This window comes from Dermacentor silvarum, chromosome 7, assembly GCF_013339745.2.
Source record: "Dermacentor silvarum isolate Dsil-2018 chromosome 7, BIME_Dsil_1.4, whole genome shotgun sequence".
Classification (NCBI taxonomy): domain Eukaryota; kingdom Metazoa; phylum Arthropoda; class Arachnida; order Ixodida; family Ixodidae; genus Dermacentor; species Dermacentor silvarum.
Window position 1 is genome coordinate 30,878,197 of NC_051160.1, and position 203,904 is coordinate 31,082,100.

Genomic DNA, 203,904 nt, shown 5'->3' on the forward strand with positions numbered 1-203,904 from the left:
GATGGATAATCGGTTGAGCATTAGAGTTACAGAATGGATACCAAGAGAAGGGAAGCACATTCGAGGACGCAGAAAACTAGGTGGGGTGATAAAGTTTGCAGGTGCAAGTCGGAATCAGCTAGCGCAAGACAGGGATAACTGGATATCGCAGGGAGAGGCCTTCGTCTTGCAGTGGACTTAACTACAATCTCATGATTATGATGTGTGTGTGTGTGTGTGTGTGTGTGTGTGTGTGTGTGTGTGTGTGTGTGTGTGTGTGTGTGTGTGTGTGTGTGTGTGTGTGTGTGTGTGTGTGTGTGTGTGTGTGTGTGTGTGTGTGTGTGTGTATTCTTTCGTGATAATGCACAAAGATAGTGATAACTATAGGTGTGGTCAGCGTAAACGACATTCCCTTTCTGTCTCAGTTCGTTCCTTATCTCTATCTCTTCAATGTGATTTCTGCACTTGCCTGTGCCGCGGTTGATCAAACCACCATCATGTAATATAAAAAAAGGTGTGAGGGGAGCACGTTAAACATAGATATCCCGAATGTGCGATGGAAACATCCTGTCTCGTTAATGTATACAAGTCGATCTGTTTATTACGAAACAGGTGGGACCAGACAGTTTTATCTCATAACCGAAACGTCTGTCTAATGTAACCCAATCCTCCGTTTATTGTAAACTTACGTGTTTATTACGAAGCAGACGCCAGTGCACGTACGCTTAATGTTTAAAATAGTCTTCTGTTTCTCACAGTAATACAGGACGCTCTACAAATAGCGGTCCGCAAGCCTAACGTTGATTCGTCTGTTTATTAGAAACCAGACGGCAAAGCGGAACTTCTTCGCACATAGTGTTTTACCTTCATTCCCGCTTATAACGAACAAATATAGACACTAGAAAAGGACAAACGCAGAGCACCCAGGAAGATGAGCTTACGAGTTTGCTTTCCTTTTTTTCTCTTCTGCTCCGGTTTCGCCCAACGAGAAAGCAAAGAGGGAAATTGAAAGAGCGAAACTAGATCGTCTGCTACTTTTGGCTTTTACTTCCGCTTCATCCCATGCAGGCATTTGCTTTCTTTCCCTCTAGCCTTCTCCATAGCTCCACCGTCTCGATCACCTTCTTTCCCTCTTTCTTTTCTCTCGCCTCAGTAACGCGTTCTGCTTGCTGGCATGTCTTGACTGCGCTTGTTTGTGATTTAGTCGTACGGAGCTCTCGGCTGTTGCTGCTGTGAACCATCGTTGCAGCAGACGACAAAGAAAAAAAAAGTAACATGCGGCAGAATGCAGGCGGTGTATATACGAAACTTTCGTCAGACGGAAGAAACGAGTGTAAGAAAAATATAAAAAAATTGAATCCCTATACGTGGAATGACAAGGGGAGAATCGGGAGATGAAAGTTTATTATATTCCTTGTTGCCTGTCTTCCCTTTCTTTCCGCTTCTGTATAAAATCATATAAAAAAGGGGGCAAGCAGAATCCAAGACTGTGTCTTAGACGCTTAAGCACTCTTTATTTTTTGTTTCTACCTCAACTTGGTGAGCAGGGGAGAGGCGATCGAGGTACTTGGCAGTGAAAGCAACGCCTTGCGCAATAAATATGCGCAGTGCTTTATTCTCGTCTCCTCGACGCCAGCGCCCCGTGCGCGTAGCGGTTGATCTCGAAAGTTTCCAATATGACGTCAGTCTACTTACCGACAAAAGAAAGAAAAATGCTTCGAAGTTGTAAATGGCCGATCACGCTTTCATAAGAAACTATGACTTGCGATATAGAGCTGCGCATAACCAATAATTATACGAAATGGAGTTACCCGACGCTAACACAATCAGAGCGTCCAGTCATTGCATAAATTCAAATGCAAACCCTTCTGAAACTACTTCAATGCACTTTACCATTTGCCATTTCACCTGCTTTTACAACAGTGGCCTGATTCAGACTCCGGTACGTTCACCTTGGGCTACTCCATGCATAGAAACCGGCTACACAGAGATTACACGTCGCAAATACATGTAATTCCGCGTAACAAGCGCTCTGAACAGTTATTTCTTACTTAGTGTTTCAACTTATACTGGAAGGTAATATTGTAGACATCAGAAGTGCAATGAAGGTAGGGTTAACCTTAACCAGAACGCGTTCTTTTGTTTCTGCTTTCGCCAGTACGTAATATCAGCACATGATATTATTTTGTGCGCTCTGTGGCTATATTTGGCGACCGAATAAGCAAATGGTGCAAGATCGTGTTCTCACGGTTTCTTTTTGGCAAAAGATGTTAGAATCAGGATGTCGAATCGCACGGGAACCCGAAACGACATCCGTACCCGAACCCGAACCGATATTTTTGGACGCGAACCGAACCTGAACAAAAAATAACAATAATATAATGGTTACCGGTTCTGCATGAAATGGTTAAGGCATATAAGGCGACGACGGGTGCTCAATAGTTAGAACGATTGTTCGATTAACGATACTTTTTCAACTGGCGCACCCTACTAGCAGATTGTTACCACTGACAAGTTGCGTTTTGTGCGAGTACGGGGACCCGATGGGTAAGTGCTGGTAAACTATGACCACCTCGGCAGAGGCGCTTGCACTCCTGAAGTTGGCCATGCCAGTTGTGCTCCGAGGCCGAAAAGTTGTTTGAGGGGCTCCGCGGAAGCAACATTCATGTACCTTTATTAGTTTTCCTAATAATGCGACCGAAATTAAGCAATATTTAGAATTCTAGTCCTGCTTTTTTTGCACATTTTTGCGGGAAGGTACTAAAGCTACGAAGCTGCGGTTTAAAACTAATAAAGGTACATGAATGAAATTTTGCGTCCTAAATGGAAATTCATTGAACTCTAATTTATCCAAAATTTAGCTTCCTTGCAGCGTGTAGTTTCCGGGCTGTTTACAACAGAAGTTTGTGATATTTGGCAATATTCAAAAGCAAATTATCCAAAAAGTGAAGGCTCAACATCATTTTGCTGCGTCTAGGAAATAGATAAATATGTCCTAAAGCTACAGAGCAAGCCGCAATGCAGTAAATGCGGTAGTTTCTTCTAAATATGTTCACAACTCAGACACAGTTCGCAAAAACCATGTATCCCATGCTTGTTCTAGAACATTTATTTCTAAGTCACAATAATCAATTTCTTTATATTATTTATAGTTGGAATGTAAAAGAATTAAGCTTTTTTATGGTATATACAACTTTATATCCTAAGTAGAAGAGCCGCCATGCATGGTTGCTCCAAAAGTACTGAAAACGGAGGGCGCGTGCCGCCGGTGTGGGACCGCCACCTTAAGCTCCAGCGCTATGGTTAGAAGTCTAGGTAACTTCTGATTGCAGAACTACTAACTAGGTTCGATAAGTATAGATTGAAGACTAGGTGCCTAATGCTACATTACTAGACTCCAAGACTATGGTTTCGACAGTGCCTTTTGACTGCTGAACTAGACTCTATAAGTATGGTTGCCTGATAGCTGCAGACTAGTCTAGGTGCCTAACTGCAGACTAGGTACCGAATAGCTGCAGAACTAGGCTTAAGGACTGTGGTTTCAAGGCTAGGTAACCACCGGCTACAGAACCATGTTCCATAGCTATTGATTGAAGGCTATGTTAGTAATGGCTGCAAAAATACCCTCCAGGACTATGGTTCAAAGATTAGGTGCGCAATGGACGCAAGAGTAGGCGCCATAAGTATGACATTCAAGATTAGCTGCGTAATGGGTGTAGAATTATAGAATCCAAGGCTACGCGGCACCGACTAGTTCCTAATGGCTGCAGAAGTTAGCTCCAAGACCAAGTCTCGAAGACTAGGTATGGCTGTAAGGTAGGCTTCAGAGCTTTGGCGCCAAGACTTGTTTCCGTATGGGCACAGAACTAGGCTCTAATAAATTGGTTCCAAACATGATGCCTTATGGTGCACATGAAGATGTTAATTTTCTGCAACGTCTCTCTCAGTTGGAAGAGTTGGTTACTGGCGTTGTCATGTTAGACGAGACACAAATCACGAATTGCACAGGAAGGCGTCACCTGGTTTTTCTACAGAAAGAATATTGCAAGCAGTTTTTTTTAACGCATTTGATCACTTGATTAAGAGAATGAATGGCGCGCGCACGTGATAGGAGATCGTGAGTGTGCATAAAGCTGACAACTCTGCCCTGTAGTCACTCACAGAGTTAAAATAACTAGCTCCAGATATACTAATTTTATGCAGTCAGACGACGCTGGTCCTCCCCCATCATTTTGGGGAGCTAGACACGGGCATGTTCTAGTAATCCGTCGCCTGCCACACCATGTGCTGTTTAGGGCTATTAATTTCTCTAGCGTTCGTGCCGTGAGATTCGACATGCCAATATACTGCAGTGTGTTCCTATTCAAGTAGTGTGTCTACGTTGACCGTTCAGGCCGTTAGACAGACACGATATGTGCGCATGCTATATTCATTACGGCAATCAATGCAACCCCTTCACCCAGGAACACGGCGGATGCGTTGTCTTGGCCACCATCCGCCCGTATTTCACACTTAACTGTGATAGTTAAGTGCAGCGCCTTTGATTCAGGCGGCACTCAGTATATTCAAAACGAACGTGTATACAGATCACACGTGTCTAGGATAGGATAGGAATAAACTTTATTTGTCCAACGGTTATGGCTGTTAGTGCCCGGGACTAGGCTGCCAGGGGTCCATCGCCGGAGAAAATTTTTCCGAGATCCTCGGCAATGGCCCTGGCCCTGGCCCGTTGGACGTGTCTAGTTATAAATATACCGAATACCAGAATAATGAATAGTCAGTCTTACCGTGAGCGCTGTCTTGGTGAGACACGAAAAGACGCAAAAGCGAAAAACTGGCGTAAACTTTTCAAACTGCTATAGTATATCTACATGAACTTCTGCACACATCTATGAATACCCATGAGTAAATGTATACGGACGACAGGTTAGCCGAAAGAAAGACGGAATTTATTCGTAATTCAGATGCAGAAACTGAAATTGACGAGTGCTCTGAAAAGACCCCAATGCCACGTTTCGACTGTAGTTCTCAATTTCAAGCTGCATTCATAGGCGAAGAAGTCCGTATATTTTGCTAAGGGCAGTGCATTCTCGAAGTGCTTATTTTGTATACCTTGCTTGTAATGTCCATGTAAACTTTCAGCTTGTCTGTAAACGCGTCACCGTTTACGGAATACCGGGTTACCGCAGTCGTGGACGGCAGCAGCAACACTGGCACCCCCATCATGTGACGCTTTGGCCAACCACAACGAGTCGGAAACGTTTTTGTCACATAGGTGTTCCGGTCGAAAGAATAATGAAGATGCAAGGCTGCACGCTAGTTATTACATCGTTGCCAAAACAGTAAGACCAGCAGCTAATTAGGATATAGTTTGTTACTGCAGTAATAACACTGCGTCCTCGTTGGTTAAACTTTGCGCCACCAGGTGGCGCCACCAACCCGGCCGCTCCCGTTTACGTCTTCGCGGTAAAAACCCCGGTATTCAGCAAAGTGCAACTCGTTTACGGAGAAGCTGAAACTCTTTAAAGCTTTCGATTGATGACCCTCCAAAGCATACTGCCGACTTGCGAACTTTAAGATTCGTAAAAATTCCGCGGACACACCTTTGTATTCTTGTGGGATGCATACGAACTTTATTAACGATATTTTGCCTTTAGACTGACAAAGCATCCATAGTTTTTAGGTCACACGGACTTTTTCAGTGACATAACTGTAGCCGATTTCAGCTGCTTCAGGAATTTCTCTGAATAAACTTGATCGAAGCAAGTAGTAGAGTCGACTAGCGCTTCCACAAAGGTGTGACGCAGATACCATCGCAATTCCCTTTTCGTATGATTTATTATTATTATTATTATTATTATTTATTATTATTATTATTATTTATTATTATTTTGTCATCTGGCTCCGCCACATCCTCCGGCATCTTTAAAACTTTTTTCGCGAACTGAACCTATTTTTCGTAAAACTTCTCGCCACGTTCGTAAGATCGTAAAGCGCGTTCTCAAATACGTAAACTTCGCAATAAATTCGGGAGAGTGGGCTACAGTTTGCTTTGTTTTTCCGACGGTCCGCGCCGAACTCCTGACAATGAGCGGTCGGGCCAACAACAGGCAGCGACAGGCGCGCCCTCCAGCGGAGCCACGATGAGAAACGGCGTGCCCGTCGGCGAAACGGCTTCTTCGGACGAGGAAAAATACCGCCCGTCCGAGATCGCGGTTGGAAGCGGAGAGGAGGAGGAGGCGAAGCAGGAAGCGAAGGTAGCGCCTCAGCTGGAGCGACCGTGTGCCTCTTCTCGAATCCCCGGCATTGTGCGCACGAGGAAGTAGAAGAAGATTCCACGATCAGCATCGAACTGATGTTCGTCTTTAGGAGTAGTGCGAACATTCGAAAATTTCGAGTAAGGAATTCCAATCCTGTCCTTATGAATTCTATTCGGTCTCGCATCGAATAGTCATACTGCAAGTGCCTCAAGCGAAACAGAAGCACCGCTACGACCTCCCGTGTTGTCCGATTTTCGCCCGGCACCCCTCGTGTTGCCTTGGTCACCATCTCGTAATTGAATGAATGAAAAACTTTATTCAGCGAGCTTTTTTCAGCGCATGCGCCGGATGGAAGTGCTCCCTATTTCACAAGAATCCATATGCTGCTCTCGTCGCCTGGCTCCTGGTTACCAGCCGAAGCTGGTCTTCCATGGTGGGGCTGGACAGCAAGATCTTTCATCGCTCTCTAAGGTGTTGAATGGGAAGGGGAGGGGGGATAATGTTGAGGTTAGGGTAGATGATGAGTGGTGGGTGTTGTTGGCTGAACCTGCATTCTCATATCATGTGTTGGAGTGTTCCTGGCTCCTGACACACGGGCCACTACGGCCCGTATACTGGCTCGGGTACATGCGGTTTAGTATTCGGGGCTGGCGGCACGACTCTGTCTGGATCTGCTGTCTGCTGCTTCCCTCGTTAACTTGGGGTGCGGCTCGGGGAAGCTGTGGTAAAGTTGGCCTTTGTGGAAAAACTACTCTCCTGTTACACAGGCCCATATAGCGTGCTCCGCTAAGTGACCGATGCCACCTATGAAATGATTCTAGCCACGCCCACTACGTCCTCCACTGTGACAACCAGTGACGTTGTCCACGTCGCGATGCTCAAGCCCTACTACGCGTTTCCACGCACCTTAGATATTTTATAGCACCGGGACAGTTGCTTTTGCCGGAGTGGTTGTAGTATCCCGGTACCATCGACAGATGCTGAAGAGACGAGTCTCCACAAGAACGACGATGAAGTGCCTGGGCTCTTGGCGCGAGCGAGTGTCTATCTTGCGGTCTGGCTGCGGTGTAAAAACTCTGTAAATAGTCTCATTTGTCTGTGTCTTTCCACACGGAACAATACGAATGCAATTTTTCTAATAGTTTTCGGATATTTCAATGCCTCAAACCGTGCGCAATTAAGCATAAAATTGTAACAAAAGTACGATAAATTTCATCCCATAGTAATGACGTAAAACACGAAAATTTACGTAGAGGAGCACGCTATATACCTCGGTCAGGGAGCCGGACTTCACAGGTTATATGGCGATCATTCGCACTCACCGAAGGATCCTATTTATGCGACAAACTGCATGCTTACTTGTTCCTAATGCTCCGTTTGCGTTTTAAGTGCGCCAGTACGGGAGGTAGACCTACAGCACTTGCTATGGACATGCTCTGGTCTGCGATGAACTCGTCGACGTCATCATGAGCCGTGTTGGTCTCCACCCTAATCGGCCACCAGATTTACACAAGTGGATCTTTGGCCCTCATCATCGCTCCTTGTTTAACTTTATGCAAGAGACAAATCTTCACAGTCATGTGTCTTCCGTCCTTTTATTCGCGTGGTTCAACTTGATGATGACGATGGTGATGCTTCAATAGCGAGAAACACTTAGCTCTTCTCCCTTTATACACTTCTGCAAATATGCCTAGAGTCCTCATTTAAATATATTATTATCTCTCTCTCTCCCCACCAACTTGCCCAAACAGAAGTGCTTACACACTGAGGTTATGGTTACGATACGTTGTTCCTTTGCGGAGAGTAGTCTCTTAAATTTTTGTATGTTGTGCCGTCTTGACCTTCTGCAATTTTACATGTAAAACAAAGAACTATTACTTTCACTTCAAGCACCACCAACTTAAACAGACATTTTGGGTAACAGCGCAAACAGACGACCACAAGAAGGGACACACGTACGCACAGACGCTGTGTGTACGTGTCTGTGTGCCTGTGTGTACGTGTCTCCCTTCTTGTGGTCGTCTGTTTGCGCTGTTACCCAAAGTTTCAAGATGTACCAACTCGCCCAAAAAGAAGTATTGATAAACAGACACTAAGTGACAAAATAATTCGATACATTACGCTATATGGTACCATACAGAAAACACTCTTGCAGCGAGATGAGGCATGCCAGGTCAGGAAAAACGCAAAATAATATACGGAAAGACGGGTTCCACAGCAGCTCGCACCAGATCCCGTACCAGCTCGTCATGTAGTCGTGGATATTGACCGCGCCTGCTCAAGCCTAGTTAGTCTTTCATCGGTAAAGATGGACTAAGATGGACCGCATTGTATTCTATGGTGCCACATGGATTGAACTTAGCACGTTTCGAAAACTTGTACAACGCCACAGCAGCCAAAATAAGAAAAAAAAAAAAGGAAATACTTCGAAATCCGTTACGTCCCAGTTACGTACTGTCATTGGGTTATGGTGAGAAATGGAAAAAAAAAAGAAAATGGTTGAACATTATTTTTCATTTCGCTTATTAGTAAAGACTTCATAACGCGATATTAACGAAAATAGAGCTATGAAAGAATGCTTTATTGGTCTAAAGTGATTCAGCGTTTCTGTGTAATGTCCCTTTGAAGTTTGAATTTTATTTGTCCTGCCTGCTTACAGGAACGGGAGCAGAGGCTAAAGGCTACATAGCCTGTCAAAAGGACTCTGCTCCTATTACAGTTCTGCACGCAGGCCGATGCACATTGCACAATATTGCACTTCCAAACATTTCGAGAAAATGTTATCTTTCACAGCATAGAAAAAGAGCGTAAAAAACAAAAAAAAAGATCGAAAACTGTGGCACAAGTCATGGTACAGTGTTAACATTTATACAACTAAGGTAACGCATAAGGATTCATGAGGTGGAAAAAAATTGTATCACACAATGCAAAATGGCAAAGTATGACAAACAAAAACATCTTGTTATTTAAGTAAACTCAATATCATAACGTGTCAGGATGTACTTGACCATGGATCTCGAATGTATATGATCAGAATCTTACCTTACGCTTCGTCTGTACTAAAAATACCCAGAATCCCCATAACCATAATCTCATACCCGCATTGGATATGCGGGTATGAGCGAGGGACAAGAAATAAAGTCAGAAGGAAGGAAAGAAAGGACGGAAAGAAAGAAAGAGCAGGTGCGGGGAAAGCTGCGCCGGCGCCGCGGATCACGTGACGCGCGCGACCAATCATGGTCGTTTGGTGTGTCGCGGGGAGGGAAAGGGAAGAATATTGTGTTGGGCGCGCGCTACGCGGGGCTTCCCTCGTCTCAGATCAGTTTCGGCGTCGGGATGAGAAGGCCGCGCGTGGTGCGTTCCGCTGGGGAGCAGGCTGCGTTTGAGCAACGGCGCCGCGAACTCCCTCGGGAAAGGGCTCGTTGTCGACGTGCCGATTCTAGCATGGGGGCTTCCGAAGACCAGGCGAAACCCCGAGTTGCCGGAGCGCGATGTTGAGGCCAAACGTCAGCGAAGAGTCGCCTACCCTGAGTTTAGGGCAGACGAAGCGGAAAGCGTGCGACAGCGTCGTCTTGCCGCAAGTTTCGCTTACCACCATTTCCTCGACAGGGGATGGGCTCTGAACTTTTTTTTATCTTTTATTGCGATAGCAATTATATGGACACTTCAACCGGATTTCTGCCGTCGGCGTCGCCTTCGCCGTCGTCGTCGTCGCCGTGAGGTTCCAAGGGCGATAAAATCGTCGCCGCGCGCCGTATGCACGAGTGAAAGCGCGCGGGGGACGCGCGCTATCACGGAGAGCGAACGCGCGGAGGAAAGCAAACGCGACCTTCGTCGCGCGAAAGGCCGTGGGGGTATGGGAGGGAGGGAGGCGGGGCGACGCTGTGCTGCGGCACCAAGTGCTTATCTTGCAACCTGTCGCATGGGGAACTGGCCACTCAATCTCCCACGTGAAAGCAAGAAAGCGGGAAGGCAGCCCGGGAGGGAGGGGGGGGGCAGCTTCTACTCCGCCAACAACTGCGTTTGTACTTTGCCCGGCTGTGGCGGTCACCCGCACCGTCTCTTAAAAGCGATCTCCACACGGCTCTGACCTTTGCATGCGCTGTGCATTCGCCGCTCAGTTTCCGTTGAAGCGATAGACCGCATGAACCTTCGCTCGCTGCGGCGGCTGCGCTGGCTGCCAGCGTTTTGACAGTCGTCTGCGGTCATTGAGTGTGATCTATGCATGTTTGCTTGTGCGCGCTGACACCACGCTTGTTAATTCAGTTAATAAGCGAATGTGTCCAAGTTTATGCAGCCGATAAAACTACTATCCCTACTCCGAATAGCTCTCTACTAATTTGCTATCGCAATTGATGATTCGCCTTTCGGGAGAAACTGCGGCAATTTTTTTATTTGGGACCCCCCCCCCCCCATGTGTTCATATGGCATTATTTGACATGTGGCTTACGTATATTTTTCGATAGGGTCGCCCTAAACGGCTTACTTAGCTACTTCAAATGTCGGATATACGAGTAGCACTTCCACAATGTAGAAGGAAAAGGACGCACACATAGCGCTTAAGTGTGCTACACCAATGGACACAAGTTTGCACCTTATGGGGGCTTCATTAGATGTATGTCAACATAAGTCAAAATTAATCCGCGGCTTACCCACAACGTCATGTGCGTATGTCTGTTCCGTTGGGGCGTTAAAAAGACTGACAACCGATATTTATGGACCCAGTTTTTTATGGCGCAACGAAAAGCTCACCCTCGGTAGTGTTTACACCCGTGCCGCGGTTACTTCCAAAAGTCCGTGGATATTTTGTAAGCAGAATGATAGAGATGCCGATAGCCCGCCTGGCAAATTGTGAAAGCTGCCCATCGTCCTGCTTTCACTGGAGGAAGTGCAACTGTGGTTAACCACCTATATTGTCACCTTTCCAGCCACTTTTAAAGGTAAATAGACTGGTACAATAAGTTTGCGTTGCTGTACAGACCTTTCTTACAGCTGCACCGCGTTTTTTTTTTCTCCAAGTACATGGCTGACTGGCCCCCGTCGTCGTTATTCAGTCGATAGACGAGCCAAGCCAAGTTATCGAAAACGAAGTCGAAGGTAGCGCCACTTTTCTACTCGCTACAAACGAAGGCTTACCTGCGCATTGTAAGCTATAAAAAACTTAGAATAGAAAGAATGTTACTGCATTTCAATATTAATAAAAAGACCAGGAACAGCATACACTGGTAGAAGTTCACGTTGTAGACCTCTTAAATAGGTTCGTGTTTTGACCTCATGGGGCGCCAAAGGTCATTTTTCATGTGCATGAAAAAAAATTTTCATGTTTTTTCATGTGCATGGTCCTGTGCATGAGATCAGAGGTTCGAGCAAGGTTGGAAGTTAAGCAGCGAGGGGTAGGTAGACTTGCTCTGGGAGCACACGGAAATACACCAAATCAGGGGGTACAGGGTGACATGGGATGGACGTCATTTGAGGGCAGGGAAGCCAGCAGCAAAATAGAATTTGAGGAGCGATTGAGAGAAATGGCAGAAAAGCGGTGGGCAAGAAGAGTTTTCAGTTATTTGTACATGAGGAATGTTGACACAAAATGGAGGAAGCTGACCAGAAAATTGTCGATCAAATATGTGGACTGCAGGAGCGGTGCAAACCAGGAAACAGCGGTTAAGAAAAAGGCTAAAGAAACAGAGAGGGGTACTTTGGAAAACAGCGATGCAGACGAAATCAGCACTGGGAACATACAGAACTTTAAAGCAAGAAATTGCGAAAGAAAATATCTATGATAATTCTAGGGGAAGCTCTTTGTTGTTTGAAGCCAGGACGGGAGTATTGCGGACTAAGACGTACCGAGTCAAGTACCAAGGTATGACACATTGTGCGGTGCGTGTGGAGAAGAAGAGGAAACGGCTAAACACCTCATACTTTTCTGTAAAGGGCTTAACCATACAGTGCAAAGCAACGGGGCTGATTTTTTCAAAGCATTGGGTTTTAGGGACAGTGAAGGCAAAATAGACATTAAGCAGGTAGAAATAACCAAACGGAGGTTATCTGATTGGTGGCTAAAATCAAGGCAAGGGTGAAATTTCACCCATCACAAAGTACAAAATATGTTAATAGTCATGGCTAGGTGGCGTATGCCACCGCCAGATTTAAAGGGTTCAGCCTCATCCATCCATCCATGCCTTTTAGTGAAGAATTAAAAATATAAATCCCCGTTTAATGAGAAAAACAGGGCCCCTTCTTGTCAATACGATAGACGATCTTTCCATCCGCATGGTTATCTCAATTCATGTTCTGAGTGGTTGTCTGTCCCTTTAAACCTCACACCAATTAGTCAACGGCTCCATTGGCATATGCACTATTATGTACGCTGACCTAACAACGAATTTTCGTCGACTCGCTCACTACAGGAATCTTTCCCCTTTTGGCGCGCACACATTTATGTACTGAAGACTTTTCATGTCATTACACTTTATCCTCATGGCTTTACAGCGTTAGAGACATCTCTATGTGATAGAAAACAGATACAGGAATATAGCTACCAATAAGTGGAAATTAATTGTAATTATTTTACCCTTGGCGCTTTACAGCACCACAGCAATACACAATTAAAATGCATCTGCGTAAACGTATTGCACTTTACGAAATACCCAAACACCGCTGACGTGGACGGCAGCAGTAGCGCTGATAGTGGCACCTGGTGGCAGTTTGTTCAACCGCGAAGTGTCATGCGCATTTTTGTTTCATGCTGTTCGCGTCGAAAAAAAAAAAAGTCACAATGCATTCATAATTAGAGAGCTGCCCATACACGTACTACCCTTCACAGAATAGCGGGTTGCCGCAGACGTGGGGGGCAGTGATAACGACATCTTGTGGAGCTTTGCCTAACTACAAAGCGTCAGAAACACTTTTCCGTTACACGAGTGCTCTGATCGAAGGGAAATTTCTAGAAAGGTGAATTTACATGTTCACTATTACGTCCCTACCATCGCTTTACATACGAAGCAAAATAGAATCCTGTTGGTTTTACTCTGCACCACAAGATGGCGCCACCAACCCGGTTGCTCACGTTTACGTCTCCGGCAATCTGGGAAGGGCATTATAGGCGTATCAGAGCCAGCTAAAACTATATTGCGTTGCGGCCAATATAGCTTTTTTTGCCAGCAGCTAAGTATAGCACATAGCCCGTCATTGCGATGATGGTTTCGTGCGCTCTGGTTGAAGTCGGCGTCACCAGGTGACGCCGCCAGAGCTGCTACGTTAGTTCAAAACGAAAACGTTTTACGATAATACAAAGGACAGTATCACTACTATTCGAAGCCAGATAAGAATGCCTAAGGAAAAAAATGCTACCGAAAATTTGCCGATGACTACAATACTTGCGTAGCGTGCAGATATTGTGCGCTAATCAGAGAGCATATCTGTTAACGTATCGCAGTATTCATACAGATAGAAAGATGAACTCAGTTAACGGGTGTGGTGGAGAGGTCGATCTGAGTGATGTGACTCTAACCTGCTACTCCACGCTGGGGAAAGGGTTTGGGGGAACGAGAGAGATAGGGTAGGAATATTAAGGTGGTATGGCAAAGGTGGTGATGACATCCAGAGATCATTCAGGACGTAGTAACCCTACCGACGGCAATAGAATTAAAGCTTATATAATCTATGATTGAGAATTGTAAAAGGCGACTCGAGTATTTGGGGCACAAATATAGGGAGCATAAAGAATAGACTTTAATTCAGACAATAACTTCCAACCATGATCAATGATTTGCTAACACGAATCATGGGTCATATTGGCCCATAATCGGCGCAGAAGGAAGGTAATGTGACGAGGTTTGCAGCATCTGGCACTGTCTCATGGCATATTCACCATAAGATGTTCATAATATTCATCCATCCATCCTATAAGGTCCGCGTCTGCAGTATTCCGTAAAGGGTAAGTGTTCCGTAATGCATAAGAGAGAGATCTAGCTTGTCCGCGAACTTCTTACCGTTTACGGATTACCGGGTTACTAGAGCCCTGCCCTTGAAATTTTTGTGTATCGCGTGAGTATTCTCGTCGAAGGAAAGTCATAAAGGGACTGCTCGCTAACGATCATGTCGCTACCAATGGTTTACACCAGCAGTTAAGTAGAATATGGCAAGTCACTGCAATATTAACTATGTTTGGGTGATCTCATGGTGAAACTGTGCGTCACAAGATGCCGCTATCGACTTTGTGGCCGCCGCTCACTTCTCCGGTAGCCCGGTATTCGGTGTCCGGTATTCCGGTATGCGCAATGGCGTTTGCGGATTACCGTGGTTCCCGAAGCAGTAAACGTGAGCGCTCGGGTATGTGGCGCCACCTGGCGGCGCATAGCTCAACCAGACAAACACAGAGCTTTATTGCAGTAACCAAGTGTATTGTACTTCGCTGCCGGCGTGAATTTCCGGCAGTTGCCATTTTAAATGTTCACGTTGAACACGTTGCCATGTTAAGTGTTCGTTTTTCGACACGAACACTCGTGGAACACGAAAATGTGTATCAGGCATGTGGTGAGAAGAAGCGCCACAAGATGTTGCTTGTGTTTGCCCTTATTTCGCTAACCCTTCGCTTTGTTTTCTTTCCGCACATCAGTGCTTCGCGCTGCAAAAATAACTCCATGAAATTACATAGACCAACTGGCCCACATCGCTATTCTTATCCACAGATGTCGCTACCAGCATCCGGAAACACGGTATTGCGCAAACGCCATTGCGCAAACGCTATTGCGCATACCGGGCTACCGGACATGGTAAAACTCTCTATAATCTCTAATGACAGTTTTTTTTTTTTTTTTTTGTTAACGAACTTGTAACAGTTGCAAGAATATTAGCGCCCACGCATTTATCGCTGGGTTTAGACTATCGAAAGAGTGTCTTACAGAGAAACTAGTCTATGCAGCGCAGGAAACTGGAGCAGCGTCCTTATATTAGCGGCGCGCGTCTCTTCCGCGCCGTCCGTCACGGAACCGCGCGTCCTCGGCCTCGGCTTCACGGCGATCGGAGGCAGCCCGCCAAGCGGCCAAGTGTGCCGGGGCCGGCCCGGCCCGAGACCAGTTCCCTTTTTCTTTTCTTTTTTTCTTCTTTTTTTTTTTCGAAGTCCGCAGCCGCTACCCGCTTTCCGCCACCAGCAGGAGAAGGAGAACGAGGGTACAGAGCGGTTAGGAGAGAGAAGGAAAAGGACAAAAACACGGTACCATGACACTACGCCGCGTATGGAGCGGCAGTCGTTGCTTCGGGAACGGTTCGTCGGAACGCATTTAAATGGGCCGTGTGACATGATGGTTCAGCTATTATCCTCCGTTTATCGTTGTAACTGACAGCGGAGGGGCCAAGGAGGCTGCGGAAAGGGGCCTGGAGCATTGGTGGCGCGAGCAAATGGTCGAACTCAAACAGAAGATGGACAGTTCGACTCAGCTTTCTGGAGATGTTTAGTTTACTCTTTCGTGTGTGTGTGTGTGTGTGTGTGTGTGTGTGTGTGTGTGTGTGTGTGTGTGTGTGTGTGTGTGTGTGTGTGTGTGTGTGTGTGTGTGTGTGTGTGTGTGTGTGTGTGTGTGTGTGTGTGTGTGGTGTGTGTGTGTGTGTGTGTGTGGTGTGTGTGTGTGCGTGCGGTCGCGCGCGCGCGCGTCTAGTTCTTTTTGCTACGCATAATTTTTCGATCGGATTCAGCAAACTGATCATGCGATGCAAAGGGCTTGGACAGCATCATCATCATCATCATCATCAGTATGATTATATGCACACAAGAAAACTGTGCTATCGGCTCACATTTTCACCCGGAATTGCCGTTTGAAATCGCTGCCTCTAAGCCCCTCCCACCGAATGCGAGCGCCATTTTGGCATGGCTTGTGTGACGTCGATACGTTCCGGGCTGCAGCGCTGTGTCGTCTGCTCCGAAACATTCCGAAACCACGTGAGCGCCGTGCGGAAAGAGCGCATGCCCACCGTTGTGCGGGTGCGTCCCTGGCTGACCACCGAGACGCTCATGCGAAAGCGAAGCTACACGTATGTCGCGCACATTGACTATACTAACCCGTCTGTGTTGCCAGATCGTTGTAGAGTTCAACTGCGATAGAAATACAAATAATTTTTTTTTTCTACCGGACCGAATGCGTTCAAATTTTGGCCAGCTTGCTGTGGGACGCGCATGGTTTAAAATGCAACTCAGTATTTCAAGTTCGAAAATTTGGCGTGGTGGCCCCTTAGAGGAATACTAAAGAGAAAAGCTAAATCGTTTTAGACTAGTAATGCATTCTTTCAAAATTCGAGTTTCCTTATGATGGCGGTAAGAGGTCGACTATTACAAGACAGAGCCCCCCGTTCTGTATCCGCCAATGCTTCACGGGTGCCTTTTTTTTTTCGCCGGCTGCAACTGCACAACTGTGCATAACAAACTATAGTGTCTATTTTCTCGATCACTGACGCCCAGATTAGGCTAAACCACTTTTGTACAGTTCCCCCCGCACCGGACTTCGTATTTAAGATAAACATCTTACGTAGTCGTTTCCTCAGCAAATGTTGAAATGGGCTGAAGGCAGCGTGCAATATAATTAGGGTCCTTCATTTTTGGGTAAAAAAAAAAAAAAACGATTGGCTGATTTTCCACCCGGAACAAAATTTATGAAAATAGGGTTATAAACCCAATTTCTCTCCGAAGTTTGCCCTTCCTTTAATAATAATAATAATAATAATAATAATAATAATAATAATAATAATAATAATAATAATAATAATAATAATAATAATAATAATAATAATAATAATAAATGCGGGTGTTACAAAACTAATGGACGCTGCCCACCTCTCGTGGTTAGGGGGTTAAAGATGTATATTCCCAACATTATTAGCATTATACCAGCCGCGGTGGCTCAGCCAGCTAAGGCGTTGCGCTGCTTGAGCACGAGGTCGCGGGATCGAATGCCGGCCGCGGCGGCCGCATTTCGGTGGAGGCGAAATGCAAAAAGCGCCCGTGTGCTTGCGTTGTAGTGCACGTTAAAGAACCCCAGGTGGTCAAAATTAATCCGGAGCCCTCCACTACGGCGTGCCTCATAATCAGAACTGGTTTTGGCACGTAAAACCCCAGAAATAAGATTATTAGTGTTATAATGTATAAATAAGGCATATACCTCGTTCTCGCCTAACACTCAGGCAATAACCGGAACGTTAAAAAATGTAACATATTCAGCGCCTACCGACGTTGAATGAAAAAGCTTGCTGCTTTTTTTTTTCAATATCAGCGTTTAGTTCAATATATATGACAAGGGCAATATATATGACAATATATATATGACAATATATTGCACTGCCCTTTCCGCGCGTCACATCCCCCTGTACACTGTAAAATAATTTACTCCCTTAAGAATAAGTGTGAAAATCTGTCAACAACTCACACTCTTACACCCCCAAAAGGGTATGAGTTATAACGTATATAAAACTCACACCCTTACACACCAAAAGGGTGTGGTTATAATGTGTCTATGACTCACACTATTACGCCCCTTTAGGGTGTGAGTTGTAGACACATTTACGCCATTATTCACTCATAAGGGTGTAAATTACTTTACGCCGCAAATGATGGCAATGCACTACTAGGAACCGAAATATAACGCAGAGGTGACGTTGCTCTGCATTGCGGACGGTAGCTGTGACATTAAGAATATGTTTACCCAACAGCATTTCGTTAAAAGAAGGGTAATTCCATTAATTTTGTTGCTAGAGCGTATATTGGGAACCAGTAAAACAGGATGACAGGCAAGGACGAAAAAGCAGACAGATCTTGGATGGACACAGAAATGTTTCCAATGCATATGATACTATATGTCAACAGCGGCTTGCAAAGATATAAGGAAAAGCTCACACCTCCCTGCGAAGCATACCCGTGTGTACTACTTTGTTGTACTTTTCTTTTTTCGTTGTTAAAAAAGTGCAGATAATAAAGTGAAGGGATCGCCAAACCCGCATCTTTTTTTTTTTTTTTTTTGGTAGTGTGGTTTCTCTTAAATGTAGTAATAATGCTTGAAATTGAGATATTGTTGAGATGAGTTCTTCACATGATCTGCGAGCAGCTCTATTTACCGTTGCACGTTCCTGTGAGCAATTTCGCTCGTTTAGGTAGAACTTTTCTGTCCAAAAGGAGAGCTTTGATTGTGTGAATCGTTTGTAAATGTTACTAGACAACCCCGAACATTGATTGGACTGTCAGACAAAGAAAGGCGCGCGATTTCCCCCGATTTCTCTACCAGAAAACAGGAACCCCGATTTCAGCCCGGGTTTCCTTCTTTAAAATGACGACTGAAATTTTACCCCCCGAATATCAAAAAATGTAAAACCCGCAAACGAAGGACCCTAAACATAATGTACTCACGAGGTTAACACTGTAATGCTGAAAGACAGTTACACATGAAGTAAAATTAGAACAACTTGTTCACCTTTATTTCAAGCCACAGAAAGTACACCTGTACAAAAAACAACGAAATTGTATTTAAGTTAAAACTCCAATTTGTGCAGTAATTATTCAGTAATTCGTTTTCTTAACTATCCACAAATTAGGGAAAACTCGCTCCAGCGCGTATCAAAAACGCGGCTATAGGATCGATATGCGTCAAGGTTCTCGCGTGCTTAAATCATAATTTTGTGTATGAAGCTCAGCATAGTATATACGAAAGGTTGGGCATTACTGTGGTATAAAATTTACAAGCAGGGATAAGGTGATTCAGAAAGGCTGTCCTAGGTTTCGATAGGTTTACCTGTCTTCGACAGGTCCATCTATCGAAACGTATAGCCAGTCTTTCGGAGCATATTAAAGGACGAAGACAGGTCCACCTATCGAAACGTAGGCCACCATTTCGAGGCACCTTAAATGAAGAAGACAGGTCCACCATCGAAGCGTATAGCCAGCCTTTCGAGGCATCTTAAAGTACGAAGACAGGTCCACCTATAGAAACGTAGGCCACCATTTCGAGGCACCTTAAATGAAGAAGACAGGTCCACCATCGAAACGTATAGCCAGCCTTTCGAGGCATCTTAAAGGACGAAGACAGGTCCACCTATCGAAACGTAGGCCACCATTTCGAGGCACCTTAAGTGAAGAAGACAGGTCCACCATCGAAGAGTATAGCCAGCCTTTCGAGGTACCTTAAAGGACGAAGACAGGTGCACCTATCGAAACGTAGGCCAGCCTTTCTGATACACCTTATCCCTCCTGCTTGTAACTTTTATACCACAGTGTTCTACTACATCTGTCAGCCCCCTTCTTGATGTTTGGCATTACAGGCAGACGAAGAAGCAACCGCGCTTCCTAGGAAAAAAAAAATGCTTGCCGACAAAGTTGAACTTCCTCATAATTCCCCGCCGTTTAGTTTACCGCCTTCGTGCGCAAACGAACACAGACAGTCTGCGGCATAAAGCACGTACACGCTCGGACTTTCATTTGCCGTTTCTTAAAGGTTGAGAAACCAGACAGTGGGCGTTACAACACTTTGGCCCCGAGGCCGCCGTATGCCATAAAACGTGTGGAAGTGCGTGACGCTGCATGTGACGCCTTGAATGATTGTGCGCGGGAAAGTACGGCGCGCTTTTTGGTGTCCCGGCAGGAACGACTTCTCGGGAGCGTCCTTGGTGAACGCGTCTCGTGGTTGTTTACTTCTTCTAACTGGCCACGTTATATTGTTAACTGGTAGGAAGTAGAAGTAGACGACTCAGCCACAAACATTCTATCTACGCGGGAGCCACAAAAAGAAGAGAGATACTTCTATTCGTGGCTACTCTGCATGCTCTGGCGTAGTATTGTAGTACGCAAAAGTACGTGCAATCCAGCGAAGGAGGCTTTGCGGTGCTTAAATGTACGTTAAAGAGAAACATTAACGTTTAGGTCGCTGGAGCATTCTTTCAAAGTTGTATTTCGTTCATTTGACAGAAAATTTTTCATTGATATGTAGTGGAGAAACAACTTAACACCAGTGTCCATCTATTTTTCGAATTTCGCATCGAAACGCCAGCATCCGCACGTCAGTGTTACGTCAAAGGTTTCGAAGCTTTTTTTTTTTTTTTTTCTTATTTCGATCGGCCAAACTTGTCAAAGCTAACTTGCTAGAATCATAGCCTCTGAGATGCCTTGTTTGAACTCGGATCTCGAAACTCGGACAATGGTTGAACTCGGGCCGGTCTCGGAGGCCAGCGTTTGAAATATAGAGTGGTGTCGCCACACGTCTTTAGTGCCTCTTTCCTGGCCTACAGAGCCTCCTATCAAGGCAAGTGGGAACCTTTCTTTTTTTTTTTTTTTTTTTGTGCGGTGGGTACTCAAGTCAAACCCTAACGTTTTCACATTTTCTGGATAACGAATATGTTTAGACGGGCGGAGATGATTCGTCCTTGAAACTGACGCACTTAGTATTCCAGCGTTTTAGCACTGCATAGATAGTGGAAGCAAACAGGGCAAAAACGGCACAAAGCAAGAAGACAAAATACAGCGCGCTGCTTACTACCACTGATTGAAAGGTGGCCTGTAAACCTTAGAAGGGAAAGAGACGAAAAAAAAAAAAAAAAAAACACCTCCCAAGCACTCTGTACAGATGGTTAACCAGCGAAGCTTAAACGTGCGGCCCCGGTGTTTAGCAGTGGGTTAATCCCGACGCTGTATTGAAGGGTTTCTCAATTATTGGTTACATGTTTCGGTTTCTAGTTAGGGAGCCTACATGCAAGCGCTGTTTTCCGCTTTCGGCGAGAGTTTCTCGAGCGGCACTTCGGCTTCGGCTGCGACGAAACGTCCACGTTGAAATCGCGAAGTGGAACGTAAGCGCCAATGGCGGGCGGATGCTGCTAGCCACGACGCCGAGCTAACTCGAGATATCGAACGCATGCGCCAACGGCGATCCGAGGAGCCGGCGTTGCGGGCACAGCTGATACGACGAAGAGAACGACGTCACTAACGGCGCTGCCAATGGCGCGCGCACTTGGGTGCGACGTAGAGAACGACGTAACTGACGGCGCAGCCAATGGAGACGTTTATCGAAACATGGGACGAAGGGTTTTTCGTTTCGCCTAGCCATAGCCGCTATTCTGGACATTCCGCCATTTTCTTCGAAGCGTGACGTACGCGCGACGCTTACAAAATGGCGCCGATAACCCCGATTTGCTTTCGTAACTTGACGCAAATTTGATGTTTCGCCTAAGAAACTGTAATGTAGTCATTGAACATAGCGTGGTTGATAAAGCAAAACAGTTTTCCTCCCCAATAAAAATAAAGCAGCTAGCTCAAAGCGTACGATTATTCCATCAAAATCCTTTTTCGCTTCCGTCGTCTGCATGCGCGCAGGCTGTCGTCTGCTTCATTAGCTAGGATGCGTGTCCTCAGGAAACGGAATGAGTCATCGTATATTGGCGCCCACGCGCTTGCTTTCTACCTTGAGACAGCATACGCGACCTGTCAGTGATGATCAGCGCACGCACTAGGCCGCGTTATCTCTATCTCGTGATCCGCAAGTGACTCAGCCCGACTTGTCTGGCTGAGAAGCGGCCGCATATCCTCGATAGCGTTGCGCGTGCCACAGGTATCCGCTTGAGCGACGCAAACGCCGGCACTGCCATCTCTTGTACACTTCGCTGCTTACTCGCACCGCGAGAGGAAACTTCAAGGCGCCGTCTTGCGTACATTTCTTTTTGTAAATTAAAAAGTCACCGTTGTCATAGCCTTTGATGACGCGAAAAGTCATTAACATTGATTACAATACAAACGCAATAGTGAAAAGTGCGAAATGTCGCAGAAAATTTGCTAGTTTCAACCAATATTATTTCAAATAAACGTGTTTTTAATAAAAATGATGGTGCAAAACACAAATGCCAACACCACCGGAGAGCGATGCAAATGCTATGAACACGCGTTGTGAACAAAAGATTTTTATGGTCCGAAATAACAGGGAAAATGCGGCGATACGCATGCCTCTCCACTGCCATTGCATATGGCCGCTCATTACCATAATTCGCGCGGCTCGTCGCACCACAAATTATGGCGGAAAATCTCTGCAATGGCGGCCCAGCGCAACGTCACGCAACGTCAAATTGATGTTTACGAAACGGCCCTTCCTGTGACGCTCCTCACGGGATATTCCTTCAGCCAATGAACAAGCTGACATGCCGGCTATCTTGGAACGCCACCACATATTCGCGAAATTGCAGATGCATTGCACGAGCTTCTGCACGCTACCGTCCACTTTCTTTTTAAAGCGCTAAAGTCGCAATATAGGTGCCAAGGACCACAAAAAAGTATTAGTCGATAAACTTTGCAGCTCACGTCACGTTTCGTCATTCTGACGAAAACGCAAAATTGCATTTTGCAAAGCTTCCGTTTCCCGGCACAAATTTCAAAACACGTGACCTCTGGACAGCCAATGAGACAGCCAAGATGGCGGATAATGGCGGCCGTGCAGCCGCCATGCGTGTCCAGAATAGAGCCCCATATACAGCTTTCGGTGTAAAAGAAACAGAAAGATAGCAGTGAAAGGTCGAAGCACAGCGCCTGCCTTAATCGCAAAGATAGTCGATTTCTCTATCGCAGTGCGCTGTCTTATATCTTCTTGTTTTGTCCCGTTTTTAGCGCCGTTTGCTTCAAAAACATTTACCAGCTAGCTCACCTAGTCGTGTTATTGCAGTGCATAGATTCCAGCAGCATTTCCCCTCTGCGTCACAACCATCAACGGACATGTACAGCCTGTTTGACCTCATCGCCACTGCTGAAGCGTTGGCCTCCCAGGAATATTTTCAGTAGTCCAAACAAATTACAGTCACTTGGAGGGAGGTCGGAACTGCATGGTACATGCTGCAGTACTTGCCAACCGGGCTCCCTCAAAGTTCACATTGTGTCGTGCGCTGTGTGATGACACGCATCGTCCTGACTGAAGAGAACTTTATTTACTGAAAGGCAGAGAGGTCGGAGGTTGAAGAGAATGCCCGTGGTAATCACGCCAGGTCGTTTCCTGCTAAGTGAACTGTGTACACACGTTGGAAAACCTGACAGCCGTACTCACTCTCGGTGGGCTCTTCACTCGGGAGGTAATCAACGTAAATGACGCCGAATTCTTCTGTAATCTGACAAAAAAATCCTCGCCGTGAGTTTTGACTGCTGACCAGCCGCCTCGTGCTGCATCGTCTTCTGTTTGCACCACTCAAACCATTTGCACCGCTCAAATATTGTGCTGCGGCTTAACGTCTCATCGTCGTGCTGACCTTGAAGTCTAGCGTGATTTTGAGCCGGATTTAGACCTTCGTTGTTAGAAACTTCTTCACAATGGTGTTGTTTCATAACATGCGTTCACAGGCTCCTCCGCCATCTTGGTTAATACGTTACTTCTGGTACGAAGGCTAGTGGAATGCTGGGCAGGCCGCTTACTAACAGAAATTTCGGGGGAAGAGGAGGGGGTGGAGGGTCACGTGCCCGGTGTGCCCCCCCCCCCCCCCTGACTACTCCACTGTGAGTGTATTTGTGTGTGGGTGAGTTCAAGAGTATGCGAATGGTTCGCTTTCCGAACCGTTACAATATCGCCGCCTCTGGTTCATAGAAACAAATATCCTAGTAAATTATACTTAAAGGGCGCTCTGATCTACACCAATTTCTGTTCTGTTGTTTAGAGCGCTTGGTACACGTTCATTTAACTCGAGAAAAAATGAAGACATAGGTCGAAAATGTCATGTCAGCACAACTTTAATTTAGACCTCACTTCAGTTTGACCTCCGAGAAGCAAGCGAGCAAAGAATGATGCCCTATCGCACATGCGGATGCAACTCGAGGCTCCGCGGGTTGCTACGCGTCGCGATAGCGCACCCATGGCCCTTTTACGCAACCGGCGCTGCCGAGATCGCCTCGCTCTCTTCTCTATCGTCCTGGCTCGGCTACGACGGCAGCCGAGCCAAGCCGGTCGATACGGCAAGTTAGATGGCTACGGAGCGGACGGCAGAGGAGGGAGGGAGTATCGTGGAGGGGGAGCTTCGATTAACGGGGCCTCCCCTCCCGGCTTCCAGATCGATGTTCGCGTTGTACTTTTTCCACGCGCTCGAAGGCAACGCGGTGAAGGGAGACGCGCGTACAGATTGTGGTATTTTTTTCCATTGATTTCAGGCCACTCACTGGAGCACTTGAAGCAAGAGGGAAACCGCTGACATCGAGTGGCAATGAGGCAGCATACTCTCATGCAGGGAGGTCGCACTCTTTGCAGAGTCGTGCTAAGCACACCACTAACGATGCGTCAAACACAATAGTCAATTTCATCATTCGGTGCTCGAACTTTAACATGTGCGCCTAACCTGCAGTGTGACTCTTTAGTGGTGCGTCGAGAGCCCTTCAGAGTACTGGTATGGCATATATTCGACTTGTAACTTGCTTACGTTAGACGAAGGCTCGAAGCCTCTCTAAACCATAGCAAATATTGTTGCCAAGCATCAGATCGGCCCTTAAAAAATTATAACGCTTGTTTCTACGAACTAGTTTCAGTTTCGGCTCCCGTGAGGCGGATATGCGTCATGACGTCGTGATCAAGAGGGTTGGGTTGCTATTCTAGACATTCTCGAATTCGCCATCTTGTAAGCACTGATTGGCCCAGAGGACTGCTACGGCCTCTCTGGTTGGCTCAAATTGCCGCCATTACAAATTCGTCTTCGCCATAGCCAGGAAAGGCGGGTGGCGACGTTGCCTTGGATTTCTGCCGCCAGCTCTTCGAGACCTCACGTAAGGAGTTTGCTCAGGCCAAGTTGATATTTTAACGGTAAAAAATGGACTACATTGTAATTTTTAAAAAAAGGTCTGAAGCTGAACCCTTGCCAAGTGGCTTTCAAAATATTTTGCTGATCAGCGACAATCTAGACACGAAATGAATGCTTTGAAATCCGTGACGTCGCAGTGACGTACCGGCGCTGGGATTTAAGCGCGAAAATCAAGAAATCCGACTTTAGGGAGTTAAAAAAAAAAAAAAAAACCGTACCCAAGAGCGTCTTTGTGTACCGAAGGCCCCAAGCACTGCTTGCATTGTCTTGAATGCATTCTTGCGTACTTTGGGTGCGCAAAACTCCCTCTTGGCCTTCGTTTTCTCTTCCAATAATCAACCTATTACCGCGAAATTAACGGAAATATAGTTTTGAGGTTTTACCTCATACAACTTAGTATTTCTCTTTAGTGTCCCTTTCAGGGTGATAGGAAACAGAAAAATAATGTTGTAAACGTTTTGCATCGTCTAGGAAACCGAATCATATGCAACACATTTCCTGGACGCTCATTTGGTTTTACATCATAGTGCAAGCGAGTTTAGCGCCACCGTCTCTACAGTATAACAACGAAAAATGCACCATTTATTCTTTCAAGCGCCGGAGATCCGCATACATGCAACTATGCCTCACTACGTGTTGTGACGTATGCTCGGACGATAACTTTCGGGGATATAATTTTAAGTGCACGCCGATTGGCAGGTTGAGCAAAACCGCTCGAATCATCAATTGCGCTCTGTGCTACGTCACGAGAAAGTGATATAGCATCGCCGAGTGTGATCGTCAGAGAACGTACTACCCCAGGATCGACAGCGCGTGCGAAGGAGCGAACCTGCATTTTGCAACACCGCAATTATAATGTTTGGATAACACGAAGTCCAAAAAAGTTCGGGCAAGTCATGTGACAAATTTTTAGATAGACCTGAGTGAGTGATTTATTCTGCTGACATTCGAAATATTGGCCACTGTTGTGTTGCCGGCTTCTTCGCAAATAATAGATTGTCTAATGAGCAAAGGATGATAATATGAGGTGCTAAAAAAAAAAGAACAAACGAACGGTCCGACCATGATGCACATTTCGTAAACATTATTAAACACTAGTATATAGAAAACAGCGCACTAATCAATATATAACCCTCCCAGATAATTACAAACTGTTAATACATAGATACAATGTCACTTCCACTAAATAAAGTTATGAAAGCTTTGAGAGCTGTGCGATGTGAAGATGCGTTATTCCATGGCCCAAGCAACTTTTCTATGCTGAAAAGACGATTATTAAGGGTCATCAACGTCGTCCTTGTTCAACAATCCCAAAAGGCACTCGAGCATTGCAATGACGTATTTTGATCCAAACTTCTAGCCCTGTCAACGAATTGTCCGTGTCACGCCGGAGCAGAATTTTCGGAAGTAGCCCACGAGGAAAGCAGATGCGCGGCAGTGGCTAATACAGCAAGAGGGCGCTTATCGTGCGTTCTGTCTTTAACGCTTATCGGATGTCATATATCCATTAAAACTTACTCTTTGGCGTACTAGGAAAGAAAAGAGAAGGCTACAATATAGTCCCTTCTAGTAATAGGTCAATGCGCCCGAGCGGCTCGCCGTCCCGGAAAGAACCACAACATCCCGCCCTTTCACTCATTCCACTTTCTCCCGACAGGCGGCGCCACCATCCCAATCGTCTCCCGAGGCGCGCTTTTCCATCGCCGAATACGTACACCACGGCAAGTATTCTAGGCACTGTAACGATGGCGTTTTTACATTCGCTCTCCGAAAATATGGCAAGTAACATAACATTTGCGCTGTTAAGCAAATAACTCGTAAAACGCGACGTGCGGGCCAAATACGGGCGGGTAGCATGCCTCCGCATAAGATGCCCTTCCGGACAAACCTTTGCACATGGAGGACGCCCTACCCTTGTGAAATCGTACGAGCTTTTTCCTTTGCCATAGCCCTCGTAGCGCGTTTTCTCGCCTTCATGGAGGAGTCTAGTCTCGAGCAGATGGGCGCGTCATGCATGACATGAACGGGATGCTCGGACGTGGAAACTAGCAGTCGTGGAATTAGTACAAAGATCACACGCCTAAAGCGCGCTCCCCTTAAAGTTTTGTTACGTGTTACGTCTGCTTTTGCTTCGCGGCCATAGAGCTGTTCAAGCCACGGTAACCGGCAAGCCGAGAAATATTAAGGGAGTTCCATCAACGTGGCGGCGCACGCTCAGAGGTAGGCAATGTCGAACCAGCCGTTATCAAGGGAATGCACGCGCGCGGATAAGGTCATGGCGTTCGAGCGCTCTAAGCAAGCGTGTCCAACGAGTGTACAATGCAAGCAGCCGTTAGCTCAATAATATTTTTAGTGATCACATACGCAGGATGTTGTCACATACCATCTCACAATTTTGCATCCATTCATCTTCAAGTCGAAAAACTACCAACAACGCTAGCCTGCATGCAACTTGGCCGTTCATCCAGCACACACACAGACCGAAGATGCAGCTGGTCTGTAAGAAATGCACAGACGGCTTCAAATAAATTTTGATAGCCATGGTACTCCAAACCTGCAGTGGGATCCCAAGCGCTTTTTGAATGCCATCACCGTCGGAACAATTCTACTGCCTTTCTCGGGAATCCAACGAATGAACCCGTGTCCAGCAGTAACATAATGCAGCACGTGGCAAAGCATAACAGATCCTCGGCTTTCCTTTTGAAAGAGTAAAAAAACTATCAAAAGATCCCCAATTTTTAAAAGTTAAAGAAGGAAAGGCAGAGAGGTCGGCCTGAGCTAGTGTGCTATAGCCTGCTACTCTGCACAGGAAGAGGAGATGGGGAAGACGGGATGAATCATCGATGATGCGGACAGATTCAAAAGATGGTGGGCGCACTATCTTGCAAGCACTGCTAATGGCACAGGCCGACTTTGGCGTTATCGGAATGTTCCAGAACATCCCTAAATTAAGATTTTTGTGTGTCCCATATGGAGCGATCAACCATTGACAGAAGGGAAGGCCCTTAAAGACGTGCTGGACATTGATATGCATCAAAAGACATGCATGCGATATCATCAGATGCGCAAAAAGAAAGAATGTAGCACAAATGTGAAACCAACTTCCACACATTTTAATCTCAAGTGCCTCCTCTCCCAGCAGCTGCCGTTTCTTTTGCTGAAACGGGGAAGAGCCATTCCACTTGCTGCCGGTGCGGTGGTAGCAGATCTTGGGACTAGCTTCTTTTAGGTACCTAGTTTTTAGTTTGTTCCACAACTAAATTCACACAAATAAATTAGAACCTTTCTCCTATACGGCTTGCCAATTGCCGCATCGTTCCATAGACCTTCGATGGTGGTTTGCCTGTGGGGAAAAAAAAAGCGGAACATGTTAATTTCATCAGCTAGACCATTTGACAAATTTCATTTTTCGTACAGTTGACTATAGTAGAAAGGTACCCAGAAATACTTGTACATTTATATGCACAGAAAAAATTCACTAATACCATTCATTTGGAGGCATATCCATGCAACCATTATTTGTTAGATGACGAGCTCGGCTTAAGTCGAGCCTCCGGACCTCTTTAAATAAAGTTTTCACACACACACATGAGCTCAAAAACGCTAGTGTTAAATTTGGAACCTTGCACCAAATATTGTGCCCAATCTTATCTCTCCCCTTACATTATGTTTAATGTGGCACTGTACTTCAGATGTGGTATATGTAAATGCTGGACCGCAGTCAGCAAGCCAAAGTTCCAATCACACATCGCACCGATTAGCGACAGCGCAAAGTGTGTTTATGTAATTTGTTGTTACAATGCTACATCGGCACAGCAAGCCACCAAGAGCCATCAATTACACTTGCATGTCTATTGCAGAGACGTGATTGTGCATTCTTTAACCAATATCAGTTTTCATGCTTGTAATGAATAATGGATATCATGAAGGTATTTTTGTGTCGGATGCTGCTTTATTATGACGAGGTATGACTATTAAAAATGCTATAGGACATACACGTTGAAGACATGCAATTCTGTGCTAATCCTCACGAACTTCTTATAAAATCAGCAAATATTTTCACTTACCAAGGACTAAATTGCAGATAGCAGTCCGCGCCGCCCTGATGTTCTGGTAAGAGCCAAGGATGTGTATTTTGCTGCATGAAATGAGCAACTACATGAGGCAACATGCTGACATGCAGGGAGCATAGCAGAGCTTTAATGCACGCATAAATGGGGACACAAAGTTTTGATGAAACATGACATTAAACGACAATTCACCTATTACACTTGAACCACATTACAAAGAAACAGGATATAACGAAATAACTAAGTAAACGCAATTCCCTCCCTTTGAAATCCCCATAGAGGCCTATGTATGTTAAAGCTTCTTTTACCAAAGTAAGACTGTTCTGACAATGGATACAACGAACTAGATTAACCTTAGAAACCGAAAATATCAACCATTGCGCACTAAGCGTCTAGCTTTCCGCCGAGTTCAGCACTCCAGTGTCGAATACGCAGTCGAGCAACACTGGTCTTTCTCACCGCTGCGCACGAGCAGCACTCCTCTCTTATCGTACTTCTCCCTTACTGCAGTGCATAGCTGAAAAAGCAAGGCGCGCAGGTGCGCCCTCTGAGATAGCTGTGCCGCGCTGCATATCGGTGATGACACTTGCACGCGGTGTGCTAAATACCACTGCCTCCACTTCTCTCTTTCACTTCGGTGCACTGCGTCACGCTGGCTGGCGCAGCTAGACGTGACGTGACGACCTCCGAGGTTGTGTCAGTGCGATCTCGAAGGCCACAAGCCGGCCAAGGCAAGCTGGCGCACTCACACGACGGGGCCACGGGACAACGAAAGAGCCACGAATCGGGTAGTTTTGCTTTTATGGGCCGAACGTGCCTGTGTATATGGTCAACAGTGCTTTTGGCTCTGTGCCAAGCTCTGTCCGCCATATACTTCAACGGGTTTACAAAATCTCACTAAAGTGAAGCTATCTCCGAAAGTCATTGAGGTCACCCAACAATACTGCCTCAGCTGCATTGTCAGCGCACAGTGTTGTGTGCCACGTGCTGCTTGATCACGACAGGATTCGTTCGCATCGCAGCATAATAGCTGTTCCCTTCGATCACGTCACTGTTTCACTGGTTTCAAGACCATACGAGCGAGCCAAGTGGAAAGTAGAAGCGAAAGACCATCACATTAGAACTGAGAGAGGCTATCGTAAAGGCTGTCACGTCAGGCGCTAAAAAGCCGCATGTAGCACACGCCGGATAGCTTTTTTCTGTTGTTTTATTAAAATTTCATTGCATACACGGCTGCATAGCAGTTGAGCGGGCTGCGGAGCGATAGTATATTTTGCATGTTTTAAAGTTCCAATGTACTACTTCATGTGTTTCCAGGATAAGAAAATTCAAATATTGTGCATAAGGTGAGCACATACTAAAGACAAACATGCATAGTCCTTGAACATAATCAGCGTCACCATCAGCCTATATTTATGTCCACTGCAGTACGAAGGCTTCTCTCTGCGATGTCCAATTACCCCTGCCTTGCGCTAGCTGATTCCAACTTGCGCCTGCAAATTTCTTAACTTCATCACCCCACCTAGCTTTCTATGCATCCATCCTACACATTACATGGCCTGACCAGCTCCATTTTTTCCTCTTAAATGTCAACTAGAATATCATGATCGTGATTATCATGAACATAATATCAGCTTATTAATCAGTGCTTGTATAATAACTAGGTGTTTCTTCAAGTTTTATCCACACTGCACAGGTTCAAACAGTAAGGGCATTGTTTGTAGAACACTATGCAATGGCTTCCCCACAATGCATGGATGCTTTGGAACCAGATGACTGCTTTTGTCAACTAGAAGTACGAGAGGTACATAGGAAGTGAACATAGAAGCGTTCCTGCAAGAGCATTGCAGGGGCCTTTGAAGCTTTCATTCTTGTGTTTACCGCCGCGCTTCACACCACAATGGCCGCGTGCTTTCATAATTGCGTAATCGCCATCCATTATCGCGTTCATAGCGGCCGTGGTTGCGGCAAACAGTAGTTTCGTTTTGACTCGGCGCACGCAGCGGCCGCGTGCTTAAAAAACTGCATAGTCGCCATCTATGATTGCGTAGATAGTGATCGTGGTTTTGCCCGCAGTTGTGGCAGTGAACGGCACTTTTGTTTTGACTTGGTGCAAAGGTGTCAAGGTTGAAGAGCACTGGCTACATCGTGATGGACGGACAATCTGTTGGTGAACAGCTCACTGGTGAAAAAATAATCGGGATGGGCGTGTGGTAGTGCATGTGGTAGTGTGGTGTCGCCAACGAAGGCGTGTGCATAAGTCGCGCTGTGAAGGAAGTCATGAGACCACGATCGCAGCTGCGATCAAGGCATGAGATGACGAGAATTGAAGATTCTACACTGCTCTTGTGCAAAATAGCAACAGAATTTGCTCATTCATTCACTTAATAACAGCGTGCTGACGTAGTAAGCATTTGCTTATGGTTTTCTGGATACCCTCGATAATTCGACATTCATTAATTCGGACATTTCTTTCGGTTCCGTGAAATCCGAATTAACGAGGTTTTACTGTAGCAACAAGTCTAATGGGACTGATTTAAGAGCCAACAATCGGAAGGTAGTTGGAAACTGGACATCTTCTGGCCTCCATGAAAAGAAAGAACAATGACCAAATGCTTTTCAACAAATGTAACTAGGAAAACATAAAACAGATGCCAGCTGTTATTGCCTGTTGTACAATATCTAATGGACATTCTTTTGAGGTTGTCCCAAGCGTGGAAAAAAATGTTTGGCCGATAGTGATTAACATCCTAAAGCAACACATAGGCTATGCAGGACGGTGCAGTAGAGGGTTGCACATTAATATTGACCACCTGGAGATTTTTAACCTTTTATCACAAACTTTTTTCACTTGAAGGAAAACATTTCGAGTTGCTGTTAGAAACACTTCTATGCTTTAGGACATCCAAAATTAGTGTTATATCGTTTACCATCCGCGAGTGAAATGCGGGCTTCAAGAAAAACTGAAAATGTCTAGCAAAAAAAGAATGCCTTTAGTATTCAAATGTTCGCAAACTGTACAATCTCGCTCGGCAGGTGAACCATTTTACACCTTATCGCAGCCTGTAGAAGCGTATTCCAGAGATAATGACTTCTATTTGTGCGCTTGAATGAATGTATTCACATGAGTTTCCCGGAGCGTTCACCACCGTTGAAATCCCCATGTGCAGAGCAATGTTTTTCTGGGTCAAAACACGGCAACACATCAACATACTTTTGCTGGTTAAGTATACCAAGCACCAAAATCTGGATTTTCTTTCGCATAAGTGTCCCGTTGGAAGATTTAGCAGCTCAGATTCAATATGTCATAAAATCATCACACCAGGCTAAAAGAGGTTAAGGTTACATCCAGTGGTTGGTGCACGGGAGTTGCTACATTCTGCCTCCATCAGAATGCGGACCCCACAGCCGGGAATTGAACCCGGACCTATTGCTCAGCAACAGAACACTGAAGCCACTGAACAGCTGCAGCGGTTGGGGAAAATGCTAGCTTGCAGAAGCATGTTCGTCACGCACACGTAGTGCACTGTGGGAAAGTATGCCAAACGAGGCTAACCTGTCGGCGAGGACGATACGGGTCTTGGTGACATTCTCAATGGTGAACTTGGTCCGGCCACCCTTTCCTGCCAGTCGCCCGATGCACCTGGCTAAGTGGTCCCCCTTGAGAGGTTTCACTGCAAAGCACAAAAATAGGAATAAAAACACGGTTGCTTGTTAACCATCCACTAACACAAAGTTCATCAATGCAGAAAAAAGCAAGTGTTCTGCAAACAAAGCGCAAGTCATCTGGTGACAGCCGGAACCTGCTCAAAGTTTTTTTCTTAACACCAAGCTAGTATTAACACAAGTTCCCTATTGTCACTGAACGCAGAGGCAACAAAAAGCGCTCATGGCCAACTCGCAAAGACCAATACCGTGTTGCATGCCTTTCTAAGCTTAATGGGCAGTGAAAAAAAAAAAAAAATAAGAGAGAGAAAGGCGCTTTGGACTCGGTGCCCTGGACACTTGCACCCATCAAATGCGATCAGGCCCTTGAGGAAAATGCTAGGGTACGAAACATCCTTTGGCTCAACTTGCACACCGACAAGGCATGCCATTGCATGAACCCAACAATGACCAGCTTAATGCCATGCTGCAGTAACTGCAATGACATCAAAGCCCCTTTGTCAACATCACACTTCGTGCCATCGTCTGTATTACGACTAGGCAAGTGTGAAACACTCCCGCGGCACCGACCATTGCGAAATTTCTAGTGTACTGAAGGACGAAACTGAGCAAAAGCATGTAAATGAATTTTCTGTGCTACTGGCATTATAAATCAATCATGAAAATACCTGAATAACAGTACACTGAAACTACATTGACTCTAGGGAGTGAACTGTTTCATTCCTTGCAAATAAAAAACAATTTTATTTCCAGGATTAGTTATCATGTGGCACTTGGGTCAAGGCTTTATGCAAATCCCACAACCATTTAAGCTATTCGCTCCGGCTTTTGCTTCGCACAAGCCCAGTTATAAGCATGCCGTATTTACCCGACTCTAATGCAGCCCCAAATCTAATGCACACCCAATTTTTGCGAGCTTTTAAGCAAGAAAATAAACGTGCACCTGAGAGTAACCTGCCGCCGATTTGTAAAAGAAGAATATAGGAAGCTCCCCACGTTCGCGATCAGAAGTAACGAGACGTGCATAATTTACTTTCACAGAGGGGGAACTTTTTATCTTATCAATGAGCTCGCAAAATGAAAGCGGCATGCCGTCATCACCTTTGCACTCCATTGTCCACAGATACCAAGCACACAGGGGCGATATTGTCAAGCGATCACATTTAGAGATAGTACTACCATCACTTTCGCGAGACTCCGCATTGGACTTGTCTAAGAATGAGTCCAACAGCGCTCCTAGCAGTGTGCGCAGATAGCGAGCTCATGCTGACACACCCGGTGCTGAGTCGCGCAAAATCTCATGAAAGTGATAGTATCTCCGAAAGTTCTTGGCTGAAAATAACGCTCAGGATCTTAGCTGAGCACAAAATGAACCGACAGCAACTGGCACAAAATCGTGCTCTGTCGCCAGCTGTTGCCTATGCCAGTAACCCAGTTTTGATTTCGTATCCGATTCTAATGCGCAGGCAATTTAATTTACACACCCATTCTCTCAGAAAGGTGCGTGTTAGATTCAGGTAAATACGGTACGTTTGTTATACAATGATATCGACGAGAAACATTTTAGATTTACCTCGTTATATCGAGGTTCAACTGTACAATATGAACGAACTAGCCCAGCAAGCAGTAACCCTGAGTTGGGTTAATCCAATTGATGATGAACTCTTCTATAACACTGAAAGACTGCTACCTGTGAACGCACACTACAACAGTGACGTTTTAAAAGGTCTCGAAACGGTTCGGACAAATTTTGTAGACGCGTAGGGTACGGCTACAGTAAAACATTCGCGCCACAATTTAAGTGAGGCCTCTAATGTTAAGAGGTCTACGGACGATTACAAGTTACCCTCCTCTCTAGCCCTGCTTTTTCTCCTCAACTCGTTTGCCGAGTGATTGGGGCTAAGCTCCGCCTTCACTGGCACCGTGTCCTGATGCGACGTTGTGTCGCCTACTTCAGGTTGTCTTGGAGCCAGCTCGTGAAGCCTCTCCAACCTCTCCACTAGCCACCTGGCCGTCGATCCCCAGCGAGAGCTATCCAAGCAGCGTGCGTTGTGAGCATTCGGTCGCAGCACAGAGCATGTTCTCTATTGCGGTAACCACAGGCAAGCTGGGTATTTTGATGGATGGGCAAAGGCCTAAACTAAAGCACTTCCATACTACTACCACTGCGATGAAAGAGCTTTAGCATAGATGTACATGAGTGGCCCGATCACCCAAGCCACCTGGTAGCACTGAGCTTAACCAGCCAAACACAGAGCTAATATAACACGCTCAAGATTACGCTCCTGCCGAAAATTTACACCAGCAGCAAAGTAGAATGCACTTGGTTACTGCTATATTAGCTGTGTGTTTGGTATAGCTTTGTGCCACCAGGCGTCTGCACCGTGCACGCCATTCACGTTTCAGCCTCCACTCAGCCCGTAAAATGCCCAGTCCACTTGTGCTTGCATTTACCCGGATACCGGATACGCTAAACTCTTATTGTGGTAGTAATCCTTCGGCGTGAAGTGACGGCCACAAACGCGTAGATGCTGGTGCTGATCGGATACAGACAGCCCGATGCGCGGCAACCACTCCGTTCGCATATTGCCTTGCAGAGGGACACCGTGTCGCGGCTTGACATGCCGCCGATCGCTAGATTTGCAGCCCACAACCTAAATAGGGCGATCCATGGTGCTCGCAAAAATAAAGCTCGAGATCAACCCTGACCACGCAGTTCGCATCAACATAGAGAACATTGTAATGCAAGCAGACGACACTTGCCGGAAGTGCTTGAGTGTAGTGATAAATTGTCCTTACACATTCTCTTCCTGTTCCTTTTTTTTATAGGAAACAAATTAACCAACATTCCAACTATTACAAACAGCATTTGTTCACCATAAATTATCAATGACGTGCCCTGAGCTGCCGATCGCATAGCTCTCCCTACCGACGTCATATGGCCACCACGCATCACTTGGTGTGCAGCGGCTGAAAACTCACGAGAGCGGCGTGCTGCAATTGGTAGTGACGTATATTTTTAGAACCTTATAATAAATTACACTGCTCTACCTGTAGCGCTTACTATGCGTCAATTAACGATCAGAGACTTACCCTAACGACTCAGTAACTTTGTACGAAATCGTCAAAATTGTTTCAGGGTCCCTTTAAGACTAGACTCTAATTCCGAGAAAAACGCAAGCATGCAAAATAGACTCACCATCTTGGATGTCAAAAGACTCGAGAAAGAGCTCATCCAGGCGAACCAGAGCCAGGGCATCCTGCCAGGGAGAGCGAAACCAGAAATAGCGCTGTGAGTTGGGTCGTCAAGCGTACGCAAGAAAAGGATCAATGAATGCACATGTAAAAAAAAAAAAAAAAAGAAAGGCACACGAAAAAAGAAACTGTGGGGCACACAACTCGTCTTTTAGCTTTCTACATCAATTCCTGCTGCCCACTGAGGAAATTTCCATCTTCCGTGTGACCGGGTTAAGAGGCAACTTTAGATCAGAGCTCAATTGGTATGTAAAAAAAAAAAAAAAATTAGGCACGTGGTTTACAAATTTGTAACGTTGCACCAAAAACAGATATCACAGTTCTGTAAACTGCTTCGGTTAGAACACCTAAAGGCGGACAAATCTGGTAAAAGCTTACAGCTTGTGTGGCATAGTAAAACCAAGTTTTCTTGCAAAAAAAAAAAAAAAAAAGCCCTACTCGCAAATTAGTGGTACATATTTCAGAGTGGCGTACAATACATCAATATTGCCCTCTTTAGATAATAAGTGCAGTTTACAAAACTGTGATATTGTTATTTATTAGGGAGTTACAGAGCTAACAACTTGGTACTTCCTTTTTTTTTTCAATTTTACAACTTTTACAAGTTTTTGTTAAGAAAAATTCATGGCCTAATGAAAGAATCTTCCTGCAGTCACTACATTTTTAACTTTCTTTTAAACAAAACAAACTTCAAATTCATTTCAGTGAATGACAAGCAAAATGACTTGTTCATTCCCATGTATTTAAACTGAGGCTTCCGAGGTGAAGCTTCCTTTTAGGAGACCTGGCAGCACTACGATATCAAGAACCAGTTCACCCCATTTGTCTATCATGAAGCAACATAGGAGAGTGGCATAACACGTGTGGCCAACGTGACGTGCTCCGGTTTGTGCATAAGAACTTCTGGTCTGTCAATGGCTGCGTCTCAAGCCGGATCCACAAGCGGGGGGCAAAGCCCAGACCGCTCCGCAGGCCAAACACTCCTGCGATCACGTTACGCAGGTGCCACCGGACAAGATTCCATTCACACAGCTGGAGCACAGAATCCACATGCTTACTCTCATGGAGGAAGGAAAAAACTGAGGAGAGGCCCTACACCCTCCACGCGCTAGGTGAAAAGTGTGCAGGAACTCGAGTATTTTTTCGCTGTAGCGACCATGTTCTTGGGTCACAATGGCAGCTTTATTATGGTTGTGTGCGCTCACACGTGTTGCTTCGTAGGTTTCGTACCGTGGCAGAGGGGGCGTGTCTGCAGGATTGCGTTAGTCTGCCTGTTTTGTTCGGCTGTGTTATATAGACTGTGCTCTCCCAGCTGTTGTTGGGGCCAGGTGGGACTGGGAGTCAAGTCGAAAGCATGAAACGAGTGTGCATGCTATGCCGCACACCACGTGCCAGGCCACGAACGAAGGACAAGCTGGGAATATATTTCCCGTCTTCGGTGGATTCATGCTAACGTGTCATCACAGACTGAAACCACTGTGCTTCAGAATATGTACGATAAACTCCTTGCACGTTAGTGACAGCTGTGCAGAGTTCCTGCTTTTGACAGCGGACAATGCATTTGTGGCAAGTAAAACAGCCATATGGAGGATGGGAAAGAAGCGGCTGCTGTGAGTAACAAAGGGACGAACCCCCCTTACTGCAGTGATCATCTGTGTGCTCGAGGAGCACAGGGAAGTCAAGGTTGGCAGATGCAGTGCAAGAGTGAACAAGGCTCGACAGATGAACATACGCCTGCACGCACATCTAATGGCTGATAGTCGCACATAGGCCCGATCAACTCACTAGCCGCACGCATACGTGCTTACTGTTCCGCACTGCAGAGCTTGGTTTTCGTGAAGCGTCACTTACAGTAAGAACAACATACCTCAGGCCGCAGTCGGTGTATTTAAACATGTAACAACGTTCTCCCCTGCCCGACTGTTCGCCGGCGCGCTGTGGCTCGTCACATCTCCGCAGTGACTGGCTGCCCGAAACGTGTTCAATAAAGCAAAAACGATTCCTATAAAGCCACGACCAGCATACATGTTTGTTGTCATAAACTGCAGATGAACTTGCCACAGGTAATATTGCGATGGAATACACCGTGATTGGAATCCCTGGTCGGATCACAACGGCGCACAAACGTGCGTGCAGCCTGGCGTGACTTCGTGCCGAAGGCGAGAAATGTAAACAAGAGAGCAGAATTTGGCCCAGACATGATGGCGGAGTAACACCAACTTCCGACGTCACTTAGCTTCACAAAGAGTGACGCCAGGGCCCCTCCTCAGTTTTTCCTCCTTTCATGCTTACTCTCGACATCAACGCTTACGCACATTGCCAAAGCACTGGAGTCGCGCGAGAGCATTCTTCTGTGCACCTTGCCCATGGGGGAAAGTTCATATAAGCCACGCCTTGCGACTATTGCACATGTGTTTACCACCAACGGATTGATAATATCGCCATGCATTTTCTATCCGGCCTGCGAGTGGATAAAGCCAAGCTTGACAAGGGCAGCAAGATTGTGATGACGCAGGTGTCACATGACTGTCCGCTACGAAAATTACTGTTCTTGTCCTTCGTGTGAACGCACCTTCAATGGAGGCCAAACTGTTTCCTTCTTGATGTGTCCGCAACTGTCTCCCCCGTGCACTTCTGCCTATATTCTCTGGTGGTTTCCCACCCAGCTTGGTGGCAGCTCCACCCATAGTCATGAACCAATTCGCCCAACAAGAAACCTGTACGACAAAGCTACTTCAAACAACAGTTGTGCTACAGAGGCCACACTGCACAGACACGTCCAAGTAGACCCATAAGCTGCACGAAGCTTTATCCCATGGCACTACGTGAAAACAATTTGTACCAGCGTTTCAACGACGCATTTATTTCACAAAATGGCAAACAGGTACTTCTTTCGTTTTTTCAGGCCAGCGCACACAGCACAGTTTTGGTGGTGACAAGCATGCCAAATTGTGCTTGCCGAGAAGACATCGTTTATTTCGACATACGCAGGAGGTGCGACGACTTACCGGAAGCGCAGCCTCAGTCACCTGGTATTTCACTGGCGAAACGGAAATGAGTAACGGGGCAAGTGACGGCAACTGATCAGCTAGACCAATGCTCTCTTTGTTGCATGGCGCTGCCGTGTGGTCAGTCGTGCATGGAACTGCTCGCATGGGAGTCTGGCTTTTTTTTACAAAATCTAATTTGTGGGAACCGAAAAGTTGCCGTGTACCCCATCAACGAGCAAACAAACAGCTTTTTCACCCGTACCTTTTCTATAGCGTGATGAAGGCGAGATGTAGCAGTCATGTGGTGCTATCGCTTCTTCTTCTTCTTTCTGGGGTTTTACGTGCCACAACCAGCTCCGATTATGAGGCACGCCATAGTGGAGGGCTCCGGATTAATTTTGACCACCTGGGGTTCTCTAATGAGCGCTACAATGCAAGCACACGGGCGCTTTTGCATATTGCCTCCATCGAAATGCGGCCGCCGCGACCTCATGCTCAGCAGCGCAACGCCTTAGCTAACTGAGCCACTGCGCCGGGTATGGTGATGCTGTTGCAACAAATGAGCAGACTAAGTGTCTTTTGAGGTTGTGAGAAGCACACGTAAACGCCTCAGCTCTTCTTTACCATCATTAATGTGTGTTTGCTAACCGTGACACACAGCAAACATTTCCAGCCGCGACTATAACTCTTTGTGACTATAACAACGATGAAGATGAAGGGAAAAGTACAGGGACGGAGCATCGTTTGCACATCTTATAACGCCAAGTAGTCTAGCAGAATTTGACAGCGCTGTTTCAGTTTCTTGAAGCAGATATTGAATCAGTGTAGCTTGCCAGTTACGACAGCCTTGCACAAACTTTCCAATATGCGGAAGAGCAATGTGAAAAAATAAAATTCAAATTTAACGCTGAGTGGTGTGCTTTGTCTTATTTTAATGCAAGTGCTGTAGTAAATCGGATGTCCCCATTTCCTCTTCCCCAGCTTAGTAAACAAACAAGAGTAAGACTGCGGACCTATTTTCATGTGCGCCGTTCCGTGTGTGCTTCGCCTCCACAGCCTTTGCTTCATCGTAACAGATAACTGTCCGCAAGTACAGACCTCCTCAACCTGTATCTAGCAAGATCACTGGTGTGCAAAATAAAAAGCTGTCTTGGGGTAAAATGCATTTGCTGTACGGCTGTGCTCGCTGCGTGCCTCTGCACTGCCACGGCCGAGCTGTGCAGGGTGTGAACACTCTGGAGTAGTTAGCCGTCACAATCTAAGTCTCAGACTAGAATCAAAGTGGTTTAGTTAGAACCCATATATTACAAAATCAACACCTTGTGACATGACAATGATGATTTGGGAAGTTTACCGCAAAAAAGACACGGGACGAAGAACTCGACAACACGAAGCGGTACTGACAACTGTTGACTTAACGAAACTAACGCCAAGCTTGCATAGATCCGATTTTCGGGTGCACCCGTGTGTCCGATTTATATGAGCTCGGCGTTCGTTTCTCAACAGTTGTCAGTACCGCTTCGTGTTGTCTCTTTTTTCGTCTCGTGTGTTTTTTGCGGTAAACTTCCCAAATCATGAATCACTAAATGGCCTACACCCTCACTCTTCTAAATGACAATGATCCACAAGACAAACTGCTGAGCAAGAACTTTAGTGGCTTACATCCAATCTACAGTGACATAATGGGCAAAATAGAAAGAAAAGAAAGGATGTGCGACTCACGTCAACTTCAAAACCCATGGTGAATGCCCGCACAAAATCGGCAGCCTTCTGCAGTGCACTGGGCTCCTGAGTCTCCTTGCATGTCTGCAAAGATAAGAAACAATTTATTGATAATACTTTACAGGTGCTCCGGGAGGACCATTAAGTAAGGGGAGGGTTTAAAGAGATATGTAGCTATTCGAGCGAGCATGCAATACAGCCCCCCCCCCCAATTCATAAAGATAGCTAACTCACACAGGCACATAGAAATACCACTGATCCACTGATGTGGCATGCTTTTCGCCGTAGGAAGCCAATTTGCGCACTTAGAGGCACGTTGTAATTGTGTCACATGTTCCACAATTACAACGCAGAAATAGCAAATAAACCATGTGAAACAAAGCAGTTTAATGGCACCATTATGGCAAGACTAAATCTATAGAGATTTAATTGCAGTTCATGCACTCCCATTTTGCTGAAAAAAAAAAAAAGTGGAAGAGAAACAACGAAGTAGCTTCGCAATGAGAGTCTTGATGGATATTAGAAAGGACACGCGACCGAAATGATTTCAGCATCCACCAGCATCACGATCGCATTGAATGGCTGCAACGATTACACTACAAAAGTAGCAAGGAAACTTGGGCTAGTTGGCAAACGTTCACGCTTTTTGCACTCTATAAACAGTTTACACCCCCAGGGGTGTATCTTTGTCCCACAACGATAGACATCATCTGCCTTGCTTGCGTTTTCTTACTTGAAATCTCTGCACTCGCTACTTTCCTGTCAAGAATGCTATGTCACACTGGTAACGTACATGCTGTTTGTGACCAGTAATTTCTGGGTGTGCGGCGTTAGTGAAAGGAAGCGCAGGCAGCACAGATGACAATTATTGTTGTGAGACAACGATATGCCCCAAAAGGTTTTAAACTGCTTTTAGAGTGTGACAAGACGATGTTTGACAAACAGCACAACTGATAAACGAATAAATTTTAGCAGCATTAAGTAGCATCGCTTAGTGTTCGCAAATCCGATTTGCACCATAATACTACAAAATGATCAATCCCAGCTAAATTAAACATTAGTTGCCAAATAAACCGGATACTTGATGGTCAGCATTTTCATTATGAAGATCATGCAGCCTGAAAATCAATGTGCTGACATCAGGCAGTGACACGCTGGAAGTATGTCAAAAACATGCCCCATGTAACTTCTTTGTGGTTCCTTGTGTTACCCACTCCGCCAATGCTTCTATCATGGAAAGACTTTCCCCCCCTGATACAGAACACCACACCCATATCTTCAGATGTTGATGCAGCTTCAATTCAAGGTTTACTGGCGATAAAGGTGCAAAACACCTAGTAAGTGGAGGGCTTTAGATGCTGGCATTTTAGACGTTAGTGAGAATTTTGTGCCAACAAACTGATCAGTTAATTTATGCACAGAGTGTGCACTCCTTCACTAAAACTAGTGATGTAAAAGGCAGCTTTTGTGCATCAAGTTCTCAAGGCAACAACAGCGAAACTTCTGAGCTCACCCGAATTTCAACGCAGCGGGACTTCAGGTTGAAACGTATCTGGAGGTGCAGGTGCTCTACGACGGGCGTGAAGATCTTGAGCCAGTTCTCTTTCAGCGGGCTGTACCGGTGTGCAGGCACCGGAATCTTCCGGATCTCGGTCTTGCCTTCCTGCACGAATCATGACTAGTTATGTACAAGAACATACTTCAAGCATGGCACATGTTTTATCGTCAGGAGCCATCAAAGCAACCACAGCTGCTACCTCAACCTGTCAAAGTGTAGCAAACTTGTTAAAGTTAGCTGCCAGAAATATAAGGTGTAGATTGGCTGACAACAAAAGACACCAGATACCAATTAATTTGAAGCATTACATGGCCCAAAATACAATCTGTACACAAATATTTTTTTACTATTTTTATCCGAACTACAACGAAAAGAATTTACGGACGGTTACAAAATTGGTGAGGTAATGCCTACTCAAGCAAACTGTTAGAAAATGGACATCAAGAGCAGGCAAAAGGCTAGCCCATTCGAAACACACTTCAAGGCATTTAATTCCACAAGCAAATCTTCCAGCCGAGTTTATTGTTGTGACACAAGTGTGGCCAGACAAAGTAGAAACGTGCGTTCAAAACGTAGCACTTACAGTTTAGATTAAATGTTGTTGCCCCACCCTTCGTTAAATTATAACAAGCCATCCAGATTAATGACCTAGGGCCACGCCCCCTTATCGATGGGGCATGGTATAAAGCAACTTTCCTGCAATTTCGATTCTCGCTAGCGCGATTCATTTATGGTCATTTCTCGTGGTCATGGTTATGCATACTTTTGACATCAGCACTTTTGCTTCCTCTAGGCATTAGGGAAGCGGCCCGGGCGATAAGTTTCGCTGGAATCTGCCGGTTCAAGCAGTTTTCTGTCCCCATCCTACGCTCCAACTACTCAAAAACCAGAAGGAAAGACCAGCAAAACACAACAGCTTCCATCGGCAATCGAATGATAACACAGCTAAACGGTTAGCTGGGATGGTGATGAAGGACGCTTCGAAAAGCACGTATCGAATCCGGCAACATTTCAGAGCGTCCCCACTTCCACAAATCTCCCACACACGCACACACGGTTTCCGGTGCGAGTGTGGGGGGCACAACAGAAAAGGGTTATTTTTGGGCACAGCGCACCAGTTTCTCTTGCTTCGCGGGAGGGTAGAGGGGCCGTCCTTTTTTAGGTTCCTCGTCGTCCACGGCCATCTTGCGCTTGCGATTGGCGCGGCGTTGGACGATCTTGAAGCCGTCGCCGACCATCTTTGCGGGTTCGGTCGTCTCGGGCATGCTGGAGTCTGCTGCGATGCAAAGACACACAACGATGACGCAGGCACGTCAAACCAACAGTCGTTGCAAAACGGCGCGCGCGGCAGTCACTACTGACACGCTTTCCGAAACCGGAGATTTGAACCGCGCGATCATGAGATCTCCGATTCAACCTCCGTAACGACGACTTACGACGACGAACGAGCGAAAGGCAACGGCGTCCTTACGCTTCGAAAATCACAGGAATCGAGGAAATGCGAGAGAATCACGACGTTGTTGACACTACTTCAGCCGGCTTGACCGACAGCGACGCAGATGGTTCAGTTGCGCTGCGTCGAACACTGTCTGTAGGAACGTTGTTGCCGGTGCTGTTACAACAGGCTACGCTTAGAAAGCGTTTTCTTTAACGGGCACGAGCGAGCAGTTACGAAAAATACGCACAAAACGCACATTTCGGCGCAATTGCTTACCTATGCGTCCCACCACGTGAGAGGAGACGATATAAAGGACTCGCCAAACGTGCGATATCTACCGCCACGTTTTAGAGAGCGCTAGTGTTCATCAGTCTTAACTTTAAAAAGACAATTTAAAACTTACGTGTAATTTTTATGTATTTTATATTTAAAAAACAGTGCATGTCTTTTGCGTTTACAACGTTGATGTAACAAAGAGAAGCGACAATAATTTTAAGAACGATAGTAGTGACGATAGCTCGTCGCTCGCGCCACGAGTGTCAGAATTTTTGCGTGACGTCACACTCGCCTTTGACAAGCCTTATCCTGCAGCGGAGGGGACACAGGTGTAGGGCATCGGCGTAAAACGAGGGAGGGCGCAGCAGAACCGAAGAAAGGGAACGATCCTCCGTACGGCAGTACGTGCGTATAACCCCCTCCGACAAACAGGCATCGGCGCGGAGAGCTTTCGCGTGTGCCGCCGAGTGGTACGCGGCGCTAATCTTTTTCGCCCATTCATTCGCGCCTCCGCGCGTGGTCTATTTGTACGGCGCTGGTAACCAGCGGCCGTACCACACTATGCGCCGTCAGTTTTCACTGACCAAACCCTGCGGACCGAGCTGACCCCTAGACAGTCTCCCTATTGTAGTACTTAGCACATCGCGCAAGTAAAGCACGCGCGCGCTACTACTCTTCCGAGACTTCTGTGACGGGAAGCCCGACGACCACCATGAAGGAATCGGCTGTCGCCAACCACGACCGTCGCTGGCGGACTTCGATGAGCCTCGTGCTACCCCAGGTGCGATACGAACACCTCCTGGCCGGCATTTCTGGCGGTGTCACCTCAACCCTGGTGCTGCATCCGCTCGACTTGCTCAAGATCCGGCTGGCAGGTAAGCCGTCACCGCTACATCATTCGTCCTAACGCGCGCAGCGTGGCCGTTACATCTATGTCGTCCCGATGTTTTCTTTTCCACGCTATAACGGCGCATTTCTCGTCGCCTGATCCTCGCGGTAGCATCACGAGGAAGCCGGGTAAACGCGTACAGATCCGCTTGCCACGTCCTTTTCTTTATTTTCCCCGTTCCTCCCGAACGTAACGGAGATGCTTCCCTCGTCTCGCTAACGCCGGACTACTGCGTCTCTGTGAGGAAAGCGTTTGAGAGTAGTGCTACATGCATTGACGGACGATCGCCCCTATAGAGGGGCCGTCCGTCACTGTTGTAGTACCAGCCTGAACTGGTTCTAACTGGTTCTTTTCTCGAGCCGGTCAGACAAACACCCTGCAAGCGTTGTTGCCCGTAAACCATTGCAAATGACACCACCATCCGTGCGCTTCTGCTGCATTTGACTGCCGCTAAAGCCCACAGCGCGCGCAGCTCGAAACCGCGCATTAGCGAACACGTTCGGAAGAGACCTCGTCCTAGTCAGCTGGGAACGACTTGACTGAAGGACAGCGCGCTCGTTGACACCGTTCTTTTTCTTTTCTTTTTTTTTTTCATTCATTCGTTCAGAGCAGAAGTCATTCTCGTGCAATTGCTGGTCTGTCTTGGAGCGGCCTACATTACCAGGAACAGCGAAGAAAAGGCGTTCGCACTACAAACACGAGCGCCTTTTTAACAGTCTGCATCAAACGCCGCGGACGAGACAGTCATACGCTTTCGCCGAAATGAAAAGGCGCGTTGGCCGCGGTTCGAAAAACAGAGGAGGAAAGTAAGAAAAAGAAGAAAGAAAAAATAGGTGCTACCGAAGAGAGGGTCGGGCTTTGAAAATAACTTCCCCGAAGTGCCAGAGACCTCACGAGTCGCGAGCAAGAGCCGGCGCGCTCCTGCCTTGCCAAGCCTCCCACAGCATCCTGTGCTGCTGTCTTCGTTGCGTCACCCGCTCTTCCAATCTCTTCGCGACCCACGTAGCGCGTTACGAAGGCGTTCGGTCTGCGGCGATGAAGGGCTTTGTTTCTTAAAGCTCGCGCCCTTGTATCCTAAAGAACGCGCGTTTCCTTTTCGTAGCTTCCCACGATCAAGTGCTTCCGGGTTTTGCTTCCGAAGGCTGCACGTGTCGGTTCTTTCGTCAGGTTCCGTTCCGTCATCGCATGACTGATTGCCGCTGCTTCCGCGACACATTGCTGCGTGTAACTGCTTTTTTTTCGCGCTCAGCAGAGCAACAGCTGAGGTGTTTTTCGCGGCGATCCTTGCCGCGTCTTGGCAGCTGCAGACGATCGATAGTTGCGGTCGTCTGCTAGATGGCTAAACAATTCTCCTTGACATTGAATCACATTGAACAGCTAGCTCTATTGCAAAGGGAGCTCAAAGTTTGGCGGAGAGGGGGGTTAGGGAAGGGATTATGTAGCACCTGCCATTTATAGCTGCGGCACGAATTCTATGCGTAGCTGGGCTTGCAATCATTAAACATTGCCTGCGACCGTTATACCGCAGTGCCTGAATGACCTTTATTGGAGCAACGGGCGCCGCTGTATCCACGGCTGTATCATTTGTACACCATTGCGCTATGTGTGTGTGAGTGATTTACCAGCTGTTGCTGGAATCTATCGTTAGAGCACTTATTTTTCATTTTATTTTTGTTCTCCGATTTGGCAAGTGAGCTTCGAATGGAATCTCGCTGCCGTAACATTTCTTGCGCGATGCCACTGCTCCACACAGCGGTTAGGTAGTGCCAAGAATCATTTCGCATGAAACCGCTGCACTGGGCTTCGGCGCGTGCACAGCAGCAAGCAACGACGGCCATTGTTGGTTTTTCTTTGCACTTCGTTTCTCAGCCAAGTGAGCGGGAGGGGCCTTGGCTTCGATTCAAGGTCGGGTCGGCGAGCCGTTCGTGACGTCACGGTGACGTCACTGTCTTCTCCCGCTCGCTGCCCCCAGCTGTACGCCGGCCGCAGCGGCTGCGCCTTTGATGACGCAAGAAGGTGTCGCGTGGGTTTTTTTGGTGTTCGTTGCTTGATTCTTTGACCCCGGTGGCTGTCGCGTGGCAGCGTCTTATCGCAATCGCTTAAACGATGCTGGTACTGCCACGGCCCGTAGTGTTTGTCGCTTGTACAGCGCGCTTATCGGCGGTCGCGTTCGTACCGGGAGATTTTTATTGTGTTTTCGCACCGTCTGGCACTTTTTTTTTTTTTTTCTTACATGGTCGAATTCGAGGGTCTCTCGGCGATTACATATTTCTCCCGTCTACGTAGGCGCAGATAGCGAAAGGATGGCGCACGTGACTTGCAGACGTCACCACCTGTTTGGTTGGTTGGTTTTGAATTCGCCGCAACGGATTTTCGGAACGTGTTCTCGGAAAACGAAGCAAAAAAAGAAATGTATATAAATTACGAAATGCAAACAAGAATTACGGGTGGCGCGCGCACAAAGCGCAGTGCTGACGTCATGCGAGGCAGCCCAGGAAATTCTGCTTGTTTTGGTGGTCGCGGAAAAAAAAAAAGTTAAAAACGAAAGCAGCCTTGAACACTACCCGTGGAACCAGCTGTATTTTTGGAGGTGGGACTGTAGTGAAATTTATTTTCATTTATTTAGGCTTTCAGCTGTTGAGCCAGGAGGTCGTGCGTTCGATTCCCTAACTGTCGCGGCGACCGCATTCCCATTGCAGCGAAAGTAAAAACGAGGCGAAAAAAATAAAAATAACGCTCCCGTTCGTACTCTGACGCACGTAAAGTAGCAGCAGGTGGTCAGAATAATAACACTGCATTCCCCGATGCACACGGACCACGGCGTGCGTGTCACATGACCAGACTGTGTCTTTGGGAAGCTAAACTCCCATCAGTTGTCATTGTTAGCGTCATCAAATGCAAATTTTTGTTTTACGTCAGTCTTCTTCCCTTCAATGCTTGAGTGGCTAAATCGGAAAGTCGTTTGTCTTCTAGCCGGTGTTTATTTTCAAGCTTTTTCTGTCTTTTTCCAGTTACACGTCAAGAAAATGTATAGAAAGTTCTCTACCTTACTTTATGGCCATGGAGAATACATTTTTACATCAAAATGTTATATCTTAAGTAGAGTAATTAGTAATTGGTAGTTTCTTGAACTACCCATAGCTGAAACTTCACTCCAGTCTAACAAAAATACTACACATAGGCTATGCGTTGAGCCTCCTGTGAGTAAATCGGGTTTTTGACGTGTATGATGATGTATGGGGTTTTATGGCAGAAGGGCCAATAATGGCCTAAGAATACCAAGAATGGTATGACGTAGTCAGTGGTGTGTTTAATGGCAGAGAGTATAGTTTAATGGCCGAGTATGGTGCCCTAAAAATGCTCAGTGCAAAATGCGTAAAATATACTGTATGTGTATATACTATGACATGTCAGGATGAGCTATCAACATAAAAGGTACGTAACTCAGTAGTACGTGTTGCTGGGCCACTCGTTTCAATATGAACAATTTCAGACCATAGGATTTATTGTCACTTAGCGCAAAAAAGGAAATGAAAAGTGTAGGGAACAAAGTGAGCGCATACCTTGTCCCCTTCCCTGGGTACCAGCCTTTATCAAGGCCAGGCCTTTCGTGATAAAGGCCAGTCCCAGGCCAAAACAATCGAAAATAAATTGTATTTTAATGTAGATTTCTGCAAATAACTATGCAGTTGCCAGGAACTCTTATATATATATAAAATCTGAGGTATATCAAATTAGCATAGCATATATGATACGCTTGGCATTACAGGGTTAACACAGCGACTTCGGTGCTCTGTGCTTCCTCGCAAACACACTTGAGCCATGGCCTTGAGTGTGGATATCTTTATCTTAATAATACTCTGAAGCATGCTGATAAGCAGAACAGTTAGTACTACTTATCCAACTGATATAATGGGGTTCGAGGTGCACAGCCCCTGCCCATACCCTTGCCTTCCAGCAGAGGCCTCCTTTTGACACGTTTCTCAAGCTAGTGTTAACATGGGGCGTTTTTTTCACTTGGCTGATAAGACGGGGTTCAGGGTACACTGCTGATGCCTCGTTCTGACATCCTTGCCGTCGGCGTACCTGAGAATATCACCCACAAGAAAATTTGCATATGGCGAGCAGGGGTTTTCTTCGTAGCAGTTCTCAAGCTGGCTTTAACGGTGCATGGCTTGGCTGATAACGTGGGTCCCAGGGTGCACAGCTGATATACCATGGCCGATACTGATATACTTGCCGCTGACATACCAAGAGTACTACACATAAAGAATGTTCGTATAGTTGAGCAGGTCTTTCCTTTGTGACCGCTCTCCATTTTGCAACAACCGGGGTGTTCTGCTTGCTTATCTTGGCTGATAAGTTGGGCCCCAGTCAATGTGCACAGCTGATCCCTGCAGTTGACATACTAAGAATATCATCGTGTGGTGAGCAAGGGTTTCGCTTGTGGTTGTTCTCAAGTTTGTTTTTGAAGTTGGCAACGGCACACCAGAAACAACGAAAAATATCCGTGGCTTTGTTAAAATGCTTGCTAATTGAATGCTCCGCACTCAGTTTTCATGGATCGTGCTGAATGTTTAACGACGCAAACAGAACTTGTCCCGTTTCTTTAACTATCTGTCGTCAACTTATGGCGTTTGCCATGTACACTGTTTCATCATGAAAGGAAATGCCTGGCTTGTTCAAAATAATCGCTTGCTTTTTCTTTTTTTCCTTCTTGCTGTGAAGAAAAGCACAGCTTGAATCTCTCATATACAAATGGCTTAGCATGCATGTGTGGTCAATGTGGTTAGACAGTCATTCCGAAGTCGACTGTTATTTAAATACCAGTTTTTCTTCCTGTTTCATATTGGTGCACGCTGTATGGCCACTAAAGTTGTAACACTCGAAAGATAAAGTTCGTTCGGGCATTGACATTGCGTTTCCACGCGTTCATTGACTTTGCCTTGCCACAGTACCACGCGTGTTGCATCAAGTGCCGTCAACGTCTCTGAAAAGTCAGTTCTTTTTCATTCTCCCTGTGCTCTTGCCATCTATGCAGCAACGTACACTTCATTGTCGCGCGTCTTTCGAGAGACAACGCACCTCGTTTATCTCATCCGCCATCTCTCTCTCTCTCTCTCCCTTTTACAGTTAATGACGGGCAGCTGAAAAGCCGGCCGCAGTACGGGGGCATCCTCAACGCCGTCTCGACGATCATCAGGGAAGAAGGAATCCGGGGTCTCTACCGTGGTGTGGCCCCAAACTGTTGGGGTGCCGGTACTTCGTGGGGCCTCTACTTTCTCTTGTACGTGCTAGCCCGTTGTATATCGGTGCCATTTCATTGTTACATTTTGCAGTTTGCACTTTGTCATCAATATGCACTAATCAACTTTGTGTGCACCGTTTTCTGTTGCAGTTAACAATGTCGTACATGCTTCGTCTCGAATGCGAATGAATCAATTAGCTCATCGCAGGAGGAACCACAGGGACACACAGCACTGTGTCCTTATGGTCACCTCCCTTGATTTATTTTCCATTTGACTCCTTTTTGATTTGTTCACCGCAACAAGTGCAGTCAGCCACAAAAGTTTATGGGATGCGGGATTTGCAACTAAAGTCTGGGCGCATTGCCTCAATTTCTAAGTTCCAATGTATAGTTGCTACTTTGCGCCTTACATTGAATTAGAAATGCCATGCTTTGAATAGGAGTACTGACATGACATCAATGACTCTCTTTTTTTAAATTATTATTATTAAATGAAGATCCTCGAACTCCAAGCTGTGTAACATGTAAAAGCAAGCCTCAGAACATCCTAAATAATTTACTGTAATACCTTTTCTATGAGCCATTTTCGATTTTGTTTCTTAGGTGTATGCGTCATGACATCGTGACACAGAAGGTGGCCACATGAGAGCAGAACATCGCAATGTTTTGGGACTCGGTCTGGCTTGCTCAGTGGTCGGAACTGAATGAGATAATAGAAAAATGAATCTCATATTTAAAATAAGCTCATAAGCTTCCATATATTGACAAGTTTTCAGCACTGTAACTTAGACTATAACGATCTTTAAAAAAGGTTTTGGCCCAACACCGAGTGCTCCCCTTTTTAAGAGGAAAAATAGTTGGGCAGGTCCTATATTGTGCAGGGTGGACAACCGATAGTGTATAAGAGTTAGTGAACGGATGCCAAGGGAGAAAGGAAAGCGTAGTCGAGGCCTGCAGACATGTAGGAAATTTGAGATTAGGAAATTTGCAGGCATGTAGGACGGAGTCAGCTGAATCCGTCCTACGTGCCTGCAAATTTCCTAATCTCATCGCAACACCCAGTTGTCTGCAGTCCTCAACCACGCTTTGTCAGCTGACTCAAGACAGGGGCAGTTGGAGATATCTGGGAAAGACCTTCGTCCTGCAGTGGACATTACATGTACGGCTGCTTACGATGACCTGATGCACTATCCTCATTGATAACCACTGGACACTCTACACTTTTTGACTACAATTCCACTTTGTCCTCAGAGTGCAACACTTTAAGATTGTTGTACTGTTACTCGGCGCATTAGCTCAGTGGCTATTGCAGTCAGGAGGCATGAGGTCGCGGGTTCGATCCCGCAGCAGCCACATTCCGATGGGGGTGGAACGCGAAAACGCTCGTGTACTGTGCATTGGGTGCACGTTAAGAAACCCCCGGGGTGGTCAGAAAGAATCCAGAGTACCCACCCACTATGATGTGCCTCATGATCAGATTGTGGTATTGGCATGTAAAACGTCAGTTTTCTAATTGTTGTACTGATGTTGTTATAAATGCACATGCTGTGAAAGCTTGTGGATCATGAAAGTAGACACTAAGTAGTGTTAGGTCTTCCGACGGGTACTGTCATCACTATGTAGTAATAATGATCAGTTCTAATGGGCTTTTTTGCTTGACTCAGTGTCTCAGTGTTGATAACACTGTGCATGCATATAACGGTATTACACTGCACGTAGCATGCGTAGCACATGCTGTGCTATGCATTCTGTAAAGGAAGCACGATGCATAATGGTGAGTTAATGTTGCGCCGCAGAAAAGCTCGCCCAATCCATAAAGCTTTTGAGTGTGTACGTTGTGGGCCTGTACAGCTTAGCTGTAAAGTCTGTCAATGCATTCAGCAGCATGTCGTCAAAGCCCTGCTACAGCGCGGTCAAGAGAGGCTTGCTGTAAACAATACCTGATGCCTTGTGCGCTCAACCGTGGTATTTGCTTGTTGTTTACAGCTGAGGCGCTGTTGCGTGTGAGGCGCTATTATTGGGCAAGGTCTCTTTCCCCCCTCATGGGGGTGCGTCTTCCTGTGGATTGCAATGACGTGTTGTTTTTCACTTGTAACATGTCCAGCTGGGCTCATTAGCTTATCCTTTCTTTACTTATATGCTTATTGAAAAGAAGTTCATTACGACGCAAGCACTCGCGAAAAATGCAACGCGACATTCGTGATGGCTTCTCTTTTAAACGGCTGTGCATTAAGTCTGAGTTACGAGTCTTCTTTTTTTTCATTGTCGGCCACTTTTTTTCTGCTGTATTTTTGTACCAATCTTTGTCTTCCAGTTTAAACATAGTTATCTAGGAGCTCTGACCTGTGATCCTGCCAGCGTGCCTCATAGTTAATTTGAGATCAATATTTTGTACCCGCTGCACATGTGGATTACATTGGATGTGCATTCAACTCTTGGTTATGTTTGTTGAAATCTCAAAGCTGATAGCGAATGATCTGGATCTGCTGCGTATATAAAGAGTTAATAACATGCTACGCTTCGGACTTTGGTTCCATTGCTATTTTCCTGTTGCTTGTTCTAGTCCCAGTCAGCACTTTACGTCTTAAGTTGCATGCATTAACTTGGCAGTGTTTCACTCTGCTCCCTTGCCTGGCTGTGTTATGCATGGTCGAATGTGATTAGCTGACTTGGGCCAAGTGCCACGGCTAATGCAATTTGCTGCCAAGCGCGAGGTCTTGGGTTCGGTTCCTGCACACACTGGCTGCATTACAGCAGTGGCAACATTGACAAAAGTTAATGTTCTGAATTTTTTTAACGTTGTAGATCCCCATGTCATTGTAACCTGGAGCCCTTGATGCGGTATTCCACATAGTGCAGGTGTAGCTTTGGTCATCTGTAGTCTTTTTTTTTTTTTTTTTTAGATGGCTAGAAGACGTCTATGGGTGACGAAAAGAGGGCACTCGGATAGGCTTGGAACATCAAGCTCATTCTAGCTCATAAAATGAAAGTGGGAAAACGAAAGCAAGCAAACTAAAATGGACATTGAAGAGAAAGATAATGTGAGCTTTATTAGTCAATTGCCCTTCTGCTAATGCTGTCGATAAAGCCGCTCTTGCCATGAGAGGGCGGGGGAGCTTGATAATCCGGAAAACACACTGAAACAAGACCTGCTCGCTTTGACATCATAGATACTTGTGGTGTCTGCTGTAGCCTAGTTCATTTACCGGCAAAAGTTGGGCTATGAACCCTAAGAGAGCCAAACATTGAACTTCGCAAGTTTCAAAAACTTTGCCGGGCCACAATGGCCCAAGTACAAAAAAAAAGTACCTTGAAATCTGCAACAGTAAAAAAAAAGGGGGTCTTTGACGTTTTGCCATTTTAGTAATCAGCCTATTACCATAAAATTAATAATTCGAAAAGAATATTCTATTAGTCTATAACTGATTAGTGTTTTTCAGAAGTATCCTAGTAGTGGTGAGGCCTGGTTTCGACATGTACTTTGGGAAAGTGTTGACTTCTTCATAACGACATTACAAAGACACTCAAGAAAAAATTTTGCCGCGTCTCCTTGCCGATTGTAAATGATTATCATTGCCAACTGTCCCGTGCAGTTACAATTCCATCAAGACATGGATGCTGGATGGTTGCCCCGACAAGCAGCTTGGTCCTGGGAGGCACATGATGGCAGCTGCGGAGTCCGGTGAGTCGCCGTCCCGTTGTGCGGGCTAGACACCGTAGGGCTAGGTTTTATGCATAGTTCAGTTATAGCACGTTATCGCATCCTCGTAGTCATCAGAGATAATCTCCACAACATTTTTGCTCAAACCTCCATGCGTGTTGCACTTGAGATTACCCGACCGAATATGCGTCACCTGTCGTGTCGAGAAATGGACCAGAGAGATCTAGTACATTGAACTCGTAATTAAGCAGCAGTGAGGTCGATGTTGTGAGGAAAGCGGCTGACAATGCTAATAACCTTTTCTTTTTGACAAGCTTCTTGTGATTGTGATCTAAGTGCAAGTGCATTGTAACAGAACATTGTTTACACTGTGCAGTGTCACTCATTTCTTGACATTCTGTTATCTCGTTTATCTGTGCTTTTCGGTGCGCAGAGAACAGTTGTACTCTGTAATACTTTAAGCTAGCGAAAATGGCATTGCCCGTTGTGTAGGAAATCTGCCAGGTTGACACAGGCATTTCACGGGTTGCCATGGGCATTGTGAAATACATGAGGCCAGTGACTGAAATGAACTGTGGCAACCAGTATCTACAGTCAACTTTCATGATAAAAATGACAAGGCTGCTTTCACAATGCAAGCCGTGATCCAACTGATGCGGTTTTGACACATTTTTCTAAATAAGGTAACTGTTGACCTGTATGCATGCGGCCTAACCTTGCTAGTGCCAGGTTAAATCTGCCTCTTAGCGGGAAAAAAAAAAAAATACTAAGCCTCCTTTATTAAAATACATGTGGAATGCAGAAATGTTTTTTGTTAAGCAGTAGTTGAACTGATTTTTGTCGTGGTACTTGTGGCATTTAATAGACCATAAAACTCTAGTTACTGTTTGAAAAGGTTGCTTTTTTTTTTTTTTTGTTCAGGTCCTCAGTGTAAGATTGACTAAAGTGAACAGTGTCAGAAACATAAGACATCTAGTTTAGAATTCTGCAACAAGTAACAAAATTCCATGGACTGCGCTTTATCAAATGTGAACAAAGTCAGCATTTCAATTTGCTGTCGACATGAAATTGCCTTGGCTGTGCAAGCTTTGCTAATGTGTTCACGAAATAGCTGTATTTTCCTAGCTGTGTGTGTCATCTTTTGGTCAGCTTATGTAAACGTGAGGTTTTTTTTTTTTTTTCTTAAGTTTCTCTGACAATTTAGAGCCTATACCATTTAGTAATTTTGTTTTCAGCGATCGCTGAAATTGTTATTTATGCAACGCGTTTTTTTTTTTTTTTCAAACAGTCAGTTTCGAAAGACGAGCCAGGATATGCTTCTTCTCTTTGGAGGCTTCATGGTGTGCATTTGTCCAGCTTTCATTTGCACACTTGCTCAGTGCTCGCATCAGCCTTTTCTTTCTATCATGTTTTGGACGGTGGCAATTGCGGCTGCCCATTGCGTCACGCTGTCTCTCGCATCCGGAAACTATTTGTATGCCTGTACTTTTCCAAGAGGCGCAATCGTCAAGTAGCAACTCTCGGGCTGCGCTTGGCAGGTGGTGTATCTCGTCTGACCTCTGTGCTGTTGAATTTGTGCACGACACACACGTGCTGTTAACTTTGTACGAGGCTCGAGTGGCATAGTATCTCGCGCACAAAGCACGACCTTCTTTTTTTTTTCCTTCATCTGTCTTTGGGGAGATCTGAGCAGGTGTTTCGGAATCTTCCAGACTTATCTCCCTGTGGCACCCCACATTGCTTATCATCACGGGCTGGCATCCTATCCAAATCTAATCTTTGGTGGCAGGAGCCTTGAGCTGGTTTGGACTGAAGACAGCGAGCTCTGGATTGCGCTTTGATAGCTTGAAAGCCCTGACGTCATTGGGCTTGTGTCATCACACTGGCGCGTGTAACTTGAGACTTGAATTGTTTTTCAAGTCTGTTGGCAGGAGAGTCTCCCCGCTTTTCTGCCAAAAACGTTAGAAAGCTTCTTGATAAAATTCGCATTAGTATTTGTAGGAAAATATGAGATGGTGAGTCTTCCTAAAGTCGATCTTGTGTGTCTTCTTTTTGTGTGGTGTGTGATCCTTCATTATTATCATCCTCCCTGTTTAGTCTGAGATGGAACTGCATGTGTACAGAGAAATCGGGACTTCCTTTTCAAACACAGGTTGATCTTATCAGAAAGCTAGCTTTGTGCTTTGGTGTTTTGTTGTCGTTTGTTGTAGCATCCAGTAATGCGCAATGTGTGTGTATTATGAGCATGGTACTTTTCGTATAGGAAAAGAGAGAAATGCAACTGCCCTGATTGTAATGACAACCTTTCTCTTTCCTCAAAAATCGTTTGTTGCCAGCGAGCGGGGAGCATGCTGCACATTTGCGCGCAAATTGTGGTCCTTGACCCCTGTTGAAAGGTTTTCACTCGGGTCTTAATTTGTCAGATTGTTGGTGTCAAGTTGTAGCTCTGCATCAGAGAATGTCAGGTGGTCAAAATTAGACCATAACAATTCACTGTGCTTTCTCCTAGCTCAACTGGTATTGTTTGGAATGGTAAACATTGTCATTTGATCAATCTACCTTTTCAAAGTTAGACTTGGCTAGTATGCTCTCATTAGAAGTTTTTTTTTTTTTTTTTTCTTGCGTCTGGGTAAGATGGGCGACCATAATGTGCGCTGCAGGGCTGCTGACTCTAGTCATCACCAACCCCATCACCATGGTGAAAACCCGTATGTGCCTCCAGTACGCCGACCACCACATGGACTTGCCGGCCACCCGACGCTACTCGGGCATGCTGGACGCATTTCAGAAGGTCTACAAATATGAAGGGGTCACCGGCCTCTACAGGGTAAGGAGCGTAATGGCACCCTGGTGCAGTGTTCTTCAAACTATCGTTTGCTGACCACCCAGTGTCTGAGAGCCTAAGATGGTTCGCGGGAACTGCTGTAGAGACGGATGATCATTGTCTTTTGGCATTGGAAATGTATGGAGAAGCACTCGTAATGAAATTGGTGTGAATTTCTTGATATTGAACAGGTAGCATCAAAAGCAATTGAGTGCTGATTAAGCTGGCTGATTGATTGGTTGCCTAACCTTGCAAGTAGTCGATGAATTCTGTATTCATGATTAGCTTTTTTGATCAAGATTATTGGGTAACGTGAGTGTCAGCACTTCAGCAGCGAGGAAGGGAACGACAGATTGAGTTAGTGTTCCTACTACGATGGAGCATGTAGGTCTCTGAGGACAAAAGCCACCCATCACTGCACTTCGAACCAGCAGAGGGGGAAATCTACTCCCTGCCGTAGCTGCTAGTGCGCGGGCTTAAACAAGGAGCTGGCAACATACTAAGGAAGTATGCACATTTCATGATGAGACTGCCAGAGCACACTAACAAGCTGCTTCAGCCTCAGCAGCTAGACATGATTGTCTGATTTGATAACACTTGATATGCATACAAAGTGAAAGTTTAGTGTCATTGGCGTAACATTAAACGCCGCTGCTGGTGACCTGTAGCACAGTTTCACATCTATTACAGTAGAACCTCGTTCATACGTTCTAGGAGGGAAAAACGCGAGAAAAAACGTACTAACCGAAAAAGCGTACGATCCGAAGTGGCCAAAAAATGTGATAGACTCAACTGTAGTCGACATCTACGTAATGCGAATCGTTGCGCACGAGGCAAGAGACGCGCGTGCAGCATGGCCGCTATCTTGTTCGCGTTCGAAAAGCCGACGTTCGGTTTCGCCTCACGCGATTGGCCTGGGCCGCGATATCGGCGCGGCCTGGGCAATCGCGTTTCGAACGCGTACAGGATAGCGGCCCTGGTCGGGCTTCGGCGGCCCGATGCACGTTTTGTTGTTTTCCTATTACGTAGTGCTTTAAGACGGTGACGGGAAACCGAAACGAAATCGAGCTGTTGGGCGACGCCGTATGCCGCCAAAGCGAAATGTGACGCTCACCTGCAGCGGGGAATGGCGGTGCGTTTGGATTATCGCTATACCTACTAAAAGAGTCCAGTACGCTACCAACGGCACTACGCTCCAGGCGCTATAAAACAGATAGGTGAAGATGCTTATCGCATCTCGGTTTGGTGGCAGCAGGGCCGCGATTTTGTAGCGATGTCTTATGACTTATTTTGGAATAGTCTTATCATCCACCGCTCACGGCTGGCTGATCCCGTTGATAACGCGAGCGGACCGTCGCTCTGACCACTGACGAAGCGCGATAAGCGCGAAAAGGCATTATTACTTTAAAGGCAGTCGCTACAAAATAGCGGCCCAGCTCTGTGATTGCGGCGTGCGACGAGTCAGGAGGAGGCTGGTACCGGAATACGAAACCGAGTGCGCGCCGGCGTTTTCACGTGAGACGGGCGGGCGAGTATTGCGTGGAAGCTGATACGGCGGCAGCGGCTACTGTTCTCAATCGGGCCCGCCTCGCGCCTTTTCTTGTTTACGTGGGATCTACCGGCCGGACAACATATACGATACGCAGTCTGCAGTCGGGAACGGCGGTGCGTTTGGGTTATCGCCTATCAAAAGCGGGCAGTACGTACGCTTCCAACGGCACCACGCGCTGCGAAAAACAGATAGGCGAAGATGCTTATCGCAATAGGGTTGGCGGCGATAGCTGTGAATGCTGCGTGCGACAACCCCGCATAAGTTTTGCTGTTACCGGAATGACAAGAAGTCGCAGTTTCGCCCGAAAGGCGAAGCATCGATTGCCGTAGGAAATTAGTAGAGAGCTATACGAAGCAACGATAGTAGTTTAATGGGCTGTATAAAGATGTAAGCATTCGCTTACTACTAAATAGACAAAAGCACGGTGTCACGCGCGCACAGGTATATATGAACACACCCCGCTCGATGACCGCGGAAACTCGCTGTGAAAACGCCGGCGTGAGAAAGCGCGCCAGCAGCAGCGGGCAAATTGACCTTCGCGCTGTCTCTCGTCTCGCTTCAACGCGAACTAAACGTCGAAAGCACAGCGCATCCGAAGCTACCGGCACTCGGCGCATGCACTTTGTCCCCATCGCAGATCGCTTAGAAGATAAGGCCCGCGTGCGCGCGCATCTCGCCCACATCGCAGATCGCTTAGAACAGGGGTTCTCGAGTACGTTCATCCCAAGGAACCCTGCTAAGCTCCATAAAGTGCCAAGGAACCCCCCTTCCCCGAATTAACCGAATGTCGAATTATCGAGGGTATCAAGAAAACAAATGTTTAACTAGGTCAACACACTATTATTTACTCATTGAATCATCAAATCTTGTTTCTAATTAGCACAAGACCAGTGCGGAAGCTAAAATTCTCGTCATCTCATGACTGATAAGCGCTAGCAGCGGCGGAGGCCTCACGACATCCTTCGCGGCGCGCGTCTTCATCTGAGACGCGCTTTGCACCAACGGGCGCACGCACATACCGATTATTTTTTCGCCACTCAGCTGCTCGTCAACAAATTGTCCATCGTCCATCGCGATGTAGCCGGTGCTCTGTATCTTCGAAAGCTTAAAGCGAAACTACTGCTTGCCGCAACCGCTGCGGACGAAACCGCGGCCGCTATCGACGCGATCATGGACGGCCACTTTGGTTGGGGTTCGGAAGGCAGGCGACTGACGCACGCACCAAGTTACAATGAAACTACCGTTCGCTGCAAGAAGTGCGGACGAAACTGCGGTCGCTATCGACGGTGGCTACTACGCAGTTGTGAAGGCACGCAGCCGACGTGCGCACCGAGTGCAAACGAAACTACTATTTGTTGCAACCGCTGCGGAAGAAACTGCGGTGGTATCGACGCGATCATAGATGGCGACTACGCACTTATGGAGGCACGCGGCTAGCCGCCAACGCGGTGTTACGCGCGGCGATAAACGCAAGAATAGAGGCACAATTAGGTACGAAGCGCTTCGGCGTTGCTGTCAGTCACGTGCCGCGTACGATTGCCGCTGAGGACCACGGCGATGCGGACTGCGTCGCTTTGTTTAGGTTGGCCGCTAACGCCGTTCTTGCTCTTCTGCGGCGCGCATTTGCGGTGCTCCGCGCATTTTTTTTTTTATTCCTCCAACGTATACGTCAGTGCGCACGCTATGGGCACCTACCCTATCTACAAACGGGATAAATGCGCATGTTGGTAAATTACGGCCGCCGAGATTCAAGTGCGAAAGCTTAGGCGCGCTGCCCGTTCTCAGAGGTTGGGTGGCTACAAGCTGCTTGCGTATTTATTGCGCAGTTCGCGCGTTGCTGTTACGCGCTGTGATGTGCTTTTTGGCATTCAGGCATGGGTAATGGAGGTTCTTTGGATCGAGCGCACCTCGTGTTCGCCGCTTTTAGCCACTTGTCGAGCGCGGGACCAGGGAAAATTTACCAGTGGCTCGCGGAACCCACTTTGAGAACCCATGCCTTAGAAGATAAGGCCCGCGTGCGTGCGCACTTCGCCCACATCGCAGATCGCTTTAAAGATACGGCGCCCGCGCGGCCTATCTGTGAGCAGCAGCCGACGGAGCAGAACGCACCCCTCTCCATCGCCTCGCCCCCGTGCCTGGCGTGCGCTACATTCAGCCGCGATTGCCGACTCACTCTGGTACGCTTTCACTCGTACACACGGCGTGCGGCGACGATTTTATCGCCGTTGGACTTTATACGGGACCTCACGGCGACGCCGACGGTAGAAATGCGCTTGGAGTGTCCAACTGAGTGCAGGCCATCGTTTTCGTGTGAGACGGACGGGCGAGTATTGCGGTGACGCAACCGCGGTGGATGGCTATGTTACCATTCTCGATCGCGCGTGCCTCGTGCATTTTCTTGTTCACATGCGATCTATAGCGTCCGGAAAACGTATCGTACGATCGCAGTTTGGCGATGTACTGAACGCTGGTGCCGAAAAATAGTATTTTCCGGCAACATATGAACCTGTAAAAAATAAGCATAACTCTAATGGGTCATTTTTTTGTGTTCGCGAACGCTGGCGCCCGGAAATCGTACGTAACGGGATCATATCAACGAGGTTTTACTGTATTATTATTAAGTTTGCAAAGATGAACCACTTGTTACATTTTAGTTTGCATATACAGTAGACTTCCATTAATTTGACTTCAGTCCGATCTCTACCAATTAAGGCTCCCAGTCGGCATCCATGCATTTCTATGGGCTCGCCTCGGTTACTTAATTAACCTACTTTGGTTATTTCGATCTTAAAATGGCCCTTTGCCGGATAGTACGAACTTGACCGGTCAGCTTGTACACGCGTCAGTGACCCCTTTGGTGACCCCAATGGCAACATGTCTCTGCGGAGTTTAGAAGACAGTGAATGTGTTGAACGTGTGTCATCTCCCGTTGAAAACACCTATTCTTGGCCTGCCCTAGGAAGATTTTCAAGCAATAATGGTTGCTCAAAATGTCTGATTACGGTATTTATTCAATTCTAACATACACCTTCTCTTTTTTTTTTTTTTTTCCTCCTAGAAAATAGGGCCGAAAGTTGCTGCAGATACAAGATCTTCGCGTCGTTCATATGCCTTACTGCATACACTGCGGCATTGCGGAGACATTAACGTAAAGAAACCGGCCGACATTATGCAACACACATTAGATATTTGCCAGTTGTTCTTGCTAAAAAAAATCTGGTGCGCATTAGATTTCTACTTTGTTTAGGAGCTTGAATGTCATTTCAATGTTAGTTTTCTGCTTTGGGCACATAGAAAGTGGGCACACGTTTGATTCGGGGTGTGTTAGAATCTGGCAAATCCTGCCAAATGAATCGGCGGTGGGTTTTGGCATTTTTTTCTGCATCTTGTTTAATTTCACACGCCTGATAATTCGATCAATTTCGTCAGTGGGCCTCTTCGATTTTCGGAGTTCTGGCAGCCAGACGTCAGAAGCCAGATGTCAGCCAGCTAGTACCAGCCCTGATAGGAAGTCACGTGCGCTGGAATCCCAAGACATCCGGAAGCTGCCTGAAGTTTGCACAATCGAACGCCGGGACAGCTGGCAGCCCTGGCAGCGGGATAAACGTAAACATGCTACCAGCATTGCAGCAGCCGGCGAGGCTGGTGTGTTTGGCGTTAGTGGACCCATTTATGCGTTGCCAGCTAAAAAATTTATACATAGTTGCATTTGGGAGTGCGATCACTTTTGCAAGATTTCGCGCGAATCAGCACAGGATGCGCACTGGGCACTTCAATTGCGCTGATTGCACAATAAACGACCTCCAATGCATCCGATGCCAAGACGTAAAATCGCATGTAATGGATCACGAAAGCGATCGCTCAAGGATGCCTGCTCGCAGTGATCGCGTCGTTCACCGACATTGATTCGAGTTGGCGTTTTGTCATCATTTGACAAGAAATGAAAAAGCTGAATATCGGGTATGTCCTATATGCATAAAATTTCGTGTTGCCCTAATTGGGCTTCGATTTCAGAAATTTTTTTTCGGCTGATGATGCTTCTCTTCTGCCCCTGTGCTGAAGGAGCCGGGGCTGCGGTTGGTGCATGAAAGAGAATGCATACCGCCTGTGACCACCAGCGAAAAGTTTCACACGAAAAATAGTATAGGTCGATTATCAGAGCAATACGCTAAAGTACGTGTGGCCATTACTCAACCAGTGCATTCCTTTAACATCAACGACCTATAGTTAGAACACATCGGTTTCGAGCTGCTACCCAAGCATACAGCAGAGAGACGGAATGAACACGGGCTAGCTATGACGCCTTCACTAACTGCAGAAAAAGGAGGTATCGCCGCATGTACGCGCGAGATGTGAAAAAGGATAGCACCAGATAAAGATGCACCAAAATGGCACCGCAATGTGTTGGAATGAGCATTCACAACTTCGCAGACTACAACTTGTACCAAACACGGTGAAGATAGCATGCACGCTTGATGGAGAGCACAGCGCGCTGTTCACAGCCGGGAAGAAGCCTTCACAGAACACACACACAAAAGAAAGCTTCAAATGGTTCGCAGCTGCTCGTATCGCACCACCTCGGAAGGTGGAATGGTGCGTTAGAACCTTAGAAGATAACGCTAGAAGTAATAAAATCCGAAGGTGACCGTGGCCAGTTGACGGAGCGAGGTAGAAGTCCTCAAGCACCCGCATTGCAATCCGTCAAGTCCCCACAAAGATGGTGGCGAGTGCTCATCACCTCGTTTTTCTCGTCTGCTAGCCAGACAACTTCCACAGAGCAGCCAGACCAAAATAGTCCTGGCTGGTTCTGGCAGCCTGCAGGTAGCCAGAACCGTCCAGCCCGAGTAAAACGAACGTGCGGTGGGCAGAGCAACCTGAGAGAAACAAAGGCGCTCCGGCTGGCTCTGGCAGCCCGCGGGTAGCTAGAAGTGGAAAATCGAAGAGGCCCAGTCCGGTCGGGGTCGAATTAACGGAAGCTGGCTGTATGATGTGAATCCAATTCAATGGGTTAAATTTCCTACCAGTGCCCAGCCCTACTCACTGCTGAACTGGTCATCTGGCTTTGAAAGTTCTTTAAAGTTTCAGTCTTCATTCGAGTAAGTTTGTACGGAATTCTATCAATTAGTGCAATTTGCTACTGCTTTCTTTTCATAAGGCCAAGTCAGGAAGCAAGACTAAAGCGCAAGTTGCCTGAAGAGTTCTTTGTCTTTCAGGGAAAAATAGAGCCTGCATAAGCATTACGCAGTCGTTAACAATTTCAACATAGAGTTCTAAGGACAGAATTAGAAAAGCATAACATAGACAGAAAAATACAAGTTTAACTGTTGAGAAAATATGTGATACGGAAAGAACAAGTCTCTCAATACAGTTTGTATTTCAATATTTTCACTGAACTAGACCTTGATTTAGCTATGTCTGACATGACGACAAAAATAGCATCCAAGTTGTCATAAAAACTATAATAGCCTATCTAATGTTATAGTGTACATGTTTGTCACTTACCAGCGTGGTTATTGACAATGGATTTGGAGAATGCATTCTTCTCATGTCGTTGTAATTTATGATCGTCTTCATATCAGACCGACTAACCTGCCAGCATATCCACTTAGAATATAGGTGTTAGACAGTGGGAAACGTTGATATTGAGATTTAAATTGGTAATGAAGGCTCAACATTTGATTCAGGAACCTTTACTATAATAACTGCACAATTTTGTAGCCGAGAACCTGCTTTCTGCAATTGCAATGCATGCACTGCAAAGTCATCGCCAAAGAGTGCCGCTTCCATTGTTCCTCATGCAGGGCTTTGTTCCCGGCATGTTCAACGTATCCCATGGAGCACTGCAGTTCATGGTGTACGAGGAGATGAAGAAGGCCTACTGCAGTCGTTTTAACATCTCGCCACAGGCCAAACTGGTATGTAGCTCACACTTGCCGACTTTCCCAAATTTTCCTAAAGTTTACCACTTTGGTCTCCATTCTGCAATTTTACAAATGTTTCGTCAAGCAAGCGAAAATAACAACGGCAAAGTCGTTGGCTAGGTCACTGCAATCTAAAAACAGTCTGTTGCTTCTCTGTTTGGGCTGTTCCAAGTTTTCTGCCGTGTGTGTGCTGTTTCTAAATGTAAATCATCGTTAATAATGTGTGTACGTATCCGTTATATGGGGTGCGCTCAAGGCCAACTAAAAAAAAAAGAAATGTGTGTATTCCCCCCATGTCTGTTTACTAGAGATTAGACTATGTTCACAGTGCTCTGAATACAGCAAGCGTGTCTTACATAAAGCAGCAACGTAACAACAATTTGGCGGAAGCAGTCATCGTCGAAACGTCAAATACCAATGCACGTGTGTGGTAGCATGAAAGAAAGTTGTTGCTTGCTACCAAAGCTGCACCCATTCGTGTTAATATTTCACAACCGTGAAACCAATGCTCTCAGTAGTCAGTGTTGGCAACATCCGTACACTTATAATTGAGGTAACTCGCAGATACATTCTGTTTAAAAATATTTCACTCGCTAGTAAGTGTAGCTACTTTTGATGCAAAGCTTTGTTTTGTCATATTTATAATGGGTATTCTTAATGTGTGGACAGACCATTCAACCCTTTGGAGTCGTTAGAATTTGCCCAACTTTGTGGTCACTCCAGTCGAACTATTTCATGCGTTTTCAACACTGCACAAACAGAGCTCTCTTGCAAACAAAAACATAGTAATGTGCCTATTTTCTAAAAATTTAATTTATTCGTAAGGCTCCCGTACAGTGTAGTGTCTCCAGCCTCGCATCAAATTGTGGGCCACTACAGGAGCCATTTTCTCTAGGGTTCTCATCGTCACTTTCTTCAGTGCCTTCATTCCAGCTGGTCATCTGGCCAGAGCACGAAAATCGGCACGAAAATCGTTTTCATATTTACTAATATAATGCAAGCTCTTTTTGTAAACTGTACGCTGAGAAAGCATTGCCATCCTTTCGGTACCTCATGGCATGAAAAGCGTGTACAAATTCCTTCAAGTGTGCTGCTAAAGGAAAGTACTGCTATCATACCCAGAGTGCTGTGAGGTGCATTTATTAGTAGTTGAAGAAGTTGCAGAAAGGTGCTGTAACAAATGCAAAGAAAAAAATGCGCATGTGTCGGGTGTTTCCCGACGTCTGACTTTGTGGGGTCTCACACAGGCTCTTGGGACAAAGGAACGACAACACAGTAGTGCAAACAATCGAAACGGCATTTATTGCACCTTTCATACATTAAGGCACACTAGCCGAATTGCTACGCATAGAACATTCACATGAGCGCGCGACAAATCAAGGAAGTCTGACTCACCGCGACCGGATAGTGAGCGAATATGTTTGCCCCCATGCTATGACGCCATCGCCTAGTCGTTCACGTGTACGGTCACGCGAACGATGGCGCGTTCGAACGATCCGTGTTCGTCCATACCGGTGTCCTGCTCCTAGCCTCGCGAGACGGTCTCGCGAAGCGGGCCAGCGCACGCGCGAAACGTCCATGCGTGCTGCTCGCCGACCCCAAGACGAAGAGGAAGCGCCTTCTTCCTTTCGCGCCCAAGTATCCCTGCCGTTAAGTGGCGTCAGCTGCGCAACACTAGTGCCATCTCCCGCAATACGCCGCCACCGCACCGATCGTAAAGCCACGCGGCGAAGCCGGATTACAGGAGATGGGAGCCATGCGGGGAAAACATCAGGGTATGTGTGAGAGTCGCGCATCTCCATAACTTACATGATATTTTCGTGCATGGGCAGGGCCCAAGCCATGATTTCTAAGCGTTAACCACGATAGCCAGGCTGTGCTGATGTTTTTCATGTTCTTTTATTGTCTGGTGTTAAGTGCGACAGCAGCTGCACTACAAGAATTGGGCGACGTTCAGTTGACCTTTGCTTGCCGGCTTGTCTTGTTTTCAGGGCACGTTTGAGTACCTGACGTTTGCTGCACTGTCCAAACTGCTCTCTGCGAGCGTCACTTACCCGTATCAGCTAATGAGGGCACGCCTCCAGGATCAGCACCAGAATTACCAGGGCCTCAAGGAAGTCGTCGTGCGAACACTTCGGTGAGTTAGGCAATCAATCTTGAGGTGTGTCGTCAGCTCTGCACTTATGGCTGGGCATCAATTAAATATTTTAACAGGTTAATTGGTGCCTCTTAATTGATTGATTGGCTTTGTAGGTTTACATACTTAAGCGAAAATAATCAAAGCCGGTGGTTTGTCACATTACATACACTTTAAAGAAAGCAAAAAGAACAGTTGCCTTTATTATTACTTGAACACTGTGCAAATGGACATTAAAGCATGTCAAAGTCAAATGCTAATATAGGTTCAGCTGCGGAGGCAATGCAACTTGCAACATTCTCTGGCAGTAGAGGGTTTCGCTGCTTATCAAGTCATACCAGCTGCAGAGAAGACATACTCGCATAACGTTGATATTGCTAGGATGCACATCACTGTTTTTACAACCGGTGTTATGTCCATTAGAAGGAAGCCCTGCGTTTGCCACCCCTGCAAGGGGTCCAAGTCTTCGTCAGTTACGGGCATCAGGCGATATAACAGGCAAGACAAACGGGTGTGTCAGTGCCGGCGCTTGCCTGGTTTTGGTAATGTGGACTTAACCGCTCACTCGCGATTAAAGCTTTAATCAAATATATCAATTAGCCCAGCCCTACAAGTCCATGCTGTGCTAAAGCATCAAGATTCACAGCTGGGCTAGTTGACATGAATCCATTATTTGAAAGAACAGCACGAAAGACATGATCAGAGACCTGGGAGATGATGACACAAGCACTGAAGAAGCGACACATGGTTGACAGAGTTGACAGGTCAGTGCCGTGGGTCGTGTGACTTATATCGTTTGGTCGCTGATTGCTGCCTGTGTCATTGTATCCCCATGTTCACTAAGACTGAAATCAAATATTGGTATATATTGTGACAGTGTAGGAGATCTGCACCGGTGATTAATTACACTCAACAGCGAGGGCTCCGAACCACAGTACCGGAAAACAGTCGACCTCGTCTTCTTCCGTTCTCGCACTGCCTGCACATACCATACTGTAACAATGTTTGGTAACGAGAGAAATCATGGGGGCACTTCTTATGTCTGTTGAGGGTAATGCGGCAGCCAAGCCTCAATCACCAAATTCTAGGGGAAAGTGCCATACCCCTCTGTACATGGTTGGGTTTTGGTGGTGGCTAGTCAAATTTTCTCTAGTCACTTGTTTGTACCCAATGCCACTTGTTAAATCTACTTGTTAATTGTTCTCACTGATTTGCAGATTTGCTTTTCTTGTGTGTTGTTTATTCATTTACCCTCAGGGCCGAAGCATTACAGAGGGGAGTGGGTAGAGAATAAAACATAGTGTACAATAATATGACAAAGCATGGTAAGGCATGGCAACTCCTAATTATACAATGTTAGCTAAGGCAGATATAAATTGGGTGTTATCATTAATGGAAACAATGTCGAAAGGAAGGCGATTCCAATCTTTTGAAGTTCGAGGTCATCATCATCATCATCATCATCAGCCTAGTTCGAGGTAAAAAAGAGTAAAGAAAGGTTTTAGTATGACATGGCTCGATACCAACCTGGTCAGCACGGTCGGATATATAATGTGGCTGAAGAATGAATTCGTCACGGAGGGTCAGGTGATAGTAAAGAAAAAGTTCAAGTGAAAATTTTTTCGGCAGAATGCTAGTGATGGAAGAGAGATATCAGATTTCATAGAAGTTATACTGGCAGTGCGGTTATAACAGGAACAGATGAAGTGTTGCAGTTTTCTACCTACTTATTCCTGTTAATTCCAGAATAAACCACTAGAAATCACTGCTTGTGTCGTAGTCTAGGTCTTTGTATACCAGCATGACATTTCCGACTTGTCCTTTGTTTGTGTGTGTGTTAAGCTGCTTAAGGCACAGTCACACCAGTCAACCAAACACCTGTGTCAAACTGATAATACAGTATTTGGCGCGTATGAATAGTGCAGAAAACTGCGTACAACGAAATTGAAACCTTTGTAAACGCAACTTGGACGAACTGTCGGCACAGCAAGTTTATGGAAGCAGTTTGCTTTGGAATGACCAGTCAATGCTTTCGCTTAGTGTCAAATCGCTGCACGGCTTCATTGCAATACGTATTTTGCCTTGAGGTTAGGCTTTATTGTTATGCATTGGCACATAGCGGCGAAGCTGCTTTCTACTGGGAAATGCGGATATAATGAATTGTCGGATGTAGCGGAGTGAATCAAAATTTTCTCCGCGATATTACTGTGTAACGGATATATCCTTATAAATGAATATTGACTATATAGTGAAGGCATTTTCATGTCGAATATCGCTTCATTATAACGAGGTTATATATAGGGCTCCGTGTTTTTGGAGTTTATTTTTCTTGAAATTCGGAGGGTGTTTTTCAGAGTTTATTTTCTGGCAGAAATTCGGAGTTTATTTCTCGTAAATCCCCAATTCTCCGAAATTCGGAGTTAATTTTTCATTATTCTCAATTTCTAAATCGTAGATGAAATGATATCTGAACACGAAAACATCAGAACACACGAAGCGTATTTTTGTTGTCTGGAAGGTTTGGACGCACAAACACATATACACACAAGCACAAATACTTGAATTCAAAACACCTACATTTGTGCGTATTATAAGCTTAAAGCTTGTTGTAATAGACGCAATCATACTTTATGAGGTTGCTGTCACTGATGTAAGCACGCTCCTTTTGATTAGTGATTATCAGCTTTGAAATGCCCTTTCAACGTTTGCGCTAGAAGACTCAGCGCGCAGCGAGAAAGCATTGGCCACTGGACAGTGTGAAGTCTCCAAAGTGACCGGGGGTCCAACAATGTTGCTGATTAATTAGCTCTGATAGTTCGCAAAATCACTCATTAGGTGGCTCATGTCATCAGTTTCACGAAACACTAACTTAAATATCGGCGCATAGGTTTCGAATGCGCTGGGTAACTCGTGCTTCACATTTAGATTCACAATTTGAACACTACCAAAACGATTCGTTGGTGTACTGGAGTGTATCGAAAAGGTTTCTCTCAACTGTCTGCCTCCACTTTTCAGCGACAGGTCCATGAAGGTCTGCGACAGTCGTTGAGCGATCATACGTCTCTCGCTCCGTGCGCGACAAGCCCTTTGTTAAATGTGCGATGGGTGTGGTCTACGAGATACTGTTGACGTGAAGTAAAGTTTATACCGGCCAAACCAGCCGATGTATCAATGACTGCTTAGAACGTGCCCTTTCGATATAGAACGAAACAGGGTCATATTGACCGTTAAAATGGGAGTTTATCGGATAAATCCGAATTGTCGAAAATTTTACTGGCGAGTGTTTATAGGATTTTTTCGGATTGATCCGGAAATACGGAGCCCTAGTTGGGGTATACTAGCGTCCACCTCCCCCCTACCTTTATCCTCCAATTTCACACCCACAAACATTATGCTACAGGTTTCTTAAATTTTGGTGTGAGTCTTGCGTGCGAAAATGCAGTATTTCCACTGCTGTTTTTCGTATTCTTGCGACTGCACTGACCACCGGTCGTCATGTTTGATGTTCTCGCAGGTACGAGGGCCTGCGAGGTTTCTACAAGGGTGTCACGGCCTACTTCCTCCATGTGACCCCAAACATCTGCATAGTGTTCCTCATGTACGAGAAGCTGGCTCCCTTGCCCGAGCAGCGCTCCTAGTGTGCCCAGACCGATGACAAGCCGGTGGGAGAGGGCATCGCCATCTGCCGTTCGCTCGAGCCCGACAGGGTTGCCAACACCATGGACGAGGCCCGCTGAAGGCGGGCGCGAGGTTGCCACCGACAGCTCTATGCTGCTGCGTTCCATGCTTGTATGGACTTTGTTAGGACATGTGGCTCTTCGGTCCTGTCGGATGCAAAACTGCTGATGTGATTTGAGGGTTGCTATCATGCAAGCGTGGTCGGGCATGCTGTCATGGTGGGCTGTAAGTTCTTTTTCGGTCCTTGGTGTTGCATTGTGGGAATGTGCTTTTAGCATTGCCTGCTAGCAATGGCAGTTGTCTATTTGACATTGGCAGAGGTTATTATAGCATAGGTGCCTCGACCAATGCTAGCGCTACTCTCGAACGACTGCCGAAATGCGTGTCGGAGCAGGCGGATTCAGCTAATGTGTGTAAATGAACGTTGCCAGAGCTCCAGTTTAACTTAACTGTCTCTGACGCATTCCTGCGTGGTTGCTGATGGCGCAGAGCTTTTATGCCCGAAATAGCAATGGCTGTACCGTATGTCCGTTTGATGTTGTGAATGCTAGGGTCCAAACAGAAAAGGAGGCACATGCTTTGATGACGAGTATTAAGCATTGCATTCGACAGGACCGAAGAGCCCTTATTGGGGCCGGTGGCAAGGTTCCATCGGCCAGTATTTATTCAATTTCTCTTGTCGCCTTTGGCGAAGCTGCCTGCGTCTTCTCCACGCATCTCCTTTTGTTATTGTTGACTGCTTCACATCTGGAGCTTTGTTACAGGCCTATGCTGTTGCGCGCGCTTGCTTAAGTGTTGAGCATTTTCTCGTTCGATTCATTCTCTTTTGATGTTGTCTGTTCGCTAATGACACTAGCTGTTCAAACCCAAACTCTTGTTCTCTCTCACTAAGCCTTCATCTGCCACTCTGTGCCCCTCCACTAGGCCGTCGTCTTTCCTTTCACGCCTGCATCACTGCAGCATCATTGTAAAAGCTGGATTCAGATGAGAGGACAAGGTGCCAGTTGGCCTGGGCACTGTGCTGTAGCGTGGTCATTCATCTGTGTCACATCTTGGCATGCCTAAATCCTTCACACACGTGCACTATGCCTTTGTAAATTCAATAGCATGCAGTGCATTGCCAGGACAAATGCATGAGGTCGGAAAGACTGCACAAGTGTTCCATCCGTAACTAGCATCTGCAGTTACCGTACTTAGTCTCTCAGTGCATCAAGCCTGCATAGGACTGTGCCGCCGATGAAAGGAGGCATGGCTTATGTCATGCTTTACAGTGACATACAGCCTTCTTGAGCAGAAATGAAGCCATCGGAAGCCATTGCCCATGGAACTTCTGGCCCTGGAAAGCCCTAGACAGTAAGGACCAGAGTTTGCCTTCCTCTTTGGAACTTCTGCGTAGTGTGGATGCAACTGGAGGCCAACTGAGCACCGAGAAGCCAACAGTGTGTCATGTGTCCAGTGGTTTCGTTTCTTTTGACAGAAGCAGTACATGTTATGATGCCCATCATTTCCTAAACATAATCCCTCCTGTCGTTCAGATCCAACTTAATCACCTGCCTCTCTAAAGGCGTTCTTCATACGCTTCCCTTCTTGATCTCACATACGGCACTGCGGTAGATGGCACAAAAGGCGTAGGGACAGTTGCTGTGCCACTGAACAGTTTGAATGGCTGTGGCTTTTGTGACAGCCTTTCGCTGCGCTGTTTGTGCTAATCACGACGAGTCTTTGCAACCTGTACTGATGCTAGGCTTGCCGTGGGAAAGAATTGGCTCTAGCTGGTATGTGCATGTATTAATGTTGGCGTTTTAATGGCGTGCCGGGACTGAGGCACAAATCGCAGCAATGGGTGTGACATCTCGTGACAGCATTTTGCAACAAGGGTTGTCCTGTAATGTTTTATTGCACAACATTTATTTGGTAGGAATGTCTTGTTGTGCGACACTTATTGGCTTGACAATGCTCGAGGAAAGAAGCTTACTGGGAAGCTTTGCATTGCTGCAAAATCCTCCACAAAGACAAGAAACAGTTATAAAGAAAGCATACATGAGGTGCGAAATTTCGGAAAACTGAAATTTGTTGTTGGTATGAACTTCCCAAAGGTATCGCCATGCACGTCTGCCAGCATAGAGGCAACTCCATGATCACCTTGTGCTACTTGCTTGAATAATCTCCAGCACTCTATCTGTTAGTCCAGCAATTGTCCTGTCTACTGAAATTTTTTTTTCCCACTAGCTTTTTGCCTTGGTTCATTGTCTACCAACTCAGCCTTGTTGAAGTCTATGCAGCTGCAGGATCTGATGAAAGTTCCATGCCATTTGTTTGAAAAATGGTGCCACGAGATATTTAATGTTAGTGCTGCTGTTAGGAGCTGCATCCTGGTATTCTGCTAAAACGTTAACTGAAACATGTATGTACCGGCTAGAACTCTCTATATTACCATGTTCCTAGGTTGTTGCGATGACGTCGCCTTGTTATTTATTGTTCGCCACCTCTCACCATCATCGTCCACAACCACCATGTTTTTGTTTTTTTTTTCTCCTCCACTCGCCGCAGGGTATTGTGCTTTTAGCGTGCACAACATCCGAGCCTCGGGTTGACATGCGCGCTGTGCGAGAGTTGATGCGTGTGCCTCGGAAGATATCTCTGAACTGAGTCTATAGACGGTTTCTGGAAAGCTGAAGAGTGTTGCTTGCATTTTTTTTTTTTAACGAGACTGTGATAAACGCTTTTCCGGAATGGTTCACATGTCGGTTCTGGAAATGAAGAAACCAAAGTTCTGCTAAGGAAAATGGAAGATTTTAACCTGTTTGTGTGTGTATGTGTGTGTGTGAATGTGTGTGTGTGTCAGGCCAACTTCCGAGGCTTTGAAGCTGTGGTTGCCTCATGCGCAACTCACCTTTTGCAGGTCTTGTCGTTGTTTCGAAAAGCGACGAGAAGCGAGGACATGGTGTGTCATGGCTGGTCCTCACAAACCGCTGCCGCTACACGAATTGCGATGTCTGTACAGGACCGCAGGCAGCATCGTTAATGTCAAAAGGCTGTGCGACTTAGTGAAGCATCCTCATGGAGCAATGTGTATACTACATGACAAATGCCAGATTATGATTGTGTATTTTTGTTTGTCATTGCTCTCATGTCATGTAACTACATCCATTATGTATAAAAGAACTATGGTTATCTAGCAATACTGTGTCTTGCTGGTTGGTTATTTCAATTCGCCAGTTGCGGGTGTGGGTGGCTGCAGCGTCTGCCACAGCCTAAATGTAGCAGGCTAACCACGTGCACTCGCCGTCCAGCTAGCCAATCCGCACTCGCCGCTTGCTGGAGACCAAAGAGGCTCGGACAATCTCGACGGGAACTCGCGCGACTTGTCCGTTGGTGACGATAGTGGTTGAGATTCCCGGGCACCTGTCGCATGAGGGAGGTTCCCCCCTTCTCCACAAACCTGCTTGCGCCCTCCAGATGTTTGCCACGTGCCGCGACCGACTTGGCACACTGATTCCAACAAAGTATGAGGCGACAGTTGCTTTGCCCACACATGGGGAAATGCTGCTTTCAGTACCTAGTCGTGGTACTTAAACAAAACATTTGTGTTGTTTTGTAACTTGCCAACTGAAAATAAGAACTGACTTGAAAAGCAGTGATGTCCCTGAACTGTCATCAGGTCTTCGGAGGTTAAGCAGGTCGGCGATATTCATAAAAAATCACGCAAGAGTGCCACAACCCTCATTTAACAAACAAAAAGTCGGAGATGTCATGGCAGTACACCTTTGGGTTCTAAGATAATGAAATGAGCTAGTTTTTCGGAGTCCCTTTTGAGAAAGCGCAAAACACAATTGCAAACAAGGAACTACATAAAAAGTCCAATGGGATAGGTGTTTGCGCCGTCCTTTTGAGTCTTTGGCAACGCTTCGCATTTTAAGACTGGCTTCACAGCTGATGGTGACAAGACAGCGCATTCGGCATCAAAAAAAGAAAGTGCTTGTTAACCCACTCCAGCATTTTTCCAGTACAGTCGGACCTCGATGTAACGAACTATTTTTATTTCCCCATCTGAGTTCTCTTGAATTAATGAAATCTCGACATAACGAAGTTTTTCGCTGCAAGTACAACTTCGTTATATTGAGGTTTGACTGTATCCTGAAGTTTTGGAAGAAAGGCATGCTTTCGAAGTCTCCTATCCATATGCAACAGCATTCCGCTGCACACTGTTTAATGCAGCCTGTCGAGTAAACACCAAACAAACTCAATGCCCGATGTCCATGCATTCAGGTTTCAATCAAAATGTTGCTTTGTGTCCTTAGTACTTAGTTTGGCAAATCAGTTCTGCAATATCTCGCAATGTGGAGGAAGTATCGTGAAAGGGAAAGATTGTCATCCACCCGAATGTAGCATGGAACTACAAAGGACACCCATATGGTTTTCTCGGAAAGAACGCTTTTGCAGTTGAGGAAAATTTGTCCTGGTCTGGGGATTCCTTTGTAGATTCGCGTTACGTTTGGGCGTATGACAATTTTTCCCTTTCATAATTAAAGAGTTGCACAGAGAATCTTACCAGCCAAGATGCTGCAAGCAGTTGGAAAACTAGCACGGCGTAACCAAAATGTTGAGCTTGTAAGAGCAAGCCAACAATATTGTTGCACAGTGTATGTGCAGATACAGAGTTTTCAACATGTGCGGAGAGAAACTTGCGGAGTAGGTGCTCCACTTCCAGGAGTCCTTCTCCCTCATTTCATGTGTTTCTGTGCAACTACGGAAGTTGCTGGTCATTTCTAAACAGTTCCGAAAGTACAAACAACCAGTTGGAGACAACCATCGGCAGAAGTGGATGCTTTTCACTCTCGTGGCTAATAGGCATTTGCAAATAGTTATTTTTGAAACCGAATCAAATACAATTCGAATAGTGCCAAACTCAAACGGTATACTTTTCAAGTAAGTAGCAGTGTTTATCATTAAATATAGTATGCTCATATCCAAATATAATCGCAATGTTGGCAAGTTTCTGTCACTACAATGCATGTTTGAAGCATTTATGAAAAGCACAAATTGAGTATGAGTAGCAAATAAGCAGTTTATTCGCATGCCCAGAACTCTGATGTGTGCGAACGCTAGTTTAGCCGGAAAGTTGGAGAGGAGGCAAGACCACCCTGAATGATGTAGCATGATCCACTAGGTAATTTGTTGTATTTTTATGGCTAGTATGGCCACCACGATAAAATTTATCACACTTCTGCTCTAATTACGTTTAATCACACAGCGTTGACAACTTGAAAGATTCGAAGACTGTTCAAAATGTTCATATTAACAAATATGACTATTTCATTCGAAGACCAAATCGAATGAGACAACATATTTAATTCGTTATTTTAAAGTTTCAATGTTTATGCACCCCTAGTCACTAACATTAAATTTCTAGCGTGTCTGTGAACACATTACAGTTCGTGGAGTGCTGGGGCACAGGGTATCTTCACAGCAGCAGCAGCAGCACTAGTAGTGCTATCTCGTGACGCACACTACCCTCCCCCTCTTCAAAGTCCACGAACAGGTCCTCCATCCTTATGTCCATATGGCTGGTTCCATTCTTATCACTGCAGGCTTATCACCACCTTTGCAACAGCTGATAAGCAGAACCTGTTCATGCAATTACAGTTCTGGGTGCTCTAGTTTACCTCGGCGTCACAAGGTGGCGCCACCACCGTGTCTCTAGTGTTCCAGTACACAGGCTAAAGCTTTCTATCGTGGATACTGACGTCACGGCCCAAATTTAAATGTTTCCATCATTACAACAATGACTAAATGTAAGTGTTAACAAACATTTCATCCCATCATGACAATAACCAAATCTGAGTTAATAAGCACGTTGGCTCATCACGGCAATGAATAGTGCTGGCTAGTTGTGTCTACAAGTATGCGTGTACAACATGTAAGCAATTAAAGTTTTATAGACAAACTACACAGCATGATTTGAGACAAGGATGTGGCAATGCTGCCATCCTGTTTCAGGGCAGGCAGAAAAGATCTTTCAACAAATTCAACTGATGCCAATTTTTCTGAAAATCAAGATCAATGCTTGCGGGCGAGTCCTGAAGAGTTACTCCACAGAGATTGGCCAACTGACCGTGGTGTCAAAGTTGCCTGCCCTCTTTGCCTCCAGTGTGTCACACCTCTTTGTTTATAAACGTGCATGACCATGGGTTCGGAGCAGTGGCAGACTAGACAATTTGCGCAATTGCCAATATGATCACAATTGAAAATAGGGTTACCTGAATGGTAAAATTTCTCAATCGAATACGAATATTCTAGAAAAATGACCTCCGAATATTGTACCGAGTATTTTTGAATGTCTAAGTGAAATAAATTATCGCAGTTACGACAAATCCATATGATAAAGTAAAGGCATATTTACACGATACATGTAATGACATTCACAACTGTATGTCCAGTCAACTGAGGAGCTTGCAGGTGAGAAACAACTGAAATGTGATCGCATCTAATGCACCACAACAATGACAGTAACGAAGCAAAGGAAGACTGCTCATCCATCATAATGAGCGTTATGCTTGTTAAGAAAGCCGTGCATATTTCTACAATACTACACATTGTTTTAAATGTATACGAACATGATGAAACTGGCTGTAAAAAAACAAAACAAATTCGAATACAATCTATTGTGACTACAAACCCCTAGTGCATTTATATGTAAGCCATCTTTACTGAATGACTGAAAATTATTGAATTAAAGTTTCCTGCTCCTTGCGCTCACTCAAAAAATGGCCCCCCTTTGCACTAACCGCAGCTCTCCAGCAGCAGAATCAAATTGAATAGCACTGTATTCGATATTCAATTTTGTATTCAAAATTTCAGATATTTATACACCTCTAAGCAAACCATTTTTTTCTTAGCACAGACTGCCAATGCATTTCGTTGCACGTTTCGAGTATGAATGTTTTGGAACTGGTGCAAGGCACAATATGCTTCTAGCAATCGGTTATGCTTTGAGTAATGCCCAATTTTAGTTCTCCAACTACATGACATGCCCCTCCAGTCAATAATTTGTGAAATTTCGTTAATTGTAATGTCAATTTACTGCGCAAATTGTCTACTGATGCTACGAAGTTTGGTCAGCAAGGATTATCCTTTTAGCTCGAGCCATTCATCTTTAATAATCGTTGAACAACACTGCCAAAACACAGTTTTCTTTTTTCCCAGGCCAGACCAGGCCCCACAAATCCACGATCAATACAATGCTTGTGCCTGTTTTAAGGCACACACGTTTCAGCGTACTTGCAAAATAATCATTTGAAAGTGATGACCTTTCCTACCAAGTGATATGCACATTCTGGGCCCATAATCATGTAATCATGGCAAACTCTACTGATGTAAATATAAACTAAAAAGTTAAACTGCGGGGGTTTAACGTCCCGAGACGGCACATAGGCTATGGGGATGTGCCACAGTGAGAGGGCTGGACTGGAAAAACTTTATTTAGGTCCTGCAGGACGCACTTAGCGCGTAGCGGGCGTCTCCCACGTAGTGAGAGGCTCTGCATTAAGACTACCTGGTGTTCTTTAACGTGCACCTAAACGAAGGTATACGTGTGTTTTCAAAAAGCGTTCCACCCCCATAGGAATGAAGCTGCTGTGGCGAGGAATCGATCCCACGACCTCGTACTTGGCAGCACAAGGCAACACCTACCGAGCTGCCATGATCGGTGATGCAACCTTTCTCGGAATGCTATTTGCTTTGAATCAGTGTTCAAAGCAAAGAACTGTGGAGCCAATTTATGCATCTGCTTCATTTCTTATCCTTTTTTTTTTTGCAGACACGCCAGTTGTGCATTTAACCAAGCACTCAACCCCGTATCTGTTGAAATACCCACTTCATTGGTAAACATGTAGCCTGACTACAGGCAGCACATAAATGACATGAATGCGTTATGAATGTGCAGGTGAGTGTATGCATAAGCGAGATTAGTTGTGTAGGTGCAGGGGGTTCTGAACAAGTACATTAGATGAAGCAAAATAACTGGAGAATGCTTAATTAATGGTTCAGAACTTTCAGGGCTCACGGAATGAAACAAGTCACATGAAACACGGACATGTCACATGTCACTATGTGACATGATCCAGTGACATGATCCCGAATAAACTGAATGAAACTTTAAAAAGAACATTCTTTATATCATGCACAACTTTGGTCTGTACATTCAGCTAGGCAAGACCACTTCCATCTGCAAACACACACACGGTCTGTTGGTCACACTTTTAACATTTCAGAAATAAGCACATTTATTATGGGCACCCAAATGTTGATTCACTTCCAATTAAAACAACGAAAGCTTGTAGAGAGATGCTACACCTCAGCACATCAGTACTTCCATCTGGACAAGCCTGGCGGTAGTGTCCCCGGGCATTCTGTACGGGATACTGCCCGCAAACATGATGATGGCCCTCGCCTGTGAACGCAGCTCCCGTTTCTGGACCTCATCTGGCCCCTTGATTTCCTTGTACTGCCCGTACAGCAGGTTCATCACCGCCAAAAGTATGTCAGCCAGAATCCGACGCACGTCTTCGGATCTTCGCGAAAACGCTGCGACGCTCTCCTCCACGTGGGACGGGTTGAATGGGACCAACCGAAGCTGCCGCATCGTATCCAAGGCAAGCGCGGTCTTGTGCTGATGTGCAAGGTTGAAGAACGTCCCCAAATCTAGCAGCAGGCACAGGGACGACAGAGCTTCCGAAGACGCGTGGCTGCTCTGGTTTTGGTATCTGGTAGCAAGCTCGATGGCCAGGTCCCGCAGTCGCTCCCAAGCGGGCCCCGATGCGCTGGGCACGTGTTGCGCGAGCAGTCGACAGAGAAGCCTGATGGCATCTTCGTGTTTTCCGCACAAGTCGTACAGACGCACCGCTTCTTCGTACAGACCTCTGCTTTCGCAGTCCGTGGCCACAGCCTCCACGACACGCTCGGTGTCGAAGTTGAACTTGTCGACCTCGCCTCGCCGCCGGCAGCCGTCCGGCTCGATCTTGCCGAGCAGGGCCTCAAACTCCTTGGTTTCGAGCACCAGCTCGCTGACACACGCCACAAAGAGGTTCTCGCCGTGAAGGCCCTTGAGTTTGCGCAGGAAGTAGAAGTAACCGAGAGCCTTGCACGAATCCGTCGCCTCGAACTTTCGTGTGTAGCTCGTCACAAGGCGGGCCAGGTTGAAGCACAGGCCCGGTCCCGAGAGCGGCTTTGAGACCAGGGGCTGCTGAACGCAAGCTGGCGGCGTCAGGAGGTTCTCTTCGTACAGCACGAGTGCAACGTGAACGGCGTGGACGCGTTGGGGTTCCATGCGGGCCAGGAACTCGATGGCGTGCTCGAACTGACCCGTCAGGAAAAGCACCTGGAAGTACAGGTATGGCTGGCGCATCGCGTCGAAGTGGCTCTCGCCGTACTCTTCCAGCAGGGAGCGCTGCAGTTTGGGCAGCGTCAGGTGGTCTCGCGCCTGCTCCTGCTGCTCTTCGCCGGGAGACGCCGGCTCCTCGGCGTACACGAGGCACAGCTTGAGCCACAGGTAGTCCTCGCAGGTCGTCGACACCAGCGCGTGGTCCTGCGCTACGTCGCAGCGGCCCAGGATGCAAAAGACGGCGCGCTTGAACGGGTCTTCCGACGCACGCACCGAGCGGGCGTACTGCAAGCGAATCCGGTTCTCGCTGCTCGCGCCCAGGTGGCCGTCCGCGGACGCGGCGTACTCCTCGAACACCGACGTCAGCTCGCCCGCGGTGCCCGGGGCTTGCCGGCTGATCTCGACGGCCGCCTCGCGGTCGCCGCAGCGCAGGCAGTAGTAGATGAGCGCCCACACCGGGTGCCTGTCGAGCTTGCCGTCGTAACCTTCAGTGGGCATCGCGGGAAGCTTGACGTTGAGGAAGCTCTTGACAAGGTTGACCGTGCCCAGTTCGCCGCCTAGGCGCGCGTAGCCGCGGTTGCCTTCGATGACGACGCGCATGTACTTCTTGTAGATGCGTTCCAGGTGCTTGCGAGACTGGCTCACAAGGGCGCACGTGCGCTGAACGTCGCTTGTGGCACTGAGCGGCGCGTCCAGGAGGAAGCACACCATGTCCCACATGTCCATCGCGCTGCGGTCGTCGAGTTCCTTGGCGACGTTGCGGAAGCGTTCCGCCAGCTTGGACCGCGTGCCGCCACTGATCACCTGATCGTTGTACAGGGCGACTTCGCGGGCGTATGGCATTTCGGCGGCAGACATGGCGCTTCGCGTCTTCGCATCAAGCTGGAAGGAGGACCCCAACATGCTGCTCGTGTCGGCGGCGGCCGTGCTCACGTCCATCACGTCGTTTGACGGTCCCAGGAGCGAGTCGAGGACGCGCTGCTTCTCGCGCTGCCACTCATTGGCGAAGGCGTCGTAACAGAACTTGTCGACCTCCTCTTGGGTCGCCTTCATGGACTCGGCGAACACGGAGAGTATGGCATTCTCGCGTTCGTTCCGCAGGAAGGCCTGGATGTCGGTCTCGCGAGCTTCTTCGATCGGCTCGAAGGTCGACACCGCCGCTAGGCCTTCGAGCTTCTGCGAGGCCCTCGGCAGGTCGAAGCCCCTCGAACCCAGTAGAATGGAAGCCTTCACCTCGTTCGTGTCCTTGGCCGACAGAAGAGCCGTGCGCGACCATAGCTGCTGGCCTTCCTCGACGATTTGCTTCAGGTTGCGGGTTACGCGCGGCAAGCCGGTGTCGTCGATTTCGGCAGTTAGCTGCTCCGCTTGTTGGAGCAACTCGCCGAAGCCTGCGCTGTCTTCTTCCATCATTGTCAAATCGCTTCCTTGCCTCGTTGTGCTCGAGGCTACGGCGACGACACTGCCGCGGGTCTAACAAAACTTGGCAAAACAACAGAGTCGAAAAACCACGCGCGCCGAAAGTTTCCAACGCCGGTTAAAAGAGACGTAGATCCTACCGCTATCTGCTAGCGGTCGTTTCAACCGGCGCTATCGCAAGTGATGCGCGGCTTGTCATGCGTGCGAGCGCTAAAGTATTATCTCACCCATTTTGAAAAAGGCAGCAGTTTAGTGTAGTTTACCTCATCGTTCGCTAAAGCTGGTAACTAAGCTGTCCGAACGCACTATTATTTGATGGCACTACATTACAACCGCGCAAGGTTACAAAAAAAAAAAAAAAACAGAGCGGGGTGCGTTTTAAACGCATGTTGCCTGACGCAAATGTGTTTGCTGCCAAAGCTGAGCTAAAGCGGCGTTTCGTCAACGCGAAAACTTTTTAATTGTTGAACAACGATTCCGTCGCTTCTACAAAGAACAAATGAACTTTTTGGGAACGAGTATCACTTTCGCATACGCGTCTCGTATTTTACGCCTCGCTGAGAAGAAGCGCTCGAGAGGAGAAAGAGAGAGCTCGCGCGAGCTCAAGTATCGATTGCGCCATCTCCCAACCAACTTCTCGCCATCTCTCGGAAACATGGCGTCGGAGCATGGTCGGAGAGTTTCCTCCCGAGCCGTGCGGAGGCTTTGCGTGTGAGAAACCGCCGGATTTTTCGTGCCCACCTCGCGCTGGACCTTCCGGGATGATGTAGCCAACCGCTGCGGTGAACCCCGGCCGCATGAGACCTACGCGTCTGCGGTGTTCCTAGCCTGTTTTATTTTTTGTGTGTGCCCCACCACATCGGACGCAAACCGAACCACTTCTCCCAACATGACGACTGACAAGATCAAAGTGGCCGTGCGTGTCCGGCCGATGAATCGCCGAGGTAAGCTACTGCACGCCTCCCTGGGCGACGTTGTCAACCCTTTCGCTACGTATCGCGCTGCTAGCTGCCCGATCGCCGAGAAAAAAAATTTGACCGTGATTGCTGGAAGTCGCCGTACGCGACACCGCGGCGACGGTTCGTAGGCAGCTGCTATCGCCCCAAAACACTTCTCGGGGGCCGGTGTCTGGCATACATATCGATCGTTATTTTCACGCAGTCCTTTAGACTCCCGCCGTTATTTTCGTAGGGAGAAATCCTTACGAACGTCCGGAAAGTGGAACAGCCGATTTTGCGAATCCGTATCACGCGTCCGTCCTTCGGCATTTCTTTCTTTTTCGCTCACCCGTCGGCGCGGTAATTGGGCTGCTGCCTTAACGATCTGCGTCCAGGTTTGCGGCCAAAAAGCTTTGGCTTGCCGAGCGGCTCGCGTGATTTCCTCACGGGCAGTTCGTCCGCTTGTCTTGCAGCAGCAGTACCGACCGCTCCGTTTTCTGTTTTTGTCAACGCGCATATTTTCTTTTTTCCCCCTGCGCTGTGCGTAAGACAGACGCGTCATACACCTGACGTTGTTCGGCTCGCCGATGTGCGATTATGACGCGCTCTGTCGATGAAAACGGCCCGCTGGCCCAATCGTGTACCTTAACAACTGTCGCAAACTATCGTACGCTCTATTTCTTACCGTATTGCTCCAGCGATCGTTTGGAATAGTGAGAAGTAGTGTTATTCTCTTTCCTGTTGCTGTCGGCTTCGCTTAGTTCTCAGGCCGAGTTTTGCGTGATGCTCATGCGGCGGGGTTTCGCGTCCCACATTCTGGTGCGGCGGCTAAGGATTTAAGCGCAAACCATGCGTATTGCTGCACTTATTTCCTGTCTACTACGTTGTGCTCGGAGAGCGGCATTCCTTGTTGTGCGCGCGATCGCTAGTGAAACTGTCTGCTTGATTTCATTCATTCATTCATTCATTCATTGGTGGCGCATGCGTGACTGCAGGTGATATCGTTCTATGTGAAGCACCCGATTGTAAGCACACTAAAGTTTCGTTTAGGGCCCGATTCTCACGGCATATCTTGTTGGCTGCGGCAATTTTCGCTTTTGGTCGGCGAGTTTACGCAGGTCGTTGTGCGACAAGTTCTGCGACCCCGAAAAAACAGACGGGGGCGTACTGTTGTGGTTGCATTGCTTTCAAGAAATCGGTTACCATAGGCGGGGGGGTTCCGGCTCCTACGCCTTCATCTGTATTCGGCTCGTGGTCCCGTTTCCAGAGTCAGTGACTCGTCGCACGAGAAAAAGAAAGAAAGAAAGAAGAAAAACAGAAATTGCGCTCATGCCTGCCCAAAAACCCGACGTTGTTGCCTCGTATCTCGCGGATCGTTGGGTTTTTGCTGCTTAGCGCACGTAACGCCGCATTCTCTGCAGTCTCACGGTCTTGGCACTTCCAAAACCAGCCAACTCTGCGCTTGCCGCCGAGCTTCCGGTAGGGCGAGTTTGTGTGTCTCTGTGTGACTCATAGCGCGAGACTAATTTGTCCATTTATTTTTTCTTAAATTTGATCTCTCTTCTTGTTTCGCTCTTTCTCCTACAGTGCTCGCGCCGAGGATTACGCGTCATTACACTGTAGCGCCCCATACGGTCGCGGAGGAATACCATTTTGTAGGCGTATGCGCGGTGGGTTTTATTGTACCAGACGACCATTATACCGTGGTGCAGATGACGTATGCGCAGCAGGCGTGATTTCGCTTCCTCGGGTAGCGACACAAAACAGCTGGCTGGGCCGTATGCTCTTGCATCTGTGTTTTGTGTTTGTGTGTCGACCTTTCCCGTTCTCCCCCTTTCCTTCTCCTGTCGTCTGCTCGTCAAGAGAGTTTTTGTTGTTAGTACAGATTCCCTCCGTTATTCTGTTCCGCCTTGGCTTCCCCTCCCTCCCTCCTCTTCTGTTTTTTGTATTCGTATTCAAGCGCTCATTCGAGAGCTCGTGCGTGCTGCGGTGCGCGGGTAAAAAAGAATCAAACGCAATGTAGCGCTGAGGCGGAATGAAAGAAATAAAGAAAAGGGAAGAAAGAAAGCTCGTGCTGCGCGCTGTTGACGGCGCGCCGAGTTATTAGAGCAGAAGAATGACACGCTACCTGGATTCGAACAATCCGGACGCCCTTCACACAGGGGAGCGGGGGGAGAGGGAGATGCTTTTCAACGCCCCCCTTTTCTTTCCTCTTGGTCCTTTTTCTTTCTGTGTGTTTCTTTCTCTGTTTCTTCTCTGTCTTTTCCGTTCTTTCTTTTGTTTCCTGTTTTCTCGTTCTTTTGCCCGTCCATTATCCGTTCCTTATTCGGCTTATCACTGTACACCGTGAACCTCGGCTGCGTAAACACGTGGCGTCGTTTGAATTGTGTGCCGTCTGTTTTGTTTTGATTGTCCAATTGTTTTTAGTTTAGATACGACCGTTTCCGCGCCGTTATTACCGTTTCTAACGGATCAAATGAGTGCATTAAAGGACCCCCTTTTGTGTGTGTGTGTGTGTGGGGGGGGGGGGGGGGGGTGTTAATTCTAGAAGTGCATTCAGAACGTGCTTTCTTTCTCACTGGAATCTCCGCGACGTAGAACTCACGAGCCGCCCCCCTCTGAAATTGTGCCATGTTGCAAAAATGCGAACGTCGATTTCACTTATGTTGGAGGCCGCGGCGGCCCAGATGGGCCGTGATGCTCTGCTGCCGTTCACAAACCAAGTTACGGGTTCGATTTCCGCGGCGACCGCGTTCCGATGGGGGAGAGTGCAAAAGTGATCCGTCTACTTTTAGATTTATAGAAACGTTAAATGGACATTGCAACAGCTTTTCTTCCAAACTGAGAACAAACCGGCATGAGTGCAATGCCTCTCAGTGGAGATATTCCCGCAAAAGTTTTCGAAAAGGGCCTGATAATAACAGAGATATAAATAGCGCAATGTTTTATTTCCCCATTCATCCTCGACACAACGTTTCCAGTGTCGCTTTGGAACGTTGTAAACCCCGTGATTGAATCAATTTTCACTTTGTTACCGGTGCACTGTGTTGCATTGCTAAAACAGTGCCGATCACCCTAATACGTTGCTTTCTTAGTCGGAACCCGCCTTAGCCAATCAGCGCAGTCAATGCGAACGGTTTACCGTGTTCCTCCGCAGCTTCCCCATCCTTAACCAGGACGTCTGTTCTCTCGGCGTAAAGCAGACGTACAGCAGACAACGCCGTAAGGCGCTGTGACATTCTGTAGTCTGGTTGGTGTTATGGTGAGAGCTTTGATAAGTGTACGCTTTGGACAGCGGCGAACGCACATTGGGAATTGTTTTCGATTATGTTAAGCCCGACGCCTGCCGTAACATTTTGGTGTGACATTGATGGACTCGGCGTATAAGAGCTGCCAGAAAGTGGAACTGCTTTGTCTTGCTCGTCAGCGGCGCAGAGCCGTATATATAGCCTTAGCGCGCCTCGTAACTTCCAATCTATTGCGCTAGCGATATTGTATAGATTTCCTGCAGGGAAACATTATTTGGGCTCGCAAGTTCATCACACCATTGTCTAAACATTGCTAACTTTCCCCAGTGACTACAATGATGTCATGTGGATATCCTATGGACATGGGATATCCTATGGACATATACGTCCTGCATGCGGACGCCCCTTACATGATCGTATGGCCGCAATTTCATGTGTCATGTGGACATCTATATCAAGTCGTCCGAGGGATATCATGGGGTTATCTGTGTACATGTTACGAACATATTATACCTGTGCCTTTTACACAGTGTTTGCTGTAATGTATTTTACAGTCGCAGCGCACGCTGTGTGACCGATGCAACGGGCAGAGCGCAAACGCGTAAGAACAGATACATTGTGTGCACACGTTACGTGTGTGCGGAATTAAGTGCGCATTATACTCTTCATTCTTATAGGTCCTTCCGCCAATCGCAAGGGGCTTATTGGAGTTACTGAAGTTGTGAGTAAATTGCGCCAGCAAATTGATAAATTACGGCGTACACGCGAGCTGCGTCTTGTAATTCGAACGTGCGAGAAAACGTAATTCTGTTGCGAGAAAACTCTAAAGACAAGTCCCCGATTGAAGGACAAATATTCACGTGTATGCCGAAGAAGGTCCATGTGGAATGACCTTGGGACATCCGTGGTACAGGATATCCCGAACTGGACGTCCGGAGGACGTACACGTCATATTTGTCTCCGAAACGGTGCGCAGACATTGGGACATGATCTGGTTGTCCCTATATACGGACGAAGAGTTTGCACTGAGAACTCTTAACGTTTTCGAAAAGTGTTTCAGTGCACCCCCCAACTTCCGCGTCTTTGACGCCGCACTTCTGACGCCGCATCGGACGATGCACTCTATATAATTCTCCGGCGAAGCCATATCGGAGTTAGAGAGGGCGCGATCACGCCCCCTCTTCAAATATTTCGCACGGCACTGACCCGATCGACCTGTGGCGACTGATAGCAATGAAATGTGTATTGCATTCCCCGTCGTAATCAAAGTGTTATCTCTCCCTCCATTCTTTGGCGTTGTTATCGTTGACTTCGCAGATTATCTGCACCGCACTGCGGGCACCGCTTTCGTCATTTTCTCAGTGTTTTCGCTGGGCCCGCGAGTATTGGGGACCCGTTAGCTGCATGTTTGTAAACAAAGGGTCCACATTTGCAGACGAAGATGGCTAGCAGACGACTCTCGTTGGCACTTCTGCTCTCTTTCGCTGTTCGCCGATTTAAGCGACACACTTTGGTTGAAAATTAAATACTAAAAACTGTACTTGTTGTTGCCTTCAAAGACAAGGATGCTATACTTAACGCAAAGGTAGCGCCGCAGCATCTTCGTGACGTTATACACTCGGCAGCGAAGCCGCCTGTTTGTGAACAAAGCGGGCAAAGTGCTGACGACCATCGTTGACATTCTGTTCTTCTGCGCTCGATCAACGCCTTGAACTATACATTGCGAAGTAATGTTTTGAAAACTATGTCAAGCGTGTGTGTTGACCTTGCCTTCAAAGAGACGCTGCTGAATTTAACAGCAGTGCCGTAGCATCTTTCGTAACGTTACACTCGGCGGCGAAGCTGCGTGTCAGTTGTAAACAAAGCGCGCAAAGTGCAGACGACTATCCTTGACAATTGACTTTTTCTCGCCGTTCGGCCGCTGTGAACAACAGATGTTACAAAAGAACTTTTGAAAACTACGCCAGTTGTATATGCTAGTCTTGATTTCAATGAAAATTTGCTTTCACGCTGTTACTGTTTGCTGAAATTCCGGTGTTCATGTGAAGCTCGGTAAGTAAAAAGGAAAGTTATAATGTTGTCTGTTTTATAATTTAGACACCGTCGTCGGGGATACAAGCAGCGTATAAAACTAATGTATAAAATTCTGCGCTGCGATAACTCGCGACAGCTTCGCAACCAAAAAAAAAAAAAAAAAGAAAGAAAAAAAAAAAGGAAAAGAAAAACGGGGTTTACCGACTTCTGCAAGCGTTTCTGCGCTTCGAAACGTTGCAGTCATTCGCGGAATCGCATCCGTGCCTCGGTTAACTCGGAGTTAATTTTCGCTTACTTTATATTTTTTGCCCCAATTTCACATATATACGCGCCCTCACTTCAAGATGCGTAAAACGGTTTCTGGACTCCAATTGACCTCGCCGCCCCTACCGCCCCTACCGCCATTTCGCGCATCGCTCCAAAGCGTTCTGCAAACCTCGCATATACTTCTATTCTCTTCTATTTTATGTTGCTTGTTTTTTTTTTTTTTTTTTTTTTTTTTTTTTGTTGTTGTTTTTTTTCGCGGGGCCGATATTATATTAGCCGTCGCGCGAAACAGGCTTGCGGTTTCAGGAAGATTCGAACCGTCGAAATGCTTGCCCGGTCGATGAAAAAAAAAAAAAAAAAAGAGTCCCTCGTCGTTTTTGGCCCGGGGTCGAGATCCTGAAGACCGCAGGGCTGCGAGTTATGCGATGGGAGAAGTAAAAAAAAAAAAAAAAAAAGCACACATGGAAAGGATCACCATGGGAAGAAATGGGATAAAAATGACGGAAGAAAGAAAGAAAGAAAGACATAATACCCTTCTCCAGAGAGCTGTAGGTCTCGGTCGGAACGAAATAAGTGGCGGGGTATGAGAGGGTGGAAGGGGAGGGATTCGGTCACCCGTGTTTCCATCTCGTCCTCCGAAAGTCGATGACAAGCGCGCCAACTGCGTGCAGTGCGGCGAAACCTGTGCTACGTATGCGGCTAAAGCGTGGCGCGCCATGACAACGTGAACTTGCTCATCGATAAAGTCTTTTCAGCCGCAGTTCTAGGAGTAAACGCCTCGATTATGACGATATCGCTTTATTCGAAGTATCGCTTTATTCGAAGAGCGAGAAAAACGAGGGAATTTGAAGACGTTCGATGTTCTCTCTCTTCTTCTTCTTCTTCTTTTTTTTTTGTAAGACAACCACGCGCAGAAAGGACAGTGATCCCAATGGAAGTACAGGGGAAATTAATTGTTACGTTTAATTGAAATGTAGAAATGACGAAGGACCAGACGCGCGAAGATGAGACAATACCCGTATGCTACGCTTTAACAAAAAAAAAAAAAAAGGAAAAAGTTTACACCCTTTGGGGAATATCTTATCCCCAAGCAACGATCATCATCTCTGGCTTGCGTTTCCTTTCTCGAAAACTCTGCGCTCGCTACTTTCCTATCAATAGTGCAATGTCACTCTGATAACGCGCATGCCGTTTCGTGACCTGGAAGTACCGGGCTCGCAGCGTTAAAGGAAGCAAAAGCACGCGTGGTAGATATGACGATCATTGCCGTGGGACTAATATACGCCCCAAAGGGTGCAAACTTCTTTTAGAGTGTACCCATCGTTCCTAATCTTAACAGCTGAACTGGCTGAACCACGGCAGCACCAATGCTCCCTCTAGTGATTTCAGTATAGGAAACTATAATATGGCTGACGAGACCCGTGTTTACAAGTAGCTTTCGCCCTACTGCACGTAACTGTCTAGACGGAAGTATGGGGAGTTCGGCGTCATGATAACGCGATCAAGACCTCCCCCTTCGTGCTACCACCCCAGACGTCGACGACAAGCGGCCGGGTTCTCGGACCCCGGCTCGGTCGGGCTCGAAAGAGCGAAAGGAGCCCGCGCCGGAGCCGTGCCAAGCCGATCCGATCCGATGATGGCTGCGATGGCGGTCTTCAACGAGTTGGGAGAGGAGGTGAGGGAGTATAGTGCAGCTGGGGACGGCGGATTTCCTGCTCATTGGCGCGAAAACTTGCGGGAGCCACTTCCTGCGCCCACTTTTTTTTTTTTTTTTTTTGCGTTCCTAGCTGTATCCTTATCGAATAGGCGACGACACGCCGAGCCTGCCCGTTATATATATACGTATAATGTATGACTGCGCGCATCGTCGATGACTGCCATAAAGTGGGATATTGGATGGCCTCGTGAAAGTCTTTGGGCGTGTCTTGGGACGTTCCTGTAGCTCTCCCTGGAGCGGAGGTCCTTTCGTCGGCGCATGGGTGTCGAGCAAACTTCGCTCTGGTTTGTGTGTTTAATTTATTTGCTACGCGCTCTTAGGGAAACAATATAGGCGGCTTTCGAGAGCGTGGTGGGTTGCAAGCGATCGGGGCCAGAATAGAAGAAACAAGTAAAGGCGCAAAAACCGGCGAAACGAATGAATCGTGTTCGCGCAAGCAGAACGAAAACAAGAAGGAACACACGCGAAAACACAGGAGCAAACGTGACGTCGTGCTTATAAATCCCGCGACCGCGCGCTTATAGCAGCACGACACCTTATAGTCGCTAAGCCACCGCGGCGGGCGAGAGAAATTTGATAAAATCAAAGAACCGGTTGAATATCATGCGTTGTTCCATTAAGAGGTATGTGCGCCTTTAGAGATAGCTGTGAACCGACGTTATGCCTATGCGCAGGTGTTGTATAGTGAGTCATTGTTTGATCACGCATAGCGGAGGTGCGTTCACTGTCACTACTTCGATCGTTAACTGTTTTATGCTATATATAAGATTTAAGCCGGAGCATCTGGCGAGTGACTCAGCAGCAGCCACGCGAAAAGCCGGAAGAGGGTATGCGAAGAAATGTAGAGTGGCAGCGGTATCTATAGACGGACTGTTTATACCGGTAAATTGGCAGCCATTATGGGTTGGGTTCGGCTGACGCAGAAGAGGGCCGAGAACTGTCTGGAGACCCCTGGGAGAGAGGCCTTCGACTTGATGATCGAGACGATGGCTGAACATGCAAACACAGGTGGGAACGTTGCCGCTCGAAGGATGTGTGTCAACGTTGCTATAGTGATCATCTTTGTCCGGTGCGATGAACGTTTGAACTTGTCAAATGCGATATTGGCTTGGTCCCGCGTGAAACCTTTGGCGTGTGCTGTTGCGTTGTTGCTGTGGGAGTCCTGGAGTGGATGTCCTCGCATTTAGCACGTCGGTGAGGACTTCGCTTGAGGACGGTCGTACGCATGTCACGTGTTTGGGCGACGATTGTCAATTAGTATTTCACCATATATTGCGTTGGGCTATAGCGTTAACGATATCGACTGCTTATGCGCGGAGTTTACCGGGCTTTCGGTATTATTAGAGAGATTTAGCTTGTCCGGTAATCGGGTAAACGCGAGCGGACCGGGCGTTGGGCCGGAACCGTAAACGTGAGTGGCCTGTATGGTGCTACCTCCTGGTGGCGCAGAAATCAAACACAAAAAAAAACAGCTAATATTGCAGTAACCAAGTGTATTCTACTTCGCTGGTGGTGTAAATGTTCGACAGTGGCGTAATTGTGTTGCCGCCGAAAATTTACACCAGCAGAGAAGTAGAATAATACACATGGTTACTGCAATATTAGCTGTTTTTTCTCTGTTAGGTTTCTGCGCCACCAGATGGCAGCACCATACAGGCCGCTCACGTTTACGGTTCCGGCAAAACGCTCCAACGCCCGGTCCGCCCGCGTTTACCCGATTACCGGACAAGCTAAACCTCTCTATCGCCGCTTGAGTCCGGCAACATTATCGGGACGGTGTGTACGAAACTGCGCGACACAAAAGCGAAATTGTGTCGCAGAAAAATATCTTACTATTATACTACTACTAATACTGCTACTACTACTACAGTTGAACCTCGATTTGACGAAGTAGAATGGGACCCGAGAATCGTTTAGTAAAGTCGAAAACATTTAGAACACTTGTGCGAATAACTTGTTTAATCAAGAGCAAAAAATAAAAAGATGTAATTCTTACCTGGCGCGAGCCCTTAGCGTGTGTAAAGAGCGAGCTTGTTGAGCGCGTCTTGTGTTTATTCTTGGGAGCGGTGGCGTCCGTCACATGAACTGAAACCCGACATACCCTTGCTTTTCCCATATTTAACCCCCAAAAGTTCGTTAAATCGGGCGAGACGTTGGGTTCACTTCGTTGTTGCGAGTTTTTAAACGCATTAGGCTCTATAAAGATGTATGTGACGGGAAATCGAAAACACTTCGTTAAGTAGAAAATTTCGTAAAATCGAGATTAGACTGTGCTACTATACAACTTATTAAAATGTCTGCCCACGTCAGCGGTCGCGTTAACGCGCGTTTGTAAGTGGTACGCAATTCGACGTATATAATACTTCATTTAGAATAGCGTGGTTTGCAAATCATCAGCTGCGCTTCCACTTATACGACATATGTATGTATAGGCACGCCTTTCATGTATGTGCGTATCCGGCCTTGTCAAGCGTAGCGCGGCCTGTCGTTTGTCGCCTATATATATTAAACGTGGCATTGAACTCTCTCGAATGCGACACGCTTGACGCGTTTCTGAGTTTGACGTGACGTCTGCCGCCCTCTTTGTGTGAGTACATCGCTCCCAAGGCTGTGTGCGACGGTCGCAGATGAGTTCCTGCTGCGTCTGTGCAAGTCTGCGTACTTGCGTCTGCTGCATTTGTGAACATATATTCGAGACACACCGGGTACGTCAACGGAACACTCTTTTGCTTGTTTATGTCTGCCCTAAAGCGTTATTGTCGTATGTGGCTTAGTAAGCTTATTACTGCGATATAGATTCGGACTGTCCAAGGGCTTTAGTCTTATGGACGGCAGTGCATCCAGACCTCTTCACTTTCACCGTAAACGGGACGCAAAGGAACATAGTGAAATCGTTGGTGTCAGTCCGAAAAAGCTCTTTAAAAAAAAATATGGTATTTTACGGTAAAATTGTGAACTTTTCTGGCGCCCGCGCATATACTCCCGCGCATTACCCGCGGAAATCGCTTGTGCATGTTTGGCGTGCTGCTATAATGCGCGACGCAAAGTAGTCCCGCGTTTGGATCGGCGTATGCTTGCTTGCTCGAAGCCAAACAAATTTTAGGGAAAGAGAAAGGAAGACAAACGTATATAAAGCACGGATGGAAGAGAATGCAGAAGAGCGCTTTTCAAAGCAGTGGCTTTGTTTTTTGTGCGGACGAACGATCACCCACCGCAAAAATCGACAAAGCGCTTTCACATGACGCCGAGCTCGCCGCCTTCCGGTGTCGTCTGCTCGCCCGTGCACGTGCAGCAGACGAACCGTCCACGCAGCGTTTCGTCTGCTCTCGTTGTTGGCTGAAGCCACGGCCGTAGCCGATCGGAAGCTTTGGCTTGCAGTTGAGAGTCGGTGAGTGTGTGATGCAACTATAGGTTTACCTAAAGCCCCTAGATGTTAAAAAAAAGTAAAAAAAATATATATCTAGGGACTTTAGGTTTACCCACTGCGCCTTTGACATCGTTTTGCACCTTTAGCTCCTTCTTCTTTTCCGGCGCGTTTCAGTTTTCGCACTGTTGCGGCAAATCGCAGCTAGTTTAAACCCGTTCTGTGTGCCCACGCAACTTGGCGTCGTCTTTTTTTTTTTTTTTTTTTTTTTTTGCGCCTTTGTGACCCGGTTTTTCTTCTTTTTGGTGGCGTAATGACTGCTCTCGATTTTCTTTCTTTCTTTCTTTCTTTCTTTCTTTCTTTGAAAGAAGCGTTGCAGCTAATACTGCGTGGCGCTTCCGACGAATTGTGTCAGGGAGCCGCCTGATATTCATTCATTCGTAAAAAAAGTACCCGATTGTATTTTTGGCGCAGCGGAAAGACCGGCATTATGCTGCAATTCTGAGGCACCTTCAGCAGCTGATACGTCGACAAACTACGAGTTAACCTCCTTTCACCCATATAGCCTTCCGTGCGTTCCTTAACATAACATCGTTTTATTATCATTACTACTACTACTACTACTACTACTACTACTACTACTACTACTACTACTACTACTACTACTACTACTACTACTGCTGCTGCTGCTGCTGCTGCTGCTGCTGCTGCTGCTGCTGCTGCTACTACTGCTGTGCCGTCGCCAGATGTAAACATAAACAAAAACAACAAAAAGGCGTGCGGCTTCGTCCGTTAGGGGGCACAACACTCGCCGGCCTTAAAGGGGGCGGGCAGCTGTCGAGAGAAACTCAGAAAAGAGGGTATGTGTCGCGAAGAGGAGAGAAAAAGAAGGAAATTGCCCCGAGGGGGTGTTGCCCCGGGGGTGCAACTGCACCCTGGAGCCATGCACCTCGGTGAATCATTCCAGGCAGCTCTTTCCGAGCACGCAGTGGTTATAGCCGCCATGACGTGTCGAGCATTCGTTCGTTGCGCCGCGCTCAGCCCTCTAGGGTGGATACCTGCAGGCAACATGCCCTACATTCTGGGGTGTACAGCACGTCCTCTCGGCTTTACCAAGGTCCACACCGTTGTCTGCCTCAAACAGACGAAGAAGAAAGCTTAAGACCCACACACGCTCTTCCTAGAGATGGCACGCATCGTCTCCGAGATCGGCGGGCGCGCACCAACGCACTGACGGTCTCGAAGGCTGTGCGAGGGGATCGACGGTTCGTGCGGAGCATGCGGACAGACGAAAAAAAAAAAAAAAAATGCGACGTGCCGGCAATTTCTCACGCACTTAGTTTTGGAAGCCGCGCGTTGACTTCCGCTGTTTCGCTCAGTGGGGGCGCTGCGAGCGCTTGAACGCCCCGTTAACGCCGCTTCTTCATGTTTTGCTGCCTCCTCCTATGCAGCGGCTGCTGCTGCTGCTCTTTCTCGCACACTGCCGCGCGCATGCGCCTGTGAGCACAACTCGTCCTTATATACGTCGTTTTATGCTTCATGGTCGACTTGTCTTGGGTTTCTTTTCTTTACGTTTGGTTTCTTCTTTCGTGGGACTCCTTTTCGCGGGAACGGGCGTTCCGACGGCAGTCTACCGCCTGCCGCGTTGCTGACGATATCGATCCGACCAATCTCTTGTTCCTCGTCTTCTTCCTGCGTTTCCTCTCCTTTGTTTTCCTTGCACGCGCGGTTCACTGCACCTAGTTCCGTGCAGTGAGCCGTGGAGCGAACCGCGGAGCGAACCGTGGAGCTCGAAGCCATACATATTGCTCGCCCAAATCTGGAGAGCGCGCATTGCATCATTGCTGGGCCGATGCGCGACGAGGCGTGGGTTTTTTCATTCAATCGTCTGCACTCCGCGTTCACTTTACTCTTTCGCTCCATTTTTGTCGGGGCCGGAATTGAGGAGTTACTTTTCTGCCCGAGTGCACTGTTTTGAGGAGGTGCTTTTTCTGCAAACTTAACGTGCGCGAGATTACGTCCTGGTTATGGCCGTAGGGCGACTTGGTCTTAGGTAACTTTAGGCCTATAGTGACGTCAGAAAGGGGCAACGCCAATAGAAGGTGGTACGTGTTTGCCCTTGTATTATACATGTACAGTGCGAAAATTCGTATCGTGCAATCGTCCTTCAGAGAACGTCAGAAAATTGTTCGCCTAATCTGAAGTGAAACTCAAGTTTATGGACTTGGCAGGTTTTTAAGTTACTTATTAAGTAGTGACGTCGAAAGCCGTCAAAGCAAATAGAAACAGAGGTTGGCCACGGTCTGTAACTGCACAGCGCGAAACGTCGAATCGAACAAACTTCAGAGGCCGCCAGGAAACTGCTCGATTGAAAACGAAACTTTAATGTACGTACTTGCCATCGAATCGCAAATGTAACCTTTGGTTGAACGTTCGTTTGCTGGTGTTGTTTGATCAAGTGTCTATTGGCTGCACCGAACACGCAGCGAAAAGCATCGTATAAGGCTATATCTTCGCGCTACGAAGCCACGTTCAGAGTACAGAGCGGTAACTTGCGTGTGTCGTCCGACGTCATAGTCTATCGGATTAAGCGTCTTTCCTCCGTTTTACAGCTTCGCCCGACGCGCACGCCCCCCTTGCGCCTTTAATCTACAAACATGCCGTAACTCTATAGCACCGTAAATTCTATTAAAACGAGTGACTGCCGTTGCGCACAAGGTCCCGTATTCTCCGGTATATAGATCGCTTACACTCAGATGTTCTTCGACCAGTTTTCTATCTTAGTCTCTATAGAACTTTGCGCACAAACTTTCGTGGGACGTAATGGCCCATCTTTGCGCGTCATTGGCAGCTTTACGGGTGTCCTGTCGGTGGCCCATATATAGCCAAATCACCGGCACGCTAAAGGTAATATCCCCGAAGCTGATCGATCAGCAATAAACGGCCCCGTGTCTTCGTCGCTGGACGCTTCCGAGTCGGCGTCTCCGTGGGGCCAGTTGTGTGCAGTATGACGCTTCGGAGGTGACAAGACACGCCAGTTCTCTCAAGTCAAAGTATGCGTAGCTTTCGAGATCCGCGCGCTGTCCACGCTCTCGGAGGCCATCAACTATGGAAGCATATCGAATATCACTAAAGAATGGAATCGAAAGAAAAGTTTTACGATGATTCAAAAATCAGCGCACTAGTGTTCGAAGGCTGCAAATCAGAATCTCTTGGGAACGCGCTGTTATTGGAGAGAAATTTGGCTGTGACGTAGCATGCGTATCTGTGATAGTGTGTTGAAATAGCGCGCATGGCGTTGAGCACGTTTTGCTACCATGTCGCAGTATTCATTCTAGAGTGAGCGAGGAGGCATCGAGGTCATGAACTTTAACGATAATTGAGTAAAAAGTGAATGAAATAAGGTATTAAAATAGGGCTGGAGTATTGATGGGCGTAATAACAAGAAATAACGTCCAGAAGGATAACGCACTATTTTCTCGGGCGTAAATTTATTTAGTGGTCGATGGTTTGTTAAAAGTTTACACGAACCACGAATCTTAACGATCTATAATTAAACTTAAATTCCGATGTTTTACGGGTCAGAACCACCATATGATTGTGAGGCACGCCGTGTATAGTGATAGACTCCTGATTCATTTCGACTACCTGTGGTTTCTTTAACGTACACCCAAATCTAGTGCACGAACTTGTTCTTGCATTTCTCCCCCCCCCCCCCTCCCCCATTTAAATGCGGCGACCGCCTCGGCCGGAATCGAATCCTCTACCTCGAGGTCAGCAGCGCATCGCCACAACCACTACTGGCGAGTAATGGTCTACAATGTATACGCAGCATGGAAAAAAAAGAAAAAAATAAGATAACGAGCTTGGTGGAACCAGCCACAAGGGTCGGGGTAGTCTATATAATTGTCCACCTATGGTGAACATGTCCATTTCGTCTGCTGCTGAAGTTCTGATTGGCTGGGACGGGGTACGCGTCAGAAGGAGACGGGCGCGTTCAGCCAATCAGCACTTGCGCAGCAGTCGAAATCGACATGTCCACTTGGTGGACACTTACAGAATTACATTACATTCGCCTTTCACTTACACTTACTTTCGCCTTTCAATGAAAGGGGGGACCCATACGTCGAGTGCGACGCCGCTTTTTCTCGTACTGCGGGCTTCATCTGTGGGCGCTTCACCGAATAAACTATATGCGCACCCCGGCCGTGCAGCGCAATGCAGGGCACGACGAAATCGCTCGCTTTCGCGTTTGCCGCCGAGAGTATCTATCGCGAGCGGAGCGACGCGTTTTCTCGTCGAGCAGCTCCCTTTTATCGGCGAACCGGGGTCGCGGCGCAATTTACGTTCATTAACGGCTCGTCGGATGGATGGCGAGTGACTTGACTGCCGCGCGAGTAAATGGGGCGCTCTAAGAAGGGAAATGGGGGAGGGGGGGGGGGGGATTGTCGAGCGAAGCGAGACGAGAGAGAGCGTGTACGGTCTTGCTTCACTCTCTTCATTCATTCATTCTTTCCTTTCTCCTTTTCTTGTCTTCTTCGGTGATCCTTTCTTTCCTTCCTTTTGTTCATTGATTCTTTCGTTCATTCGTTTCGCCATTTTTCTCCTCTCTTTCATTCATTCCTTCCGCCTTCTTTCCGATCCCCTCCCTTACTTATTTCGTTCTCCGGCATGCAGCAGCAAAGATTGATATATATATATATATATATATATATATATATATATATATATATATATATATTAGTGCTGATGCTATAATGCGGTCAGGCGAAATTACGGTTCACTGACGAAGGAAGGAGTGGAGCCTCGGTCTGTCGCGGGCCGTCGTTACATCAAATGCGATTATCTCCGTGGCAGTGGGGGGCCTCTTTCTTTTATTGTTTCGTGTTCTTCATTCAAGCTCGGAATGGACCGCATGGCAACGCGAACAAAATGGGAAAGAAGCGTGCATTGTGTAGCTCGGCCCGTTTTGCATCTACATGCATCGTTATGTAAACGTCATCACCGAAGGGTCGTAAGGGGCGTTGACCCGTTGGTATGAAATTCGCCATTTAAGCTTTTTCTTTTTCGTTTTCCTACTAGTTCCCGCTCGATCGTTCGTGCATGTGTGTGTGTGTGTGTGTGTGTGTGTGTGTGTGTGTGTGTGTGTGTGTGTGTGTGTGTGTGTGTGTGTGTGTGTGTGTGTGTGTGTGTGTGTTGGCACATATTACACGCTGAAGGAGGATAATCATTGGCACGAAATGAATTTGCTGTGACGGGCTTAGGGGTCAACAAGAGAAATTCAGAAGGTTGTCGCAGCTACGCATGTGGCGGATTTCGGTGCCGCTCAATGTGAGCGAGCGTACTCCATGAGTTGCGGTATACGCCGCAAATATACATAGTTGCTCACGCAGCGCACACAACATAACACAAACACACAACAGCAGGACGCTCAAACGATCTCTGGCCGTGTACACTGCTGTCAGCGTAGCGGCGTCCGCATAAAGGGAAGAACAAAAGGAAAGGAAGCGAAAAACAGAAATGGAGACGAAGCAGCAAAACAAAAGAGTGTAACAAGGAGAAGCGGTTTCCTGGAGCAGTTTCTCGTTTTCATTGTTTTTTTTTTTTTTCTTGCGTGTTTCTTTTGTCTTCTGTCACTCTGTCTCTCTCGAACCCGTTTCTGCTGCATCTGGCTGCCTTCTGCTAGGACGCTTCATGTTCTTTGGCTCGTCTGGAATACATACTATGCTCGCGCAGCCAGCCAGACGCTCGCCTGTGTAGGCGCGCGAGCGCTACCCTAGAGTATACTGTTGTGCGGAGTCGGCGACCTGCTCGCCTTGCCCCCGAACCTCGTGCTATATATAATTATGGGGTTTTACGTGCCAAAACCAGTTCTGATTATGAGGCACGCCGTAGTGGAGGACTCCGGAAATTTGGACCACCTGGGGTTCTTTAACGTGCACTTAAATCTAAGTACACGGGTGTTTTCGCATTTCGCCCCCATCGAAATGCGGCCGCCGTGGCCGGGATTCGATCCCGCGACCTCGTGCTCAGCAGCCCAACACCATAGCCACTGAGCAACCACGGCGGGTCCGAACCTCGTGCTACCCGTGTTACCGTCGTGCTGTAGTATCGCGTATACGTTGTCGTAGAGATCGTATTGGTCGGTTGCGTCTGGTCCGTATCGCTGACGCAGACGACTGGTCCCTTATTTAAAAGAAAGCAATGTAATAAACGGAAAGTGGTTGGGCAGCGACACTGGGGCAGACGAAAAAAAAAAAAAATGCATGCGCGAACTCTAACTATATAACGACGCAATTGAGTAGCAGACGACGCGCTTTTATCAGTCCTGGAGTGGGGTATATTCTGAAAAGTTGACAAATTCCGCCATATTGTCGAATTCGCCATCTTGTCAGCTCTGATTGGCCCGCAGGCCTGCTACAGCGTCTCTGATTGGCTCGACGTGCCGTCCGCCATGCTTTGCAGAAATCGACAACATGGCGGAATCTGACGGTTTGCCAGAAGGTCACTTCTGGTAAGCAACCGCTTGGCAGACGACTCGCGGGTCGTTCGTCTGCAGTGCCTGTCGTATGCGCGTCAGCGGTAAGATTTATCTAGTGACCTTTGTCTGCACACCTCTGTAGCGGCCGCACAAGCACTGGTATTTAAAACACCCAATATTACGGTATGGTAAGCACACGAGCGCTAGCTGCCACATGACTTCATTGCAGGCGATGCGCTTTTGCTCCATGTAGTTACCAATCGATTCGACATAAGTATTTGTGAGTCGTCTGCTATGGCTATTCCCGTAAACTTGCTATGCGCACCTATGTGACGCCGCAAAAACAAGGACAAATAATGTGTATATAATAAAATACAAGCGCTATAGTATAGCATACCAACGAAGTTGTGTTGGTAGAGAGCAAGTGTGACACTTGTTCTTGCAGGCGACGCGCTTTCATACGCGACCGCTTTGACGGAAGTAAACATTTGTGGGTCGTCTGTCTGTTCGGGTATGCTTGCTCTATAACGCACGCATCTGTAACCCCGCACCAGCAAGGCCGAGCGGCTTCCAAGTTCTGAGAAGAAGGGGGCTTGCGCGTGTGTCGGGTGAAACGCCCCCCCCCCCCCCCCCCCTCCCCCAGCTTGTGGAAGCAGCAACGTCGTCTGACTCCGTGGAACGAGGAAGAATTGCGCACCACCCCTCCACCCGTTCCTCTGTTTTATTTCTTTCCCCCCTAACGGTTCTTCTTTTTCGTATGTGTTATATTTTGGCGCTGTTCCTTTCCGGGATTGTTCAACGAGCCACGCCGGAGTAGCAGCGAGCAAAGCGCATTTAGTCTCGGTCGCGCCCTCTGGGTCCCCTTGCCACCTTTCGGAACGTCGTTTCTCGGGTATGTAGCTTCCATGCCGTGTTCTGGGTCATGCCTGGCTGTTGTCTGTGTGCGTGTATATTTACCGTCTGTCGGCGCTTAAGTCGGCAAAGTAAGCGGACTCACTCACTCACTCACTCACTCACTCACTCACTCACTCACTCACTCACTCACTCACTCACTCACTCACTCACTCACTCACTCACTCACTCACTCACTCACTCACTCACTCACTCACTCACTCACTCACTCACTCACTCACTCACTCACCACTAACTAACTAACTAACTAACTAACTAACTAACCAGCATTTTGTCCCGCACATGCGCTCACTCGCGCTTACACTCACACCCACTTACACTCACCGGCACTCACTACATTAGGGAGTTTTAGATTAGAGGACGCAAGTAAAGGTCGGCGCATGCGCAGTATACCGTGGCCCCTAGTTCTTGCGTACGCAAGCCGCTTGCGTCCTTTAATATAAAACTCTATTCATACTCACGTCACATTCACTCACACGCACGTCTACTCACACGCACCGGCGCTCATTCCCGTCACTGCATAACTTACGTCCACACTCAGGTCCTTCCACAAGGACAATACTTTCCAAATTAGCACACAACCAGAGTCCTGGCAGCTGGGAGGAGTGGACCACTCCCCCACGAAGGTTTGAAAAACTATGGTGGCCGCTTCTGGTGCAGCACGTCAAGAACGTGCTGGGCCAGGAGGCATGAGCCTACCAGGAGGCCTGGACTCGGGCTTTAGTTCCTTCGGGGCTAATAAATGTTATTTCTCTCTCTCTCTCTCTCTCTCTCCCACATTCACTGGCTCTCACGCCTGAGAAGCGAGTGCCGCGTGGAAATGAATGAGTGCACTTGCGAGCGAGTATGTCGACTTACGCGTACCTGGCTATACTTAGCGGGACACGCCGTATAGATAACGAGTTGGTGTACTATCTTTGTTATGCGAGCCTATTATGCATGCCTTCAACTGCGACATGTCTTCGGTCGGATCTTGTTGGTAGCTTTTGCGCGCCGAAGAGGCGTCTGACGTTTACTCGACACAGCTATATAGGCTTGACAGAAGTTGCGTAAACATCTCTTTTATCGTAGTTTTCGCTTTTTCTTCAACTTTATTTCATGAACGAGTGTCCTTGCACCACACCTTTTATTTTTTAGGTTTGGCTCGTTCCTTTTCTTTGTGCTCGTTTCAAAGTTACTTTATTCATTATTTAACATTTCACCGTAATCTTTTAGCGCGGCGCATGCCAGGCATTTGGCTACCGGGTAACATCTCCAGCTTACGTCTGGCTCCTTACCCCCCCACTACTTTTGCCCGGCACACTTTCTTTCTTTCTTTCTTTCTTTCTTTCTTTCTTTCTTTCTTTCTTTCTTTCTTTCTTTCTTTCTTTCTTTCTTTCTTTCAGCCTCTGGCTGTCTGCGCACCACGGACATGATTATGTGCGTGTGTACGCCATGTTGGAGCTCGTTCTATCTGCTCGCGCCTTTCGCGTCCCGTCTTCGCCGGAGTCCGTATGCTTTCTCTCTCCCTCGCTCGTCTGCTTGGCCAACCCCTGTCGGTCCGCTGACAAACGGTCCGTATAATGACGTATAGGAAGAGGGAAAGAACAGATCTACGGGCCGCGGTGATGGCATGGAGGAAAGCGCACGCATCTGTCTGGTCCAGGAAGGGACGCGCGCTGAACTAGTGCCCGCTCTGGGACTCCTATTGCGCTCAGTCTGGGCCATCGCGGCCAGGTTGCCGGCCACTTATTGCTCGATCGTGGCCGCGGTGGTTCGGCAGTGAATCGAAGCAGGAAATGCACGTTCTTTCTTTCTTCCTTCCTTCCTTTCTCTACAACTATACTACTACTTGTATATCCCTCTATGACTCCCCACCCCGCCCCTTGTATTTCTATAATCCTATACATGATCCTATGGAATCCTGTATAACAACGTCTATGTTCCCACATAAGCATGCATGATCGTATTTATTACGGTACTGGAATAGACAGGTTCGGCCATAACGGTACCCGGGGATGACAGAAAGGAAAGTAGAACACTGCTGACAGTTATGCTGGCCGAACCTGCCAGTATGCCACCAACTATAACCCAGCAAAATACCGCGTTGACAAGGCAGACACATGGATCGTTGCCTTTCGACCATTGCAGTTACCGATGCGCCTGCCGCCGCCAACTGCGCATGAGCAGTCGTCGCGATATGCAGTATATCGGTTATAGTAACGGTAGAACGGTAACGGTAGAATGGTAACGGTATGCTAGAATACTCTGCTCTCTGAAACAAGACATAGTGTCCACGGCAAGATGTGAGACTTTAGGTGACTAAAAACACGCGAGGCCGAACAGGAGAATCCTCAGTCCTGAGCCAATGTTTCGACTAGGGGGCGTGTCTTCGTTACCCTGACGAAGACAGTACCCTTGTTCCGTTGTCTTTGAGTCCCTTTGTCATTTCTTCGCAAGGGACTTGTACCCTGACCAGAAAGTCCCTTGTCCATGTGTCTTCATTATCTCGTATCCCTATGTCCTCGACAAGGGGACTTCGTTGTTACACTGACGAAAGCAAGTCTCTTCGCCATGTTGTCTTCGACGACCGTGTCCTTTTGTCTTCGACAAGGGGACAAGGAGATTTGCTATCCTGACGAAGACAAGTCGTCACTGTCCCACTGTCCTCAAGTCCATTTGTCTTCGGCAGCGGGACAGGAATATGTGTTTTTCTGACGTAGATAACTCCCGTTGTCTTTGTGGCCCGTTGTCCTGAACAAAAAAATCACAGCATATCCACGGGGTGAATGATGATGAGTGGGCGAAGCTCCGGAGGGAATCATCGGATCTCCCGCTTAAGGGGACGCTAGCACAAACGCGTTAGAAACGTGCAGTACTCTCTAGTAAGGGGGAGCGGCCACAGCGTCTTACGCAGCCATTTAAACATGCCAGAACGTGCACCGCATTTGCCGACGCCATCACATGACTGCTGAGAGAGTATACCCCCCGTATTCATAAACGCTCCTCGACTTGAACTTGACTTGCCACCGCTTTGGGCAGCGCGTTCGAAACGCGTTGAAGGTAAGGCGGAGAGGCCACAGCGTCTTACACCAGCTTCTTACACGGGCCGTAACGCGCTAGCACAAACGCGTTAGAAACGCGTTAGAAACGCGTTAGAAACGCGTTAGAAAAGCGCTAGAAAAGCGCTAGAAACGCGCTAGAAACGCGGCCTTTCGTTAATGTTGGGTATTTATTGCCATCGTGGTGCGTGTGTCCATGTTCGCTTCGTGGCGTAGTGCGCTAACGCGCGCGCTCGGAAGCGAGGGGTCCCTGGTTCGATTCCGCGCTACGGACACAACTTCGGAATTTTTTTTTCTCATTTTTCTCAGACTGGTTACACACTACTGGTTACACACTACTACTACGACGACGGGGACGGAACGGGTGCCGCTATAAGGAGCTTCGCCCCTAAAAAGACAGAAATAGCTGTTACCCTCACTAAGACAAGTCCCGTTGTCATCAAGTCCTCGCGTCCGTTTGTGTTCGACAAAAGAATAAGAGTTGCTGCCCTGACGAAAACAAGTCTTGTTGTCGAAGTGTTTAGCTCTAGGTTGTGGATTGGTTCTCTAGCTTGTTCGGCCACCTTTTGATCTGAAATTCCTTGTTTCTGTCTATATAGATTGTCTTAATCCCCCCTCTCCCCACGCGCGCGCGTCTGTGTGTGCTTTTTTTTTTTTTTTTTTTTTTGAATTGTGGGGTCGTCTGATTGGCTGAAGCGAACACTATACCTTTCAAAGTGCTATGTGAGTTTAGTGGGACAGGGCGCGATTCCTCCTTGCCTACGCAACCTGCGCCGGTTTATCGCAATGGATGTCCAGGGGGCGGAGCGGACGCAGTTGGCATCTTTCTTTGGCTCTTTCTGTTCTTTCTTTTCTCTTGCTCTAGAAGGAGTGTACGAGGGAGCGCTGTGGAGAAAGATTAAAAAGAAAGCGACTACAAACAGAAAGTGAACGTTGTACAGCAAGACGATATGTAGGACAGCGCGCTTGAATTGCCGCGCAACTCTTCGTCGTCGTCGTCACCGTCGTTGCTGCCGCCGTCATCGTTGGTTCGCTGCAGCGGGCGACGTGCGAGCTTCCTTCTTTCCTTTTTTTTTATTTTTATTTTCAAGCGAGTGATGGGACGCCATTGTTGTGAGATGCGGCGTATGTCTATTTTTAGAAACTGTGACCGTCACCCACATGACTTGGTAGGAAGGAGCCTGCAAGTTCTTCGCGGCAGTTTTGTGGACTCGAAGCGAAACATATGACGTTTGCTTATTTCGTTTTTTCCTTCATCTTTTTTCTCGCTTAGAAGATCCTTATTTGGAGGAGTACTAGCTCACGTGACATTTACGACTTGCTATTTCTTTTTTTCTTTAGGTAAGTCAAAAGCCCAACCCCCTCTAAACTGTAGCATACCAAAAAGCATCAGAGCGCCCTATATTATTTGCTATATAACACAATTGTTTCTACGAGCTGCAGTTTCGGCTTCCCTCTGGCTGTCGCGGCCTGTGCCGTGACGTCATGTTACACCGGCTTGTTTGCGTTCCTGCAGTCGTTGAGACCGCCACACGCTAGCTCAGCGAAAAGACGTGCGCAGAACATGCGTTGCATTTTATATGTATTTATACTATGAAACTGTATAGTATAAACTGTGTATATATAAAGACGTACGGGTGGCAGGGCATCCTTGAAGTTGCCGCTCCTGCACAATGTGACGTCATACATTTTGGCAACGTCTTCTGCAGGGCCTAGTTAATCCTTCAGCGGTAAAGATAGTCTACTTGCATTGTGTTCTAAAGGAGCCAAAAAATTGAGCACGGCGAGTTTTGAGAACCTTTGCTGAGCCAACACCGCCTAAATACGAAAAAGAATATATATATATATATATATATATATATATATATGTGTGTGTGTGTGTGTGTGTGTGTGTGTGTGTACTTCGAAATTCGTGACGTCACAGTGACGTACAACGGCGTTGGGTATTCAGCGCGAAATTCAAAAACTAAAACGTTGGCCTTCATTTCCTGTTCTAATAATCAACCTAGTAATTAGAAATTACGACAACAGAGCTTTCTAACTAAATCTTTATCCGCCTAAACTTTTATTTAGTGTTTTTGCTTTAGTGTCCCTTTAAAGCATCGCCTGGTGCCGGGAGCAATTTAACAGAAGGAGTGATGCGTTCAGGGCGGATGAAAGCAAGTGACTGTATGTTAGCAATGGTAATGCGTCCTATATATTTTTTGTGTTCCCAATTAATATAGTAATTAGTAATTAGCGTTAATTATTCACTTGACGGCCGCAATGCCAATACAACAAAGGTTTGTTGAGTACATTTGTTAACACCACCTTCGGTTGTGCGCCACCTTGTGCGTCGTGTATATATAAAAGCGATGAGCCGCGGCGGCCTTTTGTAGTTATCGCGGGCTTTCTTTGAAACACGGTGAAACGAACAAGGGGCCGAATTCACGAAGCTTTTCGTTCGCAAGTGCCGCTTACCATTGGCCTTTTGCCTTCGGTAATATGACACCTAGTCTTACGGGAAAATTCGAGCGTAGCACCTTCTTGTGAATACAATACGGCCCTGGCGTTATTTTGAACTGAAATGCTGTCTCCCTGCAGCGCGTACGTGATTATTATCTGTCGTCTAAATGTTCATGACAACATTGTCCAGCGACTAAAGCTGGTCTCATTTAACTAACACGTGTCCCAAATCTACGACTCAAGTCGCCTGTAGAGAGAAACACGCGATGGTCGCATAACCTTTGGCGTCACGAAAAAAAAAAAAAAAAAAAAAAACGCCCATCACGTCCTTTCGTCTGGGGCATCTCCAGACATCTTTTGCTCGGAGATATTGCCGAAATCCGCCGCGTCTGCAGCCCCTGTAATATTCCTTTCCAAATTCGTCCGCGTGTAAATAAATAGTGACCCCCCCCCCCCCTCCCCCTCCAGCGTTCGCGACTCCGTACCACGCGCCTCGTTAACCGCTGCTGCGCGATCCCGACAATTCTTGATGGCGTGGGGATTCAAGGTCACGTCGTCATCCCCGGGGCGGCAGCGCGATCAAGAGATGATGTCACCGCCCGCTCGACCGTTTAGCGTGCGAGCGACTCCCGATTTGCGCCGAGCACGCCACCTGGCGTGCGTCCCGCAGTGACATGTGACTCCCCCTCCGTCGCCTTTCTTCTGCTTCCATTCATACACCGAATGAGCTATACTGTAACCGCGACACACACACACACACGGGCGCGCACAAACACACACGCTGCGTGTACTCTTTGGTACAGTGAAAAGATCCCGCGGCAGCGGGTACATATAAGCCACGCCCATTTCGTTGGCGTCGTCGTCGTAGTAGTAGTAGGAAAGGGATCGAGTTGGACGAGAGGGGAGGGAGGGGTTTTGCGCTAGAACCCGGCGATCCCTTCTCGGCCCTGGGTCCCGGCCCGCCCCGGTGATAGATGGTCCGTCAAAGCCACCCCTCTCCGTCGTGCGCACGTGTATCGATTAGGGAATGCTGCGCACAGGTGTATATACTCTTGTCTTACCAAGTCCGTGCAGTGAAGCGAAGGCTATGAGGCTGGTTTCAATCAGTGAGCTCTTTAATATCTTTCACATATGTTCCGCATAAGCGGAATATTCTTGAAAATGAGTTCCACTTAGCGGAACCTAATATGTGTGAGCGATGTACGTAATCAGCGCGTGCAAGATGCTCAACCGAAGAGCCGATGCTCTCAAAAACACACGTTCTACAAATACGTTCTATATACGTAAGTGGAACGTTTTTGCAAATATGTTCCACTTATGCTTAGTGGAACCTATGCGGAAATTAGATTAATGGTGCATCCGACTGGTTTTCTACACCGCGCTCTCCGACTCGGTTTGCAGCGATGCGCAGAGCCCTCTCGAGATTGGAGCCAGAAAAAAGGCTGCCGCCAGCCGAACATGCTAGCTACTCCCACTGACCTGCTACTCCCGCCTGGCTACTCCCGGAGGAATCGGGAGTAGCCACGTGATCGAGCTTCTGTCGGATCTCGATCGCGCTTCCAGGTCCAAGGTGGGACAGCCTCCCGAACGCACTGATGGAGCCGGCGTCTCTCTGAAGGAGGGTAGCTTTTTTGAAGGAGGGTAGCCCCTTTTGCTCCGATTCTCTTTTTAATGCGTTCGCCTTAGGAGTGTCTAAGTGGCAAAAAGTTTGTGCGTGTGTAGTGTGGGAAGCCAGTCACGCGGTAGAGAGCAGATGGGAGAGCTTAGAATATTGTGTATATCATCATCAGCCTATATTTATGTCCACTGCAGGACGAAGGCCTCTCCCTGCGATCTCCCAATTACCCCTGTCTTGCGCTAGCTGATTCCAACTTGCGCCTGCAAATTTCCTAATTTCATCATCCCACCTAGTTTTCTGCTCTCCTATATATATATATATATATATATATATATATATATATATATATATATATATATATATATATATACATACATACACACGCAGCGCAACTGACGGTGGTCTACTCCGGACCACCGTCACTAGCACTTCGCTCCCCGAAGAGGAAGGACGTGTGTCGCGTGAGCTCCTGAACAACGCTTTGCAATGTGGGTGAACGCGGTTAACATCATGGATCCGGGACCTCAAAGAGGTGCGTCGTAATGCTTTACGCATTTCTCTTGCATTTACTGCTAAATCGCCATTGAATCTTCTCCTGGTCGGTTGACGTAGATCCGCGTCGCAGCTTACGGTGCACTGCACGCAATTGGTGAGACACACACTTCGGCGCGGATATATAACTATGTACAGAGAGGTGTGTGTGTGCCGGGGCGTCTCTCCGCGTTCGTGTTGTATAATGTGGGAGTTGAAGCGCACTTATATATAGGGAGGGGGGAGACGTTGTTATTGACCTTGGACTCAGCAGGTCATATCGTTTTCGGAATGTTTTGCGTCTATTCTTGACCTTGCTCTTTCCTTTTTTTTTTTTTTTTTTTTTGGTATCCAGAAGGGATGATTGGCATTGTTTAACCTTTGCGAAAAGCTGTAGGTCCCTAGTTCCAGCGTTGCAGAACAGGTTGCCATCGCTCTTGCATTGACGGACGATATACATGACACAATTTATTCAGACTCCAAGACCGCTATCAGGGCCTTCCAGATGGGAATGGTGGCTCCCCAGGCCCTACGTATCATCCAAAACGCCAAAGACCTCAAAGATCACTCATTGGCCTGGTTCCCTGCGCACCTTGGAAACATTGAAGGTGCCTCGCTCAACCCCAACGAGGAGGCACACTCGGCTGCACGAGGTTTGACTGACCGTGCGCCGGGTAATGCGTCCTCTCTAGGGCGACCCGAGCCTCTCTGCTCATACAACGAGATATGCAAGCACAATTACTTATCAAGAAGACTCCTGCCTCTGCCGCACTCCTCACTGTGCAGGGCCCAGGCAGTGACTCTCAGACTTCTACAAACCAGCACTTACCCAAGCCCTGCAGCACTGCACACAATGTACCCCGAACGGTTCCCAAGCCCGGACTGCCCCCTGTGTGGTGGTTATGCGGACTTCGAGCATGTCCTGTGGGGCTGCGCATTTGCCGGTCCCCCTTTCACCCAAGAGGAAATGATGATGCTTATTAAGGCCCAGGATCAGACCTCTCAAATCCTGGCAGTCCAGAGGGCCCGCGAGAGGGCCATCAGGTTTGACCTGATGGTCCCCGAGTGGGCCTAGCCAGGTGACGTCGAGTTTACTCGCGTCTATTGTGGACCCAATAAAGTTCACTCACTCACTCACTCACTCACCCCCTAAAATTATAAGGGCGCGAATAGCGAGAGGGGTGGGAGGGGGGGGGGGTACACGGGCTGTTTTTTCTGTCGCATGAATTGCGAGGGACGTGAGTTTGAGAAAATTCTGCTTAACCTCGATATAGCGAACGCTTATATATAAAAAGAAAATTACGGTGTTTAACGAAATAAATTTGACGCTGAGAAAGCAGAAACACGATATAGCGAACGCGGATACAACGAATTATCGGATACAACGAAATTCGTCTGGCGCTATTTCAACATTAAGCTGAGCCTCGATATAGCGAACACCGGCCGATGTAGCAAATAACCCGATATAACGAAAATTAATCGAAATGGAGTACCTGACTGGCATCGGTTTTGAGCAGTCGCAGCATGTGCGTTAAAGCAGCTAATTTCGTATTCTCGCACAATTTCCGATGTCCGCCACTCCCTGTGAACCTCGGCGAGCAGAGGTGTTCCTACTGGCGAATAAAACTTGATTTGAGCTGATTTGATTTGCTTATTGTTGCGCTTAATGCGCAGGGTCATAAGTCTGACTTTCCATATACCTTTTGAAATGTCGCTTTCTTTTCTTGGCACTTTCCATTAATTAACTGAACGCATGAAAGCAGGCGTGTACAAACGCGCCCATTATAGAGGTAGAGGTGAATGGCCTCCCGACGTAATAATATAAAACAACCCTACAAACACGCGGCTTTTATTTTGCTTTTGTGTCGTATGAGACCAAAGGAATTAAACTTCGAAACTGATACCCCGATCATGACGCCTGCCGCCTGATTTGGTGCGCCAAAACTCAAGACAAGGAAGCCAGAAGTGTATCTTATTATGTGCAAGATTTCATGATACTTGTATTAATTATGCGAACCGTTGTTACAACTCTTTCATTAGTTATTTTCTTTCCTTCTTGTTTTGTCTCGCTACGTAATCAAAACGCATAGCACACTTCGGACAATCAGTTGTAATCGATTGATTTATTTTCTTTCGGAGTATCTTCTCTCTCTCTCTCTCTCTCTCTCTCTGTCTCTTCGCTTCCTGTATTTATTTTTTGTTTTGTATTCTCCTCCACCCCAAAGAAAACGATATCCTCCCTGCGGATCGCGTAGGGCAACGTTCGTATCTTCGTAATGCATTGATTGATTAATTGATTCATCGATATAGTTTATTTCCGACTCTTTCTTTTTTGCCTTCTTGCCTTCATTTTATCCCTTCTCTCTTCTACGCTCCAAACGAAACTCGATGGCATCTCTGCGAAACGCGCAGGCAATGTCCTCATCTGCATAAACGCATCGCCACAAACCCTTTGTTTCGCAACCGGCGGGCTTTCCTTTTGTTTGGAGATGCGCGCTTGCCTCTTGAGTGGGCGAACAGATGTCGAACTTCGCGTTGCAATATCACTTCGCACCCCATAGATCGATATCTTCGATCGCGAGAAAATCGGTACTCGGGGCGCCTGTATGCCGTGTCTTCCTTCGTGCAAGCATATACGCGTCTCGCGTGCAGTTAGGGCGCGTTCACACCTGCGACTGACAGCTGTCGCGCCGCGACCGACCGCGACTGGCGAGCATGGAGCGCGACACACGGTGCACCAGCGTTCACACCGCGCGGAAAACGCGACCTGCCTGGCGTCGTGCCGGACACAATTGTCTCGCGATTGATGCCATTCACGCCTTATTAATTGTCGCGCACTGCCATCGCCGCGTAAATTAAGCGTAAAGCGTATACGGAAGTCCTGCTCCTGCGCCGCTGATTGGTTCAGTAAGTTCGTGACCGAAAAAACAAATCAGCGAGCGCGACTAGACCCAGAACTGTTGCTGCTTTTCGAACGAAGCGATCATTTGCGACGGATGGGGTCGCCTTGCGAGCGACGTATGGTCGCGCGACCTCTATACGAGTCGCCGGTGTGAATGCAGTCCTCGAAGTGATGGTACAGAGAACAATGCGTTGCATTTGTGAGCGAATTGCGAGGGGCGTGAGTTTAAGGAAATGCCGCTTATCCTCGATATAGTGAATTGCGGATATACAAAGGAAAAAAAAATAAGATTCTGGTATTCAGCGAAGTGGGATGCTAAGAAAGCCAAAACTCTATATACACTCGAACCCGGTTATATCGAACCCGCATATAACGAATTATTGTGTATAACGAACAGCAGTAAAATCCCCTTGAAAATTTTTGTATGAAACTTTTATTTTATATATCGAAATACGTATGCATATCGAACTTTTTTGTGATGCCCTTCAGTTGCAATATATCCGGGTTCGACTGTGTAGCGAACAGGGATATAACGAAATATATCTGGCGCTATTCAAGAATTGTATGAGCCGAGCCTCGATATAGTATAGAGATGCCTTCATTGACAATTGTTAAGCTGCACAAGCTTGTTTGACTGTTCAACCAAAAAAGAAAAGAGAAGACGTTGTTACGGTGAATGTAGTCTTGGTAAGCCAAAAAGAACGCCAGAACGAGAGACGGACGTGGCGACGGCCGCCTTGAAGCGGAGCACGCCGTTACGTCATGAACTTTAATTGACGGCGTCTGATCGCGCCTTGTTATTTTTTTATTGGTAAAGCTGGACTATATACGTAGTATTCTAAGAAAGGCAAGAACTTACCAAACTTGGAGAACTTTGAATGAGCCACGATGGGTCCAAGTACAAAAAGAAAAACGGAAAAGAACATCGGAATCTGTGACGTCACACCGAGGTATACCGGCGCTGGGGGTTTCGTCGCTGTTGTGGAAAGGTAATTTGCGGTAGTACAGCTCGAAAATATTTTTGTCTCTCTCTCTCTCTCTCTCTTTAGTGTCTCTTTAAATAGCGTGGCGCGATGCCTCGCAAACTCGTGCGGTGTCCGTACGCGCGCTTGTACGTACGTCTGCACGTGTTGCGACACGCGCGTCTCGTCGGAGAGATAAAGAAAAACAAAACGAACAAACAAACAAAGTTGAGTGCATGGTTCCCGGGCCGACCCACTGTGGCGCGAGGTAACAGAATAGCGAGGGGATTGCACATGGGAATCGTGACACTCGCGGCGTGCCTATCGCGCGCACTGCATGCGCATTACTACACGTCCACGCAGCCACGGTTCGATTCGTCCGGTGTCGTCAGCGCTACATGTACGTAGGGGAGGTAGGTATACGGTCGCTTACAATACAATGACACATTACGGAGTGGCCCCGCTGTTTGTTGCCGTGCCACCCCGTTGCTAGTAAGAAGTGGTATGTAGAGTATACGTGAATGTCGTAGGCGCGTTAGTTTTAAATGACTCTATTGAGCCAAGTTACTACTATAGGCACTGCGGTTTTTGATGTTGGTGGTCTGCTTCAACTTGTCGTTGTTGTTGATGTCTCTGTCGTCATTGTCGCTGCTATACCGTTGTTGATAATCGGTGGTATTCTGGATATCTGTCACCCGCCGTGGTGGTGTATATATAGTGGCTTCGGCGTTGCGCTGCTAAGCCCGAGGGCGCCGGTTCGAATCCCGGTCGTGACGGCCGCATTTTGCAAAAACGCCCGTGTACCGTGGCATTTGGGTGCAAAGAACCCCAGGTGGTCGATTTTTAATCCGGTATCCCCCCCACCTACGGTGTGCCTCGTAATCATATATGGTCTTGGCACGTAAAAAAAAAAATTATAAAAAGCAGCATTCAATATTAATTTGTATACTGTCGAAGTCCGCCATATTGTCGAGTTCGCCATCTTGTCAGCTCTGATTGGCCCACGGCGCTGCTACGACCTCTCTGCTTGGCTTGAAAGGTCAACATGGAGGAATTTGAGTGTGCAGCAGAATGGCAGCCAGTGATGATGATGGCGGTGATGATGTCCATGGCGCCAGTATATTGGGGTGTGAGAAAGCGGCGAACAATCGCGCTCTGCGTGTAAAGACAATTTGTAGGGTCTTATATATTTAATAGAATTCTGGCCGTGGTCGGTTGTTGTTGACACTGGCGTATGGATTTTAATCACGGATAGTCCGAAAATGGGGTGATAGGAACGAAAAAAAAAAAACAACAACAAAGAAATAGAGCAATAAAAAGAGCATAAGCGGAAACTATGTTGGTTTGGGATGCAGTCAGCCGTGCGATAGCAAAGATTGAGGGAAACGAGAAAATAAGAGTGGGAAACAAGTATTAAAATGACTCCGGTATTAGGTAGTCAGCCGTGCGATAGCAAAGATTGAAGGAAACGAAAAAATAAGAGTGGGAAACAAGTATTAAAATGACTCCGGTATTAGGTACACACATTGTAGAAACGTTCGTATCGAGCGAGAGGATGCACGCAGTAAAGTGTTCGACGCGTCCAAGCTCTCTATATATAGATTAGCAAAGGGCTGTATCACGGGATTAGACTCATACATTCGGCGTTCATATTAGTGTCGTTGACTTTTTCGCGCCAGTTCGCTTTGACTGGTTACGAAACTAAAAAAAAAAGGGTTTCTATTACCCAACAATGTCGTTTCGACGGTGATATATACAGAAACCGATCAACGTAAGAGGCGCATATAGTTTCGCGAGAACCAGGATTCATTCGCTGAAGCGTGAAATTCGTAAAAACGAGGATTTTTCTATACTTTCAGTACGCCGCCTGTGTCCACAGTCGCGCTAAGCTGTCTAGCCCGGAGGGGCCTTTGAAGGTTTTCACCGGTTTGAGAGGGCAGCCGGGGGACCTTGATCATTACGTAGTTGGTGAGACAGGGTTGCTCTGGCGCGGAACTCGGGGTTGCCTGCCGAGGCCGTCGATAAAGATGACGTAATTCCCTTGCCCCCTTGCGAGTTGTCCTCGCGCTTGCATGAAGGAATCTCACGCGTATTCTCGGTCACGTGGTTCCCACAACGTCATGGGAACTTAATTCACGTGTGGACCGCGCTTAAAATTTCGATAGAGCTTGAGATAAAGCGTGATTTTTTTTTTTTTTTAGAATGCGCATATGATTGGACTGTAGGCAAAGTATTTCTTTTTTTTATAAGCTAGTTGGCGAAGCATATATTAGAAAGAGGGCGCGAAGTGACACACATACACTGAGGACTAAAAAGACGAGAACCTACCTGCTTTGCCTGTCGTCTGTGCCTGTCGTCTGGCGCCCGTCTTGCTAATAGATAACTACTTATGCGGTATTAGAGCGCCGCCATCATGGATTGTTAACCAGGGTGTTTAATAACCGTAACAACTAATGCATAGTACTGCGGTCGATTCTGTGTATTGGAATGGTTGTGTACAGGGGCGTTCATTGTTTCACGACTTTGTTAACGCGAAGTCGATGCGCACAAAAAAAAAAAAGGAAAAATTGAGCAATTCGTGTACAGTATACAGTGAACTGCGTCAGTTGTAGTGTCCGAGACGCAAGAAATTTCGTCAAGATCGGTTCAGCGTGGATTGCTGATGAAAACGATTCCTCCGTTATCGCGCATTTAGACAGGAAACTCTCGAGGCTGAAGTCTCTTAAATGTCAGGCTGCGCAAGGAGTGGCAGCGCAGCAAACAACCGAGCGAGGGCCGAAACGTCGCGGTGAGCTCCTCCCACGTGACCACTTACTGCTTCGTGACGACACGATCGACACGCACACACACCGCCTGTCAAACGAAACCGAAAGTGGTTCGTAGAAAAGTTATTTCAGTAAATCATTTATAATGCGTGGCTGTAAATTACTAACACGACGCATGTTAGTAAGCAGCAATGCTCTTCTGGAAAGAAACCGGCGTCGTTCCAGGGTCCGCTATAGCGTGTGTTTATCTTCTCACATATCGGGCTCTTTTTGCGTCGCACGTTTCGAAGGTATACAGGCTGCAGAGTCCATGCCTTGCATTTTTCTTATCGGTGGTCTCGAGCACGTCTGGAGTGCCGGCAAGCGTGTATACACTTACGGCGTACTACCTCCCCGCGCGCCTCTTGGTTTTTATCAATTCTCGAGTCTTTGCCTTTTCCTTTAATTTGTTTATTCTCTGCGCAACTTCCTGCTTCTTGGCGGCTTCGTTCGAGGGCGTACAGCTATTGCGGCAAACTGCAGCAGTAGGTCTGCTTACTGTCCATTGAATGGCTCGATATATCGTACGTGTAACGCCCCCCTATCGCGGTATATCGGAAGGGCATCCAGAAACAAACAGGCAGGTGCTTAGAAGACGTATCGAACGGCGCGAAGCAGACGATAACAGTAATAAGGGTACGATGCGCTACGTGCCTTGCTCTCGTCTGTTCTTCCTTTCTTTCTTTTTGTGTGTGTGTGTGTGCTTTCGCGCTGTCATTGTTAAAAATACATGTTAAATGGCGCGAAGCAAGACGATCGCACAAAAACACGGGAATATAGAGTTTCAGCAGCGGCGTAATCGTGTTGCTGCCGAAAATTTCCACCAGCAGCAAAGTAAAATACACTCGGTTGTTGCAGTATTAGCTGTGTTTGTCTGGTTTAGTTCTGCGCCACCAGGTGGCTGCACCGTGCAGGAAATTCACGTTTGCGCCTCCGTTCATCCGGTAGAACGCCCAGTCCGCTTGCGTTTACCGGAATGCCGAACACGCTAAATCTCTAATAGTTTCAGCGTGTCCGGTATACCGGTAAATGCAAGCGGACTGGGCGTTCTACCGGATGAACGGAGGCGCAAACGTGAATTTCCTGCGCGGGGCAGCCACCTGGTGGCGCAAAACTAAACCAGACAAACACACCTAATATTGCAACAACCGAGTGTACTTTACTTTGCTGCTGGTGTAAATTTTCGTTAGGAACACGATTACGCCGCTGCTCAAAATTTACACCAGTAACAAAGTAAAATACACTTTGTTACTGCAATATTGTCTGGTTGAGCTCGGCGCCGCCAGAGCTCAACCATAGGCATATTGAATGGCGCGAAGCAGACCAGATGATCACAAAAATACAGACGTCATGCGTACCTGTAGCGTCAGTCTTTTTTTTTTATGTTTACGAAGACGCACGTTTCTTTTTTCGTCTTTCCGTCTCTTGCAACGCTGCAGCAAGTTCACACACACACAAAAAAAGGAAATCTCGTGGACACGCGCGAACAGTGTGAAAGAGAAACATTGGAGCACGATGCTGTGTAGACGGCTGCGTTTGTAGAGCGTGTCGTCATGCACGTGACAGGCGCTGTAGACACTTTTGTCGCTGAGTGCGACGTCATGAACGTGCAGTGGCGCTGCCTGCCACGCTCCGTGCAGACGAATCAAGAAACGAATATTTACAAGCTCTGCTAACGTGAATTTTTGCTGCAGGCAAGATTAATAAGGCAAAAGGTTGCTTTGCAAACGTAGTTGTTTGAAGCGACCAAGAGAAGTGTCGACGTAGTTGTCTGCTCTCGCCTGCCTGCTCTATGCCTGTTAACAAACACGCCGCCCCGCCTGTCTATGTAGACACCGGAGACGTTTCTTGTGTTACCGCGTGTTTTCTCTCTCTCTCTCTCTCTCTTTATTCCTCTGTGTGTTGGCGTGTGTACAAATTTGTTGCAGGCTCGAAGCAAAAGATCGCAAAGATATATGGAAAATGCAACGCTTTTGTCGGCCTTTCTCTCTCTTTTCACGTGTGATCATCTGCTTTAAAGAATGTAAACCAGGCGACGTCAAACAGACCGAACACACAACGCTGGGCGTCTGCCTTTCTGTTTACACATCTGATCGTCTTGCTTTTATGGCGCGAAGCAGACGATCGCAAATGTATAGGAAAGAATTCGCAACGCTTGCGGCTGCGTTCTTCTTTACGCCCGTCGTATTGTCTGTATAGACCTACACCACGGCGCTACGTCACGAAAATGCGGTGGCGCTGTCGTCGGAATTTAGTTTCGCTTGGTAGGCACTACGCCGCCGAGCCGCCGCCCGTGTCGCGCCTACCACAGCAGCCGCTGGGTTTCGCGCGTGGTTGTGCAGTTCCATCTGTGAGGTCTTTATTCTACGATTTTACAATGAAAGAAACGCAGTATGTGGATGAGCTGAGTTGCGTCGAAATACGCAGGAGACTAAAGTTTTCATAGGTTTCCTGTTGATGAAAACAGTCGCAAGCAATGGGCCGCTGCGGTAAAAAGCGAAAGTTGGATTATGATACCAGATCATCCATCATGCGCAAAACATTTCGTAACCATTAAGCTTCTCATTTATTTTGATTGGCGTGCATTAGCCGATCTTAGGATCATATACGATCTTAGGATCCTTATTAGCGTGCCATTATAATTGCTTACCGCACAGTGGGAAAGCTAGATTAGGATTAGCCTTGAATGTAGGTCGAGCGAGCAGATGCCCCACAATACACGTCACATTCGAATTTGTTTTCATCTCAAAGAATTGAGCCACAAGCAGTGTAAATATCCTATCACATGTTCACATACGCAGGCAGCAGGGTCACAGCTGCGTTTATTGCAGTGTGGAAGTCATAAATGCGCCTAAACGTGTCAGTTAAATTTCGAGCGCGAAACAAAATGTACAGTGTTAGCACAGAGTTGGAGCGATCGGACGGCCGCGTACAACAGCTAGCTCACATTGCGCGGGCCTACACAGGCGGCGTCGCCGTAGGGCCGGTACCTTGCCGGTCCCATCGCTGAGGCGATCGCTTCTATCGCCGCTCACGGCGACGTAGAAATCGGCTACAGCTTGTTTTTAACATGAAATAGTTCTTAATAGAAAATCTATCTCGAATTTGCGCGTGTTTCGTAAAGCAGCGCCCAGTACTAAACCACCGGCGCGATCCGGAGCAACGACCCGACGGCATTTCGTCTCGCAGACGGAAACCGAAGCACCGGCCGTCTCAGCGAGGCTGCTCGGCTGGCTTGCAAACAATAAGTTTCGTTTGTTATTCGCACCAACGACACCGACAAAACCGATTCATTTAAGCCCACATTAATCGTGTTGTCGAAAATAAGCGCACAATGATGAGCAGCAGGCCAGGCCGCAAGCGCTGTCGGCCGTCACTGCGGCGGTCAACGAGCTAGGCCTAGCGTCTCGTTCGGCCGTATCCCGATGGGGGCGAGATGCAAGAACGTGCATTGGGTGCACATTAAAGAGTCTCACGTAGTTAAACTTAATCCGGCGCCCCCATTACTGTGTGCTTCATAATGAAATCGTGGTTTTAGCTCCCCCACCCCATTAAAAAAAATGCGCCATCCGCGCGTGCAAGCGGTGGCGGCGAACGTGGGCGGAGCCAAACGTTGGGCGGAGCCTACGCGACGTCGCTATAGGGCCTAAAATATATCGACGGTGCCTACCGCTGTTTACAAACATGGTGTAGGTCTATAACTTTGACAACGTTCTAGACAGGTAAGGCCAAGAGAAGATTTGCAAGAATCATAGCTGGCTAGAGGAATGTGCCGCAGGCCTACCTCTCTGAATTTCGTATTATTCAACTTTTCTCTCTCTCTCTCTCTTGCAAGAATCTGAAGATACGTAATAGGTGCGACTGCACAGCCCAACAGCAAGTTAGTAGAGAGTTGGAAGCCTGATCGTAGACGTATTGCTGTCTACGGAATACCGGAAACGTCTACGGCAGTAGCAGCGCTGGCAACGGCACCAGGTGACGCTTTCCTCAACCACACACGACGCGTTGGAAACGTTCCTGTGTTGCGACGTACCGTTCTCGTAGAATGAAAGGAAATGAAAGTTTCAGTGGCGATTTAGCCGCAAATGCGGGAGAGAAATATGCGTTATACATTACGCCGCACCTCCTTGAGGTCCCGGATCCATGAGTCAAACCGCGTTCACAAAATTACCACCTAACCGCTCCGGTTCTGTCAATCTTTTCCCTGCTTCTTCTTTTTCTTCTATCTTTTTTTTTTTTTCAGCGATACTCCGAACGTATCTTGCTTATCTCTACCGCTGACCAGTTAAATCCTTCCGTCTTCTGTGAATCCCAACGCTTAATCCGGAAGGTGGACGTTCTCCTATGGGGGGGGGTCTTGCTGGTCGTATATCTTGACGTGCCATTACAATGCGCTGAGTCGTTTCCCGGACGTTTTGCTGCTGTGACATAGTGTCCCAGGGACACTACGGTAACAACGCTGGCAGCGACACCTTGCGGTGTTTTGTCTAACCACAACGCGTTAGAAACGTTTTTTTTTTTTTTTCTCTCTCTCACGGGTCTTCTCTCGTTAACGATTACCTCGTTGCCAAAGCACAGCACCAGCAGCTTACGTGGTCGGTCACTGCAGTAATATAGTTCTTTGTCTATCCTCTCTGGTGAAACTATACGCTTTCAGATGGCGCCACCAACGCGGCTGTCCACGTCTGCGTCGTCGGCTGTTCCGTAAATTGCTATCCCGTAAATTGTCGTCCATAAATTCCGTCCCCGGCTATTCCGTAAACCAGCTGTTACCGTAAATTGCAGTACGTTTGCGGAAAAGCTAAACCTTTCTAGTCTGTACTATCTAAAAAGAGCACCGCCAGAAAACGAACACATGCACGTACGCGTGTCCGGCCTCGTCGTAAACGCTTCAAGTCCCTTTTGGCATCTCTTCTATTCGTACGTTTGTTGCGTCGACCGAGCGTGGCGTGCCCCCTTCTGCATCTATACATACTATATTGCGTTCTGCTCGAAGGGCGTTATATATATATATATATATATATATATATATATATATATATATATATATATATATATATATATATATATATATATACACGCGCTTCGCGCCCACGCGCAGTCGTGGTGCCCGTGTCCTCCCTTCGATGGAACGCGTGCGGCTCTTAAATTGCAGTCGGGCATCTTTTTTGCTTTTTTTTGCTTTTTTTTCATTCACTTTTGTAGGAAACGGAGGAAAGTCGAGTCCCGGCGCTCTTTTACGCATTGTCTGAAAAACAAAATGTCGGGAGTTGACGCGAACGGCATTGCATGTTTTTTTTACTCAAAAGCCATGTGTATGTATATGCACCGATGCTATACACTAACCTTCTGTGAGCGCGTTATGATTTCCTTTTTTAAAGACGATAGTCTTTCTTGGGGAACTTAAACGCTGAAAATTTGGTCTGTCTGTCTGTCTGTCTGTCTGTCTGTCTGTCTGTCTGTCACCCGATTCAGCCATCCGGCCAAAGTTGGACCACTTGCTTACCGCCCACACTACTTAAACTGGTACGGCTGTTCATACTTGTGAACGTTATCGATCACAAAGTAAATATTACGCATATCTGAGGCGCAACATCACTAGGTAAGTATTAGGAGGTGTGTTCCTTTAATAGAAAATAGATAGATACGTAACTCTAAAGACCCTAGTTTCTTAAGCTGCGCTGAAAATGCCATGCTATGCGCGCCGACGAACGACGTTCCCCGACTGCGCGCCGACGAGCGCCCTCTGCCATGGAGGAAGGAAACCCTCTGCACAAGCTCATGTTTCCCGATGTATTGCCAGATGGCGTCCATGTCTCACGCAGCGCCTCCTCAATTTTATCAATGCCAGCCAGATGCGGCCGATTCAACATAAAGGAAGCGCTGTCTGAGGCAGGGCAAAACATAAATGGCCGCTTGATGAAATAATGCGGTAAAATGAAATCTGTTCAAACAAACCTCCATTGCATTTATCATGCTAGGACGGAAATGGTACGAGAACAGCATCACGGGTGGCCGCGGATCAGACCAGCACTCATGTAGTACGGCCGGCAGAAGACTATCGTCTTTCGACGACATTTGCAGCGAAGCACGCAGATACGCGGCAATTTTTTTCTTTCTTCTTCTGTCTTCCATCATTTCGCGCTAAGAATTGGCTCCCAATGTTGGTTGCTCTAGACATATATTCACCCCAGTGCGTGCGTGCGTGCGTGCGTGCGTGCGTGCGTGCGTGTGTGGTGTGTGTGTGTGTGTGTGTGTGTGTGTGTGTGTGTGTGTGTGTGTGTGTGTGTGTGTGTGTGTGTGTGTGTGTGTGTGTGTGTGTGTGTGTGTGTGTGTGTGTGTGTGTGTGGGGCTGCTCTAGCGTATTACCTTTAGTGATTTGTTTGTTCGTATGATCGCTCGATCGTACTTTTCTGTCTATGAAGATGCTGTAGCCCCGCATTGCGGCCCAACTTAATTACTTGTCGTACTATGATTAATATGGTGTGTGTTTATATTTGGCCATAAGCAGTCTATTGCTTCTGTAAATCCTCCGCTGTGGCACTCATAAGGGAATGATAATGATATTTAGCTTCTAATACAAAATGTCTAGTTATTCTAGAACACTTTATTGCCACTTTTGTTTGGAAAAACAAAAGGGAAAGATGATCGACGTCTCCTTGTGTCGTCGATATCGCTGCAGAATACGCAGTCGAACCGGGATAAATTCAACCATCGTTCATTCAACCGTTTTCTTTTGCGGATCGAATTTTCAGACACTTCTCGATAGTCTCGTCCGGTTCCTTGATTCCATTAATTCGGAATTGGACCTGCATCGTCGTTGCGTTTTGACCATTCTTATTTTATTTTACGAAAACGTCTGTCGTCTGGCGCTTCCGAGTGAGTTCGGTATGTGTATGGTGGTAAAAGACGGTTGGAAAGGATGACGTGAAAGGCTAACTGCGACGAATTTTCGGGCCGCTTGAAAAGCCCAGTTTAAGACAGTGTAAATATAGAGGAAGCATCGTGCAAACTTTCACGTTCGAAATGCGAGCGGAAGCGTCGCGAAAAGCTGGCAAAAAGAGCCGTTTTTGAACCCGAAACTATAAAAAAAGGGGGGGGGGGGCGAGATAAGGCAGCGTGCTAGGACTCACGTCCCAGCGACAACCACCAGGTGCTCTTTAAATGCTGCTAACAAGAAAACTACGCAATTATACCAGTCCTGCGGCTTTGCCAAGATTTATTTTAATGGTGTGTGCGGTCGAACGCCTTTATAGCCAAGTGCTTGGGGCCTCCGAAATCGTTCGTTTTACAGGTCACTTCGTTGTAAAAGGTCACGCACACGACCGCTCACAATAGAACCGGGGCACGATTCCTTCAGTCCAATCCATCTTATTGAAAGCTTTCACGTGACATTACGGACCCATTACGTTATACAGGTCATTTTGTTGCAGAGGTATTCGTTGTATAGAGGCGCTCGACTACTACTTATTTATAACCAATTGAGCCAAAGTGAAATTTCGCTGCAGTTGACCTTTAATTAAGCGTTTATCGCTTGAATGCGTCTCGTCTTGGCCTGTGACTGTTTAGAGGTCGCTTTCCTGTTTGGATCTGTTTTACCGGGTAACGATATATCTTGCACGGGTGCGTTTGTAGCTTTCTAAAAGCTTTCGTCAAAGCTTGCTTCCCCCGCCCTGAGTGGCCTCGCAGGCAGAAGGTAGCTTTAGCGGTTGGCTTCCCTCGTTTAATTTTACAGATGGTATTGCAAGGCTTTATTATTATTATTATTATTATTATTATTATTATTATTATTATTATTATTATTATTAGCGAAGCATTGTTGGGATTGATCTCCGACTTTGTTCGTACGTCGTTCCTGCATATGAGTGACTCGATATCGACCGAAGCGCATCTCCGTTCTGCGCTGGAAAAGCATGAATCACCGCCGAAAACCTGTAATTATAACGTATAGCCCTCATAGGTAATCTCTAAAACAGCACATACCTCTCTCAATGGAATAACGCGTGACATTTAACGGCTTCTTCGATTTTCTCAATTTTCTTACATTTGGGTTGGCCCATTGTTGGCCCGTCCATGGGTGTGTATGCCAGACTGGTTATGGTAAGCTGAATTAAGGGAATGAATACATGATGAAGGGGTTGAATACATGTGAATTAAGAGCAGGAGACGTGAATCTGCCAGCCAGACTGGTTATGGTAAGGCAGTGGCGCACCGACGGGGGGGGGATTCGGGGGTTGTAACCCCCCCCCCCCCCCGAGGCCGACTTAACCCCCCTTTTGTTTAACCCCTTTTCTTTCGTTACGCATTTGAGTACTGCAACTACGATGTAAGACGCGCAATCATCTGCACACTCGCAAAAAGCGCATTTTTTTGACAATTTCCAGTGAAGAAATCGAAATTAGTGCTGTTTAGATGGTATTGGCAAACTGTCAACCCCCCCCCCCCCCTGGCAGAGATCCTGGGTGCGCTACTGTGGTAAGGTGAATTAAGGGACTGAATACATGATGAAGGGGTTGAATACGTGTGAATTAAGGGCAGGAGACGTGGATCTGCCAGCCAGACTGGTTATAGTAAGCTGAATTAAGGGAATGAATACATAATTAAGGGGTTGAATACATGTGAATTAAGGGCAGAAGACGTGGATCTGCCAGCCAGACTGGTTATGGTAAGGTGAATTAAGGGAATGAACACATGATGAAGGGGTTGAATACGTGTGAATGAAGCACAGGAGACGTGGATCTGCCAGCCAGACTGGTTATGGTAAGCTGAATTAAGGGAATGAATACATAATTAAGGGGTTGAATACATGTGAATTAAGGGCAGAAGACGCGGATCTGCCAGCCAGACTGGTTATGGTAAGGTGAATTAAGGGAATGAATACATGATGAAGAGGTTGAATACGTGTGAATGAAGCACAGGAGACGTGGATCTGCCAGACAGACTGGTTATGGTAACCTGAATTAAGGGAATGAATACATGATTAAGGGGTTGAATACATGTGAATTAAGGGCAGGAGACTTGGATCTGCCAGTAAGTGCAGATACGGTTGGCGGCGCGTTCTCCATTGGCGACGCTCCAACGGCCGCCGGAGAGACACATCGCATTCCGTTCTGCCGGGGCCCCGCACTGACGTCAGAGCGGCAGACGCGTTGCATTGTCCAGGCCACCCCGCTGGCCTGGTCAGCGTCGGAGAGCGCCTCGATCAGACGGACATCGCGTATAACGTTGCGTGCGCCACCTCTGACTGCCAGGCGTGCACGGCGCGCTCAGCTAGAAGAATTCGCACTGCAGCCGCTCACTTGGACGATCGCCAATGTTCGCTCCCCCCCCCCCCCCCTTTTTTTTAGTCTAAGTATAATCGAGAGGAAAAACGTCTTACACGGCATACCCCCATAGAGTTTATTAAACGCGGAGGTCAGTGGCCCGTTAAGTATGTTATTACTTCTAGATAACGACTGGAAAGTAGGACGTTTGCGTTGCTATACTGATATTTGCTGTGAGCGCCGGAGTGCCCTCTGAAATGACCCGCATCTTAGTTTATAGTGGGTAACAAGACCAATACGTTTAGCTTGCAGCTAACGGCAGTTTATTGAAAATCATTTTTTTATCAGCAAATTTACACAGAATGGGCTCGATGAGGACACTGTGTAGTCGTCGTTGTTCTTTTATCCGTGTCTTAACGCGCTCTATTATTATGGTGTTTTATACCACAGCCCTATACCATGTGTCCGTCTTATACCCCTGTCAAGCGGGCAAGTTAAGTGCACTTACGGGGAGTGCACTTCGGAACCTTGAGTGACACTTTAGGCTACGCGGTTCTAAACGGGAAAACAGAGTGCACTCGCAGTAAAAAAAATGGCGACAGACTACGAGCGCGTTTTGTGAAAACGTAGATTAAAAAGAAAAGTACTTCTAAAAAGTGATTGTCTTACGTTGTATCATTAATTAAAACAAACTTAATCTATGTTTTTTCAACAAAAAACGGAAATATTTTTTATCTAAGAGTGTGGCAAGTCAATGCTGGCCAAGAAAAATGCCTAGCCAATCCAGAACGAGATAGCGGCGTGCGACGAGGCGGCATTTGATCCTGCTCGGACAGAATATGAACGCGTTTTAGGCTGTTATTTGTGCGCAAGAGCTGTTCAACCACTAAAATGAACTTCTGTGTCCTTTTTTTTATGCATTACATTTTATGCCATTGAAACCGCTGGCGACGAGGCTACGCACTCGTCCAGCAAAGTGCGTTCCGTGAACGCACTTCGACCGGAGTACACTCTGCAGCGAGTGACACTCCACTTGCGACGTTTAGATTGGGCAAAGTGCACTTAAACCGAGTGACACTCTCCGTAAGTGCACTTAACTTGCCCGTTACTCTCCTTAATTCTGAAGCAATTTTACACCCTTTTTGGGGTGTATCTTGTTCCCGAACGATGATCGTCACCATGTCTGGCTTGCGTTTCCTTTCTTGAAAACTCTGCGCTCGCTGCTCTCCTGTAGAGAATGCTACGTCACGCTAATGACGCGCATGCGCGTTCGTGACGTGAAGTACCGGGCGCGCAGTGTTAAATGAAATTAAATTATGGGGTTTTACGTGCCAAAACCACGATCTGATTATGAGGCACGCCGTAGTGGGGGACTCCGGAAATTTGGACCACCTGGGGTTCTTTAACGTGCACCTAAATCTAAGCACGCGGGTGTTTTCGCATTTCGCCCCCATCGAAATGCGGCCGCCGTGGCCGGGATTCGATCCCGCGACCTCGTGCTCAGCAGCCCAACACCATAGCCACTGAGCGCAGCGTTATAGGAAATGCGGGCAAGCTAGATGATGATTATTTTTGTGGGACAAGATAAGCCCCCAAAGGGTGTAAACCTTTTTAAGAGTGTATTCTGAAAGAGCCTCATAACCCTTTGGGGGCGTAATGTTAGAGAGTTTTAGATTAGGGTGCCCAAGCGTTGGGGGAACGTATACCGTCCCAACGTACAAAAGAACGCGAAGAGAGCGCAAAAGAACGCAGAGGGTGTACGCAACTCGGTTTGCGTCGCCCATCGCCTAATTGGTTGTATACCCTAACCTAAAACTCTCTAATAAACGTCGTTCAGCGAGCGATTTCGTTCCTTTAACACCCTGCGCCCGCTACTTTCTCGTCGAGAGCGCTGTGTCACGCCGAGACTCGCGTGCCGTTAGTGACCTGAGATGACGATTAATATTAGAGAGTTTTAGGTTAGCGGGACGCAAGCCGCACGCAATCGTTGGGAGACGCTAACCACCGGGCGTACAAAAGAACCCAAAGCAAGCACAAAAGAGCGCGAAGGGTCCTCAATTGACTTTGCAACCCCCCAACGCTTGGTGCGGCTTGCGTCCCCTAATCTAAAACTCTCTATTTTATGTAGTTTTGTAATAGGGTACGCAAGAGGCTTGCGGCATCTCGGTCCCAGCGAAAGTCAAGCATGCAGAGTTCTCGGATACTCAAGGGGGGACTTGCGTCTCTTGATTTCTTTCGAGTATACGGCCTACCGCTACCTCACCCACCTGCCAGCCTTGTGCGCAATATAGCTGATTCGCTAGCTTGCGCGTGCATCTAACACGGACGCGCAGTTGAAAGGTGGCCAGCACTGTTGCGTTGAGGTTAGATTTAACTGCGTAAGGTCACGCAGTCGGAAGATTTCTGAGGGCGCCCCTTCCTCCATGCTTGCTGCACTTGGTAACAAGGCGCCAGCCAATTACGTTCGCTCATTTCCGTGACGTCACGGCGTAGGCGAACTTACTTCAGTGTCGACGTCCATCAGGAACTCTGCTTTCATAGAGCTTCGTACAAAAATTTTAGTAGGAAACTATATGTATGTTTTGAAGCGCAAAGGCACACAGGACAGGTGCAGTGCGGTTTCTGTTCGTTTTTCCCGGAAACCCCAGATACAGAGCTATATACGAGCGCATATACATATATCTCGCCTCGTTTTGTATCTTACTTCTTTTATTTATTCCGTCAGGACTATAGTCGAGGACGAGTGAAACGGCAGCGCGCCGCAAGGTTATACGATTCTGATGCGAACATCGCGCCAAACGCAGTTTGAACGCGCACGCTCAAACTTCGTTCCTTTTCTTCTTCCGCCGCAATTTCGCTTTGCCGCACCGGTTTGGCACTTTTGTTGTTTTTGCCCCTGGAGTACCTTTTCGCGCGCCAGAGTTCACGACTTTCGCCCGCGGCATTTCGCCCAACCGCGTTCGATACGGTTTCGGCTCGACACCGTGACCTCCGCAGCTCCGCGCGAAGCTACGGGAGGTGGGAGGACGTTTCGGCGAGAGGGAGAGAGAGAGAGAGAGAGGACCCGACGTCGTGCGCGTGCTGGCGCCACGTACGTGCTTACGTAACGGTTTACTAGACGCGTCACGATCGTGCTGTGCTCGGGTGCGACGGGAACGCCTTATCTACCCGGTCTCTTACGCCCTTGTTGTTTTTGACTGCGGGTGAGGGGGGGGGGGGGGGGGGGCGTCTCCCGGAGGGTTTGGATACTTGCTTGGGAGGCCTATTAGCGACGTTTGGTATAGTTGGGGAGGATTAGGAATAGCAATCTCAAGCAGATAGCGCACTTATTTATATATTTATTTGAGTAATCTAAGGGCCCGTTAGGGCATTACATAGGGGGAGGGAAAAGGTCAAGCGTAAGTGCAATGTGTACAATGTAAATAATATAGGAAGACATTAGGTACAATAAAAAAAAAATGACCTAAATGTCGGAACAGAAACGAACAAACAAAAAGGAATGAAAAGAATATATCCTATGAGCCGGTGAGAAAGAAAAAGAAGGAAAGAATGGAGAATCTTAGCATAGCATCACCGTTCCAAACGTTACGAAGGCAGTATCGGTCACTCTAACGATATGCTAAAATACTCTAATAGTGTCGGTGACACTGTGCATGTTGCCTGCACACATGTGCAGTTGTTGGAGGAAGCGGTATCAGTAATTGTAATGATATGCTAAAATACTGTTGTAGTAGTATCAACAATACTGTACATATACGAAACCCAAACTCTGCTTGGGTTGTTTTGCACTCTTTTTGGATTCTTTTGTATGTCCCCCCAAAAGCGATCCCTGAATTAAGGCGCTTACTTATAAACACTCACTGCTATCAAGTGTTAGAAACTGAACGGACACTGTCGTAATTGATTACACAGACGTCATCATTGCCACAACGTTGGAGCACTAGAGGCAGCTAATAGGAGGATCGTATCTCCGCACAGTGCAACTCCACACAGTTCCCATTTACCATGTTGGAAACTTGAGCATTAATCTGATCCACAATTACTCCAGCTTATCTCTGCATGCACTCTGGAAGCAGCGAATAGTACCCATAATATGTCCTGTGTCGTTGAAATATCTACAAGCTCCTGAATTCCTTTGTTCAATTGAACAATTTTGAAAGAAGACCTTGCACTTATTGCTGCTTTGTTCTTACACAACTCTTGCTATTTTATTATGTGTTATATTCCATGTCACGTGATAAACACTTAGAATTGTTGTTTGCCTCATTTGTCTGCACTTTTATTTGCTGACGTCTTTGCCTTGTTGTGTCCCAACTTTCAGTTGCCAACAGGCAGCTAGAAATGTAAATTTTAGCTGGCAAGAATAAGCTGGAAATAAGCAGACTGTACTAAGCAGCAAATTTTCGTTTCTCTCACCATTTATAATGTTTTGCTTAAGCTACACACAGCTTATAATGTTTGATCTATTCCTCAATTCTGTAAACAGGCTGCCGTCAATGATTCCTGACTATAATGAACCCACTGCTACATTTATAGTCAAATTGAAAGGGGAATGTCCTTAGCTGCTTTCCACAAATATTAGGTCCCCTGTCTCAATTCATCAGGACCATGGCTCTGCCATTTCGGTTTTCTTCCATTGCTCTACCATTCCAGTTATTGTTAACCTGACCAATGTCAAGTTGGGTCTACGGACAAAGTTGGGCCTATGCACCAGGTTGGGTCTATGCACCAAGTTAGGTCAATGCACAAAGTTGGGTCTACGCACCAATTTGCATTGTGTGCATTTTCTGTGCAGAGATAAGCTCATCACAGTGTCAGCCACACCCTGGAGTGCTCGGACCTTTGTTGCTCTGCCTTGCTTTCATCGCTCGTCCTCCACTGTCTCGGTTAACACGTGTAACAATAATATTGAGCCAACAGACAATGAAGCCAAGGAAAGCATAGGAAAAATTAACTCTGGTTTTAATTGAAATGTAGAAAATACTGAGGAAAAGGGGAATGAAAGTGAATGAATAGACAACTTGCTGCCGGCATGATCCGAACCCACTTCTCCCACATTACACTTGTTATGCTTTGCCTGTTGATCTATGCCGCCACCTATTGAGCTACCACAGTTACCACGCCCCCCGTCAACTTTTTCGGATATTCGGTTATGCGTACCAGATCTGACCCTGGTAGTGTTAGCCAAGGCCACTGTGAAGCACAAGAAGGTTTACCTTCTTTTTGTTCTTAACACGTGTCAGTGATGCAATGTCTTTTCACTAATGTTAGGGCTGCCACCTAGCCTTTGGTGCACACCCAGCGCTCTTGCGTGCATTCCTAATGCAAGCCTGTTCTGTGTCTTGTCTGTTGCAGAGGTGGACCTAGGGGCACAATGCGTCGTCGAGATGACCGAGGGTCAGACGATCCTCTACAACAGCAACAAGGGTGAAGGGTGAGTCCCGTTCCGTCCTTTGCCCAGTCTTGTGCAGCTCTCGCATTATCCCGTTCGGTTCCAAATGCACCTGCATTGTCGCTGCCGGCATTGACAGTGACCATTGTGGGTAGGCATCGGAGCGGAAAGACTGCATTCAGCAGAGAAAACAAGCAGGGGCTGGATAGAGGGGGGATGCATGTGTGGTGGTGCCGCTTTTATCTTTGTTTAGTTTGTCTGTGGTGCTGTCGTGTCTTATCTTGCAGGTTGTTGTGTTTGGGGGAGACACAAAGGCACGCCCTGCATTTTTTTTTTTTTTTGCATCCCCGTGTGACAGGCAGGCTGAATACGAATTGGTTTGGGCCATTATCGAAGCACCAGAGCGTGCAAACAGCGTGGACGTAATTTTTTGTGCCATTGTTGGTTCGTACGCTTGTCTGCAGCGAGAGCTGCATAAAATTGATTCTCGTCATCTGGAACTAGTTTGGTCAACGCCTGTGGGTTCCTTTTTTTGTATATTCACATTCACTGCAGTGTATTTTTGAAATCACGTCCTCCATTTCCTTGCAAGTTAGAAATTGTTGGAAGTTGTGAAGTCGGATTGAATTTGTCAGTAGAGGAGTTTTAAGTAAGGAAGCCTTAGGCATGGCAGGTTGCGTGCAAAAGAATAGATTAGGGCTTCATTTGATTATAAAATTTGGAGTTGTAGGAGACAAGGTCCTTTGACAATTTGAGCAATGTTCTGGGCTCTTGCCACAAAAGTGCTTCAAACTTATACACTGATTGGACAGTTGTGGCGTTAGGACATATTTATGAGGCTGTGTTTATCTAGTTTGTGTGAGAACAGGCGTGACGTTCAGTATGGTCCACTCTTAAGGGAGCACCTAATAATTATTCTGCAATCAATTACACCTGATTACAATGATTACAGGCCATGAAAACATGCATATTATTTCTCATTTTTGTATGGCTGCCTAATGCATCATACCAACATCATATCCTGGTAAAAATGATGTGCTACAGTTGCATTACCCTAATTACTAAGTAGCTGTTCCGTTTAATAGTGAACCATTCCTACAGCATGAAGCTTGAAATTATTAACATAATTTATGCTTGGTTATTTATTGTGCCACAGTATAGCATCAGTGCTTCTGTTTTTGTCCATCATTTTCTCATAAGACGAGGTTAGTATAATTGGGGTCAAGTTTTCAAGAGTTGCCTAGCAATGATCATGGTTCATAGGGCAAAACAGTGAAGAAGAAGCAGTGTTGAATGTATTTTTCTTCACTATGCTTCACCATTCCTCGTTAAGCTGGATTCGCATGACAGACAGCGTCATGATATTGAGCTTGTGCATTTGCACATGACGGGATCACACAACATCCATTGCCGCGGCACTCGCTTGGTCGACGCAAATTGATTCACCATATGACCGAAAGCCAAATCACTGTTGGTATTTTAGGCGAGAAATGCCGGCATACCAACAGACTGAGACACCTTAGTCAGGTTGATATCGAGACATCTTAGTCTGGCAACAGCCATCTTTAGTTCAATTTAAGTCTCTCGCTGAATTGAAACGTGGCAACAGGAGCTGTGTGGCTAGCGCTGTTAGCTGGATGGCTGCTAATGAAAGCGCAGTATTCCGACGAATATTCTGATGCATTTGTGCCATTATTCTAGATTTTGGAGGAGAAAGTAGGGATTATTTTGTGTACATTTCTCTTGTGTTATTTGAATGCTAGCTGGGATATGATCAGGGTCAGGATAATGTAACGATTATATTACTTAGCTGTTCTTTTCCATGCTTCTTCAGCGGTCCAAGCAGCGCGTCATGATCGGCTTCTCTTGTGTTATTTGAATGCTAGCTGTGATATAATCAGGGTCAGGATAATGTAACGATTATATTCCTTAGCTGTTCTTTTTCATGCTTCGTCAGCGGTCCAAGCAGCGCGGCATGATCGGCTGGCCGTGACCAGTAGATGATAAGACAAGAATAGAATTGAGCAGCAGGAATCCTTACATTAGCTGGCCCTGATGTACATAATATGTCACATGACCGCTTCACCCGCAATCGTGTCTGTCGTCTGAATTCAGCTTTACAAGCACACAGCGTGTCAGTGCGTACGTAGTCCATGTAGAGACCTCTCAGCGTCGCTAACCTGACACCTGTTTCTCTTTTGTTCTGTTTCATCTCTTTGCTTCAATTTCCAACTGCTGCTGGCTTAGGCGGAAACATCCAAAGGTGAGATACGCTCTGTGAACTTGTCATTTTTAAGTAACGATATTTCCTGTGTTGCAGTCTTTGTTCTGCATATATACCACATGGGCCAGTTTTGTCTAACTTAGCTAGACCATATTTATTGTATAAATACACACAGCAAACATGAGCAACAGTGGTTGAACAAGGAATGCCAGTGGAGCCAACACTTCGTCAAGAGGACTTGTCTTCGTCAGGGCAGCAACAGCTTTCCCTGGGCGGCATTCTTTGTTCGCCAACTGTTGGTCACTGCAAGCTTCCATGTGAACTTCCATCTTCTTTAGACACGACAAACATGTAGTAACGTCAGTGCTGTTTTAATAGATGTCCGTCTCCAGTGTCATCACTAAGATTCATGGATGTCCCAGCTAACATGGAGAAAGCTTTAAAAAGTTAAGTGATACCTTGTGGGTGGACGAAGCCACCTGTGTGTTGTTAGCATCCTTTAGAAAAAGCCTCCAGTATTTCTTAACTTATGGCCACAATGTCAATACAAGGTTTGTTGAGTGTGTTTGAAAACATCAATTTCAGTTGTTTGCTATACCCTATGTTTAACACTTTTCTTTTTTCTTCATTTAATTGACAGCCTTGGAGCACAAGTAGTGGACCGCGAGAACTTTTTGAAGGTTTTGGGGGCTTTCTTTGAAGCACACAGAGAGCGGAAACCTTTAAGGAAAGAGCTATAACTTAAGTGTAGCACATTGCAAACAAGTGGAAGTGATGGTTTCAGATGTGCTCTACAAACCTTGTTTTACATTGTGGCCATAAAGGTAATAATTTGAGAGTTACTTAAATAATCATTACGAATTACTGAACACATAAGAACACAAGAAATACTTGGTTTTTTTTTTTTTTTTTGAGGGAGTTACACCATGCAAGTGGTCTTGTCCACTTGCACCCAAAGGCTTGCTTTATTTATTAAAAAACAAAGAAAAAAAAACTTTGCTTTATGTTAGCTTGCACACTCGGTATATTCTAACCAAGGTTGTCGGAGAGCAGAGACCCCAAGCACATAACCTGGGGAAACATTGACTACCTTCCTAATTTTTGGCATGAAGTAATTTGAGAGTTTAAGGCCCTTGTGTACATTGTGATCTACCTGTCTGTGACATTCAACAATTTTTTTTTTCATGTAACAGATATCATTGTAGAGCTGATTTTGCTGTTTGATTTACCTTATTGAGGAATTGGAAGTGGGATTGGACCTTTTTCTTTGTACTCCCACTTAAAGAGTGTGTTTTGATAATTGCTGACGGCTTAATTTCTTTAGTTTCTGATAAGCAGTCTATAAAGACCAAGTTATGTATATTCTATAGAGGAGGGATTTTCAGTTTTTGAACACAGTATGACAGCTGCGGCCTTGAACATACACTTCCTTTCTTAATGGTGTAACGTTGCTTACTTTTGGATGCATTTCCTTTGTACTGCAGACGTTTGCCTTCGACCACTGCTTCTGGTCATTCAATGAAGCAGACACGCACTTTGCCAGCCAGGAACATGTCTATACCTGCCTAGGGACGGACATCCTGGACAATGCCTTCCAAGGGTACAACGCCTGCATTTTTGCCTATGGGCAGACAGGTGCGTCATCATGTTTTCATTGTGTGCCATACAAATTTTTCTGTGACAGCTAAGTTGTAGAATGCCTCTTGTATTCTTCCAGTGCTGTGCGCTCTAGGAGGAGAGTTTCTTGTTATGCATATGGAAAGACGTTCCAAGAAATGTCTATATATTTCTAATTTTTATGGTCGGCATCCAACTTTCTACTACAGTACTAACAATGTCTCCTCTCAACCAGACGGGTTTCCGTTGAACTGTTGAGTTCATCTTTAGGGCTTACAGGAAGCAATATAAAGAGAGGGGCTAACATATCAGTATCAAGAATAGTGTACATGGTAAGAATCCACAATGGAACAAAAGCTGTGGTAACAATATCAAGAAAAGAGATGCAGCAATGGAATAAATAGCAACGAAAAAATTAATTGTTCATGTGCTTCCTTACCTGTTCAACCCCTTTTTCCATGTTTCCCTCTGGTTATTCTGTAACAATAACCTCCTGATAGTAAAGAGAACGGAACCTGACAAACATATTTTAGGAACGCCAGTGGCACTGATGTTTCTATTATATTAGAATGGGCGGGACGCGCCGACAACTGCTGCCTCCCAATCTCCTATAGCTGAAGCAGTGTGCATCCGTTTGTGAGGTTTTGCTTGCGAGTAATTCACTGCAGTTATAAATGATCCACCCAGAGGCTGCCGTTCATGGGCCATCGCATCCGCTCAAACATGATCACTGATGTCACATAAACTGAAAAAAAAAACGAATGACGGTTTGGGAAACCACCAGGAAATAGCCAGCAATCTGTTATAAACATAAAACCTATTTTTGCTCGTACCAAAACGTTCAAATACATTTTTTTTTCCACGTACAATAGAGCTTTGGAATTCTCTACCCGGTAACATTAGCTCACTATCACTAAACGATTTTACAGCTACCACTGGTAAGCACCTCGCTAACATGTAAAGCGCTTCTTTTTAATCATTCATCTTTTTGTGCATGTGTGTGTTTTTAATGTATAATCTATAGTAATGTATAATGTTCCACTCCTGCTATAGCCGTATATTGGGCTGCAGTATATGTAAATAATAAATAAAATACGAGACTACGGACTCTCTGCTGCATGCACCAAAATAACATTTGGCCCGCATGTTTACGGAAGCACCATCTACATATAGGGAATGTTTTCTTACCATGTTCAAAAGGTGTTTCAGTGCCCTTTTAAATCCTGCATAAGGGACCTAGTTACATATAATTTTAACGAGTTTCTGCCTTATTATCTCGTCAGAATGGGGGTATCAGCGAAATTCCGTAAGCAGGCTTACCCACACAGCTAGTTTGACCCAACCACGATAGCAGACCTCTGGTTAGAATCATAATTAAGGTATCAACATGCAGGCTGTTGACACCATTCCTGCTGCCTTCCCTTCCTCGCACCATCCAAGCTTTGAAAACGCATGTTTAACAGTGCTACTTGCTGGGCCATCTTGGTTAGGGCAAGTTAGCTGTGTGGGAAAACCTGCCTACAGAATTTTGCATATATCCCCTATTTCTTTCATCTTCGTCTATTACGATGACCAGTGCATGACGCCATATGACGAGGAGACGAAGACTGGCACTGTTCTTAGGGCAGGCCATTTCATCCTGATTTCAGTTGCTTAGTTGTCTTTGTTTCTTGTTTAAGACATACTGGTGGGCTAGTTGGTTAATTATGATGTAATATGGCAGTGCGCTTCGATACAAGGACGTAACACAGGGAACAAACATGAGCGCTGTAACATGAGCGCTGTAACATGAGCGCGGTACAGAACTTGTGTTCCTTCTTGCTGAATTGCTTTCAACTTTGTTCCTTTATGGGTGACATCAGTACACAAGGCGTGTACGTGACTAAGGGATTGATTAGCAATAAAGGTACTAGTTAGAAGTCAGCACCCGTCTTCATCTCCTTGTGTGTTTTTCATCTCGCATCACACGTTGGTCGTCACAATACAGAGCCAACACACCTTACTTAATCATTTCCTTTTTGTCGGTGTTACCCTGCTAGGCTCTGGCAAAAGCTATACCATGATGGGGACTGCGGACAACAAGGGGGTGATACCGCGGCTATGCGACTCATTGTTCGAGCGCATTGCCTGCTGCACGGACCCCAGCATCAGCTACAAGGTGGAGGTGTCCTACATGGAGATCTACAACGAGCGGGTTCACGACTTATTGGACCCCAGGGGGTAAGTGTTGGCGTTGGGCTACTCATCAGTCCATTGGCTAGTGAAGCTGCCAAAAGTGAAACAGTGAAGAGAATGTTTGTTAAAGCTAGTTGTGATCGTGAATACTGACCAGCATGGATCCTAACAAGCCTTGAGCTAGGGGTCCGGATGTTTTATACAATATTTCCTGTGTACGCTTCCCATTTTGAATAAATATTAATTTGAACTTGAAACCTTTTTTGGCCCTTTCCCCCACTTCTTGTGATAAGCTGTCTGGCCAGTAAGCTGGGCCGATCCCAGTGACAGTGTAATCAAAGCTGAGCCGATCCCCGAAACGGTGTAATCAAAAGTGGTGACTCGGCAGGCCGATCCTGATACCAATGCACAATGTGTGTCCTCACAAGGGTTTTCATGTGGTTTGTAACGTCAGCCAATCCTAAAGGCAGTGCGGCATTGCAGTACCCACACGCCTCATAGTGTTAACCAATAGAAATAACCAGTGACTGTCTCTAGCAGCATAAGCTATAGCAGCAGTGACTGTCTCTAGGTCTACCATAAGCTATTGCTTGTCTTTGACCATCATCTCCCGCTGGTTTATGTTCAATTTTTTTTTTGTGAAAAGAAAGGTCAACCTGCAGTTTGTTTGCACTAGCCAGCTACTCTGCGCTCAGGGAAAGGGGAGGAGTTAGTTGTTATTCTAATTTAACCTGTCATGTAATTGTAATTGCGCTAGAAAATCTTAGCAGGTACCCTACACTTAGAGGACTTCGTTCGATTCAACCTTCAAATTATTAAACTGATCCTTTTTGTGTCCCACTGTCAGTATGATGCCTTTGTGTGAATCTCAAGTTATTATTCTGATAATTGCTTTAAGGATTGTACTTATGTGCAGGAAGTTTTTGCATGGATGATGTCATGGTGTCTCTTTAGATTCTTTCACTAATGGAGATCAGCATTACCCATGCACAAGAAAAACATGTGTGTGCCTTATCCTCATAGCACAAAAGATTCTTTCACCTCGATAACTCGTAATATCTGAAAAGCATGCTTTTCAGCATTTTAGAAATAATAGATTGTATATGTGTGGGCCTCTCGTTCCAGTGGGAAACAGCATCTAAAAGTTCGGGAACACAACATTCTTGGTCCGTACGTTGATGGTCTTTCAACGTTAGCCGTGTCCTCCTATGAGGTGAGTGTTCGACAGTCCTGCTATAATATCACCACTGCACTTTTCTCTCGGGTCTAAACATGTACACCTAACCACAAAAGTTTACAGACCACGAGATCTCGGAAAATGTTCAATTCCCAAGCAGGGGCCTGTTGCAGTAGCCATTAAAACTGTATACGACAATGTTAACATATTCTAATCAAGGCTCGAAATGCAAATACCAGGCTGTGTTGTGAGGTTGCAGAGATGTTCAGCTTTTTCTCAGATTTCATGGTCCGTAATATTTTGTGGTTGGGTGTACTACCAGCACGGGGTGTGATTATGAGCAGCACATAAAAGTATGGTCGAACCTCATTATGCTGTGTGTTGTTTTCTGTACCCTGTTTTGTAACCTTTCCTATTTTAACGTTTTGCCTGTATCATCCTTAAGCTTCTCATTTTATGACAGTTTCTTGTATTTCTTGATCTTTCCTTATTTAACACCAAACTGGGGCCTTATTTAAGGCTATAATAAATGATGGTGATAATGTAATGGAGATGCATCTCACACAAAAATTCCTTTGTTATATATGATATTCATCATAAGCATACAGGCTGATATACTCACAAAAAGAAATGTGCAGATTTTTTATTTAGTTCGTTATACCCAATAATTCGTTATATCCGTGTTTGTTAGATCAGGATTGGACTCTGGGGCTCACTTTAGTAAGACGACTATAAATTTCCAAATGTGAGCGTTGGTTGTTGTAAACGAATCTCTGCCGCAAAATAGTTCTCTGCAATGGTACACAGCATGCTACTAAGTTGTGCAAAGCTTTCTGTGTTTGCTGTAGTTAACATTTGCTAACACTATGCTCTATTTCTTAAATTTCAGGAAATTAATAACCTAATGACAGAAGGCAACAAGTCTCGAACAGTTGCAGCAACTAACATGAACAGCGAATCCAGTCGCTCCCACGCAGTATTCAATATTACCCTGACTTGTTTAATCAGGGATAATGCCTCTGGGGTAAGACTTCCTCCTTGTTCTGTTCAGCACTCTCGGAGCCACTGGCCTGGATTGTTTGCTGCACTTTGAGCACTCCATGCACTGTTGCAGGTCACTGGAGAGAAAGTGTCCAAAATGAGTCTAGTAGATTTGGCCGGCAGTGAACGGGCGGTCAAGACTGGTGCCATTGGCGATCGGCTAAAAGAAGGTTCCAATATCAACAAGTAAGTCGGGTCCTAAAATTTTACAGCGGCATTGGTGTTAGCATGTTTTCTTGGCTTACCTTGGCATAAGATCTGCGTAAATGACACAGATGTTTTAATTCTTTAAAAAAGAACCAGAATCCATAAAAATCTTGTTGTTTTCACCAACTTGTTCTTTTTTTTTTTTTTTTTTTTTGAGGGGGGGTGCAATGCTTCTCCGTGAAAACATCATACTGCTGACCTTAATTCCAGACTTCACTGGTGAGGTCATGAGAAAGTCAAACTTCCTTCGCAATTTCCATGCTCAGAAAATTTTTTTCAGTCGGCTTGTACTTTGGTCTTGTGATTTGTTGAACAAACCTTCACTACACACACATAAACAATGACCTTTAGTGCAAACCGGCTTTCTACTGCACATGCTTTGTCAGGGCTGTTGCGTCAGCAGTCAGGACTGTGTTCAGTCGACCACAGCCTCTTTGTGACATGAAGTGCTCAAATTCATAAACATCTAGTCTGCGCCCTTAAACTATGCAAATTATTTTTTCAGGTCCCTGACAACGTTGGGATTAGTCATTTCCAAGTTAGCCGACCAGTCCTCGGGTAAAGCGAAGGATTCCTTTGTACCCTACCGGGACTCCGTTCTCACGTGGCTCCTGAAGGTAATTCGCTCATCTCTTGATTGACAAAGTAGCCCACTTGCATAATGTTAATTCATTCTTACGCATTGTCTCGACGAAGTGATAATGAAAAATCAGACACTGCCAAAAGCTTGTGTTAAGAGTCCAACTCTTCATTGGGCGAACTTGTGCCCAGAAAAATAAGCAACACTTGTATCAAAATGATATACGAGCGATCACAGTTGTCGCTCGTCAGACTTAAATTAATGAATCAAGTTCGTCTGCCATTTTATACATGTCTCATCATACATTATAGAGAAATTGATAGTGCTTATGTATAGCCGAGAATGTACAACACTATTTACATTGCATGTGTAATATAATTAGACAAGTCTCTTCTGCTACAGAATTGGATGCAGCATTCAAGAAACTTATGATGCGGTGGGCGCATCTTGCACCAGGCTGAGCAATGATAACGGTGATAAGCTGCTGAAAAACAATCACCGGCAAAAATTAAAACAATGCACATGTGACAGTATACTAAACAGTTGTTCGTGAAAACTTTGAAACACTGCCACCTTGAGCCATCGAAAGTTTTATTTCTTCATTTGAAACGAAAATGCAGTAAATTCTCGTTATAACAAAATTGCTTTATTCGAACTTTCTCGCGTTCCCGACTACAGTGCACGCATTTCATACTGGATTATTCACAGTGCAGTGGCGCCGGACACAGCTTAATACGAAATGCGCAGTGGGAAATACGAAGTGGGAAATCCACATGGGGCTGCTCAGTACTGCGTGCATGATGACTCTTTGCTTTTCTTTGTACCAATCGGAGAGGAAAAGAGTGCTACAAAGGGTACCCCACCACGTGGCATCATGTCCTTCGATCTAACTATGTCACGTGATGATAGCCGGCAGATGAGGCAGCTGCTCACGGGGCGCCAGCAGAATTTCACCTCTGTCATACCACGACTATTGAGTGGAAGAACTCGTAGAACGTATATCAAAATAAACGTTCTACGAGCTCCTGCACTGTTGGAGTGAGTGTCCTGCATTACAATGGCTCTTTTAGAGCCTTCCTGCTTTTGATGCCATACTTCTTAAAACAAAGTCCATTTTCTGTCCCGGTGGTTTTGTTATAACGAAGGTTTACTATATGAAAAGAGGCCTAATCGTCGTAGAGTTGTGACAGCCGCTTCTTCTCACCTAGTGGTACATAGTTAAGTGCTAAAGACTCCGCAGCTTATCGCGCTAGCGTGCATCGATGGCACTGCATGCGTCTCTCGCTTCCAGGACAACCTGGGAGGCAACAGTCGCACTGTGATGGTGGCTGCCATCAGCCCGGCAGCCGACAACTATGAGGAGACCCTCTCGACCCTGAGGTACGCAGACCGGGCCAAGCGTATCATCAACCACGCCGTAGTCAACGAAGATCCCAATGCCCGCATCATTCGTGAGCTCCGGGAGGAAGTGGAGATGCTCAGGGATCAGCTCAAGCATGCCACGGTGTGTTTATGTCTTCATTTCTTTTCTCTCTCTCTCTCTCTTTTTGCAAAGGAATATTTTATAGAGCAAGCTGTCATTAAAGGATTGTAAATGTATAGCAGCATTGCAGAATTATATATTCGGTTCTTTTCTAAAGATATTAGCACAGAAAAGCAATTGTAACTGCATGTAACTTGATCCCTAGCCAATAAGGCTTTCTGCAGGTGCATTAGAAGTGGCAGTGCGGTAATAATCTATTCATTGATGATAACAAATATACTACATGGCTGCAATTCCTGCATGAGAGCTCATAGTGATATCATATCCTTTTTCATATTTTGTGGGTTTTGTTCTGAGCCACTTTAGAGAATCACGTAAAAAATTTCATTGTCAAAACAACTTCATTGGCTGTTTCTGAGCATGCTCTGCAACTTTCTAAGTTATGCCTAAAACAACTATTTCTTTTAAAATGCGTAATTTAACATACTAATCAGCAAACTACACTCACTTTGAGTAGCAGTCTGAATAACTCTAGACAAAGAATATACTGTTGGTCATATTTGTTTACAGTGTACCACTTTTTGTTTTCCCGGCTGTTTAGTTCATGTTATTTCATAAGAGTGCACTTCCGATCGCAATCGAGCCCAATCGGGATCGAATTTCTCGATCGCGATTGGCTCATTTGTGCAAGTTTCGGAAGAGAGCCCATTGCGGTTAAGAAATTAAATCCCGACCCGGCTCAATCACGATCGAAAATGCTTGTCACACCAGTATAAAACATCCAGTATAGTGACATCTGCACCTGAATATTACTGCTGTTAACATTGCAAGCGTAGTTTTGCAGTACTCATTTGTCATTGTTCGACAGGAAGTGTTGTGTATTGAGGTTCTCACTTGTTGGGTTTCTTCCTTGGTTTACCTATACTGTCCAGAATATATCCTACTTGTACCTAGATATTTATGCTGAAGTGCTTTGGTTCCACGAGAAGGGGAGATGGTGTTTGAAAGGGCACATCACATTACTGAGCTCGGTTTGAAATTGTACCTGTTTCAGTGGTCATATGTCATTGATGCACTTGCATCTATGTAGTGTCTTATTTCTTTTGCGCATTGTCCATCCAGACACCAGAAGGTGTGAGTGAGCGTCTACGGGAGTCCGAGACCCTGATGCAAGAGATCTCACAGACCTGGGAAGAGAAGCTGCGGAAAACAGAGAAGATTCACCAGGTGAATTATGCAGTTGTGCACTAGGCGACAGTCTTCTTGTGTAAATCTGCCTGATCGAATGTTGTGTGTAGCCTGGCGGCATGTCGTGGTGCTCCTTAGAACCATTACTGCCATCTGTTTCATGCAATGATAACCACAAAACTGTTATACGCACTCAGTTCGTCAAAAGCCCTGCCAAGTGCTACAAAATATACCCTGCGAGGCTTGTTTGTCAAAGGGAAAAGTGATTTCCCTTTGGCGAAATCGTTTAAAGTTGTAATTTCTGCTTCGTTTATACCGCAATCACGTGGGAAAAGTCCGCTTAATCGCATCAGATTTTATTGTGCCAAGATTAGACCTGCTTCCACACATCTCGCATCTTCGGTCCTCATCAGCGGCTTGCTTTGTTACAGATCCTTATGGCTGTCCACAGTTGAACATTTTTTGTACAGTTTGGTTTTCTGTGTCACCAGGTAGCATGTATTGCTTTAAAAGCTTCAGTTCATCTCCCAATTACTGTTTAAATGCTGTGACACATCTTCAGCATATGTGTGTCCTTTTTTGAGTTTATTTTAATGTATGTGCTGTTCTTTTGGTGTTTCTGTCTTAAATTATACAGGAAAGGCAGCAAGCCCTCGAGAAGATGGGCATCTCAGTTCAGGCGTCGGGCATCAAGGTAGAAAACGACAAGTACTACATGGTCAACCTAAACGCTGACCCTTCGCTCAACGAACTGCTTGTCTACTACATGAAGGTCAGCTCTGTTCTACATGTTTTCATTATCTTATGGTCTTTGTGACGATGAGACTGAACATGACATAACGTAAACAATGGCTGCATTTCTAATTTTGCCAACCCACCTAGCGATTTGACAAAGCATGCCACATTGATTAGGACAACTATTCTGACTGGACAATGACATTGTGACCGAAGTGTGCGCAATATAAAGAAGGGCTGACAACTTTTGTTCAGCATAAATGCACAGGAGGTACTAATATTAAGGAGAATAAATCGATATACAGACAGTGGTTACTGCAGAGATGTGAGTTGGAATGTCACTTGCTGATGAGTTATAAGTGGATTAAGCAATATGAAACAACTTATTAATTATCAGACACTGATTACTCCAAAAATGTGAGTTGGAACCTCATTTAATGACACGATAAGTAGATTGTGCAGTGTGAATGGAAAGACTTGATGAATATTCAGGCAATGATTACTGCGGAAACACGAGTTGGAACATCACTTGCTGATGAGAGATAAATGGATCACACCTTATGAAACACTAGGAGTGTGCTAATGCTGAATCGTAGATTTCGAATCGAATCGAGAAAGAAAAAGCAGAATATCAAATCGAATATGAAATATCAGAAAATTTAGCATTAACATTTACGCTTCCAAATTTTGCGCAAAAATCACCATGCTGCACTTGCTCAGGAGGCTAATCACACTATTTAGCGAGAATCTTGCTAGCTATCAGTTACTTGGGTACCTGTGAATCGATATGCGTAGCATGCTCTACTCTTATTAAAGAGAACACCAAATTAGTACGCCAGTGCTGATAACAATTTAGTTCATGTAAGAAGGTCTGGAAAATATGTTTCATTGGTTGAATGTCTGTCAAATAGAATTAAGTGCTTTTTTTCCCCTCTTAATTTGAATAAATACTAGTGAAGTTGTCCTAAATTCCAATGGGGTTTTCAGTTTAATTATAGGCCATGTACTGTGCTTCTTGGCAATCTTCTATTCCTTAGAAAGTATTGCTTTCCAGTTTTCTTCCAGAAAACAGGAGGGAGGGTTTTTCTATCTTTATGGTAGGTCTTTTGTGTTGGTTATCGTCAGCTCGTTAAGGCTATTCTGTGCGACAGACGAAAGCGGGGAATGCGCATCACGTAACTCGGCACCACTCCGCACTGTCATTGGCGCCGACGTTAAAGAGTTCTCAAATCGGGATGCCCACGGCAAGTTCGCGCGACGCTCCCCCCCCCCCCCCTTCCTCTCCCCCATTTCTTTTTCATCCGCATTCATCTTCCATTTGTGTAAATGCGTCTGCAGCCGAGGGTCAGGGCATTGTCACATAATAATTTCAAGCCCACTAAAGTCAAAGCTAGTCTTGTGACGGGTCACTTGAGTTACGAAAAGAGACCATTGTGAATAGATTTGCGTCAATTCAGTGACCGAAACTTTAGTCACCGACAGCTGACGACGCAGTTTAAGTTAGGCCTAACTGACTAGACAGTGTGGCTAATGGTGTGGCTGTGACGAAAATTCACCGCCAGCCGATGTGTTAACGGGCCACAAGCCATCATGGAAGGCCTGTCGCTAATATGTTGCTACAGGTGGCTCATTAGTGATCGGCTGCGAGATGGCATGTGCTAACCCTGACGGCCGTTCAAATGGCGTTCGGGTCGGCGATTGACCAGCCGGCAACTACCGCGAGCACGTGTGCTAAGTTCGTCTGTGCGTTTGCATGTAGGTAGAAAGCTCTGAACTGCATGAATCTGCATTCGTGAACTCTGAAGTCACGTATTCGATGCAATAATTGTGCGTTCTGGCAGCTAATTGCCCAAATCTTCACACATGCTTCCGTGCTTTCCATACGTACTGCTTTTGTTGTTCGCTCTGTTCGTGTAGCATTAATCATTTCGTTCGGTAGCTCGGTCGACCGGAGCTTGAACCTTGTACCGATAAAGATTGCGCGCGTAGGAACGCTGCGCGCGTCAAGGCATCGACCACGACCAGGTCATTCGCCGAAGGTACCAATATTAAAAAAATTGAATATTCAACAAATTGAATATTAGATATTCGATTTGCGAATTGAATTATTCGAACGCACACCCCTATGAAATACTTTATCAATAATCGGACAATGATTGCTGCAGAAACTTCAGTTGGAACATCACTTGCTAATGCATTTATGTAGATGTCGTGTTTGAGAAAGTGTCACGTAGGAATTTTTCATATTTATTTCCAAAAAGGCAAATACATTTAATGATCTAAATGCAAATTAGGGGTTCCCTTTCATAATTGTGAATAGTGTACCTTCAGGGCTCTGTCGAGTTGGCTTTTCATGTCGCTTAATCCTTTTTTGATGGTAGAACATAAATCACAACAGCTCGTTAATACAGCCCTACTCTTTATTGCAACATAGAGGTTATATATATATAGTTATATGTGTGCATGGCACTTTTCAAAAAATGCCGTCTGTTTAGTTTGTGTTTGTATGCCTCCACTTGGTTTTATTCATCACCTAAGTTGCACTTGCAAGCTTCTCAGTATTGTTTTTGTGTTCGCTCTGTAGGAGAGGACTCTCGTAGGACGTCCTGACGCACCGTCCGAACAGGACATTCAACTCAGTGGCCTGGGAATCATGCCAGAGCACTGCATCATCACTATCGAAGGTCCTGAACTGTACATAATGCCACTTGAAGGAGCAAGGTGAGGAACTGTCTGTAGTTTTTTTTTTTTATTATGTTGTCATCATTATGTTGGTTCCTTCATTATTTTTCGCTTTAATGCAAGCAGGCATTTCTCCTGTCTAGTATCTTCATTGCATCATCTAATAAAGTGATAAACGTAAAGCTGCGAGGCCGATTCATGCTCGAGAACATTTGCTGTGTGCGCCATTTCAAAGATGTGAAATTCTGCAGTTCTTAGCTATTTATGCAAATACCTGAGAGCTGAGTTCAGAGTACAGCTGACATCAGTCACTGCATCAACTACTGCAGCACATTTTTGTTCATGTTGCTTCACCAGCGTCCTGACACTGTTTTTGCAACTGGCTGCTGTGGCGCAGCAAACTATGGCGTTTTGCTGCGGAGCGTGAGGTAACAGGTTCGATTCCCATCTGTGGCAGCTGCGCTTTGATGGTAGTCAAATGCAAAAAACACTCGTATACCTTGCTTTGGTTGCACCTTAAAGAATCTCCAGGTGGTCAAAATTAATCCGGAGCTCTCCATAACAGCTTCTCCTCTTAGACAAAGTGTTTTTTTTTTTGAACATTTAATCCCGCAAATCAAATCAGTCAGTCAATGTCTTTGCATTCTCTGCGTATTTAGACATACTGGTCCGAGGTGTGCCCAATGTGAAACAGCCTTTTGAGAGGCTGAGGTGGTGATGTTATCTTTTAAGTCGGCACCAATGAAGGGTTCAAGTTGGCGTTACGAGTCTGGATTTTTGAACGCTCTGTTCGCAGGACGTGTGTGAATGGGTCAGCCATTGTGTCCAAGACACAGCTGCACCATGGTGATCGAGTGCTCTGGGGCAACAACCACTTCTTCAGGGTCAACTGCCCACGGATGCAAACAGGTGGTGGTTTCTATGCCTTCTTTGCTAGTGCTACAAAGCTTTAAAGGATAATGCAGTTCCCTGCTATCCATTTTTTTGGTGGGTTCCCCCCTCCCCCCCACCCCCTTTCCCTGGGCCACAATAATGTAATGCCAGTGTCACGCCGGCATTTCGAAGTAATTGGAAATGGTAGTCGATTGACTCGAGGACGAAATAGGCGCTGCTACATGGGAAACTTCAATGGCTGTCGAGTCAGTAGTCTATCCAGTTGACGGAGTTACTTAAATCTCTATCGTAATCTTGAAGGTCCTCAAACAGCGGACATGGGTGGCCTCGTCAAGAGCGCGTTAGACTAGTGTGATGTAAACAGCACAATCCAAGAAATGTAATTGCAAGAAACCGTTTACCTTGTAAAAATAATTAATTTTCTTGCAGTAACAATGAGCACCAGTTTCATGCCATGAGAAAAATCTCAATGCTCCCTGAAGCATTCAGACAAAGCCAACGACAACTTGTGCGGAATTCGTGAACGGGAGGTTGTTACTAAAGATAGTGCACTATTTCTTTGTGACATTTAAAAACCCCACAGCAATTAAAATGGGCTTTTTAGATATTTAGAACAATATTCAGGGCTGGTCACTTTCAGAGATGTAGAATTGTAGAATTGATGTAGAATTGAACATGTGACAGGTGAGAGATTCAAAAACCCACCACGCCTGGCTCTTTTCTAAAGTGAAGTTAAAAGCAATGTTGGACTTGGCAGATTACTGTGTGCATTGTCATCTTGCTCGTTGGTAATCCATTCTATAGTGGCTTTCTGTTGCAGTTGAATAAATGTAGACATGGAACTGAATATTCTCTGTCTGTTCCATTCCTTTTGTTCATTCCATTACATTAGTAGAGTTGAAGCAGCACTTTGTAAATCAGATTGTTTCCCACTTCTCTTATGATGTAATGCTTGACTTACAACGAAAGTCTGCAAAAATGTGTAAGCTAAGTACATTACTCCAAACATCATTAAAGTTAGCGCTCTTAAGTCACTGTGAGATAAGTATCAAGCCGTAGCCAGCAACACAGAAGTTGTAACAAGGTAAGGATCAGAAAGCCTGTGAGTGTGAAATGACGTCTTGCAGTGGACCTCGCACGCATCTCTGGTGTGACTGCAGCTGAAAAGTTACGGACACAGGGTGTCTCAGCATGCAATGCGGTTTCAGAAGAAACGTGCACTTATATTGTGGCATTATTTCAGCCGGTGCATTGGAAACGCCCATTCTTGACCGGCCGATCGACTACGAATTTGCCCGTGAGGAAATCATGATGAAGGAACTGGTAAACGATCCCATCCAGGCAGCTATGCAATCACTTGAGAAGCAGCACGAGGCAGACAAACACAGTAAGTGGCATTGACTTGGCTTGTTATTACAGTGGATGAGCGCAGCTGTACTACATCACAGCTTTAAATGGAAAATGAGACGTCCACCCAATCCTAGCAACTGCTATAAAGGAAACCCCTACGGGTTCCTCTAAAGAAAGCCTCGCAGTTGAAGAAAAATTCGTCGTGGTCCGTGACTCGAACCCGGGACCACCGCCTTTCCGGGACAGCCACTCTACCATCTGAGCTAACCAGACGGCAAGCAGATGGCAGGGTGAAGTCGAATTTATCCACAACTCAAAACAAAGGCACCCGTATGAGTTTCCTTTGTAGCAATTGCTACGATTGGGTGGATATCTAATTTTCCATTTAATTACTTCTCTCCACGTAGCAGGTTTCTGCTGAACTATTACGTCAAACATCGCAGCTTTGTGTTGTAACTATGATAACATTGTACAGTTAAACCTGGATATAACGAAATTGACAAATTACTGAAAAACTTCGTTATAAAGAGGATTTCGTTATATGCAGGTTCGGCACGAAAATTCGAAAAATAAACGTTTACCGTATTTACTCGATTCTAACGCGCCCTCAGCTGTAACGCGCACCCGTTTTCCGTTTTCGTCGAAGCACTCATCCTCGGAATGTCACACCAGGTACCGGATGCGTGGACGCGTGTCGTTTCGCACAAGCGCGAGGCATCGGAAACGAAGAGCGAGCGTCACGATGGCGTCGTAGCGTCGTAAAGTGTTACAGTAGAACCTCGCTGTTACGTTCCCGGGGGCTGCGTTTTCCCGGCTGTTACGTCGTTTTCGACCGGTCCTGGCACAGCTCCCATACAACTCAATGCATTGGTAGCCCCGCTGTTGCGTCGCAACTGTGGGACCGTTCCCGCATCATACGTTGCGAACTGCCAGCCCGCGCCGGCCCGAGCGGCCATTTTGACTTTTCATGCCGCTTGGCTTGGTGGCTTGACGATGGCATTGGCCGCCCAAAGTGCCGGGAGCGACTACTATGACGTATTTTCGGTTTCCGCCAGCAAAAGTATGGCCCTTGAGATCCGTATTTGCTATATAAAGATGGTGTCCATGACACGTTGTGGCCCTAAAATTGGTTTTGGCTCATAGATATTCCGTATATAAAGGTACGGCCACGCTAGCGGCAAAAAACGCACGCGTCATGCAGCGAGCGGCAAGGTGCCGCGCGTCAGCGTCTCGCCGCGAGGCCACCGTGGCACGCGCGTCTCGCCGCGCGACAGCGCGATAAGATCTCCCGCGCTCTCCGAACAGGCGAGCAACACCGCGAGCGCTCTCGCACCGACGGCGTTCCGGTTGTGATGGCTCCGTGACGTCACCCTCGTCGCTCTTGAATTGTTCTTCATCTCGCGGCACGCGGCATTTGCCGCAGAACCCATTTCACGCGGCACGCCGCAAGACCCCCGATTCCTGATGCTTTTGCCGCGCGTTTCTGACGTGCGTTTTTCCTGCATGTTTTTGCCGCTAGCGTGGCCGTACCCTAAAGTACTAATACTAAAGTACTAAAGTAATAAAGGGCGATAACGCATTCGCCGCGCGCCGTATGCTGTATGTGCGAGTGAAAACGTGCGAGGGGAGCCGACGACCGCGTCTAAATCTCGCGCGCGCAAGAAAAGCAGGGAGGAAGCGCGCCTTCTTCCGTTGCGCTCGAGGCACCGGTGAGGAAGCGAGGGGGGAGGGATAGCGAGGCTATCTTGAAAGCGATCTGCGTTGGGGCAGAGTCTAGCAGTGTAGGTGCATCGGCGGCTCGTAGCTTTCTCCGTGCTGTGTGTTCTCGGCGCTCAGTTTGCGTTGAAGCGATAGACAACAGCACGAAGGTCACTTCGCTCGCTTCTCCAGTGGTGCTTCCACACGCCGCCAGCGTTTGACAGCGCGTGTCCGCGCTCATCGAGTCTGATGTGCCACAGCGTGTACCAGCACTTCGGCAACATCAGCTGGAAAAGGAGAGAGTGCCGGCTTGGCGGGCTAGGCCAGCTGCAGCAAGCGGCAGGATCAGATTTGAATGAAGGGAGGGGGAAAGGTCACGCCCGCGGCGGCAAGATCGCCGGGTCGAGGGATGCAGGGCCGCCTCGCACACGCACGCACGCACACGTGCGCTCGCTTCGCATTCCGTCGCGGCGGAGAAGGTGCTTCCAGTTGCTGCTCGCGCAAAAATGACAAAATTTGGGGCGAAATCTCTAGGTGGTCGGAGGGGGAAATTCGTTATATCAAGGGGGTCTCCCGCTGCCACTTCGTTACGTAGAGGTCTGAAATACATGTGCTTCTATGGAGTAACGGCGGGGAATCGAAAAACTTCGTTATATCCAGGAATTCGTTATATGGAGGTTCGTTATAAGCAGGTTTAACTGTAGTAACTTGTAGCAAGGTGCTTGGCCTCGGTGCAGAGAGCACTAGGTTACAGCAGTGGCACCTTTAGGTGAGCCCTAAACAGCTGTGCTGCAATCGGTGAACTAAATGGACCTACAGACTTAGTAAACCCAGGAAAGAGCTGTTTCTTGAAATTGAACTTTCTTTTTTTTTTCATTACTTTCAAATTTTGCTGACATGAATCACTTTGGTTTTTCATTTCATTTGATCCCATTAAGAATTCTCAAAGGACACCCATATTTTTGTATTAATGGGAGAAAAGAAAAGTGATTATAAGCACCTATTGGTCATGCCGGAACATTTGTCGCATAATGACTGAACTGCAAATTTCACTTCACCTGGCAGCATTATTCGTTGCTCATAGACACTGTGTCGGTGAAACGTTGCAGTGCATATTGGTCTTGCAAGATTTACCTTTATATGCCTTCCATAAAGAGTCATACAGAAATGGTTGTATGTGGCTCTCGCAAGGAGCCATGTATGAACATTTCTATATAGTTCATTTTTATGTACAACATATGGTCCACGTATATATGGTACAATCACTTAAGTGGATCCCGGCCATGTACGACCATTTCTGTATGATACAACCACTTTCATATGGCCCCAGCATGTGGCTCCCCAGAGGGAGCTCTGCACAGTCACTTTTATATTGTTTATTTATATGGTAGAATATATGGCCCAACTTTTGTATTTATTTATTTATTTAAAGATACCTTGCAGGACCCTAGAGGCATTGTCTAAGGGGGGAGAGTACAATCAAAGATAACTTATACAATAATTAGAATACTTATGTGAATACATATACAAAAAATATAGAGTAAGAAAAGCGCTAATATACAGTAATATAGTGTTACAATACGTACAAGGAACAAACCGAACCCTTTTGAACATGACAGCTCATTCAACAATAAAATTTCACACAGTAAAATATAATCAATGCAGTTACAAAGCGAGCAAGACATAATTAGGCTATAACAAAAACAGTACTATTTAACGCTTAGTTGCACATTAATAATGGGAAATGCAATGACAAAAATAATAAGTTAGGTTATGTAGAATTGTTTAAAAAATGCATTGTTCAAAGAAGCCGGAAATTTTCTCAGGGTACAACCACTACTGTGTAGTCCCGTCATGTGGCCGCCCAGCAGGGACTCTAGTAGCTAAAGGTTGTTCATACAGCCACCCCTTGCAAACATGGACAGATGTAATCAGGACAAAACAATTCTAGTATGCAAGCAGAGAATTCATTGCATCTTTCAATATAGAGCCGTTAATTGTACACATCCTGCTGAAATCAAGTTAATAGAAGTCTGCTGTTTTATTCATTAGGTTGCCAATGAGTCAGAGAAGTAGAGGATAAGACAGCTGTCCGATAGAGGATGCAGTTGTCCGATAGGGGGTGAACCCTACATGTAGCATTGCATGTTACATGTAGGGTTCACCCTCCCCAACTGGTGTTTATGAATGTACATGTGGGTGTATGACCTAGCTTTGATAATTAATGTCACTGGAATGCCACTGCTATGTACCACTTTCTTGTTAGTTGCTATTGTACTTCGGTTGGGATTCGACGGCCGATAAACCAAAGAAGATGCAAAGACAACTGTTTCTAGACATCAATCTGTCGAGGTCCAGCGGAAGTGAACGTGCTAGCTCACTTTCACAAAATGTTAGCATTACATCTTGCCACAGTGACTCCCATCCACTGCGTCTGTCGCATTTCAAAGCGAACGCGTCGAACTTGCAAACAGCGTTACCGCTGTTTGTCCCGCTCGCTAGCCACACATTGTGGTGTCGCCGTATCGGGATGACCCGTTCTAGCGGGTTGTTTTGTTGCGTCTCACCGCCGAGCCTTTGACTGGCAGCGTGCCAGTTTTGCGACGGGTCTTTTCCAAGCGCGGCTCGCGCTTGCTTTGCTGCCTCTCGCAGACGCCCTGGAGAAGCAGCGTCAGATGTACGAGCGGCAGCTGCAGCTGCTGCGCAACCAGATGTCGCCGTCCACGCCGTACGCGCCCTACCTGCCCTTTGACCCTCTGGGGGCCAAGGCGGCTTCCTCGGGATTGCCCAGCCCCAGTGTCGCCTCACGCATGGAGCGGTGGGCCAAGGAGAGGTAACTTGGAGATGGCTAGTTGTCTTGCGAATTGTAGGAATGTGCAGGCGTCGTAACTGTCGGTAGCAACACGCCCATGCCTCTCTTCTTTCTCTTGTCGCTCCTCTTTGCACATACGCCATTTCGCCCAGTCTTTCATACATAAAACAATAGTCAATTGGAATAACCTGTCGCCCGACATAGTCACTATTACTGGCCTCCATGAATTTCACGAGCTTGTGAGCAACGCCTGTTGTAACGCGTGACGCATTTTCTTGCGTCTCATGGTGAATTGTACAGTTCTATTAAGTATGCGTGATCTTTGTATATATTTCTATTTCTGTGTCTGTTTGTAATATACTTCAATCAGAAATTCGCTGTTGCTTAACTTGTAATGTTATTCTTTTTTTTTTCATGTTCTTTTGGGTGTATTGCCTTGCCTGTGAATATTTTTGTGCTTATGTATTATCTGATTTTATGACCTCCCATATGTAATACCCTTGGAAAAGGGCCTTTAGGGGTTGTTTGAAATAAACAAATAATAAAAACGTGCCTCTGCATTGCTGTCAGCAGTTTTGTGTACTGTATGCTACTTTCTTTTTCAGTCATGTAACGTCTCTGCGGAGATTAGCTTCAGGAATGTACAGATCTCAGGACTATCAATAACATGGCTCTGTGTTGTTGTTCTTAGGATTTTTTTTTGCTATATATATGCTTCCGTGTGTTCAGTGCATTGAGTCCCACACTATAGAAAGGATCATCTATTGACAAAAGCATGAAATATTGGAATGCAGTGCATGGAAGTGACAATTCGTAGCAATAAATTGGCTGAAGCACTCTTCATAGCCACTGCTGTCCAAAAAGTAGACAAATAAACCCTCACTAAACATTGACATTTGGTTACACAATATCTGAGATGCATCGAAATGTATTGGCATGAAGGGCGTACTGAGCAATGTGATTAGTAATGTTACAACAATGATAATAAAGTTAGAGGAAGATGGGCACTTAGCATTGTTTGAAAGCCCAACAACTCCAAAAGGCCCAAGTTTTCTTTTTTTTTTTTTGTTAAAGCCCATGTTGGTTGTTCCTAGTTTAAAGCTTTTTTATTTACAGTGAAATCTCGATAGAACGAACTTCAGGAGACCGTGGCAAATTTTTCATCCTTCTGAAAGGTCGTTATAGTGAAAGCCTCAAAATTAATCATTTCGCCCATCAACCCATCAGTTGTGACCGTATGAGCTATCCCGAACACATCGCTATTGGCTCTCAGCCTGCGTTGTTGCTATTTTCCATAGATTCCACCGCAGCATTGTATATAGTGTGGCACGCGCAGAAGAGACGCTGACGCCACGAAAAATCCCAACAAAGAAGAACTTCATGTCGCCTATAAAGTGTACTGTTTCTTTTTGTTTGTTTGTTTCACATTCCTTGCCACAGACAACGTAACTGTTTCGCTTGAAGCAAACACCTCAGCTATTCCAAAGTGCAAGCGCATGTAAGCGACACCGTCTGGAAAGCGCGACCGTGTGGCATCCCCGCGAGCACGGAGGTATGACCACCGCAGAAAGAAGTACTAAAGAAGGAAGAGATGACCTCCGTTGCTAGGTGACACTTTTCTGGGCGGAGCATGCGCTGCAAAACCCGATGCATCGTTGCCTCAGCAATAGGGAAAAAAAAGAAAAAATCTGTTCCCGTGTTTTTTTTTCTACGGAGCCGTCTTGGGTTTTCTGAACCCATACACTGCGACGTTCGCATTCTGTGCCTTCTCGTCTGCTAGCCTACTGTTCCTGCTGCTGTAAAGGATACACGGAAATCTAAGAATCCCCAGATTTCAGAATATTAGTTCGTAGTACTGAGGCGCTGCTAACATGACGCGGAAACTGAATAACGATTGTTATTCCGAAAAGTTCGGTATTTCGAAGTCCGTAGTACCGAAATATTTTTACATTGAAACTACAAGCAGTCAGCAAGGAATTTCTGAGAAGTTCATTCATCTGAAAAGTTTGTGAATGTGGTGTTCGTAATAACAAGGTCTCAATGTATTATTATTATTACTATTATAATTATTATTATTATTATTATTATTGTTATTATTATTATTTTCTTTCTTTCTTTTTTGCTTAAACCTTGTTTTAACAACCCTTTCCACAGGGATGAGCTGTTCAGGAAGAGCCTGGCCAAACTGCGGGAGGACATAGTGCGGGCCAATGCGCTCGTCCGGGAAGCCAACTTCTTAGCCGAGGAGATGGGCAAGCACACAGAGTTCAAGGTCACCTTGCAAATCCCGGCTGCCAACCTGAGCCCCAATCGGAAGGTCTGTGCCTTCGCACTGCGTCACATCACACGTCTGTTTCTGCATTGCATCCCACTGTGTATCCCTGCCTGTGGAAGTTTTTCAGAGCAGGGGGAAAAAAACAAACAAAATAAACAACAACAGCAACAACTCTTCACACTGAACTGTGCCTCAAACCACTTGCGAGAGTTTCTGTTGCACATCTGCTCTGGCTCATGAATCCGTCAGCTCAGATGCACATTGATGAACTTGCACTAGCAAGCAGAAGATACTGCGCTCCTTTGTGTAGCCTTTGTGTTTACTGCAGCACTGTATTATGACACCATCTAGTATGCACTCGGTGAATGAAGGCCTGTTACCACCGAGATTTCAGCACACACCTTTACATTTTTTTCTTCTACCTCTTTTTTTCTTGTTTTATGCGTGATTCGACATGTGACGCAAACAATTGCAGACACTATCAGTGGCTATCGCAAGTAAAATCAACGGTAATTGAGCAAGGGATGTTCAACAGGGACTGTCGTTAAACACTTCAAGCCTCCACATCTTGTGTATTTCTGCCTTATCACAAGGAAAGTTTTGCTGAGTAAGCATCTTGGAGGCACATATGACACGCAAGAGGCTTCACACAAGAGGCTTCACGAACCAGTGGAAACACTATATTAAACTTGCTATCGTACATGAAAATTAAATTTTGCCAGAGCCAACGCATATTCACGAGATGGCAAATGTGAAGTGTGTACTTCTTTGTAGAAACCCCACACTGCACTCGTGAAACCCAGGCTCAATGCTGAAGCCATGAGGATATGCCACATTTTCATTACTTCCTGGTTCCGAAAATTTTTGTGGATTGTACAGGGCACATTTGAGAGTACAGAAAACTGCACATCACATATGAGAAACCTTCGCGAGGTTTCCTTATCAGTGACAGGCTCCTCCTTTCTTTGTTAAGGCAGAGGGATGCAGAATTAATGAGCCTAAGTAATAATAATTGTTGAAGTTTTTTACATCCAAGAGAAACAGTCTGGCAACGGGAGACACTGCATCTAGGGGAGGAGAGGAACTTCGGAATAATTTTTACCACATTTATGGCCCTGAAATCTTGGCACACAAAAGCAAATGAGTTTGCATTTCGCCCTCAATCAGAACATGACTGTTTGGCAACCAAACCTGTGACGCTGAGCAAGAACAAGGCACATCTGCACACTTGTACACTGCAATACGTCCTCTCCTCAACGTGTTTTCAGTATTATTTCACCCAACTTTTGCAAGAAGACAAATGTGCCATTGATTCCCATCTTCGAGGTTGCACTGACTTACGCAGGATTGTCATTTGTCACTCGCATGGCACGCACAGCATTGTCTTCATTGTCATTCACTGATTTGTCTTGCCCCTTCATTCCTTTTTTTTTCTCTCTCTCTCTGGTGAGCAGAAGAGCGCATTTGTGAGTGAGCCGGCCATTCTGGTGAAACGCAAGATTGAGGGCAGCCAGGTCTGGTCTATGGAGAAGCTGGAGAACAAGATCATCGACATGCGGGAGATGTACGAGGACCGAAAAGAGAGGCCGCCGTCCCTCAAGGCAAGATGGTGTTCTTTTCTCGTTCAAGGGGCATTTTAAGGGGGCAAGCCTTAACCAGTAACCTTTTCTCTTTTTTTCGATGAAAGGTGGTGAGACAGAAGTGATAGAGGAAACCTATACCATGTGGGTTGCTACCTGTGGTACCGTGCACACAGATGTCTTTATTTCGTGCTCGAGATTACTAGGAGTGTGTGATCGTCCTTGAAACTTAATACAGTAAAGCATTGTGAAGGATGGTGCACCTTGGATGGTGCATTGTGTGGTATTTGTGAAACTCTGCACATGTAGCGACGCGTGGTATATCTTGAATGTGCATGGCTTGTACGATTGTGCAACATGCCGATTTAGATTAGCATTTCTGTCATGAAACAACTAATACAGTCGCACCTTGATATAGAGGACATATAGATATAATACATTGTTGGATATAACGAACTAACTCTGACATGCATTTTTGCGAATATAACTAAGGTATATTTCTGTAGTATATGACCGTCATAACGAGGTATGATTGTCTTGCTCTGCTTTACTCTCAGGATGATAAAGAATCTGCATCGCCAAGCCTTGACCCTTTCTACGAGTCGCAAGAGAATCACAACCTCATTGGTGTCGCCAACGTGTTCCTAGAGGTGCTGTTCCACAACGTGCGCCTCAGCTACCATGTGCCTATCATCAGCCAGCAAGGGGAGGTCAGTGCACAGTCTGCTTGCTTTGTCAAGCGCAAGCAGTGTTAATAACTTAGCAAGAAATTCGCTAAATGTAGCGAGTTTACCTTAACAACCTTGCCTTGTCGAACTCCTTGCGACTTCTTTAGTGAAGTGCCAGTAAATTACCCGTTGCGAAATTTCCAGTAACTGGTAGAAGCCGGTAACCATGCCAGATGGTAGCAGCAAATACCGAGAGCCCTGTAAACTTCACGAATGCGCATTCGGCGGCAGTCAATATTGGCAATGTTAGAATTGTAGCGCTACACTAGAATGCTCAGTCTCATGTATGGCCAGCACATAGCACTTAGCAACTTATAATTTTTCATGATTACATTCAGTACTGGTAACTTCGCAGGAAAGTCGTAAAATTTAGAGAGTTTATGGTAACTTCAACAACAGGTTCACAGTTTTGGAGTCATAGCGACTTTTCTAGAGGTGTAAATAGCCAGTGAATTTCCCTGGTAAAATTCTTCGAGAGACTTTGGCTAAGCTCAGTGCCTTGCCTCTATTTTATGCCAAGGAGGACATATGCATCTTCATTTTAGTAACGTCTGCTGTCGGGCTAGTTGGTACGTGACTAGAAATGGTTTTAGGTGCAAAAAATTAGACACTGGATGACAGAATAAAAGACACAGACTGGCGCACAAGTCACCAGTCCGTGTCTTTTATTCTGTCGTCCATGTCTAATTTTTCGCACCTAAAACCATTTCTAGTATCTTCATTGGTTGTTACTTCTAAAGGCATACCGAAGACATTGGTGAACCATCTGGGTTCATCAAAGCTGCTTTTCTTGCCAAAGCACAGTCTTGAGATCTGATACCATTTCGGAAAAAGGGGGGGGGGGGGGCTTTTTCTTTTCACATTCTCATCGTTGACTCATTGCCACGGAAGATAACTTAAAGGTCCATTTTAAAAAATTAGACGAGGGCATCTAGCAGCATTTAAAACATCCGTCATCAATACAGTCATCATCATCGCTTAGTGTGTTTTCTCACTAAGCGATGGGCTTAGTAAGTTTAGTGGTTTAGTGAGACTTAGTGAGTTTTCTCGGTAGGTCTTGGGCCATGACCTGGCGGCTTTGTCCATAAAAACTTTTTAACACTAAGCACAAGCATGCTGTTTCGAAGATGCTAACCCTGCATCCTTAGACATTCCTCCACTTAACACATAATCCTTTGTGCGTATTTCTGTCTTAATAATGTCTTTCTTGTCTTTTTTTCTAAAAAAAAAAAACCAGATTGCGGGCCGCCTGCACGTTGAAATTAGCAAGACGGACGGTGTGCTGCCTGATCGGAGCGGTGACCTGGACGGCAGTTTTCGAGGATCGCTCCTCGACATCTCGGACGACGGTTCCGGCAGACAGGTCACCGTCCGGGTAAGACGCCAACTACATACAAAGCTTGAAGGCTGGGATTTTACTTTTGCAGGTAGAGGTACTACAGAGAAATTCTTGCAGTTGTCATCATCATGAGTAATAATCAGCATAGAGTGTCGTGCTAAAATTACTGGAGGGAACACTCGCACTGCGATTGTTGAGCCACTACAAGAATGATGTTTAACACATGGATTTGTGTCATTTGTGGCTTCAGACATTCTTGCTGCAATACTTATTACGCCTTATTTTTTCTAAATTTACAAGCCATCGCATTACTCTAAATGCATGCAGACAGTTACTGCGCGCATGCGTAGTCATTGCGAGTTGTTACATTTATAATGCGATACTCTATTGAAAAATGATTGATTTGCAAAGTCACAAAGCTCTTTGAAGCTGGAAGGACAAAGTTTAGCTAAATCCGTGTACAGCCCATCATCCCCCATACTGGCTCATCCTGTTTACGGGAGTAAACAGTAGCACCAGTTCTCCCTCTAGTTATCTGTTATAGGAAACTCTGTGCTAATTAGGTTCTCATAGTGGTAAGTACTGAAAGTACAATAATAAACATTTTATTACCTCTTGAAGTGCAACGAAGGATACAGCTAAAGCTAGTGGACACACACAAGTGCTAGCTTCAACAAACGGCTTTATTTGAAACAAGGCATTACTACATCAATAATAAATTAATAGTAAATAATAAACTGTGGCCCTTTTCAAATAAGAACAAGCCATTTGTTGAAGTTTGGCACTTGTGTGTCTACTCCTCCGTTATGCGTGAACAATCTTCCGTGCGACGATAACCTCGCGCTTGGTTATTGCCCTACAGGTTGCCATCAGGAGTGCAGTGGGCCTGCCACCATCCCTGTCCAATTTCGTCTTCTGCCAGTACACGTTCTGGGGCCACACTGAGGCGGTGGTGGTGGCACCCGTAGTGGACACGGACACCAAGCCGGGCTCTCCCGGCAACTCTAACATCACCTTCAAGTTTAATCACGTACAGGTCAGCAAGCCTGCTGTGTCCTCTGTATCAGAAGAGGTTTATTGGGATGAAATGAGCGGTTTCCAGTGAAAGGCCTTTACTTATTTGCAGGCCTTAAAGGCCTGAAAATATGCACTGTGGGCTACCTTTTGGGAAAGCCTTGTATTAAGATGAGTTCTCAGGTAATCTGAACCGCAGTTTCCTACCAAAATTACTAGCGGGTAATTGGGCACTGCACCCATTCAGCTACCATGACAATGACATGGATTTGTCTAGTCTTCATTCTTGTGGCTACAGGCATTCTTGTGGTTATATCGACTACATTTTATCTGCCTTTATTGTCATAAATTATCAAACAATCACATTTTTCTAATACAAAAAGGCAATAAGTTTTGCACACATGCGTTATCATTGTAAATTGTTGCACTTTACCGGTGTGCGAATATTCGAATTTCGGAATAGTAGTTTTGAGTATTGTGCTATTCGATATTTGCAATTAAAAATATTTTTTTTTATATTTGACTTTTCGAAGTGTTGCCAAGGCCAGTGGATTTTATATGCGTTGCATAATGATCGGTTTCCTGTATTCGGCTTTGCCATAATACAGTTATGTTTGGAGGTGAAGTTATCTGCCATGCAGTGACGCATATGAAGAGTGGAACAGGGCCACTGTACATTAACAGTGTGCTAACTTAGGCTGGTTGGTACATACTTATATGAAGAAACAGTGTCTCTTTTTGTTGTCTCCTTTTGTCCCATTCATAAGCGCTGTTTTTTCCCATAAAGGGCACTGTCAGGTAAAAACATGAACCAGTTAAAAACATGAGTGGGCCTTTTCTTTGCAGGATCATGTGGTACCCGTGACGGAGGAGTTTGTCGAGCACTGTGCCGAGGGTGCCCTGTCCATTGAGGTGTGGGGCCACCGGAGCACAGGCTTCACTAGCTCTGGCCACGGCTGGGACCTGACCACGGGTGGGCCCCAGTCCCACATCTCGCACTCCCTGGTGGACAGGTTCGTACGGCACCAGCCAGAAGTCCGCAGCTCCGGCTACCTGTAACATAGCAAGGGTGGCGATTTCTTCTGTAGTGCCACACTTACGGGGTCGTTATGTGACATTAACGAAGTCTCTCTATCTCTCTCTCGGTTTGGATGGCGGCGTGCAGGTGGTCGGAGTTGAAGCGCAAGCTGGAGCTGTGGCTGGAGATCACGAGCTGACGGAGCAGGGCGAGTACGCGCCCGTCGAGGTGGTGCCCCGGGGTGACGTGGGCACGGGTGGCGTGTTCCAACTTCGCCAGGGCCAGCAGCGCCGCCTGGTGGTGCGTGTGGCCCCTGTCATCCGGTCTGGCACCCTACCCCTCATTTGCCAGCACATCGGCTCCGTCGCCGTGGGCGCCGTCTGCATCCGCTCGCGCCTCCAGCGGCCCCTGGACTCATACCAGGTGCGTCCATCATTCTCTTTTACCAGCAGTAGAGCATGTGTGTTCCAGTTCTGGCCAGCATTGAAGCCTTTTTCAAAATTGGAAGGAGACTTAAGATGGTCGCCGTCCAACTTAGCTGTCTATTTAGCCGTCTGCAGCGAGTATTGGAACACACAGAGAGTGCATATGCTCATGTTTGTCAAGCTGTCTTCAGACTACAGGCACGGTCACAAATCACTCACATAGCATATAATGCACACTGGATCACTTCACAACTAGTATTCACGCGACAGAGGAAACCAGACGGCAGTGCAGATGAACGAACCCGTGCTGTTGTTCCTCGAAGCATGTTTGATGGCGCAAATGTGTTGGAAAGCTGTGTTTCTTTGTTTGCAGCCATCTAGGTGAGCATCAGCCATGCCTTTAGTTGTGCAGATTTTAATTCAACGAGCAACTTGAATGGTAATGCAACAGTGAGCAGCCACGGCGCTGATAACTTTATGTGTATGCTATGGTAAAATAAACTGCTTACTACGATGTTACCATGCCGTGTTATTGTTTATAACCATTAAATCTGGTTACTGGGTGTCTGCTCCGAAAGGAGAAGGAATGTGAAATCGTGTAAAAAAAAAAACGCAGCGCTGATCTTCCGCGCATGTTGTCCGTTTTCGCCGCATCACCAATCCCTCGCCTTTCTCTGACGGAAGAATTAAATAAACTACACCCAGTAGCCATTACGTCACACAGCCAGCTTTGGCAAGCGAATGGCTCTGTGAAGCCATTCCCATCGCTTTTTTTCTTGCAGTGTCAGCCTAACACGTGACCTCTGAGACTCGGAATATTTTGTTTTGTGCAACCCGGTTATCGCAACGTAAATTGTTTTTTTGTGGTTTCAACTGTAATAGCATAATATATGTTAAAACTTCAGGTAGACAGCGTGGCTGGAAATTACTGTAAATAAATTTGGTGCTTTTGTGCAAATGCAGTAATGGCTGAATGCAGTGTCAAGTGATCATGAAACACATACTTTCTGTGCCAGCAAGAACACTCACTGTTTCTTTGTTTGCACATTCACTCAAATTAGCCGCTGCGTTGGCTTGCACTTGCTCGTGACCGGTTGCACACAGTTGTTTGCATGAAAACCAAATAATGCACCAGTGTGACATAGCAAACTCTCGAGTAATGGCATAAAATATGTTTTCATTTTTTTTTTTACCAGCCCAATAAAACAGTCTCATTAGTCACACTGCTGCAGTGCCTGCAAATGGTGTAACCAATTGCGTTGTAGCAAATTGCAGGGATTTCGTTCACATTTAGCATTGAGTGAGAAACCTTGCGTCGGCATCTTTTCCAGGATGATGACCTCGGAGTGTTGCGAGAACGATGGTGTGATGCTTTGAGTCGGCGTTCCGAGTATTTGGCGGAGCACCTCAAGAAGATCACCGACAAACCGGGTGGGTAGCTCGGCAAGCCGTGCTTTTCTTTTGCACTCGGGTCCAACAGCATGTGCAATCGCAGTACATTTATGCCACTCTTGACCTAGAATATGCAGCGACGTTGTTCAGCTTTACTAAAGCTTTGGGAAACTTACTTTTGCAATGTGTGTGTCCTGCAGTCAAGTCCGACGAAGATGCTGACCGTGAGAAGAGCCTGATCAACCAGTGGCTGCTTCTGACTGAAGAAAAGAATGCAGTCCTGGCGCCACAGCCAGGATCGGACATTCCCGGCGCTCCCGCAAACTGGTACGGTAGGCTCCTCCTCTGTATAACTTTGCTGTTTGTGCTTTCACAGCAATAGCTGGGGCCTTTTATTTTGGGTGTCATGCTTCTTGAGTTTTGACTGTAGCAAGCCTTTACAATAATTAAGGAGCAACTGCTCTTAATTCTCACTGTTGAACGCTTTCACAAGGATAGCTGTGATAGCCATGAGTCCTTAAACCTAGTTCATGCTTGACCATAACGAGTCTGTAAGATGATTTATGAAACAATGGCTATTCATGCATGTAGTTCATGCATGCTTGCACAGTGATAGCCATGGAAATCTAGCTATCACTGTTCATGCTTTAATAGCAAAAGCTTGTGTGTGATCGATTTCGATCGCGATCGAAAATGTGGCATGTGAAACGTGGATTAGATTTCCGCGGAGTTGTTGTGCTATTTCAGCTCTACTTTCTTAGCTTTTATGAAGTAATCGCATTTGTCGAATTACTGCTTATATAAATTTTTCTAGCCCCTCCCACTCACTTCGTTATAACGAGGGACCAAGTCGAAGCAGGAAGACACACTTTCATACTGTTATGGCTTGAAGCTTAGTGCTACTCGTTTACCAGTGATGGTTTTCTTTCAAGCTTGGAGGGTTCTACATAACGTAGACGCAGTGTTTATTGAAATTTGGCATAGCTCTGCAGGGTTGCCCTGTCTTAGGCTCTTATTCTTCTCCTCTCTTTCTTGACTTCTAGGGAACCTGCTGTGGGGATGGAAAACCATGTACCTGTCATCTTCTTAGACTTGAGTGGTAAGTACTCTTCGCTGTGGGCTGGTTTGCATAGACTGGAAAGATGCATAGACTGGAAAGATGCAATGCTTCTTTGCTGGCTTGAATGGCCACACTTTGATGCCTGCGAAGTAAGAATGCCTCACTCGTTATCGCACAGATGACATGAGCGTGCCCAATTCCGGTGAAAACGGGCTTCAGGTTGCCGGCGCCAACTCCATCCTGCCCAAGGAGCAGAACAACTCGTCACCACTCTTCAACCTGCCGATTGTGAAGCACTTCGACAAAGAGGTACGGCCTCGTCACAGTGCTTTCAAGATTTTTCCTTTTTATGTTCATTTAATTGCTTGTTAGTATACCAACACATCGTCACAGTGGGCTTTATACGATAAAGGGGTGTCGACAGTGAAATAACGCTCGGTTACACCAAACACAATGTTAACATGAAGGCAAGAAAACACCAAAATGACGAGATAACAAATAGCACATTATGTCAACAAACACAACATTAATATGAAGGCGAGAAAACACCGAAATGACCAGATAACGAATGGCGCATTGTGCAGATTGCAGTTTGCATAGGAAATGTTGAAACTGAAAATGGACCACAAGAGAGCCAAACAAAGCACCCCTGTCATGTGGGAACCATCGAGTACACTGGAGTCAATGCAGATTGAGCACTGCCTCACGTCATTTCAAGTCTGCTTGAATTCGAGCACGGTACATTCAATCATGCCTCACGCTTCGATTGCACTTAAGAAGCTCAATGCAGATCGAAGTGAAGCTTAACGTGTGACAATGGGTATTACACCAAAGCTGCAACTATAAGAGATCAGCAAATGTGTCATGAGATCTGGCCTTATGAAACAAGGGGACCTGCTCCCCCTATGTTTGACACCCTCCTTAATTTTCTCGTTAGATAGGTGGTGTACTGAAGCACGGAAGAAAACACAAACAGCACTTTGGAATGCATTTATGATAGACCTCTAATACAGGATGCACTGTAGCCTCCACTGTCACCTCACACTGGGATTCGTGTTACGATCGCGGCTGGGTACGTACACGCAGGTGTGTGCTGTGGCAGCGTGGGACTCGTCCATCCACGACTCGATGCACCTGAACGCCCTGACGTCGCCGAATGACCGCATCTACCTCATCCTCAAGGTGTCCGTGCGGTTGAGCCATCCTGCGGTGATGGATCTCATTCTGCGGAAGCGCTTTGCCATCAATGTCTACAAGAAGCAGTCTTTCACTGAAAAGATACGCAAGAGAATCAGCAGACAGGTAAGTCTGGGAAAACGTTTCTCTGCGTTAAGCGATGCTGAGGTCTTCTTCTGGGCCTAGTCGGTGTTTGTTGAAGGGCATATTGACTACTAGAGATATGAATACCGCATGTGTCGTCGTTCATGTTTCCTATTGTGTATTCATCTATCTAGCTCTAATATGTCCTGTAGTGATCTGTAGATCATTGCAACAGGATTTGCCTTTCTTCTCAAAGTGTTTCCTTATTTCTGCTTTTAGGACGTCTACTTTGCATCCGGAGTGACCTACGAAATTGTTGCCAGTATACCAAAGGTGAGTTACAAATAGACATGAGCTTCGTTTGCTAAATGTTGCTTGTTAATGTGTCTACGAGTGACTGGTTTCTGAAACAGCCATCAGCCTATACATTGTGGCACACTAATCAATAGTTGCTGCTAGGATTGTGCAAATATAATGTCAATGTGAATAGTAACAATGTTGAATAATTTCAAAGCAGATAGCATGTATAATTGTGGGATTTGCATGAAACTTCGACACAGCAGCTAGAAGTTGACCTATTTAAAAAGAAAGAAAAAGGGGAGGGGGGGGGGGGGTCCTTTACTTGCAAAAATGTAAAGAGCTTCATCTTGGGGAAACAGTTTAGTATCTTCAAAGGGTTGGTTTTCAGATAGCTACTCACAAAAATGCAAGTTGTAGCATTTTGTATTACATATAAGTAGTACAGAAAATTCAGTTGCAGGCATTGATGGAGCAAATAGAGTACACTGAGTATGGACATGAATCCAGTCATCATGCTTCTGGAGTTGAGACTCTCAACTGTGATAATTATGCAAGTTCGTGGAGGTAATATCTCTCTGTGTCTTAACAGAGCCATACCTCAACCTATGACATTTCTATACTACAGGAGTTCAATGAGCACTTTTCTTTTTTTATTCATCATAAGGAGCTGCCTCGGGAATTTGAAAATTATGTCGGCACCCATCTAGCTCCTCACCTTTATGTTTTTCTTCAGCAACTTTTTAACAGCTGCTCTGCTTGGAATTTCCTTTTGTGCCCCTCTCGGTGACAGTTGCAAACCTGCTCCTTCCCTGTTTTCCTCTCTGTGCATTGTATGTATGTTTTCATATCAAATAATAATAATAATAATAATAATAATAATAATAATAATTCTGTGCATTTGCCCAGGCTTTTGAAGACTTGGAGGGTCGGGAATCCCTGGCCCTGATGGCCGCTTCCGGCGGAGACGGCGAAACGGGCGACGGTGAAAGTTACATTGAGAAGTACACTCGCGGGGTTTCGGCTGTCGAGAGCATCCTCACCCTGGATCGCCTGCGTCAGGTACGTAGCCTGAAGACAGTTTGGGCACACATCTTTGTCTTTTTCTTCAACAGTATTAAACCATGTTGTGAAGTACCCGCTTCCTGTAGTTCTTCTACGTGCCCAACCTAACATAACTGCACTCTGCACGTCTTCTGCAGGAAGTGGCAGTGAAGGAGTTGCTGGCAGCACAAGGACGGCTGCTGCGCAAGACAGCCAGCGTACCTAACATCGCGCAGGTCATGCGCACCTCGGATGCTGGCTCCCCGCTGCGGCCAGACGAGGCGGCACCGCACCGATCGGACTCCGTCATCAATCTGGCATCGTCGTCGCTCAGCGAGGGCCTCGACCGGTTCCTCAGTGAGGGAAAAAGCGCTGCAATCTCAAGCCTCGGTCAGTGGCACTGTCTCGTGTCTTGCTTCTGTCCGGCACATCTCTTGTTCGCACCTCGCAGTGTCACTGTCTGAAACATCGTAATTTTATTCGACAGTTTGCAGTGTTTTCGCACATGTAACTCGCCTCTGCAAATAGCTGGGACACCTGGATTCACGAACCTAGAGAAAAGACTAGAAGAAAGGAAAAAACTATGCAAATAACCACGTATGATAGTGCCTGAATCATTATTAAAACATCCTGGCACAATTGTTGGCGCGAAGAAAAGCTTCAGAAACATTATGGTTAAACCAGGGATGCTGTTCTGTCAAATTCTGCTGGAGCCATTTCAGAGAAGACGTAGCCACCCTGTAAGCCAATCGGAGCTGACGGAACAGCACATTTAACAATACGGCAAAATATAGCAGTCTTCCAAATAGTATCCCAGCACTTAAAAACTTAATAGCGCACGCCAAGACAGAGATGAACATGTTTGCAGCGATGGATATGTCATCCGTCAAAGTTTCCGTGTGCTGGTCTTGTCATAGGGTAGAACCAACTTGCCAAGAACTTCACATCTGGAAGGACGCTGTGTATGTTCAGTCATCGCTGCTCTTACTGGCATTTGTGTGTTAAATGCAGTGTAAGATCATGGCAATGCACCTGCGCATTGCAGTAAAGCTGTACCAGGAGAGAAATTGCAATTCGCACCCCTTTTGTACTCTCAACTTGTTGAGTTTCTGGCACTCGAACATGCACGAAAGTTTGGCAAGCGACGTACATGGCACCGTGTTGGAACGGGCTAGTTGTTAATGCATGGTAGTCCACTCTTGCGCTGTACATAATTACATGGCACATTGTTCGCTTGCTTGCCTCACTAACATCACGCAAGCAGAGGCGTGAAGCACAGAAACAGCAGTCGTGACACAGGTCCTGGTGAGATGCACTTGTGTCTGTCAGTAATTGAAATTGACGTGGTAGTGTGGCGCCTGTGTCATGCATGCTATGTTGGGTCGGTCAAAACACATCGCCCCTTTTATTGTCAGTCTTATGGCTTTGCCAGCTGTCATCAGGGCTGTTACTAAAGCAATTGCTAAAGAAAAGAAACCTAAGGTCTGTGCACACGCCACTGCTTGTAGAATCGTACATCGTGATTAACTGCTTTTCCTGAAAATCCTATGCACTTGAGGGAAACTTAAACCATCATGACGGCTCACGGCATTCTGCTCTCTAGCACGAGGTCATGGCTTCTATTCCTGACAGCAGCAGCTGCATTATGATGGATCTAGAATGCAAGAACACTCATGTACCTTGCTTACGGCGCGTGATTAAAGGACTCCAGTTACAGTCGCATTCGCTTATAACGATCCCAGGTATAACGAATTATCGCTTATAACAACCACATTCCACTGCATTTACGATTTTCCGACCCTGCCGATCGAAACTGCGTGCACATGTAACGAACATTTTCAAAAGCGCTGTACTGTTACAACTAATACTTCTAGCCCGGTCATAGTAAAGGGAGGGCGCACGCAAAGTTCCAAAGTATGGCCCCACGGCTGCGCACTCCCACTCCAGTCCAACTGCGATGAAGATACGATCATCGAGATGAGCGAGTTCCGCGCGGATTTCAGAAACCATGAGGAAAATTGCTCGCTTCCAACCGTACTAAGATAACCATGCTTTCAAGGCATGTTGCGAGCATGCTTCAGGGCAAGGCAGTGCAGCGTATGGCGGCGGTAGCCTCCAAGATAGCACTGGCTCATGCACCAGTGTTATCTTGAAGGCCATGGCATTCGCACTCCTTGTGCAGTTCTGCATGCGGCACCGCGCGCCATCTTAGAGACCATGACGACAGTACTGTCATTTTTGCACAGTTCTCCATGCTACACGGTGTGCACTATGCCTTTTTGGGCAAAATTGAACTAACGACCGCTGAAGCGTTGCTATCTAATCATTGATGTCAATATTTACACGCCCCCAAGTCGGCGTGAATGCGGCGCCGCTGCCACGCGAAATTGCAAAGAGTCGGTGGTTACCATGCCATTATGGGGAGTTCACGGTTTGTCCATGCTTCATTTACGTCGTTGCTGATAGCTGTTTGCCATGGCGTTCTACCTTTCAAACTTCATACTTTCTTTGGGCAAAGTGACATAGAAAATGTAACTTCGCAGCTCTCAGCACACGTGTCATGGATGCTGCAGCCGTAATGGCAAACCCTTTGCAAAGTGACGGCATTCCACTATAGTTTCTGCTTCCAGCCGACTAAAGGCTTCACTATTTTATGCAGAATCAGCTAGTGTCCCACTGATAGGAAAATATATCACAAGCGCTCAAAAGAGAAGATGGCGGCGACTGCGCTCGTATTTTCGAAATGGCAGGTGATCGGAACCGGCCGGGTACCGTTTTGAAAGAGCTACAACACCGCATTTCGTTCATTCGGGGACGTTTTTAAAGGAAACTTGCAGCTAGATGCGGGAAGTGTTGGGAACAAAAATTAAGCTACCGGAAATTCGATTTTTGGACCAAAGTGGTGTTTAATCACAACTGCCGACGCCAGCTTTAGTGCTGTTAATTTTTTCGTGTTTTGAAGGGCAAGTTCACATGTACTGAACTACTGATACAATGACCAATTTTCGCAGAATGGTCAAGTTCATTTTAAACGAGTTCAACTCTAGTTGAAAATAATCTGGAGCCCCTGCACTACAGCATCTCTCGCAGCTCATGTCGTGCATCGAGGCTAAGCTGCATAATATCAGCTGCAATCTGGTGGAGCCTGCGAGATCACATTCGAAGAGCTATAGGCTCGATGCTCTAGCATGCTATAATATAAAACCATCATTGCCCATTTACATGGTCACATGACTTTCTCGGTATATTGCTTTATTACCTGTAAGCACCCTTAGAGCACAAAAAATTTGAAGGAGAATCTGCCTGTCAGAATAAACCTGTAACCTATTATCTTCTCATGCTGAACCCTCCCGTGGGTAGCGCTCTGGGTCGATCCCAAAGAAATTGCTGTATTGGTTATCCGTGTACAGGGAAGAGAAAGAACCATGCAATGAACCCTTAACAGCTATTTGCTGCAGGAGTTCTGCCGTACGTGCCACTTAGTCAAGCTTGAAGTCAAGATATTTAGTCAAGACATTTGAAAAAGGCTGTAGGTGGGCAAAGGCTATTGCAGACCCATATGTGATAACAAGCAAGGAAACGGTGGGCTTCAGTTTTAAATTTGTCACCTCCAATTTAAACACATGGTAAATGTAGCGACATTCTCATTTGGCCAATTTATAACCGAATCAGATGATATGTGCTGCATTTAGGAGTAAACGTGAAATTCCAGTGATCAATATAGGCACAATTTATAGAACTGTGATATCTCATTTCATTGTGGAGTTATGTTATGAACTTTATGCATAATATTCTTTTTTCAATTTTTATTCATGGCAACTTTTAATTAGAAAAATTGCAAGGCCTAAATAAAATATCTGCTCCCAACAATCGCTAGAACTTAAGTTTTTCTTTTAAATTCAACAAATTTTATTCAAATCACTTCAGCAGTTGCCACTTGAGAGAATTTCTGCCACTTGAAAGAATTTCCATCTATAGTATAGATTTAATTGGAAGAACCTGAAGGTAAAAGGCTATCCTTAATTCTCTTGTTCAAAATTTTTTTAAGATTGAAAAATTTGATGCATGGCATGTGTAGCAAAAAAAAAAAAAAAAAAGATGTTTAAAAGCTTGTTTGAGTCTTCGAGGAAGCTGTGTTTGAGCAATCTTTAGAATTGATTTTCTTACTGATTTCAGTGAAACGCAATATCACTTGCAGTCTAGATGTCGTAGAGGAATCTTTAGAATCTTTAGAATTGCTTTTTTCTATTATGATGCAATATCTCTTACAAGATAGGTCTCTAGAGCAGTCCTTCGAATTGCATTGTTTTACTGTTATGAGTGAAGCACAATATTACTTGCAAGCTAAGCTACATATAATTAGGATATTCTAGAATTGCTTTCTACTATTATAACACAATGCCGCTGGCTGTCTTGGTGTCCTAGAACTGTCCTTGTAATTCCATTTATTTATTATTAAATGAGCAAAATGCAATATAATTTGCAGGCAAGATGTCTTAGAACAGCCTATAATATAGCTTTTTCAAATTATTATTATTGTTGTTGTTATGACTCAAATACAATGTCACTCACAGTCTAGTTGTCTCAGAATAATTTTAGGATAATCCTCAAAACTGCTTCTCACTGTTGTCAGTGAAATGCAGCATCATTTGCAGGTCAACTGTTCTAGGTCTCGACAATGAAAAAAATTAATGTTTTTCTTCTCTCCTTCAACCATGCTCCCATTACAGCACGACCCACATTCCTCAACCTAAACTTCAATCTAAACTTGAGCTTGCGGCAGGCGGCGGGTGCCAAAAGTACGTCTCTCCACCGAAACTGGGTTCCGTCTTTTTCCTTATTCGACCGAAGCCTGCCTGACACCAAATTCCTAAGCGTTCGGTTACTGTTTCTCCTCACTTCTGTTTTGCTTGGCTCGAAGCGTCTGCCTCCCCTTATTTTCCGTTTTGGTTTGGCTGGGAACGAGTCGATTCTTTTTATTTCACGGTGGCCTGAAAACCTGCAGCACATGCTTTCGTTTACCCTTTACTGGAGTTTTTGTGTCATTCTGTCTTTTACTTTGCTTTTTATGCTCTTTGCTTTTGTACAACGCTGGTCTGAAGTTTTCTTGAAGGTTTTTCATCATTAAGCGTAGTCTTTCTACACACATTCGTGTCTGCTCAGTATTTGCTGAATTATTTAAGTTTGAAGTTATTTTGATTTATGCAGTATGCGATGAGATTCACAGTTATCGGTTTAAATCTTCGTAAAGTCTTACAGGAAATCATCAGAAGGCTAGCCTTCCTGAAGGCTCTAATAGTCTTCACTCCAGCGTTGTAGTTTGATAATGCATTCTGAACAAATTTGATGCTCTTTGGTTTCATGCGACGCTGGTCTGAAGCTTCCCAAAGGGTTTCTGCCCATTTAGCATAGGCATTCAGAACAGAATATAGCTGTTTCCTGAAATATTAAAATTTTGTATTTGGAGTGATCAGAATTCATGCAGTAGGAGCTAATAAAGGAACTAGAGTTAAAAAATATAAATTCGAGTCTTCTCAAAGTCTTCCTTCCAGAAGTCTCCCCGAAGACTGTAATAGTCTTCACACCAGCGTCTTGGTTTTAGTGTGCACGCCAAACAGAGTGGATCTGCTGTTGAGTTTTCTGCTTCTTTTGCTTTTTGTGTGTCCTTTTTTTCTTTACTTTTCTTGGTGCTTCATTCTTGTTAATATGTTAATGCATGTGGTTTATAGACTGCAAAGTGTCTAGCATTGCGTTACATTTGTCATGGCCTCCACTTAAAATCAGATGTTAAGGAAACAAGTAGTTTGTTGTAATCCATGTCTGAATTTGTTTTACTGTGGCCCTGCATTATGGAATTTGTTAAAGAAATTCATGTTAAAACTTCAAGAAAAAGAAGAACTTTGAGAGATATGTATAGGAATTAAGAAAATTATTTTCTCAGGCTTGTAAAAGACGTCTGCAGTCTTGTGTTTCTGGACTATTGCTGCATGCAGCTTTTTGCAACTGTTTTATCTTCGTACTAATTGTAGCACTACTAATCTGGAAGCAAGAAATGTTAATAATAGTTTTGCATCTGATGAGAGACCAGCTGTAGACTGTCTGCTAATTCCAAATGAGATCCAAGCTTCTGTAGATATTTAACCTTGTATTTATAGATGTGATAAATATTTTTGTGTTGCTGACTGAAGATTAATGCGTACTTTTCAAGGTTATTATCATAATCACCTGATGTCTCGTGCATAGTTCGGGTTGTCACCCTTCTTTAAAATAAAATCATAAGTGGAGGCCACTGTGTGTACCAAACTGCAGTGGAAGCCACTAGCACTACTACAATGCTAAATTGTTTTCTTCATAACCAGCAATGTGCAGCTTTATTAAGAGGCTAGTCAGCACGAAGCGAGGTACAACTTCTCATTGTTTCACACCGTCTATGCGACGTGGGTCAGAGGTAGGTCACAGCAGTTATTCCTCCAGTGTGACTGCGCAGGGCTTTCCTGCCGTGCGCTAGCAAAATCTGCTAGAAATCACCAGGAGAGGATGAATTCTTGTCTCTTCTGACACGTCGTTCTGCACTCCGCAGCTTGAGGAAGTTTCAAAGGAGCACAACTCCCTGGTGACCCACCAGTGGGTCACAACACACTGGAGGAATATGAGAAGTGACCCACCGGTGGGTCCTCTTGCCTAGGAATCGGGACTTCAAAAAGTGCTGCCACAGTGGACGTGTTAACTGGCTTTGTGGCTTCCACTGCAAGAGCGGTAGTAGCAGTTTAGTAAGAAGCATGGCTGCAACAATTTAAAACTTCCGCAACCCGTGTGCCGTGGAATTTTCAGCCTCCTCCTTGGCTGTCCTGAGCCCGCAGCCAACCAAGTTTGTGAAGCCCATGCGTACGGTCATTGAGGAGCAGACTCAGCATCGAGAGGCGCAGCCCTTGTTGCTGGAAGACGACGATGAGCAGGTGAGAGTCGTCGCGACGGGGAAAGTGCGGTTACTGAGCTTATTTTTGGGCAGTCGTATCTGTGTTCGGGAAATTTTCGATCCTTTAAGAAACCCTTCTCTGTTGTGCATTTTCTCGCTATTGCTTTGCCGAACTGCCCGTTGCCGTGATGTTGTGGAGGGGGCACCCCTTCTAGCTACTCATTATATCAGTACTTTTTTTTTTGCTCTTTTTTTTTTACTTTTTTTGTATGAAGAAAAAGGTGAACAAAGTTAATTCAATTGAACATAGGGCTCATATTTGAAACAATAATTGTTGGTGACACAGTAGAGCGATGCTACAGTTTTAAAAAATTCGACAAGGACACTTCAGACTGCTTGCATGTGGAAATGCAAAAGCATTATAGTCCATTTGGTGAAATCTGATGATGTGACGTGGGCAGTCATGGATGCGCTAGGCACACCTTTAGTCAGCCAGAACTGTGGAGCCGCTGTGGAATCAGGGAAGTGTGCTGGTCTTGCATCCCGGGCTTGGGCTCGATTCCCACACAGACCAAAATGTATGAAATTTTCATTTCAAAGCCATTGATTGCTTACAGGAACATCTCTGAGAAATTTGACGTCAATCTGAGCATTTTTTCATGTATTTGCTCTTTGCACCGTTGGCCATTCTTGGTACCATCGCTCGGTCACACCGCCGCCGCCGCTGGATTTTCACATAATGGGGCGTATAGTGCTTTTGCATTAAAATATACGGACTGCCAAAAATGTTCGCAATATCAGGAGCATTGCGATAGACAAGCAGCAAAAGTGTGATGGCGTGATGATGTGGCGATGGCGCCGTCACATTCCGTGCAGGCAAAAAAAAACACAAGCTCACTCAGGATCCTATTACAATCATGACTAAAGAAGCGACAGTCACGGAACAAGTAGTGATAGCATTGGCTTTAAGGAATAATAAGTGGACGCGAATTTACAGTGACTCTAAAATGGTTATTAGGCATTTTACCAAAGGCTTTGTAACCAAAAGGGCTGCCCAGCTGATCGGTGAGATGGACAGCCAAGGGATCGAAATCCGCTGGTTTCCTGCACACATGGGGTCTGTTGATCCATCTTGCAGGAATTTGAACGAGATGGCTAATGCAGCTGCACGAGGACTTTACTATCCGTGCACTATGTGACCAGGACCCCAATAATATGCAGGAGGAGAACAGGAACCGATTACTTACATATAATGAAGTCACGAAACATTACTACATGAACAGAATTCCCAGTGCCAGATGCTAAGCTCAATAGAGCTCAAGCGATAACTCTGAGATTGTTACAGACAACAACTTATCCTAGTCGAATCTTTATTAACAAGCTATATCCAGAAAGAGAGGTACCAATCAATTGCGAGAAGTGTAATGGCATCATTACTCTGGATCATATGCTTTGGCAATGTCCTGTGGCTTTCACAGACTGCGACAAGGAAAGAGACTGGTGGCGGAGTGGAGTTCTTTTAGATCAAGTACAGGCCATCCAGAAGGCCCACGACACGGCGGTAAGGTTAAACCTTACTGTCCCGACGTGGGAGCCGCCTGCGTCATCCTAAGGGTTGATCTTCAGGACCTCAATAAAGTGTATCACACCATACCATATAGACAAGCTCTACTGGAATTAATTGTCTCGGAAGATAAGATCAATACCACGTGCAAGTTTTTTTCAAAACGTACTTGCCAAACGCTGTTGTTCAATGCATTGAAGATTACAGTAAAAGAACAGCATTAATATTGCCGTCTGCTCTTTTTCCCTGCACTGTGCCTGTTTGTAAGCATACCACTTATCTGCAGGCATAGCCAAGCACCAGTACCAATCTCACTTCAGTCTACAGGATTAGTTCAGTACTGAATGAAAAAACTTTGGCTGAGGCGTGCATTACAAACATTGCTAGATTAGCTAGCCAGTATTGAGTTTGTCGTAACTGTTATTCTTCAGTGTCGACAATACACAGGTGAGGAAAGGGAAGAGCTGATATGTTGTTTGTTTTTTCTCCTTTTCTGTGTGTCGTCTGCACTGCATAAAACCTGTTAAAACAAGCCCGAAACTATGTCAGCTTTACTCCTTCACTCTCCTCATAAAAATGGAATTCATGTGCATGAAAGAGTCTTAGCCAGCTATAGAAAGCTTGTTTTCAAAATTTTGGGACTTGAAAGAGTTCACTTCTCTGTTGCGTAGTCTGAAGACGAGGAGAGGCCAACGGCGACGGCACTTGGCAGGACTGACGTGGAGGCAGCAGCTAGAGCTTTTTCTGTTGCAGTTGAAGACGAGGAGAGGCCAACGGCGACGGCACTTGGCAGGACTGACGTGGAGGCAGCAGCAGATGCCACCGCCTCGGAAGTCAAGAAAGAGCAAGCGACGTCACCTTTGCTGGATGTGGCCGAGAAAGCAGCGGAAGAAGAGAGCGGTCAGGTGCCGGAGTCCAAGGACAAGGACCAAGGGGAGGAGTTCACGGAGTTCAAGTCCTACTGGGCAGCCGGCAAAGACGAGGAGGTGAAGTCCGAAGGCAGCGACGATCGGCAGCCGAAACCAGTCGCCGCCATGACTCACTCCATCACAAGCGACGGCATCGCCGACCTTGTGGTAAGGGACAGGTTCAGCTTGTTTAAAGGGAAGCTGTGTCTCAGGTGCTTCTTATTTTAGCACGAGTAAAACGTGCGAATGCTCTCGTTCAGCCACTACTTAACTGTTTTGATGGAAATTTACGAGAAGGAGGAAAAACCGAGGCACCCGATTTCTGTTAATCACAACCATATGAAACCATCTTAACAAAACACACCGCGAAAAGGACGCAGACGAGCAAAGAAACAACAAATCACGGGCACAATATCAGGAGCATTGTGATAGGCCAGCAGCAACAGTGTAATTTCACAACGATGTGGTGGCGTTGCGGTCACGTTTTATGCAGGCACAAAAAACAGATATAGATGGGCAAGTTGGTGTGATGGAACCACACCAACTCACCTAGCTCTCTGTTCTGATGCCGTGTGAAGCCAACAGACAATAGAGCCAAGGAAAACATAGAGGAAACTAACTGTGGTATTTAATTGAAATGAAGAAATAATAAGGAAAAAGGAAATGAAAGTGGACGAAAAGATTACTTGCTGCAGATGGGAGCCGAGCCCGCATTTTCCGTCCGCATTACGCTGTGCTGCTTTACCAATTAAGCCACCGCTGCAGCCGTCCTCCCCTCCGCTTTCTTGGATATTTGTGTATGTGTACAACAAGATTTGACCCTGGGAGTGTTTGTGAACTCCACTCATGGCCATGGTGGTGGATGTTGCACATCCTTCTAACCACAGGCGTCACATATGTGACCTTTAGGAGCAGGCAACTAGCCAATAAGCCCTTGTACACTACACGATGGTGTCAGAGTTGCCAGAGTCGAGACCCTCGATATGCAATGAACGAGAAGGAGGGAAACCGAGGTTCCCGATTTGTTGCATTTAAAAGAAAACATCCAACTTTAGTGATTTTTCAAAGCGTAGGTCTCTCTTATTTTGCAAGCATTCAGCCATCACATTTCTGTCTCTGTAAGTGCACAGTATAAAGATATCTTTTACAATTATGTAAACTGCACTTGATCGAGCATCTGAAGCGGACAATACTGATGTATTTTATATTGCTCAAAACCCAACTCATAATGAGTGAATAGGATTTTTGTTAACTCACATTCAAAGCTCGCACTGCCTATTATTATTATGCACTCTATTACTAGCTGTACCTACAGCTCCTAGGACGATGCTATGACTAATACATTGAATGTATTGCATAGAAAATGCTTCCTTTCTATGCAGCATTCTCTGTGCAGTTCGTAACAGCCATTGTTTACTTTACTGTGTGTGCACGTGCATGCGTGTGCTGTGTGTGTGTGTGTGTGTGTGTGTGTGTGTGTGTGTGTGTGTGTGTGCGCGCTTTTTTTTCTCTTTTGAAATGAGCACTTTCTGAAACTGTGAAACTTTAGCTAGTGCATTGTGAATCGATTATGACTTTGCAATCACATTCTCAATTATCTGGACGTGTGTGCGTCTAATACCTGCATGCGGTTACTCGGTTTCAGGGCAAGATGGCCACTCCTCCGAGCATGGTGTCCAGTGGTTATGGGTCACAAGCCTTGTCCTCGACACCACTTTCTAGCGAGGACTCTGGGTCACTGCGGAGTGTCGGGGGAAACGAAGACGCCGGCACCCCTGACCTCGTGGATCCAAGGCCCGCGGCACCTGCTGACAGCCAGTCCAACATAAGGTAGCTGTGTGGCTTTTCCATAATCTTTGCACAATCATCGGATTCGATTTTTTAGCAAGAAATGATGGGCAAGGGCCTAACATGTGTTGTGCAACAGCGGCCGGTTTCCTAAAGTCAGCTTTGCCACAATACATCCCTGTTATGCGGTAAAACATGCGAATGCAGCAAAGGCAGTTTTGGTATTGTCTCCGATTGCACTGTGCAGGCGATTTTCAGCCCAATTTTGGTGAAAAAAGAAAGGAAAGAACGGCGTTTTTCCTAACTTCATTACACCACATAATTCAGTTGTCCTCCAATATGTTTCCCTTCCCTCGGCAAGCTGCAACTCTAATAGACCACCGGTTATCTGACCTACACATTACATAGCCGGCCCAGCTCCACTTTTACTTCTTAATTTCGACTAGAATATTGGCTACCCCTGTTTATTCTCTAATCGACACTGCTGTCTTTCTGTCTCTTTACGTTTTCTGTCATTTTTCGTTCTCTTGCTTGTTGTGCAGTCCTTGGCATCTTCTCAAGCTTCTTCATTAACCTTCATGTTTATGCCTAACATGTTAGTTCTGGTAGAAGGCTATTCTTAGACTTGGCTGGCTCAGGTCATCTTCAGCATTGAACAGTACACCTTTCGCAGCTGTGAATCCACAGCAATTCACCCACCGAGTAGTCCTTTTGCAATGCCTGTTTATTGTTTGCCGTAGGTAGGTGCACTCGTTCTGCGTAGCCAGGCCCTTCAAAATTATTCATGATGAGTGATGCACATGCAGCATCGTAAAGAGCAGCACGTTTTAAAAAAGCTTGATGTTCGTGCGTCATTAAATGTTGTTTGTTCATTCTTGTTTGTTACCACCAGCTGTGACAAGCCACAGGAGAAGTCGGACGGCGCTGCAGATAGAGCCAGAGACCAAGAACCGAAGCAGAATCACCTAGACAACATCGAGGAAAAGAGTTGCCACGTAAAAAGCGCTAAAAGTACAATCTCAGAGGACAAGTTGCCTGCCGCACCTACAGTTCAAGAAAATAAAAACCTGCCACCCGCCGCCACCTCTGAAGTGCAGAGTTCGCCAGAAGACGCTTCTGTGATTGGCCTGGTGAGGCTCTGTGCCATGTATCATGCTCTTTAAGGGGACGCTAATTGGCAAACATTGAATGCATTTAGGATTAGCAGCCTCCATTTCCCCATTTTCTACAAAACTTGAAGAGTGCGCATGTGTGTGCGAGCTTTCACTCGGTGATCACGATCATGATCTTGAACATGTGGACCCAATGGTTGGCATTCCTGGGCAATCGCACTGGTTATGGTGTCATTGACACTGGCAAAAGAGAGGGGGGAGGGCTCTCAAATTCCGTAGTAGAGAGAGCAGTCTTTTATGCGTGATTGTGGGCTACCTGCTGCATGCAGCAGAACAATATTTGGCTCGCATGTTCATGCCAGCATTGCCTACAGATCGCGAACGCTTTCTCACCATGTTCAAAAAGTGTTGGAGTGCCCTTTTAATGGGACACCAAAGAGAAGAAAAAAATTATTTGAGCTGTATTTGTAATACCCGTGTTACACATGCGCCTTTGACCACGGTTAAACTTAACGGCGGTTACTCACTTAACCAAGGTTCACCCCAACTACAATTTGCCGGAGTTAGGCATTCATATTCATGGTTCACAGTGGCGATGAATAAGGCACGCAACTAGTTTGAGTTTCCAGTGGAATTCCAGTACACTGCGTAAACAGCAAGACAATACTGCACGTAGACACAGCACACCTGACAACTCGTCAGGTATTTCGCGCCTTTGCTATCGAAGCGATGAACGCGGCTGGTGCTTCTTCACAGAACACTAGGGGAGACACATCAGCATCTAATCACGGCAAGTTTTCGTGCACGTAATTCGTCATGCAGGTTTTCGGAACTGTGTCAGGCACATAAATGGTGTTGGTAGTTACCGGTACCACTCGCTCATAATGTCGAGATTCATTACAGTCAACCGCGGTTAGCGGCCTAACAGCCGTTTCACCTGCTGTGTAACTGTGCTAACCACGTTTAGCAATACCAGTTCAAACCAGTTCACATGGTTTGAAATGACCTGCGAAGACCACACCCTGCGCTCTGTTGACGTACCGTCCGCCATCTTGACGGTTTGGGAAACGTCAGTTACTCTAAACTCTAAACCAAGCTTGCCAAGCTTGGTTTACAGTCAACCGCGGTTAGCGGCCTAACTGCCGTTTCACCTGCTGTGTAACTGTGCTAACCACGTTTAGCAATAACCGCAGTTAATGTTAAGACCACCCGTGTAACAAGGCTGTAAATTACCCTTTTGCAATACCAAATAAGCCACTCTTACCATTAGAACAGGCTTGTTAAGCTGTAAAGGTGCAGAAACAATGGAGGGTTGTCAATGCCACTAGTTTCCAGGGTTGTTCCCGCACTAGTTTGCCAGGATTTCATGAATTTTAATGGCGTCTGCTCAGGTTTGGTTATCTCTTCATCGGTTAAGATTAACTGCATTGTACTCTAAAAGAGCGAAAGATGGAACTTAGCATAACACCAGCATCTGTGGTGCAAACACATGCACATTCAGCGTACACAAGAAAAGTTAAAGCCAAACGAAGCACTTTGGCTTCCACCTTTTTTGTGTACGCTGCATATGCATGTGTTTGTGCCCTTCAAGCTGAAGTTAAAACGTGCCAACTTGCCCAGCAACAAGTGCTTGTGAACTTGGCATGTTTCATGAACTCTTACCGAGTTGCAAGGGCCTAAATACGAAAAGATACTTTGAAATCCGTGACATCGCATGGATGTTCCAGAGCTGGCGTGTCAGCACGAAATTCAATACATGGAACGACCTTTACTTTTTCTTTGAATAATGAACTTACTTCCGCAAAATTAACCTTGATACAGTTTTGAAAGAATACTCTATCAGTCTAAACTAACTTAGTACTTCTCTTTAGTGTCCGTTTAGGAGCAAGCAGTGCTGATGTAACAGTAAACACCGCATGTTGTTGCAGACCCAACTAGTGCAGCGAAGGCCACAACCTTCTTCGGTTCAGCCTGAGCACAGGCAGTCCTATCCGGCAGCCAGCACTCCAGCCAGTATAGACATGTCCAGTTCAGTGCCTGAACTCAACCTGCCACGCTCCAGCTCTCCGGCCGACGGCATTGGCCCCGCCTCATCGTCCTCGTCCGATGAGAACCTCTCCGCCAGTACGGCCAGCGATGAGGCTCTAGGTAAGTGCTGCAGTTCCCGACCTCTGCACCTCCATCTTTTTCTCCTTTTTTTTCTTCTTTTTTTTTTCTTTTTTTGAAGGTTATCTCAGTTTGAATATTTGTGTAGTCTATGCACAGTCGTGTCTAGCATCGTTTCACATTTTCGAGCATTTTTAGACAGAAGTCCCACATTTGAAAATCTCTTTATGGTCTATATAATCTCACATGCCCTCTCTATTATAAGCTTGTACACTAATTCCATTGATCAGTGAATGAAATTAAGAAACAAATAAGACTATAGAGTGTGCAAAAGAGGTGCTGTAATGGAGGATGTTTCAAAAGTGATGCCGTACCGACACCATCTTAACAGGGTAAGTAAAAAAGTGTAAGCATCAGCGAAATGCATAAAGGTACTTATTTTATGCTTCTGCAGATTTTGGTATGCAAACTGGGATGAACGAAGTTTGCTCATTGTGCATCCTTACGTTGCAGGTTTTTAAGTGATAATCTAACATTAGGATTTCAAGTAGCTGAAACTGACTGCCAGCGAGGAGTTTCTACGCATTGCAGAGTATGCATAATGTGCTTTTATTGCCATTATGCACAATACTTTGTGATGCTAAAAGGACAGTTGTTTGAGCCATATTAGTGAATTACCCCACTTCTATACCGAAAAAAAAAGGCACTCTTGGTAAACCAAGAAAGATACAAAAACAAAATATGGGCGGCAACCCCCCCATGCCCCCTTTGAAGTTCCTGTATCAGCTTGCCATGATGTGATGGATTTTGGTGGCTTCTGGTTGTGCCTAGCTCATTTTTGATCAGTAAAAATTAACTGCATTGTGCTCTAAAGTAACCAATGACTGGAAGTTTCTAGAATGTTTACCGATTGACAACTGCCCGAATATGAAAAATGCCATGTAAAGTCCTTGATGTGACACTGATGTACTGGCACTGGGGCTTCGGCGCAAAATTTAGAAAACGGAACACTGACGTGCCGTTTCTTTTTTAATAATCATTCTATTGCCTTAAAATTAATTGAAATACTTTATAAAGAATACTTTACCAGAACAAACTGATTTAGAGTTTCCCTTTAATGTCCCTTTAAGACGCATGTTAGGATGTGTGTGTGCTCACATCATCCCTGTGCCTGTTTCTTTCACTTCCTGTGTCCTTTGCACTGGTTACCTCAGAAATGAGCTCAATCTTGCTTTGCATTTCAAGAAAAAAATTATCTGCCCCGGAAGTCGGGGAGAGGCCCACTTATAAGGCTTTCTCTCAACGCAGATGTGTCCTCGACGGCTGATTGGACAGCTCCAGCTTGGCTAGTGCTGGGCGAGAGTGTCATGATCAGTCCGTACAACAAGACAGGCGTGGTCTCCTTCCTGGGGCCAACGCAGTTTTCTCCCGGGCTCTGGGTCGGCGTAGAGTTGGACACTCCAACAGGTACGTCCGTCTGCCTTGTTGAGACTTTCCTACTCTAATTAATTACTAGAGGGAACTCTCATGCTATGATCATTTCAGCTATCGTTAGAATGATGGGTAGTACGTGAATTTGTCTAATCTTTATGCTTGTGGCTTCAGTCGTTCTTGTGTTGTTATGTATTATGCTTTCTCTCTCTAAATTTCCAAGCAATTGTGTGGGTTGTTTATTTAAATATATATGTTCGTGTGGCAGCAATAAGACAATGCACATATACATGATCATTGTTGAATTGTTACAATTATAACTCAATACAGTAGAATCCCACTGATACGTTCATTCATATGCTTCAGCAAAGGGCTCATAGACAGCTACATATTAGAATCCCCTTTGACACGTTGGCGTTCCCACAGCGTTCCCGCGTGATACGTTGCGAATTCAGCTTTTGCAAAAAAAATATCAACTATTTCGCCTATAATGCAAAAAAAGATGTGAAAGAAAAATGTCAGCAACGCTAAACACCCTAGCTGCGCACTTGCGACCACCACTAACATGCACTTTTGACGTGCCATGGTCCTGGTAGAAAATTCCAAAATTTCCAAAATTTCAGACGCCTTACAGCTTGCCGTTTGGTATTTGCACTCCGCCTGCACGACCGTGTTCCAATTTGGCCACAGAGTCGGGCGACAAATAGCGATATTTTGGTTTTAGTATGTAGCCAGCGCCTCGGTGAAACCAAAACTAGCAAATCCTAGTTGATCCTGGACCGACTTCGAAAAGTATTGTGTCACTATTCTGTTGGGTCCGAGAAGGCTAAATAAATATGGGAAGGGAGGATGTGACAGTTTATTGTGTTCACTTTTGTATTTGTGGTTGTCTGCGTTGTGTCCTTTCATTCTGTGTGCTTGCCGACCAGCCAATTCACGAGTATCACAGTGACTGCCGACTATAGTGTTAATGTGAGAGCATGCGACTGATCCGCTGATTTGAATTAAGTGTGCTGCATTTAAAACATTAAGTTCTGGTGAGTGACGAGAACCTTAATTTTTTTTTAACTTGAGTCCATTTGAATCAGTATTAAAGGAAATTGGGCGATCTAAGGGCTGGATTGAGGCCGAGGCATCTCTTTAAATAAACCTTCCTCAGTCGAACATCGAGGGAAAAGCTCTTGTCTTACCACCTTTCCCCTTGCACGGCGCAGGACGCAATGACGGCACTGTGGGAGGTGTGCGATACTTTGAGTGCAAGCCCAAGTACGGAGTGTTCGTGAGGCCCGACAAGCTGGTGCTGGACAAGAGGGGCCGCATGGTGCGCCAGAGTCGGGCTTCTGCGGCTGCCAACGCTTCTGCCAAGGGTGGGTCGTCGTGTGATGTTTCTGCACGACTATTGTGCCATGAATGTTGTGTCGTGTTGCGACATGGCGTGGCATGAAACACGTTGCTTCTCTCCTGTGCTTAGTAGGGGTGTACGAATATTCGACATTTTGAATATGAATCGAATATTCTTCTGAGAACTGACAACAGCCCAGGGATCACAAAATGCCTTTTATCATGTGTACTGAAAGCACAGGCCACGGTGCTGGTGAAGGTAGAAGAAGAAGACAAGCAGCGCATTGCTTGCCCGCTTTGCCATAGCTCCCACTGACTTGTTTAGTTCTACCGCTGAAACGCTAGATTGAGTGCTGCTAGGCAAACACCCCTGTTGCATTTGGTGGAGGTGTCCGTCACCGGACAGTTTAATTCGTTCTCAGGAGAAAAATGAGGTCTTGAAATGTTCGACGTAAACGCAGTTCTGATGCTTCTTATTAACGACTTAATTGTTACGGATGTTAAAAAATCTTTTTTTTTTTTCTTTAATTATTAAGGTTACAAGCTGAAAGTATCTCCCCATGTACGTGGCAAAAGTAAGTCTCTTTATGTGTATTGAGGTAGAAAACACTTCTCTTCACCTAAACAAAGAGACAAAAATGTAACGTATTATGGTAAACAATCCTGTTGATGGTACCACCCTGCAATTCCATGTCATCTTGCTGTATTTGAAGCGAACATCACGGTGCAATTCTTACAGAAATTATATGGGCTTTATATGGAGTCCGTATACATTCCATAAGAATTTTATGGAAACATATAGAAATATTGGAACGGCATACGGAACATCTCAGTGTCCTATATATCTAGACCAAATGAGCATCAACTTTCTCGAAAGCCAATGGGAAAAATATTATCCAATCACTTCCACACAGTTCCGCCTGCATCTGACGTCATACCTACATCCGGGGTGAATATTTTGCTAATAACTTCCGAGTTCACATTGCAAAGGACTGCAGGCAATGTGCAATATACAGTAGAACCCCGCTGTTACGTTTTTCACGGGACCGTAAAAAAAAAACGTAAGAGCCGGGAAACGCAAGAGCCAGGAAACAGGAAAAATTTAGAAATGGGAGTAGTGTTGAACTGCACACAATATTATTTTAATTCTTACGTGTGACAAAAAGTAGTTTCGCCCGACAGCCGGAGTATCGATTGCGGTGAGCTATACAAAGTAAGAATAGTAGTTTTATCGTCTGTATAAACTTGTAAACATTCGGTTATTAACTAATTAACAAACAGTGTCAGCGCCCACAGGCAAACATGAACACATCACACTCGATGAGCGCGGACACGCGCAGTTAGGCGCCGCTGCAGAAGCGAGCGAAGTGACCTTCGTGCTGTTGTCTATCGCTTCAACCCTAACTGAGCGCCGAGAACACGCAGCACGCACAAAGCCACGAGCCGCCGACGCACCTACACTGCGTAGAATCTACCCCCACGCAGATCGCTTTCAAGATAGGGCCCGCGGGACCGCGCGTGCGCCGCCGCGCAGTATGATGCCAGAGCACAACGCTGCCCGCTACCCCCCCTCGCTCCCTCGCTGGTGCCTCGAGCGCAACGGAAGGAGGCGCGCTGCCTCTCTGCTTTTCTTTCGCGCGCGAGACGCGGTCGTCGGCTCCCCTCGCACGCTTTCACTCGCACATTCAGCATATGGCCGCGCGGCTTCCCTCGCACGCTTCCACTCGCACATACAGCATACGGCGCGCGGCGACGTATGCTGTATGTGCGAGTGAAAGCGTGCGAGGGGAGCCGACAACTGCGTCTCGCGCGCGAAAGAAAGCATACGGCGCGCGGCGACGGCGTTATCGCCTTTGGACTTTATACGGAACATCTATGAGCCAAAACGAATTTTAGGGCCGCAACGCGTCATAGATATCATCTTTAGATAGCAAAAGCGGATATCAAAGGCCATACTTTTGCTGGCGGAAACCGAAAATACGTAATAAATGTCGCCCCCAGCACTTTGGGCGGCCAGTGCCATCGTCAAGCAACCAAGCCAAGCGACATGAAAAGTCAAAATGGCCGCTCGGGCCAGCGCGGTGTGGCAGTTCGCAACGTATGATGCGGGAACGGTCCCATAGTTGCGACGTAACAGCGGGGTTACCAATGCATTGGGTTCTATGGGAGCTGTGCCGGGACCGGCCGAAAACGACGTAACAGCCGGGAAAACGCAGCACCCGGGAACGTAACAGTTGGGTTCTACTGTAATAATGTACAAGTGGTCTCAGCAGGATATTCCCTGGTATTCGTATTCAGTTAGAGAATTCACTATTAGAAGTTGGTGAAAAAAAACTTATTTCGAATATATAAGTGATTCTTTCTCCCTAGAGACTTATTGTAGTCTCTAGGATTGTAGTCTCTAGGGAGAGAAACAGATGGAAGCAAGGACTGTTCCCACTGTTGCAAATGATCTGGCTGCAGGATAGCTGCAGTTGTTGCACTGGGGCACCAGTTCCTAAGGGAATGCACAGGGCAGATAACTCCTGCTCAATAATTTCCAGTCATTCAATAAGAATGGCTCGCAGTTAGGCAGCCTACATACGAAATTGTTCTGTTTTTTCATTTGGCCAGTTTCACCATGTTTCCACATACAGTCAGTGTCCAATTTTTCGTAGTAGGGGCCGAGAAAACGTCCGAAGTATCGGGCAGTTAAAAAAAAAAAACCGAATGCATCCCTGCCCCCAAGGGCTCAAATCACCACTCGCACGTCCTAAATAGCACTGAAGGCCTGCCAGTACACTTATAAGGCGTATCGTAGCTTGTACTGTGATAGGAGGCGGTGGGTGCACACATGTGTAATTAAGGGATACATACAGTGTCCCATGACAGTTGCCCCTTCCCAAACTTGATATGCTTCACTGCAATACTTCGCGTATGCTTCACTGCATAACACTGCTGTATTGAGGCCACAGAGTAAGAATAATTTAGGAGGTGCAAGTCTGCTCCTTCCCGCATCGTCATAATGTCACACAGGAGCGCGGCGGCGAACGTCATGACAGCGCCCCCTACAGAAAGCCGAATGCCTGACGTATGGTCACGTAACGGTTTGTCGAAGCGAGGCAGCTGATCTGCGTCACGGCTAGCGCGCTCTTGTCGTCTGCTCGTGCGTGACTGCTTGATGCCAGTGCGCTGCCCTTGCATTAGGTAGCTACAGCTCAAGTACACTAGCTGAGCACGATGCCTGTGGCTAAACGAGACGGCAGCTATTACAACGTGCTCTCGCTAAGCTGGCCGGAGCACCATGAGACAGGGACCGATCAGTACCGCCTCAAGGAGCAACGACTTTTTTGGTTGGTCAAGGATAACTGCGCCTCGAAGCTCAGCGTAGTATTTACGCCTGCTGAGCGTCTGGCTGGGGAAATGCTTTTAGCAGACGTAGTCACTTGTCGTCAGTTCTCGATCCTCACTTTCTATAATTCTCGCCCATTTTTGCAGGTGTTCAAGGTCATTTGGAGCTTTGAAAATTCAAGCGTTTTCCGCGCAGTACTTATATCAGCTGTTACAGTTTGGGACGAAGCATAGGCTCGCCATTTTCGATAATCAGTGAACGCATACACAGTGAACACTTACATCGTGGAGGAGCAGTGGAGGAACTGCAGAATTTACGAAGGGATGTTTCTGACTGCTCGAAGCGAGCGGCAGACTCTGCTCTTCTCTTCTGTTCCGTCTGTCTGCATTTCCCCAAACATGCTGCAGAAACATAATGAAATCTTGTTTCCCCGCACAATAGCTATGTATCACATACTCTGATCGGCACCTTTTATGTCGCATGACATTAAAGTAGAACAAGTTCTCCTTTTCGTTACGTCAGAAAATTTGAAAAGCACCAAGTACAGTTTTCTATGCACGCATGGTTAGGGTTGCAGATTGTCTGATCTTTCAAGTGCACTAGTTTCTTGCTCTTATTGCCGCATAAAAAGCATGTGATCCTAAATATAACCTTGAAGAAAATATTTATACCAAAATGGTCTCCAGGTCTTTTATTCCTTGAGTGCAAACCGCGCTGGTGCAAAACTTTTCTCGCGGCATCTGACAACCCAGCGCAAGCGGTCAGTAGCAGGCGGCGCCAGGTGCCATCGGCAACCACGGCCATGGAGGAAGGAACTTTTTTCTTTTTTTTTTTCTTTCATGACCGTGGCCACACGCGCGTCGCTTCGACTGCGAGGGACAACAAAAGTAGTTTCTCACGGCGCCAACGTTCGCCACCTGCAATAGCACGTCTGAAGCTACGCGTCTCCTCAACCAACGTGACATTATCACGACAAGTGTGCGCTGACGCCGGCTCATAGTTTCACCTCCTGTTATTCTTTCTCTGTGATTGAGGCAAAGCTAACTTTCTGGAACCGGCATTATGAAACGCGTCGTGCTTCTCCGAGTTTCCAAGACATTGGCGAGGATTAGCAAGGCGGAGTAGGCGCCATTGCTAACAGCGCTGCACGGCACCGAACAGAAAGAAGCTTGGTAGCGAACGTCGAAGTAGCTAGGCCTAGCGTTGCCGCGGTGGTAGCTGCGGCTGTCAGCGGATCTGCATGCGAGAGCGCCGGTTCGAGGAGGCGAGATAATCAAAATGGTGGCGGTGGTGGCTACGATTAATGTCGTTTTGGACCTGCAGTCATGGCTAAAAGTCAGGAAAATCGGACGGCGAAGGTTTTTTGCATCTGAAATTTCAGACGTTTTTATACATTGGACTGTATGTGGTACGTGGCGGTACCGCGAAGGAATCCAAATTATCGGGCATGTCCGGAAAATCGATCGTTGACTGTATTATAAATAATGGTGCTGCGATATCACACTTCTCTCCTTCAGCGAATGCAACACTGTACAGTGGAATCTCGATGATACGAATCTCATGGGGTCACGAAAAAAATTCGTATTAGCCGAAATTCGGATCATCGAAACACAATTAAAACTAGCTAAATTAAAGAGTCGAGAGGTGAACTCACTCAGGTACACGTATGTAAAAAGCATTTACAGTATAGACCACTTACAGTAAAAGCTCGTTAATTCGAATTTCGCGGGGACGCCCAATGAGTTCGAATTAAACCGAAATTCAAACTAACGAAATTCATTTAAAAAAACAGCAGGAATTGAGACCGGGTTGTTGGAAAATCACTCAAAATATTTACTTGCGAAAATAATCCGTGATCACTGTCTGTTTCTCTTCTTTGAATGCGATCGCCATAGCCTTGTTTTCCAACGCGCGAACGTGGCAGAAAGCATCCTCTGCGTCTTCCTCGAAGCTGAAGAATAGACGCGCGACACGCATAGCCTCCATTAGTTCCAAAGCTGAGGGCCGCGTGGGTGCATCATCCTCTTCGTCATCCGCACCTACATCGACGACGGGCGCTTCTCCACCAGTCACCTGCGCGATGATATCATCGTCGGTGATTGTGCCGCAGACCGCTGCACAGCGATCTGCATCGACGTAGTCGTCGAAGGTCACGTGCTCCAGCGCATCCCGCAATCCGGCAGGAATGACCACGGCCTCGCGCTCGTCGGGCTCGCAAGCTGTGCCCTCATTGGTCACACAAAAGCCACTGTGGCGGAAGCAATTAGCAACAGTTGTTGCCGTGACCTGATCCCAGGCCCGCACCAATATATGCAAGGCCGTGAGCAGCGTCACATCGTAGCGACACGGCACCGAACGACTTCGTAGTTCTGACGTACACGAGGCCTAGCGACTGAATGTGCGGCACACAAAAGACACGGAAACTACGCAGACACGTCCGGCACGAACCACCACACGATGCGAAGAGCGAGCGCAATGGCGACAGTGACGCCGCTGCGCTCGCGCCATCTATCGTTGAGCCTTAAAAGCTTGCGGCGGCAGTATAAAATACCACCACGCGGCGGCACGCAGTTCGAATTGTCGATAGAGTAGCCGATGCGCGCGTGAACTAACGAGTTGGTTAACCCATAGATGCCTATATATTGTGGCCGGACCATGACCATCAGTTCGAATTAACCCGAAAGTTCGAATTAATGAGGTGCGAATTAACGAGCTTTCACTGTATAACGTAACCGTTTATAGTGCAGAACTGGCTACAACGCGGCCTTTTCCGACTCCCGTTTACCCTCCCATAGAACTCCATGTATACGCATACTGCTTACAGTGCAGCCGCGTGAGACGAAATTGCGGCTTCCGCGGGAAAATCTCACCGACAAGGGCAGTAGCGAGCACAAGGTGCACCCACCGATGGGAGAGGTGATCAACGAATGCGATGCGGAGGAGGAGCATGAGACGTGGAGCACAAGTCCAAGGGCGATAAAGTCGTCACCGCGCGCCGTATGTGCGAGTGAAAGGACGCGCGCCTTCGCAGAAAGCGAACACACAGCGGAGAGCAAATGCGACTTCCGTTGCGCGAAAGGCCGTGGGGGTATGGGAGAGAGGGGGGGCGACGCTGTGCTGTGGCGCCAAATGCGTATCTTGCAACCGAGCGCAAGGGTAACTGGCTACGAAATCTCCCCACGCGAAAGGAGCAAAGCAGGAAGGTAGCGCGGGAGGGAGGGAGTGGGCTGGGGGTGCGGCTCCTACTCTGCCAACAAATGCGTTCTTGTACTTTGCGCCTGTGCCGGCTGTCGGTGTTGTCGCGCGCACCATATCTTGAAAGCGATCTCCACACGGCTCTGACCTTTGTGTGCGCTGTGCTTACGCCGCTCAGTTTCCGTTGAAGCGATAGACCGCACGAACCTTCGCTTGCTGCGGCGGCCGCTCGTGGGGAAGCGCGGCAGCGCGGCCGCCGCAGCGAGCGAAGAGACAACAAGAAAAGCACAAAAGCAACAAAAGTGCCACCGCTTCAAACTCTTCGCGCCCAGTCGCGGCTTCCGCGCTGTCCGGCGTCGCGTCCGCGCCTCCACACCAAAAGAGAAAAGGAAAACGCGCGTGACTGCACGTTGTTCTCTTTCGTGGCCGTCGGTGGGGCGCCGTTTATTCGCATCAACAGACGCGGGTCGAAAATCGGTTCGTAATAACCGTTCTCTAGCACTTTGCAAAGTAATGGGGCTCGGCCGGGACCTCAGAAAAATTCATATCATCCGGAAATTCGTATTAGCCGTGATCGTATCATCGAGATTCCACTGGACCTGGCAACATGCCGTTCCCTTGTTTCGTTACTGTTGTCCTTTCACGACGCTTCCATTTAGTCGGCATCACGCGGAAGACAATCATAGGCAAACAGTGGAGGAGCCCTTCCACACTCTGCGATTAGCCTGGGGATAGTAACGGTGATGACGACTGTCCTCCTTGCAGGAACTGGTCGGGACAGCATCATGTCCAGAAGCATGGGCAGCCTGCAGAGTAGCCGAGTTTTACTAGGGTCGACGGAGAACGTCACGCGGCGGAGCAGCGGCGTTTCCTCCGAAATGGTCCGGTCCACTACTTCAAGGTCCAGTCCCCGCTCCCACAAGTGAGGCTGCCCAGCAGCCGAGAAAGAGAAGCCTGCCAGGCATTCACCGATGAAGCATATATGCCACGTTCATTGACCCCCGGTGCTCCCCTCCTGCCACCCACAATTTTCTGTGATGGTTTCTTCACGGCATTGCCTCGTTTTAGTGTTGTTTCTTTGTGTTTTTTTTTTGTTTTTGTTTTTTTAACCTTTGGGTACACACCTCTATGCTGTGACAAGTATTTGGTTCGATAATTTTTAAAGAATACTTCTGCCTGTACTACTGGTTTGCTAACGCTCGGATCTCGCACAGTGTTTGCATTTCGTTGCCTTTTCTTGTACAATAACACGTTCGGCATCAATACTTGCCTGGTGTGTTCGGCAGCCGTAAACAAGGATCACTGTTGTCCGCGAATGTCCAGCATAAGTGAAGAGTAATTGCTGTCGTCCACAAACCTGGCAATTAACAGAGCAAGTCTGGCAAGCAAAATGGTCCAGTCTCACTGTGTGCTGGCAGGAGACATCAGAACGGAATCCTCGTGCGAGATTCAAGTGCTAGCAGGGTTTTCAGCGGTATCCACGAAGAAATTTCTTTAACGTTCGTTGAACCGAGTACACGGGCCACGGTGTTTTGGCGTTTCATTTGCTCACAATGTTTTTTGGAGGAGGAGGAGGAAAGCTGCCTCACAACGCCGGCACAGGAGTGCCCGGCGACGGAAGTGTGCATTGTGCAGAGTGTCGACTTCCACGGGACGACCCGTCCCATCGCACGACGGGCTCGAAATGCAGCTCAGCGCATAGCTGCGCAAAGGAAACCATGTGTGCGGCAGCGTGGGGAGCAGACGTCCACAGTGCCGGATTATTACGTCATCCCTTTGTACATGTTCCCTTCGCATTTGTTCATAAGTGTACACCGATCCCTCCCCCTCGAGTGTTCCTTCCCGTGTTCACATTTTTTTTTTCTCTCTGCTGCTCGAGGCGGTTGTAATCTCTCGCAATGCCTTGAAGTTTTTAGCGGCAACCGCTTGGAGTGCATTTCCTGCCGCAACGTCGGGCCGCGCTGGCTTGTCCGTCTTAAGCTGCACAATGACTGCCTGGTTAATCCAAGCCAAAATGCAAGGCGATATGTGATTGTTCAAAGTTTCGTACCAAAATCGCTAAAGAAAAAATCTGACACAGCAGTTCGTCAACTACCAGGGGGAATGGTGGGTAGTAAATGGACCTTTCTACGATTTGGCTTGGCTTTGTTGAGATGTAGCAAACTGCAGATTCTTTTATTGTTAGTTGCAGCTCAACTGGGTGTTGCGTGCCAGTTGCACAGTGTTTATTTAGAGCAGGGGAGCATTTTACATTTACAAATGTACTTCATTCAGTTATGTCATTCAGACAGCATATATAAGTCCCGACACTCCCAAGTATGTGTATTGCTAGATCTGGATGGCTTTGGGCAGTGGAAATCCTCGTGGGTGACTGTTTTAGATATTTTAGTTACATACATTTACACCTGATGTTCTTAAAATCATATGGTGGTAAGAATTAGAGGGATAATCATTGCTGTTCGGCAAAGTTGAGCTGCCAGTATTTTGTTAAAACAAGAAACTAGAAGCCAGAAAGACAAAGTTCAGACAGATATAGTGAAACGTCGTTATATCGAAGCGATATATAACGAAATAGTTGATATAACGAAGTAAGTGAAATTCCCCCCGAAATCTCCATAGAGATTCATTGAGCAGTACATGCAATAATGGATATAACGAAGTAATGGATGCAGTGAAGTAATTCTGGCTTCCCCTTCAATTTCGTTATAACGAGGTTTTGCTGTCCATCTAGCTCTAGATTTTCTTCTAGTAATATTAGTATGAAACTGTATGCCCGATAGGAGGCATTTTAGCAATCATAACAGTGTGGTCGTCGCAAGGTGCGATACAGACGCGCCGGCGCCAAACGATGCTGCGTCTGAAGTACGTCGGAAATGCGCTCCGGCGTCGTTGACGCCTTCTGTCCTTTTTCATGACGTCCACCGTTGCTATAAGTGGGACGCACGAGTCATTACAGCCGCGACGGCTGTCTGTTGCCTGATCTTCCCTCGAATTTTCATTTTCACATTGTGATTAATCGCCTGTAACCTGCGCGATTTCTTCACAGGCAAGAGTTGTCTGCTGTTCATATGTGTATTACATCCAGGTTTCACTGTGTATTTTGCTGGAATGGTTTGCTGCTGGAAGGAGAGAATGTTTCTTGGTGCTTGTCAGCAAGCTTGCAGTTTGTGGAGGCCGGTAATGGGTAACGGATTAACCCTTTGCCTTCGGTTAAATTTCAACTCCATGCTTTCCAAAACCGTTCCCACACGCGTGTGTTTTTAAATCGCCTTAGTTTTTTCTTTTAATTTTTGTTGAGTACGTCGTTGTGATCAAGATGTGTTGGAACACTCTCCTTCTTTGGGTAGATGACGAGTTCCTGTTGTGAGCAAGTCCTGTTATCTTTTTTTTTTTTAGGTGCATTTTCTTTCGGTGTAACTCTGTTTTGTTCCCAAAGATTTCTAGGTTTTCTTTTTTTTTATGTATCTCTTGTTAAACTGTTTTGTTTGGTTGTATATTACAGAGGTATATTGTCCACATATAGGCATAGTTTAGAGTATATACACGTATTGTGTACATGGCACACGAGTAGATTTCGCATGCAGTTTTATCTTTACATCCGCCACCACGCTTTTCGAAATGTACTATAGAGAAATAAGAAGGTGTCGACACTTGCGGTTTAAAAAATGGGCGAGGCGGGTGTCTGCACCTTTTCGCGTTTACTTGTTTTTCGTCGCATGTTTAGCACGTTGTTTCCAAGGCACACCGGTGTGATATTAAGGAACAGTGACATCCCTTTTTGTTTTTGTTTTTTAACTATTCATTACGGCTCGGGCCCATTTTTTCATTCGTCGGCGTACCTTTCCAATCACGTTTGCTATTCTTTAAGCCACATGGATTCTTTCTCATTTCATTGCTAAGGCAAAATTTTTAATGCTTCTGCAAAAGCAGGGACAGCTGGGCAAGTTAGAGTGGTAACATGATGAAGCAATGCCAAATACAAACACCAAGAAAACAACAGGACAGTGTGCTGACACATTTAAAAGAACTCTGTATACTACAAAATGCATTGTAATATTAAGGACAGCTGGTTGTCCTCAGCACACTGTCCTGTTGCTTTCTTTTTTTTCATGTTTGTCCTTGGCGCTGTTTCATAATGTTGTTTCTGTTTCATTTGAGTAAGATTCTAATCTTTGCAGCAAGTGTTAACGTTGAAAAGAAAAGGAAACAGTGAGCCTCTTTATGGAGATCCGAAGCTTTTGTTTCTTTTTCCAAAAGCTCACCATTTGCTGCTTTGTTGAAGCTGTTGCAGTGAAGGTATGTTGCAAGTTGGGTCCTGAGTTGTTGCGCTAGAAATGGTCTTTAGAAGTGTGAGAAATTGAGAAAAACGGGAGGCTGTTGAGTAGTGCATAGCACTTCACAGCCTCGACGCTAGCATGGACTGAAAGCAATACAGCTGGCTGATGACTATCGTGTGTATGTGGGAGAAAAAAAAAATGTTTTTCTTTTACGTTGAGTTACTTTTTTGACTCAGCCAACTTTTGTCGGAGAACTGCTGCAAAAAGAAGAGAGCTCGCCTAAGCGTGTGTGTTTGTTGTGCATTCCCTCAAGACGAAACATTCCATAATGTGTGCATTTTGCACACACGCGTCGTTACTTGGTGACACTGCCCTTGCAAAGTTAGCACGTGGGGCTTTTAAACTTGACCCCCTGCCCGCTTGCCTGTTTGGGCATGTTTCTCTTCTTTAGTGTTGACTGTCTGTTGTATTTCATTGTGTAGAGCGTGAACAGTTTTACTGGCAACCAGAGCTTTGTTCTTGCTAAGCTTCTTGGGATGCCATTTGGCCACTGGAATGTCACATAAGGGTTGTATTCTGGACCATGCTCTATTTCTTATGTTTCTTTTTTGTGAAGCTTTAGCCCGGTAAAGGCCCCACTTTTAAATGCTTTCTTCCTGGCGACCATGCTTTCTTGGAGTTTAGCATTCCCGAAGCATTGGTGTATGCCTTAAAGGCCAGCTGCAGCAATATTTTGCATTGCGTAAAAAAAATTTTAAATATATTTTTAGCAATATTGCAGCTACAGAGAAGGCTCGGTGCAGAACTTTTTGAGCGCAATATGCAAACAGCTGCATCAGAGACAATAATTGTACATTCCAGAAGCATTGGTCTAAGCATTAGCTGCCAACTGCACTAAAATTATTGCATCGTATAAAATAAATATTTGTGCAAGCATGCAGCGTACGCTTCGCATGCAGCTGCACTTCCAATACGTCCGTTACATATTTTAAAGGCAAAAAAAATAGCATTGTGACAGCTACTACCATGCCACGTGTAATTCTGAAATCGACATCACATCCGCATTATTGCGAAGCTGTGCAGCACACCACTAGAAGTATGGGACACTCTGAACAGCGTAAAAAAAAAATTTGTGCAGTCGCTAGTCACAAAGCTTTGCCACACTTGTTATTTTGGTGACATCTGCTAACCGTTTTTATCAGATTGAGCTCAAGCGAGACTTTGCTGCAGTTGGCCTCTTGTGCAGCTCTCTATAGGGCATCCTAATCACACACACACATACAAAAATAATAGAATGAAAACATACTGGCCAATGTATGTGCATATAACAGGAATCACTTCATCATTTTATCACATCATCTGGTAAATCCTACCGTTTCTGCTGGGCGTCGCCAGCCCCATGTTGCAGCGACAATTCAGTTGAGCATTGTTTTCCAGCGAGGGTGCAACAATAACTGGTATCATGTTCTCGAGTTGTCTCAGCAATTTTGTTTTTCTTCCCAAGCAGTGCTAGTCCAGAGAGTGAGGCAGAGCGCCTGTTGACGCTGCAACAGCTTAGCCTAGCCGTATTTATTGGGCTTGTATACCGTCTCGGTTGTGATCATTCGCAGACTGTCCGTTGGTCATGCTTCGTCCTAGCTTTGCTGTGCCCTGTGGGACACGCCTGACAGGTTTGACAACCAGGAAAAACCGCCATCTGCGTGTCCGACATTGTCCGGAGCAAATCCGGATGGCATGCACTATTTACCCCTGTAGGAGCAAACTTTGTGCAGAAAAAAAAAAGTTCTGTTTCGCAGCAGGTCATTGGTTGTTCCTCTCCCCCTCTCTTTCCTAGCCAACTCAAAAAGTCATGCGGTTCACGCGAGAGTGAGTCATAGTCCCCCCAATGTAATCAAAATGAACCTACATTACTTTGTTTTCTTTGGTGCACTATACTGTGGCGATTAAAGAGTGTACATCATGTTGCTGATGAAAGTCCTTGCTGCTGGCTTACCAAGTCCATTAAATTTGGTCAAGGATCCTTGTAGAATAAAATACCTACAACATAGTTTCAAAAGACTGTGCTTGGTTCATTTCATTGTCCTGCGCTCTGCGTCAGGCATGTGTCTCTTGTCCTGTACTGCCAACTCGGATAGCTTGGAGCAGCGTGTCATGTGACACGCTTTTTTTTTGTGGCATGGGCAGTCTCCAAGTAACAAGCAGCAAAATTTTTCTCGTCTTCAACTCGTGGAGGAAGGGAAGAATGTTGCAGTTTCGCCCTAAAGGCGAAGCATCGATTCCAACAGCAAAGTATTACACAGCTATACGAAGTAAAGGTAGTAATTTTATCGGCCGTATAAACTTGTAAACATTTGCTTACTAACTAAATTAACAAGCATGGTGTCACGCGCACGCAAGCAAACGTAAACACATCTCACTCGATGACCGCGCACACTCGCCGCCAAAACGCTGGAGTGAGGAAGCGCGGCATGAGCAGCGAGCGAATTGCCCTTCGTGCTGCCTCACGCTTCAGCGCGAACTAAGCGGCGAGAACACGGCGCACACGAAGCCCCTAGACTACCCACTGCAGATGGCGTTCAAGATGGGACCCGCGCGGCTACGCCATACGCCGCCGCCGGAGTGAGCCTTTCCTTTATATTTTATGACGCCTTCAGGATTATCATGTGACACTCATTCCTAATCTTTCCCCATGCTTCGATGGACCTGCGGCATTGTGCAGCTATAGTACATGCTAGCCAGGCTTTCATCTCATTGCATGGTAACGTCATGGTGGTGGCATGAGCTATATTGCGCCCACTTATAACTGTTTCGCAAAACAAGGCTACATAAACTGACCGGAAAATTTTCTCGAACATTTTACGGCGTTTTTCTGTAACCGTACATTGCAGGATCGGGCACTCTGTAAACTAAGTTTCCAGTCGCTAAAAAAAAAAAAAAAAGTTCCATTCGAACGGTGAAGCATTGATAGCGATAGCAAAGCATTAGGCAACTATACGTACGTGAAGTGAGGGTAGTTATCTATTATCTATCTATATAAATGAAGGTAGTTACCTATTATCAGCTAGCTTTATCGGCTGTATAAATTGCAGCAAACATGTGCTTACTAATTAAATTAACAAGCATGTGGTGTCACGCCCGCACAGAACATGAACGGGGCTGTGCTCGATCACCGCGCGAACGCCCGCTGTCGCAGCTCTGGCGTGGTGATCGAAGACCGGCAGCAGGAAGTAAACGCTTCGTGCTGCATCTCGCTTCATGTACGTATTCCGACACTTTAGGCGATTTCCAACGAAAGGCGTGCGTAAAAGCCATCAGCCCCCCCTCCCTGCCCTTGCGCGCGCTTGATCACGTGACCTCCAACATTAGGCGTATAGTATAGTATAGACATCGGTGCATATACATATACATGGCTTCTGAGTAAAAAAAAATCATGCAATGCCATTCGCGTCAACTCCCGACATTTTCGTTTTTCAGACAATGCGTAAAAGAGCGCCGGGACTCGACTTTTCTCCGTTTCCTACAAAAGTGAATGGAAGAAAAGCAAAAAAAAAAAAAAGATGCCCGACCGCAATTTAAAGAGTCGCACGCGTCCCATCGAAGGTACAACCCCTATATATAAAAAGTAGCGCCAACCACTTCCCTCCTCCTCCGTTCCACCGTAGCGCTCGGCGCGGCCAGCGCGATCGAGGCGCGCTGGCTGAGTTGAATTCTAGGTCACTCTAGCTGAGTTGGTCTTTATTCTATGGCGCGATATCGACAGTGGCGCCGCCTACTTCGGGCCTGCCTGGCAGACGACAGCTAACGCGCTACCAGAGGAAATCCGCGGAAAACTTCGATCGCGCCCTGCCGAGAAGTTTTTGAGGCGCGATTTTGCTTCGTCAGTCGGTAACTGTCCTTAATAATACCGCTTTGGAAGTAGCAACGCGACGAGGCGAGACGGCGCAAATACCAAGTGTGCAGCAAGCGTTTGCCGCTCGCCGGATGGTAAACAAAAAAAAAACAAAAAAAAAACCTTTTGCCCTCGCCTTGTCGGCTGCGGCAACTTAATGCGCAGCAGCATGCCATCACAACGAAGTTCTTGTCCCTAACACGTTTGATCCGTTTGTGCGTACAGCACTTTCGTCGCACAGGCCCGAGAATGGTGGTCGGAGCGCACTGGAAACAAAAAATTAGAGTGTACTAGACACAAAAAAATATACAAAAGTACAGCTCGTGCTTCCACGTGACACGGATTGGCCAATGGGGGAGCGGAGGAGGCTAGGGCGATAGTAGGCGGCGAGGAGGAGACGCCGGGGTAAGTGCGGTGGCGGCAAGATCTAAGAATGGCGCTACTTTTTATATATAGTTACTTGATATGGGCGTTAGGCGCCCACCATTGAACGAGCGCCGACGCTGCAATGTCGAAAGTTCGATCACGTGGTATCGCATCGCCGTGGCAAGACGACATCACCTAGATAGCACAGGTCTACGCACTCCGATTTATGACATGCTACCTGGCCCGAAATTTCCATTGCCCAGGCTGGCGTGACGACGGCGGTGACGTCAAAATCACTGTTTCTTACGCGGGAGCATCCCCATTATATGTTCTATGGCAGTCGGGGCAGGTAGAGTGACGTCAGAAATCGGAGTGCATAGGCCTTTTGCTATCTAGATGGTGTCAGGCGAGAGCGCACACGGCGATCTTGTGTTTTATATTTATTTTTATTGTTCATAAACGTTGGCCACTCGTTGAACAGTATAATGACTGCAGTATTAGAACATAAAAGAAGATTTGTTTGGTGCCTTAATTTTTAATACGCTTCTCGCGGTCGGATTAATCGTTTTTCAGAATGCAGTGTCAAAACCATGGTCTGGGCCTACAACCAGGGGTTCTATTCGGGATATTGTCGAATTCCGCTATGTTATTCTGTAATACCGGCATTTTAAGCCAAACAGAGAGAGGGCCACGATGCAGCTAGCCACCTGGACCAATCAGAGCACACAAAATGGTGAATGCGGCAATATTGCAATATTGCAAATGCATTGACGTGCCAGCCACTTTCGTAACAAAGTCGTTTTATGCGCCAAAGCACCAAAGTATAAATAGATATATAAATTATTGGGCTTTACGTGACAGAACCACGATCTGATTATGATGCACGCCGTAGTGGAGGATTCTGCAATAATGTAGACCACGTGGGGTTCTTTAACGTGCACTTAAATCTAAGTATACGTGGGTGTTCTAGCATTTCGCCCCCATCGAAATACAGCCGCCGTGGCCGTGATTTGATCCCGCGACCTCATGCTAAGCAGTCCAACACCATAGTCACGGATCGCCGGGAGGAGGGGGGCTCAGGGATTGTGGCGTGCCTCTGTAATCCAGCTGCTTGGAGGCTTGCACTAGAGGACGTGTTCGGGCTGGGAGTTCTGCCCCATGTTGACCTCTGTTGATCGGGTGTCCGCACTAAGCTGGGCGTCGATATGGTGACCCCAGGGGAACCCGGTGGTGGCCAGGTCGCCTAAGGAGGAGCGAACCGGCCCAGGGCGGAAACGCAGCAGGCAAAAGCTCCCGCGCTCTGCGGTAGTGGGATCGCACCTGTGAATGGGCGCCATGTGGCAGCCCAGCCGATAGATTCGGACCTAGTGCTTTTTTTTCTTGTTTTCTTTTTTTTTTTCGGAATGCACGGGAGTTATAGCACATGCGCCGCCGATATCGAGATAGCACGGAGGTGACAATGCGCTTCGAGCTTTGGTGTGTATAAAGCCCAGCGGTTGTACGTTGTCGAACGCCGGGGGTTGTGGCGTGCCTCTGTAATCCAGCTGCTTGGAGGCTTGCACTAGAGGACGTGTTGAGGCTGGGAGTCCTGCCCCATGTTGACCTATGTTGATCGGGTGTCCGCACTAAGCTGGGCGTCGATATGGTGACCCCAGGGGAACCCGGTGGTGGCCAGGTCGCCTAAGGAGGAGCGAACCGGCCCAGGGCGGAAACGCAGCAGGCAAAAGCTCCCGCGCTCTGCGGTAGTGGGATCGCACCTGTGAATGGGCGCCATGTGGCAGCCCAGCCGATAGATTCGGACCTAGTGCTTTTTTTTTCTTGTTTTCTTTTTTTTTGCGGAATGCACGGGAGTTATAGCACATGCGCCGCCGATATCGAGATAGCACGGAGGTGACAATGCGCTTCGAGCTTTGGTGTGTATAAAGCCCAGCGGTTGTACGTTGTCGAACGCCGGGGGTTGTGGCGTGCCTCTGTAATCCAGCTGCTTGGAGGCTTGCACTAGAGGACGTGTTGAGGCTGGGAGTCCTGCCCCATGTTGTCCTATGTTGATCGGGTGTCCGCACTAAGCTGGGCGTCGATATGGTGACCCCAGGGGAACCCGGTGGTGGCCAGGTCGCCTAAGGAGGAGCGAACCGGCCCAGGGCGGAAACGCAGCAGGCAAAAGCTCCCGCGCTCTGCGGTAGTGGGATCGCACCTGTGAATGGGCGCCATGTGGCAGCCCAGCCGATAGATTCGGACCTAGTGCTTTTTTTTCTTGTTTTCTTTTTTTTTTGCGGAATGCACGGGAGTTATAGCACATGCGCCGCCGATATCGAGATAGCACGGAGGTGACAATGCGCTTCGAGCTTTGGGGTGTATAAAGCCCAGCGGTTGTACGTTGTCGAACGCCGGGGGTTGTGGCGTGCCTCTGTAATCCAGCTGCTTGGAGGCTTGCACTAGAGGACGTGTTGAGGCTGGGAGTCCTGCCCCATGTTGACCTATGTTGATCGGGTGTCCGCACTAAGCTGGGCGTCGATATGGTGACCCCAGGGGAACCCGGTGGTGGCCAGGTCGCCTAAGGAGGAGCGAACCGGCCCAGGGCGGAAACGCAGCAGGCAAAAGCTCCCGCGCTCTGCGGTAGTGGGATCGCACCTGTGAATGGGCGCCATGTGGCAGCCCAGCCGATAGATTCGGACCTAGTGCTTTTTTTTTCTTGTTTTCTTTTTTTTTTCGGAATGCACGGGAGTTATAGCACATGCGCCGCCGATATCGAGATAGCACGGAGGTGACAATGCGCTTCGAGCTTTGGTGTGTATAAAGCCCAGCGGTTGTACGTTGTCGAACGCCGGGGGTTGTGGCGTGCCTCTGTAATCCAGCTGCTTGGAGGCTTGCACTAGAGGACGTGTTGAGGCTGGGAGTCCTGCCCCATGTTGACCTATGTTGATCGGGTGTCCGCACTAAGCTGGGCGTCGATATGGTGACCCCAGGGGAACCCGGTGGTGGCCAGGTCGCCTAAGGAGGAGCGAACCGGCCCAGGGCGGAAACGCAGCAGGCAAAAGCTCCCGCGCTCTGCGGTAGTGGGATCGCACCTGTGAATGGGCGCCATGTGGCAGCCCAGCCGATAGATTCGGACCTAGTGCTTTTTTTTTCTTGTTTTCTTTTTTTTTCGGAATGCACGGGAGTTATAGCACATGCGCCGCCGATATCGAGATAGCACGGAGGTGACAATGCGCTTCGAGCTTTGGTGTGTATAAAGCCCAGCGGTTGTACGTTGTCGAACGCCGGGGGTTGTGGCGTGCCTCTGTAATCCAGCTGCTTGGAGGCTTGCACTAGAGGACGTGTTGAGGCTGGGAGTCCTGCCCCATGTTGACCTATGTTGATCGGGTGTCCGCACTAAGCTGGGCGTCGATATGGTGACCCCAGGGGAACCCGGTGGTGGCCAGGTCGCCTAAGGAGGAGCGAACCGGCCCAGGGCGGAAACGCAGCAGGCAAAAGCTCCCGCGCTCTGCGGTAGTGGGATCGCACCTGTGAATGGGCGCCATGTGGCAGCCCAGCCGATAGATTCGGACCTAGTGCTTTTTTTTTCTTGTTTTCTTTTTTTTTTCGGAATGCACGGGAGTTATAGCACATGCGCCGCCGATATCGAGATAGCACGGAGGTGACAATGCGCTTCGAGCTTTGGTGTGTATAAAGCCCAGCGGTTGTACGTTGTCGAACGCCGGGGGTTGTGGCGTGCCTCTGTAATCCAGCTGCTTGGAGGCTTGCACTAGAGGACGTGTTGAGGCTGGGAGTCCTGCCCCATGTTGACCTATGTTGATCGGGTGTCCGCACTAAGCTGGGCGTCGATATGGTGACCCCAGGGGAACCCGGTGGTGGCCAGGTCGCCTAAGGAGGAGCGAACCGGCCCAGGGCGGAAACGCAGCAGGCAAAAGCTCCCGCGCTCTGCGGTAGTGGGATCGCACCTGTGAATGGGCGCCATGTGGCAGCCCAGCCGATAGATTCGGACCTAGTGCTTTTTTTTTCTTGTTTTCTTTTTTTTTTCGGAATGCACGGGAGTTATAGCACATGCGCCGCCGATATCGAGATAGCACGGAGGTGACAATGCGCTTCGAGCTTTGGTGTGTATAAAGCCCAGCGGTTGTACGTTGTCGAACGCCGGGGGTTGTGGCGTGCCTCTGTAATCCAGCTGCTTGGAGGCTTGCACTAGAGGACGTGTTGAGGCTGGGAGTCCTGCCCCATGTTGACCTATGTTGATCGGGTGTCCGCACTAAGCTGGGCGTCGATATGGTGACCCCAGGGGAACCCGGTGGTGGCCAGGTCGCCTAAGGAGGAGCGAACCGGCCCAGGGCGGAAACGCAGCAGGCAAAAGCTCCCGCGCTCTGCGGTAGTGGGATCGCACCTGTGAATGGGCGCCATGTGGCAGCCCAGCCGATAGATTCGGACCTAGTGCTTTTTTTTTCTTGTTTTCTTTTTTTTTTGCGGAATGCACGGGAGTTATAGCACATGCGCCGCCGATATCGAGATAGCACGGAGGTGACAATGCGCTTCGAGCTTTGGTGTGTATAAAGCCCAGCGGTTGTACGTTGTCGAACGCCGGGGGTTGTGGCGTGCCTCTGTAATCCAGCTGCTTGGAGGCTTGCACTAGAGGACGTGTTGAGGCTGGGAGTCCTGCCCCATGTTGACCTATGTTGATCGGGTGTCCGCACTAAGCTGGGCGTCGATATGGTGACCCCAGGGGAACCCGGTGGTGGCCAGGTCGCCTAAGGAGGAGCGAACCGGCCCAGGGCGGAAACGCAGCAGGCAAAAGCTCCCGCGCTCTGCGGTAGTGGGATCGCACCTGTGAATGGGCGCCATGTGGCAGCCCAGCCGATAGATTCGGACCTAGTGCTTTTTTTTTCTTGTTTTCTTTTTTTTTTGCGGAATGCACGGGAGTTATAGCACATGCGCCGCCGATATCGAGATAGCACGGAGGTGACAATGCGCTTCGAGCTTTGGTGTGTATAAAGCCCAGCGGTTGTACGTTGTCGAACGCCGGGGGTTGTGGCGTGCCTCTGTAATCCAGCTGCTTGGAGGCTTGCACTAGAGGACGTGTTGAGGCTGGGAGTCCTGCCCCATGTTGACCTATGTTGATCGGGTGTCCGCACTAAGCTGGGCGTCGATATGGTGACCCCAGGGGAACCCGGTGGTGGCCAGGTCGCCTAAGGAGGAGCGAACCGGCCCAGGGCGGAAACGCAGCAGGCAAAAGCTCCCGCGCTCTGCGGTAGTGGGATCGCACCTGTGAATGGGCGCCATGTGGCAGCCCAGCCGATAGATTCGGACCTAGTGCTTTTTTTTCTTGTTTTCTTTTTTTTTGCGGAATGCACGGGAGTTATAGCACATGCGCCGCCGATATCGAGATAGCACGGAGGTGACAATGCGCTTCGAGCTTTGGGGTGTATAAAGCCCAGCGGTTGTACGTTGTCGAACGCCGGGGGTTGTGGCGTGCCTCTGTAATCCAGCTGCTTGGAGGCTTGCACTAGAGGACGTGTTGAGGCTGGGAGTCCTGCCCCATGTTGACCTATGTTGATCGGGTGTCCGCACTAAGCTGGGCGTCGATATGGTGACCCCAGGGGAACCCGGTGGTGGCCAGGTCGCCTAAGGAGGAGCGAACCGGCCCAGGGCGGAAACGCAGCAGGCAAAAGCTCCCGCGCTCTGCGGTAGTGGGATCGCACCTGTGAATGGGCGCCATGTGGCAGCCCAGCCGATAGATTCGGACCTAGTGCTTTTTTTTTCTTGTTTTCTTTTTTTTTTGCGGAATGCACGGGAGTTATAGCACATGCGCCGCCGATATCGAGATAGCACGGAGGTGACAATGCGCTTCGAGCTTTGGTGTGTATAAAGCCCAGCGGTTGTACGTTGTCGAACGCCGGGGGTTGTGGCGTGCCTCTGTAATCCAGCTGCTTGGAGGCTTGCACTAGAGGACGTGTTGAGGCTGGGAGTCCTGCCCCATGTTGACCTATGTTGATCGGGTGTCCGCACTAAGCTGGGCGTCGATATGGTGACCCCAGGGGAACCCGGTGGTGGCCAGGTCGCCTAAGGAGGAGCGAACCGGCCCAGGGCGGAAACGCAGCAGGCAAAAGCTCCCGCGCTCTGCGGTAGTGGGATCGCACCTGTGAATGGGCGCCATGTGGCAGCCCAGCCGATAGATTCGGACCTAGTGCTTTTTTTTTCTTGTTTTCTTTTTTTTTGCGGAATGCACGGGAGTTATAGCACATGCGCCGCCGATATCGAGATAGCACGGAGGTGACAATGCGCTTCGAGCTTTGGTGTGTATAAAGCCCAGCGGTTGTACGTTGTCGAACGCCGGGGGTTGTGGCGTGCCTCTGTAATCCAGCTGCTTGGAGGCTTGCACTAGAGGACGTGTTGAGGCTGGGAGTCCTGCCCCATGTTGTCCTATGTTGATCGGGTGTCCGCACTAAGCTGGGCGTCGATATGGTGACCCCAGGGGAACCCGGTGGTGGCCAGGTCGCCTAAGGAGGAGCGAACCGGCCCAGGGCGGAAACGCAGCAGGCAAAAGCTCCCGCGCTCTGCGGTAGTGGGATCGCACCTGTGAATGGGCGCCATGTGGCAGCCCAGCCGATAGATTCGGACCTAGTGCTTTTTTTTTCTTGTTTTCTTTTTTTTTCGGAATGCACGGGAGTTATAGCACATGCGCCGCCGATATCGAGATAGCACGGAGGTGACAATGCGCTTCGAGCTTTGGTGTGTATAAAGCCCAGCGGTTGTACGTTGTCGAACGCCGGGGGTTGTGGCGTGCCTCTGTAATCCAGCTGCTTGGAGGCTTGCACTAGAGGACGTGTTGAGGCTGGGAGTCCTGCCCCATGTTGACCTATGTTGATCGGGTGTCCGCACTAAGCTGGGCGTCGATATGGTGACCCCAGGGGAACCCGGTGGTGGCCAGGTCGCCTAAGGAGGAGCGAACCGGCCCAGGGCGGAAACGCAGCAGGCAAAAGCTCCCGCGCTCTGCGGTAGTGGGATCGCACCTGTGAATGGGCGCCATGTGGCAGCCCAGCCGATAGATTCGGACCTAGTGCTTTTTTGCCTTTTTTTCTTGTTTTCTTTTTTTTTCGGAATGCACGGGAGTTATAGCACATGCGCCGCCGATATCGAGATAGCACGGAGGTGACAATGCGCTTCGAGCTTTGGTGTGTATAAAGCCCAGCGGTTGTACGTTGTCGAACGCCGGGGGTTGTGGCGTGCCTCTGTAATCCAGCTGCTTGGAGGCTTGCACTAGAGGACGTGTTGAGGCTGGGAGTCCTGCCCCATGTTGACCTATGTTGATCGGGTGTCCGCACTAAGCTGGGCGTCGATATGGTGACCCCAGGGGAACCCGGTGGTGGCCAGGTCGCCTAAGGAGGAGCGAACCGGCCCAGGGCGGAAACGCAGCAGGCAAAAGCTCCCGCGCTCTGCGGTAGTGGGATCGCACCTGTGAATGGGCGCCATGTGGCAGCCCAGCCGATAGATTCGGACCTAGTGCTTTTTTTTCCTTTCTTTTTTTCTTGTTTTCTTTTTTTTTTGCGGAATGCACGGGAGTTATAGCACATGCGCCGCCGATATCGAGATAGCATGACAGTAGCATGACGTGTTCAGATCGGATTTCGACGATCATCGAGTGCGCTCACCGCTATCATTGTATCAAGTGTTGCTTGTTTCGCTGTGCACAGGTTTGGCTCAATAAACAGTTGGCTCCGTGACTTGCTTTGAGCTGCTGTGGTTGTTGGCCGTCACATCTTCGTAGCGCGATCTTCCACGGGG

The 203,904-nt window shown here is 46.7% G+C and overlaps 4 protein-coding genes across 4 annotated transcripts; 2 read left to right on the forward strand and 2 right to left on the reverse strand.

Moving 5' to 3' along the window:
* Positions 1 to 28,100: 28,100 nt before the first annotated feature.
* On the reverse strand, positions 28,101 to 44,036 carry LOC119457863 (RNA-binding protein pno1). Its single transcript, XM_037719619.2, has 8 exons — positions 43,986 to 44,036; positions 43,387 to 43,547; positions 42,227 to 42,376; positions 40,714 to 40,797; positions 35,946 to 36,006; positions 32,637 to 32,754; positions 29,078 to 29,148; positions 28,101 to 28,353 (listed from the first exon to the last, which is right to left on the reverse strand). The coding sequence occupies exons 2-8, from the start codon at positions 43,534 to 43,536 to the stop codon at positions 28,286 to 28,288; spliced, it is 702 nt and encodes a 233-aa protein (XP_037575547.1). The 5' UTR covers positions 43,537 to 43,547; positions 43,986 to 44,036; the 3' UTR covers positions 28,101 to 28,285.
* Positions 44,037 to 44,300: 264 nt separating this feature from the next.
* LOC119457866 (mitochondrial folate transporter/carrier) lies at positions 44,301 to 73,077 on the forward strand. Its single transcript, XM_037719622.2, has 7 exons — positions 44,301 to 44,860; positions 50,008 to 50,161; positions 53,716 to 53,804; positions 56,444 to 56,610; positions 63,961 to 64,074; positions 66,072 to 66,217; positions 69,732 to 73,077. The coding sequence occupies exons 1-7, from the start codon at positions 44,698 to 44,700 to the stop codon at positions 69,853 to 69,855; spliced, it is 957 nt and encodes a 318-aa protein (XP_037575550.1). The 5' UTR covers positions 44,301 to 44,697; the 3' UTR covers positions 69,856 to 73,077.
* A 5,077-nt stretch (positions 73,078 to 78,154) lies between these two features.
* Positions 78,155 to 81,092, reverse strand: LOC119457865 (nuclear pore complex protein Nup93). The gene has a single exon (XM_037719621.2). It carries the CDS (start codon positions 80,685 to 80,687, stop codon positions 78,252 to 78,254), a length of 2,436 nt encoding a protein of 811 aa, XP_037575549.1. The 5' UTR covers positions 80,688 to 81,092; the 3' UTR covers positions 78,155 to 78,251.
* Positions 81,093 to 81,282: 190 nt separating this feature from the next.
* LOC119457864 (kinesin-like protein KIF13A) lies at positions 81,283 to 193,923 on the forward strand. Its single transcript, XM_049670501.1, is given in 42 exon segments — positions 81,283 to 81,637; positions 128,576 to 128,654; positions 130,860 to 130,875; positions 132,321 to 132,471; positions 134,493 to 134,673; positions 135,754 to 135,841; positions 136,695 to 136,829; positions 136,920 to 137,032; positions 137,559 to 137,670; positions 138,925 to 139,137; positions 140,239 to 140,343; positions 140,942 to 141,076; positions 143,624 to 143,760; positions 144,518 to 144,630; positions 145,859 to 146,002; positions 150,316 to 150,496; positions 152,630 to 152,792; positions 154,205 to 154,351; positions 154,888 to 155,040; positions 156,296 to 156,433; positions 157,260 to 157,433; positions 158,258 to 158,424; positions 158,577 to 158,614; positions 158,617 to 158,852; positions 160,186 to 160,285; positions 160,447 to 160,573; positions 161,290 to 161,345; positions 161,485 to 161,615; positions 162,393 to 162,608; positions 162,846 to 162,899; positions 163,773 to 163,925; positions 164,066 to 164,297; positions 168,638 to 168,706; positions 170,739 to 170,863; positions 173,059 to 173,075; positions 173,157 to 173,463; positions 174,941 to 175,125; positions 175,976 to 176,213; positions 178,124 to 178,343; positions 179,610 to 179,768; positions 180,947 to 181,099; positions 188,365 to 193,923. Coding segments are annotated over 42 exon segments (5,877 nt in total). The 5' UTR covers positions 81,283 to 81,582; the 3' UTR covers positions 188,526 to 193,923.
* The last annotated feature ends 9,981 nt before the right edge of the window (positions 193,924 to 203,904 follow it).

Bases quoted from the DNA above. Each gene is read 5' to 3' on its own strand.
- LOC119457863 (XM_037719619.2), bottom strand. From the start codon at position 43,536: ATGCCCGAGACGACCGAACCCGCAAAGATGGTCGGCGACGGCTTCAAG. The intron at 42,377-43,386 runs GTGCGCTGTGCC...TGATTCGTGCAG, and splicing joins CCGCGAAGCAAGAGAAACTG to GAAGGCAAGACCGAGATCCG. The intron at 32,755-35,945 runs GTGAGTCTATTT...TGTGCTTTGCAG, and splicing joins GTCTTTTGACATCCAAGATG to TGAAACCTCTCAAGGGGGAC.
- LOC119457866 (XM_037719622.2), top strand. From the start codon at position 44,698: ATGAAGGAATCGGCTGTCGCCAACCACGACCGTCGCTGGCGGACTTCG. The intron at 44,861-50,007 runs GTAAGCCGTCAC...TCCCTTTTACAG, and splicing joins GCTCAAGATCCGGCTGGCAG to TTAATGACGGGCAGCTGAAA. The intron at 66,218-69,731 runs GTGAGTTAGGCA...ATGTTCTCGCAG, and splicing joins GTCGTCGTGCGAACACTTCG to GTACGAGGGCCTGCGAGGTT.
- LOC119457865 (XM_037719621.2), bottom strand. From the start codon at position 80,687: ATGATGGAAGAAGACAGCGCAGGCTTCGGCGAGTTGCTCCAACAAGCG.